Source organism: Medicago sativa, chromosome 5, assembly GCF_051527215.1.
Source record: "Medicago sativa cultivar Bolivia chromosome 5, Bolivia_mono, whole genome shotgun sequence".
Classification (NCBI taxonomy): domain Eukaryota; kingdom Viridiplantae; phylum Streptophyta; class Magnoliopsida; order Fabales; family Fabaceae; genus Medicago; species Medicago sativa.
Window position 1 is genome coordinate 14,563,171 of NC_140753.1, and position 211,532 is coordinate 14,774,702.

Genomic DNA, 211,532 nt, shown 5'->3' on the forward strand with positions numbered 1-211,532 from the left:
TATACCTACATATAAAGGGATATTAAGTGAATTATCACTTTTCTTTCAATATTTACGCTCAACTATTTTATTTGCAAATTTATCATTATTTATACTATCAAATAATTCATGTTTTCAAATAATCAAACAAAATTTCCTTTAAAAAAAATAAACAAAATTTAGTAATTTTAATTATTTTATCAAGAAAAACAGATGGATTAGCATGTTAGGTCCGTCCTCACGCTATTTTTATTTTATTTTATAGAACTACAACTACAACAAATTGATGGAAAATTAACTATAAAAAAATACACTTTTAAAACCACCTTCATGACTAACAAATATAAAAATATTACATTCTAAAAAAAAAATTACGTTGCCGTTATTTCTAAAATATATGTGGGATGAGAAATATCAGTAACACTCTTTTTTTAACACACTCTCCAAAATTTATTATCTTATTGGTTTAAATTATTATGAGTCTACACTTTGAAAATAGAACTCACACAATGATGGGACATACATTGATTATATTTCATAAAAGACTGAGTTTTAGAGTGTGTTAAAAAATGAGTATTACTAACATTTCTCATGTGGGATATATATTAGCATCATGAAGATACATACACACAAAAGATGCATGAGTTGGTAGGCTAAGTTTGCGGCAATCTGTATGTAAGGATAAACTTGCTGATGTGAACTGACGAGACCAGGTTGTCTTCGAGATCGACTCAGCTACTCTAGTGCAAGCTCTATCATCTTCGGGTCATGGTGATTCAGAATTCTATGCTATTGTTTCTAGTATTATTTATCAGTTATATTTACATTTCAACTTCGAGGTGAAGTTTATTAGGAGACAAGCGAACATGATTACTCATACTTTAGGCAAGGTTGTTTGTTCTTGAGCTAATCACCATATTTTTTATTCATATCTTTCTTGTATTGAATATTGGTTGATTAATAATAATACTTATCTTTTGCCAAAAAAAAAGGATAAACTTGGAACTTGGATGTATATACAAACATTATGATGAGTCGGAGTAAATGTTGATCACCGATGATGTTAGTAAAAGTTACCTCTTCCAAAAACAATGGAGACAAGAAGCTCATGATTGAGTGGTGAGTGGAATACATTTTTTTTTTGTAACCTATTGGGAATTCACATTAATAAGGGCATGAAAAAACAATTTTAATAAATAAAAATAATATGAAAGTGTGCTGACCTAAATTTTCTTTCCTTTAGTTGCTAAAAATAGTCAATTTAATTAGAATTGGCAGTGCACTATTTTTTATCTTTTTTAGAAAGTCAGTGTAATGTATTAAGCTATGGTGGCTAAAATTGTTTTGTGTTGGTCATTTGCGAACCTTCGATGTAGCACATTATTGAAAAGCTTGGAAATTTCTCCAAAGAGTGAATTTGGGGAAAATTAAAAATTGTGTGTATTTTTTATATACTTTTCCAATTAATCTGAATTGTCTCCAACGTTTGACCCAATTTCTGTTAGACTTGAATTGGAACAATACCATGGATGGACCCATTGACCTTTTTCTTATTTTTATGACTAAGTTAGTAGAAATTGACAATTTTTTGACTTAGACCGTACAGCAAGTCAATAACAAGCAAAGTTAAAAATTTCTATCGTGACAACTGGGTTCACAGAATCAGTTACAACATCCTCCTGCTGTTTTTTTCTTCCAACCAGTGATTCCCAGGAAACTAAGCTAGTAGTTATAAAACTTTAGCAAAAGAGAATGGATAAAATTAGTTAGAATATGTGTCATATACATTTTGCAACTTTCAAGCATTTTTTTTCTTTCAAACAAATATATTATTTGCAAACTAATTTTTGTATGCAAGTCTCATATTAGACGAGATATAATATGACAATGTGTGTATAAATGATGGATAGTACCCACCTTACAAACCGAGTTTATAAGAATGTGTTCAACGTAATATAAAAATTTATGATGGTATATTGAATTTTATCCAAGATTCATGGACCACTTGGAAGGGGGCTTGGGTGATTTGAATTGTGCGATCATTCATGAAATTTAAATCAACGCTTGGTAGATATTATCTCAAGTGTATACTTGGAGAAGGGTTTTGTTAGTTAATATTCTCTTGATGAGATTGTTCTGATGTATATTTTGTTATTGATGAAAATCTAAACAAAATTAATACAATTGTGTCAATCGTGCATGCTATAGAAATAAAGAGAGCAAGATTTAAGAAAATTATATACAAGGTACACCCTCCGGTCACTATTATAAGCAAAAATTTATATTTCAGATTCATTCATTTAATGATGTATGTGATATTTATTGTAGACAACATACATCATTTATTGAATGAATCTAAAATATAAAATTTTACTTATATTAGTGACCGGATGGTGTATATTGGTTGGTTCAACCTAAGTAGTTTAATTAGGCTGTTTCTCACACTTTTGCTATGGTGTTGAGATTAGAACGTTCTCAACTTTACACTTTCCTCTTTAAATCACTATTGGATAGGGATGAAAGAAAAAATAGCTATTTGTAGCGACAAATAGCATCCGAGAAATTCAAGAAAGCTGCTCAGCCAATTAAATTTCTAGATTTTTCACAATTCAGGGATTTAGGGAAGTGGAGTAGGGATGACAATTAGACCCATGCCCGATGGGTACCCGCAAAAAATATCCACAATGGGTAGGGTAAAACCCCGCTTTCATGGGTATGGGCTTGGGTCCGGGTATTCCCCGCAAATTTAAACGGGTATGGGTACGGGTAAGGGTACTATACTACCCAGCCCCGCAACCCGCATATACATATTTATATTATATGATAAATAATTTATTTATTTTTGATGTATAATTAATTAATTTATTTAGCTATTTAAGTCTAAGCCTAAACCTAAAAACTACATAATACAATAACTGATCCATCAATTTTTAAAGGATGTTTTAGATGTTTTTTATTTTGTTAAATATTACGATTCGTACTATTTTATGAGTTGATTTAAAAAAATTTGAATCATAGTTTTATTTCAACTGTGATATTTTTATTGTATTTTCATAGTTAAAGTGCGGGTAATAGGTGCGGGTATGGGCACTAAGGTGCCCATAGGGTATGGGGAAGGGCACTAAAGTTGTTGCCCATGAGGGTATGGGTTGGGGTACGGGTATTTTTTACATACGCGGGTATGGGGAAGGGCATTGTAGTACCCTACCCATAGGGTACCCATTGCCATCCCTAAAGTGGAGGGATGAATTTCCACAATTCACATAAGTGGAGTGATTCAAGAAAGTTAAAACAAACATTCGCGATGCCGTCGTGGTTTTTTTTTCGCGAGCTTCAGCATTCTCCGAAAAAATATTCAATAGCAATGACATTATATATCTTTTTCGACTATTGTCACATGTATAATATGAAGGTGAGAAAAACACAAGAAGGGGGGTTGAATTGTGTTTTGAAAAAATTCTTCGTTTCTCTAAACAACTGAATACACTGATCAGAAGCTAAGTGAGACAGCTTCTGAAGTGATGATCAGAATCTAAATGCAGCGGAATAAAACAGAGAGAGAGAAGAAGAACGACACAAAGCAATTATACTGGTTCCTTCCACAATCCGGAAGTAGTCCAGTCCCCCTTGCACTTCCAAGGAGATTTCACTATGAGTAATATCTGATTACAAATGCTCAAGCACACAAGCAAGAGACTTCCAATGCTCAAGCACACAAGCAAGAGACTTCCTTTGCTCAAGAACACAATCAAGAGACTTCCTGCTCAAGCACAACTGCAAGAGACTTCCTAACTAAACAAAATTACACAGAAAATTGTTTAAGGTTGAACACTTGATATACAATCAGAGGTGCTCACAATACAAATCAGATACAGACTCAATGGACTTAAGAATTTCTAAGATATGACTTTGAGACACAGAAATTCTAAGTGAATGCAGAACAATTTCAGCAGAGGTTTGGTACTTGTGAAAATCTTGTGAGTCTTTCGTTCAGCGTTCTTGCATTACCAATTCTCTAGGTCTTCACTCCTTTATATAGAGGTGTGAAAGAGACGTTGTGAAATTGCCAGCACACCAAAGAGTCGTTGTTGAAGCTTGATCTTTCACCAATGATCTTTTGCCTGATTTGGTTGTTGTCCTATGAAGAACAAATTTGAAATCCATTCCTTATCCAAAGGAACATCTATGCAGGCGAGACCGTATTCTGGAGCTGTTTTCTTGTCTTGAAGTGCAGACACAAAACAGAGTAGTGGAGAACGTGGTTGTACAATTCGTACAAAGTACAATGTCAACGCTTTCGTCCAAATTGCAAACACACACCTTCAAACACCTTTGAAATGACCGTTGCAAGCTCCACTAATCCTTTGTTTGTGTTTTCGAATCCAATAGACAGCTTTTGCATTGATGATTCTTCAATTCTTGATTCTTTGCAAATCCAGTTGATATTCAGCTTCTGGTGAAATGGCTTCTGATGAGGCAGCTTCTGATGATGCAGCTTCTGATGAGATGACTTCTGCAGCTTCTGATGATGCAGCTTCTGATGATGTGACTTCTGGACCTCTTGTCTTCAGGAGCACTATTCTTCAGGAGCAGCTTACTTCAGGAGCGCTATTTCTTCAGGAGCAAGTTGCCTTCAGGAGCGTCCAAGCTTCAAATTTTTGTTGTTTCCATAGCTCTTTATTTGCTCATTCAGAACCAATGATGATGTAACTTTATAATTATGGTCCTGTACACTTGAACAAATATTAGCTAATCCAATTTACAATTTTTAATACCTTGTTATCATCAAAACTCTTTAAGGTTTATTGTTAAACACATTTTGTTCCAACAATCTCCCCCTTTTTGATGATGACAAACAAAAGTATTTAAAATTGATCAATTGTTGTTAATCTAATTAACAAGTTGACTTTGGGGTTCTGAGGTTTGTAAGCTCAGAATCTGAGGTTTGTAAGCTCAAACTCCCCCTGAGTCTGATAGTCTTTAAGGTGAGGTTTGTAAGCTCCCCCTAAGTTCTATCCAGGTTAATTAAATTCATTTTTCGCACAATAATCTTATCAGAGCTTAAAAACAAAATTGAATCATTGAAAGAATTTACTTATAGATAAGAAGAATGGTTCAATTAACTTTACTTGAATTTTGATACTCCTTCGTTCATTCATAGCATATACCAATAAGGTAAAAAGATAGAAGTTTTTCAAAAATTTCAAATGCCATTAATGGGGCTCAGAGCCTTTAAATACTTGTCACATATACTCCCCCTTTTGTCATTATCAAAAAAATTAAAATAAATCTAAGCACAAAAGACAAAAAGATATGAGAAAAACTCAAACGTGAGAGAGTATACTAAGCAATGAACTAAATAAATCAGAGCAAAAATCATGTATATTCAATTGTCAGAAGCAGCTAAACAGTCAGAATCAGTAAGCATTCAGAAGCAAGAGCAATAAGACAAGATGATTTCAGAAGCAAGGACTAAGAAAATAAAACAAACAACAAACAAAGAAAAACACAAGGGTGTGCAACTAAGGGTTGGTTTGTTGTTGTTTCTTCATCTCTTCCATTTCTTCAATCTTCTTCTTCAACAATTCTTCAAGTTGTTGTTGCCTCTGAAGAAGAGCTTGTTCCCTTTCTCTAGCTTCTTGCTGCTGCTGTGCCATCTGTTTCTTCAGAAGCTTACACAGCCTTGCTTCTCTGGTCAAGTAATCCGTTTCAAAGAAGAAAGGCTGGTTTGCCAAGAGCAGTGTAGAACTTCTTACTCTAAGACTCTGATTCAGATTTTCCATTAGCCTTCTGACTGAAGCTTGCTTGACTCTGATGCATTTAGCCTTGATTTCTTCAATAACCCCAGCTGCCCGGTTCTGAAGAGATACCCAGGAGTCTTCATATGCACCTGTGAGATCAATCGTCCTTCTTTGATCCACCAGATTGTGCATCTGACTCAAGATTGTCAGAAGCTCAGAATTGATATATCCAGATTCCAGGATGTTTGTGGGTGGATGTTCAAGGATTTCAAGATCAGAATCACTGATTTCTAAGTCTTGAATAGGGTTAGGAACTGGAATGGTAAGGTGTGTTTGTGTGTTAGAAGATGAGGGCTGGTCAGAATCAATGTGTGTGGTGGAGGTTGAGGCTTGAACATTGACTAGAGAGATGTCAACATCCATGGGAGTTGGTTCAGGAGAGTGTTCAGGTAAAGGTTGAAATTCAGTTTCAGATGGTGGTTGTTGTGGTGAAGTTGTTGTTTGAGTGTTGAGTTGGGGGTCAGTGATGGCTATTGGTGATTGTGGGGGTGTTGTGGGTTTTTGTGGTTCAGGTGTTTGTTGATGAGGGTTTTCTGAAACAACATTTTCAGAAGCAGCTGCTTCTGGAGTTGTTTCAGAGGCTTTTTCTGAAGCTTTGTCTATGGGTAACTCACCTGAGTAGTGGAGAGCAAGATTGTCTAAGACAGAAGTGTCTTCTATTGGTTCAGGTGCTGATGGTGAAGAGAGTGAAGTGGGGATAGAGGTGACTGGAATCTGGATTACCTGATCTGCAGGGCCAGCTTCAGAAGTGATAGTACTAGGTGCTTTCAGAACCGCTTCTGAAGCTTTAACAGCCACTTCCTTGACTTCTTCAGACTTCTTCTTGAAAAATTCATCACAATTCTCCAGACCTGAAGCCTTGAGCCTTTGATCCCTCTCCAAATTGTATTGAGCTTCTTTCCTTTTTAATTCAGCTAGCATCTGAACAGCTTGCCCATCAGCTTCTTTCTCCATATCAGAAGTTACTTCAACCATTGGAGTGAAGGTTAGTTCAGATGCCTTCTTCTTGTGCTCATTTGCCTTTATCTCATCAAGAGCTTTATTCAGATGCTCTTCTGTGATGACTGACTCTGATCTGTCCTTGCTTCTTTTTATGGGAATAGAAGCAGCCCTAATTTTCTTCTTCTCCATTCTATCTGCTAACTTATCAGCAGCGTATTCCTTAGCCATCCTTTCCATGACTGGAGTTACTTCAAACATAGAGTTTTTCAACTCAAGAGGAGCTTTCTTCTTCTTCAACTTGGGATCAGCTTCTTCTTTCTCTAACTCGTCCAGAGCTTCATCCAACTTCTCTTTATGGTAGACAGTTTCAGTCTTTCCTCTCTTTCTCTTAACAACTTTCAGTTGCTTGACCTTATCAGCAGCAGCTCCAGGAGCACTTTTAACTTTCTTCACTTTAACAGGAGCAGCTTCATCCTGAGTGCTTGCATCTTCCTCCAAGATGTACTCAGCTACTAAATTGGCTAAGATTTCAGGGTTGCTTTCTTTAAAGATGGGAGGAAAGTCCCTGATTATCTCAGTCTCAGCAGTTGTCATCTCTAACCACTTCTCATCTTTAGGGGCTTCTTTGAAGAACTTCATAGAGTGTAAGCTCCTGCTACTGATAGTCCTTTCAGCAGTAGAGACTTTGAAACATTTATCAGAAGCACTCCTTGTCCTTTTTAAGAACTCCAGCACCCTTCCTTGATGAAAGATTTCAGACAGCAATCTTCCATAGGGTACTTGTTTTCTTTCTCTTGTAATGCTTTCGTTTATGGCCCAGCAGAGATGATCCATTACATATCTTGGGAAGTTTATCTTTTCCAAAATAGCCATGAAGTAAATTGCTAGCTTCTGTTGATTGTTGGGTTGGTCAGATCCTCCTGCTCTTTGAAAGAAGCAATCATTACTGAACTTCACCAACATCCTGTTGTGAATCTCCATTTCAGAAGGCTTTGCATCCTTCTTCCCACCCAAAAGAGTGTTGTAGTAACCTTGTAGCAGGACATCTTCCTTCCTGACTATTTCTTGGAATCTTCCCTCTGCATGCCTTCTACAAGCTTTAGCTATAACTTCCTCAGTGATGGTTATAGGAATGCCCATCACTTCAGACCTTATTTCTAAGCTGTCAAATGATGTAGGATTCATATCCATGACCATTTTCCCTTTCTTTGACCCAGCTTGTTTGCTTACAACTTTTGCAGGCTTTTCATTGTACACTTCAGCTTTTAACCAAAAGTCCTTGACCAAATTCAAATATGTTGGCCCATTTAGCATTCTGAAATACTCAGACAGCTCCTGTGTTTCTATTAAACCTTCCATGTTTACTTCGTACTTCTTGAGTGAAGTAAAATTCACTGGTGACTCTATTTGGACTATCAAGGATTCCCATGGAATATCCATAGTCTTTTCTTTGTAGATGGACCCAGATTCTGATACGCTTTGCTTGTTTGATGTAGATTCTGAAACTTTTGAGCTTGATGATGCCATTTGATGATTGACGAAGATTTGAAGAAGATGAAGATTTTTAGGGTTCTAAGGTTGAGAGAATGCGCTTACTTCGCAAACGGTTTGAGAGCAAATGTGTTTGTTTTGAGTGAGTAGTGTGTGAATTGACAAAGTGTTAAAAGTAAAACGATTGCAATTCAAAAGAGACAAACAAACATAACATTAATGACAAAATTGGGGGCGCGTGAAAAGTACTTTCAAAGCTTTTAAATCATCATTGCCCTTTTAGTTATACACCAACACATACAGGCCACGTAAGAAGTTCACAGAGTAACTACCAAGTTAGTGGGCCAAAAGTTACTTTTTTTTTTTTTTTTTTTAAAAGGTAACTTCCAACGTTTCCACTAATTCAACTATTCAGAAGCAATAAATCCAGCTTCTGGACTTCAGATGCTGACGTCATCATCAGAAGCGAGTTTTCCTCAGAACCTCAATAAAGAGCTTCTGATGGACTACTGCTTCTGAACTAACTTCAGAACCTAAAATCCTATTCAGGAGCAAGCAAGCATTTAATCAGATACAAAGTGCATGTTCAAATTTTTCTTTATAAAATCAAATCTTTCAACAGTTAAAGGCTTAGTAAATATATCAGCCCATTGATTTTCAGTATCAATGAATTGTATATCTAAAATTCCTTTTTGAACATAATCTCTGATAAAATGGTGTTTGATTTCAATGTGCTTCGCTCTTGAATGCAAAATTGGATTTTTAGACAAACAAATAGCAGCAGTATTATCACAATAAATGGGAATACTGTTAGCAGTTATCTGATAATCTTCCAACTGATGTTTCATCCAAAGTAGTTGTGTACAACAACTTGCAGCTGAAATGTATTCTGCTTCTGCTGTAGACATAGCAATAGTTGTTTGTCTTTTGCTAGCCCAGGATATAAGATTATCGCCCAGAAATTGACAATTGCCACTGGTTGACTTTCTTTCAATCCTATCACCAGCATAATCAGCATCACAGAATCCAATTAGCTTATAATCTAAGGATTTCCTATAAAGGAGTCCAAGATTGGTTGTTCCTTTCAAATACCTGAAGATTCTCTTGACAGCAGTCATATGAGATTCTCTAGGATCTGATTGGAATCTTGCACACAAGCATACACTGAATAAAATATCTGGCCTAGATGCAGTGAGGTATAACAAAGAACCAATCATACCTCTATACAGCTTCTGATCTACTTTAGCTCCTTCATCTTCTTTGCTCAGGTTGCACGTAGGATGCATTGGAGTGTTCATCACTTTACAATCTTCAAGTTTGAACTTCTTCAGAAGCTCCTTTGTGTACTTTGATTGATGAACATAGACTCCATCTTTGCATTGATTGATTTGAATGCCAAGGAAGAACTTCAGCTCTCCCATCATGCTCATTTCAAATTCATCTTGCATTAACTCAGAAAATTCCTTGCAAAGAGATGCATTAGTAGAACCAAATATTATATCATCAACATATATTTGCACAACAAGAATATCTTTCCCAAGGGTCCTTCTGAAGAGTGTAGTGTCAACCTGTCCTCTCTTAAAATCATTTTTGATTAAGAAATTACTTAGTCTATCATACCAAGCTCTGGGAGCTTGTTTCAAGCCATATAGTGATTTCTTCAATTTAAAAACATGGTCAGGATATTTAATATCCTCAAATCCAGGAGGTTGCTTAACATACACTTCTTCTTCTATGACACCATTGAGAAATGCACTCTTGACATCCATCTGATATAATATTATGCCATGATTAACTGCATAGGAAAGAAGTAACCTGATTGCTTCCACTCTTGCAACTGGAGCAAACGTTTCAGTGTAATCAATGCCTTCTTGTTGACTATACCCTTGTGCAACAAGTCTGGCTTTGTTTCTTGTTACTTCACCTTGCTCATTCAGCTTGTTTCTGAATACCCATTTTGTTCCAATAATGTTCTTGTGCTGAGGTTTGGGTACCAGATCCCACACATCATTTCTTTGAAATTGATTCAACTCTTCTTGCATAGCTAGGATCCATCCATCATCTGAAAGTGCTTCATCAACTGTTGTAGGTTCAATCATTGAGATTAGTCCAATCATTGACTCTTCTTGTCTGAAATGTGATCTTGTTCTTCTTGGACTATCTTTGTTTCCAATGATTAGCTCCTCAGGATGTGAAGACTTGTGTTTGAATGTGTTTCTGGGAGGATCTTCTTGATGTGAGCCATCTTGTGCTTCATCAGAAGCAGTTTCATCTTGCGCTTCTGATGTGGGTTCAGCTTCTGGACTATCTTCAGACTCAGCTATCTGATCAGGTTCTGGAGTAGCTTCAGGAACCTGTATCTCTGCAAAACTTTCACCCTGCTTTGAAGTTTTATCTTCAAGCTCCTTGTCATCAAATTTAACGTGCATAGATTCTTCAACACAGAGTGTTTCTGAATTATACACTCTGTATGCCTTTGACCTTTCAGAGTAACCTAAAAAGATTCCTCTTTGGGCCTTGGCATCAAATTTCTTTAGGTAGAGCTTGTTGTTCAGAATGTAACAAGTACATCCAAATTGATGAAAGTAAGAGATATTGGGTTTTCTTCCTTTAAAGAGTTCATATGCTGTTTTCTCCAAAATAGGTCTAATATAGATCCTGTTTTGAACATAGCATGCTGTATTCACTGCTTCTGCCCAAAAATGTTTTGGTAAATTGTTTTCATGAATCATGGTTCTGGCCATTTCTTGTAAAGTTCTATTCTTTCTCTCTACAACTCCATTTTGTTGTGGTGTTCTAGGAGAAGAGAATTCATGGAAAATTCCATGTTTTTCACAAAAAGCTTCAAATGGCTCATTTTCAAATTCTCCACCATGATCACTTCTGACTTTCAAAATTTTTGATTCTTTTTCAGATTGAATTTGAGTGCAGAAGCTACTGAATACATCACACGCAACATCTTTACTCTTTATGAATTTCACCCAAGTCCATCTGCTGTAATCATCAACAATGACTAATCCATATCTACTTCCATATAAGGATGCAGTACTTACTGGTCCAAATAAATCAATATGGAGTAATTCTAAAGGTCTTGAGGTTGAAACAATATCTTTTGTTTTAAAAGATGATTTCACAATTTTCCCTCTCTGACATGCACCACAGAGTGCATCTGAATGATAGTCAATGTCTGGTAGCCCTTTCACCAGTTGTAACTTACTAAGCTTAGAGATTAACCTCCAGTTAGCATGTCCCAACCTTCTGTGCCACATCCATTTCTTATCATTCACTGATAGTAGGCAAATCACCTTCTGATCAGCCAGTTCAGAAAAATTGATTTTATAGACATTGTCAACTCTCTTTCCTTTGAACACAATGGATTTGTCTTCCTTGTTGATTACTGTACAGTTGGGTTTTTCAAAAAGCACATCATAACCATTATCACAAAATTGACTAATGCTCAAAAGGTTATGTTCAAGACCATCTACCAACCATACATTATTAATCGAGGTAGAGGAGTTACCAATAGTTCCTGTACCTATGATCTTGCCTGACTGGTTGCCTCCAAATTTCACATTTCCTCCCTCTTTCATTGTTAGGCTGAGGAACATGGACTTGTCTCCTGTCATGTGTCTTGAGCAACCACTGTCTAGGTACCATGATCTTTGCTTTGGCACTGCTCTTAGACATACCTGCATCATTGACATTTTTAGATTTAGGTACCCATTGTTCTATGGGTCCTGGAAGGTTAGTACATAAGGCTTTACTCTTCACTTCTTGTACCTTGTGCTGTGAGTTGGATTGCTTCTGATTAACCATCACCTTAGGTTTTGGTACTTCAGAAGCAGTAACTGTCTTCTTCTGAAACTTAGACTTCAGAACCCCAGATTTTGGTTTCACCAGACTCTGAGGAATAGGTTCTGATCTTTTCAGGATCCTAACCTTTGAAGTTTTGGAATCAGATTTGATCATAGCCTTTGACTTAGAGTTCTTTGGCTTTGAAGTAATCTTAGCCTTAGAACTAGAAGCTTCAGGTTCTGATTGAACAACAGTTTCCAACTCAGCCCCTTCTGGTACAAAGAATGTTTTCAGACCTTCCTTGATGCATTCACAACAAGACTTTAGATTGGTTTTCTCCAGTTTCACTTCTGGAAAGCCAATTCCTCTGCCATTGTTCTTGTAAATGCTATAAATCATAGAAGCCACTCTGCTTCTGTCAATGCCAGATATAATAAAATCTTCAAGAGCAATTTCATGGTTACTTAAAGGTTTTTCATTACACTTTTCTTGTAGCTTCTGACATAAGAACCTGAGCTGATCTTCATATGTTTTACACATGAAGTCAAAGCCCCTAAGTCCTTGTTCAGAAGCTTTCAGATCCAATAAAGTTGATTTTTGCTGTTGTACCAAATCAGCATATTTTTCTTTTAAATCCTTCAACTCATTGGTTCTTACTTCAAAATGTGTAAGAAGTTCTTTAAGTGACTCAACAAGTTCATCTCTGGGAATTTTGGAATATACCTCATTTTCATCTTCTGAGTCTGAATCTGACCCAGCTTCTGAAGTTGCTGTTGCTACCAACCCAACAGCTACCTTTGCATCTTCATCAGCTTCCTCTTTATCAGATCCAGATTCACTACCCAAATCATCCCAGGTTGCCATTAAACTCTGCTTAATCTGCTTCTTGAATTTGCTTGGTTTGAATGTAGACCTCTTTGACTTGTCCTTTGACTTTTCTCTTTGAAGATCAGGGCATTCAGCAATGAAGTGACCTGGCTTCTTACAGTTGAAGCATCCCTTCTGATCTTCTTTCCTTGAGCTTCTGGAGTTACCCCTTCTGGAGAGAAACTTTCTGTTCTTCTTGGCCAGATATTGAAGTCTGTTTGAGAGCATGGCCATTTCTGCAGCATCTGGTTCAGAATCTGAACTTGACTGTTCTTCCTCTTCAGATTCAACCACTTTGAGAGCTTTTGATGACTTGCCTTTGGATGGAAGAGCTATTGATTTACTCTTCTTAGTAGACTCATGTTCATTAAGACTTAACTCATGAACTTTGAGAGAACTAACAAGATCTTCGACACTTAAAGTGTTTAAATCTTTAGCTTCCTCAATGGCAGTCACCTTCGGTCTCCATCTGGCAGGTAAGCTTCTGAGAATCTTGCTTACATGATCAGAAGCAACATAGCTCTTCTTTAGAATCTGTAGACCAGAAACTAAGGTTTGAAACCTTGAGTACATCTCCTCAATAGTTTCATCATCCTTCATTTTGAATAACTCATACTGATGTACAAGCAGGAGAGCCTTTGCTTCTTTGACCTTCTTGCTCCCTTCATAATTTGAACAGAGAGAAGCAAACATAGCTTTAGCAGTGGATTTGTCACTCATCTTCATGTATTCTGCTTTGGGTATGGCAGTGACAAGAGCTCCTCTGATAATATGATGCTTCTTGTAAAGTTTCCTCAGTTCTGGAGTATGTTTCTTTCTATCCACAGCAGCTCCTTCTTCATCAAGGACTAAACCACCAACGCCGTCTTCCAGAATATCCCACAATTCTTCATCTAGGCTCATGATGTAACTGTAAAAATTGGTCTTCCACCAAGAGAACTCTTCAGCATCTCCATTGAACTTTGGAACTTTTCCAACACTGGTTTTCTTACTATCACTATAATCATGTGAGACATTTTTATAGCTAGTATCACCATCAGGAGGAGGAGTAGTCATGTTTTTCTCAGATCTTTGACTGTTGCACGGTTAAGTGATACACAACAGACCAAGGCTCTAGATACCAATTGAAGGTGAGAAAAACACAAGAAGGGGGGTTGAATTGTGTTTTGAAAAAATTCTTCGTTTCTCTAAACAACTGAATACACTGATCAGAAGCTAAGTGAGACAGCTTCTGAAGTGATGATCAGAATCTAAATGCAGCGGAATAAAACAGAGAGAGAGAAGAAGAACGACACAAAGCAATTATACTGGTTCCTTCCACAATCCGGAAGTAGTCCAGTCCCCCTTGCACTTCCAAGGAGATTTCACTATGAGTAATATCTGATTACAAATGCTCAAGCACACAAGCAAGAGACTTCCAATGCTCAAGCACACAAGCAAGAGACTTCCTTTGCTCAAGAACACAATCAAGAGACTTCCTGCTCAAGCACAACTGCAAGAGACTTCCTAACTAAACAAAATTACACAGAAAATTGTTTAAGGTTGAACACTTGATATACAATCAGAGGTGCTCACAATACAAATCAGATACAGACTCAATGGACTTAAGAATTTCTAAGATATGACTTTGAGACACAGAAATTCTAAGTGAATGCAGAACAATTTCAGCAGAGGTTTGGTACTTGTGAAAATCTTGTGAGTCTTTCGTTCAGCGTTCTTGCATTACCAATTCTCTAGGTCTTCACTCCTTTATATAGAGGTGTGAAAGAGACGTTGTGAAATTGCCAGCACACCAAAGAGTCGTTGTTGAAGCTTGATCTTTCACCAATGATCTTTTGCCTGATTTGGTTGTTGTCCTATGAAGAACAAATTTGAAATCCATTCCTTATCCAAAGGAACATCTATGCAGGCGAGACCGTATTCTGGAGCTGTTTTCTTGTCTTGAAGTGCAGACACAAAACAGAGTAGTGGAGAACGTGGTTGTACAATTCGTACAAAGTACAATGTCAACGCTTTCGTCCAAATTGCAAACACACACCTTCAAACACCTTTGAAATGACCGTTGCAAGCTCCACTAATCCTTTGTTTGTGTTTTCGAATCCAATAGACAGCTTTTGCATTGATGATTCTTCAATTCTTGATTCTTTGCAAATCCAGTTGATATTCAGCTTCTGGTGAAATGGCTTCTGATGAGGCAGCTTCTGATGATGCAGCTTCTGATGAGATGACTTCTGCAGCTTCTGATGATGCAGCTTCTGATGATGTGACTTCTGGACCTCTTGTCTTCAGGAGCACTATTCTTCAGGAGCAGCTTACTTCAGGAGCGCTATTTCTTCAGGAGCAAGTTGCCTTCAGGAGCGTCCAAGCTTCAAATTTTTGTTGTTTCCATAGCTCTTTATTTGCTCATTCAGAACCAATGATGATGTAACTTTATAATTATGGTCCTGTACACTTGAACAAATATTAGCTAATCCAATTTACAATTTTTAATACCTTGTTATCATCAAAACTCTTTAAGGTTTATTGTTAAACACATTTTGTTCCAACATAATACTTAAAAAATTTAGAGTTAAATATGGTTTGATCCCTATAAATATTTCTAATGATTAATCAAATCACCGTCAATTGAATTACTACATTGACTCATCCGTTTTGCGAAGCTAATCAAGCAGCATATGCTTTTTCTAAGTATGCTTAACATATGGTGTGTTTGGATTGAAGGTTTGGGAGGGAGGACATATTTTTCTTTTTTAAATTATAAACATTATAGAATTATTTTTAGAAAATTGAATTAACAACATGATAAATGATCATATAATACTTCAAAAACACTTAATTTATTTTAATTTTTTTTATATTGTTCGTAATTTAAAAAATAAAAGTAAACACTCTCCTCTCTTCCCCTCGTAAACCCCCGATCCAAACAAACCCTTAGAAACTATTTATAACCTCTATGTTGGATGATAGAATTTTTATTGTCTTTCCTAGGAGCTTTTAAACGTTTTCTTCCTTTCCTTTTTTCTTTGGTTTGTTTTGCTTTGGGGCTTAGTCACCTATTCTTCATAAAAGAATTGTTTAATTGACCCCTAGTTTTATGTTTTATTAAAATGATACAGTCATTCACTCATTTGCGACGTGTATGATAAAACAAAAAAATCTGGTGCATGATTTTATTTATTTTAAAATGGTTGCAATGAGTTGTACAATTTAGAAAGAAGAAAAACACACACTAATATACTGCCTAGTTACAAATATTTAAATATAGATCAACACATGCATGCCTAGCCCTTGCTATTCTCTCACACACACACACACAACTTCATCATTTTAAACGTTAGTCGCTAACAGGAGGCACCCCCAAGTTCAGTACTACATATTACAAAATTATTGAAGGACATGCACCGTGAGTGCATTTTGTTTTACAATTAACATTAAATAAAAATTCTCCTACTTTATCAAAAAGAAAATCATGCTCCTAAAAAATATTAAATAAAAATTGATAGTTTTACCACACTATATGTATTTTTTTGCCACAAAATATTAATTAAAAAACCTCCTACACTATATGTGTAATCTAATTTTGAAATTAATTGTATGATATGAAAGGTCGATTTTGTATCGAAAAAAAGTTTTATTTTCATTTGATATTAATGTAAATCAATTTGCGTATATTGATTAAATTAAACACTTTTTTTTTTTTTTTGCATCACGTACTTGTTGATGCATAAAACTTTAATTTCTTTTGAACAAAAAACTTTAGTTTTGTGGCAGATGATAAATATGTTTGTTTGGTCAACTCAAGGCTTCTAGTGATGATGTAATGTTAGCTAGCATTTATTTATTTGAGGTACTACTATGTGCTGCAAAAAATATTTTATGTAACATTACAATATTCCCTCGTTGTTCACGAGTTCATTATCAATATCATCTAGCTATTTTTCTATTTTGGCTCATTTTACGATCAAGCTATGAAACTTCGGTTAGTTCAAAAACAAAATAAATTATACTAAAAAAAAGAAGATAGATTGGGTTTTGAAAAAAGATGATATTTATTTATATTTTTTTGACAAAACGGACATATTTATTTGTTTCACACAAAACGGACATATTCAAATAGAGTAAGATAACGGGATAGTTGGTAAAATGAAAATAGAAGGCATAAGGCATAAAAGAGGTAGTAAAAAGAGATTAACAAGTTGAAATTTCTAACAAGTTTGTCTAAGTAAAATTGTCTAACCAGTATAGTGAAGTATTAAACGACACGCTGTACTCGTGTACAACATGGTCATTCGCATTTCCCTCCTTCACTCTATAAATAACTTCTAAATCTTCCCATTCATTTTCATTTTTCAACTTTCAACCCTTTTTCCACTCCGTCCTTTCTTTCTTTCCTTCCTTTTTCTTTCTCTCCATTTTCTATTTTTACATTTCACCGGAGAGAAATGGACGTTCACCGGAGAACTGTCAACGCCGTCAACTCTGAAAAATATTCAAAAACGAAGAACCAAAAGCTTGATTCACAGTCACAATCTTCACTCTACTTAACAAACGCGGTTTTCTTCGGTCTTTTTTTCTCCGTCGCGTATTTTCTTCTTCACCGGTGGCGTGAGAAGATCCGAACCTCCACACCTCTTCATGTTCTCACAATCTCTGAGATTGCCGGAGTTGTTTCCCTCATCGCTTCCTTTATCTACCTTATGGCTTTCTTCGGCATTGGCTTCATTCTTCATCCTTTCGCGGCTTCTCGTGCTGTTCAGTACGATGAAGAAGATGAATCCGACATTGCAAAAAACTCCGGTTCATGCCTCGCCGGAGTCGCACAGAAGCTACCTCCTAAAATCCCCGTTGAAAAAGTTGCTCCGGCGACGGTTCCGACACCGGTGCTACTTTCCATGGAAGATGATGAGGTTGTCCGTGCGGTGGTAACGGGTACAATTCCGTCGTACTCGCTTGAATCAAAACTCGGAGATTGTAAACGTGCGGCGGCGATACGTAACCAAGCGGTGGAGACAGTTACCGGAAAGTCACTCTCAGGTTTACCAATGGAAGGTTTTGATTATGATTCGATATTAGGACAGTGTTGTGAGATGCCGATAGGATTTATTCAGATTCCGGTGGGAGTTGCCGGACCTTTGTTGCTCGACGGGAAGGAGTACACGGTGCCGATGGCAACGACGGAAGGTTGTTTGGTTGCAAGTACTAATAGAGGTTGTAAAGCTATTTATGTTTCCGGTGGTGCTTCCGCTATTGTCCTCCGTGACGGTATGACCAGAGCCCCCGTTGTAAGATTCAACTCCGCCAAAAGAGCTTCTCAGTTAAAGTTCTTTTTAGAAGATCCTCAAAATTTTGATTCCCTCTCTCACACTTTCAACAAGTAAGTTTCTACTTATTTTCAAATTATTACTGGTATCAACGTTATTTTTTAAATTATTACTGGTGTCATACTCTCACGTCTTTGTTAATGCTTCATAGATTTTTATTCATTTGATTGATTTTATTTGGGATTTTAGGTCGAGTAGATTTGCGAGATTACAGAGTATTAAAGCTACAATGGCAGGAAAGAATTTATACATTAGATTTACATGTTCAACCGGTGATGCAATGGGAATTGTAAGAATTATACAGCAAGAGTTGATCACATTTATTATTCATCATTGTGTAAATAATTATAGTTAATTGTACAATAACTATTCATCATTGTGTAAATAATTATAGTTAATTGTACAATAACTCCCACCTTAATTGGAGTTAATGTATTGTTGTATATATGTTTGCCAAATCAATGAGAATAGACGGGGAGTATAATTCTTACATGGTATCACGAGTCTGATCCTAAAACACAAACCCGCCGCAACTCTCTTTCATTTTCATCAATGGCAGACAACAAAAACTTTCACCCCGCCCTTGCCGTGAACAATATCAAAAACTTCATTCCCATCACTCTAGAAATGGAAACCAATCACTACTCCACATGGGTAGAATTGTTCAAAACTCATTGCACAGTCTACCAAGTCATTGATCACATAATCCCAACCACACCAGAAACAGAATCCTCAAATGAAAAAGATAAAGCAACGGCCGGTAACAAAGAAGGATCCGTTACAGAAAAGGAAAAATCTGCCAAGAGTGACAAAGAACAGTGGTCACGCCTGGATGCAATCGTTCGCCAATGGATTTACGGAACGATCTCCATTGACCTCCTTCACACCATCATGTCACCGGGTTCAACCGCACAGCAAACATGGGAGCGATTGGAAAACATTTTCCAGGACAACAAAGCTTCTCGTGCCGTCCACCTGGAAAACCAATTCACACGCGTCCATTTGGATGACTTTCCCAACATCTCGGCATACTGCCAAGAACTCAAGATGATTGCTGACCAACTGTCAAACGTTGGTTCACCGGTTTCGAACCAAAGGTTAGTTCTCCAGTTAATTGCGGGTCTAAATGAGAACTACGATGGTGTTGCTATTTTTATTCAACAAAGTAATCCTTTGCCGCTATTTCATGAGGCACGATCGAGGTTGATCCTCGAAGAAACCCGCAAGGCAAAGCAAGCTGCTGCCACAGCCAATGCCGCAGGCACCGCTCTCCTCACCACAAATCAATCGAATGATGACACCTCTGGTCACAGTCGTGGTGTTACCCAAGGTTCCAGAAATCCAGCACACCGTAATAATTTTGGTCAAAAACGCGGTCAGAACAAAAACAACAATCGTGGTAGAAATGGTGGCGGTAGAGGACGAGGTCGCAGTAACAACAATCAAAACAGTGGACAACAATACAATCCACGTCCATGGCAGCAACAACAGTGGCCATCATACCCACAATGGGGACCGTGGGGACAACAACCATGGGCAGCTCCACCATGTCCTTACCCCACATCCAATTGGGTTCGTCCACCATCAAATCGTTCTCCCGTGGCTGCAGGAACTCGTCCACCACAGGCTTACAGTGCTCATGGACCAACTCCTTCAAATTATGCACCTACAGACATTGATGCGGCAATGCAAAATCTGTCCATGAATGTTCCTGATGAAAATTGGTACATGGACACTGGTGCAACAGCACACATGACTGCATCTCAAGGTACTCTCTCAACTTATTCTAATTTGAGCATTAATAAAAATATCGTTGTTGGCAGTGGACAGGAAATTCCAATTCGTGGTTATGGACAAACACATCTTTCCCCACCTTATCCACCCCTATCATTAAACAATGTCCTTCATGCCCCTAAACTCATTAAAAACTTAATATCTGTGCGTCGTTTCACAATTGATAATAATGTTACCATTGAGTTTGATCCTTTTGGTTTTTCTGTGAAGGATATACAGACGGGGATGCCACTAATGAGATGTGATAGCACAGGGGATCTATATCCTCTCACCACAACCACAAGAAATCAATCCACCTCTCCAGCAACCTTTGCAGCTCTCTCTTCTACCTTATGGCACAACCGTTTGGGACACCCTGGATCCAATGTTTTAAGTTTTCTTAGCAAAAATAAGTTTATTGAGTGTAAACAAATCTCTAGTTCTTCTATTTGTCAATCTTGCATTTATGGGAAACATGTTAAATTACCTTTTTCTATTTCAAATTCTAATACTTCCAAGCCTTTTGATATAATCCATAGTGATTTGTGGACATCGCCAATTTTAAGTTCAGCAGGTCATAAATATTACCTTTTTTTCTTAGATGATTACACCAATTTTGTGTGGACATTTCCCATTGGAAGAAAGTCACAAGTCCCTTCCATTTTTTCCTCATTTCATGCATTCATTAAAACCCAATTTGGAACTACAATCAAATGTTTTCAATGTGATAATGGACGAGAATTTAATAACGAGTACTTTACACAATTTTGTCACAAAAATGGCATGGTATTTCGTTTTTCTTGTCCACACACTTCACCACAAAATGGAAAAGCTGAACGTAAAATACGAGCAATTAATAATTTCATCCGTACTAGCCTTGCACATTCATCTATGCCACCATCATTTTGGCACCATGCTCTACAAATCACCACATACCTTCAAAACATTCTACCCAGCAAGATTCTCTCACATCACTCCCCCACTCAATACTTATATCATAAGGATCCCTCGTATACACATTTACGTGTGTTTGGGTGTTTGTGCTATCCTCTCTTTCCCTCTACCACCATCAATAAACTACAAGCCCGCTCCACCCCATGTGCCTTCTTAGGTTATCCACAAAATCACCGTGGTTACAAATGCTACGATTTGTCTAGCAAGAAAATAATAATTTCTAGACATGTCATATTTGATGAGACCCAATTCCCATTTGCCAAAATACATACTCCCTCCACTCACACCTATGAATTCTTAAATGACGGCCTTCATCCAATTCTACACTACCACCTCCAAAATGATTCAAAACAAGATGAACCGGAACCACCTACAACTGAATCACCACAACCTGCCATAACACAGGCCTCACCCATTAATGTGACAAACCAAAGCATAATACCGTCTTCCCCTATACTTATTAACCCATTACCTCATCCACTCGTCTCAACTGAACTCACATCTCCTATGCATACTCCACAACAAATCCATCAAGAACCAACCCGAACCATGGCAACCCGCAGTATGCATGGAATTCATAAACCTAAAACTCAATTCAACTTGACCACCTCAATTACACCATCACCACTTCCCCACAACCCTAAGGCAGCCTTGTCCGACCCGAATTGGAAAGCTGCCATGTTAGACGAATTTGATGCTCTTATTAAAAATAAGACATGGGAATTGGTACCACGTCCACAAAATGTTAATGTTATTCGCTCTATGTGGATATTTCGTCACAAAAAGAAATCAGATGGGTCATTTGAGAGGTACAAAGCTCGACTTGTAGGTGATGGAAGATCTCAACAGGTTGGATTAGATTGTGATGAAACATTCAGCCCAGTTGTGAAACCAACGACTATTCGTATAGTACTTACTATAGCTCTATCAAAGTCGTGGTCCATTCATCAGCTAGATGTTAAAAATGCATTTCTTCACGGTGAACTTCAAGAAACCGTATACATGCATCAGCCGATGGGTTTTCGAGACCCAATCCATCCAGATTATGTTTGTTTATTGAAGAAATCTCTTTATGGCCTTAAACAGGCCCCTCGTGCTTGGTACCAACGGTTTGCTGATTTTGCACTCACCATCGGTTTTTCCCATAGCAAATCTGACCATTCTCTATTTATTTATAGGAAAGATAATGACATGGCATATATTTTACTCTATGTTGACGACATCATTCTTACTGCATCATCTGATGCTCTTCGTCAGTCTATTATGTCACTTCTTGCCTCCGAATTTGCTATGAAAGATTTGGGCACTCTAAGTTATTTTTTAGGCCTTGCAGTTACACATCATGCAGGTGGCTTATTTCTTAGTCAAAGAAAATATGCGTCTGAGATAATTGAACGAGCAGGTATGACCTCATGCAAACCAACAGCTACGCCAGTGGATACCAAATCTAAGCTAAGTACCTCATCAGGTTCTCCATACAAAGATCCTACACACTATAGGAGATTAGCAGGTGCATTACAATATCTCACATTCACGAGACCAGATATATCATATGCTGTACAACAGGTGTGCTTGCACATGCATGACCCAAAGGATGAACATATGAATGCTCTCAAACGCATTCTGCGATATCTTCAAGGTACTCTTGACCATGGCCTACATCTATATAAATCTTCTGTTTCTGGTCTCATCTCCTACACAGACGCCGATTGGGGTGGGTGCCCCGATACTCGACGTTCCACCTCTGGATATTGCATCTTCCTTGGTGACAACTTGATATCATGGTCATCTAAGCGTCAACCAACTCTATCTCGATCAAGTGCTGAAGCCGAATATAGAGGGGTTGCCAATGTTGTCTCTGAATCTTGTTGGATCCGGAACCTTCTCTTGGAACTCCATTGCCCAATTCCTAAAGCTACCTTAGTGCATTGTGATAATATTAGTGCAATATACCTCTCTGGTAATCCTGTTCAACATCAACGCACTAAGCATATTGAAATGGACATTCACTTTGTTCGTGAAAAAGTTTCCCGTGGACAAGTCCGTGTTCTTCATGTTCCATCTCGTTATCAAATTGCCGACATCTTCACGAAAGGTCTTCCGCGCATACTATTTGAAGATTTCAGAGACAGTCTCAGCATACGGCGGCCTCCCGCTTCGACTGCGGGGGTGTGTTAGAATACAGCAAGAGTTGATCACATTTATTATTCATCATTGTGTAAATAATTATAGTTAATTGTACAATAACTATTCATCATTGTGTAAATAATTATAGTTAATTGTACAATAACTCCCACCTTAATTGGAGTTAATGTATTGTTGTATATATGTTTGCCAAATCAATGAGAATAGACGGGGAGTATAATTCTTACAGGAATGAACATGGTATCTAAAGGTGTACAAAACGTACTTGATTTTCTTCAAAGTGATTTTCCCGATATGGATGTTATTGGTATATCAGGTAAATATTACATCATATAAATAACTCTTGTTTTGATTATTTGTATTTGTGTTTAGTATTTTTTGGAATGGTCAAAGTTATAGCTAAAATTGTGATGTAACATGTTTTGGTAATAATAGGAAACTTTTGTTCGGACAAGAAAGCTGCGGCGGTGAATTGGATTGAAGGGAGAGGAAAATCAGTGGTGTGTGAGGCTGTAATTAAGGAAGAGGTGGTGAAGAAAGTGTTGAAGACTAGTGTGGAGTCTTTGATTGAGCTTAACATGTTAAAAAATCTTACTGGTTCAGCCATGGCTGGTGCTCTTGGTGGATTCAATGCACATGCTAGTAATATTGTTTCTGCTATTTACTTGGCTACAGGTCAAGATCCTGCTCAGAATGTTGAGAGTTCTCAATGTATGACCATGATGGAAGCTGTGAATGATGGCAAAGACCTTCACATCTCTGTTACTATGCCTTCCATTGAGGTATAACTAATTGTTTTAGTCTTCGTTTTTTGGCTGATCTATTAACTATTTCTAATATAATGTTCAAGAATCTTTTGTAGTGGCTAATTTTTTAGTAGTTAATATAATAAAAAGACGGTCTTTTGGAGTGACTACTTTTTTAGTAGTTCCCTTTAAAAAAAAAATTAGTAGTTAATATAATAAAAAGACGGAGAATCACGTTAATGACCAAACAAGATATAAAGAGAGAAACCACGTTGAAGGAGGAAAATGTGCGTTGAATTGAAGGGATGTAAATACCAAACCAAATTTAGGCTAAATAATATACTATTAGGGTTGCCAAAGGTCAAACTTTAAACAAGAAAAAAATTCAGTTTAATCAATAGTTTTGTTGGACCACAGATACCGTGGTCCAACCCAATGTAATAAAACATCAATAACAAGTAAATTATTTTAATTTTCTAAACTAAAAAAGGGATCATTCTGATCAACGGTCATTCGAGCGGGACCAAAATGACCCAGTTGTAAGATGTTTACAAACATAAAAGAGTTAATCACCAACATATTGAACCGAGGCAAAGCAAAATTATGTAGTCGGCTATATGATTGGTGAGTCACGTGATAAGGATTCGGTGTATGGTCCTATACCAGCAGTATATACCTTTCTAGGTAGGGAGATGATATCATGTCTGTGTATCTGCAGGACAATCTAAGTAGAATTCAGTGCCATAAATATTTATCCCAGAGGCTATGATCTCTCAATTGATTCTTTACCTGCAATGTTTTCTTGTAAATCTTGCGTTCTTTTTTTTTAATCAAATTACAGTAGAGAACATGTTTGTCATCACATGCATGTTTTAGGTCCCATGTTACAGCCAGCATACGTGTAGGTTTCATATTCCCCTGTCTTCAAATTAAGGGAATAGTTTCAGATTGTTAAATTGGTGATCAATAAATTAAAGAGTAACTAACAACTCAATTATCCTTAGTATATGTTAAATTGGTGATCAATAGAGGTTTCAAATCACATAAGACATGAACCAACATGTGATAGATTCATAGGACTGTACGTGTTAAATTAATGAATATTTTCACAACCACCTCAAGTGCTATTCTAGCAGTAATGGTTTTTATTTTGATATAAATTTGACATGAGAACACAACTATTCTATGTATGATTTATTTATGTAATGTTTTAATAATGCAGGTGGGTACAGTTGGAGGGGGCACACAGCTTGCATCACAATCAGCTTGTTTGAATTTACTTGGTGTTAAGGGTGCTAGTAAAGAAACTCCAGGAGCAAATTCTAGGCAATTGGCAACTATTGTAGCCGGTTCAGTCCTTGCTGGAGAGCTCTCACTCATGTCTGCAATTGCAGCTGGACAGCTTGTAAAGAGCCACATGAAATACAACAGATCTAGTAAAGATGTCACTAAAGTTACTTCATGAGCTGACAAAACCACAAAATTGTGAGATAAATAAGTAAATAACCTTGCATGTATCATCAAGAACAAGAATAAAAGAAAGAGAAATTTCATTAGGAGTATAAATTATTTTGGAAAGGGGACAAAGCCTGCAAACTAGACTTCATTAATGTATGGTCCATGTGAGGGGATCATATCTTTCTGAAGTTGTACAGAAGGAATTAAACAAGACTTAGTTTGATTCCGTTTTTTTTTTTTTAATAAAAGGAAAAGAAATATTCATTAGTGTTGTAATTATATCTCAAGCCATCCAAAGCTCAAAAGATGTGGTACTCTTTTACTCTATGATCCTGCCTGTATTCGTAATTGTGTTGTAATTTCATTTACTTATAGTTGTTAATTACTTTATTTCTTTATAGTTGTCAATTTTTTATTTACACATACCAAAAGATCAATAAATTTAAATACTTTTCATAGAATTATTTGTCTTTCTTCTGTAATATTATTGACTATTTATCATCTTATTTCACTTCTTTCTTTACTTTTGATAGAATTATAAGTTGTGACTTTGTAATTTTAAAATGCTAACCACATATTTTAGTGGGATATTTTGAAAACAAACACAATACCTAAGGGAAATTGCCTAAATTTCTTTCATAATTAATCAATTGATTCATCAATACCAACTAGAAGAGATTTAGCAGAAGGTTTAGATTCTCACAGCACAATACACTATTAGGAGAATATACTATTAGGACTTAGGAGAAGTGCCTACATTTATTGTCCGAAAGTGCCTCAAATATGTGTCAATTGGAAAGAAAATATAAGGAGTGAAAAAAACGATTCATTAGTAATATAAATAACTTAACTATATGAATGATATTTTAGATGGGATGGCGAAACGGGTTGGTCGCATCCTGTTTAGACTAGACCAACTTTAAACTCGATAAAAACGAGACGAGTCAATTTAATGTCAAATTTGAGTCAATTTAAAATTGATCATTTTAGATTTTCACCGCAAATATATTTTAGTTAATGAGTAAATTAATTGAGTTTTTTTTTTTTTTTTACAAAAACAAGTTAGCGGTGTAGTTTTTTATTGGAGGTGGTTGAATAAAAAAATTGCAATCACATCACATTTAATACAAAATGATTGTTGAATTTTTTTGCATTAGAGTGCCACCGTTTTGCAATGCTTTTGTGATTGTTCCTTCAATCATCTATATTATCATCTCATCACGGCCATTTATCTTAGAAGTTCATCTTCTCTTAGAATATCTCCAGTAGTGTACTCCAACAACATAAATATTTTTATTGGACTTAAAATGTAACTATATTACTTTGAAGCTAACTATTCCTCTTTGCTTAATGTGGTAAAATCCTTAAAAACTCGTAGTATGATAAATGAAGCAATATATTGTTAGAAAGATGAGTTTTAACAATCTTCTCTAGTAATAGAATTTGTTAAATACAACCCGTAATTCTTTTTGTTAAATACATGCTTTTTGAACTTCAAATATTTTCTAAACTATTTGATTATTATTGGTGAAGGTTCACATCCGAACCATATATGACATGGAGTATAAAAGAAGGGATTTACGTACACACATGCAATAGTCAAATTGAATACACTCCATTGATTTCAAAACAAAATAAACGTCATCCTAAGTTTCTTCATATAAAAGTGAAATTCCATATTTTAACATTATAAAATGACACTTATAATTTGTAATAGTGACTATTATAATATTGATTTGAATGTTGTAATTCTTATAGTATAGATAGAGACACCATCTCTTAGTTGAGTGTAGAACTGAAAAATATATCAGATTTTGGTAGAAGCATAATATTACATCCCTCCATAAATATTTCTTCGTACAAGTTATCACATGTATTAGGAATCAAGGTGAATTGAAAATTAATGGAGAAAAGATTATGATATGTTTGGTAGTACGTAGAATCATTGAAAACTAAGATGTGTGATGAGATGGAGAAATTCATAATTGACGTTAAGGTCAGCAAAAGTAGATTTAAATTATAAATTATGAATGCACCATTAATTCATTCATTATGAACAACAACATTAAGTACTATAAATAAATATCAAAAATAATGAACAACATTAAGTACTATAAATAAATATCAAAAATAATTTGGGGGAAAAAAAAACGCCGTCTGTGGGAATCGAACCCACGACCACGTGGTTAAAAGCCACGCGCTCTACCAGCTGAGCTAAGACGGCTTGATATAGAAATTTTATGTTGAATCATTTATATATCCAACGTATGAGACATGTCAACAAAATCATCTAAAAAAAAAAGATTCATTTTAATATTATTATTGTTATGTGAATAATAGGTATAGTGGTGATTGATTATAGTAATGATTTTAGTACAATCTTTTTGTCATATTATTATGCACGTTGAGTTTTATAGCGGTTACGAAAGAATACGTATTGAGGTTTTCTACTTAAACTCGGGGTATTATTTCCTCGAGCTGTAATATGAACCATTTAAAGTAAACAATTTCTACTATTAGCAACAAAAACAAAAAAAAAAAAAATTTAATCTGGATATATATAGAATAGAAAAATTAAAAAGAAGTTCCATAGTCCATAATATAATTCTTCAATCAAATCTCTGCCCTAGGTGCAATCAACATGCTGAAACAATTCTTCATTGTTTGCGAGATTGTGAATTCGCAACCATTTTCTGGAAATCTATTGGTTTCATGGACCACTTATTCTACCAAGGGGATAATTTATATGACTGGTTGAGGCAAGGAACGTCTGGCACCACTATTTTTCTATTTGTGGCTGCTTGTTGGTGGTTGTGGCGTGGGAGAAATAAGTTGTGTTTTGAGAATGAATTGATGTCTTCTTTCACCTTACGACACACCACTTTTAATTATGCCCAACTGTTATCGAAGTGTTTCCTTAAACAGCGGCATGATTCTGTCACGAGGTCGATAAAGTGGAATATGTCCAATGTGAATGGCATGATTTTAAATGTTGATGGGAGCAGTCTTGGTAATCCAGGTGTTTCCGGTTTTGGGGGTTTGCTTCGTAATGATGATGGTGCTTGGTATAGTGGCTTTTCGGGAAACATTGGTTTTTCAAATATCCTGCATGCAGAACTCTTGGCAGTTTACCATGGATTGAGAATGGCTTGGGATTTTGGCTTGTCAAAGCTGGTGTGTTATTCCGATTCTAAAACAACAATCAAGTTGATTAAGGAACCTGTTAACGACTAGCATCACTATGCTGCGATCCTTCATAATATCCAGGAGCTTCTATCTCGTGATTGGCAAGTGGAATTAGTTCATACTTTAAGGGAAGGTAATGCCTGTGCAGATTACCTTGCAAAGGTTGGGGCTAGCTCTCTTGAGACGTACCAGTCCTTTGCTACGCCTCCAGATGAAATCAGCAACCTCCTACTAGCAGATGCTAGTGGGATCTTCTTCCCTAGATAGTTGTTTCTTTTTTGTTTTTGTTTTTTTTTTTCCTTTTCTTTTTGCATTCTCTTACCAAAAAAATAGTCCATAATATAAACAAGCCCCTAAGTTCATTGGTCGAAGAAAAAAAAGCCTCTTATTATAGAGAGGGTTAAATATGTTTTTGGTCCCTATAAATATACCAACTTTTCATTTTAGTCCCTCTAAAATTTTCCTTCAACTTTTGGTCCCTTAAAAATTTTCCTTTTTTACTTTTGGTCCCTCTTTTAAAGTAAAATCATATGTAGAATTCATATTTTTGAATAAAAATTTGCATAAAAATTCATAATATTATAAGAATATCTCCCAAAAAAGTTTAGAATTTTTTAACATAACATGAATTTAATATGAATTTTTACATTTTTTACGGTTAAAAATTCATATTTAATTCATGTTTTGTTAAAAAATTCTAATTTTTTTTGGGAATTTTTTTTACAATAGTATACACATTTCTGCATAATTTTATTAAAAAATACCAAAATTAATTTAAAAATAGGGACCAAAAGTAGTGATTGAAAATTTTATAGGGACTAAAAGTTGAAGGAAAATTTTAGAGGGACCAAAACGAAAAGTTGGTATATTTATAGGGACCAAAAACATATTTAACCCTTATAGAGATAATGGAGTCTAAAGTGTTTATAAGCAAAATAGTGTACGCTTGTTCGAATTTTTGGAACATAGACCTTTCAATTCTCTTTTCCACATGATCAGGGGCGGATCCAGACTTTAGGTACATGTGGAGCTAAAATTTCAAACAAAAAATAATGCAAACTATATTAAAAATAAAAAATAATACAGTTTGATACAATACATTACAATGAAAATTGTCTTATATCCATTTGTTGAAAATGAGCTAAAATGACATCATCGTCTTCTATTCATTTGTTGAAAATGAGCTAAAATGACATCATTACTAATTGTTAAAAGCACATCTCTTTCTATATATAAGTTACAAGACGGACATCTCTTCACAACTTTCATATCTGAAAAAACACGTTCAACACTTGCAGTTGCTATCGGCAAGAGCAAAGCCAACTTCAAAAGTTTATAAACCATAACAAATGTGTTGCATTTATTTGTTTCTACATGTTTTGCACAAAGATCTGAAAGCCCTTTCAACTTAGCAAATTTTGGGTTAGATCGAACATATGTAACATAATTCTTAAGTTGAATGTGTAACGTCACTTTCCACACATCTATAAAATAATTTGGATAAAACTCAATCATTCTCAATAACTTGTTCACATCAAAAGCTGCAAATGACTTTGCGGGACTCAAGCTTAAAACACACTGTAAAAGTTCAGTATTCTGCTGCTGCGTTTTACTTATTTTATATATATATATATATATATATATATATATATATATATATAAAGGAAAAAGCATGTGGAGCTATAGCTCCACATTGCCCCAACATGGATCCGCTCCTGCACATAATCCTCTATCCCCTGATTTTTTACCACATAATTAATGTGCTAAAAATCCAACATTAGGACAAACATGGGATTTTGCAACACTTATTCAAAAGAAATTCAACTTCTACTGTCTTTTTGTAATAAGTTAGGAGAAATGACAAACATCAAGGAGGATCATTGACATCTCGATTAGGTTGGCACCTCGAAGAGACTCCTATCTTCTACCGTCAATCTCATAAAAATTTATTAAAAAAGGAAAAAATATTAATACAAGAGGGGGACCAAACTAAAACCGTCAACAAATAAAAACAGAAGGAAAACCATCTAAGGGAATCTATAGTTAGGTAGACCAAATCTATCCCTAAAGAAATCCACTCGAATATCATGCGGCAACTCAGTCGGTCAAACTTAAGCCTGAAGAGAATGCCCCATATTCGCAAGTTTATTAACACAACAATTGTCTTTCCGACATATATGCGAGGATATAATCTGAACACCGAGACAAATAGCATTATGTCACCGATTTTCGAAGGGAAATAGGAACCAAAGAATCATTCTTAAAAATCATTAAGGCACTCGTTGAAACACTTTCCAACCATATGTTACTCCCAGGGCCGGCCCATAGCCCGTCGAGGCTGGGCTAGGCCACCGGGCCTCAAAATTTTAGGGGCCCATAATATTTTTTTTATAATATAAACCCCAAAAATATTAGCTATATACTAGCAAAGTTAAAACATACACAGGCGCGCTGCTATACTCCAGTGGTATAGCATCCTGCATTTTGCCGTTAGCTCTTTGGTTCAACACCCACTAGGTACTTTTTTTATAATTTTTTTATTATTATAATTATGTTAGTCAATTACTTTTCTCTATATTGCATCAGTTTGTTTGGCCCCATAAACTTATTCTTTATAACTTATTCTTTATTCTGGTGAGTCCATCATATATTTAACCCAAATCAAATTGATGCTTTTAATTAAAAAAAAACCTTGCAACTTTAAGTAATAGAAACATTATAACCGTAATACGCAACATACAATTGACGTTTTTTTTTTTAAAAATTTTGGATGTTATTTGTAATTTTTATAAAAAATTGCTTTTGTTGTGACTTTTATCAGGGGCCAACTTCTAAAATTATAACGGGGTCTCCAAATTATTTAAGACGGCCCTGGTTACTCCACCCATTATGAGACACATGTTCCAAAGCCCAAATGTAACCCAAGAGTTGCGAATTAAACATCGAGGTGCTGCTCAGGTTATAAGAGAATGCCCCAAGAACAGTACCCAAGTGATCTCGAAAAATACCCCCATAAGCGGCATGGTTGCAAACAACAATCTACTATCATGGGAAAAAGAAAAGGTCTGAAATATCATCCAAAAAATAAGATACTCCATCGTCATGTGAGTCTAACTTGAATATTACCTTTGTTGATCCAGACTTAATTGTCCAATGGATACATTATATGAGGCTTAGAGCTTCCACTTCAAGCAACATAGATATGAGACTGACAATAAGATTTAGGCGGTGTGTTGATATAAATGATGAGTGGTTGAGATCAATATGTTCTCATCCTTACAAAATCGGTTGCAAGATAAAATATTTCTATATTTATAGTTTCATTTTAGCTTTTTATCTCTATTTTACATGGAACTGAGGTTTTTTCATACTCAAAGATGGACAACCTCCATAAATTATGTAGTTCACTATACACACTTTCCACCATAAATAAATGTCACTTTGTTAATGAATTCAATTATGACTTTTGTTTTGTATGTTCTCTTTCTCGGTGGCATTTACCATGGGAAAGGTGAATCCTTTTCCACCATGGGAAAGGTGGCTTTTTGACCTTAGATTTAATAATAAAAAATTTGAATGGTTGAGATTTTATACTTCTACCCTTTTCTAACTTTTTGGTTTTGCAATCTATATCTATATTATATAAATTTGAGACCTATTTCATTTTCTCTTATTTTGGTGTTGACATGTGGCACTCTTCCTCAAGCATTTGCATTTGCTCCAAGTCTCAACATGTGGCACTCTTCTCTCATGCATTTCATATTTAATGCTATCCCAAATTAATTTTTATAACCATTTATATTTTTGATTTTGATATTATAAATAAATTGCAATATTAATATTCCTAAAATAGCATTATTATGATTATTATTTTTTAGAGAAAAACATTATTATGATAGTAACCAGAATAGGCATTGTAGTTTCAAATTAAATTTGTGCACCAATATGCATGATTCTATATACTACTTTTTAGAATAGGTCTAATATCTCTTCAAAAAAAAAAAAAAGAATAGGCCTAATATTGTGCATAATTTTTTTTTAACAACATAATAATTAACTATCAAGATAATAGTAGTAATATATTATTGTTTTCATTATGAATGACGTCTATAAATTATTGGATTTCATAAAATAATACTAATATATTAGAATTTTGCAAAGAAAGAAAATAGTACTAATTAATATATTATTAACAAGAATATTAATAAATTGTTTTTTAATTTGTTGGATTACAAATAGTACTAGCATATATTATTCCTTAAAAACAAATAGTAATAGCATATATTTATTTTTAATATTACGAAAAATATATATTCATGTAATTCCTCATTAGCCAAAGAAAATTACCACAAAAAATTATTAAATTAAAAATATTCAGATCTTTGGAAGCACAAAAATATACCATAATTAACTTTGTTGACTTTGAAACAAATAAAGAAATAATAAAAAACCATTAAAAATGCACTAAAAATAGGAATATAAAAGTAAATAAATGCATTTATTTTGATTCCTCCATTTCTTTTAGGCGTTAACATGAAATTTGTGCATTAAGAATGCATGAAATTCATCCGTTTCTTAAATGTGTTAAAACTTACGATTCTTTTAAACAATATTGAAATAATTATCATTTTTTTTATATTTTCAGTAATGATCATATTACCAAATTACCCTAGAATCTATATCCATATCTATCTATAAATTGTACATTTTAGACTTATTCCTCAAACGTGTATATGAAAACGAAACCCTCCCAAAGCATCCTTATGACATGTGGCGTCATGGACTTAATTCAACATTCTAATGCATTTGGCACTAATGGTGTTATTTTTTTTATAAAACAATTCTCAATTGATGCATTGATATTCCAAATTAATTAATATTAATTTAATAATAAATTTATTTGTGGAATATTATTACAATTAGTATTTTATTTCAATTAGTATTAATTAATTATTAAATAAGACAAATTTATATTTAAATATATTATTAAAATTAAATTCAAAGATTCAAATAAAATACTAATTGAATAATTTATATTTAAATATTTTAATTTCAAAGAGATCAAATTATTGATATATGTAAGTAATAAAAATACGTTTTGATTAAAGTAATTCAAATTAAAATAATTTAATTATATTTATTCAGAACCATTAATTTTTTTTATACAACTTAACTTAATATGATTTTGTTTCTAATTTCAAATGTGTGACTTTTTGAAAATTAATGGATATTTTTCACATTTATTTTATCTGTAAATCAAGGGAGTGATTTTTTTTTTTGAAGAAATCAAGGGAGTGATTATTGTTATTACTTGATGATTTTTCCTATAAATATTATTTATGATACTCAAAAGTTTTACATCACTTGGAAAATGCAACACAAATTTTCTGAAAGTCTTCTATAAACTCAAATTTTTTGTTGAATTGTTCTTTGTTTTCTTATTTTCATATTATTTTATGTGACTCCTATTTGAATAATAATCATTTCAATTTTCATTGTTTCTGATGGTAGACTTTGGTTTATATGTGATTGAAAAATGTTAATCTCTCATTCTCCTTAACATATATTGCCGTTTTCATTTTTAATTTAGATTACATAAAACTTTTATTTTTATATCTTTTATTGTTTTTTAGTTTAGACAGGGAAACAAAGTGATTAGAAATTGTGAGACACACAAAAAGTCGTTTATGAGGAAGAAGAGTCATGTGATGGAGCATTGCAAAAGACATTGATAATGAGGCGTTTCAATTAAGTGTATAAGAAATAGCGCACTATTTCTTTAATTGTTTTTTTTTTCAAATACAAGAATGACAAAGAAACTGAAGATTGTATTTATTATATTGGAAATTTTAGTGCCGCGTGTCGTGAATGCCCCTTTTTCTTCATGATTTATAATTATTAATTTATTGCATATCACATGTACATGAATAATACAAATATATTAATACATGTGTATAAATTTAGATTTTTGTTTCACGAGTTTTTATCAACACCATTAACATGCCTTTTTTCTTAAACTATTTTAACAACTTCTCACCCTCGATATCACTTTTCACGTAAGAAATTCTAAGGTGAACTCTCACATAATAATTAATAGTTATTTACAACCAATATTTCTTTAAAAAAAGTTATATACAGCCAATCAAATAAATACAAGTAATAAAGTAATAATAAAAATAAAATTATTTAATAAAATATATTAATGTGATATTTCCCTCTGTAACCAAAAAAAAATATTAATGTGATACAAACTTCCTAAACAAGTCATCGAATTGTAATATTTTCATGAGAATATTTTCCTTAATGAATAATGATGTCTTCAAATAAGTCATTTTATTATAAGATTTCAAATAATAATTAGCTTTAATGAGAAGATTATCCTTAATGACAAATTTTAATAATAATTGTTATGTATAATGTATTTGATTTTTTATGAATAAATTGATTAATTTGTTAACTAACTTTTTTTACATAAAAAACGAAATATTTATGAATAAAAATACTTTGATCTTTTTTAAAAAAAATTAAACTTAAAGACATTTTTAAAATAATTCTGTTAACCATTTTTGCAAAATCGGTCAAATTTTTTTTATCAGAAGTTGATTTAATTTGGTGATATGTCTTTAATATCTAAGATATGTCTTTTTACCACCAGACTAAACTTTTACAAATTTATTACATTAATCTATTATTTACTAATTTTAATTTTTTTTTATGATACTTCATCCTACTCTTATGAGTGAGTGTGTGTGTGTCAAATTTTATCAACTTGTGATAAAATGAAATGAAAAGGGTTTCCAATTTTTTTAATAATACTTATTAGTTTAATCTATTTTTGTATCAAACCTATTAATCTATTGTTCCTTTATATTATTAACATTAAAAGAGTTTTCCAAAACTTTATTTTGGATATGTAAATATTGATCCAAATTATATTGCATTAAATTTGATTGGATTTTTTTTCTTCAAAAGATTCATCCAAGTCAAAGTTAACCGTGTTTGATTTTATATTTGGTTCATATGATATTTTGCCTCAAAAACATTTCGAATTAGACTTCAAACAAACCTAACATTGTGATGTCAAAATATAGACTAAGACGGTCAACAACGGAGCTCCCAAATTTGGGTGGTTAATTGGATCCAACAAGTACATTTGTAGAATTGTATATGTATTAATGTGCAAGATATATATTCATTAATTCTAATATTTATCCTTTTTTACGGTCAATAATCTTTAAATAAGCATAAAAAAAAATCCTATTTTCTTTTTTCAAAAATAAACACATACTTTGATAATCCTATTTGAAAAAATATTCATTGAGACAAATCAAACAACATCTTACATGCTAACATTTATATTTATATGCTTCTTCAAAAAAACATTTGTATTTATATATTAGTTAAAAAATGTGGTCAAAGTAAGTTATGTGAATAATGCATATTGTAAAATAGTGAAATGTATTTTGCAACGGATGAAGTATTAATGAATTGTTGAAACTTTGACATGCTGCAATCAAGGATATCTTAAAAATTCACGGTATTCTTTAACTCATTTAAGAATATATAGCAAGTTTTCCGTTTTCCATAGTCAATCACCATTGAATAACTTTTAAACCATCATAAAAAAAATCCTCTTTTATTTAAAAAAATAAAACTGATGAATTAAGAATTAATTGCATTAAAGGTAAACAAATTGTAGAAAATTTGAAATGCTTCAATCAAGGCAATCACAAAAAACAAATTCAAAGAATATTTTAAATCACTCAATAATGAATATGTATGTCTTCTTCTTCAAAAAAAAAAAGAATATGAATGTCTCATTTTCTTATTTCTATTTAATCTTGACCTTCATCCCGTTCTTCAATTCATGTTTCTACTATTCTTGGTAAACAATAGATCATTGAACCATCATTAAAAAAAAACTCAAACCAAGCAAGTTCTCGGAATCTAGAGAATCAATCAAAGTATGAAATAAAAAATTTGGGACAAATAACTTATTTGAAATTATGTGGTTGCTAATTTAAAATTCAACGGAAAAAAATTATGGTCAACCGTAAATTTTAAATGAAATTTAAAAATAAGGTAACTCATTAGTTGTGGAATTTCTACTATACATATAAATGATTATTATAGTTTTTTATTTACAGGAATTTCGATTTTTATTGTTTTTATTATAGATTTTTTTATTATGGAAATTATTAAAAAAGTATTGATTTCTATAATCCTAATATGCATTAAATCAGAATTAAAAAAGATATTTTATTAAAAGATAAAGAATGACAATTGGATATTTAAATGTTTGAGTTTTAATAAGGAAAATAATACATAATAAAAGAGAGTACAACGGGGGTAAAGATCCTTTCCATTTATAACTTTTTCCATTTGTTGTAATTTGGAGAGAGATGGACAAAAAAAAATAAGTGGTGGGTCCTATCACTAAGTGGATCCCACCATCATTATTTGAAGAAAGGGTAATACTCGCACCAATGCTTGATTCAGTTGAGCATGTTAACGAATATATGATGTCACTGATTCCAGGTGAAGAGAAAGAGTATTTAAGCTCTGATGAGAAACATCGATCATGTCAATGGACTGTGTAATGGTACGAGACTGACAGTTACACATCTAGGGAAGCGCATGATAGATGCTACCGTAATTACAAGAAAAGGGCAGGTGTAATATCCCGCTTAACAACACTGTCATTTGTCATTTATCTGTGTCAGCTATTTTTCAAATTATCTATGAGATTTTAAGCAAGGGCAAAATGGGTATTTGCCAACCAAGAGATTGTTTATTAGGAAAATTCTAAAATTTTCCACACAATTCCATCCATTTCTCTCTCTAAAACATTTCCATAATTTCTTCCCCTTCTCTCTCTAAAACCCATCGGCCATCATCTTCTTCAACCCTCTCTATCACAAATTTTTCATTTCTTCATGAAATCATCAAAATTAAGCAACAAATAGGTTCCTTGTGGTGCTATTACAAGTGTTTAGCAAGCAAAATTCATCATTCCCTCTCGTTGAAGCAAAAACAGCCCCTTCTCCCATTACCATTCATAATCTTCATTTTGGCCCCAATCTCATGGAAATCATCAAATAAGCTAGCTTTTGGAGTACCCATGATGGAATGAACATTAAGTAAGTGTCAAGCTCTTTCTTCTCTTCCTTTTCCATGAAAATCAATCTATCCACCTCACCTCTAATGCTACTTTTGTTAAAATTGTTTAATTCAATGTCTAGGAATGCAATATATGTTGTGGTGGTGGTGGTGGTGAGTTGTTTGATGCATAAGGAGCTTATGAATGACATTCATGGTGAGTTTACTAGTAAGTTGAATTTTTGGAGAAATGGATTGAAAGTAGAAGCATGGAACTTAAGAGAATTATTATGGAAAAGTGATTTAACAACCTTGATAAGTTGTTATTGATGTATTTTGAGTTGTGTTTGTTGCTATAAGTAGTTATAATTGAAATTCATGATTTTGAGACGAATATTCGCATGATCTTCATTGGCTCATATATGCTGTTGTGTAATCCATAATTGAGTAACTATTGGATTTTTGGATTCTACGCTTAATTCCCTTCAGTTTGGATATAAATTTTGTATGTTTCGGATTAGGAACGAACTCAGAAAGTGCGTTTGAAGTTGTGAATTTCTGCTGGAAAAACTGTTACGGGTTTGGAACAGGACTCCACTAAAATGGTAAGAACTCTTTCCCTGTAACTCCGAATCAAGTGGTTGTTGTTGCTATGGTTAGCTAACGAAATTTCGGACGTTTTGGCACCCGTTTCACTGATTTTGGTCCAGTATTGAAGTCTGTAGATAATTTTGAAGTTGAGGGCAGAAGTAGGATTTTGTGCTGAACTGAGATTCAAGTTGGTGATGAATTAAGCGGTTGCAGTTTTGGACTGCTATTCGGATGACTGAATAGAGGCAGTGGCGAAGATGCTCAATTGATGCTTATAATTGTTCCAGAGTTTGGAATAAGATAAGGTGAGTTCCCTTAGATAGAAAAACTTCCCTTTGGGTAGTTATATTATGCCACTAGAATGATAGTTTATGAATTGATATATATTAGAACATAATTTAGTGACAATATGATTTAAGGTTCACACCCTTGCTAGAGTACTCTAAAATAACTTTTATGTTGATAAATATGATTATGGTAATGTAGAAGTTAGAGGAAAAATATTATGATAAGTTTTACGTGAGAATGAATAAATATGCAATTTCGGCTAACGTTACGTAAAGTGAGAATTGTTTGATTTTATTACTTTATTTCGACTCTTAGCTAATATAAATTATACTTTTAAGGTAATATAATGGTTTGACTTAGCTAAGACTCAAATTCTCATTATTGCCGAATATGTAGCCGAAATTGTATTATGCATATCCTCTAATCATACACTACCATAGTGTATATTTATTTGTGTAAAGTAATGTTTAGAGTAAAATAGCTATTGAACAAATTATTCATGGGTAAATTTCCAATCATTGGAAAGTAGAGAATTCTAAGTATGGAAGTTCGGCTTAATTAGTCGAATTTAATTTATCAGGATATGGGGAAAATTTTATAACCTTTTAGAAATGGCATATGACAACGATATGCCTAGAACCTGAATAGGTTAGTATCAGAAATAATTTCAGAATAAAGATGGAATCACTACGTCTTTATTATCAGTTTCAGGATGTTTTCATTAAAAGAAAATTAGTTAAGATAAGTTATTCCTCTCTATCTCCCCGTCAGTAGTGGAGTTGAGGATTGACTCAGTTATCAGAGAATCAGATCAAGTTATAATATTAAAACATGTTTAAATTGTGGCTTTCGCTATCCCGCCAGTTGGATACGAAAGGTTCCCGCCAGTTGGAACGAGCACTATCTGCGAGGATGACCCCACAATAATCAGAGGAGTCCGGTATCCCCGTCAGTTGGGTTCCCGCCAGTTGGAAATTAATACCGGTCAGAGTGGAATAAATTCCGGGGTTACTCCACCTGGGTTTATTCCGTAAAATCAACTCAGATAATATTGTTTGTTCAACGCTAACATTTCTAACATAATATGACAGACATTATGATTATAATTATGATTATGAGTTGAGTATTAGTATCAGGATTATATCAGTCTTTTAGATAGCGATCCTAGTTATCCCCCGATCGCTCAGTTATGCATGATAAAACTGCATAAACCCAAAAATGGTTGAGTTTAGAGACAAATGGCGATCCTAGGTTCCCTGAGATTGCCTACAGCCTAGGATAGGTGGAACTCACTGAGACATCCCGTCTCACCCCAATCCCTTTTATTTTATTTCAGAGACACAGGTGGATCGCAAGCAGGACAGTTCGTGATGAAGTAGAGAAAGAAGCTGGACAATTATGTTTACTTATCATTGCATGTATGTTGTACACGTCAGTGGTATTATTTTAAATGTATAGACAAGTAGTTCTATGATATATTCGGAAGAAATTTTATTATTGTAATTTTAATGTATCCAATGCCAAGTTTAACGAGCATACTAGATATCCTAGGTAATTTCTAGTATGGGTGTTACAATTTGGTATCAGAGCAGGTCGATTCAGATCGTGCCTTGGGTCATTAGAATTCAATAAAATGCAGTGGGACCATTGGGTTCCGGATGTTTATTCTAAATGTCATATCTACCTGAGCCTGATCAACTCAATCTAGTATATGACAGTTAGAACGAATGTCTGAGAGCTGAATAGGACCTAGGAGGAATGAAGCATAAGAAGAAGGAAAGTCAGGGTGTCAGGTTTATAGGGAATTTTGCTAAGGAAGTATTCGAAGCCAGATGGTGGCTGATAAACTGTGAAGCTGAAGATTCTTCAAGCACATAAGGGAAATGTTAAGATTAAGACGGAGTACTATGTATTGTTGAACGACACTTTTTATGTGGATACCGTAGAAGTAAGATATTCAGGGTGACTAAGGGATAATTGCAACTTTGACAGGAGCCGCAATATAAGAGGCATAAGTAAGGTATAGAAGAAATGAGTATTTCTAAAGGCGTAACTAGAACTGCGGGATCAGAAGATGAACTTGATATGAGAAAATTATCTGATGAACAATGGAATTCATAAACTCTCGGTGGGTGTAGAGTATGTAAGAAGTGAAAGACTTGAATGCCGAAACGAGCTGGATTTTGATGCTTGAACTGTTAGGTGAACTAATTAAGGAATAAGTAAATTATTTTGGAGCAGACAAGGAAACCCCCGATGTGAGCAATGAATGGACGACGTAAGTTAGATAAACTATGTCGGATTAGTCAAACCTCCCGAATCTAAAGTGCTAGATTTATGAATTAGAAAGTGAAGATGCTATACCGCATAAGAGTCAAGAAAGATGAATAAATAGTAGTGGAAAGATCCTTACGGATTAGAGCACGAATTGGATGCATTTTTTAGCAAGGAATTGCAGAAAAGTTAAACTAATAAGGATTGTACGCTAAGGAAATTGAATAAGACCTCTTGCATTTATAATGATATTAAGTTGTTCTTCGAACTAAGAAATACAAGTATAACAGTAAGTGGAAAGAGATCCCGGTAATGGTCAAAGACAAATGTAAATTTTCGATCTAAACGGAAAATAAAGATTTAATAATAATAAGTTGCGGAAGTTCGGTGAACTAATGGACGAATGATGTCAAGTTCTTTCAACGGAATGTCGAGGACAAGCATGTATTAACGCATGAATACAATAGGTTGATGTGTTAAAGATTAAATCAAGATTTTTGAATTTGAAAATTATTTTAAGGTTCTGCTACAGGAAAAATTGTCGCTAGTGTAAAAGAGTTAAGAATGAAGTAAAGTATTGAGCAATTAAACATTTTTATCTGATGATTTTTCTGATGCAAATGTCTTGAAAACCAAAAGAATGATTTTGTTAACTAGATCGAATTTTGGGAGTCGAAGTTATTACAGAGGAGATCGTAAGTGTAATGTAACTGTCAATACAGACAAGAACAAACTAAATGGAAATAAGCCTCGAATATTCAAGTATGTTTTAGTTCATAAATAATGTGAATGTGAGAATCATTCAAGGAACACTTTGAGAAAACAAGTATGTAGTGCATGTTTAAAGAAAAAATTGCAGTATTTGAAAATGACTCGTCAGTGATTATAAGTCGGTGCTCGAAATAGCAAGAAGTGTAAAGTTAGCCCCATGTTCATAACATGTAGTAATGAGATGGAGAAATTTACAGTATGGTTGGAGTAGTACGCCTAAGCAAAGTGAACTAAAAAATCAGAGTAGCGCAGCGAGATATTAATCAGCAAGAAGTAACATAATGTGCAAAAGTTTAAGACTTTGAATGAGATATTCATGGGAAATCTTAAGAGACGAATTAAACAATTTTCCAAACCGCATGATTCAAAGATATAAAAAGTTCAAGCAGTAAGAGTAGGATGAAGGTGTTCCTACCTTATTAAATATAAGAAATTGGAATCACCTATAGTATGTAACCCGGTTAATCGACGCCATGATTTCGAAGAATGACTTAGAAGTATCAGATTAGTTAAAAGGAGTCATGTATGAGGCAAAGATATAAATGTTGTATCTTGAAGATTTTATTTTTATTTTGGTTTGAAATACTATCATGGAATATCAGGTATATTAACATGTATCTGAGGGAACATATACTATTTAGAATATGAATGCAAATGCTTGAATGCAATTTTAGTCGTGAAGTTCAGGAATCTAAACTCCATATTTTTTTTGAGATAAAGAAAAGATTGATATCACACAAGTTAGAAAAATTATGTGAGCTACGGTATGGGACTACGCATGTTCAGGTTATGAGTATGGAATTAAGAAAAAGATGATAAGACATTCCCTAGAGTAACAGCTATAACAATATTGTTCAAGAATGAAATGTATATTTTGAACATATAAGTTCAAGAGAAGATCTATGATGATACTTTTTACTCATCCTAATATGATCAAGGTGTATCGTGATTGATTTAAATTCTGGTATAGAAGAAGCAAAGTTGAATGACTACAAATATATGTTATGTATTAAGCTATCAGTTGTACTACCTCGTGTATTGTGTACTCGCCAGTCAGTGCACCATTCTCATATAAGATTTATATATTTAATGTACTCGCCAGTTAGTACACTATGTATTTAAATCTGATTTATGGATTGTACTCGTCAGTTAGTACTTCCAACAGATGTTAGAGGTAGCACAATGTTGAGTTTATTCAGATAAAACATAACAGACATCAGAAGTAACATTTACCTATTTATGTATTAATTAACGGAGAAAGTTGGAACAATTCTTACTTTTGATGAAATAAACTTGACGTCAGATATTGCTCAGAGTAAGGACGATCTTATACAGAGTATGATATGATTATCATTATAAGACCTCGTTATTTGGGGCATGGTACAGAAATAAAATTTTATTGGGACCAGACATAGCATGAAAGATCACCCAAAGGTCATATCCGTCCAAGACAAGATAAAAGTTGACGAAGTCGATAGACGTGTTACTTTAGTAAAGGTATGAGATTTTTCAAGAATTCAGTAAAGGTAAACAGGTAGGAGTAACCTAAGACAATTTATAAAGAGTATGTGGAACAAGGAATTTACTCGAAAGATATCAGATACATCGGTTAGCTTTACAATCCATTATGTTCGGAATGTGTATAATGTATTTCACAAATCACAGATAAGAAGGTTATTATCGAATCTTTTCGACATATGAAATTGGAAAACATGTCCTGAAATCGGTTTAACATATTAATTCAAGTCAGTTGTATCTATGGCTAGGTAGTCGGAAGACTTTATGTAACAAGGGAACCGATAATTTAGTCGAATAAAGAGAATCAGTTGGTAACAGACGTATGTGGAAGTCTAAGATCGAAAGTATCGAGGAATTATTTGTACTTATTATCAGGTAAAATCTAAATTTCGAGGACGAAATTTTCTTAAGGGGGGTAGAGTGTAATATCCCGCTTAACAACACTGTCATTTGTCATTTATCTGTGTCAGCTATTTTTCAAATTATCTATGAGATTTTAAGCAAGGGCAAAATGGGTATTTGCCAACCAAGAGATTGTTTATTAGGAAAATTCTAAAATTTTCCACACAATTCCATCCATTTCTCTCTCTAAAACATTTCCATAATTTCTTCCCCTTCTCTCTCTAAAACCCATCGGCCATCATCTTCTTCAACCCTCTCTATCACAAATTTTTCATTTCTTCATGAAATCATCAAAATTAAGCAACAAATAGGTTCCTTGTGGTGCTATTACAAGTGTTTAGCAAGCAAAATTCATCATTCCCTCTCCTTGAAGCAAAAACAGCCCCTTCTCCCATTACCATTCATAATCTTCATTTTGGCCCCAATCTCATGGAAATCATCAAATAAGCTAGCTTTTGGAGTACCCATGATGGAATGAACATTAAGTAAGTGTCAAGCTCTTTCTTCTCTTCCTTTTCCATGAAAATCAATCTATCCACCTCACCTCTAATGCTACTTTTGTTAAAATTGTTTAATTCAATGTCTAGGAATGCAATATATGTTGTGGTGGTGGTGGTGGTGAGTTGTTTGATGCATAAGGAGCTTATGAATGACATTCATGGTGAGTTTACTAGTAAGTTGAATTTTTGGAGAAATGGATTGAAAGTAGAAGCATGGAACTTAAGAGAATTATTATGGAAAAGTGATTTAACAACCTTGATAAGTTGTTATTGATGTATTTTGAGTTGTGTTTGTTGCTATAAGTAGTTATAATTGAAATTCATGATTTTGAGACGAATATTCGCATGATCTTCATTGGCTCATATATGCTGTTGTGTAATCCATAATTGAGTAACTATTGGATTTTTGGATTCTACGCTTAATTCCCTTCAGTTTGGATATAAATTTTGTATGTTTCGGATTAGGAACGAACTCAGAAAGTGCGTTTGAAGTTGTGAATTTCTGCTGGAAAAACTGTTACGGGTTTGGAACAGGACTCCACTAAAATGGTAAGAACTCTTTCCCTGTAACTCCGAATCAAGTGGTTGTTGTTGCTATGGTTAGCTAACGAAATTTCGGACGTTTTGGCACCCGTTTCACTGATTTTGGTCCAGTATTGAAGTCTGTAGATAATTTTGAAGTTGAGGGCAGAAGTAGGATTTTGTGCTGAACTGAGATTCAAGTTGGTGATGAATTAAGCGGTTGCAGTTTTGGACTGCTATTCGGATGACTGAATAGAGGCAGTGGCGAAGATGCTCAATTGATGCTTATAATTGTTCCAGAGTTTGGAATAAGATAAGGTGAGTTCCCTTAGATAGAAAAACTTCCCTTTGGGTAGTTATATTATGCCACTAGAATGATAGTTTATGAATTGATATATATTAGAACATAATTTAGTGACAATATGATTTAAGGTTCACACCCTTGCTAGAGTACTCTAAAATAACTTTTATGTTGATAAATATGATTATGGTAATGTAGAAGTTAGAGGAAAAATATTATGATAAGTTTTACGTGAGAATGAATAAATATGCAATTTCGGCTAACGTTACGTAAAGTGAGAATTGTTTGATTTTATTACTTTATTTCGACTCTTAGCTAATATAAATTATACTTTTAAGGTAATATAATGGTTTGACTTAGCTAAGACTCAAATTCTCATTATTGCCGAATATGTAGCCGAAATTGTATTATGCATATCCTCTAATCATACACTACCATAGTGTATATTTATTTGTGTAAAGTAATGTTTAGAGTAAAATAGCTATTGAACAAATTATTCATGGGTAAATTTCCAATCATTGGAAAGTAGAGAATTCTAAGTATGGAAGTTCGGCTTAATTAGTCGAATTTAATTTATCAGGATATGGGGAAAATTTTATAACCTTTTAGAAATGGCATATGACAACGATATGCCTAGAACCTGAATAGGTTAGTATCAGAAATAATTTCAGAATAAAGATGGAATCACTACGTCTTTATTATCAGTTTCAGGATGTTTTCATTAAAAGAAAATTAGTTAAGATAAGTTATTCCTCTCTATCTCCCCGTCAGTAGTGGAGTTGAGGATTGACTCAGTTATCAGAGAATCAGATCAAGTTATAATATTAAAACATGTTTAAATTGTGGCTTTCGCTATCCCGCCAGTTGGATACGAAAGGTTCCCGCCAGTTGGAACGGGCACTATCTGCGAGGATGACCCCACAATAATCAGAGGAGTCCGGTATCCCCGTCAGTTGGGTTCCCGCCAGTTGGAAATTAATACCGGTCAGAGTGGAATAAATTCCGGGGTTACTCCACCTGGGTTTATTCCGTAAAATCAACTCAGATAATATTGTTTGTTCAACGCTAACATTTCTAACATAATATGACAGACATTATGATTATAATTATGATTATGAGTTGAGTATTAGTATCAGGATTATATCAGTCTTTTAGATAGCGATCCTAGTTATCCCCCGATCGCTCAGTTATGCATGATAAAACTGCATAAACCCAAAAATGGTTGAGTTTAGAGACAAATGGCGATCCTAGGTTCCCTGAGATTGCCTACAGCCTAGGATAGGTGGAACTCACTGAGACATCCCGTCTCACCCCAATCCCTTTTATTTTATTTCAGAGACACAGGTGGATCGCAAGCAGGACAGTTCGTGATGAAGTAGAGAAAGAAGCTGGACAATTATGTTTACTTATCATTGCATGTATGTTGTACACGTCAGTGGTATTATTTTAAATGTATAGACAAGTAGTTCTATGATATATTCGGAAGAAATTTTATTATTGTAATTTTAATGTATCCAATGCCAAGTTTAACGAGCATACTAGATATCCTAGGTAATTTCTAGTATGGGTGTTACAGCAGGTACCATGGTATTCATTCCCATGATGAATCTTATTCCGAGTGATCCAGGACTATCCTTCAAATTCAGGCACAAGCAATTTCCATTGACAATAAATAAAAGTCAGGGTCAATCTTTATCTCGAGTGGGAGTTTAACTTCCTAAGCCTGTGTTCGCGCATGGGCAACTCTATGTCGTTGTCTCTCGAGCTACTTCTAGAAAAGGTTTGAAGCTGCTCATCTTGGATGAAGATAATAATGTTTGCAAGAACACCACAAATGTTGTGTATCGTGAAGTTTTTCAAGAAGTATGATCATTGATTATGTTTTAGAATTGTTGTTGCTATAATTTAGAAAACTAAAGTTGCGTATATATTGGAGGTCGTTTTTTTTTAATTTCTTTGTAAGACATACTGGTCATTACAGGACATGCACTTTTCAGGTATAACAATACGCGAAACTTTTTTTTTTTTACATCGTTGTTACCCTAAAGTACAATATTTACATTAGACCATTGGTTTTGTAAAAAATAAAAACAAATAACAATCGGCGTTTCTGTAGCCCAAACTATATTTATACACACCCGTAAAAAATTTAACGTTTGCATTCAAAGACTAGGTGTATATATCTGACGTCACTGACTATTATATAAAAAAAATACAAATTTTTTAGTTTTTATGATTAATATACATTTTTTTTTTGCTAAGCAATTACTAATGGCAGACATTGGGAGGAAACACCGACATACCAACTAGGTTGGCATCTGGGAAACCTCCGTCCTATGCCGCCAAACTCTAAAATTTTATTAAAAAAAAGGAAAAATATATACAAGAAGAGGGGGGACTAGGCCAAAACCCTCAGAAGAAAAACAAACAAAAAATGTTGAAATAAACTACTACAGACTAAGAAAATCAGTAGTTAAACAAACCAACTCTATCACGACGAAATCCATATGCAACTGACAATCAGCCGGAATAGTTTCTAACCAAATAGAACTTTGAATCCCATGACCCATATTCGCCAATAAAGAATCATTTGGAAGATGGAAGACCACCCTTTGCACGGGTTTGATAGGGTGTGCCAATGATTTGCTTTTTACGATTTTGCTTCTGCGCCTTGGTAAGAACTTGAGTGAAGCCTTCATCAGCCATTCGTTGATCATATTCACCGATTCTGGCCCATAAATCAAGACCATTTTGTATGTTCCTGCTAACATGTTGCTGTACATTATGTCAACAAATAATAATATACAGTACGTCGGCGTATTTTTGCAAAAATATTACCTATGCTAAGTTTAACAACGAGTACATCTTATACTACAAATAATTAGTATAAGTATAAATCCAAATACTTTAATCGTTATGTGCAATATTTAGATATTTCAAAATATATACAAAATTAAGATGATATTTGTTTCCATATCAAATTTAAATTATAACCACACTTATAATTTTAAGATAACATAATATAAAATCTATACATTTGATCAAAAAAGTTTTTTATTTCCCCGTGCTTGGCACGGGTCACTATACTAGTTATATAAATTTACGGCCTATTCCATAGCCCTTTATGGAAATGAATTACTTTTGTTTTGGTGTTGCCACATGTCCATTTCTTTTTTACAAATGCTCTCACCATATTGATCCTCACAAAATGCTCTCACCACAATCATCCTCACATATTTGTATTTAATGTTCATATATAAAAGGAAGTTTTACAATATCAATTTCTAAATTTGAGATTAAATTTCGAAATCAATCATTTCGAATTCAAAAAATACAAATTTTAATCAAATAATTTAATTTTTTTAATAAACAAATAATTTAAATTAAAATATTTGAATGCAGAGATTAAAATAAAACAAGTAATGGAATAATTATTTAAATGTTAAAGAGAATAAATAATTGATGTATGTCAAATAATAAAAATATGATTTGATAAGAGTGTAACTTTTTAAAATAATTTTAATTACATTTTTTTTTTTTGATAAGCAAGGAATGTGGACAAACATCAAGCGGTATCATCGACATCCCAACTAGGTTGGCACCCCGAGACACCTCCATCCTATGCCACCACATTCAAAAAAATTTATTAAAAAAGGGGGAAAAATAATTACAAAAAGAGGGGGGACCAGACCAAAACCCTCAAAAGGAAACAGCAAAACAAAACAGAAAAAATAAACAAAGACAGTAGACCCCGAACAAACAATCAAGGAAATATGTAATTCGGAAGTCCACATCTATCCCTAAAAAAATCAAGGACCACACCGACGGGGAGAGTGTCTAACCAAATGGCACCAGTGATTGCGTGACCCATATTAGCCAACTTATCTGCGCAACTGTTTCCTTCGCGAAAAATATGTGAAGAGATGATATGAATACCAAGATGTCGAGCATTATGCCAACGATTCCGTAACATAATAGGGACCAACAAAGGCTTAGAGAAAATAAGAAGAGCACTAGTGGAGTCACTCTCTAGCCATATATTACTCCAACCTTTCTGGGCAGCATATTCAATAGCAAGAATGATGCCTAAAACCTCTGCATAAAATATTGTCTGCATACCAATATTACAATAAAATGCACCTCGAAAGGTACCCAAAGAATCACGAAACAGCCCCCCACAAGCCGCAGGACCACCTATAACTGATCCGTCCGTATTAACCTTCAGCCAAGGCGATGTAGGAGCCTTCCATAAGACCGAAATTATGTCCTTGACAATTCGGCAATTAGGCGAAACCGCAAATGAATCAAGAAAAGGCAAATCCGAGAACATACACTTACCTTTTGAAATATTACCTGACATTGCGATAAATGAATGAATACAGACTTTGGCTGAATGAAAAGATGGTAACACATTTGAAAATCTCACCGCGTTACGAGCCCACCAAATCGTATGAAGAGTATGCAAGATCACTGCTAGGAAAATGTCTGACACTTGAGATGAACATCTAGCTGGCCGACAATGAAGAAGAGAAGCTACTGAAGAGGAGTCAATGACACAATGAAGTTTACCCCCAATCCAGTCCCAAAGCCTTGAAGCAAAATCACATTGAAGAAAAAGGTGATCCGAACATTCTGATGTTTTCATGCATAAACTGCAAACCGACACAACAACGCAGCCACGGGATCGAAGATTATCATCCGTGGGCATCTTCCTATGCCAAAGCCTCCAATAAATGAAAGAATGTGAAGGAGGTATAGCAGCATTCCAAATGGAGGCCGCCCAAGGCATGATTGTAGCTTGCGGCCGCAAATAAGTACAAGCCAACTTTGAAGTCAATGTTCCATCTAATGAATGTTTCCAAACCAGCACATCATTGAGCTCTGTACGAGGAATAACAACAGCCTCTAAACGCTGTTTAATGTCCCCAAAATCAGCAATCGCTGCAGGCAAAGTCCAGGATCCATCTACAATAACTTCCGACACCGTACCTTTCAACTGTCTGTGTAAACCAGCAGAAATACTCAACAAATCCACAAGAGGTTCACCTAACCAATTATCCGTCCAGAAATGAATATTTTTTCCCGTTCCCACAATCCATAAAGAATTACTCAAGACGGTGCCAATATGAATTTTAATACCCGACCAAACCGAGGATTTGTAATAACACATGGAAGGTTGACCATTTTTGAAATAACGCCTTTTAAATAAATTAGACCACTGTGACTCCCTTGCAATTAGAGCCCAAGAAAGTTTCAGAATTAAAGCTTCATTAATCAAACGCGTAGGTTTGATGTCTAACCCACCTTCATCCCACGGACGACACATAACTTTCCACGAAACCGTGCACACTTTTTTTGTAAGGACATCACCACTCCAGATAAAATTTTTTATCCAAGAATCAAGTAACCGGAGCAGCCTTCGAGGCCAAAGATAGACATGAAAAGAGTACACAATCATTCCATGAATAACTGATTTCACAAGTTGCACCCTGCCCATAATTGAAAGAATTCTTCCCTTCCAAGTAGATAATTTATTTTTTATCCCGTCTGTAATCATACGGAAGTGAATTACCTTAGGTTTTCCTTTAAAGATGGGGCAGCCAAGATACTGAAAAGGAACCGCTCCCAAAGAGAAGCCCAACATAGTCGCAATCATGTTTGTCCGAGATCCAGACATATTTCCTGTGAAGAAACGACTTTTTGCATTGTTGATAATTTGCCCCGAGACCTCTGAGTATCTTCTAAAAATACTAAGAAGCTCCCGAACATTACTCTTCAGCCCTGTACAAAAAATCAAAATATCATCAGCATACAACACATGTGTCGGAACCACAGTTCCTCGACAGAAAGACATAGGGATAAGCCGCCCCTAGCTGTAGAAGCCGAAATAGCTCTACTAAGGACCTCCTCTGCAAGACAAAATAAAAGAGGAGATAGTGGATCTCCTTGGCGCACCCCACGGGAGCAAGAGAAAAAACCCACTGCCTTTCCGTTGACCAAAATAGATAGCCTCGCAGATTGTAAAATAGCAAGAATCCAGTTGATGAAAATATCAGCGAAACCAAAATTATGTAACACCAAGATCAAAAAATTCCAATCCAAAGTGTCAAAGGCCTTTGAAATGTCAACCTTGAGAGCAATATTCCCACCGTATTGCCTTTTGTCTAGCGAGTTTATTGCCTCAGATGCCAAAATAATGCACTCAGAAATGTTACGGTCACAGACGAATCCCCTTTGTTCAATAGAAATTATCCGAGAAGTGATGCCGGCAAGCCTATCCGCCACAATTTTAGTAACAATTTTAAACTTGAAGTTCGCCAAAGCTATAGGCCTATAGTCACCCATTGTCTTAGCCCCTGGAATTTTGGGAATCAACACAATCATATTGGAATTAATGTTAGGAGGTAGAGCACCACCTAAGAAAAATTCCTGCACCGAATTAATCACATCTATACCGACAATGTCCCAAAAAGTTTGATAAAAATGTCCACCAAATCCATCCGGACCCGGTGCGCCATCCGCATTAAGAGCGAACACCGCCTCTCGAATTTCCTCATGAGAAGGAAGACTCAAAAGCATATTATTATCCACATCGGAAACCAGAGAAGGGATGGTTTCATCCACCAGAGTATTTTGAGCACAATTGTTGTCCATGCTAAAAATTGCCTGAAAATAAGAAAGAATATGCAACTCGATAGCAGTGGGATCAGTTATAACATTATCACCATCCTGTAAGAGAGAAATGGATTTTGTCGCTGCCCAGATTTTAGAAACCATATGAAAGTATGTAAGAGAGAAATGGATTTTGTCGCTGCCCGGATTTTAGAAACCATATGAAAGTAGGCAGTGTTACGGTCACCACTAACAAACTGATGATGACGAGCCTTCTCTATCCATAATTGTTCCTGAATATTAAGAGCTTTTGTCAGTAACAATTGCGCCTCCAAGTCCTGAAGATAAAGGTTGTCAGAAAAATCTCCAGTATCAATCAACTGTTGTATCCGATTAACTTCATCCATAGCCAACTTGACTTGTCTGTCGACATCCCCAAAAATTGTCCGGTTCCAAATCTTGAAAGCATTTTTCACATTTTTTAATTTAGACTGTAACCGAACCATGCCTTGACCACGCACAGCTTTCGACCAAGAATCAAGCACCATCTGCCTACAACCTTCATGCGCTGTCCATGCCTTAAAAAATTTAAAGGGCGATGCATGCTTCACCGTGGAGTAAACAAGAGATAACAAAATAGGATTGTGATCAGATTGATGACGGACAAGAGCTGAACAATTAGAACTGCGCCAAAAATTAACCCAATCCTCATTACAAACCGCCCTGTCGAGTCTTAGAGCAACATTATCATCACCAAATCTACCATTAGACCAAGTGTAAAAAGAACCCAAAGTTGGCAAGTGAGAAAGAATATTAGCATTAGTCCAGTTCAAAAAATCCTCACAAGATAAAGGAGGGGGCAGGCGCCTTCCCCTTTTCTCATGGGCACCCAAAATAGCATTAAAATCTCCCACAAATAGCCACGGCCCTTGGAAACAGCCTTGTAAATGAGTAAGATCAGCCCAAAGTTGTCGACGCTTCACATAATAAGTACTAGCATAAATTGCAGCAATATATACAGTTGACTGATAACAAGAAATCTCCAGAGCAATGCATTGATCAGACAAAAAAATAACAGTTGCACATAAATCATTACCCCAAAGAGCCCAAAGATTGGGAAGCAAAGGGCCTCTATTATTAATGCAATATTTAGACACTCCTATAGTAGGCCAATACCAAGCAGGAATTTGTGCAAAATTAACCATTGGTTCCGCCACAAAAATTAAGGAAGGTTTGTGTGATAAACAGAAATTTTTCAAAGCAATTCGAGTTTCGGAGTTACCGATACCTCTAACATTCCAAAAGAGGATATTCATTGAGCAGTGGATTTGTTATCTCCCCGTGCACGGGATTTAGGAGGCTGCTTTGTCATTATCTGTTGAACCTTAACTTTCTGTTTCTGATTTCTTGTAAGCACCGGAAGGGACTTGTCAGACTTGGACTGAGACTGAGCTGCTTCCGCTGCTGTCCTTGCATCATACTCTCGGACTCTTTCCCACAAATCAAGACCATGTTGGATATTTTTACTAGGGTGAACCTCTTGTCGTTGCATACCCACCACCTCTTGAATATCAGCCGTAGGTAAGTGAGCTACCTCCAGAGGAAAAATTTGCGTGACTGTAGGGTCATCAGTCATTGCAACCACGTCCTGCAAAGTATGAACCGGAACCTCATGCATGTCATCATGCTCATCATTGGATGGCCTTGTAACAATCTCACGAGCACCCTTGGGACTCTCCTCCAGCTCCCTTGGGCTCACATGATCTTGTTCCACACCATCCTGAAGTGGTTCAGAAACATCATCAGTCACTGGGGTCACCAACGACGTCTGAGTTGTCTGTTCCACCCCGTTAGGTCGTATGTCCTCACACCCAAGAGGGGATGAGTGTGTACCACGCTCATTAGATTCCTTGGGACTCGTCCCCAGCTCCCGAGGACTCATATGATTGTGTTCCACACTATCCAGAAGCGACTCTGTATCTGCAGTTACCAAGGGGTTCTTCAACTCCTCCCTTGGTTTCTGAATCAACTTCGTCGATTCTACAGGTTGCACGTCAACGTGCGCATCAGGGGAAACAAGCTCAAGCACTGGCCTATTAAGTGGCAACTCTCTAGGAGTAATTAAATCAAACACATTGTGAAGAGGAATACTGAAATTATTAGACTTGTCGAATTGTGTAGTAGCCACAATAGATGAATCAGCCGGCTCTAACTGTGGACTGCGATTCAAAGAAGGGGCAGCAATTGAAGCCGGTAAAGCCAGTGACACTGAGACCAATGAAGTAGGTACATGTGTAGAAGAAACCTGAGCTCTCTGTGTGGTAGGAACAGTCGACACAACCGGGATAGGAACCCATGTCCCGTTGTTACCAATGGCCGAAGAAGAAGCACCCACATCATTACTACTTTTGTTTTGCCGAGGAGGATGTTTAGGTGCAGCCTCGGCAACAACAATTTGTTTCCCACGGTCATTCTTGTCCTTTGGTGGCTGCGGATGTAACCACCGACATGATGAGACACTGTGTCCTATAGAATAACAGTGCTGACAAAACAAAGGAAGCCTTTCATATTGCACCTCAACCTTGAAGGCAAAACCCTCCCTTTCAACAAGAATTTCTTCATAAATTCGCTTTGAGAGGTCAATGTCGAGAAGAATTCTCGCATAGTGTCCAAAAGTACGGTTTCTAGTTGGTCCATCGATATCAATTGGAGTCCCTACCGCACTAGCAATTTCCTTCAACGTTCTCTCCCTCCAATACTCTTGAGGTAACTCCATCAAGCGTATCCAAACCGTTACATGAGTCTGTTTTTGTGTCTGATATTTGAAATCCTTTGTCCATTGTGAAAACCGTAACAGACCCGGCTTGAGGTTAACCGTACCTAGGGCCCATATTTTCCTATAATCATCCGCCGATTCAAAAAGAAAATCATAATACCCCTTACCAAGAGGCACCATTTTCCAAGCAGCTGATGTCTTCCATAATTTATCAATTTTAGCGCTAAGATCACGTGCCGAATATGGTTTGTCTCCTTTGTTAAGGGTCAGACGAGCCCTTAATGCATTCTTGCAATCTTCTAAACCCTTAAAGTATTCTTCTTGACCGATTTTAATGCTCAAAGCATCGCCCTTAATACACGGTGTGGGTAAGGGCACTTCTTCAATTACTGATGCTCCCGATAGAGCTGCTGCAAAAGACTTAGGTGCCATTGAAACCGGTGCTGCAGCAGATTGCACCATGGCTGAAACGGATGGTGCAGCTTCGGACACACACGGCCAAGGGCACGTGTATGCCATCTGTAGTCCGTTGACAATTCACCAGAACGATTCTAATATTGATACACGCGTGACTCAACCTTTGTAATGCCCAATGGCATTAGCGCGGTTGCGCGACCTCAATTGACAGAATCAAATTCAGAGAATTGTTGTAATTTGCGATGCAAATGAAAGCTACACAATTAAATTTTGATTGCGGCAAAAAAACAAACACTTGTAGTGAGTGGCTTTGGAGTTTGAAACAAAACCACCAAAGTGTAGATGAATGGAAGCAAAAGTGGATTCAATAGCAACTAGCACACGTGAATGAAATCAATCCACCTTATTGATAACTAGCTTCAATCAATTGAGACAAAAATGAAATGGAGAACGGTGCTGGAAGAAACCCCATGTCCTGAGTCTTTTGTTCGCTTCCTCCTTTTCCAAAACAATCAATTCAAATGATCGTCAAAACTACATTTGGTAATAACCATTAATTTTTTATATAATTTGAATTAATATGTTCTTTTTTAAGGTAATATACTTTTGTTTCTATTTTCAAATGTATATTGTATAGTAATAATATCGTATAATAGTGTTTATTCAAAACAAAACAAAAATAATATTATACATTTCTTAATCTTTATTTTTGTAATAATAATAATAATCATGATGTTGGACAAATTATTTTTTTTACAAATATTGTGAAACAATTGATTTGGTTGTAATTATGTCAAAGATATTTTATTCAAAGTGGCATTAAAACAATTAAACACAATATGATTTAATTTTCCTTAATAATAAGGAAAAACCTTCCCCTCAAAAAAAAAAAGGGAAAGACCATATGTAAGAGATGCATATAGAAGTCAACCGAAAAAAATAGCAAATGGATGAATTAAAACTGATTAAAAAGGGCAGAAAAAAAATAGTAAGACTTATGTTAGAGAATATATGTAACCGAAAATTAAAAACGATCGTGTGTAATTACTCTCATGCCAAATTAGATCCATTTAGTTTACCAAATTACCCTCTGGAAATTACTATAAATTAGACATATGTCTTTACCAATTTTCACATCACAAATCACAACCTTGCCTCTTTTTTTGTTTGTTTAGTTTTTTCCTTTGTTTTTTCGTTGTTCATCTTTTTGTTTGTTTTATTATTTTTTTGATTCAATCGAGTATGATGCTCATTGAATTCGTTCCCGATATATGTCTTTCACATAAAGAAATTTGAAGTATCAATGGTCGAATCATATGGTTGATTTTCTTAGAATTTTTTTTGCTTAAATTTGTTGGATTTATTATTTATACCTTAACTTAATGTTTACATTGGGAACAAATTTATTATATTTAGTAATTTTAGATTAATTCAATTGTAGCAAACTCCATTTTTATCATAATTGTTCTATTTCCCTATTATATATTATTATTCGTACCTTAAATATTTTTTTATATAGACTGCAATAGTTGCTCAAAAAAAAAAATAGACTGTACTAATATCAAATATGATATAATCCCGTAAAATAGTGCAATTATTTAAGTTCATTAATGGGAGATGACTGCAAATAAGTAATACAAAGTAGTAATATAAATCGGTAAAAAAAAAAAAAAAAGTACTCCGTCCCATTTTAAATGACATAATTTAAAAATATGTATTGTTTACATAATATAATTTGATCATATTTTTGTACTAATATATAAAGACAAAATATAGTATATAAGATGTTGGATTCGTCTCGATTAATATTTTTAAAATACCAATTTTTCATAATTTTTTAATAGATTATTAAAGATATTTACTAATAGATTATTAAAGATATTTAAAGATATTTACGGATGGAGTAATATAGACCGTTTCATTAAGCAGATGCCTACAAAATATATTTGTAATTTATTATCGCCGAATAAAACAAATAAAAGGCTTTAATGACATTTTTATTTTGTTTTGACATATTAATGACGTTGTTATTACTACATTAAAATCAGTACACCTTCACTACCAAAAAGATCAGTACACCTTTCGTCTCATTTTTTTTATGATATTAAAGAAATAATGTTAAATTTTACTTGACAACATGAGCTATGTCGTTTTCACAATTAACTAATATTAGTCAAATTATTTTCTACATTCATGAAAAAAAAACTATACATTTGGTTTTTTAACACATTTACAATTTTTTACACATTTAAATAAAAAAATTAAATAGATATGTACATCATGAGTATTTTTTTAATAAAGATGTACCTCATGAGTATTTGTTTCCCCTAAAAAAATCATGAGTATTTTTTTTTCTTTCTAATTTAATCGTACAAATTGTTGATAATTAATGTACCATTTAATTGTCAATTACTACATCCATGGAATTTTTTTTATGATTGCTTCATACATGTTGGCTATAAATATTGTGTTTGAAGCTCACACTTTTTACACAATTTTAAGTTACAACTCACAATTTTCATATTACTACTATACATTGCGCTTTTTGGTTTCAACATTCACACTCAATTTCGAGATTCATACTAAAATTTTGAAAATTTTCTCGAGATCATTCTTTTATTTTATTCTTTTTTACTTCTTATTCTCATTTTTCTTCTTCTTAGATCTAATTCTTAAGACTGGATCAATTTCTAATATTTTTTCATAGGTACAACAATTAAACAAACTTCTTTCTGTTTTTCTTTGTCAATTATTCTTGATCTTTATTCACTTTCTATTTAGTTGTTGCAGAAGTGGATCTCAAACGTTGAATGTGATGAAAGAATCAACAGATGGTGTGAACTTTGAAGAAATTGGATTAAACATGTTGATTAGAATGGATGTATTTTATTAGTTTTTTAAGCAATGATTATTCTTTTGTACAACTATTCATCTAATTAATTTTAGAGATATAATCTGTAACATCCCAGACTGCTTTTTAGGATTGCCGACTAACCCCACAAACCAACACGAGTCTTTTCAGTGTGTTTTGTCCTCACTCGCACGCTTACCGGGAAACTTCCCGGTAGGTCACCCATCCCAAAATTGCTCCAAGTCAAGCACGCTTAACTATGGAGTTCTTATGGAATGAGCTACCGAAAAGAAGATGCATCTTGTTGATATGGGTAGTACCTAACAATTCTTATAAGCTTTCCTTCAACCATGTAGTCCCATACCTACACGGCCTCCGGATCCCTCTCATTCCGATGTGATTTGGTTCCTCTTATTAACGTGGGGTCATCCTTACGGATAGTGCCCGTTCCAACTGGCGGGAACCTTTCGTATCCAACTGGCGGGATATCGAAAGCCACGTCGTGGGTGTTACATAATCTGTTTTGTAAATGATAGATATTTCACATTCCAAATAGTAGTTTTTCTATAGATTAATGATTATGTTGTACTTTCAACTTTGATGTGCATCTACGAAAAAATGTTGTAAGAATTGTCATATGTTCATTATGAGTTTTTTTTCTTAATATTATAATATTCATAAGACCTTATTGTATATTATAGAAATTTGTTATTTGTTTCTTTGTAATTTGTTATTCAACGAAATTAATGAGCACCAAAATACAATTATAGATCTTCTTTTTAAGTGACATGGAACATCATGGTTCAAATCTTTCGCCTATGACTTTGTGTGGGACATGAATAGAGACAAACTTTCTAAATCTTTAGAAATGGTTTTAATGAATCAATAAAATTGGCTTGAAGTTTTGATTTTTAAATTTTGAACTTTTTAGTAGCATTATTGGTGATTTGTTCAATTTTTTTGTTGAATTTTAGATTAATGATTTTCAATTTTAGTTTTTTACTAATATTTGACTTTAAAATTGAAAACTGTTCCATCTATAATCAAAATTATCAAGATTGGTTTTTTTTTTCCCATACCATTTTGTTTCATCCGATGGTAATAATCTTCCTAGAAATGAGTAAAATAATATCTTTTTTTTTTGATAAGCAAGGAGTGTGGACAAACATCAAGTGGTATCATCAACATCCCAACTAGGTTGGCACCCCGAGACACCTTCATCCTATGCCGCCACACTCAAAAAATAATATCATTAAAATAAAACAATATAAAATACTATCCTTCAACAAAAAAAATGTTATTGAACCGTTTATTTTTGTTAAAAAGAAGTTATTGAACCGTTTTATGTTGATTTTTTTTTTATAAGTCAAGAGAAAAATGAGTTTTATGTTGATTTAAAATGGACTATCCATTTATGTCGAACTGTTTTATTCATAATGATATTGATAATCCGATTAGGATATATGGTACACGTTAAATGTCCATTTTTTCTCATGGCCGTGCTATCCATTTAGCAATTAAAATATACCCATCTAACTTTGCATTTTAAGTTAAATCACAATTCCAAAAAAAAAGTTAGAGCATAATTCCTTTAAAAAAAATTAAAGCACAATTATTGCATTATTGTTAACCACAACTTTTAAAGCTAATATTTTTTCCAAGGAAACGATTAATGAGTAAATATTTACTATGCAAGACATTTTTATTGATCAAAACTTTTAATGCGGTTGAAGTGTTACATATATTTTCAGACACTGTTAATATTTTAATTTTAATAAATAAAATAGAAGATGGTATATTTTTTTTTTTAAAAAACCGAGATTAAATTTATTATCGACAAAAAAACATAGACATTTGTTGTATGTTATAAGAACCAAATAATCCTCATCCTTTTATATCCTAGACGGATTATCCTATGATTCAAAATATTCACCTTCAAGGTATTTTTTATAATATATATATATATATATATATATCCTAAATTAAACGATATATGTACCATTCTAGGTATATATTTTACATTAATATTTTTTTATTAGTTTAATTTTTTTTCCAAGTACCAAAATTTATAAGGAACCATTGTTTTAATGGACATTTAATGAGGAAATATTCACCATTTAATAAGCATTACAATTGAGCAAGACCTTTAATGAAGAAATATTCACCATTCAACAGGAATTACCATTTTATCTGTTGAACAAGTATAAATAAAAATACTTTGATTTTTCTAAAATTCAAATCATTTTTAATCTAAGGTACATGGTTAAAATGATTTTGATATTTATTTTTAAATTTGTTAAGATTTTAAATATTATAGTTATATAATATGTTTTTTCATATTAAACGAAACCTATGAAGGAAGACAAATATCTAAGAGAATCATAAGCAATTTAAAAGATATTATCAAATTGTAATATTTTCAATAAATATTAATTTTAATGAATACTTTCCTTAACGAGTAATGAAGTTTTTCAAATAAGTCATCTCATTATAATATATAACAAAAAATATTTAATTTTAATGAGGACATTCTCATTATTTTCAAATTTTAATAATTATAATTATAATAATAAATAAAAAATTCAATTTTTTATAACTATAATTATACATTAATAGATTAAAATATTAAGTATTATTAAAATAAAAAAGGGAAAACCAGTCCATTTCATTTTATCACAAGTTGATATAATTTGTTGATTTCTCTTTAATGTCCAAGATCTATCTTTTTACCACCAGACCAAACATTTACATATGTATTACATTAATATATTATTTGTTGATTTTAAAAAAAAATTATGATATTTTATATCATTCTTATGAGTGTGTGTGTGTCCATGGGCGGATGCACCATATGGTTTGGTGTGACTATAATCACACCAAATTTTTCCTAAAAATAAACTTACATGTGAAAGATATCTACAAGATAACTGTAGAATTGCAAGTTTAGAAAATTGGTCAAACCATTTGTGATTATATATACTTGGTGTTTTATACATGTTGTTGCATCCACGCCTACAGGTGTTCACAGGATGGATCGGTTTTCATTGTAATCTATTACCCGATGCAATGAAGTTTCGTTAGGTTGGATCAATAAATAATTACACATAACTTTTTAAAAAAATCTTAAAAATATATATAATTAAATGACACTCTATATTATAAAAACTTCAAGACTTGAACTAGATTCTAATGTTTAAAATTTGAACACTTGAATATAATTTAAACACTTTGAATCTCTTCTTAAAAAAAAAAAACACTTTGAATCTCTATGACATGGACCACGTATTAACAGTGTGAACACTAGGTCAGTTCATAGAAGAAACACGTTGTATAACTCAAGTAGAATGTTAAATGAGTAAGGGTGGATACATCTTTGTGAACGAATGTGAGTAAAGAAGTTAGTTCACGAGACCAGAACCTGTTTTAGAACATGGAATAAAGGCCCCGTTACTTGAAAATATATGAAAATAGTTGACGATGTAACTAGGAGGAAGATTAATTTTATGTGCCAACAAGAAACTAAAGGGGTGGCTGAAAAGGTGAAAGAATTAGATAGTTCAAGATTTAAGCATTGGTACACTGGAAAAGTTGGATCAAGAAATGGTGTAGGCATTATTGTGGATAAATAATGGAAAAAGGATATTGTAGATGTAAAGAGGATAGGAGATTGGATTGTAGCCCACAAATTTATAGTTGAATAAGACATCTTTAAATTTTTTTGAAAGGATATAAGACAACTTTATTATTATTAGTGTTTATGAACCTTAGGTAGGGTTGGAAGAATATCCTAATGTAAAATTTTGGAAGGATTTGAAAGACTTAATTCAAGACATACCACAAGAAGAAAATATTTTTCTAGGAGGGGATCTAAATGGGCATGTAAGGAGTGTTTGATAAGTTTTGAAGACGTGAATGAGGGTATAGCTTCGCGGAGATAAATGCATAGGGTAAATCCATCCTATTTTTTTTGTTGTCTTTTAATCTTACTTTATGAAAACAAAAAGGAGTCTTATTACATACAAGAGTGGGATGTCATGTTTTCAGATAGATTTATTTCTTATAGTAATTCTGACAGAATGATTTGTTTGAACTTAAAGTTTTACCTACAGAGAGTTTGACTATCCAACATATAGTATTAGTTATTGATGCAAGGGGTAAGAGAAGAGAGAAGAGGAGATACCACAATTGGGATACAAGGATCAAATGGTGGCACTTAAAGGATGAAAACACAAAATGTTTTCCTACAAAAGATTTTAAAGGAAGGTTGCGTCAAGCTACATAGAAGCAAAAATGATACGTGGAACAAGATGACATATGAGATTAGAAAAGTAGCAACAAAAAAACACTAGGAGAATTAATAGGTTTTGGAACTAGATAGGAGTAAAGAATCTTGGTGGCACTAACATGTTCAAATTAAAGTGAGAATCAAAAAGGGATGTTTTAAAGTGTGGTATATGTGTCCAAGTACAAATATTTAGGAAAATTATAAGAGAGCTAAGAAAGGGTCTAAGATGGCATTGAACGCAGTAAGAATACAAGCTTTTGATGGGTCATACCAAACCTTACACATCAATGCGAGAGAAAAGTTTTATATATATATTTTTCGGTAGTTAGCACTTTGCTATCTACATTTTTCAAAAAAAAAAAAAAACTAAGAAAGAAAACATGGATCAAGTGAAGTGTATTAAAAAGGAAGATGGTAAATTTATTGTTCAGGAAAGAGATATAAATGGTAAATAGAAGTAGTATTTTCAAAACTTATTTAATAAAGGTTGTGATATATATATATACACACGTATACTCGAACATGATAGACATCAGAGAGGAGGATATAAACTATAACTACAATCATCAGATTCAAGAACACGAGGTAAAAGAAGTGTTGAAATGGATAAGACAATAAGGTAGTTGAGCTTGAAAATATATCTATTGAAGGGTAAATAAAGTCTTGGAGAAATTTCATCCTCAAACCTGAACCCGCCCCTACTGCCAGAAATTCATATCCATCAATTTTTATCAATCTAATCCATTTGAGGTAGGAAAACACCCAACACCATATTTGATATCAAATTGACCTCTTCGTAAGGTAATTAGTCAATTTCAAACTAGGTTAATGATTACAGCGACTAAAAGTTACAAAATATCTCAAAAGTATGGATAATATTTAGAGACTTGCATGTTACATATTAATATATTTCTACATTCGGTATGGGTTCAAAGTGTGTATCTATATCTTTAAAGACTTGCCAATCATAATAGGAACATGGGCTACCATAGATCTTATAGGAAAAACCATTTTCAAAAGGTGAATTTGACAATAGTAAATATTTTTTTTTTAAAATGTCAATGTAGTATATTCTTGGGGCAAATATTATCATGTTGGAGAGATTCAAACAATTGTCCTTTTTCTGATGACAAATGTTAGTAATGAGTTGTTAGATTAATATTTACTCTTTCGTTTGAGTTTGACCCAGTACCTTCAACTCCTTATTCCTTAACTCAAATCATTTGAACTACTCAACCCCCGAAACAATTTATTAGTTAGGATAAAAGTACTAATTTAGAAAATATATATAGTTGTAAACTACATATATATACTTTATATTTGTAAAAGTAAATATCTTAATACAACTATATAATATTTTTTACAAAAACTGCTAATATTACAAGTTATAGTTTTTGTCAAAAAAACTTTATAATTTATATTAAAGTTATTTTAAATTTATACTGATTTATATATCAAATAACTTAAATACTCGCTAACTTTGTGTAAATTAGTTTTTAATTTAAAATAGTATTTTATAAAATATTAATAAATACGTTAATTCCTTGAGTAAAAAAAATAAGTACGTTAATTTCCCGTGCTTAGCATGGGTATCACACTAGCTTATCATTGAGAAACATTGATCAGGTCAATGGACTGTGTAATGGTACGAGGCTGACAGTTACACATCTAGGGAAGAGCACGATAGCTACTACCGTAATTACAGGAAAAATTGCAGGTACCAGGGTATTCATTCCCAGGAATGGATGAATCTTATTCCGAGTGATCCAAGACTACCCTTCAAATTCAGGCGCAGACAATTTCCATTGACACTTTGTTTTGCAGTGACAATAAATAAAAGTCAGGGTCAATCTTTATCTCGAGTGGGAGTTGATCTTCCTAAACCCGTGTTTACGGATGGACAACTCTATGTCGCTGTCTCTCGAGTTACTTCTTGAAAAGGTTTGAAGCTGCTCATCTTCGATGAAGATAATAATGTTTGCAAGGAGACCACAAATGTTGTGTATCGTGAAGTTTTTTCAAAAAGTATGATCATTGGTTATGTTTTAGAATTGTTGTTGCTATAATTTAGAAAACTAAAGTTGCGTATTGTTTGGAAGTTGTTTTTTTTAATTTCTTTGTAAGGCGTACTGGTCATTACAGGACATGCAATTTCTATATAAGAAGATTCTCCTACCATTGACTTTTAATTGATGCACTTTTTAGGTATAACAATACGCGAAACTTTTTATTTTTACATCGTTGTTACCCTAAAATACGATATTTACTAGACATGGCAACAAACCCCGCCCCTGCCAGACCCGGCCGTCCCCGCCCCGAATTTAACGGGGGAAAACCGATTTAACCGGGTGCGGGTCTGGGGGAAATTTGGAGTTTTAGTACGGGGCGGGGGCCGGGTGTGGGGGATGCTTACACCCGCCCCACACCCAACCCCGCTCCGCACCCGCTTTTTAAAATTTTGTTTATTAAATTTTATAATCTTATTTCCATAAGCACCAACCTATTTTAATATATTATTACTCTTTAGAAACATATTTACAATAATTATTTTGCTCTTTAGAAACATATAATTATTGTGTTTTTGTTGCTATGAAAAAATGAAAAAATATGCATTTTTTAAATATTTTATAAAAAATAAAGTTTTCGCGGGTGGGGGCCGAGGCCGGGAGACCCGTCCCCATTGGGGGCGGGGGCGGGTGTTCAATTTTTACCCCCGCGGGGGCGGGAGCAGGTGCATGGAAGCGTGGGCGGGGATACTCAAACCCGCCTTCAATCCGCCCGGTTGTCATGTCTAATATTTACATTAGACCATTGATTTTTTAAAAAATAAAAACAAATAACAATCGGCTTTTTTGTAGCCCAACTATATTTATACACATCCGTAAAAAAATTTAACCTTTGGATTCACAGACTAGGTGTATACATCTGACACGGACTATTATATAAAAAAATACAATTTTTTTATTTTTTATGATTAATAAAATACATTATGTCAACAAATAATAATATACAGTACGTCGGTGTATTTTTGCAAAAATATTGCAATGCTAAGTTTAACAATGAGTTATTGTTCAAAAAAAAAAATGAGTACATCTTATACTACAAATAATTAGTATAAGTATAAATTCAAATACTTTAAAAGTTATGTGCAATGTTTAGATATTTCAAAATATATACAAAATTAAAAAAATTAAGATGATATTTTTTTTCCATATCAAATTTAAATTATAACCACACTTATATCTTTAAGATAACGCTCTCAAAAAAAAACTTTAAGATAATATAATATAAAATATATACATTTGATCAAAAAAGTTTTTTATTTCCCGTGCTTGGCACGGGTGTCCATACTAGTTGAAACAATAATTCAGACCCCATACAAAAATAATTTGAAATTTGAACAGGCCTTATTTTATGGGCTTATGGGAATTCAAAAATAATTTAAAATTTGACAATTAAATGCTTTTTTTTAAGGATAATTAAATGCTAAAATGTCGATTGTATTATTTTACTGTATATCTAATTATTAAATGCTTCGTTAATGGTGTTGCAGAATTTTTTTCTTAGGGGAATATTACGAAACAAAAATGTTCCAATATGTTTGAAATATGTAAAATAGTTAAAAGAAAACGAATAAATAATATTAAAAAAGATTAAAAAACCAATGAATAATAGATTGATGCAATATATCATACCAATAAAAAAAAATAAGCGTTATAATATGCGTATGCTTATGGTTTGATTTTGAAAAATCAATCCAAAATATAATCGGAACCAAACGGTTTTCAGAAGAAAAAATATAATCACATTCAATGATATTTGATTTTACACGGTTTTTCCGAATCAAATATACAATTTTTATTTGGATTGATTTGGATTTAAACATCGCTACTTTAACATATGGTCGAGTTTTTAATTTAACCATACTTTTTTTCATTAAAAAACCCACCACCGTAATATAATATTCGCCTATAAATGATTCACCTATTTTATAATATGAATAAGCGAAAAATGATAATGGGGTAGTTACTTGTCTGCTTCCCTCAAAAAAAAAAATTTGTCTGGATAACATGATTTTGAAAAAGGGAGGTGTATTAGTAATACCCATTCAGTTATATTAAATTTTGTTTATTTAAACATGTAAAGGAACAAAAACAACCTGCTCTACTGCCACGTGTAAGTCACAGTTCAAGTGCACCAAACCTTTCCCACGGTAAATGCCACCCTTTCTCAATGGTTTAGATAAACAAGGATTATTCTCATGTGTTCCTATCATCTCTAATTTTCATGGTTTTTGAACACAAGTATTCAGTACTCCTCGCGTCTCTAATATTATTTTCTTGACTAAATTGCGTCTCTAATCTTCGATCCTACACATATATTATGAAAAAGTAAAGTTAGATAAATTTAGACTCTTTTATTTTTAATTCATATACTGATAGTAAAATTGATTTCTAGCATCCTTTTGGGTTTTATAAGGGTGCGAGAGAAAAAACACCATTAATTGTATTTATTTATTTTTTGTTTAAGTAACTTATTGTTAGAATTCACTATTAAGGTGAATAAGTGAAGAATCCGGGATTCAAATTTTGAAATCTACATATTTCAATGCAACGGCGTTGCCAGGACCCTAGGTTAGGGGTTCAAACTTTTAAACTTTAACTAATAATTTTTTTTGAGGGATTTAACTAATAATTTTAATAATATGCAATAAAAATAATGTATAATCAAAAAATTACATTGTGCTAAAAAGATTTTTTTTATATATATATATATATATATATATATATATATATTCTACATTTGTTTTATCTCCTATTTGATTACTAACGCAATCATCACAATATTTATAGCAGAAAAGACACTTTAAGAGAGTTGAGTACCAGAAGCTCATCATGATCAAGAGAGCATTGACCAATGTACTTACAAATTATCCATCAACAAGGTTCTTACTTCTTACATTGGTAAGGGGTAACATGAGTTAAACTTACGTTCCTACGGGATATGAATAAACTTTTTGACTTACATTTTTACGGGATGTGAATCAACTTCTAGACCAATCGGCAATTGTATCGTCGTTTATAATCATATCAATTTAATTTTATTAATAAAAAATATATAAATAAGCAATGTCATATTGTTATTATTTAAAGGGTTAATTATGTTTTTGGTCCCTACAAAATGACGACCTTGTAAGTTTAGTCCTTACTTAATTTTAATAGCATTTTTAATCCCTACAAAAAATTTCTGCACTCAATATTAGTCCTTACTCAATCCAAGTTTGTTTAATTTATGCTTAAACTCTTAAGTTTTTCAACAATTTTTTACAGGCGTGTTAAGAACGTTATTAAAAGGTCATCCGAAAAAAATATCGCAAAAATTTGATTTCTACGTCCATATTTTTGTTACTTATATCTTAAACTTTTGTCGTTTTGAAAAATTCACATTTAATTTATTTCATGTTAAAAAATTATAGATTTTAGTAAATGAACCGTTCATAGTGTTCTAAACTTGTATAAAAAGAATCGTTAAAAAATTTAAGAGTTTAAGGATAATTAAACAAAATTTATTTTAGAAGGGACTAAAATTATAAGTAAATTTTTTTTTGTAGGGATTAAAAATGCTATTAAAATTAAGTAAGGACTAAACTTACAAGGTTGCAATTTTGTAGGGACCAAAAACATAATTAACCCTTATTTAAATTTTAAAGCAAGCTTACCAAATTAATGAAAAATCTTTAATGAAAACCATGTATATATGTAATAACTTTCCGAAGATACAATAAAATGATGTGCTAGCCTATTGGATAAATTACTTTTAACAAGCACCAAATTAACATGACATGGGATCCCTTTAATTTTTGTTCTAATAATAATAACAATAATATGTTATGATAGCACAAAAAACAAAAACAAAGTAACATTGCACCACGTTTTGATGATACAAAATGAAAAAACTGGTTCATTGGGAAATGTTTGACGGGGGTTCAACATGTAAAAATAAGTAGATTTAATGGTGTAAAAATTTAAATCCAGGGTATTCACTTGAACCCCCCCACATAAGAGTGGCTCCGCCACTGTTTCAATGTATTGTCTTACCATTAATATGCAGGAGAGACGAGGTTTAAAGTAACATCTCTACTCATTACTTCCTCTTTTAATTTTCTCTCCTCAATAAAAGTACCTACGAGGTTACAATGCTTATGAAGTTAAACATTTTTAGTTGATGATGGTCTTAGAATTTCCACGTCAAGCAATCAATCAGATTATCCGAGAGTGACAATAAAATTTAACATTGAATAAATGACATTTCTTCTCAATCAAACTATTACTATAAACCATTGATAATGTATCAAATTTGTGTGTAATCTACAAAATAAATTTAACTCTCGGTTGTTGTTTTTCACTTCCTTATTTGATCAAATTAAAATCACCAAAAGAAAGAAAAAAATGTAAAAATAAAGCATCTGATTTATAGTACCAAACCAGAAAATTTGACACATAATTTGCTTACAGGTTAGCCATGCCTAAGTAACCGTTCCCTAAAAAAAAAAGTAACCGTGTGCACCGATAAAAAAAATCCTCATTGCTCTTTCTTTTTTCAAGGTTGTCCCTTTCCTCATCATCAATTTCCATTAAAGTCAAATCATTTAAAATTATACTCCCGGTCACATTTATAAGCAAAAAAACACTTTTTAAATTCATTGAATACATAATGTATTTGGTCTATATATTGACCAAATACATTAAGTATTGAATGAATCTAAAAAGTGTTTTTTTGCTTATAAATGTGACCGGAGGGAGTAGCATTCAATTGTCCTTGCATTTGTCATGGTTGGTTGATCACAATGACCGCTTAAGCATAAATTCAGAACCACCGTTTCCTCTCGAATATATTATCCGGTCTTTATTATAAGCAAAAATATACATTTTAGATTCATTAAGTTAATGATATATATAGTCTTTTTAGATTCATTATTATTTAATAAATGAATTTAAAATGTTGATTTTTTCTTATAATAATGACCAAATAGTGTAGTTAGTATTGTTGAACACTAACAATAAAGATGAGATTTATAAAATGGTTCATTTATTAATTCATATCATTAAAGTGAGGTTTTTATGTCACATGTCACTTCCATGTTCATTATCAATATTTTTATTATTTTTTCTATTTTCTGAATATAATAATTTATTTGATCTAAATATCTCAGCAAACTTCACATATTACTTTGATCTTTTTTGTTTTAATGGCAAATATATATATATATATATATATATATATATATATATATATATATATATATATATATATAAAAAGATAAGAAGACACTGTACAAGATACATCAAGAGGATCGTCAAAAGACCTAACAAGAAAAGGAAAATACACCAATGAAAAGGCAAAAACAAAGACCACCACACAAACCAACTCCTGCCAAAACAGGAACAAAGAGCAAAGAAGCACATGAAAGTTGACCAGGAGGGAAGGAGGCAGAAAACCCCCACGCAACCGAAGGAACACCACTACCTTTGATCTTATCAACTAAATATTTTATTAAAGTTTTTTTTTATTTTTAAAAATTATGCAGCATAGATATCTCAACAGACTAACATTATATTTTATTTTATTTTAATCATCAATAGTATCAATCAATAGTCTATCTATTCTCTATTTATGAAAGTTAATGACCAACAAAAACACAATTTTGTCTCATCATAATCATTTGACACATCAACATATGCATCTTCTCACACAATTTTGTCTCATCATAATCATTTGACACCTCATGATATGCATCTTTTTTACCCTTTTGTGTATTTTGTAACAAAAAAATCATATCCAGAGGAGAGAGAAAATAATTGTCAAATTATCGAGGCGATTTTCTAACAAACAACTCCATTTATATAGTTTTTTTCCTCAAAAAAGAGCTCCATTTATATAGTTTTATTAAACAAACTAAATTATTTTTAAAAACATTAGTTTATTGCGATAAATAGTTTTTTTTTTAACAAGACAAAATAAAATTATATTAAACATCAAACAAGTATTCTCCTCAACACAAGATGTACCAGAAAAAAGCTTTAAAATTCAATACACAAGACCACAAGAAAAAAACAAAATTAACCCGAACCCAAATAATCAAAGGGGCACCGTCACCAACCGTAATAGCCTACGTATAAGTTAGCAACCTTTTTCTTCAGCCATAGAGAATAATATGCTAATGACACAAACCGTATTGTTCACAAAAATACATTTTTATAATTAACTAAAAAAAATTATTCAATTAAAAATTATAAAATAAAAGTATTTATTTTAATAAATTATCAAAAAAAAGTATTGTTCACCATAATATGGTGAATGGTACACCGTCATATTTTGGTGTCAATTTGTGTTTAAATATGGATTACGCTATTTCCTTTTTCACAATAGCTTTATAACTTATTTTTTTATCATACTCTCTAGTTTGTTGATTTTATAACTTATTTTTTTATTATATTCTCTAGTTTGTTGATTTCTTGTGATATTTACATGGTTTGTACATACATCTGTTTTATTTCAACAACCCAAAAAAAATCTGTTATATTTCCAATTAGCAAAAAGAACTATAAGATAATAGGTCTTCAGACGTAATTAAGGAATGCCAATGGAACCGATATACATATTAGAGATGATATTAGTTAGTACTTAGTGAGTAAGTGGTTAGTATATATAGTTGATGATTATATATAGGATCTAATCACTGCTTGTAAGTAGACTTTTTCATCATTGTGTACGTTTACATTGATCAATATAGTTGCGCATTTATGCTTTCTCTCTTCCAAGCCCCATTGCATGAAACGTTAGTTTTGTGGTTTAGTGGGTAACGAATAAAGTTATGTATTATGTCATATGCATCGTTTGTTCAGTACTTACTATTATGTGAATCAAATATACTCTATGGTTTTGGTAGTTAATGATCTTGAGTAAATAATAAATTACTAAACTATTCATTATTTTGAATTGTTTAAAAGAAGAAAGAAAGAATATTTTTTACTAAATAAAAAGGTATAAGTTAATAATTTACATCTTCATGATTTTAAGTGTGTATAAATTAAAAGATTTTACATCCCAACATAACACACAACACACACACTTGTTTCAAGAATCTGAATAAAAATGTTTTAAGTAATGAAAGATGATTTTAAATAGAACATTTTTGAGAAAATCATTAGCCATATTTTAAATGGAAAGAAGTGTAGTTGTGCAAGTGGGAGATCACTGTTCAAGTTATTTTCGTGAAAAGAAACTCATAACCGATAGAGTTCGGTGTTTTATGATGTGAGGAGTTTTAATAAGAGTATGAGTGGTATTAGCGCAGCTATGTTTCTTAAAATGCAAGCATTCTCAAATTTAGGGTTTGATGGAGGAAGAAGAAGATGAAGGTGGTTAGAGTTTGTTGGAGATTGTTAAAAGAGAGAGAAAAGGAATAATGGAAAGTAGTTATTTCGTTGACAGCGAAAATATGAGTTACAAGAATATTTATATACATGACTTAGAGTGCAAGTCACTTGTAACAAACTAACAAATTAAACTTATCCAAAATTAAAGCTAAACACGGTTAACTTCTACTAAGCATGATTATGGATTAATCACAAACTAATAAGTGGTATGCTTTGGGAAATTCAAAATTATATGTTTTAAAATACATTCATCCAGGCTAACAATAAAGAAAACACTTAACCTTCCGTTTCTAGAAAGTGGCTTGATAGTTTGAAGTTCGACTGAAAGATTAATAAAGTCTGATAAAAAATTGTTCCTACTGAAAAATAAATTTCGATTCTTATGAACGAATCATCCTAGTGAGAGCTCGTTAAATACTTAAACCCTACCAGAAATTCAGTTCAACGCAATATGTATGTGTCGTATACTTTTTTGATAAACATATGCGTCATATACTTCTTTATATTATTTGATTGAATTATGGTTTTATTTTAGTATGTCCTCATTTGAGATAATTTGGACGTTTTTTAAGTTTTTTTTCGAGAGGTGGGTGTTTTAAGTTACACAATATATTTTTTTGGTAAAAAATAAGTTAGAAGATATTTTAGTTTGTAATATTTTAAGTTAGATTTAAAGCTAATTGAAAGTTTTTTTTTTAATTGAGTTAGATCAATGATATTTCGTTATTTGTCGGTTTATTTTAGTTAAAGTACATATAACATGCATGTGAATAAGTACTCGTAAGATAATATCTTATCCGTTACCATCTCTAATTTTTAGTGGGTGCAATATATGTTTCAATAAATCAAAGGCTCAAAACATTTCCATGAGAATATACTTTGGTCCTTAATGTGATTTTGCTTTTGATATTTAGTAGCTCGGGGAAAACACCAAGGCACATCAATGGTATAATCAATTTAGAGAAATGATATTTGTACGACCATTTTCTAACAACTTTTGTGATAACTTTCTCATATTCATATTATATTTTTACTTACTCTCTCTATTGCTTTAGTTTTCGTGCCAATACAAAATTTTCTTTGTAAAAATATGGTTGTCCATGTGGTTGTCAATCAAATTGATGTTCAAATAACATTACTCATCAATTTATTAGGTGCAAATACTACTCTGATGCCTATCATAGCAATTGTAAACAAATTTAATAGTACTGATACCTTTTTTAGTTCTCATGATATAGTCCTATATTTACACTGTGATTGATAGGAGAGATTTTGGAAAGAGAGAGATGTCTACCAAAGAAATAGGAGAGAAAGACCAAAACCGCTGTGCTTGATACATGAGAGAAATAGGAGGAGGAGAGAGACCAAATAGGTGGGTCCCACCACTTTTAGCTCTCTTCCCTGATATGTAGGGTTGGAAATGAAGCGAACCAACTCGACAATAGTTCAGAACTCGATTCGACAATTAACTCGTTGAACTTGATTCATGAACCAAATGAGCTGAATTTAAACTGAAAATGAAATTCGTTAAATAAATGAGCCGAACTTGAGTTGTATATAGTTCGACTTGGTTGGTTCATGAGCTGACTCGATAATATACAATCTTAAATATTAAAAGATAAAATGTGTAATTTACTACAAGCTTCTTCTAGTATTTATGTACTTGTTTTTAGAGGACTTATCACTAGTTTAATTAACAATAATTATGATAAAAGAAAGAAAGAAGAAGAAAAAAAATGAAAAATAAGCTAATAACATAGTTGTGTAGGTTTTTAACCAAGTGTAACAAAATTAGTCCCACATCGATTACTTTAAACACATTAGAGAGTTGGAACCATTAATAAAAGAGAGCTCATATATACCGAGAGCGCTAGAGTATAGTATTATGTTACTCAAACAAATGAGTTGAACCTATCGAGCAGAACCGAGTTGTTCGTGAACTTTAAACGAGCCGAACTCGAGTCAAAAAAATAGTTTGTATCAAACTTGAGTCGAGTTTCGAGCCGAATCAATTGAGCTCAGACGAATTCGACTCGACTCATTTTCAGCCCTACTGATATGCGAAGAAAGAGGGATGAAGTTCTTCTTGTCCTTGCTTTTCCATTTTTACCCTTGTCTCTCTCTCACTGATTTCCTTTCCCAATTCCTATACCTTATATTTTTTGTTCTCTTGCATCACAACATAATTTCACGACTGGTTTTCCCCCGTTAGTGTACAGTAAATCTATCCATGTTTTTTACTTTATGTGGATGCCTTTTCTATGTTTCTAGTGGATCAAAACATAGAAATCTGATGAGAAGAATTGATTTTATTAAATAAAAGCTACATGCATTTTATTTATTAAATAAAAGATAAAATTAATTTTGATAAAAAGAAAGGGACGTATAAACACAATATAAAGTTGAAAAATTGTATATTAACAAAAATATATTAATTTTTAGTATAAAGATATTTTTGTCTTTTTAAGGATTAAGCACACTTCTCTCTCTTCTATTTCTCTTCTCTTTGTTTTAAACCAAACAATGCATCAAATCTACTATATTTCTCACATATTTCTCTCTTTTCATACTCTTTCCCACCATTTTCTCTCTTCTCAACTTCTTCTCTCAACCAAACACACCCTTAGAGATTATGGTGTAAAATGTTATGGAGTGGAAAAGGGGAAAGAGGCAAAGCCTCGTATAAAAACAAAAATTTCTAATGGTCTTGCAAACTCGTGTATGAGCTCGAAACCAAATTACAAAAGAAAAGGTACGTGAATGGTTAGAAACACTGAATCCAAATCTTCAAAAAAGACAAATGATCCGACCACCAATGTAACACCCTATTTCTAATAAGCGGTAAAACGCGCGAATACATCAGACATATTCTAGAAATAGATGTTACGTCTCCGAATCAAACCATAATTATACATGCATAAAGATCATGTTACACAACATAGCAGCGGAATAGTCATATAATTCATAAAACATCTCCAAAAATCAACATGATACAATTGTATCCTCCAAATCTCGAATAACAAAATATCTCAACAACTCCGAAATACATAGTCAAAATAAAACAACATGCAAGAACTATCCTAGATCAGAGCCCTAATCTAGACACTTGCATGAAAAAGAGAAACTCCACCCCTCGGCATCATCAAGCAAACAACTAAGCATCCTGCACTCCATCTACCCGTCCATACAGAAAGGTAGGTGGTAAACCACCGAGGGTTAGCATTACATCATCATAATCCACGAAAAACATTTATCATGAACATTGGAAATGAAAGAATATATTCAAGAATAACAATCCATACATATATTCACAAGTATCCACAACACATGCATATTATTCTTTACCATCATTCCAAGTTCATCTCAACAAGTGTATCATACACATATCACAAATTCACCTTGTCAATCAACAATTAACCCTCAATAATTCAATCCACAGATTACAGTTAGCAATCAATCATAAAACACATTGCAATGCAATTCAATCCACCAATAGTTTATGCAATGATTCTAGACTCTTCTAGATGCATGTGGTACCAATCACCTCCAGGTCGTCACCTTCGATGCAACAAAAACATCGTACTCACCTCAATTGGATATAAAATCCGCCACCATCAGTCTTGGATATAAAATCCACCACCATCAGTCATGAATGCATGAACATATGACTCAACTACAAATGCGTATGTTCACACAAACAATAATCACCTCACCATCACCAATACTTGTATATATGCAATCATCAACAAGTCACCACCAATTTAACATATATACAATCACCAATAACATCAAAAATCACACAACATGAAGTTGTCACATAATTACACCACCAACAATCAACATTTAACATGTTCAACAAATAACATAACATAAACATGTTCATCACCATTCAATTAGTATATATGCATCGACAACAATTCACCACCACTTGACATATACATACATCATTAATCATCTCCACATAAATCAACATATAGTTGCCACATTTCCACATAATTCCTTACAATCCAAATAGAGGAACAAATACAACATATGATCAAAAACATCATATTGATCACTCAAAAATCATTCATACATCATCTCATAATCATATTAATCTATTCATAAAGGGTTCATAAGCAATTGGTTCTCAAAAATCATTTTCTACCAAGTTCGTCTCCAAAAATCACAACATTGAAAATAATTGAGCACCTAAGCCAAAACCGAGTAAACGAGCTCAATTGCCTATGTCATGTATTCTTACAAGTCACATATACGTGCAGTAGAGGTTACATAAGCATTTCATCAGCCAAATTCGACGAATTCATAAAAATCACAAAATTCGTCTCAATTATCATTTTTCAAAGAATTTCCCAATTTCTAAGTAAAAACAAGTAGGTTCACTACATCACAGTTCAGCCGCCTTGGTTGCACTCTTAAAAATCAAGTTTCAAAGATTAAAAACATTCCACAAGGATTGGGTCGACTTAGAACTAGTTATGCGGGATTTTTCGACAAAACGTTTCAAGAGTATTTTCCCCATAACTTGCAAACCAAAAATCGTATTCAAGTCAAACCAATGCCCCTAGAAAGATAAAAATATTATCTACAATTTTCATGTTTGTACCAAAAACCAGTTCACGACTGAAACGAGCGAAAAAGATGCGAGAGTGCAAAACAGGGACCCTGCCCTGTGACAACTCGCCACTGCAAGTAGGGCTACTCGCCACTGCGAGTTAGCAGTACTCGCTGTTGTGAGTAAGCTTACTCGCAGCTGCGAGTTATGACAGTTCAGTCTCGGGAAAAAGAGCCATTTTCACCCCAAAACCCCAATTTTGACTTCCCAAAGCTCAAATTTGATCCCAAAGTTTGTTTAAACATTTCTAAACATGAAAAGACACTCAATTCCATATAAAATTTGCCCCAAAACATTTTCTTGACAAAAATCATCATTTGACCCCTTTTCATCAAACATTCAAAAACAACACAAAGTCATAGCAAACTCCCCAATTATGATTACCCAATGTTTTAATCATCAACAACAACATCTCTCAACAACAACAGCAACTAAACATCATGAATTCATCAACAATTCATCACAACAACACTTCATATCATCATTTTTGGACAAAAATGCAAAGCACACATATAACCACAACTTAAGCATGTAATTTCATCATCAACAATTCAATTAACATTTAATTCACATACCCAAACATTGCATCAAAACATGTACACGAATTTACAAGCAATTAGGCTCAATTCAACAATTTCACAAAATGGGTAAAAAGAAAAAGATGTGAATTATGGTTGAAATCTAACCCTCTTACCTCTAACACCAAGATTTTCTAACCCATGTTTCAATTTAGCTCCTAGATGATGAATCCCCTCTTTGCCTTCTAACCCTTGTTGTTGTTCTTCTCTCTAGCCTCTATCTCTTCTCTTCTCAAATGAAATGAAATGAATAATGTTGTAAAACCTAATTTCACCAACAACTAGAGTTTATATATATGCTCTACTCAATTGGGCTTATCTCTCAAACCTTAATGGGCCTAACCCATTTCTATTCTAACACCCAAAATGTCACTACTCACTTAATGGTACACTAACGGTCACTTAATGGTAATTAAAATAATTACTACACCCTCTCTAGTAACTTGGTAAAATAGTACTCTTACTAAGCACTAAAATATCCTCCAACAAAATTACAAAATTACCCCTGCTCTCAAAATGACCAAAATGCCCCTAAGTCCAAAATGACTAAAATACCCTTCTACACCGAATTCTACAATTCCCAACTAAAAATACACACAGAGGCAAATAATCACATAAGAGCACATATAACACACATAAATAAACAATAAAATAAAACTAGTGAAAATCGGGCTGTTACAACCAACACAAACAAATTCACGCACCTACAACTCACTACGCATCAAAACAGTAAACATCCATGGTCATTTCTAACCAACGGTCTATAGTCAATCTTCAAGAGTGACACCCAGATTAAAGAACAACCCTAAATTAATAAACAAACCCAAAACATAAACTCTTCTATTTTGATTATAAGTAAAATGAATTGACTTCACACAAATTTAATTAAGTGTAATTAATTTTTTGAATCGCATAAATAATTAATTAGTGTACTTTCGAAAACGTCATTCATGAAAACTTGTTCATCGGAAACTTGTGAATGGTAATAAGGACTTATTTGAAAATTTAAAAACTTAAATGATTAACCCGATATTTTTATCAAACTTAAAGATTAAAAGAGGTAAGAGTATTAAGAACTTATTTAAAAATTGGCTTAATAGGTTATTTAGTCCTCTAATTAATTTCCAATTTTCATTTTGGTCTCATAAGTAATAAAACTAATGTTTTGGTCCCTTAATTGTATCTCCGTTGGTCAAATAAATCCTTCCCCGTTAAGTTTAACTTCAAATGACTATTAATTTTTTAATCTTAACCCTCTGGTCTATTTTTCCAAAAGAGAACGATTGGATTACGCAGATGTATTGTATCTTATGGTGAGTCAACAACGACTAATTAATTTTCTCTTTCTTCATTTTCTCCCACCCTTGTTCATCAACTTCACCATCATCATCTTCATCATTTTTCCAGAAAAATTCAGAAACATCTCTTGTATTATCGAAAGCCTCTCCAACTAGTTTCTCCATTAGAGCCAAAAATTGGTGTGAATCTGCACAGAAAGCAGGGAATGTTGAAGCATGTTATACATTAGGCATGGTTAGAATTAAAAAAACTAAATCACGCTAACATCAAAAACATAAAACCAATAGTTTGGGATCTACAAATTTATCTATTGAAATGATTTAATTTATTTTCTTTTAATTTTTCAAATTCGAGTCTACTGTTTGCGAAACAGAGGGAGCGGTGCATCGTTTATGGCGAAGTTACATTTGAATGGATCTGCAATTTTTATGGAAAAAGAAAAAATAAAATTAAAACTATTTGATGAATTTTGGTGATGAAATCATGATGATATTCATGTTTGTTTTTTGTTTCTGGAATATTTTGCTGGGTTGTTTATGAGTGGTTATGAAGGTGATGATGAATATATGATGAAGAAAGGGAAAACAATTAGTTTTTGATGACCTTCAAAATCCAACCGTCCTCTTTTGTAAAAATATATCAAAGGGTTAAAATTAAAAGATTAATACTCCCTCCGTTTCAAAATGAGTGTCGTTTTAGCTAAAAAAATTTGTTTCAAAATGAATGTCACTTTACATTTCCAATACAACTTTAATTTTATTCTTCCAACTTTACCCTCAATAAATACTCTAGCTTTTCTCTCACACAGTTTTCAATGCAACTTTAATTTTGTTTTTTTCAACATAAAGTAGGGGAATTAGTCACTTTAGTCCCTGAATCGGAAGGGATTCGTCACTTTAGTCCCTGAATGCAGATAAATTGCAAAATAGTCCCTGAATGTAGACTTTGTTAGTCAATTTAGTCCCTGAATGCAAACTTCGTTAGTCAATTTAGTCCCTGAATGTAGACTCTGTTAGTCACTTTAGTCCCTGAAATTGACCATGCAGGGACTGTTTTGCAATTTCTCTTCATTCAGGGACTAAAGTGACGGATCCTCTCCCAATCAGGGACTAAAGTGACTAATTCCCCTATAAAGTAAGGGCAATTTAGTAAAAGCATTATATCCAATGATTATTTCATTCAATTTCTTAATCTGTGTGCCAAAGCCTAAAGCGACACTCATTTTGAAACGGAGGGAGTAGGATCTATGGTGGACCGCTCTTAAGATTGGTCCATCATAGACATTTGAAGTTAAACTTAACAGCGAAGGATTTAATTGACTGACGGAGATACAATTAAGGGACCAAAACATGAGTTTTATTACTTATGGGACCAAAATGAAAATTGGAAATTAATTAGGGGACCAAATGACCTATTAAGCCTTAAAAATTTAAAAACTGAAAGAACTAACCTGATATTTTTGTCAAATAAAAGTACTTTGCTAAAAAAAATGTTAGAATGAATAAAAAGTAAAAAAAAATGTTAGAAAGAAACAATTTTTCACAGTAGTAAAAAAAATGTTAGAAAGAAACAATTTTTCACAGTAGATTGATCAACCAGTTTGGAGTTTGGTTTGGATTGGATGATTTTGTAAAACTAAAAGAACTAACCTGATATTTTTGTCAAACTTAAAGGATTAAAAGTAGTACTTTGCCAAAAAAAATGTTAGAATGAATAAAAAGTAAAAAAAAAGGGTTAATTAAGTAAATAGTCCCTATAAATATTCAAAATTTTGTTTTTAGTCCCTACAAAATAAAATCACACTTTTTAGTCCCTATAAAATTTTTCATCAACATTTTTAGTCCCTATAAAATTTTTCATCAGCATTTTTAGTCCCTATAAAATTTTTCCATCAACATTTTTAGTCCCTAAAATGCTTAAGGAAAATGTCACAGGGACTAAAAAGTGTGACTTTATTTTGTAGGGACTAAAAACAAAACTGTGAATATTTATAGGGACTAAAAACTTAATTAACCAAAAAAAAATGTTAGAAAGAAACAATTTTTCACAGTAGTAAAAAAAATGTTAGAAATGTTAGAAAGAAACAATTTTTCACAATAGTAAAAATAAATGTTAGAAAGAAACAATTTTTCACTAGGATTGATCAACCAGTTTGGAGTTTGGTTTGGATGATTGTTATTGTTATTAGTTTCCCCAAAATTTTCCATAGTAGTAAAAAAAAATGTTAGAAAGAAACAATTTTTCACTAGGATTGATCAACCAGTTTGGAGTTTGGTTTGGATGATTGTTATTGTTATTTTGTTATTGGTTTCTCCAAACTGGTGGACCAAAACAACGTGAATATTTATTTCTTTATAACCCTATTATAAGTTGTACATCCCACGTTAATACTCAAAACCTAGTAAAGTTATTCTATGTGGGACTTGTAGGATACTAGATTCTTATTTCATTTTTTCGATTCACCATGTATTTTTTTTTATTATGTTTGAGTTCTCTATTCACAATGCAATATTAATCTTACTTTTATTTTTATTATTATCACTCTAATTATATTGTAAGTTGGATTGACTCTTGAGTGTTTTGAAACATCAAGCAAACAACACTGCTAAATTTGTTGAAACATTGATCAAGTATGTCCTCAAAATCCATTAATCATGTCTTTTCACACTTAAGCTTCAATGGCTATTTCAGCAGTAACACATAAATGACCTTGTTTGCTTGGTATTAAAAATAGGTGCATTCCAACTGAGAAGATCGGAGTCAACTATGGTGATTTCGAGAGGGAAATAAAACGATTCTATCATATACAGCTACCGCACACACCCCATACAAAGACTTGCTAGAATCACAGCCAAAGAGTACAACCATTGATTATGACCTCGTTCTTCCCATATCAGTTCAAAACAAAACAAAATGCAGTATGTTTATCCACAAATTATGCCTCAAAGCAATGTACACAAAACACAATACATAATAATACACTGTGAGCACTAGTACCAGGCAGGGTCATAAATGTGATCAAAAGAAAACCAACAAGCAACAGTAGTCATCACATTTACAAATGCAAGCATGATATAGACCATCCGCTTGCTATTTTCTTTGGATGGGGTGGATCTCACAAGGAATTTTATGATGGGAATGTAACTAGACTATCGGCACCTTGGTTCGCAAACTAGCAACCGATTCTAAACAGGCTGTGACTTTTCTGTTTTGCTGCAATATCAGAATAAAACACAGATTTTGGTAAGCTTAACTCTGCCTCTAGTGTGACAACGATTTGTTTAAATTCAACTATGCAATAGGATATAGCACTGCTATAGGCGCTATTTAACATGAGGGGAGGGGGGAGGGATTGTTTTTCTTTTCTAAATTAAGCAAGCTACAAGTATTTTCCTATGAATCAACAATGTTTTCATATTGTTACCTCGATAGACAACACACAGTATATGACATAGCATTGACAACTAAGAAAGGGAACGAAAGAAACATACGATTTCAATTGTGCAATACATAGATTTTTGTAAAAGAATGATAAGATCAAATTATAATCTTCCACAACAGTAACGATATTGGAGTAAAACACAGTTTTTGTACTGTCCGAATGTGTACTTCACAACAAATCAAGAGTTTTTGTGTCATTCAAACGTATAAAGTTGCTCCCTTCCTTTCTGGCAAAACCAACGACCAGGGGGGAAAAACTCATCAAGCAACAAGTGGGAAGCACCGATAAACATGGTTTCTGGATAAACCAAAAAAAGGTACCAAGTAATTATCACAGTTGATAGCTTACTGTTTTATCCCTAATTGCATGAACTTGTGCCCTTTTGGTTATTTATTATAGTCCTATGCATCTAAATCCTATCTAAGTACTGAACACACCATACTTAACTTTATTAAACAATGCTTGTATTGTGTCACATCGATTTTAGAAAATATGTAATCAACCATAATATTAAAACTAAAACATAATATTTTTAACATAAAATGGCATTAGACATACAAATTAACATCAGATCCGGCTTCAATGCAGTAAGATATGCATGTATTTATACACAGCAGACAATGTCAGATGTTAATTTGATATCATCGGACTCGGATTGCACAATAACAAAATTAGTTTAAACAATATCCGTCATTGATTTGGATCATACGGTCAAGATTTCAAAACTGCATAGTGCAATTATTGCAGGGAATCTGTTTCCCTAAAATATAGCATACGTAGTACATGGAAAGAATAAAAAAAAAACTTCAACTACTCCCTCCGTCCCTTAATGTAACCACCCATTTGATTTTATTTTTGTCCCTAAATGTAACCCCCTTTTCAAATTACTAGATGCATTTATTACTTTTTTCCTAAACATACCCTTAATTAATACTACTAACTTGTCTTCAAATATGAATAGTCAAATTTAATACACATACAAACAAAGGACAATTTAGTAATATTAATACATAAAACAGACACATTAATTACACTGACAACCTTTCTTAAGAAATGTGAAAAATGCAAAGGGGGGTTACATTAAGGGACGGAGGGAGTAGAAGCCAAGAATTTCCAACTAACAATGTATCGCTATGACCAATGATTTATGATTCTATGAAGCACATTACAGCAGCACACACCACAACCCCTTAGCCACTGTCTTTAATTAACCCGTAAGTGCACAACTCACTGACCAGCTTAAGAGATTTTGCCTTCTCCTGCAGTGAATCCAGGAGGCTGTCAAAGGCTTTCTTGAATGAATCAACTCCTTCCAAATTTCCAATTCAAGCTGTGAACCGACGTAGCTCCAATCAATACCCAACTTTTGGATAGCATGTATATTCCTTCAGCTTCAGATGCATTTGAGTCTATTGTCCTGGCTACAGCACCATGATCGATAAATGCTTGAAGGGTTTGGTCGCATGGTAGATATCTGGGGCATGGGCAGTAGTTACGATAAAAGGTTCAATTCAAAGATTAGGAAACATTGATTTCTAAGTTTGTTAACATAATCAAGGCAGGATGAGAGATTAATTAAATAAAAAGGTTTAATTAATCTTAACCATTTAGGGATTTTTAAATAGGTCCTTGAACTTAAAAAAGTTGTTATCGAATCCCTGAACTTGTTATTACTTTATAATTAAGTGCTTAGCTAAAAAGTTTTTAATTGGACCATTTTTTTATACGATGTATCATTCCGTACTATAGCAAAAATTAATCTCTCGAGTCAGATATGATCAAGGAAACAAATATATTTGCATCATTACAACAACGGATTCATTCCATTGACCCAACAAATGATAAGTTCATAACAAATATAAGTATGTTTGTGGGCTTCAATGCATCTAAAACAATGCAAGTCTAACTCCACAATCAAATTTTGAATAATAACGAACAAATAAAGATTCTAGCAGGGTACATAAAGAGCTGTTTTCAATTTTTATATAAAAATCAAACGTTGCTTCTAATTAAGCATCTTGTGAGTTCTGGACACCCTTTAGCTAGTCAATCGCTCTTATCCTGTTGTAAACCAACTCCTTGCAGGAAATGTTCTGCATCCAAAGCTGCCATGCACCCTGCACCAAAAACAAGATCTCCGTGTCATTTAAAGATAATTTGAAGCATAACCTAAGTTGGATCACTAACTGCAATTATCGTAAATAAGTACAATAGCCAGCAATAACTTTCGAAGCTAAAGAAACGCAACGCTAATATTTTTACAACATGGTCAGAATTATTTGTAGTTCAAATACACACGAAAGAACAATGTGGTGATTCCCAATGATCAATTTGTCCTTTTAACTAATGGATATATATTCTCATTCATTTTGTTTCAAAAACAAAAGTACAAAATAAATCAGCTTCAAATTCCTAAATACAGTTAAACAAGGATTTGGTGTTTTAACTTTTAAGTATCCATTGCCAACTTTATAAATGATCCTAATGGAAGAAATTTTCATCATGAGAAACAAAAGGTTATCAGTCGATCAGGGACAAACAATTTCGCTAATGCCAAGTTCCAGACAAATCCAATTAAGACATTTAAAAAATTTTCATAGTTCACAGTATAAACCAGTGTGATGACAGCAAACACGAAAAGGGTAAAATGAAAACCAAATTCTGAGGACCTACAAAGCATGGAGAAAGTGGTATGACACATCACGAACAGGATGCTCAAGGTCTAGATGCTCCCAAACAAATTTAAATTGAAGTTGTTTACATGTCACAGACGAAATTTGGGGCCCAGCTAAATGAATTGATCGAACTATGCATTTGACATTTGACAAGGCATTAAATTTAAATTGATTGGTAGGTTTTCTTATATTTTAGGTAATGGTAATGGTTACACAGGACCCTGCCATAATGCCGAGTTAACATGTTGTAAACTCAAACTCATAAATGTTCAAGACATCTATAATTCTATATCATATCATGCAGGTTAAAAACTTCTATTATAGTTTTTAAACATAAAATGAATGTGCGTAGTAAATAGCCAGCATTAACCTAACAATAAAACAAGCTACAATGACATCGGCACATAGCTTTGAATATTGTGTGAGCGCCCATTAAATAAATGAAACTAAGATGGGTTACACACTACAACAAAAAATTAATTATTATGTATGCAACTAATAAATGGAACAGAGATGGATTTATAGACCAGACACTAACTTTAAACTCAACTCAGAAATTCACATACCACATGATAGGTTTACAACTTATATAAAGAGAAACACAAGTTCAAAACAAGGAAAAGTTAGGTGCAATATATTGAAGAGTGATGGATAGGAATGGGATTCCCTCATTGGTGCTCAGATGCTGCTTGACAGAGCTAGGTTTCATCACATCAAAGAAGGATTCATTAACCTCCGCGCGTTGTCGAGTTCATAGCAAACATGAAACGATGGGTTGCACATGCACTCTGGTTTGAGACTTTGTTTAAGCAGGGAGATAAGGATTGAGACTCCATATAGTATTGTTTACTTTCGTAGATAAATTCATGTTTGCATGTTAGATGCGTTTATGGAATCAACTGCTACAACTGTTTGTATGCTATGGATGCTTATCATTCAGATGTTGCATTTTGCGTTCTTATTAAAAGAAAGAACATCAAACCATTGATTGACATTCTAGGCATAACTGGAGGAAAATAACCATTATTTGTAGACTTGCCAATTGTCCTCAAACTTGCGAGTCTAGCACAGTTAACAGAGAGACAACTATGTAAGCAAGTCAACTAGATTTTGATACCGAGAGTTGTAAGCTTTGTACGACTGAGTTAACTCGAAAGTTTAGCAACCACTGGTGAGGCAGATTTCTGGGCTAGAACCCCAAAGGTGGAAGAAAAGCCCTGAGCCATGAGGTGATATGACCACCTCAGTTAATGTATTTTGAGAGAAAAATCTAAACCAATTGGAACAGTAGTGGCAGAGCGGCATCTGGCTGCTACAGGACTTCCAAGCGTTGCATTTTTCAACACAATCGCAGAAGTCAAGGTGATCTTGCTTACCACTATCCTGGACAATTGCAGCTGTTGCGTATTGGCACAACCTGAGTTATCAAACCCATTTTTTTGTTGATTTTATACATGACTTTGCCTCCTAAAAGTAGTGTTGGGTTTATGTTTGAGAAAAACAAATAGCTATGATCACTACTACTTCAATTAAAATGAACTATGACAAATAAACAGCAGCCACCAAAATCATTTATGGCCTGATTTGGATATTACTCCTTTCACTTCAAGCTCGATGTTCTTTCTTTACTCCTGCTTTCTTTTACACTATGAACTATTTCTTTTTGTACTCATACTCTTCTATAAAGCAGTCACCATACTAACCTATATACTGTTATAAGTTTTTCGAGTCAAACACTTAACACCTCGATCGGATAACTATGCTCCAAAATTCTCCCCAGCTTCAATGCATCGCAGCTACAACAAGCCACTGATCCTTAATATCACAAGCAACTTTGCTAATTTCACCTTGGGGACAAGGTGAGTCTTATTGGAGACATGCTGATTGGGCCATGAATGAGGTCTACACAAGGAGATTTAGGGGGATGAAGATTTGACTGAAAAGAACTTTGGACCAGAGTCACATGGATGGGAGTTACTAGATGTGAATGAGGAGGGGATTCACATGAATCATGAGAAGAAAGTGGGACAGTGGAAGAAGATCTGTCACATAGGATTTAAGGAAAGAAAAATGGTGTCTCTGACTCCGCAGAGTAACCTCTGGTTTCCTTCTTCCTTTTGTTTACTATTCTAATATCTTCTCACTGTTTATCCGAGTTCATTCTATGCTTGTAGGAAGTTAAACTCCTTTGCTCCATAAACAAAGTTTTGTGTTCCTTATTAGTTATCAACCACATTATCTGATCTTCTAAGTTTTGGATCCTATCAAGATATAATACAATCAGTCAACCTAATAATCATGTGTCCAAAAAAGATGTGAATCTACCATAATAACGGTACTTAAGTAAGTCTAAAAATGATGCATGCCCCATCTAACCATGGTTTGAAGGCTTGATTATGTGATTGGAAGTAACCAGTCAGGTCCGCAGCTAAATATACAAGAAGTGCTCTTTTTGAGCTTCAAATGTTAGAACTCAATACCTTGTCTGATGCAAGGACTAACAAACTCCCCAACCAGGAACAGTAAAAAGTTGGGGAATCGATGAATAGGCTCTAAACTCTGAAAGAACCTATGCTAAATTATATGAAAAATCATTACATAGAGACGACGAATGAGGTAAAGATACAATACAACTATCTCTTACACAGTTACACCTAGCATATTTTCAGCTACAGGATCTCTTTCTCGTCTTTCTTGTTTAATAAACGTCTACAACTTTGAATGATATTCAACTAAAGGGATTTGAATGATGAATGATATTCAACTAAAGGGATTTGAATAAAGGTTTAATAAACTTCTACAACTTTTGCAATGCTTTATTATTAGTTTACCAAACCCCAGGGCAAAGTATAATGGTGTAAATTCAAAGTTTACTAACATTAATCATCCTTCCATCAAACCATCTTCAAACAAAAACAGAATATGAACATGGAGAAAACGCAGCATTCAGACCATTACATTTCAATACCAGTCATATACACCAATAAACACTCCACCTTAGATAAACTCATAAGTAATTAAAAAACCTGCTTATCACAGTCTATACAATACAGACCATGACATGAAGGTGAGTTCATCAATCTCTCTTGAATACATCCCTACCACATTTAAGATAACATCTCCAAGCTTGGTTTAACACTCAATGGAATAACAGACAATCACCAATTCTCTTAAATAATAACCAACAATAAGGATTCCATCAGATATAACAACTAAGCAAAAGTGTAAAACATAAGCAAATTCACAAAATGAGAAAATATAGCTATTTTATAACCCAGGAATCACATTCACACACAAATAAGCAAATCCTCTAAAATGAATAATGAACTAGCCCCGACACTTCTAATCGAAGGCATGACCGGTGTCAACACATGTAATTATATTGATTTGAGTCATTTTCTCAAATTACTATTGATGTTGACATGTCAGTGGCGGTGTCTGTGTTCATGCTTCATAGATAATGAATCTATAATGTAATGTAAGAACAAATAATGATAGAATGCAATAGAATTACCAGATCCAGCAGCAGTAATAGCTTGTCTGTACTTCTTATCCTGAACATCCCCAGCAGCAAAAACACCCTCAACACTAGTCTTCGTAGTCCCCGGCTTCGTCACAACATACCCATCAGAATCAAGCTCTAATTGACCATCCAAAAACTTTGTCGCCGGTTCATGCCCAATTGCAAAGAACAACCCAGAAACCTTCAAATCAGAAACCTCTTTTGTCACCACATTCTCCACCTTCAAACCCCCAAGCTTCTTATTCTCCCCATCTCCAAAAGCCTCAACCACCATTGAATTCCAAATCACCTTAATCTTATCATTACTCAAAGCTTTACTCTGCATAATCTTTGAAGCCCGAAACGTATCCCTTCGGTGAATGATGTAAACTTCAGAACCGTATTTTGTCAAAAACGTTGCTTCCTCCATAGCTGAATCTCCACCACCGATCACTGCCAAAGGTTTGTTACGAAAGATCGGAGCAGCACCGTCACATACAGCACAAGCTGAAATCCCACGGTTCCAGTAACCATTAGGACCATCACCGGAGCCGGTGAACGGTAACCGTTTCGCAACAGCTCCGGTAGCGACGATAACCGAATCAGCTTCAACAGTACGTGAATCAGTGAAAACCCTAAAAGGACGAGAAGAGAAATCAACCTTAGAAACCGTTTCGGTGAAGATCTCGGTTCCAAATTTAGCGGACTGTTGACGGCAACGTTCCATGAGTTCGCCGCCGAGGATTCCGTCGGGGAAACCGGGGAAATTCTCGACGTCAGTTGTGGTGGTGAGTTGGCCTCCTGGAGCGATGTCGTTGGCCATCCATCCTTCGAAGAGGATTGGTTTGAGTTCGGCACGGGCGGCGTATACGGCGGCGGTGTGGGCGGCGGGGCCACTGCCGATGATGCAGAGCTTAGTTTTGACGGTGGGGAGGGTGGTGTTGTCAGTCATGGTGGCGGAGGATACGGCGGAAGAGACGGAGGCGCGTTGAGTGGAGATTAGGTTTCGCGCTTTGTTGAAAAGAGTGATCCAGTTGTGGTTTGGACAAAATCTGAATTTCATTTCCCTCCTATGCTCTTTTTCCTGTTAATTTCCTATTTTTAAAATTCTTAATTAAGGATTTTAATTGATATTTATTTTTTAACATAAAAAAATATATTTTACCAATTGGGTCCAATTGAATAGTTAGACTCTAATTCGACAAATTAAATATCAAATTTGATCGAGTGATATGTCAACAATTAGTATTTTCAAGAAGATTATCTTTGGTTGGAAAATAATCGACGAAAAGCCGAATAACCTACAAAAAATAAATGTGTTAGTATGTAAGTATACATATGTTGCAAATATTAATACACAAATTTTGTAGTTGGTTAGTTCTAGAACACTTATCAGGTTTACGTATGCTCTAAGATTAAAAAGACATTAACAAAGTCTTAATATTGATTCTTTCAAAAAAAAAAGTCTTCATATTGATAGTAAGAGTTGAACTCACGTTCTTATTGTATAAAGATATTGCTATTTTGATTGGAATTTGTTAGAGGTTGATGTTGTTGGTGGGTTTTTTTAACGAGAGTATAGAATTAAAAGGATGCACAGTACTTGTTTTTTGTTTTGCCTCCATGACAAATAGTTTGCTACTATTTGTATTCCTAAATTGTTCTTTGCTTTTATGTTTTATTGTCTTCCTGACTAATATTTTGTATTCTAATTTCTTCTTGTATGCAAAGTTAAGAATAGGAATAGTTTCTCATAAATCGGTTAGAATAAGAAGGTGTGACATATATGAATTCGTTTTTGTTTTTTTAGGGGATATATGAATTCGATTTGTATACGGCGTATGCAAAAGTTAAATAAAAAATGATCAGAAAAAGAGAAAATGATATAATTTGCTATCTGAAATGTGTTATATGGTGAGTATAACTTGAACAAATATTGGTGTGGATTTACTACTTACGGGAAAATTCTTAAGGGTGTTGGAATGCTGCTGATTTTTGTGATATAATTCTAGAATACACTTTTCTGTTGGTTGAAATTGAAATTCTAGTATACAGAAAAGTATACTTAAAATTGTGTTGATAGCATAGCAGAACTATCACAACCATTAGGCTAGTAAAACTTTTGCTTAAGAATGTGGCATTTTGTATAAGAAAGAGCAATATACAATTATATTTTACAGAAAATGTTTTTTTTTTTTTTTAAATGGTAACAAAATTAAAGATGTATCACTTATCTTATTCGATTGATATTGAAGAAGAGAGTTGAACCCATAGTTCTTCGTTTCTCTACACTTTATGTGTTTGTGTGTGAATTTTATCTCTAAACTCTTTGGAAGAAAAGAAGAAGAAAAAACAGTTGTTCCGTCCAATATAAAGAAAAAAAATTATAAGCCTCCACAATAACTTGTAAATAAGGGGAAAAATAAAATACAATTTATAGTGGTGAAAATCAGCTTATCATACACAACGAGAAAGCAATTTTTCTAGTTCAAGGAGAGGGTTATAAGATGAAGAAACCTTGGGAATAGGACCCTGCTGCAAAGGTATATTCTATGGGAAATAGACATTTCTAAGAGCCATACGTAATGAAAATAAAGGAATCTTTAAACTTATTCCCGCTTTCATTTTTGCTTATATAAGGCACTGCATAGCAGGAAATTCCCTAAAATGTTTCCTAATAGTTTCTTCTTTACAGGAGTGGAACAACTTACCAGCAAATCACCAACACTAGAGAGAGAGACCAAGAACAATAAAAAGCAGAAGATACCTTGTAGGTCCGAACAACAAGCCTTCTTCTCCATGTATCTTGATGGTTCCACAGGAATGTGTTGACTAAACCAAAGAATTGTTCCATTACCTATAAAGAATTCAGAAGGTTAACCCATCAAAGCAAACAACAAATCCAGGGCCAAATTGTTTTTTGATAAGCTAATTTTTTTTATTAAGGCACCAAGATTTAGCAAAGAGTGCCAAATATTGGAAAACAGAATTACAAATTGTGAAATAGAATATAACCTGAAATTTTGACCAGAAAAAAGAAAAAAACACAACCAAAAACCCATTAAAAGATAAAAAAAAAAAACAGCAAAACAGCCACTCAACCAAAGGGTGTGGTTATGGTGCATAAGGAATCCTTATGCACCGTGCATAATTGCTTTCTACACCCAACATAATTGCTTTCTACACCCCAAGTAAGCCCACTATAAAATCTATTTATTTGTGGGCCTAATGAAGCCCCATATTATAATTTTTTTCTTAACAATTTATTTATGCAAAATAGCTTATTCGAAATAGTTTATTTATGCAAAACAACTTATTCCGATCTCATTTTAAAAAACAACTTATTCAAAATAGCTTATTTATGCAAAACAACTTATTCGAAACAACTTATTAGGATCACTTCTTTTAAAACTGCTTATTCAAAACAGCTTATTTATGCAAAACAGCTTATTTGTGCAAAACAACTTATTCAAAACAGCTTATTTATACAAAACAGCTTATTCCGATTTCATTTTAAAAAACAACTTATTCAAAACAACTTATTTATGCAAAACAACATATTTATGCAAAACAACTTATTCAAAACAGCTTATTTATGCAAAACAGCTTATTCGAAACAACTTATTTATACAAAACAGCTTATTTGTGCAAAATAGCTTATTCAAAACAGCTTATTTATACAAAACAACTTATTTTGATTTCATTTTAAAAAACAACTTATTCAAAACAACTTATTTATGCAAAACAACTTATTCAAAACAGCTTATTCGAAACAACTTATTTATACAAAATAGCTTATTTGGGCAAAACAACTTATTCAAAACAACTTATTTATACAAAACAGCTTATTTGTGCAAAATAGCTTATTCCGATTTAATTTTAAAAAACAACTTATTCAAAACAACTTATTTATGCAAAACAACATATTTATGCAAAACAACTTATTCAAAATAGCTTATTTATGCAAAACAGCTTATTCGAAACAACTTATTTATACAAAATAGCTTATTTGTGCAAAACAGCTTACTCAAAACAGCTTATTTATACAAAATAGCTTATTCCGATTTCATTTTAAAAAACAACTTATTCAAAACAACTTATTTATGCAAAACAGCTTATTCGAAACAACTTATTTATACAAAATAGCTTATTTGTGCAAAACAGCTTATTCAAAACAGCTTATTTATACAAAACAGCTTATTTGTGCAAAACAGCTTATTTATACAAAACAACTTATCCCGATTTAATTTTAAAAAACAACTTATTCAAAACAACTTATTTATGCAAAACAACATATTTATGCAAAACAACTTATTCAAAACAGTTTATTTATGCAAAATAGCTTATTTGTGCAAAACAGCTTATTCAAAACAACATATTTATACAAAACAGCTTATTCAAAACAGCTTATTTATACAAAATAGCTTATTCGAAACAACTTATTTATACAAAATAGCTTATTTGTGCAAAACAGCTTATTCAAAACAACTTATTGATACAAAACAACTTATTTGTGCAAAACAGCTATTTTGCACAAAATAAGCTGTTTTGAATAATTTTTTTATGAGTTAGAGAGAGAAATGAGTATGGATTATGAGTTTCTTTACTGGAACGTTGTTTAACATGTTATACACTGAAATTATTACTGAAACCATAATTATGGTTTAATGGTTTTGATAATCATGTATGTGAAACCAAAATAATTGTGTAATGGTTTTTAATGAAATTATTATTGTTAGATGGTTTTGAATAATGATTAAGATGTTATATACTGAAATTATTAGTGAAACCATAATGGTTTAATGGTTTTGATAGTCTTCTATGAGAAACCAAAATAATTGTCTAATGGTTTTTCTATGGCTATGGTTTCTGTGAGTTGGTTTCAAAACCATTTTGCAGTGGAAATGGTTTCTATGAGTTGTATTCCAAAACCATTTTGCAGTGAAAATGGTTTCCGTGAGTAATGGTAACACCAGATCTGAACCGGATTGATCATAAACAACACAATTCACTGCAAAATGGTTTTGAATAATGATTAAGATGTTATACACTGAAATTATTAGTGAAACCATAATTATGGTTTAATGGTTTTGATAGTCTTCTATGAGAAACCAAAATAATTGTCTAATGGTTTTGCTATGGCTATGGTTTCTGTGAGTTGGTTTCAAAACCATTTTGCAGTGGAAATGGTTTCTATGAGTTGTACTCCAAAACCATTTTGCAGTGAAAATGGTTTCAGTGAGTTAGACTCCAAAACCATTTGCAGTGAAAATGGTTTCTATGAGTAATGCTAACACCAGATCCGAACCGGATTGATCATAAACAACACAATTCATCACAATATTCTCAATAATTCATCAAATCTGAATTCCAGCTTATACCAACAGATTTCACATCGAAGCATTTCGTACTTCGCAAATAACCGACTGAACAGCCTTGTGAATGTTATTTAAATATAAAATACTCAAGCACAATTAAATTAACAATAAAAAATTACATTATCATGATCCATGTGACAGAGAAGTTTAATTAAATTAACAATGTAAAATAATCCTAGAACATCATATGGGCTGTTGATCTCAACTTCCATTATCCTGGTGACCTGATACATGAACAGGTGATTACTAATACTTCCACATTCAATTACAAAATAAATATCAACAATTTAATTCAGTAATGAATCAACAGGAACAAATAAACTGAGAATCAACAAGCTTCCCCCTGACTAATACACCCGAAAATCACATACCAAAGTTTCAAGCCTCAACCTTCTAACGCAGAAGAAAACACTTCTTCTCCTCTCCTCACTCCTTTCTCTCTTTCTTTCTAGAATCTTCGAATATTCTTTTTAATTTTCAATACAACTCACTGAGTCACAACAACGAGTCATGGAATCTAAACCCTCAAACACTATTAAGATCCTCTATAGCTACGGTGGCAAGATCCGCCTTCGCTCCACCGACGGTAAACTCCGTTACGTCGGCGGTCACACCAGAGTCCTCGTCGTCGATCGTTTCATTTCATTCTCAGGTTCGCATCGTCGAATATTATCATCTCTCTCTTACAAATTGCTCTATTCGTTCATTATACTCATCGATTTTGTTGATATTTTACAGAATTGATGGTGAAGCTTGAAGAATTGTGTGGTTCATCTGTGACTTTCCGGTGTCAATTAGCTAACAGAGATTTAGAAACGTTGATTTCCATCACCAACGATGAAGATTTAGCCAACATAATCGACGAATACGAACATGCCTCGTTGAAACTAACTCATCCGTTGAAGATCAAAGCAATTCTTTCGCAGCCGAAATCGAGTTTGAAAGTTTCACCTGATCTATCATCTTCGTCATCAAATGCCAGTTTTTCTGCGGCGGTCCTTTTCACGGCGATGACGTCGGCGGCGGGAAGAGTGGTCGGAGTCAGAATCGGAGTCAGTGCAGGGAGAGGATGAAGAAGGGGAGGTTGAATCGCGTGACCCATTTTGGGATGCGGAAGCAGAGAAGAGGAGTTTCGTGAATCAATCAAAGCAGTGTTTGTATGTATCTGGATCATTACACCTGTCCTTGATCTAATGGTTCTGATTTGCTTATGCATCATGCATAAGGAAATCCTTATGCATAATAACTTTTGCCTCAACCAAAGCGGAAGCAAGAAACAGAAACATTAACAACAAAATAGGTCATATGATGAACCTACATGCTATACAAATCAGCAACCACCAAGCATCCTATGGGTTATGAAGCTCAATTGGTCCGCAACACGACTTTTTTGATAAGCAGACTGCATCCTGGTTGGAAAAAGTCGTGTTGCAGACCAATTGAGCTTCATAAACAATTGGACAAAACTTAAGTACATTTTTCATGGGTGTTTTTTTGTGTAACTTTTGACATAAAATACTTATAAATACCAATTACATTTTAAATCTACAATTTTTCAAATTTTAATGTAACCATAAAAATAAAATTTACGTCAAGAATCATTCTAAAAACACGAAAAAAAAAATCACTTAAGTTTTGTTCTAAAGGAAGTTTTACCCCACACCCCTACATTTATACCTTGACCCCAACATTTTACTCAAACTGCTCAATTTACCCTTTCATATAAACTAAAACTTAATATCACTTTCACTTTCACCTGTTCACCCCACTCTCTTCAGAAAACATTTGCAGAGAAAAACAGTACGTGCATTACGGAACTGTTCCTTGGTGGAAAATTTTCGGATTTTGTTTTTCTTTCACTGGAATCAACATTTGTTACCCGAAATTATAGATTGAGGGTCTTCTTACTTTGGTTCAATTTTTTTTTATCAATTCTTTGCTATTTGTTACCGGAAACGTTCTATTCATCAATTATAGATTTAGCAGAACCGGAAAATCTATTCATCAAATTATTCAATATTATATCTATCAATTCTTTGGACATTTGTTACCGGAACCGTTCTTTGCTATTTTTTTTTTATCAATTCTTTGTTTTTTTTTATTCTATGTTCACGTTGGTTTCTGGAAATTCATATGTCATGAGAAATTGAGGGTGAACTCATATTAAATTGAAAGTGGGGGTAGAAAACCAATGGAGAAAAGGTTAAATTGCAAATAGGGTAAAATTGAAATTCTTGAAAATTTGTTGGGGTGAAAGTATATGTGCAGGGGTATAGGGTATAATTTCCTGTTCTAAATTGTTCAACTTATATTTAATAGTAAAAGTAAATAAGACTTTTTAGGCATTTCTCTCAAAAAAAAAAGACTTTTTGGCATAATAAAGCAAGGTTTGAGTTGGCCTTGCTTATGAAAAAGTTTAGAAATGTTTATGAATTTTTTTGGTGATCTATATCTATTATCTTTATAAAAAAAATAAAAAAATTACTATGATATAAATGTTTTATGTTGTGCCTGTGAACTTAGTTTAGTTGGTAGAAACAATGCATAATATATTGACGGGTTTAAACCGTGGACACCCCACTTATTCATCTTAAAGGTGAAATTATGCTATTATTCTACTTACCAAAAAAATATTTTATGAATCTGAAAATTGAATGAGTTTTTCAATGAATCTGAATCAATGAATCTGAAAAATGAATGAATTTTTTTTTTTTGTAGTGGTCGGGGTTTGAACCCCAGACCTTGCATATTTTATGTACTGTCCCAACCAACTGAGCTAAGCTCACGAGGACAAATGAATGAATTTCTAATTATAACAATGATCACAAGGAATAATTTATCATTTATTTAAAGGTGGATTATGATTGAATTCATATATAAACCCTTTTTTCTTCTCGAAACTACATATGTAAACTTAATCCTGATTAAATAAAGGATTTTGTTTTTTTTTTTTTTTTGAAAAAGCCAAAAAGGATTATATTAAACTACACTAGACGTTAAAGCACAAGGTGTGCCAAAACGACTATGCACAAAAGAGTTCAACAAACATGTACATGCCACAGAGGCGTAGAAATCACAAAGAAAACAAAAAACAACAAGCTATAAAATTGAGTTTAAGCAGGTTAAAGGACTCCGCCGCCACTCTTGATAATCAAAATCAAAATTAATGTATTTCGATTTCAACCACCAAAATGACTGAAGCTTCACCCTTTCACCGAGCGCTTGCAAGTTGTCCTCCTTTCCTTTGAAGATTCTATTATTACGTTCTTTCCAAATTATCCAAGCTACTGACAACCAAATAATCTGCATGGACTCAGTAGACTTCTTTGAGAAGCCCCTCAAACCACTAAATTGATGCAAATGAGCAAAGAATTGACAATGAAAAGCTGTTGAAAAGCCAAGCCAATTCGTAACCATACTCCACACTCCACCAAAGAAGCCGCACATAAGAAATAAATGATCTCTGTCCTCATTAAAACCGCAATTAGCAATACAACCCTGTTCAGAAACAAGCAGAACCTTCCGTTGGAAGAGTTTATCTCTAGTAGGAATCCGATTTAAGAATAGGCGCCAAGCAAAAATCAACACTTTTAGAGGCACCGCTTTCAGCCACAAAAATCCATAATTACTATTAGGCTGCTGATGACTATCAAGCTCTATGTCTGTTAAAAAATAATAAGCAGAACTAACAGTGTAACAATTAGAATCATGTAACATCCAAATCCATCTATCAACACGGTCAACCTGAAAAGAGAAATTGGTTAGGCGAACAATGCACTCCCCCAATAGCTCATCCTCCCAAGCAAAAAGTCTCCGACGCCATTTCCACGCCTCCCCGTTAACCCCCCATCCTCTCGCAAACATGTCAGCCACCAAAGCTAATTTGTTCTCCGCTAACTCATAGAGGCGCGGATAAAGACTACACAACGGTTTCCCCTCCAGCCAAGGGTCGACCCAGAACAAAGTGGATACGCCATCCCCTACCTGACGGTTTATATTATCCAACATCCACCCAGAATCAACCTGACCCACACCATCCCTAACATCTAAAATTGTCTGCCACCACACCGAGCCACCCACTCTATTAGAGCAGCAAAGCCGCCCCCCCTCCTCTCCATACCGGGCACAAAGAACCCGATACCATAGGTTATCCCGCTCCTGTAAAATCCTCCACCACCACTTACCTAAAAGAGCAATGTTAAACTCCATCAACCTCCGCACTCCCAAACCTCCATTCTCCTTTCGTAAACAAACAGTTTCCCATTTAATCCAAGTAATTTTCCTAAAATCCTCACAACCCCCCCAAAAAAATGCATTAAATAAAGATTCAAGGATAGAGATTATACCTGAGGGGGCTTTGAAGAAGGAAAGAAAATAGACCGGAATGGAGGACAGGACAGACTTAAGAAGGATCAATCGGCCGCCCATAGACAGGTTACGACTTTTCCAATCAGACAACCTTCTTTTAATACGATCAACAAGAGGATACCAAAAAACCAACTTTCTCGGATCACCACCAATAGGGAGACCCAAATATAAAAATGGAAGTCTGCCATGTTTACAATGTAAAACAGAGGCCGCCTCATGTAACCAAGAATCGGCGACATTAACCCCATATAACATGCTCTTATGGAAGTTGACTTTTAAACCAGAAACAGATTCAAACAACATCAAAACTGATTTTAGAATACGAATATTACCCCAACTTTTAACACCCACCAAAAGAGTGTCGTCCGCAAACTGTAGATGAGAAATGTCAACATTACCATGCGCCCCTACCCTATATGAAGCGAACATATCTTGCTCCACCATCTTATTCATCATAACATGTAACCTAAAGGATTTTGTTAACAGGTACCTCTGCAGCATTTTTTAAGTATTTAAAATTAAAAAATTATTCATTAAAAAATAAATCATTTTAATTTTTAATACATTAAATACACTAATTTTTATTAAAATTAAAACTTTCTCTCAAAAAAAAACTAATTTTTATTAAAACTTATTTTTTAAGGCCTTTAAAGATTATACCGAAGACGTCTGTTAACATTTCCATAATTTGATCATGATTATTTCAAGTCAAACTTTCAATATTACTATAAGAACACATGTTACATACTATTATTATCATTACAGTACGTCAAGAATAATAATTAATCAAGACGTCTTTGTTTCAATTCAAACAAAACAACAATTAATCAAGAAGTGTGTGGCGTCATAGCATATATAAATCAAAGGATTTTGTTGAAGAATTGTCGGTATTAGTAACATATAAAAACGTAGATTAATTATTGAGTAATGATATTTTGACATCCATTTGATGACAACTTTGTTGACAACCTTGTTTTTCTCACTTTTTATTGGTCAAAAACAATGGAGAGAGAAAAAGGAAGAGAGAGAGGATAACAACATCATGTGAGTATGAGAGAGAAAGTTGTCCAAAAGTTATCAAAAAGTGGTTGTCAAAATATCATTTCTCTTGATTATTTTAGACAGGGTCGGTAAGTTGAGACAACCTGTAAGCCAATTTAGCTACAACCTGGCCTTGTCAAGGTACCCTCACTGAGGCCCACCAACAAAACCCTAGATTATTAACTCAAAAGCTAAGGATTAGTGGATTCCTAATCAGCATCAATAGTAATGTGGAAATAAATTTTCTCGTTTAGTATGCTGTAAAATGGAACTTATGTTCATTAAAATATGAGCATCAACCTAACAAAATTGTCTCCTAATCAGCATCAATAGTAATGTGGAAATAAATTTTCTCGTTTAGTATGCTGTAAAATGGAACTTATGTTCATTAAAATATGAGCATCAACCTAACAAAATTGTCTCGGAGGAAACATGTTAGGCACCTAAATATAGTCCACATTTGTTAATGATTGTTCGTACTCTTCAAATAATTCGTTTTTAATTCAAGTTTGTTAATCACTTGATAGAAATCACTTTTGTTACCACCACTCTATTCTATTTTAATAATGTTATTCTTCGAATACTTTTAACGATCTTTTTTTTTTTGTGTACAAATTTATATTTCATTTTCTAATAACCTTTTATTTCTATGAAACAAGTTTTCATAAAGGACGTTTTGAAAAACATGTTTTACTGCACCAAATATATTAATGAGGTACCCAAATTCTTCATAACAGACAACAGTGGAATACATTTTGGTTGCTTATATTCGAAATTGAAGGAAGTATATAGATAATCTTTGAAATTTCCTTACTTCAATCACCTTCTCGGATGAAAAATATAACTCGTGAGAAGAAACCCTACACTTGTTTTATTTATATTAAAAGACTTGTCATTTAGTGCGAAGAAATACAGTGAGGACTGGCCACGAAACATGCGCGTGCTGGTGACAAACTGTTTTTAACATTTTAAAAGTAAATAAAAATCAAGCAGATCAAAAGCAAGTATATGATCCAATGGTTATAATTTGTTCGTTGAATTTCAAACAACACACATCGCACTATTAAGCTTTTTCCTTATATTAATAGTGTTGCCTTGCCTCTCTTAGAGGATTGCAAATATTTGTAAATACAGTATATAAGAAAAAAATTCATTAAACAACATAATAATAGACGATTAATTAAGTGACTTAATTTGGTTAATAGACTTCATTTAATCTCTTATTAAAATAATAATTGTTCAAATTTTACTTGTATTTCACCGGTAGAGATTATAAGGTCTCGTTTTGACCGGAAAATCAAACGGTTTAAGAAATAGAAATAATAAATAAATAAAATTACCCCACTTTCTGATGTCAACAACAATCTCCACTTTAGCTTTCTTTGGTCATAGATCAGCCAAATATATGATTGTTGTGTTAGATTTGTTTTGGTATAGATTGTGTTGGATGTTAAAACCAGCTCTAAAATCTTCATACATGTGCCAACTAATAAGAATAAACCTCTTAACCATAGCCACTTGTAATGTTTAATTAAAATCTCTTAAGTATAACAAAAATAAACTCTCTAAATAGAAGGAAAAGGAACCATATATTACAATCTCAAATTTGTTTAGAGAATAACCCATTATCAAATCAAAACTTCAAAAGAAAAATATATACAAAGAAAAAGGACAATCATTCCTAATAAATAAAAGACAAAAAAAAACAGAAACTCATAATAATTCTAGGAGAACACACAAAAAAACCAAAATAATCTAATAGTAGTGTACTATTTTTTGTCTCTACCAAACAAACAAAAAGGAATCATGAATTTTTTCTATCATGAATATGTACTACAATTGGGTCTTGAATTTGATCCATAGAAGAAATAGATGTTCTTTTGATGAATTCCAAACAATCAGCAATAGCTTCTGCATAGAAAGAATTATTCCTTCCATAAGATGAAAATCTACAATCACCTGCTTGACCCTTGATTCTTTCATCCTTCATTAAACCATTTCTACTACTATTGCTATTGTTTCTTTTGAATCCACTTTTTCTGCAGAAAACTTTCTTCAACAACTGAAAAGCTTGTACATGAGACAGTTTCAACTTATCAAAGATTCTGAGGAAGAAGTTGACTCTTTTGCGTAGCCGCAAAAAGTAAAGTCTTGTGAGGTTTAGCCTAAATCCTCTGCATTTTCCATGGTAAAATGATGATCCTTTACCACTACTGCTGCTGGTGCTGCTAACTCTGTTGTAACTCATTTGGTTCATTTTTTTTGGCTTATGTTTGTGGTATTGTAGGCTGCAAAGTGCAAACTTTGTTGTGTACAAATAAATATATAATGTTGGAGGATGACTTTTTGGATGGTGAGGTAATGATGAGTTTAAGGTGTGAAGGAGAATATGAGAATATGAAGGAAGAAGCTTGGAAATTTGTGGGTTTGGACTATTTTGAAACTTTGGACGGTTTGGTATTGCAAATACAAAGGGGTTTGATCCTTTGAGGTGTATTATATGTGACCAGGATTAAACTTAAAAAATTTGTGTATGTTTAAATACTAAAATTGAGAACTGTTGAGTCTCATATTAAGAGATGAGATATGACTGAAAATATATTTATTAATGAAAGCAATCTTCATCTTACAAATTGATGTTGTAAAAGTTGAGTTAAGTTCATCCCAAATTTTAAAATAATATCATAGTATATTTAACATTTATTGGGCGACCTATTATCAAGCCCTTGCTCTCGAGTCACTCACCTTGTTCGGTCTTTGGCGTGAGGAGTGTGTGCTAAGAGTCACATTTTAATAAAGTACGCCATAAAAACATGTATGATTTGATTTACAAATTTTGTGTGCTTAGTTGTTTTCTTATTTTTGTCAATATTTTAGTGGCTAGATTCACATATTTTAAATGTGGAGAATCTGATGTTCGAACCCCGGTCCCTGCAAGTAGTGTTTCTAATAGATATCAATTGAGTTACACTTACGGGACTTGTGCTCAGTTATTTATCAGCAACGAAGCTTGACAATAAATCACAATATTTATAGCTGTCTATAATATTATAAAAGAAAATACTATCGAGTGCCCTCGAAACATTCGTTAAGCTATTATAAAGATAGAAAGGGATGATAAACAATTAAACAACAAGGTGTTGAATCATTGATGGTGTGGTAGGGTCATAAAGGGGCAAGGGAAAATGAGTAAAAGATAAAAATGCCATGGATTCTTTTTCAAAGTAGGTGACTAAAGCAGCAAAGGAATAGGATAATTAGTAATCAAATTGGTAAGATTCCGCGGTTGAGTTGATTAGCTTATATTATAATATGATTTTTAAAACTTTGTTAGTCTAACAAAGTTTGACTTGTGAATTGGCTTTTATGGTAGAGTGGCTGGCTTTCATATTAGGGATGTGATTGTTGCATACAAATTTGTTTTATTGTTACATACCTTTAATAATAATAACAAACTTTGAGGACTAATGGTCACTCAGATTTATGATGTCTTTAATTGCTACAGGTTTGTGTCTAAAGATCCACTAATCTTCCAAAAGAGTAGCTGATCCCACAGTTTTCTTTGAAAATTATTGAGGTTACCTTTAACACCTACTTTATAAACTAATATTATTGTCATTATTTGTTCATTTCAAACTTTTAAATGAGATAAATAAATGAATTTGTCAATATTTTTTCCATTGATGAGTTCATCAAGTCTCTTCATTTCAGCATTTTCATTAGTTCTAGTTATGTTTGTCTTATAAAAAGACCATTAATGGTAATGCCTGCCTTGTTCTTCATATATTTATATTCTCTATAGGATGAATAGGAGAGTATTTTTAGAGTTAGACCAATTTTTAAGATGAATGAGGTCTAGAGAAAATTTTGAAAGATATTATACCTTTTAGGCAATTGCACCAATACAGTAAAAAAAAGTGACATGGTAGGACTGAGTTAATTAATTACTTTTAGTAGGGTGTGTCTGGTAGTAAAAAGAAAAATACAATAAATCAAATAAGTATTTTATTCTTGACCAAAAAAAAAAAAGTATTTTATTAATGTTAAAGGATTAACTATTGATGATGCTATGGCATATTGGCATCATTCTTGTTAAACCATAGCCTAACACATGGATGTATATATGCTTTTGGATAAAAGTGAGTGACAAGAAAAGGGACACAAAATTTAAATTTGTAGAAGTTCATGAAACAAGAATATGCCAAGGGAGTTAGATGAAGAAAGCTATGTGAACATTGGCCATTAACTCAACACAACCAATGCCTTCTATTTTGGACAATTTTGCTAAATGCATATTTTGATGCCATTACATTACCTGTCTAAACAACTTTTGTGTATATTTTTATCAAAAAATGACAAAGCTTTGACTTCAACTTTTAGTAGCCATTTTTTTTTAGGTAACCTATTATCTATGATTATGACCCTTACATTTTTAATTCCAAACTAACATGCAAATATTATTCATTGGAGTGCTGACTTTAAATTTAGAACAACTTAAACATTTTTTAATTAGAAACAATGGCTAAAAGTAACCACAAAAGATTACATATAAGGAGCAAAGTTGACCATCAAGATTCAAGAGTTTAAATTGAAGCATTATTTTCATTTTAAACATGTAAAAATCAATTGATCTTATGCCGTTCTATTTAAATTACACTTTCTTTGTTTTATTTCTGTTCTGTTCAAATAAATATATTATTGGTGGTAAATAATAAGATATTCTATGACTAATGAATTTGAGGTATGTAATGAAGTTTCAACGATTTCTTATTAAATGGATAACATCAAATTTCATATCAGCCTAGTTTATAACATTACGTACGTAAACAAGAAAGTTTTTCAATGAAAACCATTATACAAGTATGAATTTTTTGGAGGTATCAAAAGTCAAAATAGATTAACTGGTAGATTGAGTAATAAAACAAAAAAAAATGAAATTTGTCAATGAAATAACTTTTTTTTTTCCTTCCCACGAGCATGGAACTTGAGTTAACAATAACAATCCAAGTTTTTCACAGTGAATGAGAAAAGAATGCAGCATTAGAATTACATTTCAAGACATCTTCAAGTGAAAAGGAAATAAAAAGTTGAAATATGAGGAATGAACTACACAACACACAAATGGTTGAGCTACCAATCTATGTCACTTGTGAGATATCATTCTATGACCAATATATTATCAAAATAAAAAATAAAATAAAATCTACGATCTGTAGAGTAAACGAGGTAGAAAAGCTTGACCTAGTAACATCAAGAAACAAAATTAAAATTCCCTTAAAGACCGTAAAACGACATAGGAGTAGTTCAAATTTGTTATGGACATAGTTGAAAATTATTATTAATGTCACTTTAATTAATAAAAATCATCTTCCCCATTTTTTCTAAAAAAAGTTATCACGAAGGATCATATAATTATCACAAATCAAGAAATAAAGGATGCATAGGAGTTGCGACGATGATATTATTGAATTTCCAAGACATGACTTCCTTCAAACATTAACTCTTGAACCATCCCCTACGCACACCATCTAAGACTATAAGGAGGTATTAGCAAAGGAATTGTACTCCACAAACTTCTTCAAGTGATGCTTGGATTTTCGACAAATGGAAGCCTCTGAAAAGTCTCTTTTCAGAAGGCATCTAGCTCTGATAATTTCAAAGGAAAATGGAGTTAGAATCAGATACAAGTTTTCAACTTATTTTCCCAACATAGCAAGAAATTGAACCAGATGTCGTGAAAATTAAGGCCTCCCTCGTCCTTAGAAGCAGTCAAATTAGCTAAAGTGCCCCTAGCTAAGATATGAACATCTACATTAACTTATCATCTAATAAGCATGAGTTTCTATAACTACTAGACTTCAATAAGTCTCTACAATTTGTTCATCGTGCACCAAACTCTGATATCTACTATTGGATGGTTAATTCCAATTGCGCTAAAATCCACTTCTACTTTGAAGATGCCCCTATCCAAGTTATCAATAATACATTGATAGCAAAAATAAACCCAGTATTTTACCATCTCTACCGTTCAGCTTTAGCCATCAAGAAAACACTGTTCTCCTTGAGGATACCCAATCCCAGCATTATGTGTAGGGAAAGATGCATGTATATTACACCTTACATGTTTAGACTACTTAACTAGGTGCCAAGTCACTACTGCGCCTTCACAAGTCATCGCGACCCCAACTCTGACGAGTAAGCAAGTAAACTACCTTTTGAAGCGCTAGTTGCAAGTCACTTAAGCTTGAGTCCAGTCATCAAACATTGAAATCCCAAGAGCCATAATGGTGAAGGAGTGTTCACCGATGCCTTTCAATAAGATGCGGTTTCTACTCGTCCAGATTGACCACAACAACGTTACCAAATACGCTTCTTGTGGGAAGTAGGCGTCGCAACATGCGAAATTTAGAGTGCTGAAACTTAAATTTCTTGCATGCATTGAGCACTTCATACTTGTGGCCAGCTTAACGGAATCTAATGAACCAACCATCATGCATATTTTATAACATTCAGCATTACAAAATCCTTACTAGCTCATATTAACATGGTCAAATTGTAATGCTTGAGAAAACATTCCTAACATTAAATATATATTCTACCCTAAGATATAAATTGGCATCTGTTTTAAAGCCATAAACAATACCTCTAAATTGTTGTTTCAGGGTCAACTATCCTATAAATATAAATAATAGTACAGGAAATTTGTAACTTGTAAGAAAAGCATCAACAAACAACCACTATTCTGACTGTTCAAATGGGACACGTACAAACAGTTGTCCATGCAGCGTTACCACAGCTGATGTCTGATGAGGATCAATTCTTGAGGGTAAACTCACAACCTGATTCATCAAATTATATTATATCAGAGAAATAATAGAAGCACTACTACCAAGTAATTTGCCATTGTATTCAAGAACAACAAAATAATTATGGTTTAAAAAGGAGGAAAACTCACCTTTTTGAAAGGTGTCACACCCCAAGGATTATTGGGATGATCAGGCTCGCCGCTTATGACCAAACGGCCTGCTGGGTCTGATTGAACACGTACCTGGTTTAGAAAAGTAGGCATCATTATCCTCAATTTCAGCATTGTAACTTATCCGGTCCAAGAACTGATTAATCCGAGGGTCCGATCCCACTGTCCATTTGTGGGGGCGCCATTTAAAGCCAGAGCATAGCTCTATATGGACTTAGCCCACCAATAATTGGCATCAGGGGGGATCGAACCTAAGACCTTGAGAGGAGAACACAACACCGCATCAACAAGTTTTCAAGGGTTCTAGTTCTACTCAATGTGCTGGCATGTAAGCTCCTAATGACAGATACCCTCAGCATAGGACATTTTGAAGGGTGAACATTGTAATATTTGTAAAGATTTATTATATAGACTGGGGATGCAATGCAAATTTACTATGAATATTTACATGGCATCAAGCAATCAACTTTCTTTTATATATTTATATTGCTCAAGAATGAAGGGGAATATTACATAATAGTCTACAAACAGGTAATAGCGTCCTTTGTATAAGCTGAATTTTCCACCCACTCCGCCATGAATTTTGCACACCTCCAATGGCAACTCTCATGGGAAGGGGAAATAGTGAAAAAGATAGCTTAACTTTCATCATAATACTAATTTATTATTAATGCAGATAAATAGATATTAAAGTAAGATAAAGCAGTTAGAATATGTAGTACCTCCTCCCTCAGAAGGCCAGGAACTAAAGCATATATTTCGAAACAATCTTTCTGCACAAGAAAGTTTACATTGAGATAATTAACTACATAGACAATTTATATTATATTATTTCAAATACAAAGATTAAGAACTTACAGTTTTTTGAACATTGACTTTTACCCAATCAGCAGAAGGTCCTATGTCAACCACAGCTGTTCCCAACCTAGCAGCCACATATGTTAGCATAGGCATGCAAGTAGTGAATAAAACAAAGTGCCAAAGTACAAAATCTCTCATGGCTATAAGTTGGCAACACATTTCACCTTCTAACTACACAAACAAGTAAGCAATCACAACACACAGTAAAAGGAATATAGAAAGGAGTAACCGTGTCTTAACTGTGGTCTTGACGGTTTACTCCGTGCTGCTTTGACTGCATTATCCATATAAGATGGGCTCTTACGTTTAGGTACATCTGATTCAATAAGGTGCATGATTCAATACTGAGAATAATCTAACATGGTAACACCTTCAACATAATTAAAATTTATAGCACAAGAAATGGAGGACCATACTGATGCTCTTAAGCTGCTTTTCACGCTTTTGCACAGACACAGCATTCCTATCCTAAGAAATCAGAAGCGTTGAACAATTCTATGGATGTAAGAAAACAGAAAATGAAAAAGGAAAATAAAAACTTCAAAATTCCACCAAACCTTTATAATAGGGTCACCAACTTCACCATTGCCAAGAAGACGTTGTGAGTGCCAACCCCGCATAGCCTGTTCAGCAGCATATCTCCGGGATCTACCTGATGCTAAACCCTAGACACAGTCATCAATTGAAAATGATCATGAGATACAAATATGTATAGTGCTCACAGCAATAAGGACAGAGTCATAGTTCAACTCCTATCGCATAGACTACGAATAGGAGTTGAACTATTCGTAGTCTATGCGATAGGAGTTGAACTATTCATAGTCTATGCGATAGGAGTACCAAGGGAGCAAATTTACCTAATTGCAATAACCAATTTCAGATATTGTTCAGGCAACTTTTACATTAAATTTAACCCAGATAACGATGCCTTAAACTCGAATGCAGTTAATAATAATATATGGGTGGGGAAGAAGAGCAAAAATTCTGGGCAACAGATAGCTCCTTATATTTAATTTCAAGAGAGCATTAACCGGCAAATATGAATGCTACTTCTTGTGTTAACAACTAAATTTTTTTAGATACTCCCTCTGTCCTAAATTGTAAGCGGAAAAAATCAAATCACATTTATTAAGAAAATTAAAATATAAGAATTTGGAGTATAGTTATTTGTGTTTTCTTTGTAATAAGTTTTATATGAAGATGTAAAAGCAATTTCATTGGCTATTGATTATGGAGAAAATGGAAGAGAGAGAAAATTGAATGTAATTTGCATTTAATTTCATGAGAATAAACAAAAGTTTTTCTTGGAAAAGATGGGTTTTTAAAAAAAGGGTTAATTATGTTTCTAGTCCCTATAAAATAGCGACCTTGTAAGTTTAGTCCTTACTTAATTTTAATAGCATTTTTAGTCCTTATAAAAAAAAATTTACTTATAATTTTAGTCCCTGCTAAAACAAAGTTTGATTAATTATTCTTAAACTCTTAAATTTTTGATTGATTTTTTTGAGACAAGATTAGAACACTATGAAAGGTTCGTTTACTAAAATTTAGAATTTTCAGACATGAAATGAATTAAATATGAATTTTTTAAAACGACAAAAGTTAAAGATAAAAAGTAATAAAATCTGGATGTAGAAATCAAATTTTGCGATAATTTTTTGCGGAGGAACTTTTAGTAATGTTCTAAACATGTCTGCAAAAAATTGTTCAAAAATTTAAGAGTTTAAGCATAAATTAAACAAATTTGAATTGAGTAGGGACTAATACTCAGGGCAAAAAAACAAAATTAGGGACTAAAAATGCTATTAAAATTAAGTAAGGACTAAACTTACAAGGTCGCTATTTTATAGGGACTAGAAACATAATTAACCCTTAAAAAAACAAGATTAAATAGGACAAAGAAATTGAGTTTTTTTTGCTTACATTTTGGGACGGAGGAAGTATATACGAAGCAATTTGAACCTATAAATATACCAACAAAATTCTCTTAAACCAGAACATATGATTTTGACAGACAATCAAAACGAGAATCGCAGTATCAGCGTGTTAATGTCTATTTTTCAAAAATTCTCCCAACACAATCTTGATTATAAGTTGTTTCAAATGCAAAATAAGCTAATCAAACACATTCAGTTAATAAGATCGTGGTGATGATAATACTCCTTATATAGATCATTATTGTTCATGCTACCGAAATCAAATACAGATCACATTACCTGATTTTCAACATTCACAGGCTCTGGAGGAGATGTGACAGGTACATTCAGCTCGCCGCCTTTTATGTTATGCCTTTCGTAATCAAGAAGGGCCTAGAGTAACATTTGAAACAGCAACAATGAAACAAGTGTTAAAAAGGTGAGGATTACAGGATTGCATCATTCTGAAGGTAAAATATAAACCACTCAAGCAATTCGCAAATGCATATGAATATATTATTGACATCAAGAGTCAACATTCACATGCAAACAAAGCGTTCACTCATAAACTTCAAATGAACACCAACAAGAATATATATATAGGGGGCTGCTAACTTACACCCACCTAAAAACACTAAGGTGCAAGTTAGCAAGCTACACCCACTAATTATTTACTAAAAAAGCCCTTTATCATTGTTCAACTTAATTTTAAAAGGAAGGGTAAGTTTGTAATTTTCATGTTTTTCCGTTGCTAACAAAACAAATGTCGGCACTATCCTCATGTTTTTCTTTTCTCGTAAAAACAAAGGTTGGATGCTCTCTTTTTTTCTTCCTGATAAAAACAGGTTGAATGCTCTCTTTTAATTTTCTTTAATCTTTTTTTTAACCAATGAGATTAAACCCCTTTGTCATTATTCAACTTAATCTTTGTAAGTTCCCACGTCATTACACATGATTGTAAGGTTATTGTAGTTCAGTCGACATTCAATGGGGTCTAAAACTCCACCATCATAAATCAATTCTACAACATTGGTTAAAAAACTATCAATAAAAACTATCAAATTAGCTTGAATCAAATTGTGTTTTTTGTTGTTTTTTTTAAATAGAAAAACAAAAAACCAATGACGTTGGAACATACAAGCATTAAAAACATGTACAAAACATGTAATAATATAAGACAAATCAACATCTATAACGGAAGTGCCGCCGAAAAACCAGGGAAAAAATTATGTCCATGTATTGGTAATTACTAAACTGTCCTTCAATTTAAAATTAATTTGAATAGACAAAAGGGTGTTTTAGTAAAATACAAGTGGGTGTAGCTTGCTAACTTGCACCTTAGTGTTTTTAGGTGGGTGTAAGTTAGCAGCCCCCATATATATATATATATATAACATGTGCCCTTAGGGCACAAGTTAAGATTCCAAAGATAGAAATTATGCATCGTAAATTGTGCCAATTTATTTTTCACAAGATTGAAATTTAATGTTTCTCAATAAATACTTGCTCTTTGTAGAAACCTTAACATGTGCCCTAAGGGCACAAGTTAGCACAACCCAAACTATATTTGTAATTTCTAAATGTCGAAATTCAAATAAAAGGTATAATTATAATATAACTTATTAGTCAAGAATCACCTTCTCATAAAATCCCCGGAAAGTCCAGGAAACTGTGGTGCATGTCCTGCATAAGATAAAAACAGAGGACAATATTGATATATTACTGAGAATAATCAGGTTTATCCAAAAAGCTCAAAAAGGATCTCCAGAAAAGGGTAAAGAAACACATGCCACCCATATCATAAAAAAAAAAAAAAAATGCAAAGCTATGCAAATATACTTTTCTATCAATATGAAAATTTATCATCAATTAATATTTCAACATAAGCACCCATCACAGCTTTTTCCATTTACATAAAATGTGACCACAAATTGTTCTCAACAACCTTTCCAATACACACTATCATTGCAATGTTGTAAAAAAGAGTGGTAAGCGTTACACATTGGATATTGATATGGTCTTAACAAAAAGTGGGGGCAACTCTCGCCCTAAGAGCTAGCTTTCGAAGTTAAGTTAGGAGCAAACCAAAATTTTAAAATGATATAAAAGTATCATGTGTCCGTTGGGTCACACCCGCAAATGCCCAAGCATGCAAACTTCACAGTCTAGATGTCCAGTCCTAGGCATAAGGGAGGGGATGTTGAGAGTTTCAAATTACAAGAATAACGGTTGTATGAGGGTAAATCTCACTCCACAAGCTAGCTCTTAGAGTTAAGTTAAGCCCAAACAAACATTCTAAGAAGATTAGACAACACATACCACAAATTTGACATCAAATAACACTGAAAAAGAAAAAAAACAAATGAAAATTGGAAATATAAGGAAATATCACAATTTCAGAGCCATTAACAAGATCAAGACATGAAAGTGCTAGTTATCCTTACTTTGGGGGTTTGAAAGACTCTCCCACACTCCGCCACAACTTACATGAGGTTACCTATTCAAAAATACAAGCCAATTAGGTATATATCCTATAAACAACGAAAACAACTTATTTGAAATAAACAAATAGACAGCCTAAAGTTCTATCATCAGTGCTAGTTTGCCTCAAGAAAGAATGCCTCAAATTTCGCTCATCTAAAGCAGAACTACTTGAAACCCAAGAATTAAAAGAAAATTGTGCCACAGCCACACTATACCTTAAGTAGCCAAATTTACAAACTGTTAGGTGCATCAAAATCAACTGGCCATTTATTAATCTAACAAAAAAGATTCCTGGGTGATGAAGGGAATATGGGGCAGGCTGGTATCGTCCTTCCAGTAATTAACAAATACCATTATCTTGAATGCCATTGTCATGAGAATTTATGATAATTGGAAATTTAAAATCTCTATATGTTCCACATATTTTGAATTGTATTTGTTTTCACAATGCACTAGCATTTTGGCAATCACAATTACCTTCTTACATACTGAAGTGGGAATAAATACACAAAATTCCTTCTAAGAGTTTAAATTATCTCCACATATTTATATGTGTGTTGTGTGTATGCATGTGTTCACCATATTTTACTTGCACGTCTAAAAGTGTTCTCACTGATCGAAGCTTACAATCCATAAGAGTGACAAAAAAGACCAAATTCAATCTCAAAACAACTCATTCAATGTACCGACAAGCTTAACCATCAACCAATATTTAAAATCGCTATGGACCTCTACAATATTTAATCGTTTTTCCAAAACCAGCTACATAAATTTGAATGAAACATTCAACATAATAGAAAGGAAAAATAAATGAATACCTTCTCATAGCCTCCCAACCTCATTACAGCTCTCCATAACCTTATGTTCCACCAAAGAAAGCATTAGTCCAGAGCGACAACATTTTAGAATTTGATGAATTTATGTCATATTCAAAGATGGCTAAAAATTTAAATCAACATAGATAACTCACTTAAGGCAATTAAGCCATTCTCCATAAAATTTGGGAGGTTTGAAGTCCATGCTCCTCTCCCTAAAGAAGTTTTCAAGCTCCTTCATAAAAGCTGCTTGGTCCTCTTCTGTTCCCGACTCATTTCCGTCATAATAATGATCAGCATCCAAGAAAAACATGTTCTGCGGCGAATCTGGGTTTTCATTATCTACAGGCTCAGCAACTTGCTCTTCACCACCCTTACTTTCAACTTCTAAAACATTCTTGACTTCTGGCCTTGTATCATCAGGGGCCGGTTGTGGTGTAGTACGATCGTTATGATTTGACAGTATAGGTTCATTTGTATTAGAAGAGGCAGGTTGTGGTGTAGTAGGATCATTATGATTTGGCAGTATAGGTTCATTTGCATCAGAAGAGGCAGGTTGTGGTGTAGTAGGATTGTTATTACTCAACGATATAGGTTCAACTTCACAAGCTTTACTAACAGCCGCTTCACAGACTTCAGGCTTCACCTCAACCTCCACCGCTATCATTTCAACATCACCATCACTAACATTATTTTGACATGCAATACCATCATTCTCAACACCGTTACTACTCAGAGGAAGTTTTTTGGCGTCCATCTTCACATCAGAAGCATCTTCACCCTCAGCTGTATCCAAAATATGAGCATCAGCCGCCTCAACTGGAACCGTATGAAGGGTATCTTGAACATTTTCTTGTGAAACACCTTCTGAAACAACCTTGGGTTTCACATTTTCATCCTCAGCATGCACCTCTTCCTTCCCAATTTTAACATCATTTGACACATTTTCAACATTCTTTGAAGTTTCCTCTACAGTAACCGGTTGAACTTCAAGATGCATCTCTTGATCAAGATATGAATCCAAACCAGCAAGATTATCAATAATCATCTCATCATCATCTCCTAATTGTGGACTAGTTGAAGCTTGATTTGAATTTTCATTTTCAACAATGACATAGTCAGCTTCCTCTACATTAACATTCGCCGGAACACCCTGACCCACTTCGTCGTTTTCTTTTGTATCACTCATTTGCAAAATTTAAAGCATGAAAACACAATAACCCCCTACACCAACTTCATTATATTAATTCAACATTCAAGAAAAAATTGGTACAAAAAAAAACATAAAAATGGAATCAAGGAATAAAAAACATAACTTCAGTCACAAGAATAACAACAACCATCAAGCCTTATCACAATAAGTGGGGTCAGCTACATGAATCAAACGACGTCATAGTGTTCCAACAAAAACCATGTCTTTCTCCAACTCATTAATCTCTAGATCCTTCATACTAGTTTCTCTTATAGTTTTTCTAGTTCTTACCCTATCTCTAGTGATTTGACTCCCCTCCATCTGATCTACTCTCTTTACTACAGAATCCACAAGTCTTCTCTCTACATGCCCAAACACCTAAGTCTCGTTTCTACCATCTTTTCTACTCTAGGTGATACCCCAACTCTCCCTAATGTTGTCATTTCTAATTTTATCCCGTCCATTCTTACCACACTTCAAAGCAACATCCTCATCTCTGACACGCTTAACTATGTTCGTGTTGATTCTTTACCACCTAACACGCCGGTCTTACCATTGTTCGATAAAATTTTCCCTTCAACTTGAGCGGCACTTTCGCAAGAATAAATAAAATCAAACAAAAAGAGAATGAAACCTTGCTATTAATACTAAACCCTAGCCAGTAATCTACTTATAGAACAACCATGGTTTACTAAACCAAAAAAAAAAAAAAAACGTGCTTTTGAAATTCAAAAATCTCAAAACATTGATTTGCATGGTAATTTAACTCAATGATGCGAAATTCAAAGTGAAAAAAAAAATTGAAAAATTAGTAGAGATAACCTGTGCAAATTGAGATTGAAGGGCGATCCTAAAGTGTGAGGAGAGAAAACCCTAAATTGGATACGCTGATAAGTTGAATTTGGAAAAACCCTAAATTGTGCTGTTTGAGGTTTGAAGGAATTTTCAGAAGAACGCAAATTTCATGTTGAAGCGGTAGAATTTTGATGCGCGTTTCTTTCACGCGTCAAGCGCCGCGTTATTTGGAGTAAAAGAACTGAGGGGAGGACACTGTACGACGTCGTTTTAATCTACTCCAAAAATCATAAATACTTCTACTAAGTCAATTAAAAATGAGAAATGATATTTGTACAACCATTCTATAACAACACTTTGTCACAACTTTTTCTCTCAAACTCACATTGTAATTTTATTTTTTTCTCTTTATTGGTTTGATTTTCGTGTCGATATACTTTTATTTGTAAAAAAATATGGTTATCCACTAGGTTATCAAACAAACGGAAGTTTAAATAACGCAACTCTTTAAAAAAAATCATTTTGAGATGGCATGAAATTGTAAATGTAGATCAGGGTTAATTATAGTTTTGTCTCCTTATTTTTACTTGTTCGTGAAATTGATCCTCCCATTTTAAAATTACACTGTTTTGGTTCTTTTGTAGAATTTTTTTACTTAAAATTGATTATTTGATATATTTTAAATGACATGACACATTGTTTGATTGTGTAGGGTGATCAACATTCATATAAAAAACATGTATGTGTGAATTTGACAGAGGTTTCTCGACTTGTGGAATTGAGGACCGAGACTTTTGACGTGCGGTAGGCAACCCTCAAAATCGCTTTAAGTAAAATGATCAAACATGAGAGAAGTGTGCCCTAATAAACAACATGTTTTTATATCATCTGTGTTTGACACTTTTAGTATGAGAGATTGTGATCTTCTACAAATAGTCTAAACTATATGGTGCTAAATTGTGGATATTTTATGTTGTTTTTATATTTTGAATGAATCAAAACTGTTTTTATATGTGATATTCTAAAATGAGTTTCAACTTTTGATATGCATGTCAAGCTATGTTTTCTCATTTAATTATTTAAAAATTTGTTATTTATACTATATATAAAGAAAATAGCATGTTTCGACTCTTTTGGGTTGGTTTTTTTGTTATTTCAATTATACCCTTAACATATTTTCTTATAATAATGTTATATTGTTGGTGTTATTAAAAAATACTAGACTCTTGACCCGTGCTACCGCACAGGTCATACCACGTAGAAGTTAATCGAATCAGTCGCAAAAATGTAAACATATATAGTTAATAGAGGTTTTATAACAATTTAAAAATATGTTCCCTTCTAAGACAACAATAGCAACAAAATGAAATGGTAGCATACATAACAAAAAGGTTTGAACATTAAACATCAAGATACATTATGAAAGACTTCGTGATAAACAACATTTGAGGTCGTATTATTGTTCTCTCCATCTCCATCAACGATTAGTATTTTCAAACCTTTTTTTCGATTAGCAATAATGAGCAATAAGTTTTTTTTATTCACAATGAAATATCATTAAGTTTAATTAATATTTGAATTTGACTTGTTACATGGATGAATGACAATTTCAAATTCGATTAGCAATAACTATGTGTTAATTTTTCTTTTATTCTTCATGAAATATCATTAAGTTCCATAAATATCATTACTTTTTTCTTTTATTCGATTAGCATTACTAACCTCTTCTATTTCGTATGAACAATACGTTTCTTTTATTCACAATGAAACATGATTAAGTTTCATAAATATTTGAAATTTGACTTGTTAAACATCATGAGCATACGGGTCAAGATTTAACACATTCGATTAGCAATAACTACGTGGTAATTTTCCTTTTATTCTTTATGAAATATCATTAAGTTCCATAAATATCATTACTTTTTTCTTCACCAAATGCATTCATTGAGATGACTTTGTATATACGAACAATACTCCTATTTTGCACAATTAACGTGACTCAATAAAAAGACATCCTTTATATTGGCATGAGTATTAAATTGCCAATAATATCATTTAATTCTTTAATCACATCTGTTTTGATATGATTAAACGCTATTAAAAGTAGACAAAGAATAATTAAATGATATTATTGTTTAGTTTTCCTTAAATGCATACAGATTGACTTGCCTTTTATGTGTTTACTCGATCATTATTGGTTTGTCTCTCACACACACACACAGATATATATATATATATATATATATATATATATATATATATATATATATATATATATATGGACTGCTAACTTACACCCACCGAAAAACACTAAGGTGCAAGTTAGCAACCTACATCCACTTGATTATTTACACTCAAGTATTATTAAGGTGCAAGTTAGCAACCTTCACTAATTTACACCCACTTTCATCATTCCAAATATTGTTTCCTTAAAAGTTTGTCTTTATTACATGTTTTGCACCTTAAGAATGTCATTGTCTTTTTTGTTTCTTTTTTTAAGCTAGTTACAAAATTGCCCTTCTATTTAAAATTAATTAGAATATAAACAAAATTGTGTTTTAGTAAATTATAAGTGGGTGCAGCTTGCTAACTTGCACCTTAGTGTTTTTAGGTGGGTGTTAGTTAGCAGCCCTCATATATATATATATATATATATATATATATATATATATATATATAAGGGGGCATATCAATTGGGAATAACATTTGGATGTGAGAATGATAGGAATAAATGATAGCCATAAAAAGGGAGGAATGAGATTAAAACATGAGTAAGTGAGTGTCATAGTCAATTCTCATATCTTTCCTTCAACGTTGTAACGCTTCTTATTCTCCTCCGTTTGCGACTCTTCTTCTCTTACCTTCCAAGCTCAGTTCCGACGACTCCTACCCTCCACCATCAAAAGGTCGTCGTCGCCGCCTTCTCCCACCAGTTTCGCCGTCGTTTCTTTCCCTCCTCACCAATTTCGTTTTTTTTTCTTTCTACTTCTTCTCTCATCTCTACGTCCCTTGTATAGTTGTCTCTATGTGTTGGGTTTAAATTGAAGCTAACAGAACAAATTTATTACTATGATTGCAAATGGAATGGCACAAAAATACAAAATTCAAAGATAAATTTTCATATTCATTAATCTGTTCTTTTTAGACAAAATAACTTATTAAAAACAAGAAGTCAAAAGTTCATGAAATAAAGGGAATGAATGGATTTGTGTTGTAAATTGAGTTCTGGAATGTTTCCGGCAGTGCTTAATAAATGGAAGGTTTAGGGGAAAGAGGAAGAAGGTGAGAGTGTTCTGGGTAAGAATTTGGGGATTACGGGGATAGTGAAAACTAAAGCTCAATGAGAGGAGAATTGGGAGATTGGGTACAGCAGCTCATATAACTCATGTTTTAATCTCATCCCTCCCTTTTTAATCTGATGCCTATCATTTATTCCTATCATTCTCACATACAAATGTTATTCTCACTTGATATGCCCTATATATATATATATATATATATATATATATATATATATATATATATATATATATATATATATATATGTGTGTGTGTGTGTGTTTTGCTAGAAGACACCTTTTATGAATGTGTCTTTTAGCAAGTTATTCTATGAGCATTTGTTAAAAGACACCAGCTAATTTTTATGAAAGTGTCTTTTAGCAAAGTTATAACTAAAAAGTGGAAATCACACCTTGAGGTGTAGATTGCTAAAAGACACCTTCATGGATGACTTCTAGCAAAACCCTATATATATTGACAACAATAATTCATCTTATTACAGCTTGTGCATTATGTGTTCAATCCTGCTCTGATTGGTGGTAATTTGGCACAAACGATCACTTTTGAGAATGTTGTGTTATTGTGAGTGGTTATTTTGTTCATATTTTTTGTTGCAAATTTTGATTTGATTTCTTATATGGTTTGTAACATTTTAATAGTCAATATTACTAGGTGGTTCATGCCGGTGAACATATTGGTTACATTTTTGTTAGGCTCAGCCTTAGGATGGATCATTATCAACTCACAAAGCCTCCTAAAAACATAGAAGGTCTCATAGTAGGTGTCTGTTCTGCAGGTAGATCTCTTCATATGGAATAGCTTATGCTTCACTTTCTATGGCAGTATGTAATTTCATTAGTTCCCTTCACATTATTAATTCTGAAATTACAATACACAAATGTTATCATTACTGTTAAATTTTATCCAACTGGAAACTTGAAGAGAAAAATGAAAATATTTATTGAGTTTAATGGTTGTACACTATTAGTTTTACACATCCAATGGGAGGCCACCATTTTTTCATGTCACACAATCAATTTCAAAATAACCATACAAAAGTAGCGAGGCGCGACAAAGAAGTGGATTTTCATTGGATGGCAGTACATACCCTTTAAACTCAATCTTGGATTTAATTTATATTATACTTTGTTTTTGTAAATATGTTTTAGACTGTCAATCGTCTCTAGTCGTCATATCATTGAAATTGCTTGACATTAATAGGGTTAATACCCCTTTTGGTCCCTGTAATTTGGGCACTTTCCGGTTTTAGTCCCTGTAAAAAAAAAAGTTTAGATTCTGTCCCTGTCATTTGAGATTCTTCCACTTTTGGTCCCTCATTGAACCAGTCAGCAGAATCTGCTGACGTGGCAGGGGTGACTGTGTAATTTTTTTATTTTTTATTTTTTTATAGGGGTACACGTGGCATTTTCGATTTTTTTTTAACAAAAATTAAAAAAAAATTAAAAAATTCTGGAAAAATGAAAATAAAATTAAAAAAATCCGAAAATTAATAAAAAATCTGGAAAAATTGAAAAAAAAAATTTAAAAAATCTGGAAAAATGAAAAATAATAAAAAAATTTTGGAAAATTGAAAAATTAATAAAAATGAAAAAAAATCTAGAAAAAAATTTAAAAATCTAGAAAATTTATAAAAAATTATAAAAATCTTAAAAAATTCTGAAAAAATATAAAAAATTTAAAACGAAAAAAAATCTTAAAAAATTTAAAAAATCTCAAAAAATTTATAAAAAATCTGAAAAAATATGGAAAAATAAAAAAAAAATTCTGGAAAAATTTAAAAAATCTCGTAAAATTTTGATACAGATTTTTCAAAATTTTTCAGAATTTCCAGAATTTTGATGCATATTTTTCAGAAATTTCAGATTTTCGATACATATTTTTCGAGAATTTTTCAGAATTTCGATACATAATTTTCGAAAATTTTTCAGAATTTTCAGAATTTCTATCCATATTTTTCAGAAATTTCAGAATTCCGATACATATTTTTCGAGAATTTTTCAGAATTTCGATACATAATTTTCGAAAATTTTTCAGAATTTCTATCCATATTTTTTAGAATTTCAATACATATTTTTCAGAAATTTCAGAATTTCGATACATATTTTTCGAGAATTTTTCAGAATTTCGATACATAATTTTCGAAAATTTTTCAGAATTTCTATCGATATTTTTTAGAATTTCGATACATATTTTTCAGAAATTTCAGAATTTCGATACATATTTTTCGAGAATTTTTCAGAATTTCGATACATATTTTTCAAAAAATTTCAGAATTTTCAGAATTTTTTCATTATTTTTTAAGATTTTTTATAAATTTTCTAGATTTTTTTTTATTTTTTAAGATTTTTTATTCGTTTTAAAATTTTTAAGATTTTTAAATTTTTTTCTAGATTTTTTTTCATTTTTATTAATTTTTCAATTTTCCAAAATTTTTTTATATTTTTTTTCAATTTTCCAAAATCAGATTTTTTTATTATTTTTCATTTTTCCAGAATTTTTTAATATTTTTTTTCAATTTTTCATTTTTCCAGATTTTTTTATTAATTTTCGGATTTTTTTAATTTTATTTTCATTTTTCCAGAATTTTTTAATTTTTTTTAAAAAAAAAAATCGAAAATGCCACGTGTACCCCTACAAAAAAATAAAAAAATAAAAAATTACACAGTCACCCCTGCCACGTCAGCAGATTCTGCTGACTGGTTCAAGGAGGGACCAAAAGTGGAAGAATCTCAAATGACAGGGACAGAATCTAAACTTTTTTTTTTACAGGGACTAAAACTGGAATTCGCCCAAATTACAGGGACTAAAAGGGGTATAAACCCACATTAATATATATATTGTCATTTGATACTGGTGCAAAAAAAATTATACCGACGGTGTATCAAAATTAAACTCTGTTTCTTATTTGTTTTATGAACTTGTTTTATTCTTTGGGGAAATTCCATAGATTGGAGCTGTTTTTATATGGACTTATGTGTACAACATATTGCGGATTTCGTCAAATAAAGTTTACAAAGAAGGTAACAAAAGTAGTGATTCTATCTCCTTGGAGGATTCAGGGGATGTATCAGAATCACTGATAGAAGAAGGCTCAGAAAAGATAATCCCAGTAAAAGGCAATGTGGATGATGCATACACCCTATTACTTTCTAAGAATCAGTCTCAGCACAAAATGAAGGTTGCTACAAATTTCCCTTTCATAAGATTTTTTATTAATTCTTCCATCCGTAGCAAAAAAAGTATATAAATACGTAGATACATGGACATTTTTTGCCTATATTTTGTTACTGAGTGAGTTTCAAATAGAAATAATCTTGAGTACTTTTTTTTTTTTTACTAATCTTCTTAACAAATTACTAAAAATCTAATTGCAGAAAGTTTTGGAGGGTTTAATTGCAGGTGGCAATCATAGATAAAATTAAGCATAAATTTGGAATGATTTTAAGCAACCCCACTTTCAAAGGCATATTTTCACCAGCAACTCTTGAAGCGGTACGATACAATATTGTTCGTTTTCTACGATTTTCAGATATAGTTCCCTGTATAAGAAAGGAAATTAAAATTGATTATTAAAATTTTCTTTATGCAGATTGTTGGATTTATTGTTGGTGTTGTTCCTCACTTACGTAGTTTAATGAATGGAAGCAATGCTCCTCTTCATGTGATTGAAGACTCTGCTTCCATGATAGGGTATGCATCTCAAATCAACCATATTTATGATTTTGGAATTACTTACATAAGGTTACATTGTCCTATTATTACATGCAGTGATGCTGCCATTCCAACAATAACCCTTATAATGGGTGCCAACCTTCTTAAAGGTAAAAATATATGTAAAGACAATATAGTAAATAGGCAATTTTTTTTTTTTGGTACAATTAAATAGGCAAATTAAACCTAGATGTATTGGTCAAAATAGTTTCTGATTTTTACGAATCGGTAAATATATCTTTAAAATAGTATAAAAAATAATTCAAAACCCTTGGCTAACTTCTATCATTAGAGGTTATGATGCGGCACATCAATTCAATTTGTGATTCTCCATATTGACCATACACCACTCTCAGTGCACCTGGAGGCTAATTTGTCTTTGAAATTAAGTCATTTGGAGATAATTTGCTTGTAATTAGTCCTGACATGATTAGTTGACCATACACCATGACAGCGCACCTAGAGGCTAACTTGTCATTAATATGACCAAAATTTTATAGATATATTAGCTAATAGTGAACTGACACTAATGTGAGATCATCGTGTAGTATGACATATCCAACGTGCCACAATATAACCTCTAACAACAAAAGTTAAGTGAAGGACTATTTTAAATAACATTTTACAATTTTTGAAATGTATTTGACAATTCCTTTAATCGAGGGACTATTGGACCGATGTTTACCATTTTGGGTATTGATTTGCCTGTTCACTTGTGGCAATTGCTCTTTAGGCACCCTCAAAAAAGACCGAATGGTAGTTAATTAACGTCTGACGCCGAACGCTACTTAATTTCCATTAGAAAACATTTTGAATCAGTTAAATTTCTTTTTTAATTGGTTTAACCGATTTAAAAAGTGTCTGAACAGCAATTAACCACCGTTCAACGTGTTTTAGGTGTCTCTGAGCAATTGCTAGGTGGCTAAAGAGCAATTTTCTTCACTTGATTCTTATATATTAAGTAGGGCTAGCCCTTTATTTTTATCCTTTAATTTGATTAATAATTTCACTGGTGTGGGTGAATGGAGCAGGATTGAAGGGTGCAGGTACTCCATTTTGGACAATTATAGGAATCATAGCAGTTCGATATATTTTGCTACCAATTTTTGGTGTTCTAATTATTAAAGGGGCAACACATTTAGGTTTGGTGCATGTAGATCCTTTATATCAGTTTATTCTTTTCCTTCAGTGTGCACTTCCTCCAGCTATGAGTATAGGTAGTAATTAAACTTTTATGATCTTCTTAGTTATAGTTCAGTCAAATTGTACACCATTAATATATATGTTCTTTTGTTTAATTTACCTAAGTAATTAGATTTGTTGGTTGTAATATGGTTCAAACTTTATTTCCTATGTCAGGCACCATAGCACAATTATTTAGAGCTGGTGAAAGTGAATGTTCTGTTATGATGCTCTGGACCTATGCCTTGGCGTCAATTGCAGTTACTCTTTGGTCAACATACTTCATGTGGCTTGTCTCTTGATTATAGTATTTGTTGGTGATTTCCAAAATAATGGAATCACTTTAGAACCAAAAATTGTAACTCTTCATGGGAATTATTCATATACATTGGAACATTTGGCAAAGGGATGCTTAATGAACATTTGCATTGATTCAAATGTATATGATTATAACCTTTGGCAAAGGGGTGCTTAATGAACCTTTGCATTGATTCAAGTGTATATGATTATAACCTTTGAGAAAGGGGTGTTTAATGAACCATAACATTGTTTCAAATCAAAGGGGTGTTTTCTCTCATATGAAGGGTTATATAATGCATTATAAATGCTTGGCATTTGGGCATTAGTTTGACAGAAGAAAGAACAACAACACACAATTTTGGACAGAATTTTGTTACATTAACAACATAATTCTCCATCATTCTCTTACTCTAAATCATCCATCAATTCTCTAATGCATGAGTGAATTGCTGGAACCATAAATCTGTAAAATACTGTTAGGAGATACGCTTGGTGTGGTTGTGCAATACACGTCAAGGAACTCATAGTATTCTGAAGGGGATTCGCCGGTCATTCCTTATTGCATCCAATATACAGTTATTGGTGGGGGCGAATCGAACCTAAAGGTTAGTATGGCAACCCCATACGCTTTAAGTTTACATGCATAACTATTAAACTTTTCAGGTTTCAAGTGCAGCAGCCTCTTCCCAACAATCAAGATATACAACAATCTTTGGAATTTATGTGCACACTTCATCATCTTCTTGGTCAAGTTATTGCAGCAGACCCCCAACACAAGTTCCAACAATCTTTAGGTTCGATTTATGATTTACTTGTGATTAATGACTGCAATTTTTGGAAGAGATGAAAGCTTACTTTTCATCCATGACTACGGTGAACGGTAGACAAATTCCTTTTATGAATATATGTCGTGGAAATTTATGGATAAATATTTCATATGTGATGTGTTTATGTTAAATTTACATGTGGTTGTAGATAATATATGCATGATAAATTTTGATATGTATGAAATTTATCGTTTGAAATCTGTTTGATGTGAATTTGAACATGAGATAATGTGCATATAAGTGATTATCTATTATGAAATATTTAGTGTTCTAAATGCATGTGTATAGTATCTAAGTAAATATGAATATGTTAGATTTAACATGTGGTGACATATATATACATGATTTAGAAATTGTTCAAGTATATGAATTTTGATGAGTATAGTAATATGTTAAGAATGTTTAAACACTATTTTATTTATGAAAGTAGTGTAGATAAATTGTCAAAATATCAAGTGGTTGCTTTAATGATATTATTTACTTTGTGTAAGAAATTGTTATCATTAATATTGTGTTGATATTATATGTACATGATAATATGAAACGTAATTGTTAATTTATTGTTTATCATGACATTAAAATAATTTGGGTATGTTTTGAATTATTGTAAGTTGATATATGTTCATGAAAGAATGTCATAGAAAATATTAATGATTTTGGTTCATTGTTTATTCTTCTATGTCATTGTTTATTGAAATTTAGCATTGAACATATTTAAACATAAACTTGAGTTTAACACAATAAATTTATGATATATGTATTAGTTATATGATAACTAAAATCAAAATGTTTGTGTTATATTTAATTTTATGTGGAGTATATGACTTGCATGTTTAATCTCATCTTATGAAGTTTGGTTATGACATTCTTTTATGATCAAGTTTTATTTTGCTATGTATGTTTAATGCATTCAATGTATGATATATCTTGGATATATATAAAAGAAAAGTTGAAGTTCAAATTGAAATGCATGTTAAATATTGTTATAGCAAAGGTGTAATGACATAAAAGTTTGTGCATTATTACAATATACTCGAATTGACAATGGTGTCATGGTTTGATGATAGTTGGTGAATACTATCAAGAGTATATAAGTCAATCCATAGACATAGCTATGAGAATACAAAATCTATGTGAAGAATTGAATATTCAAAGTTTATAACAGTTAAAAGAAAAATCTTGCAATTATTTGACGAAATGATTGACAAGGAATGATGTCTTTGGAAATGATGTTGAATACATTGAAGACATTATTAGGGATGTGATACAAACCCAAATCTAATTGATTACCAATGGTGGAAACTCAACCCACACTTGAGTAGCATCAAGTCTTGGGTTCAATGGTGAAAGTACACTATTAGAGTAATTGAAGTACTTTACAATAGATAACATCCTAAGGGGCAAAAGTACTTGGACCATAAGAAGAAAAAGGGTAGGATGAGGTTTTCTTCTTAATGGACATATAGCATATATTTGCTGGAATGCATACTTATGGGGCATTTCCGATATAGTCTACCTATGTGAGAATGAAGTTTGGCCGCTTCACGGAGTTCAAGGGTTTGACTCTTAAATTCTCATGAAAAGGGATATATGACACAAGGCCTTCTTAATGTGTCTTCTTACAAGTCTCTTTATCAATGGTACCGAGATTCTATGTGTAAGTTATGCACACTTGTTCTAATGAATAGTTGGTTCAAAGCTTGCCTACCATACTATTTGGGAATGAGCGAAAACTTAACTTACTAAGTAATGGTTCAAATCGCGAGATACCATTATCTGAAGGCATGGAATTTCCGGATTTATGTGATTTAGTATTTTGAAAATGGTGGGGGATTGTTGGTGATTTCCAAAATAATGGAATCACTTTAGAACCAAAAATTGTAACTCTTCATGGGAATTATTCATATACATTGGAACATTTGGCAAAGGGATGCTTAATGAACATTTGCATTGATTCAAATGTATATGATTATAACCTTTGGCAAAGGGGTGCTTAATGAACCTTTGCATTGATTCAAGTGTATATGATTATAACCTTTGAGAAAGGGGTGTTTAATGAACCATAACATTGTTTCAAATCAAAGGGGTGTTTTCTCTCATATGAAGGGTTATATAATGCATTATAAATGCTTGACATTTGGGCATTAGTTTGACAGAAGAAAGAACAACAACACACAATTTTGGACAGAATTTTGTTACATTAACAACATAATTCTCCATCATTCTCTTACTCTAAATCATCCATCAATTCTCTAATGCATGAGTGAATTGCTGGAACCATAAATCTGTAAAATACTGTTAGGAGATACGCTTGGTGTGGTTGTGCAATACACGTCAAGGAACTCATAGTATCCTGAAGGGGATTCGCCGGTCATTCCTTATTGCATCCGATATACAGTTATTGGTGGGGGCGAATCGAACCTAAAGGTTAGTATGGCAACCCCATACGCTTTAAGTTTACATGCATAACTATTAAACTTTTCAGGTTTCAAGTGCAGCAGCCTCTTCCCAACAATCAAGATATACAACAATCTTTGGAATTTATGTGCACTCTTCATCATATTCATCTTCATCATCTTCTTGGTCAAGTTATTGCAGCAGACCCCCAACACAAGATCCAACAGTATTCATTGTTACGGTTGTTATTCATTATCTATTCGCACTTCATTTTATGTTGTCCCAACTAAGTGGTTGAGCTTAAGTGGTTAATGAGCTCCATCACAAATCGTTCGGAAGGATTTTTGGTTAGATTATATTTACCTCACTATCGAACTTCAGATTATTTGGGTCACCTTCTCCTAAGAACCGGATGGTTAACACACAAAAAAAATCCTGTCCTTGTACAAAATTTGATGCTTAGCTAATTAGCAGTGTGATCGGCTGATCAATCATTTGAGCTTGATTTATCTTTTGTTTAGCTCATAAGATAATTTGTAGGTTAACTTGCATGTGTGACAATGATCTCCTTTTTGATAAAGTGAATATGCTGAGAAATTGATTTTGTTTCTTAGTTATGGGTTTCTAGACTACTCCAAAGAACTTCTAGTTTAGAATGATGAACTACTATCTTAGTTTAGAATGATTTTGTTTCTTAGTTGTGATCAAATTGTATTGATCAAACGAATAATACCTGAAAAGAGAATTTGGTTCGGTTTTACTTTATACAAAGAGAGGCTGAAAACATTTTGTCCATACCTTTATTTAATGAGGCGGGCAAGGACAATTGCTACTGAATCTTTTATTTGAATGAGGACTATAGTGTTAAGTCAACATATAACCATATTATGGAGAATAGTATCATGGATGTCTATTAAACTTGGTTGTAAGTGCTCCACGCTATCTAAAGTAAATTCAGTGTCAGTTTCAATTTAGGTGCTATTTTAAATTTTTGTAAAGTTTGGCATAGTTCTATATAAAAATTAAAGATAAAGATAAGTTTTATTCGGAACCTAGTAAATAATGTTGTTCATTCATTAGTCAAAACGGTATTATTGTATGTTTATTTTTAAATAGCAAATGTTAACTTGTGCCCCTAGGGCACATGTTAAGGAGCTCTTTATAGAAATATACGCCCCAAAAGTCGTGTAGTCAACTTCTAAAAAGTTAAAACATCATGTTTTTCAATGCAAAGTTGCTTTTTTGGGTTCCTTAACATGTGCCTTAGGGCACAAGTTAACATGACCCTTTTTAAATTCATGAGTATATGTCATCTTGTATTATGATGAAGTTATGAATAAAATGAACAAGTTGTGCTTTTGTAAATAAAATAAAAAAACTGGTGTGTCCAATTTTTGGGAGTCCAAAGAGAAAAATGCAAGGTAGTTTGAACCTTTGCATTTTAGGGGAACGACTTTTCACACCTGTGTTATTACCATTCTATTATAGTTTATACTAGTACTTCTTTCCATACAGGCCCGGCCCTGAGGGGGTGCAAACAGCTCAACAGAGATGGGCCTCCCTCAGCCATGGGCCTAAAAAAATAAAATAATACCCACTAGTACTACTGCCCTCCAATTTTTTTTAATACCCCCAACCATTTTCTGTCCCCTTGTTTTAGCCTTTTAGGCCTATTAGAATTAGGTCCTCTTGCTTTTGGTGTTAGGTGGGGGTTCCTCATGTATACGGTAGTCATTTTTACCTTTGGGTGTACCGCATATATACTGCATCTTATATTTATCTTTTAAAAAATATAAATAGAACATTGCTCTTTTAAAAAAAAATACGTTTTGATTTTATCACTGACCTCTTTTCATTCCCAGAGCCGAGCCTCCGAATTCTTAGGGACGGCCCTTATTCCATATATACATGCAAGAGATAATGGATAAAGTTGATATGTATAATTTGTGAATCCGATCATAATTCATACTGAAATGAAAAATTGGTGGCTTTTTTTTGGCGACCTTTGGAAGCTTGTTAATTCTTGGATTGGTGTGTATTCAGTGGACTCCCAACAGGTTAAGGAGCACTTCAACCAATTTGTTTTCTCTTCCGGAGGTTATGCTCCACGTCGGTCATTCTTACATTTGATTTGGCTTTGTTGAATTTGGGTCCTTTGGAATGAAAGAAACCAAATACTTTTTGCTAACAAAGCCAATACGACGGAGCAGCTCTTGAAAAAGGTTAGGATGTATTCCCTTCATTGGTTGAAAGCAAAAAATGTGCGCTTTCTTTTTGGTTATAATTCGTGGTGGCAACATCCGCTTGTATGTTTAGGGATTGACTGATGTTTTCATTATTTTTTCTAAACTAGTGACACTGGACTATTTGATGTAACTTTTTTTTGCTTCTTTACGCACTCTTTGTGCTAGGAAGCAAAATTTTCGATTTGTTAATATATATCTCATTTTGACTTGTTTAAAAAAAATTAGGTTATGAATATACACGTGTATTTTTTTAACATACATACAAACCAAATATATGATGTTGGGTCATGGACTAAATCTAATAGACAATGAAATTCTGAAGAAAAAAAATCAGACAATTTGATTAATTGCGAGCATGTGTCAAGTCCACGTCTTAACATTCATAGGAATTTTGTTTAAAAGAAAAAAATTATACTCCCTTCCCTTAAAAGAAACTTGAATTACACTCTCATCGTCTCTTAAGTTATAATACACACTCCTCTCCCTTGAAAAATAAAACTTATACTCTCCTCCCCCATGAGATGCTTGAATTACAACCTCCCTTAATAATTAAATATATACTAGACTTTAATATATTTTAGCATAAATATTTTTTTTAAATATCTACTAATTTTAAAACAACATTTGAGAAAAAAAATCATTTCTTTGTAAATTAAATGTTAATGATGACTAAGTTTAAATATTTTGTTATTAACTTTATAACTTAGAATATAAAATACATTTTTAAATAATCATATTTTATCGACTTTGGTAATTTTTCACTCATTTTAATTTTATATTTTGTTGTTTTATATTTTATAATTTATAATAGGGTTTAAAACTAGATTTTAATGAAATTGTGAATAAAAAATAGTGAAAAATATGAATTTGATTATGATTATATTAAAGTGGACCCATAATACTATTTTTCTTTAGAGGGTGTTAGATTTTGTTTGCTAGATTACTAGAAATAAAAAAATTATTAAGAGAGAAAATCGTAGATTTTAACATAAGAGAGGAGACTTCCTTAAAAAAAACATAAGAGGGAAGGGGAATAATTCAAGTATCTTTCAGGGGAAATGAATGAAATTTTTTCTAATATGTTTTGCATAAGAGGGGATGAGAGTGTATATTTTAACATAAGAGGGGAGCAGTGGCAGAGGAACTAGGGGGGCCTTTGGAGGCCATGGTTCCCCCACATTTTCAATATAAAAATTTATACACTACAACTAAAGTATATTATAATGTTTCATAAAGTATAATTAGGTCATGGTCCCCCCCAATTATTCTAATTAAAGTGTTTTATTTTTTGTAACTTTTTTTTACCATTTCTTGTAAGCAAAGGGAAGGAAGCCTAGCAAGGAGCCAGGGCAACCATGTTACTTGATTTTTTACCATGTTACTTGATTAACTATCAACTAATATCATTAGTTTAGTACTTCTTATTATTTTAAATTATCTTATATTTCGTATAATATATCGACATGGTCATCTCCGCAACACATTTTAAATAGAATGAACCACAATGATATATCTAATTTATTTTGTACCAATCCTCCGGTTCTCATGAAAAAGGAGTCATGGTAATCTGGTGTCTGATTAGAAGGTAAGTAGAGTTTGACCGAGATTTGTTCCATTCAAAAACCATACTCAGGTTGATCTCCTTAACAATTCATCCTTTGGTGGGACTCGTTAACCACTTGAGCTCATTTGTTTGGTTATTCAATTATCGTTTTTGTGTGTCCATGGAAATATACTTTTCATTTCCAAATTCTCTTTTAGAAATAAATTTCAAAGCTACATATATAATATATGGCTAAATATGTTTTAGTTTTTACAAATCACGAGCTTTCAAGTTTATTCCCTATTAAATTAGAAGTGAAAATTTAAACCTCCATAATATTACACTTTATAAGAATAGTCTCTATTTTAAAAACTTTTTTATAAACTAAATATTTTTAGTCCTCAAAATAGTCCATACAAATGCAAATAAGGACTAAACCTGAACAATTTTTTTTTTAGGGATTAAACTTGAAAGTGTATGAATTTGTAGGGACTAAAAACATTTTTACCCTAGAACATATGCAATATAATTTTTTATATTTTTTTATAAGAGTGATTTTGTTTTATCTCTCAATTTGTTTTACTAATAAGTGAACATTTGCATGTCCACTATATTTACCGATTAATGTCACTCGTACTAAATATAGTTATAAATTTCTTTAACAAACAAGAAAGTATTAGTTTAGGGTTTTTTATATACCTTTTGTATTTAAATAATTATTCTTTTAATCAAATTATGTTCCTTATATTTGGTCCCTCTGGTTTTAAATTTCTGGATTAGTCTCGGAAGAGGAGGGGGTATAATTCAAGCATCTTTCAAGTGAGGAAAGTGTAATTTACTCAAAAAAAAAAAACATTCATTAGAATTTCCCCTGTCCATGCCAACATTAGCTAAAAAACTTAACCACCGTATGACAGAAGCACAGAGAAAATTAAACATATGTTTGACCAGAATAGGGAAGAAGCAAAATGTATCGAAGAATGTTAAACAATCGTATGATAACAGAGTTCAAAAGGAATAAAAATTATTTGATTATTGTTAACTAAATTTGGATCTCATCCCAAAAGTAGCTTAAAAGATGAGGGTACTAAAACATATTTATACACTTAAAAGTCTGGGAACCTGAGCGATTAACAACAAACTACAAACAACTTCAACACCCACCTTCACGCCTAGCGTAGTCCTGAATTCAATTCGCACATCGCAATATTTAACCCGACTCTCGAAAACTTGAGTGATGTGAGACTAACAACAAAATACAAACAACTTCAACGATTATCATAGGGTAGAAGGAAATTAAAGACGAATACCACCAAGGTGTATGAGAAACTTCAACACATATATGATACCGTAAACCAATGTGAAACGATTCATCTTGATATCATGTTAAGAGGAAAAAAAAGGGAAATTGTGTTGTTTTTGGATTTCCAAACTATTGTATTTGGATTTCCAAATTCTATTATCTACCGAAGTTGTTACTAGGTTGAGTCACGACCAGGTCGCTCTCTTTAAGACGTTTCGTGGCACTACCCAAAATTGTGCGAGGTAGACTATCAACCACGCCGCCTTCAGGATAAAACAAGCCCAGCTACAACTGTTCGATTAACTACTGCACTGTAGAAAATCGTTCGAGATTTACACCTTCGAATATGGTACTAAGACCACTCTTTAATACTGAAACCACTTTAATATGGTACCATTACCATTCTATTATGGTGCTAAGACCACTCAAATATGGTGTTTCCACCATTCTAACCTTTAAGTTCTCCAAACTATCAATATGGTACTATGACCACTCAAATATGGTGTTACCACCATTTCTCCTCAAATAAAATTATTGAATAATTTTTATATACCGTTAAGATCATTCTTGATTCCGACGGGACATTATTATTTCAAATAGGGACTATGATCTTAAAAGTACTCTTTATTCCGAAGGGACATATATTACCGAAGGGACTATGAACTTAAGACCATTCTTAATTCCGAAGGGACATTAAACCGAAAAGGGACTATGGTCTTAAGAACACTCTTAATTCCGAAGGGACAGAAAGGAGTAGAAAAAGGAGAAGGACTTGTTAAACAAGTCGAAGGAGGGAGAAGAGATGAAAGACTCGTCAACACAAGTCAAAAAAGGGAGAAGAGAGAAAGAGTTCCCGACAACTCAATGAAACTCTTTGGTGTGTGGAATGCACTGTGTGAGTTCTCTATTTATAGGGAAAATTCACAACTAATAAGTGAGAAACTTTGAGAACAAGTAATATATTACTTTGCGATTAAGTAATTCGCATATTAGATCTAGTACAAAAATATCTTAATTGAGTACTAAAATATATTAAATTTAGTACAAAAATATATTATATTATGTACCAAAATATTTTAGCAAAACTTGGGGACTAAGAAAGCACTTTCTAATAATGATTAAATTAACTATTTAATTTATCATTTCCAAATAATAAAATATATATCAATATATATTTTTCTCTAGTGCTTATGTACCCCCATTAATTAGAGGTACACCCCCACTATATAAACACTACTAATGTGTGTGTTCCATCCGATGTGGGACTTCCACTTTTTTCAATTCACACAACACTAGTTCTACCCAACATGGGAATTTGTGTTTAGTCTTTTTACTCAATTTCCACACATGTTCCAACAATCCCCCACTTGAATTTAAAAAATGGTTTCATAAATAACGTCAAAAACGTCTCCATAAGATTTGCTAGTAAACAAAGGTGTCGCTTACTACTTGAACCTTTGCATAGCGAGTAAAATTCTGATTAACAAGAGTTGCTTACAGCATTGAACTCTATCTCAGACATAGAACCCACACACAAACCTTTTCATAAGGTGTATTCTAAAAGCCCGTGCGTTTATGGCCTTGCACGTGTATCCCGGTTTTAACGAACGCTCTAGGTATTCTGCCCCGAATCCCATAGGAACCGGCCCTTAGTTCCACATTCGTATAGGTGAGTCTATCAAGAGTACTCCTGTAGCTATGTACTCCACTCCAAATAGAGTATAGATCTCATTAAGAGTTTCTATTATCTAATCCTTCTGTCACTACAGGAATCATGCTTTCTTACTTTTAACATAGCATGTTCTATCACTTGTGACTTGTTATTACCCATTGAACCTATTTCTTGGGATCTCCAGTCATGTAGGTCGGGTTACCATCACTTATGACCTTTGGGCATTAGTCCCATCTTATTGGATGTGTTTACGACTTTCTTTCTAGTAATTCCTTTCGTCAAAGGATTAACTAATTCTTTATCAGTACGTACATGATCTACTTTAACCGTTCCTTTTGAGAGTAGCTAGCTCTCTAATCCTTTATGTGTTCGTGCCTTAATAATCGTCTCTCACCATTATGGTAACGATTCTCAATTTTGTAATAGCTGCAGACTATCACACTAAATTAACACTTCTGGAAACAGTTTTACCCACTAATGGTTCTCAATTAGCAAGCATCTTATCAACTTGCTTCTTCACTAGTTTTCTCTAGTGTTCTCATCTCAGATTCATTCCATAGTGGACTGAGTCAATATCATTTGTTTCAACAAACAACTCCTACAGTGATGCTCAATGTGCAGTCACTGGTCGCTTTAAGACTCATCTGAAGGATGTTCTATCTTGTACCATTTAAGTACAATAGGTTACTCCTCATGAAGTAATTCTAGAGTCATAGTTTTCTTAAGGCACCTCATGACTCTTTCTATAGCATGGCAATGCTTCTCATCCGTCTACTAGTAAACTTGCACAAGAGGTTTACGACATCGGCAATGTCGGGTCTAATACATTCAGTGACATACCTAAGTATTGCCAATGATGCTCGCATCTGTTTTTCTAACTCCATCTCAAGTGTTCTTACACTTGGATCATAATATATGAATGCAAGTTTACGGTGAAATAATTACATTTCCTTTAGATCTTCTCAACTTTGTGAGATTTATCAAAAAAGTTCTCTTCTAGTAATCTTGAAACCAAGAATTACTTCAACTTTGTCTAGGTCTTTCTTATCAATGTTGTTGATAAACAATGATTTCACATAATTCATAACATGAATCTTTAAACCAAATATGAGCAAGTCGTCTTCATAGAGACATATGATCGTGCAAATATTATTTGTCACTTTCATTCACATTATACTCATTCGATAGCATTAGAATGCCAAATTTTTCATGTCATTCCTTAAGAATTTATATTAGACCTCACAAAGAATTATCTAGCTTACAGACTTTGTTTTCTTGTCCATGAATCGCAACACGTTCAGGTTGTTTCATATAGATTTCTTCTTCAAATTCACCATAAAAAAGGCAACTTTCACATCCACTTGGAGTACTATCGAGTTATGAACGGCGGCTAAAGGGACTAGTACTCTTATGGATATGATTTTCGTGACTGGTGAATGAATGTCGAAGACGTCTATATTTTTTCTCTTTGTCTAAAACCTTTGACTACAAGGAGAGCCTTGTATTCATCAACCGTTCCATCAGGTTTTAGTTCCTTTTCCCAAAATCCAAATACAACCGATTTGTTTTGCAACTATGAGACAAGTCAACCAAGTGTCATGTTTTTTTAGACTCTAGAAAATTCATTTCATCGTTTATTGCTTCTTGCCATAATTCAACATCCAATGAGGATATAGCTTCTTTAAAGCTTAATGGATCTTCTTCCAATGTATAAACCAAGTTCATACTCTTTAGCATTTTTAGCTTTCTTACCTCCTTGAGGTTCTATAACATCTCGTATGATGTTTTCATAACTATTTCTAATTACATGAATGTGATTAGATATAGTGCCCCCACTAGTTCTTAATTTTTAGAAGGGAATTTAGTTTACCCCCACTAGTGCCCCCACTATTCTTTAATTTACAGGGGTACTTTCTTCATAGAAATCAGCATCTTTTAATTCTATGATCACTTTAACATTTAGGTCTTAAAACCTATATGCTTCGTTATTTATAACATACCTAATGAATACACATTCATAGGCTCTACTAGTGAGTTTAACTCTCTTGGGGTCCTGAAGCCAAATATAGTCCGGACAATCCCAAGTTCAAAAATAAGACAAGTTTGATTGTCTTTTCTTCAAAAATTTCTTAATTAGAATTTTTGTTCTTAGACTTGAGTACTCTATAAATTTCAATTTTTGTTATAAAAATTGAACATTCAAGCATATCAATTTTATTTTCCAAAATTCACAGTCATCAATAAATATGATAAAAATATCATTTTATCATTTCTAATTTATGTGTCATCAAATTCACACATATCATAATTTATTATATTTAGAGATTCATATTCTCTAAATTCTGGTTCATATATCTTGACTGCAATAAATAAAATTGTCTAATCATATAACGTTGGAATTAAGCCCAAGTTACTCAAGTTTAAAATTAAACGCTTGTTCACTTGTCAAATATTAAAATCACACAACTAATAAAATAGAAGGAGAATTTTAATTTTGAGCATGCCATCTTTTTCCAACAAGAGTGCATAACACACAAGTCTCTCTTTAAGTCTGAGTCAACTCAGTCTTATTCAATAGAAATCTGAAATTCAGATTCTTTCTAATTTTTATACGAAACATTTGAAACAAATTTTTCATATAATTTCTAGTTCATCAATGAACCTCTTCAATTTGATCCATTCTTTGATTTTTCGATGTTCATATTTCATACATATAAACATATAACAGGGACCATTAATATGGTAAAGTTATCCACATGTTCCTCGGAACATTCCAACTATTCAATAAATTAACTTTGATTATAATTATACCATTCTGTAGCTACTCCATGAAGCAAACCGATTTATATTCCATAACCAAAGTGGTTACTAGTTTCATGGTGTTGATTGCATAAATAACAAGCAGAGGAACAATTAATCCTTCTATCAAGTAAAGAGGATTAACTAGCATTATGTTATGTAAAATACACCAAACTATACGGATCTGTCGAGGGACAATTTTCTATCCACAATTAACTCCACACTTTAGAAATAAAAGGGATATGTGAATTTCGTAGTGTTGTTGTTTGATACAACAAGCACTTTTTCGTTTCAGTCGAAAGATGTATTTCTATAGCTTGATTTATCCTTATTGTATTTAGGGACAATTGAGCCTCAATAAGTAACTTCTTCGGTAGACATAGCATAACGAAACGTCTTAAAATTGTTGTTTTTGGATTTCCAAACTATTGTATTTGGATTTCCAAATTCTATTATCTACCGAAGTTGTTACTAGGTTGAGTTACGACCAGGTCGCTCTCTTTAAGACGTTTCGTGGCACTACCCAAAATTGTGCGAGGTAGACTATCAACCACGCCGCCTTCAGGATAAAACAAGCCCAGCTACAACTGTTCGATTAACTACTGCACTGTAGAAAATCGTTCGAGATTTACACCTTCGAATATGGTACTAAGACCACTCTTTAATACTGAAACCACTTTAATATGGTACCATTACCATTCTATTGTGGTGCTAAGACCACTCAAATATGGTGTTTCCACCATTCTAACCTTTAAGTTCTCCAAACTATCAATATGGTACTATGACCACTCAAATATGGTGTTACCACCATTTCTCCTCAAATAAAATTATTGAATAATTTTTATATACCGTTAAGATCATTCTTGATTCCGACGGGACATTATTATTTCAAATAGGGACTATGATCTTAAAAGTACTCTTTATTCCGAAGGGACATATATTACCGAAGGGACTATGAACTTAAGACCATTCTTAATTCCGAAGGGACATTAAACCGAAAAGGGACTATGGTCTTAAGAACACTCTTAATTCCGAAGGGACAGAAAGGAGTAGAAAAAGGAGAAGGACTTGTTAAACAAGTCGAAGGAGGGAGAAGAGATGAAAGACTCGTCAACACAAGTCAAAAAAGGGAGAAGAGAGAAAGAGTTCCCGACAACTCAATGAAACTCTTTGGTGTGTGGAATGCACTGTGTGAGTTCTCTATTTATAGGGAAAATTCACAACTAATAAGTGAGAAACTTTGAGAACAAGTAATATATTACTTTGCGATTAAGTAATTCGCATATTAGATCTAGTACAAAAATATCTTAATTGAGTACTAAAATATATTAAATTTAGTACAAAAATATATTATATTATGTACCAAAATATTTTAGCAAAACTTGGGGACTAAGAAAGCACTTTCTAATAATGATTAAATTAACTATTTAATTTATCATTTCCAAATAATAAAATATATATCAATATATATTTTTCTCTAGTGCTTATGTACCCCCATTAATTAGAGGTACACCCCCACTATATAAACACTACTAATGTGTGTGTTCCATCCGATGTGGGACTTCCACTTTTTTCAATTCACACAACACTAGTTCTACCCAACATGGGAATTTGTGTTTAGTCTTTTTACTCAATTTCCACACATGTTCCAACAAATTGTGATCAGTTTAAGGTGGATATCATTGCTCTTGATACCATGTTAAGATAAGAAGTATGATAGAATCTATTCCTTAAAAAAAAAATAAAAAAGAGTAGGATAGAATCTAGTGAAGAGAAAAATATATTAAAAACTGATATTGATTTTTCGTTTATGGTAACGAAATACATTTTTTTTTATTATATCAATTTAATTAAGGACTCGTTCTATAAATATACATGTCTTTCTTATCATCATTTTCTTTTAAATTATCTTGTGCCGAAATATTAAACAATCATTTTTTATTTGACTCACCAAATAATCAATCTTATTTCCTTTAAAAAAAATAAAGGTTTAATTGCACTTTTCCCCCTATCTTTTGCTAATTGTGTGATTTTGGACGCCCTCTTTTTTTTGTTGAGCGATTTTGCACCCCATCTTTTGCCAATTGTGTTTTGTTCAAAATCATCATTAAAAGAGGGGAAATGAGGCAAAAGATGGGGTGCAAAATCGCTCTAAAAAAAAGAGGGGCTGCAAAATCGCACAATTGGCAAAAAGATAGGGGAACAAAAGTGCAATTAAATACAAGAAAGACCATCTAACCAGAAAGGGGGCAAAAAGATAGGGTGCAAAATCGCTAAAAAAAAAAGAGGGGGTGCAAAATCGCACAATTAGCAAAAAATAAGGGGGAAAAGTGCAATTAAGCCAAAAATAAATAATCAATCTTATATCTTTTCTCTTATCACTTTCTTTTCTTTTCTGTCTTTTCTTCATCAACCATGTAAAAAAGGTAAAAACTAAATTGTTTCGATTTATTTTTCTTATCCAATAAAAGTTGTTTTTATTTTATTCCAAGACTAAATTGGATCTTGAGATTTTTATTAGGAACTAAATTTAGTCTTCACTTCTTTTTAGTGGTTTTTCTCATCATACTTATCCAAACAAAGGTTCCCATTTTATTGGTACATGATTCAATTCAATCTTAAAACTATCGCCATCAAGGATCAAGGCAGATGCCTCTACACAATTCTAGTTGGCCTGGCTGGCATGTGAAAGTGAAATATTTTTGTCACTATTATAAATAAAATTTCACTTTTTAGATACATTAAATAATTAATGTATTTAAAAAATGAAGTTTCACTTATAACATTGATCGGATAAAATACATATGCTTTGTTGAATTTGGGTTTTATGCAATTAAAAATTTCACGTTCTCAACTATTCGATCTTAATCGAACTATCATCCCAACTGTGTAAATGTGGAGAATTCCAAATACCCAACTGGATGAATTATTATGGACATTCAGCCAACATTTTTTTTTTCTTCAAATTTTTTAGTGGAGAATGTTAGTTTGATTATAGCTTAGAAGTTAGCATATTATCCAAAAAGTCTAATTAAGTAATTTGGACTGAAGTGACTCAACTTACACACATTTCATATGTCGTCATTTGGAAATACTTGTTGTTTTGTCGCTTTACCGTATCAACATGGCTGTCTCCTCATAATTACATTAGTTAGCAAATGGGTCTACTAATCAAACTCTTGTCCTCTACCCAATGAATATGGCTAGATAAGCAACACTGTGAATCTGTGGAGGAGAATTAATTTTTAATCTATACGCAACTCTATTTGGAGTTGAGTATAGAAATATGTTCAACGTAATACATAAGTCATGCGACTCTCATCTATGTCATGCGACTCTCATCTATTAATAGATTAGTCTTATGTGTTGTGGCTTAAGTATTAACTCCGATCTTGATAGACGAGTGAAGCTGACAAAGTTTTTTTTTTGTCTTTCTGGCCTCACTCTAATCATTAAAAGCAACAAGACACACAAACACATGTTTAAGGAAGGTGCAATACACAACCCACAGGATACGGTAAGTGATATAGTTCATGCTAAGTTTTTTCAATTCAATGGACCAAAATAGCAGCAATGAAATTATTAATGTTGTCTCACTTTTTCTACTATTAGTGCAAATGTTAATGAAAGTAGAGAACTAAAGTAGTATAATATTGGTCCCCTTAGAAGATGCCTTTGTCAGTTTAACTCATTATAGTTTCATTAATTATTTTCTTTTTTTAATCCCTCCTCGTGTTCTTCATGTTAAACCAAGATAGAATAGATGGTTTTATTTTTACTATTTTCACTGGGAACAACATTATAATTCCAAGTTTTTCTCATATATATAAGCGAAATTTTTTAATTTGTGTGCAGGATACATTAAATAGCACATAGTTTTGGAAGAATTAATTGTGATAATGGGATTTCTAGAGCTATTTTCTGTTGCTTCTTTCCCTGTGATCAAAGTATTACTAGTCACTGGAATTGGCTTACTTCTTGCACTTGATAACATTAATTTGTTGGGAAAAGATGCAAGGAATCAAACCAATCATGTAAGTTCATAAATTCTTTAACAACATTTTTTTTTTTCTTTCTATTTATATATAACTTATTGACAACAATAATTCATCTGTGACAGCTTGTACATTATGTGTTCAATCCTGGTCTGATTGGTGGTAATTTGGCACAAACAATCACTTTAGATAATGTTGTATCCTTGTGAGTGGTTATTTTATTCATTTTTTTGCTCCTAATTTTTATTTTGAGGATTTGCTTTCTTAATTATGATTTGTAACACTTTTTGATTTTCATAATTAGGTGGTTCATGCCAGTGAACATATTGGTTACATTTTTGTTAGGCTCAGCCTTAGGATGGATCATTATCAAACTCACAAAGCCTCCTAGACACATAGAAGGTCTCATAGTAGGTGTCTGTTCTGCAGGTAGATCTCTTCTCTTCATAACAAGAACATGAGTATGAATATCGAACCTGAGACCTGAGAGTATGCTCCTCCTCAAAGTCTCAGGTTCGATATTCATACTCATGTTATGTATTGCAGCTTTCATTGTGCTTGAAATGTATCATCTTTTATGAAAGCTTCATGAAGCTATAGCACCGTTTATTGTTTAATGCATCTTTAAAGTTGAGCTTATTTTTATGATTGATGTATGAACAGGAAATTTAGGAAACTTGCCTATAATCATTATTCCAGCTATATGCAAAGACAAAGGTAGTCCTTTTGGAGATCCTGATGTCTGCTATCAATATGGGATGGCTTATGCTTCACTTTCTATGGCAGTATGTAATTTCATTAGTTCCTTTCTCATTAATTCTTAAATCACATTTTGGCATCACTAAGAAATTATAAAAAAAAATTGAAAATATTAATTCTACAAGATTTTTTACTATGTGAATCATGGGTTATGGCCAAATTATTAAAACCGTTTAACTTTAGTCATAACTACTTTTGCAGTCACATATGATCGACGATGATCAGATAATCTCGTAAAGTTTTACTATATCAAAATGAAACTCTTATTTGTTTTCTGAACTTGTACTTATTCTTTGGGGAAACCATAGATTGGAGCTGTTTTTATATGGACTTATGTGTACAACATAATGCGGATTTCTTCAAGAAATGTTCACAAAGAAGGTAACAAAAGTAGTGACTCCATTACCTTGGAGGCTTCAGGAGATGTATCAGAATCACTCATAGAGGAAGACTTAGAAAATATAAGTCCAACAAAAGGCAATGTGGATGATGCATATAGACTATTGCTTTCTGAGAATGAGTCTCAGCAGAAAATTCAGGTTGCTATAAACTTCCCTTTCATAATATTAGACTTAGTAGTTTTGATTACAATATATCTTATATTTAGAAGAAAAAAACCAACAAGAAAGGATCAATATTTCTAATCTTCTTATGTTTGCAGGTCTTAGATAAAATTAAGCATAAATGTGGAATGATTTTAGGCAACCCAAATTTCAGAGGCATATTTTCACCAGCAACTCTTGGGGCGGTATGATACATTGTTCATTTTTCTATGTGAACTTATGTTTTGCAACAGTCCAATGCAAATATAGTGATATAATTTGCACAATATGTTACTCATGAAGAAAGGAAAAATTATGATTAAAATTTTCCTTATGCAGATTGTTGGATTTATTGTTGGTGTAGTTCCTTGGTTACGTAGGTTAATGATTGGAAGCAATGCTCCTCTTCATGTGATTGAAGACTCTGCTTCCATGTTAGGGTATGCATCTCAAATCAATCATCTTTATGATTTTGGAATTACTTACATAAGGTTACATTGTCCTATTATTACATGCAGTGATGCTGCCATTCCAACAATAACCCTTATAATGGGTGCCAACCTTCTTAAAGGTAAAACAGATATGTAAATAGAATGTGATGCTTACAATTACTCCTTGAACTTGTAAGCACTGGTCAAAATAGTTCTTGATTTTTGCAAATTGATAAATACATCCATGAGATCAGGCACAGATCTAGTGTGGGGGCAATGGGGTCAAGCGACCCCACTTGCCTCCACACGTGTATTGTATTTTTAACCCAAATTTAAATATATATCTAGTTTGGCCCCTCTTTATATAATATTATTGTTTTTACATACTCTATTTATTACATATAAAATATTATAAAACTAAGAAGTATCCTAACGAGTGTTCTAAGAGCACTATTTAATAAATTAGAATAAGTAGTTTTTTTTATAAAAAGTTGTTATAATTATTATATCAATACAAATAATGCTTATTTTTAAGATAAAATTTTCTTTTATGAAATCTTTAACCAATTATCTCAGAGCATATCGTTAGCAAGATCATACAACTATTATTATAATATAAACTATTCTTATATTTGTTGAAAAATGTTGTGACTGACGCTACGTTGGTGGCGAAAAAATAATAAATTATGGTTATATTATTTATACCATGCTAGAAATGGACAAATATTTTAAAAAAATCAACATTTTAGGGCAATTATAAATATAACTTGTATAATTTTCGAACGCTTACGCGTTTATAAATTTTTTATTATATAACTTGACCCCACTTATTAAAATCTCTGGATCCGTCACTGCATGTGATTGTAAAAGATCAGTAAAATCTCTGGATCCGTCACTGCATGAGATTGTAAAAGATCAGTTAAATTACTCCCTCAATTAATTTCTATCATTAGAGGTTGTGACGGGACAACGTTGAATTTGTGGTCCCTCCACGTTGATGTTACAGTAGTGTTGGTCAAGGGTACCCAAGAGACTTTAATACCACATCTCCATTCAAAACTTTGAGACATTAGGTATATGGATCACCTATCTTATATATCTAACATTTTTTCATTCCTAATCGATATGGGACTTAATCACTCACACTACTAGCCTGATCCACACTAGCTAGGATCCTGCTCCCGATCCCCCCACGGAGCTTAACTAGGCTTTGATACCACTTGTTGGAAGAATCTGGGAAGCGCCGAGAGCGACAATGGTCTAAATGTCCAGGATCTCTAAGAGACTTTGACACCACATCTCCACTCAAAACCTTAAGACATTAGGTATTTGGGTCACCTATCTTATATATCTAACATTTCTTCCTTTCCTAGTCGATGTGAGACTTAATCACTCACACTTGAAACCCAACATATAGAGGCTAATTTGTCTTTGAATTTAGGTCTCTTAGAGATAATCAATCACTCAGTAATTTGTCCTCGCACGATTGTAATTACCGACCAAATCTGTCATTGATAAGACCTAAATTTTTTATAGGCAAATTAGTTGATAGTGAAAGTAACGATATGAGATCAACGTACAATGTGACATGTTTAGCTAACGTGTCGAATCATCACCTCTAACAACAAAAGTTAACAAAAAGACAATTTTAAAAGACATTTTAAAATTTGGATGATATATTTGCCAATTCAAATAATTGAAGGACTATGTTGACCAATATTTACAAATTCGAGGACTAACTTACCTATCCACTTGTTTCTTATACATATAGTTGGGATAGCTTTTTAATTCGTAACCTTTAGTTTAATTTAAATAATAATTTCGTTGGTGTGGATGAATGAGCAGGATTGAAGGGAGCAAGTACTCCATTTTGGACAATTATAGGAATCATAGCTGTCCGATATATCATGCTCCCAATTTTTGGAGTTCTAATTATTAAAGGTGCAACACATTTGGGTTTGGTGCAAATAGATCCCTTATATCAGTTTGTACTTCTCCTTCAATATGCACTTCCACCAGCTATGAATATAGGTAATACATAAACTTTTATTATTTTCTTAGTCATATATACGCTCTTTGTATAATTTATCATTTTTGGTTATAATATGGTTCAAAATTTATTTCCTATGTCAGGTACCATAGCACAATTATTTGGAGCTGGTGAAAGTGAATGTTCAGTTATGATGCTATGGACCTATGCATTGGCGTCAATTGCGGTGACTCTTTGGTCAACCTACTTCATGTGGCTTGTCTCTTGATTATTATTATTATTCATTGCTATGGACCTATGGTTATTATTCATTATTTATCAATATATATACTTTATTTTTTACATTAAATTTCATCCTTTCAAGTTTCAACTCAACTATATCTGTAACTTGAAGAAGCTTCCTCATATATGTAAATGGGGAATTAGTCACTTTAGTCCCTGAATGGGGAACGATTCGTCAATTTAGTCCCTGAATGCAGATAAATTGCAAAATAGTCCCTGAATGTAGACTTTGTTAGTCAATTTAGTCCCTGAATGCAGACTCCGTTAGTCAATTTAGTCCCTGAATGTGGACTTCGTTAGTCACTTTAGTCCCTGAAATTGACCATGCAGGGACTGTTTTGCATATTATCTGCATTCAGGGACTAAATTGACGAATCGTTCCCCATTCAGGGACTAAAGTGACTAATTCCCCATATGTAAATATGTGTGAGTATGCAACAGGTCATTTATGATTTATCAATTTAATTATCCGCATATATGCATGCGGCTTATAGGTAATGCCTCCTCACTTGAAAATTCCTATATATTCATTGGATCATTGCAGATATTTTTGTATCAAATAATGTACTCAAGACAAATATCATTATGTAGATGACATAAACAGTTTGTCTTATGTGTGTTGTGCATCATGCAACTTGCACCAACCGTGTATTATTTGGTCTATATTGGCAGCAACATCAAACTCACTATTAAAATAGTTTAAGTTTCCCTAATTTGTTTTGCAAAATGTATAGTATAGGCTTAAGTTTAGTTATTTTCCCTAATTGTGTGTTATTAATGTTTTAAAAGTTGAAATATTTATCTTTCCAATACAAAATTTATCTATAATTTTCTTTTTTAGCTCATCAACTTGTGTCTTTAGGGTATAAATTAACATCACCCTACAAAATATATGTTTTCTTATTCAGCTAATTAACTTGTGCCCATTAGCATCACCCTACCAAATATATGTTTTCTTATTCAAATTAGTGTAGCAAAAATGAGTAGATGCATTCATTCAGATAGTCTTATGACTATATTGAAGTTGAATGTTTCTTTGTTTGATGAGATGATGAACTTCTCTTTATGGTAATGCACAAATCTAAAATTCATTGAGGATTTGACTATACAGAGAAAAACTCTTCCATGATTTGGAGTGTGTGTGTGTGTCTATATATATATATATATATATATATATATAGAGACAGGATCTGTTGACACCAGGTGTCAACGGATTCGTTGACACCAAATCTCAACCGTACATTATATTTAATCAAAGGCTCCTATTAGGGTCAATGTTTCTATTTCCTGTATATCCTTCCTCTCAACCGTACTTTATTATTGTTCTATAATGAGAGTTGAAACCTGGACAATATTATTCCCTTGTCCGCATCTTTGTTCCCTTATCATTAATTCCTTGTTTATTTCTTCGTATGAATCGCTGTTCAGCCAAATTTTTAAGACCATCGTAATTGGACAGTAAGGTAGAGAATCAATTGGTATGCTGAATGGGGTTTGTTTCAATAATTAGTGGTGGAGTTTTAGGCATAAGGGTTGAGTTTCTGAAATGATCAAATTGGTGTTTACCCATTACCGAATTATAAAAATACTTCCGGGATATTATCATTTAGAATTAATTGGAAATATTACTTTGTAAATCATTAAAATAATTGCATATGATTGCAAAACCAATGGATGTATAAGATTAATTTATGAATTAGGGAAAATGGAAAACCTTGAATTGTCGTCGTGACAAATCAAAATTTATCCTTGGTGAGTATGAACAGTGTTGTGATTCTGTAATTGAGATTTCGTATTGCTGCGTTAAAGCAAATCAAGCAGAAAAAACAAAAATAGTCTGCGGTTGAGAGAAAAGAGATACAAGAAGTAGAAACCTAGACACTAATAGGAGCCTTTGATCAAATATAATGTACGGTTGAGATTTGGTGTCAACGAATCCGTTGACACCTGGTGTCAACGGATCCTAACTCATATATATATATATATATATATATATATATATATATATATATATATATATTTTAATTAACAATTATCGTAAGTTTTATTCAAGTGCAATTTAACTTTGTTGATGCACCGAAAAAAAGATAGAGAAATCACATATATGGACAATTTATACACAATGCAGTCATTCGCTACATTTTCGTGAGATAATATTTGCTACATTTAGCATTTTTCATTAAAAAAATATGAGATTTTGAATGAAGGAATGATATATTGTGTCAAGTATAAATTCTCGTCTAAATCCCACATGGAGCTGTAGGATGAAAAAAAGTAGAGCGTTATTATATATGGGCAGATATTTTGAGTTTTTTTATCTTCACCAAATCAATCTCAGTGTTTTGGGTGTATTTGGGGCTTGGGTAGTGGTGTGTTATGAGAGGACACATATGTGGTGATATTAAAATGTTAAGGACAAGAAAAACTCTCAAAAAATATTAGAAGAAAGGAAAGATGATGCTCTACAACTAAAGATTTATGGGTTATCTAAGTGAAAAATTTAATTTAATTTAGAGTATAAATTAAATAATATCAGATAAATAAATATAATATGATTCATATCTCCTTAAAAAACATTTCCCTCAAAAAAAAAAAAAAAAATCTCCTTAAAAAACATGGTTCGTATCTTCCCTAAAAAAAAGAAAAAATGAAGTTCATATCATATATATACTTGCCTAACTAATGAACGATGAATAGGGTTTTTAAGTTTAATAGTTTGTTTCGGATCAATAATTTTAGTTTTATGTTAGTATGAGTGAACTAGATAGTCCATTAATTACTTAAAAAAAAGATAGGCCATTAATTTTTTTTTAACAAATTGATCCGTGTTTTCATCTAACTTTGTTAAAAAAAATGCTTAGATGACCATTTAACATTGAGGTGAAAAGTCCAAAAAAGTATGTATGACACTTAACATAATTACTTAATTACATACATTTTCTTCTTATTGTTTTTCAATTTAATCCTAATTTTACAAATAAAAATTTCATCAACAACATTATAAATCAATTAATCGATCGAAATAGAGATTGAATAATACACCTATGAACCTTAGTTTTCAGAGCGATGAATTTAGACACTTTTTAACTAAGTTTGATAGAAAGAGATTAATGGTGCCTATATTTTATGTCTTAAAGGATTAACTGATATAAATGACCAACTTCTAACCAAAAGGACTGATCCGATACAAACATTAAACTTAAAGGATTCCGTGATATAGATTTTTTTCGTTAGTAAATTAATAATAAATATATCCCTAAAAAAATAGATAAAGACAATCAAAATAATAGATATATTATTCACCATTTTTGTAAATATTGACATTTTACAAATCTAAATTAGAAAAGTGGATGTTATATGTCCTCGTAAACATAATTCAATTGGCAGAGACAATACATTGTACTCCCTCCGTCCCGCAATAGATGACCTATTTGAAAATGTGTAATTTTGACCTAACTTACTTTGACCATATTTTTCTACTAATATACAAAGATAAATAATATCATATAAGATGTCGTTAGATTTATCTCGATGAGTATTTTCAAAATATCAAATTTTCATAATTTTTTCTAATATATTATTCAAGATATTTAAGCTCAAAATTATGCATTGACATACGTAATAAAGTCAACTGTGTCAAGTATTAAGAGACGGATGGAGTAATATGTAGAAATTATAGTCTAAACTCGAATTTCAGTTACATGAAAAAAAATGGAAGTCCATTATGTTCCAGTAAATCAATCAGCCACTTACCATCCACAATGGTAAGGTCTTATTATATAAGACATGATATATATTAGGTACCGCGGTTGTGAAAAAAACAAATTGAGTACTTAATGAACTTGAAGGTCTCAAATATGTATCCCATATATTTGCGGGTCCCACACATTTTTTTTTGAAGGAGGGTCCCACACATTTATATTATTAAAAAATAGAACCTAATGATATAAAACTATTGATAAGTGACTAGTGAGTCCTACTTAAAAAATTTATGTGAGGTGTTATAATAAAGAGATTAAATATTACTATTAAAATTTTATAAATAAGTGATATGTACATGTGAGATTCATGTACTAAAAAAGGGATTTCGCATTTGCAGGTGCTCTTAGCCTCTTAGACCAAGTGCAATGGTGGTGTTGAAAGCCACATTCAACATGTTGAAGCCTTGCAATGGTGAGTTGAAGTTGGATGGAAAATGATGTGGGGGAAAGAGGAGATGAAAGCATTCAACTATGTTGAGTTTTGAAAACTGCTAGAACGGGTTGCCACGCGTCAGTTTTTTGTTGGCCAAAACGGGCGCGTGTGGCACATACGCCGACAAGGGAGAGTGAAGCAAGCGTGAAGCGGAGAGGGAAGAGGGGAGAGGATAATGCTGGACACGTGTTATTTTCTGATTGGTTGTATACATTTTTATCATCTTAATAATTTGAACTTAATTATTTCATTGCAAATTATTATTTTTTTACCAAAATTCATGATTTTTTTGTCTATAACTAGAGACTTGGTTCATTTGATTTGTACACAGAAAAAACGAAATTTTCCACTATCTTAATATTATTATCTTTCTATTAGCTTTTCTGTTAAAGTTTTAGTCTTCTTTTTAGTGAAATTAAATTATTTAAATAAAATTTTGTTTTTACAAAAATCTAAAAGATAAATTGTTAAGTGTTTATTATTTTAATTTAATTATAATCGATAATTGTAATTTTATGTAATCATAAAAACAAAAATATAAAATTAAATAAGAATATGAAATAAAAAGTGGTGGGGTAGAGTAATGAATAAAAAACTATTGGAGAGAGTAAAAATTGAATTAGTGTTAAGTAAAAGAGAAAAAATTATGTGGAGTGTTGGGAATAGAAAAAATGAGTGTTAAAGTGATGAACAATCCTCTTACTACAACATGATGACCCGAAACGTGTCACAATGTTATACTTACGTGGCATCTCCACAAACTTAAATAAAGCACTTTACCAAACCCAAAAATGGAAGAAAGAAAAAAAAGCACTTTCAAGTTTCAAGTAAACCTTTGGTTTTCCAAGTGAAACAATGTCAGCTGCATGAATCTTCTTGTTATGTTTCTGAAGAAGGAAACCGAGCCAATAAGTGTTATCTTTGAGAAAGGGAATGGACCATAGAACACAGGCAACAAGAACCTACGATGTCATCTTTGTGAACCAAGGTAAAAACATTATCATTCCCTTCTCAAAATTATTTTCTATGGTTTTCTTGTAAAAATGTGCAATGAATAACGGGTTTGAGGTTTGTCGCAAAAAACATGATAAAAAAAGGGTTTTGAGTCTGTCAGACAACCGTGTAACCATCCCGGCCAGTAGAACTGGGCCGAGAACGATCATCTACAGCTGAAGATGATGCGCACATCATCCTGGCCGTTAATCACGCTCTGATCACACGGTCATGGTTCATCCACCAGACGTATGTTCCTGTCTCCTTAGAAATCAAGGACACAGTAGTACGATCCTATAGAACAGATCCTGTTCAAGTAAGGTCGTGCTTCAATGCGCTCAGTTTCAGCTATATAAACAATTCAGTTTTTCTGTTATTAACCGATGTGGGACTAACTTCATGCCTTTTGTTGTGACTCTCCCTTTGGAGTTCAGATATAGAATGCTTTAAAGTCTTGCAATCTTTCAAGATTCTGCAGCTAAACAAAAGCAGCTCTGGTGGGGCTACCGTTTCAAGAATCTGGGGCCCATTTTTGGCTTTTCATGATTGGTAAGATTTTACAGCTGAAATTTTACATATGTTTGCATTGTGCTTTTATATTTGGTGGTCGTTAGCAGCAGATAATACTTTAGTGCATGTTTGAATCGACAATGAACTAGGCAAAATCACGGCAAGCCATTGTGATTTTGGCAAAAGCTACACTTTGTAGCCTCAACAACATCATGTTGCCACCGTTATTTTGTCAAATTCATTGTGATTCAAGTTATTGTAATGAAGGTTTTCATTAAAAGTTGCATGCTTTTCAAAATCTTACTTTTCAACTTATAAGAGTTCTGCTTAGAATAAGAGTTACACTTTCACCATCCATCAATTATAATGACAATAGCGAATAACATACCTAATTAAACAAATATAACTCTAATGATAGTCTCCATGAAATTTTGTTACAATAGATAAAAGATAAACCATACCACAAAATACAAATCTGCATTTAGAAGTCATTTGGACGCCGCATTCATACTTTGTGTATGCTCATTGTTAGAAAAAAGTATTTGCCAACTGCAACAATATGAATTATACAATGAAGTGTACTGTGCTCTTTAAAAATGTTTAATTGATCACCTTCTTGTGCATTGAAGAGTACTATCTCGTTTCATAGTTCATTGGTATTTATGAATGAAGTATGTTAAACCTAATAACTGTTTATAGTGCATGAGTCGTTGACCAGCGTCAGTACACTAAGATAAAGTCGCATTGTATTCAACAAAATTCTTTTGTACTCTATAGCCATGGTAGATTTCGATCAAGAAAATGTCGAGCTTTGGAAAGACTTAGTTAAAACAAAAGATGGAATAGATCGTTTAGCTCAATACAGCTTAACTGTTGGAAGGTGAGTTCTTATTCAACTCTGTTTCATGTATTTGCCATGATTTTTAATCAAGTGATATGGTTAATATTTTTCAAAAGATATTTATCTTTGTCCTTTCCGGTTTGCAAGTGCATTTGGTGACCGGGGGCTTTGCTTTATCCTATTTATGGTGAATGAGAACTAACAAAAGCCTTTTGTCGTCGTGCTTCTGTCAAAGGTTGCATTTATTTAAGTTTTAAAGGGATTTATGAGGCTGTTTCATAAAATTTCTAAATACCTTAATTTCATTCTCTTTAAATATTGCAAACTGTTGTTTTGTAAAACTTATATGCTTATTTACATATTAAAATTTTGTGAATCAGGCTCGCCTAATGCCTGTTATTTCTCTGCTTATGGATAAGGTACATAAATCATTCTTAGATATGTTTATACTAATATAATATTTTTGAGAAGAGACGAGGTTAAATATCCCCCAAGTGCAAAGCAATTTCATCTTAGTCATTTTTAAACGAATGTTGCAGACTTGCAGGTGACTGAGTTGTGTAAAGGTGTCAGATCAGCTTATCCTGGATCCATGTTTCGTAATTCCATCAACACAATCTTTGTCTAAAGGAGTAACTAGGAGTTTTATAGTTATTAATACAGTAAGTATTTTATCATAGGGATCAAATTCTCCCACTCTTATCTCTCAACTTTTTTATCATCTGAGCTTTTTATACTCAGTGAAATGTGATGATTGGATAAAATGTTTGAAGTCTTGAGATGTTTGGCAGTGGCTCAGTTTGTAGACTCTGTATGCTTAAGCATTCTGGTGCGGCGTTGTATATATTTTTCTTGAAAAGGTTAAATTGGTCACTTTGTTATGCAATGAAGAGTACCATTTGTTTCATCTTTCATTGGAACTTGGTATTTTTGAATAAAGTATGTTATGCCTTACTCTCCATAGCCGACCCCACTTAGTGGGATAAGGCTTGGTTGTTGTTGTTGTATGCCTTACTCTCCATGTGCATGCATTATTTCATCTTTCATTGGTATTTTTGAATAAAGTATTATGTCTAACTGTTTATAGTGCATGCATAGCCTATTGACCTCCGTCAGTACACTAAGGTAAAGCCTCCTTATCTTCAACAGGATTCTTTTGTATGCTATAGCCATGGGAGATTTTGATCAAGAAAATGGTGAGGTTTGTAAAGACTTAACACAAAAGACGGAATAGATCGTTTAGCTCAATGCAGCTCATCTGTTGGACGGTGAGCTCTTACTCACATGTGTTATTTGCCTCGAATTTTTATTCAAGGGATCTCAATTGGTGTGTTTCAAAAGAGAGTACTTATCCATGTTCTTTACGGGAAAAAATAAAATTAATCCGAAGTCTCTTACTGCACACTAAACACTGTAGTCCCTTCCTGTAAATTCATGCCTTGTTAATACTGTAAGTATTTTATTAAGGATATATAGGGATCAAATTCTCTCAACTTTTTTATCACCTGTGTTCCAACCACCAAAGGGAGAAAGAAGCCTCTGTATCTTAGTCTCTTTCTTTTAGAAGAAAAGTTTCAATGAATGTTTAATGTTCTAGCTTTGAGATGTTGAAGAAAACTAAAATGATTTTAAACACATAAAATTGAAGACAAGATTTAACCTTTCAAATAAATGTGTGAAGGAGTGAACAGGTGAAACATGTTGTGAGAACAGGTGAGTGTCTAATAAAGTCCCACATCGCCCAATTCATAAACTAAACTATGCAGCTCGCATATAAAAGGATATGACCTCTCCTTGTAAAAATCACGGAGCCGTGTGATGATCACATAGCGAACTATTCTTTCGCCTTTTACTAAAGAATACCGTGTGAGCGTCACAATTAGCGGCATACGCTAGTTTTTGGAAGAGTCCTCTTCATGGAGGGCTCTGCAATTTTAGTTCAATGTTTCCCTGTTCTAATTTTAAACTTGCTGTTAATTTCTGTAAAATTAGATTAGTAGGAATAATTATCTAATTCTTTCCGGGGATGTTTTTTCTAAAGGAAACCTTTGTGGGCTATTTGACAGGGGAAGAAACAAGAAGCTTTGGGTAATGATGCAGAAAGTGCTAGGAATATAGCTAGCTCATCTTGCTAACGTGTTTCTAGAGGATTGACTCTCGACAAAATAACATACGGAGTAGCATTTAATTTTAATCATTATCATCTCAAAGTGACGCCTATTCATTGGCGATAGGGATAGGTCAGTCTGACAGGGGTTTTCTGGTACTTTCTGCAGTTTATGATTGCTAAGCTAAGCCATTTCAGCCGATTTATTTGTCTGATGGCAACACGGATAGATAGCTTATATATTGTATTAGACCGAAATGTTAGGATGGTTAACTCCAAAATTAGTTGGAATCTAGTTGATATTGGACAAAGAGAGTTCTGATAAGCGATACCTATAGAGATGTAAAGAATGCAATGAAAGAGAAGAAAAAGTAGATTATGGACGGAAGAGAAATTCTTAAGAGTATAGAGATATCTGTATCTGAAGAGAGTTAAAAAATCCTCGTTCAAAAATCAAAGCTCAAGCTCAGCTGCGAAAGTTAGTCTGTATTGTATTTAAGCATATCTATGGCTAATTTTGATTCTATTAGAGCAAGACAATTTCAACTCAAACAAAATCCTGATCAAATTAAATTCCGGCACTGACGTAATACTCACAATACGTCTACATTAAGTTTCAAGAAAATGAAGAGACAAAGATAGTGTCTGGTTACTAAAAGGGTTTAACCTGTTAGACTAAGTCACTATTCTTGGTTCTGGAATAATAATAATAATAATAATAATAATAATAATAATAATAATAATAGATTGTGACTTCTGTCCCCAACACTGTTTCATGTATTCTGTCCCCAACACTGTTTCATCAATGTAGCTAAAGTCTATATCAAGTATCAAACGTTTTATGACTTCTGTCCCTCTAGTACCATTTTATTTTTGGTAAAAAATATGGCTGATAGTCCACTAAAGAATTACACAATGCATGCTTGCTTTAGTACGTACTGTGAAATCACTTGTATATTGTTTGATTTAGCTTCTGTCAGTTCTGCGGCCCTATCCCTCCCCAGCCCAAATCGTAATCCATTTTCATTTTCTCCAGTTTTGCTTCTAACAATGTATGTATCTTTGTTGTAGGATGACCAGAACAGAACAATTGAGAAGTTGACACGTTAACTTGACAGAGCTCAGAGGAAGTGTGAATTTTATAGGTTAAACTTGCTGACAATTTTAAAAGACATTGAAGAGCAGAAGCTAGAGTTATCAGTTAAAGCCCAGAATATCAAGTTAGGCATGAAAGATTGATCTATGTTTGCCATTGATGTAGCTGATGCATGCATTACCATTTCTCTCCTGTGAAGGATAACCCGCCATATGCTTACACGGGTTGGTTTTAGTCATTCTAGTTTTGGCAGTTTGGTACAGACGAGAACATGTAGAGTTAGCTAGCAGAGACATTTTGAAACATCTAACATTTACCCTTTGTAGAAAATGCCATAATTTAAAGTAGAAGCAGCTTCTTTTAGTGTAACTACAACCATCCTTTTCTTGTAGAAAACTCTTACTTCAATGCCGTAATGGCGTAATTTCATGTCTCCGGTTCCTGTCGTTTGGTGCTCATCTTGAACAAATCCTTACGACTAGTTGATCTTCAAAAATCCACTCTGAAGCAAGTGGCTGGTTTGTAGCGGGGCTTGCACAAACTCTAAAGTGCGATCACACATGTTGACTTGCCATTACAATTTTCAGAAGAAAACAAAAAACCGTGCATAAGAAGTTAAGAACAATAGAGGGGAAGAGAAAAAAGAAATAAAAATGTCAGGATGTGAAATGTCTTAACTTCTGGTGGTTTTTTGCAATGTGATAGTAAAATGTATTCCACCATCTTCCACTCTAAATTCACCTGCTAGTGTTACTACTGGTTGTTCATAATTTAGTAAGGAGGAAATGTGATGAAGCTAGAATGGAGATGAAGAGACAACTATCTTAATAGATGGTGATAATAAAATGTTAAGGACAAGGCAAAAACGTTGAGGACAAGAAAAAACTCTCACCTAAGGAGAGTCTATACTCAAAATATTAGAAGGAAAAGAAAAGATGATGTATGTTATCTAGCCCTTTTCTTCTAAATAAAGTAAAAAAATAACTCAAGGATTTGATTCATCTAAAATGAAAAAATTTGTCCACCTATCTTCATTCACTCGCTCATGGAATTGATCCTCTCGTTTTAAAATCAAGCGGTTTTGGTTTCTCTTTCAGATTTGTTTAACTTAATAATGATGATATATCAGATTTAAATTGAAATTTTTAAGAAGTTTTCAAGTAATTCAATGAATAGTGATAATTCTACATCATTAGATCGTAAGACATGTCATCAAATATATCACATCATTGTTTCTTAATCCAAAAATATGATAAAAAGATCAAAACTGAGTGATTTCAAAACGAGAAATCAACTATACAAGTAAATGAAAATATGAGGATTAAAACTATAATTAAGAAAACAATGATTTATAGTATAAATTAAATAATTTCAAATGTTGATGATAAACGTGGTCATACAATATTTAATTGCCAAACTAATAATAGATGATAGGATTGTTAAAAAAATATAGATGATAGATAATTGAAATAATAGTTTTTTTTCTCTCTAAAAACATCTAAAACAAGTAAAGTGTAAAGTGTAAAAAAATAAGAATTGTTATCGTAGCAATCTCATAATTTATTAGGATATATCTAAATATCTATCTTTAACTTATTAATCAGCTGTTGATATTGGTCATAATTTTTTGGAAAATTATAACAAATGCTTTTAAGACATTGCTTTAACCATATAAAAATAATAATTTTTACGTGAAAACAGGTGTAATTATAACTTTTATATATATATTTGACTTATATTTTTAAGATGGTTTCTTTTAATTTGGACCACCTAAAGTTTGGGTCCAACTTGAACCAGTTGGTTGTGAACCATAAATTTATTATTAATATATTCTGATGGATGAGATTGAAAGTTGAGTACTTGTTCATCAAGTTGCAAAGTGTTTCACGCTTACCTACACTTGGCTGTACCATACCTTTACTATTTTTTTTATATACATATATAATTTTTTTTCTTGAATTAGGTTGTTGTTGTGTGCTCAATTGACTTTTTTTTTTTTTAATTTGTATTTATTTATGTGTGAAAATGAGCCACAAAAATGCAGGTCTGGTTTATATTCCATTAAATGATAAAATAAAATAAAAATTTTCTGTCAGATTGTAGCTTTTACTCCTATATTTCTATAATTTTTTATTTTATTTTATAAAATTGGGGCCTATTTTTGCACAAATAAAACTGTGGCTTTTACATTTCAATATAAAATTTCTGGCCATTGTACCTTTTTTTTTATATATATAAAATTGTGGTTTTTACAGTGCATGCATTCCTTTAAATGTTTATTGCATTTTAAGTGCATTTCTATAAATATAAATTGCATTTTACTTTTAATATCTTTAATACATTTTATTTTTAAAAACGTTGTTGTGAGCTCAGCTACTATGTTTAATCCAACAAAAATTGAAAAGGAGTTTGGTAGAGATAAATTGAAAAGGGTTACTGGATCTGTTATGATTGAAGCAAAGATTGGGGTTTTGCCATACATGAGTTTTTTTTTTTCTTTTACAGGGACATGGTAGAGATGGAGTTCACACTTTTATTGTGAAATTGATTTTGATTCTCTTATTTTTGTTGGAGAGAAAGAAAAAATATAGCTGAATTGTAATTTTTTTGAGTCGGGAGCCATGAAAGATGAGTGTAAGAAGCTTGTGACTAACAAGGCTGTGATGCAGATTCTGGTACCAAAATAATTAAAGGGTTGAAGTTTGTTAGGTTAAACAACAATTATTTGGAAGACAACAACCCACTTTATTCAACCTTCCATTTATTTGACTTCTTTCTGGAACTACTGGTGTTGCTATTGTGCTTTCAACTACTGGTGTGCAGTTATCAATTAACTGGTTTCAAACCTACAATAGTAGGTCATTTCACTGGTTCAAGTTGGACCCAAACTATAACTGGTCCAAATTAAAGGGACCCTTTTAAGATTGAATTTCTTTTTGTAAATTTCTTAAACAATATCCTTATGCCAGTCGTTATCTAATCCCATCTTTTTTACTCCCTCCGGTCCTAAATATAAGCAAATTTGACTTTTTAGATTCATTCAATTAATGATGTATGTGGTTCATAATATGGACCACATACATCATTAATTGAATGAACCTAAAAAGTTAAATTTGCTTATATTTAGGACCGGAGGGAGTAATTCTTTTAGTTGGAAATATGACGTTTAGAAATCTAAGTAAAGTGGATGTCCATGTGAAAAGTCCAGTCACAAGACTGTTTTTTGTTCAAGTAAATCAGCCAGCCATTTAATACAACATGATGATGAACCAAAACGTGTCACAATGTTAAAGTCCATTGTTACCCTTGGAACATACTTACGTGGCATCTCCACAAACTTAATTAAAGCACTTTACTAAACCCAAAAATGGAAGGGAAAAACAAAATCAAAATCACTTTCAAGAAAACCTTTTGGTTTTCCCAGTGAAACAATGGCAGGTCCATGAACCTCCTTGTGATGCTTCTGAAGAAGGAAACCGAGCAAGTTAGTGTTATCTTTGGGAAAGGGAATCGTACCAATGAACACAAGCAACTAGAACCTTCCATGCCCTCTTTGTGAACCAAGGTAAACACAAAAATTATATTTATGATTTGTTGTTAAAATGTGCAATGTAGTAGCTGTACAACATGATGAAAAAATTAAAAAAAAAAAAAACAAAAAGGGTTTTTTGAGTCTGTCAGACAACCATGTGACCGTTAAAATGTGCAATGTAGTAGCTGTACAACATGATGATAAATTAAAAAAAAAAAAACAAAAAGGGTTTTTTGAGTCTGTCAGACAACCATGTGACCATCCCGGTCAGTTGAACTGGACCGGGAACGATCATCTACAGCTGAAGATAATGTGCACATCATGCAAATCATCCTGGCAGTTAATCACGCTCTGATCAACACGGTCATAGTTCATCCACCAGACATATGTTCCTGTCTCCTTAGAAATCTAGGACACAGTAGTACGATCCTATAGGACAGATCCTGTTCAAGTAAGGTCGTGCTTTGATGTGCTCAGTTTCAGGTATATAAACTATTGAGTTTTTCTGTTAATAGGCGATGTGGGACTTACTTCATGGGTTTTGTTGTAACTTTTGCTTTGGGGTATAGATATTAAATGCTTTTATGTAGCAAAACGAAAGCAGCTGTGGTGGGGCACAACCGTTTCAAGAATCTAGGGCCCATTTTCAGCTTTTCACGATTGGTAAGATTTTACAGCTGAAAATGTTTGCAAAGTGCTTTTATATTTAGTTGTGGTTAGCAACAGCTAATACTTCAGTGCATGTTTGAATGACGATGAACTAGGCAAAATCACGGCAAACCATTGGCAAAAGTTACACTTTGTAGCATCAACAACATCACAGCGCCAGTGTTGTTTGGTTTTCATTAAAAGTTGCATGTATTACTTTTAAAGGTCTCCATGATTTTTTTTTACAACAGATAAAAGATAAACCATACCACAAAATACAAATCTGCATTTAGGAGTCATTTCGACGAAGCATTCATACTTTGTGTATGCTCATTGTTAGAAAAAAAGTATTTGCCAAGTGCAAGAATATGAATTATACAATGAAGTGTGCTATGCTCTTTAAAAATGTTTAATTGATCACCTTCTTGTGCAATGAAGAGTACTATCTCGTTTCATAGTTCATTGGTATGCTTCAATGAAGTATGTTATACATAACTGTTTATAGTGCATGCGTAATCTGTTTACCAGCGTCAGTACACTAAGATAAAGTCTCATTGTCTTCAAAAAATTCTTTTGTACTCCATTCATGGTTGATTTTGATCAAGAAAATGCCGAGCTTTCGAAAGACTTAGTTAAAACAAAGGACGGAATAGGTCGTTTAGCTCAATACAGCTCAGCTGTTGGAAGGTGAGTTCTTATTCAACACTGTTCCATGTATTTGCCATGATTTTTAACCAAGTGATTATGGTTAATATTTTTCAAAAGATACTTATCTTTGTTCTTTCCGGTTTCCGATTGCACCAGGGGCTTTGCTTTATCCTATTTATTATGAAGGAGAACTAACACAAGCCTTTTGTCATCGTGCTGCTGTCAAAGGTTGCATTTATTTTAGTATGAAAGGATTTATGAGGCTGTTTCATAAAATTTCTAAATACCTTAATTTCATTCTCTTTAAATATTGCAAATTGTTGTTTTGTTGAACTTCTATGCTTATTTACATCTTAAAATTTTGTGAATGCCTGTTATTTTTCTGCTTATGAATAAGGTACATAAATCATTCTTAGATATGTTTATACTAATATAATATTTTTGAGAAGAGATGAGGTTGAATATCCCCCAAGTGCAACGCAATTTCATCTTTATCGTTTTTAAACGAATGTTGCAGGTGACTGAGTTGTGTAAAGGTGTCAGATCAGCTTATCCTGGATCCATCCTTTGTAATACCATCAACACAATCTTTGTCTAAAGAAGTAACTAGGAGTTTTATAATTATTAATACAGTAAGTATTTTATCATAGGGATCAAATTCTCCCACTCTTATCTCTCAACTTTTTTATCATCTGTGTTCCAACCACCAAGAGGAGAAAGAAGCCTCTGTATCTTAGTCTCTTTCTTTTGGAAGAAAAGCTTCAATGAATGTTTAATGTTTTAGCTTTGAGATATTGAAAAAAACTATATGATTTAAAACATATGAGATTGAAGAGAAAAGATTAAACATTTCAAATAAATATGTGGATGAGTGAATAGGGGAAAGATGGGACAACAGGTTCTTCATTCTCAAGGGGAGAAAGGAAGTAGTCGTCTGATAAAGTCCCACATCGTCCAATTCATAAACTAAACTATGCAGCTCACATATAAAATAAAGGATCTCTACTTCTTTTAAGCACGGAGCTGTGTGATGATCACATAGCGAACTATTCTTTCGCCTTTTACTAAAGAATACAGTGTGAGCGTCACAATCAGCGGCATACGCTAGTTTTTGGAAGAGTCCTCTTCATTGAGGGCTCGGCAAATTTAGTTCAATATTTTTGTATTTGTTATTTTTATTGGTATGCTACTTGTTTAAGGGAGTTCTTTACCAGTTGTAAAATTCATTGTTGGTAATACTTCCCTAATTTGTTTCTAGAGGAGTTAATAGGACAACATATTTTTATTTGTTATTATATTGAATTCTGTACTTCGGGTTAAATTATATTAAGGGAAAGATCATAGTGGGATTTGTCTGATTTAACCGTTTTGAGACGAAAGCTACTCGTAGTTGCCAGGTGTTTGATTTTCAGGTATAGTTTGTAGGACACATTTTGACTGTTGTTAGGGTGACTAACCTTCTTACCTTACCATCACATTATATTTTAAAAAGATGGAGCCGAAACACTAAAAGTGGTGTCATATTGGACGAACGAACTACTGATTTGTCAAATGATGCTCTGGATTCTCTAAGTATCCGATACAATAATCTTTACCATGAGGCCCTTAAGTATCTTGATGAGGGAGTGAGTATCCGATGAGTGCTCTTGCACAATAATCTTTGGCATACTTGTTCGTTCATCAACTACAAGTTGTGATGGAAGAAGACCTTCAATTGAGATATGAATATCCGATAAGTGCACTAATTACCAGCAACTGTCCACGTGAGATAGTTGAAGTCAGGAGCTGCACGGTAGTTGGAGTTCAAAGGCATTGATACGAGTAGCGTGTATAACGCAAATGAGGGTTTGGTTAATGTGCCATATTCCTGCGAAGCGGTTTTTATAGACAAGTCTGTTGCTTAAGTGAAAAAACCAATGGCTGAATTTCTTCAACCGTGTAGAGCAACACTTGGTTGATAGTTAGGATGGACAGATTTCGTAGGATGATACGCAAGAGTCCATTTGTTAGTTTCTTTGACAAAACAAACTTAGTTGCCGCCAAAGATAAAAGAGAATTTACCGTTTCCTAGTGATAATTGGTTTACTTTATATTCTTTGTTTGTTTCATTTCCTAATAATATGTTTATGCTAATGTATTAGTCTTGTGATGATTGTTGTTCAAAAAAAAAAAAAGTCTTGTGATGATTGCATAATTTCATAGACCATTGTTGACTTAATTTATAGATGAATGGATGATAATAATTTGTTATCGAAGAGTTACTAATGTTCTAATATAGTAGTTTCTGCAATACCATGCTACTCTTAGCACTAGTCATTTGGCATACTATCAAAATTTGTGGCTTCTAGCTTGGTATTTTATCCCTGTAACTTTTTCTGTAGTCATTTTAAAAGTGAGAAAGTAAGAGTGGGATTTTTTTATCTGTGGTTTGAAAATCATAATCAAATCATCAAGCAGACATGATTTTACTCAAATGGGAAGGGATGATGATAATATAAGTGGCTCTTTTGGACACCTTTGATATTTTCTCCCCGGTAATTGGTGAATTGATGCTTGACTAGTTTTTAAATTCTATTAGTTGTCTCCTTCCTCCTAAAGCTGGTGGCTTTTTATACCCTAAGGCTTTGTTTGCGAGTTGGGTTTTGGAGGGGAGGGGAGGGGAAGGAAAGGCTTATGGAGAGGTAAACCCTTGTTTGAGAGTTTTAAAAAAAGAGGGAAAGGTTTTGAGGGGTTTTGAAGGGATTCATTTGTCCAATTTTAAAGTTCCCCCAAATCGGGGGGTTTTGGGGGGTTAAACATACAAATTGACAATTTTGTCCTCAATAATTCAAGATTCCAATTATAATTTACAACATAAATTACAAAGTATAACACAATGTATTGATTTTAAGAGAAAAAAATGGTAAAATAGTAAAATTATCACATAAGTCCTCCATCTCCTTTCCTTATTGGTTTCTTTAACTCCCAAACAAGGGGAATGCTTTCCCTCCTTTCTCCCTTCCCTTCCTTCCCTTCCCTTCCCCTCCTAAGCCTTTCCTTCCCCTCCTCTCAAAACTCGCAAACAAAGCCTAAGTGAAATCTGATGATTGGATGCAATGTTTGAAATCTTGAAATGTTTGGCAGTGGCTCAGTTTGTATACTTCGTATGCTTAAGCATTCTGGCACGGCTTTGTATATATTTTCCTTTGAAAAGGCAGACTGATCACCTTGTTGTGCAACGAAGATTACTGTTTGTTTCATCTTTCATTGGAATTTGGTATTTTTAAATGAAGAATGTTATGCCTAACTGTTCATAGTGCATGCATTGTTTCGTATTTCATTGGTATTTGGTATTTTAAATAAAGTATTTATGTCTAACTGTTTATAGTATCAGCTGGTCCCGTAGCTCAGTTGGTTAGAGCGTTGGTCTTATGAGCCGAAGGTCGCGGGTTTGAGCCCCGCCGGGACCATGCTTTTCGGTTTTTTAGCTGACCCCACTTAGTGGGATAATGCTTGGTTAATTGTTTATAGTGCATGCATAGCCTCTTTGTCTTCGTCAGGATTCTTTTGCATGCTATAGCCATGGTAGATTTTGATCAAGAAAATGCGAGGTTGTAAAGACTTACTTAAAACAAAAGACATAATAGATATGCTGCTCATCTGTTGGAAGGTGAGCTCTTATTCATGTGTTACATTTGCTTCGACTTTTTATTCAAAGGATCTCGATTGATGTTTTTCAAAACATACTTAATCTATGTGCTTATTCTAGTGCACCAGAGGCTTTACTTTGTCCTATTTATGGTGAAGGAGAACTACAACTAGCTTTTTATCGCCGTGCTGCCATCAAAGGTTGCATTTATGTAAATTTTATAGGATTTATGAGTCTCTTCTGTTTCAGAAAATTTCTAAAGACCTTAATTTCATTCTCTTTCTGTAAGTCAAGAGTGTAGTTATATGAAATTCAATTGTTGCTAGATTGGGATACCTCAATTAGTGAAGACATTATCTTTGTGCTGATTGTTGTCATAATAACAATATATCTTTTAAGTTAAGAACTTAAGATGAAACTAATTGGTCCCTATATTTTCATATCAATGTTTGGCCTTCTTTCATATTTTACTGGCCATCTAAATGACATCATTAATTATTTCCTTGCTTACATATTTTTTTGAAAATGCTTTTTGTTGTTGTTTTGTTAGACATATGTGCGTATTTACATATTAAACTTTTGTGAATCAGCTTCTCAGAATGCTTGTTATTTATCTGCTTATCCTGAACTCATCCTTCATGATTCCACCATCGCCGTCTTTGTCTCCTAAAGATATTTCCAGTGAAAGGCTGCAGCTGTTGAGTCAGAGAGATATTAAAGGAATGGTGGCTAAGGTAATATGCATCACAAGGTTCTCTGTGGTGTATCCTTTTAGATGCAAGACAGATTAAATCTCTGCATTTTCTTAAGCAGGAGCATATTAAACATGAAAAAGTCATCAACACATTTAATTTTCTTAAGCAAAAAAAGGTCAATGGTGTTAACCTTTTGGAACATAAAGGACCAATTTAAGGGGAAAAAGGCAGGATTAATCCAAAATCTCTTATTGCAAACCAAACACTGTAGCTCCTTATTGTAATTTCATGCCTTGTTAATACTGTAAGTATTTTATTAAGGATGTATAGGGATCAAATGATCCCACTCTTATCTCAACTTTTTTTATCACCTGTGTTTATCTCCCAACCACCAAAGGGAGAAAGAAGCCTCTGTATCTTAGTCTCTTTCTTTTAGAAGAAAAGTTTCAATGAATGTTTAATGTTCTAGCTTTGAGATGTTGAAGAAAACTAAAATGATTTTAAACACATAAAATTGAAGACAAGATTTAACCTTTCAAATAAATGTGTGAAGGAGTGAATGGGGAAACATGTTGTGAGAACAGGTGAGTGTCTAATAAAGTCCCACATCGCCCAATTCATAAACTAAACCAAGCAGCTTGCATATAAAAAGATAGGACCTCTGCCTGTTAAAATCACGGAGCCGTGTGATGATCACATAGCGAACTATTCTTTCGCCTTTTACTAAAGAATACCGTGTGAGCGTCACAATTAGTGGCATACGCTAGTTTTTGGAAGAGTCCTCTTAACGGAGGGCTCTGCAATTTTAGTTCAATGTTTTCTAGGTTGGAATTCATCTTTAAGATGAATTTGTTAAACCAAGACCGCTTTTAAATGTTTTCAATTAAATGCTTGTTTTGAAAGAATTAATGGGTTGATTTGAATGCACAACAAAAATTTAACAACTATTGTCAACTTGCCAGGGAAGAAACTGTAAGCTTCGGGTATACTCAGATTCTTTTTTTAGATACATTTAATAATTAATGTATCTAGTCTTCATTGTAAACAAGATACATTAGTTATTCAATGTATCTAAAAAAAGAATCTTTTCTTATATATAGGACCGGAGGGAGTATGTACCAACTTATATTGACTATATTTTGATGACTATATTTTGAGACGGAGGGAGTATGTTTCTAGAGTGACGTGACTGCAAAACAACAAAGTAGCATTTAATTTTAAATCAACATCCCCTCAAAGTAACACCTATTCATTCAAACACATGAGAATAGATCATATTACCAGATGGATAAAGGTCTACGGTTTAACCTACATTAAAATTTACACGAAGTTTTTTTTTTTTTTTTTTAAATAGAGAAGCCTAAGAATTTATTAAAAGTTTATTTAATTAAAAAAGTCAAACTACGGGTCTCAAGGACGGTATATTTAAATAAATATAAGTAATATTTTTATTTTTATTTATTATATTGAATTTTGTACTTCAGATTAAATTATTCTTTTAAAATAATTTAAGCTTATTAGTTTACACTAATTTTTTACATATTTAAATGTATTAATATAAAATAGAATTAAAAAAAATACTAATAATAAGTATTCATTTATCATCATTCTCTACAAACACTCAGATTTTTTTTAAACAAAATCTCTTTTTTCCTCTACTCTCATCCCCAAAGTTCTCCCCTCTCCCAAGCTTTCAAACTAAGGCAAACAAAGGCTTAGTGTCCCATTATATTAGATACTGAGTTTGTTTGATTACAATTTTAAAAACTTATTATATGCAAACGAACCGAAATATATAACAATATATAACTTTAAAATGTTGACAATTAATCCAACACGATGTGACTTCAATGAAAATCATTCATGTGTACTCAACTAACTATAAAGCATATCTTGAAGATGGTACACATGACTGACTGATTTTCCAATACCATTAATCCATTATATTGAACAAATATATAAACCTAACGAAAATAAGTCACCACCTTATTTCACATTATGATTTCTATTTAATGACCCTACGGGAGATGGTCTTTTATTACATGCAGTACAATACATGGCCCCAATTATATTTACAAACCTCCATCCACAAAAAAGATAACAGAAAATACATAAATAAACTGACTGATGCTACATGGGACGATAATAAGGCCTTATCAAACAATTTTTAACTCAAGCTTTGGATAGCCAGCCCGAGCTTTGTGCCGTTCGAAGAGATCTTGAAGTGCTTCCACAAACTGACTATGTATCTTGGCAATCTGAAAGCAGGTCCAAATAAGCCAGTATTTTTGTCAGCTGAACCATCAACATTTGCATATATTCATGACACAGTATTAAGAATTTCCATCTATAAACAGTTCCATGTTTGTTATCATATTTACATTTTTGTAACAGCTCTTGATTATGAAAGTATATTGCATGTTACTTATCAAAGCTAAGAATAAGACATGTAAGTTTCTTATAGAACTACTCCAAACTATAACTACCATCGTGAAAACTAGTTAACGTGAAATAAAATTGAGAATCCTGTTTAAACATAAAAATGCTTTAAGAATGTGCATATACCTCCTCCGTGGTTGGTTCTGGATTTTTCTCCAGCACAATTGGCCTACCCACCACCACATGCATTGGGTGTCTGAACGGTACCGGGGATCTGAAAAAGGAGATGAGATGATTTGTTTAACAAATATGAAATTAAAAGTTCTAGAGATGATCGAACTTTGGTGCTAACTATTGTTTAGGCTCTGATTGTGCACAATAATTGACTACTCTACTCAAATCAACTATTCTGAACGAAATAAGTTTCTAAAAGCAAGAGCTTGCCAGTTATGATTAAAAGTGATAACTGAACGGAAAAGGCAGGCATCCTGAACAACATCAATTGAGTCCAATTTCTCCAATTACATGTTTTAGCAAATAGTTTAAGCTTATTTCCAACAAAAACTGACCTATTTTAACTATTGTTTCAAATTTCTATATTAGGTGTCAATCCTTTTTTGTGATAATGTGTGTGCAGGTAGCATTTTGAATGTGGAAGGCATAGTTCAACAAGTTAAAGATCTTTTACTAAATTAATCCATCCTCTTCAATTCAATCAATTGTACAGGTTCAATTCAAAAAGAATGAGAACGGCAGGTTGCAAATTGACGCATAAAAGAATCACGCACCCGAAGATACCCCAAAAACATATTGGGGTGAACTTAATTGCCCTAGAGAAGTTCAGAAACAACTTTCCACCTGGTTTCCACCACTTATAGATATCTGACTGTATCAAAGTTACACCAAAAAGGATAGTTATCTTAAACTTATGAGTGAAGAATACATACATCACGGTAAAACAAAAACAAATAAGCAAAGAAAATGAAGTTGGCAGATCCAAAAGTGACATGCAAGTAGATTTCATAATAGTTACACTTTTGTAAATCTGACATGTGAAGTCAAAGTAAAGGTGCACCAGTGTAAGGCTTCCACATGAATGTAAGATTAAGAGAAGAAATAAGTACCTGACCAAAGCAGAAAACAGGAACCAAGGGATGACCATTCTCCAATGCTATGCGGACAAAACCTCTTCTTGCCTTAAGGTAAGCTATCTATAAAGTAAAGTGTTCAAGTTATCCTGTTAACATCTATGAAACTAAATATATAATGACATAAGGAGGTCATTCTTACTAGATGCAAGAAATAGAATAAAATGGGCTGAATGGTTTCTTGTTATTGATCTTAAAACTCCAATTAAACAAAAGAACGGAATTCATTTTCCTCCCATCTTAATTAAAAATAGATATGAAATATCATAGGAAAATATTGATATAATTGAAATTCAAAACACGTGCAATTCACAAATGAGCCGAAGTGATTTAATAGCAAAACAAATTCCTGCACAAATGTACTATTGAACTTTGTATCAACAACAATCCTATATCTGGAGGAAATGAACACTTTAATTTATTATCATAAGAAAATAAGCATCACAAGGCTGGTCAAAGAAAGAGAAAAATCACATGAGCATTGAGTAAGATGAGGGCAAAAAGCAATGCACCTCAGAACCACGCTGCATGAGAAATGTCTCTTGAACTCCACCAGGTATTAAAATGCAACTATAACCAGCAGCTAACAGGGAGATAAAATTTTTCCTTGTTGCTGGTGTAAGACCCAACCATGTCCATATGTGTCTTAAAAATGGTGTGTAGAACACCTATCATTCAAATGCAAAGAGAAAAACTTGTAAAGCAAATCTCAGTAATTATTAGTAACCATTATTCATTAGTGCCTCAAGTAAAAGTTTTACCGCACTGCTAGCAAGAACTTTAACTTTTGGAATAGGCATGAAACCGGTGTTGTCAGCTAGTGCAATAACGCCAATTGGCAAAACTGAATGTGGTTCATAACCAAAAACTGCATATTTGTTCCACTGTTGTTACTATCAATGAGCAACTAACAAGAAGATACACCAAAAAAGTATAACCAATGATTTATTAGTAATATAGGCCAAATTGCAAATATAATAAAATCGAGTTTGAAACCGATTTCCAACAGAAAAATACCACAATAACTAGGAAAACCAGAGAAACTGAAGTAAAAGTTACTTTGATTTGGTAAAAAAACAATTATAGAAAACTATGAATTTCATGCGGCTAAAATAATGGGGAAATATAAAGCTTATTGTAAATTGTACTAATTACATGTTACATATAAGGAAAACTCCAGCAACTAAGAAGGACCGAACAACATGCACAGTTAAAGCTCGTAAATTTAGTTTCTGATTTGGACCAAGGTTAACAAGAATTAATTCAACACGGCAGCTATCAGTCATATTTGGGGTTTTCACTAAAAGTAGTTATGCGGAAATGCCAATCCTAATTATTAAAATAGAGTAAAAATTAATGGTCGGCATTAAGTTGGTATACATTAACATAAAAGGAATCCAATTGAGCGACAAAAACAACTACCAGAGTAAAAATGTCATGAACTTCAACTGATCCTCATTGTTGGTTATAGTGCTAATTTATTTGTTTTTTAAAAAAGGTCTGATATAGATTACATTAAACACTCAAGGAAGAAAAACGGATTATATTAAACACCCAAAAAATGAGTACATAAAGAAGAAAACGACACTTCTCTAGTCTACTGCTTCATAGAGAAGCTGAAGAGAAAAGAGGTAAGCAGTACACTAAGCTTGATGTTTATGCTATTGTAATTACTACATCAAGCATTACAGATCAAACTAAATTAGCACTTAAGCTTCATTTTCAGTTTAAATTTTAGTCAATAATCAAACTTTCCACAGTCTTCACTCTTCACCAACCTCCCATTCTAGGAAATGATTATCCAAATCTACATTTACCTAACCTATGTTAATTTTCTTTCTAAACAACTACATCAATTAAATAAAACATACAAAACATTACTCCCTCCGTCTCACAATAATTGTCACTTTAGCATTTTTTCCTTATCTCAAAATAATAGTCACTTTAGAATACCAATGCATCATTTATTACTTTTTTCCACTACCATACCCTTATTTATTGAATTTCATCTAACTTAACTACTCCACTAACTACAATTAATAAGGGCATATTAGTAAATAATATTGATTTTACCACTGAAATCAACACAATTAATCATTTCCTTAATTACCGCGCACAAACCTTAAACGACTATTATTGTGAGACGGAGGGAGTACAATGTTTTCAAATTCCTTTCTTTTCTCAATTTATCTTGTCATTTCAATAAAACAAACATAATTCATGTAAAACAAAGTAACAGAAACAACTTAATTGTCATTTTTTAGGTTCAAAGTACAAACCATAAGCACGATTAGGATCAAAGGCTTTTATATCCTCTACATGAAGCGTAATCGGAAAGTAACTACACGCATGCTTGCATATATACCTGAAAATGAAATATACCAAAACAACAAAAAAATGACACTTTTTACACATAGCAAAAAAAAAAAGTAAAAAGCTCAAATTTCACGTCACGAAAAATCAAATGCACATTAAAACGAAAATCTACCTAGATAATCTTCTACCAAATTTGCTCTTAGCGTCCACTGGAATCACCATGCAAATTAACAGAAAACCTAAAACCCTACCACACGAAAATTTATCAAAATTATGAAAATTAAAAAAAATCAATAATAATGACGAGAGAGAGAGAGAGAGAGAGAGAGAGAGAGAGAGAGAGAGAGAGAACGAACAAGAGAAATTTGGAGAGAGGAAGAAGGAGTAAAGCGAGGAGGATTATTGCGATGTTGAAGTGAATGGATCCAAGCCATAACGATAATGCAAGAATTGAGTGAAAGGTGTTTGAAGTGTCGCTGAACTCTTCTCTTCCGTTGAAGACTTTCTCCGTCGCCGTCGTCATTCTCCGATAAACAGAGTGTGCGACGGAAAACGGTGTCGTATTAGAGAAACACGCGAATGGCGAGGGAAATGTGAAGAGGGGGTGATTTGTAATTCGCGGGAAGAATGAGGGGTGAAAGGGTCACTGTAAGAAGAAAAGTGAGTTATGGCACGTGATTGAAGAGTGATAGTATTGGGAGTGATCGAGTGTAGTGAGCTGTTACGTAAACACATGTGATGACACGTGGCTGTTTGTGATTAGTTGATGTTGTTGTTTGGATTTGGGATCTAAATTCAATGCTAGGAGTAGGAACGTGGTTTGATTCAGTGAACTGACAGAAACAAAAGGGGTTGCCGTTACGTGCATCTAATTACTTTAACGTCATGCATTAGGACATGGCTGTCTTGTTTTGTTTAGAACAAATAGTCAAATACCCAATTTCACAGCTGAAAGCCTGAAAATTGTACTCCCTCCGTCTCTATATGTAAACACCTTTTTATTAAAGGGAAATGGTGTTTACATATAGGGACAGAAGGAGTATGTACTATGGACGTATGTAGTCACTCAAATTGTACATGTATGAAAATTGTTTTCTTATCTATTAATGATTTTTAAAAGTATTATTTTCATTTGGACAACTATAATATCAATATTCATAGATAAAAACAATACAGAGATTTTCTCTAAAAAACAATACAGAGATTGATAAGAAAAAACTAAAGAGAAGGAAAAAAATGAGGTGTTAATGTATGGGTGGATTGTCTTTCATGAAGTCAAAACTATAAGAAATAATGCGAACTCGTCCCAACCTTTTGTTCCTTTTAATGACAGACATATCATCTATGAGATTTTGATGATAATAATTTGTAAAAATAATTTGAAAAGATGATAATGATGATAATTTATAACATTAGATATGTTTTTGATCTCTATAAATATATCAACTTTTCAATTTAGTTCATCTAAAATTTTCCTTCAACTTTTCAATATGGGTCTATCTTATATCCAACGTTTCCAATATTCCTAGTCGATGTGGGACACCATCTCTCACACTTAAAACTCAACAATCTCCCCCTCAAGTGTGAGTCACCCACATCACTAGCCTGATCAGTGGCGGAGAAAAAAAAATTGGGTGGGCCACAAAAATTAACTTTCATATGTACACAAAATTTATTTTTTAATAAGCATTAAGCACAAAGTTGACCATACAAAAATTAAATTGTATGACTTAAAAATTCAAAATAATTTTTTACACACTTTAATTGACTTGAAAGTGTGATGATAAAACATATTGAGATGGAGAAGAGGGTGGACCACAATGTAATTTTGTTTATAAGTCAACAATATTTTAATGAGATGGAGAAGAAGGTGGACCGCAATGTAATTTTGTTTATAAGTCAACAATATTTTAATAATTTTCTCTATAAAAAAAATTGATCTTTTTTTGGTGGGGTGGGTCATGACCCACCTTGGCCCTAATGGGCCTCCGCCACTGAGAATGATCCACACTAGGATCTTGCTCTCGCTCCTCCACCGAGTCTAACCAGGGCTCTGATACAAGTTGTTGGGGAGACCATGGAGTCCCGGTAGCGACAATGGGTTAAATTACGTCCAGGATGCTAAGAAACTTAGACGCCACATCTCCATCCAAAACCTTAAGGCATCAAATATATGAGTCTTCTCTCTTACATATCCAACATTTTCTCCATTCCTAATCGACGTGGGACATAATCTCTCACACTTAAAACCCAACACTTCATTCTTCATTTTTGGATCAATATCCGGTTCAACTAATTAAAGGAAAGTTTTCTCTCTACAATATTAAGAAGCTAAGGGCAAACATGCACCTTTGTTTGAAGCTTGAGTTTTGGATCTTATGATTAAGATAATGATAATGAATTTCATTATGTTTTGCTTTTGCATGGCCAGATTGGAAGAATGAAAAGTACCAATTTTTTGTTGTAGAGATTTTTGTTTATAAAAGAAATTAAAAAGGTCACTTATTTAGTTGAATTCTTCTATTTAATTACGTCTGGTTATTTAATTTTATTAATATATAATATTTACACATGCGTAGTAGTATAAAACAAAAATCGGTGTCCGAAAATATGACCATGAGCGATCACCCCCTTTGCCCTTGCTCATGGCCATCGTTGACGGCGAATAATCTTATTCGAGAGGTGTGTCATATACTAAATTTAAATACTTCTTTTAGTTGAAATTAAAATTTTGATTTACCACATTATAAAAAGTTTAACATCTTTCGCTAAATCTAACCCTTATTGGTACTTGGTAGACTCATATTATCATATTCTCATCCCTAACAACAACTATTTATTTCTTATGACGAGAAGGGCTCACACTAACTTGCAAAAGCAATGAGATCATAACTAAATTTTGTTGATGGGAATTCATCTATGGCTAAGATACATATATTTTTTTTTATAGAAGATATTTATGGTGAAAAGACGGTGTCCAATTTATGACAAGAAAGATCTTAAACTGAAAGAACAATTAAGATTGATTTATATTTGCTTCACTTTAGAGACACTTATGGAACTCGAATCCAAAAACTCCAAATCTAAGATATGATTTTACCACTAAATCAAACTTGTAGAGTTATAAGACTATCTACAATAGAGTCGTTCCTCTAGATAACACTTTTGTAAATAGGCACGTCAATTGACATTTGACACGAAAGCTCTCCATCAACTTTATTTATTAAAAACTTTGGCTAAAAAGAAACTTTTAAAATCTCTTATAAAAAAAAAATACTACACTAAATCCATCTTTTAATTTAACAACAACATTTAAAAATAACAACAATTCTTCACGAATTTGTTAATAATATTTCAGTTCAATTGATTAATTTGGTAGGGGAAATCTTTATGGACACAATCACAAATTAATTTTGTTAGACACATCCTCAAATAAAGTAGAAAAAATTAAAGAAAAAGTATTTAGTCATATATCAATTGACTTTATTCAATTTTTTTTATTTTTTATGATCTTGTATGTGTGCCCAACTATATTTATTTAGGCTTGTGCCTAAGTAAGTATACCTCAATTTGGTATCTTGCTATAAATTATTAAATGGTAGTACGTATATATAGTCCCTTTCTCGTTTGTGTTGTGCTGACATACTGAGGACTATGAGTGAAGTATTAGGACTTCTTTTATTAATCCTTCAACCGTCTTAATAATTTGTTTAGAGAAAAAGACATTATATTTTTTGAAAGGAGAAAAAGACATTAGTATATGATAAGCGTGAATCTATATGATTACGTGAGATGCAAGATAGGAACTGTGAAAAGGAAAAAGGACAGCATGGATTAGAGTAGAAGAGATAGAAAACAACATATATATTGGTTGAATTTCAACGTATATATTATGCCCAATTGCTTTCCTAACAAGATCCAAAGACATTTGTTGGTTTTGAATTGGATCGTGTGCGTTCTTAGAATCTTAGGTAGTACATATTCAACTATGAAATTTCCCATATCAAATTGTGGATTTTCAATAGAAAAGGTCCTTCCTTATTGGTTCAAATATCTTGCTTATGGTTAGACACTTGTATTTAAAGAGATATAGACACAACAATATATTGTATTATATTATACCGTCTATCTCTTAAAATGAAAATCTTTATTAAATGCAGAGGATCTCAACTTGTTTGTGTAAAAGTACACCTGTAGAATGGGAGGAAAAAAAACAAAATGTTAACGATTTGGATTGGACTGAGGCCTAAAACGGAATGGACTTCACCTAGAAGGTACATGCTTAAGCGTTGCACCACCGACCAATACTAACATACCTTCCCAACAATCAATCATTGTGTAATTAACATCACACGATGATCCATTAATCGTGTTGAAAGTCTTTCAATGGCTCTAACGAGTTTTATCCCAATTCATCTGAAATCTCACTTATAAAAGGACACTCGTGCTAGAAAAAATGTACACATTCTATTATGATAAGTCTCTCACTCTATTCAATCAAATACTAACTTGAACATCATAATATTCGCAAGTGCATGCACCACCCCCTCATATGGAACTCTTCCCTCTTTTTCCACTGTATGCTTTCGACCGTCACCTCATATAGACTTCGGATCAATTACATAGACCATTTTGTGGTTATTTATTTAGAGGCAAGTGCTAGAAGTTAATTGTTATGCTAGTTTCTAATGTTTGTACATTGAACCTCCTTTTTAAAACTCATTTGGTTTCCCTTAGCTCACTACTCACTAACAAGCTTCATAAACCATTTTGTAGTTATAAAAGTTTCAACCGTCCTAAAAGGTATAAATTTAAATCTGTAGTACATAAATATTTTTATACATAGTAACAAATTTCGAAGGGTAAATAGAAAAATTAAATCATATACTATTTCACAGTCAATCATGAGAAAGACTATTGAATCTTTCTAATAGTTTGAACAACTATATATTTACTTGCTGATCACATGTATGATATCTATAACTTTATAAACACATCATCAGGTTGTAGAAGTCAATAATTGCAAGACAAGTACTATTTGATTACTTATTCATGTTCAATCCCCCTTAAGATGGGGACATATACTACTATTGATTGAAGTCACAGCAACCAAACAAACTCACAAATTCAGTATAAACCACTCATTATTAATTATTAATTACATCAATGTTTTAAAAATTGGACAGACATCAAACAAACAAAACTTCTGAATCATGGTTCAACTGTCTTAAACTGCTTGAACCGGAACGAAACTGGGATTGAACCGCTAAAATAACCAAATCGTCAGTTTAAGGTACAACTGATTGAACCGTCCTGTTCGCTTTTCGAAACACTGAATAAGATAACATCACTGAAAACAATGAATGAATCATGAAATGAAAATATAGGGACGGTTATAACATGGTTGAGTGTTTGATATTTTACATTGCTTTAAAGATATAACGGTTTCATAGAAATATGGCGCTTTGCGGTTCCTTTTGCTTGTACCAAAAGCAACACTCCTTCTCTCTTTGTTTTCATCTAAATCTTTTTCCCACTACTACTTTCCTTTACTCCCACTACTCCACGTTTTGCCATTCTTTTTGTTGTTATATATAAATAATAATCTCATTCAATTAAGACAACACAAGAAACCAACGTTATACATGACACATAGTCACATGCTAATGTTACAACTGCAACCTAGATTCTGCTTCTAACTTCTAATTAACCATCATCTTACTCCATTTAGGCTTTTCTTTTTTGATTCTCTTTGTATTTTAATTTATAGAACCTTGTTCTTCTTTTCTCTTTTGAACAATGTCTTCTTTTAGATACCATATCTTAAATCTGCTTCTTGCAGTACTTGTTGCAAATTCTGGCTTTTGCTTTTCTCTTAAGGTATATGGTTTTCACAAAGTATTGTATTATTTTCTTTTGTTTGTGTTAAGTGCAAATTATGGAATCTGAATTGGATGGAACTTGTAGGTTTATGTAGTGTACATGGGAAGCAAAAGTATTGATCAAGACTCAGATGATATTCTGAAGCATAATCATCAAATGCTAGCAGATGTTCATAGTGGAAGGTAAGAAATTAATGCTTATATTCATTTCGAATATCCCTTTTTCTATGTAATTTCAGGTATGTGATTTTTCCTTATTTTTTAACAGTGTTGAACAAGCACAGGCTTCCCATATCTATAGCTACAAACATGGTTTCAAAGGCTTTGCAGCAAAGTTGACTGATGAACAAGCTTACCAAATTTCAAGTAAGTTGACTGATGAACAAGCTTACCAAATTTCTAGTCAGTGACATTTTCCTCTTCCTTAAGCTTCAATGCTTAAAGGATCCTATAATTTTTGTTGGTTACTTATTTATTTGGTTTGAATGTGACCAGAAATGCCGGGAGTGGTTTCTGTGTTCCCCAATTCTAAAAGAAAGTTGCATACTACTCATTCATGGGACTTTATGGGACTTTTGGATGATGAAACCATGGAGAATATGGGATACTCAAACAAAAACCAAGCAAATGTCATTGTTGGTTTCATTGATACAGGTAGGAAGTCTTATTCTTAGAGTATGGTGAATTGGTGATGCCTTTTTGATAACTTCTATGTAACTATACCTTCATTCTCACGTACAACATGCACCTTTTCTTAGAAGTCTCATGAAAACATTTATTAGTCGGTTTTCACATGGATTTACACACATTTTTTATCTTTTACTTTTATGAACAGAATTTCAATAAAAGTATGATGTTTCACATGACATGACATCATTATGGTAAATCAAATTCTGCTTTGCTTGTGACACAAACTACATTTACTCTCCAGCTGGTTAAATTTAAGCTTGAACATATCACGCTGGAAAACAGTGGAGGCAATAACTATGTTTTACTTGGATTTTGCTAATAAATGGGAATATTAACAGGTTTTAATCATAACCATTTATCACACTGTTCACACAGGAATTTGGCCAGAATCCCCAAGTTTTAGAGACACTGACATGCCACCAGTGCCACGTGGATGGAAAGGACATTGTCAAATAGGAGAAGCATTCAATGCTTCATCTTGCAACAGGTTTTTGATTGAATCACATGCTCATCATTTTTAATTTTTTTTGACTTCATATGCATTATTAGGTTCAAGTTGGACCGTCTTCATTGGTTAATCATTGATGGTATATTATAGGAAAGTGATAGGAGCAAGATACTATATGAGTGGTTATGAAGCAGAAGAAGGGTCAGACAAAAAAGTCTCTTTCAGATCTGCAAGAGACAGCTCTGGTCATGGGAGCCATACAGCTTCCACAGCAGCAGGACGATACGTCGCAAACATGAATTATAATGGGTTAGCAGCAGGAAATGCTAGGGGAGGTGCACCCTTGGCTAGGATTTCTGTTTACAAAACTTGTTGGGATTCAGGTTGCTATGATGTTGACTTGTTAGCTGCCTTTGATGATGCCATAAGAGATGGTGTTCACATTATATCTTTATCTCTTGGTCCTGAATCTCCTCAAGGTGACTATTTCAATGATGCCATATCTGTTGGGTCTTTCCATGCTGCTAGACACGGAGTACTTGTAGTAGCATCAGCTGGAAATGAAGGAACCGTTGGCTCTGCAACAAACCTTGCACCATGGATTATTACTGTTGCTGCTAGCTCAACAGATAGGGATTTCATGTCTGATATCATGTTAGGAAATGGCATTAACATCGCGGTAAAGCTGAATTCTCTGTGTTTTTTAACTTGGCATGTTTTCTGCACAACTAATTAGTCTTCTCTATAACTGCATTAGGGTGAGAGTCTCAGTCTAGTGGAAATGAATGCCTCTAGAAGAACAATTCCTGCATCTGAAGCCTTTGCAGGATATTTTACTCCTTATCAATCCAGGTGAAGCACAAGGTACTTAAAAGCTAGAGTTGCCTAAATATCAATGCAAACCGACGGCTCATAAGTTAAATCTTGTCCTCTTTCCTATATTTCTGCAGTTACTGTTTGGATAGCTCACTAAACAAGACCAAAACAAAAGGGAAAATTTTGGTGTGTAGACACGACGAGGGTTCAATGGCGTCAAAATTGGAAAAAAGTAAGGTAGTGAAAGAGGCAGGTGGAGTTGGGATGATTCTTATTGACGAAACAGATCAAGGCGTTGCAATCCCATTTGTGATACCTTCAGCTATTGTTCGAAGTAAAACAGGAGAACAGATTCTATCCTATATCAATAGCACAAGGTTTGCTGTTTTATATTTGATATAATAGACACATTTTGATATCATATACTTCCATTCTCTAACCATGCATTATACGATGGTGAATAGCATGCCTATGTCAAGGATTTCCGGGGCAAAGGCAGTAGTAGGAGTTCAGCCTGCACCCCGCGCAGCAGCATTTTCTTCCAAAGGCCCCAATTCCTTAACCCCAGAAATTTTGAAGGTTATACTCCTATTTATATATGCCATTGAGTTCATAATATGCCTTATTGTTTCTAAACATAAGCCTTGAAGATTTTTTCTCGTACTGCTATGTAGCCTGATGTTTTAGCTCCCGGGTTAAACATCCTAGCAGCATGGTCTCCAGCAGCAGCCGGAAACATTAAGTTCAATATTCTATCAGGAACTTCTATGTCATGTCCTCATGTAACTGGCATTGCAGCCTTAATCAAAGCTGCACATCCTTCATGGTCTCCATCTGCTATCAAATCTGCCATCATGACTACTGGTATTACACATTATCTAGAACTTGTATTGTGGTTTATTTGAGATTCTACACAATCAAACATGCAAGTAAAAAAGCTCCCTAGGAGATTAGATTTGATCTGATCTAAAGGAAAGAAAAGGATCATTGCATAGACCTTACACTGCACACATTTCACTATCTAAACTTATGGAACTAATCATATAAATTCAATATGCAGCAACGATTGTGGATAAGAAAAACGAACCAATTAGAGCGGATCCTGATAGAAGAAGGGCTGATGCATTTGATTATGGATCAGGGTTTGTGAATCCTGCAGGAGCTCTGGATCCTGGTCTTGTATATGATTCACAGTCAGAAGACTTTGTTGTATTCCTGTGTTCAATTGGTTATGATGTGAAGTCACTCCATCTCGTTACAAGAGACAACAGCACATGCGATGGAGCATTCAAATCACCGTCGAATCTCAACTATCCATCTATTACGGTTCCCAATCTTGAAGACAGCTTTTCAGCAACGCGGGTTGTGACTAATGTTGGAAAAGCAAAAAGTATATATGAAGCTGAAGTGTTGTCTCCAGACGGAGTTAATGTTACAGTTGTGCCAAACCGGTTAGTATTCACAAGAACAGGACAGAAAATCAAGTTTTCAGTGAATTTCAAAGTAATCGCTCCCTTAAAGGGATATGGATTTGGGTTCTTAACATGGAGGAGTAGAATGTCACAGGTCACCAGTCCTATAGTTGTCAAGGTTGCAACAGCAAGCCTTGGGTTGGTCAGATAACAACACTTGTATATATGTACATATTTGCTTAGAAGCTGTGAGATCCCCCATGGTCACTATAAGAACAAACAGTTATACTAAAGTCCTGATGAATCTAGATGATCATTGCCAAACTTAAGTTACAGCTACATGTTTGGAGAAGCAAGCAATACCAAACACAGAATTTGAAGAAATGATATCTCGATGCCTTCAACTTACTTTGTCACTATTTGTCAGTTGTTACAGCAGAGAAGTTTGTTATGTAGAATCTGTCAAACACAAAGTTTGTTATGTAGAATTTTAGGTTAGTCAGTAGTTATACTTTGTATACTACATTTGTCTGGGAGCTGGGTGGGATGTTAATATAGTTTGGTCATTATTATAAGATTTTACTTCTTAAAGAAATATTATATAGTTGTGGAAAAAAAATTAAAAAGCATATGAACACATTTTGCTTGTCAAAATACTATTTTATTACTAAATACCAACAAAACTAATTAGCTAACATATTCCATATTCTGATCCTATATTCCCCATCTCTTTCAATACACTAATCACCACTACTCACTTGTTATCTATAAGGGGTTTTCATAATTTTTACTTATGCTTGAGTCTGAATGAATGTTAAGGACTTTATTTTACACCATTGATTGCATGTTATTAAAACACTTCTAAAGGCAATCATGATGAAATCAGAAATTCAGGAACTGATTGTTGGACAGCCAACAAGTACCTGCAGATATGCCTAGTTCTTCTAATATCAATGAAAATACAAGATGTTGAAGCTAAAGTGGGGAACACCTGAATTAAATAGCTGCAGGAAGATCAAATATGGTCAAATAGTAAAATTCTATACATATCAGAAACAACAAAAAATGCAACAACATTCATGAGTAACATTGCGACACCCTCTTACTCAAGAGCCATTTTCCAGAGTAATCTTTGTTCTCTAGCTGAGCCCCAAGTTCATTGTCCAATGACAGCATGTTGCTGATTTCTAAAACAGTACATCACAATACATAGTAAATCATATAGGAATCCAGATGATGAACAAGAAATATGAACAATCTACATCAACTACGACAAAACTATTAATGTATATGAAGTTTGAACTCCGTTTTAGATATCAGTGAACTTTAGAATTTAACTTGTAAAATCTCTAGAGCTGATTTTTATCCATCAAATTTCTAAAGCCCTACACAAAAGGAGCCAAACATTGCTTTCTATATAGGCATTACATATATAACAACATGTAGGTGTCACGATCAGAAGAAGTTATAGATAATTGCAAACACTATGAGCGAATCTCCAAGGGATCAACAAGGCCTTCCATTACAACAAGTTGATCCAGCAATGCAATCTTCTCCTCTTCAAGGGTCTTTACCTGATCTTCAGCTTCTTTTAGCTCTTTTCCTAATACAAAGCCATCTTCCTCCAGCTGCAAATACTTCCGCCTCAATTGACGGTATTCATTTCCACCCGCAGAGGAGTCGGGCAACGAATCTGAATTGGAACCTTCTGGTCTCTGAAAAGGTGGCGAGACTTCAGTCATCAAGTGTCTTTTGGAATTTTTGTGTCCTGATTTCAACGGAAGAGGAGCCTGTCCCCCTCCCTTGACAATATTTCCTTGCAGTTGAAGTAGAGATGCTTTCTGGGTTGAGTTTTTCTTCTTCTTTGGTTTAATACTCAATATCTCCTCTGACAAAGGAATCCTTGGATCTTGCATTTCTCACCAATAGTCACTGCAGAATAAAAAAATAAAAAAATAAGAAGTTAACAACACAAACACACAAAAACAACATGAAGTTAGTGAAAATTGAAGTAAAAATTGATTTTTAGCATTATATATCAGTGCTCTCAACTGGGATCGCGTCAAATAGTGCTTTGTTCAAATTCTGCTACACTACACTAAAGCAATATACCGCCACAATAGCCTCTATTTGACAACACTTTGCACTAAATAGCATATGGCGGAACAATAGTGATTTGTTCAAATTTCAATCACTATTTAACAGCACTGTTATATACTAAGGGTCTCTTTAAATTGGCTTATTTAAGCCTATCTACTGACATGAGCACTTGTGACATTGTCTGAGAGAACTTATGAAAACAACTTATAACATTCCGATAAGGTATTTTCAACTTATTTTCATAAGCTATCCAGGACAACTTATGAAAATTGCTTATAGTTTATGAGATAGGAGTTTGACTTTATTTTATCTTGTGCTATAGAAATAGCTTATTCATTTCATAAGCGGCTAAGCGCTTATGCTATAACTTGTTTATGGAAACAGGGCCTAAAACTAAGAATTTCAGTTCTAAAAGAAAACTTTCTGTTTGAATTTCATACAAACACCGCCACCAGCACCACTGTATGTTTGATTGAAAGCTATCGAATTAAATTAAACTACCCAACAACCCTTCTAATCATGAACATTAAATTATGAATACTACTATGCTATTATCATCTAAAAGCTGCAAATACAGAAATACCCAATTGAAAAAAGCAAAAAATTTAACCAAAACGAAATTCAAAAAGCCTTCTGGATACAAAAAATTGGGGGTGAAATTGAGAGGAAGCATGGTGAAGAAAGAGGGGAGTGGACATACAAACCTTGAGAAAGTAATTGAGGTGTTCGCAATTGGAAACGGTGAAGAGGACAAACCTTGAAATCTTGTTCGAAGGTGAAAGAGAAAGAAAATTAGGGTTCATGTGAAGAAAAAGGGAATTGATTGTTCCTTTTGTTTTGCTTATATCGGTTACCGGTAATTGGTAACAAGTCAACATGTGATTCGTTCATACTACTAGTTAAACTTTTATGGCTTTTTTTTTTTTATCTTATGTGATTTGTTCATGCACAGTGCACACGCCACAACTCAACCATTTTTTACTTTAAAAAGGTTAAAAGTTGGAGAGGGAGAAAAAGAGGAGTGAAGACAAAAATCAATCAAAGGTGAAGGAGTCATTTCAGAAATGCTGTTTTGTTTTAATTTTTTGTTTCTTTTAATTTATCCTTAATTTTCAGACAAATATCGTAGGTGAAGGATTCTATCTGAAAATGTATGAATACATTTACTTTAAAAAGTAAATTCAATAATTTTGATTTTAAAGTCAAAAACTATAAATTTTATCTTCAAATTAAAATTAATTTTAGATACAAAGAAATTGTATATCCTACGTTCGACAATGAAAAAACCAATTGTTTGAAATAAATAATTGTCTTGCATTTTGGAAAATAATAAAAATTACAATAACTATATTCATTATTTCCAATAAGACATTATATCTGGTTAACAAATTTTTCTATAAAAAATAATATTTGTACAAACATTTTGTTACAACTTTTAGACAACATTATCTCATATATTTATTGTGTTCTTTTTTACTCTCTCTTTTTATCTTTCTTTATTGTTTTGACAAAATAAGAAGAAGATAGCATATAAGAATAAGATTGTAACAAAAGCTATCACACAATAGTTGTATAAATATGATTACACTTATTTTATCTCAATCACGATTTCACTTAAAATGTTTATTATCTTTTATTGACATATTAAAATAAACATAAAAGAAAAACTCCAAGGCCTTTGGAGTATAAAGAGATTCTGGGTTCCAAGTTTGAGTGCCGCTAGTGCCTTTGGAGGAAGGTAAATTTATATACATTTGTAATTGTTTTTTGAACCCCAAAGTTTCTTAGCCTTTGACTAAGGCATCATCCACTCACCTTAAATTTTTTATTAGCAAAAAAATATATATTTTCAAAGAAGGCCAATAACCTTCGTCATGCACATTTTATTGATTCCTATTGGATTGTTGTTTTTGTTATGCAATCTTTTTCTCTTCATTGGGTTTATTGGGTTTTATTCCGTTGGTTTTTTTCTGGTAAATATTTTAATGAGACAAAGACTTTCCTGTTCTTTATCTTGTGGTTTGGCCTAGTCCCTTCAAGTTTATGTTTTCTTCTATCTTTTCATATTATTCAATAAAATTTATAGGGTGCAACAAATGATAAGTGACTAACTTGGGAATCCTGCTCTTTACCCAAACAGCTTTGCTCATTCCCAAAGTAAATGTCCAAAATACCACTACGCATGTTAACTAGCGCTAGTGTTAAATTTTTTGCGTGAATTAACACACGCTGCGTGACTGACTTTAAAGTCACGCTGAAAAAATCGCATTGAATCCCAACGTGAGTTAACTCACGTTGGTTTCTTTCATTGGTAGTAGTACATTCATTCATAGTAGGCACCGCATGATTGAAATCATTTGATAAAATCATGTCATGGTTAGTGGGCAACAGCAAGAACACGCATACCAACAGGAAATCATTCGATGTTTGTCATAACAATATATACTCCTATTCGGCCATACACTTTATCAAAATCCATTTAAGACAGTAACATATAAGATGTAAACCTACCCCTCTAACACAGACAGAAGACAATGATTGCAAGACTGAATCATGTAAGAAAATTAAGGGATTCAAACTGTTAATCTAATTGTGCGGCTTAATGCAATATCACTGTCTTATATTTGTTGCCCACTAGCCATGAAAACCAACGTGAGTTAACTCACGTTGGGATTTCAATGTGATTTTTGCAGAATTATAACTAGTGTGAGTTAACTCACGCAGGGGCAATATGGACATTTACTTTGGGAATGAGCGAAACGGTTTGGGTAAAGAGCATGATTCTTAACTTGGGGTGCCGACATATAGTTTGTGATGTCTTCGTTCTATCATACAATGTTTTGCACTCTATTTCTTTTGTTTAAAAAAAAAAACTTCACCATACAAATAAAAAATGAGATTAAGGGATATTCGCTCTCAATGTAAACTTGATTTTACATTGACAACTAATCACAACTCTTCAATTTATCAAATTATACTTTATTATATTAATTATTAGCATTATGTTCATAGTACAGTTCAAACCATTGATCTTCTTATCACTTTGTTTACACTTAAAACTAAATAATTTGTTATCCAAAAACAACAAACAACTGAATTTAGGGTCAGCAGATTCCCCTCAACCGAATAAAGGTTAGTCGACTGAAAAACATAAGAATATGAGATAATTAAGTATTATCCTCTTGGAAAGTTTGGAAATCGTCCGATCCAACAAGCAGGTCCTTCAGCTGGGAGAGAAAGAGGTAATGACAATTTTACTAACTGCAAGTGGTAGAGGAAACATGAATGGCCATGGTGTTAATGCTAGAAATAATGAAAATATATATGAGTCGGGTGAATTTGTTATTCTAAAAGCTCTCAAGATTGATATTCATCCCCCAATAGCCCCTATCATTAAAGAAGTGTTTTGGCACCCTCCCATTGCGAGCTGGCTTAAGGTCAATACTGATGGAGATGTGGTTAAGAATCCTTTGAAAGCAGCTTGTGGGGGCATTTTCAGGAACTCTGCTAGCTTCACAGTTGGTTGCTTTGCTCAAAATTTGATCACTGGCTTTGCTTTTGTAGCTGAACTTCATGGCGCCATGCTTGCTATAGAGAAATTGGAGGAGTCTTTGGTTGGAGTAAGACTCCATGCTCCTTGTAATGGCTTTCAACGCTCCCCACATGATTCCTTGGACTCTAAGAAATAAGGTGGTTTAACTGTTTAGAAGTGATTAAGAGAATGAACTTTATGGTGACACATTTATACTAACTCTTGTGCTGATAGCTTGGCAAACATAGGTTTAGGAATCACTGCTTTTGTATGGTGGAATGATCCACCTTCAGCTGTTAGAAAAGAAACAATCGGTAAATTATGGTAGGCTCCTAATATGTCAGTAAATTATTTTGATTTGTAGGCTCCTCATATTTTTTTTGATTTGTACACTTCAGAGTATATTATGTTAATAAATCACTTTGTTGAACTCAATTAACAGATATGTTGAGTAAGTTATGTTCTTGTGTGACTCAATCACAAAATTCAATCATCCTCATAAGATTCTTTTCTGGAGAAATAAGGAACATAGCCACATAATTGCAGCTTAAAAGAGGTAAATATAGCCGTTCTCTTTATTATATTTATCACGAGACACAAACTTTTGAATGTTTGAATCAATCTCATCTCAATGGAACTAAAAGTTGGTTTCTTTTGTACGCCACATTCTTTCGTTTCCCTCCTAACCTTGCTTGCACCATCCCTTTTCCCAATGTAGCATATATGTTGGAAAGAAGCACATATTCTAGCAATCAATCACAAGCAATCTTGGTGTCAAAACTTCAAATCAAAGGCATATTGCAAATGCTTCAAAGTTCTGAACGGTTCCTAAATAGTGTTGCAGTCTTGCAGAGTCTCGAACAATTTCTAACTACCGTTCACAGGCAAACGGTTTGTAACTTCCAGTAGGAGTATTTTTGAAAATTGAGGTGCTTATAAGCAATTTAAAGTGTGTAAAGATCAATTTTCAAATTTACCTAACCAATTTATGTTCTATTTCGTTGGACCGAGTCAGATCGGTCCATCTATGACTCTACCAATAAGGATCACAGTTCACATTGATTTTAGCATTGAGCATAAAGACAAAGGAGGTCATTAGTAGTATGCGTGAATTATTTGAGTGACAATATCTATTTATCTACTGATGTCTGAGTCAAAAATAAAAAAATAAAACCAATAATATACTGATGTCGCTTGTGCATGTGTGTCGACTTTAACCAGTTGAGTAATATCTATCGATGTGCAATGCATCCGAATTTTATTAAGGATAAAATTCATCAAAATTTATATAAGAATCTCTAACCATATGTGGGTACGAAATAATGCAAAACAAAGCGGATGTAACATATTTCATCAAAATTTATACATTGATGCACACTGATTCCATTCCTTTCCAATTAAAAAGTAGAAGAAAAAAGAATCTACAGTTAAAAATCAAGTGAAATAAAAATAGAAAAGTAAAATAAAAATGAAAATTCTGGACAAATTTTCTTCCTGTTTCTCAACATACACACAGAAAATACAAAAACAAAAAAAGATTAGTCTCAGTCTTAGACCAAAGAACTATTATCTGAGAATCCAACATGCATAGAAGATTGTGAATTACTAGTATTGATTGGTGTGTACTCAGTAGTATTTGTTGTTGTAAAATCAGTACTTGCAAGACTAGCTAAATCCACAGCTGGCCACATAAAAGAAGGTTTAAAAGGTGGAACATGAGGCACATTAACTGACCCAGATAAAATCTGAACAATCATTTGCAAATTTGGTCTCTCACTAGCAATAGGATGAGAACAAGCCAATCCCAATTTCAATACCCTCTCTACCTCTTCAACATCATACTCATTTCCAACACTTTGATCAACTGCTTCTAAAATCCTTCCTTCACGATGTAAATACCAAACCCAATCCACCAAAAATTGATACCCTTCGATTTTAGTCCAAGGTCTTTGACCACAAACTGTTTCAAGAAACACAGCACCAAGTCCATAAACATCTGATTCTCTTGAAGCTTTTCCTGTGTGGAAACATTCTGGTGCTATGTATCCCATTGTACCTTGTACTCCTTCTAATTCTGCATAGGATGTTTTTTCATTCTCTAGTGCACGTGCTAAGCCGAAATCACCTAAACGTGCATTGAAATCAACGTCTAGCATTATGTTGCTTGCTTTAAGGTCTCTGTGGACTACGGTTTGATCGTACTCGTTGTGTAGGTAGTTCAATGCAGAAGCGACGCCTGAGAGGATTTTGTACCTTAGATTCCAACTTAGAGGGGTTGTGCTTGTTCCTTCCTCGCAAAATATGTGGTTGTCTAAGCTTCCGTTAGGCATGTAGTCGTATACTAAGAGCAATACTCCGTTTTTGTGGCACCATCCTGCATATTATTTTCAAATTAATCCATGTAGATTAAAGATAAAATAAGCTGATAAATATTTAAGGATAATGGTTCAAATTAGTTTCTGATAAAAACCGAGTGTACCATTTCAATCCTCAGAAAAAGTCATAATCAATCATGGAGAATGATAGAATGAAGACATGTTAGTCCTTAATTTAATGCAAGAGTTTTATCATTCAAAAGATACTAATGTCATTCTTAAAGGACTAAAATGGCACATAATTTTGTCAAATGATAAATTGAATTTTGACTCAAACAAACATATTTAAACCAATATTGTTTGGTGTGAACCAGATTTCATTTCCTCCGCGTACAACTGTGGAGACTAATCTCACGATCCTTGTTGAACTTAACTTAATGACAAACTTAGAGATGTCAATGAGTATCCATGGGTACGGTTAATATGATATTGTCCCCGCTCCGTTGGATAAATGTTGTACCCGTGGCCGTCCCCATACCCTTGCGGATATTTTAGTACGGATATCTACGGGCATGAGTATCATCAAATCCATATCCGTATTCATAAAGTAACGGGTAGTTAAATATTTGTTTAGCTATCCGCCCTGTGCCCATGACGGATTTTATCTACGGATATCCGCGGGCACAAATTTTTTTCCACCTCTATACAAACTCTCTCTACGAGTATTTAAATGAACATTTAATCAATGACAATAATATTATCAATTATCGACTTATATTCAAATATTGAATTTAGGTACTCCGTCAATACTAGTAAGAACATTGAATTTTTATACACCAAAATACGAATTTGGATACATAGTACACATCCATCGTCATCTCTTTGATGACAAGTTGACAACATGGTTAGTCTTTACTTCACCAAACCAAGCCAAAGTCATCATATATTATTTATGAACTCTTTTGTTAGACTAGTTGGCAATGCTTAAGAGTTACGAAAAGCTGAATTGGTATGCATTATTATTATTGTTGTTATTATTTAACTCGAGGCTTTTATCTTATCTTACCATATAAAAAAAGAAGACTCGTGGAAACACTGGCCGGCTGATAGGGTTGTGTTTATCACTAGGGCCTTAATTAACTGCAAGATGATAATCAATTAAGTTTTTTCTACTCTAAAATCTATTAATTTTTTTTGGATGAATTTTTTATTTTGACTAATTAATAATAAGTAAGTTGACAATGTTACGTTGGAAATTTAGATTGAAAAGGATTATTATGCTTGTACTAGTTTCAGCGTTGATCTAGTATGAGGATTGATGAAGGAAGGTTCAATGAAATGAAGCTTAAGCTAAGCATTGACCATACGGACAAAAGGCAGAAAAAGCTCTTTCAATTATTGGAATAGCAATTAATATTGACCATATACGGCCATAAGAATCAAATGTCACTTTCAATCCAAAACAAAATCATAGGGCAAAACAAAAGTACAGCTAATCAAGGTAAAGTACCTAGCTAGTAGATCACAACAATGCATGTTTTATTTTAGATTAAAAAACATTACAAAAATGCATTTTCTCTTTTAAAAGACCAGACACACCACCAACCTTCACCAATAGCTGGTCAAAAGTATCAATAATTCAATTATTATCAACATGTATCAACAATAACGGTAACACAGACAAAATGGTATCAAACATTCCTAAACGATTATATGATCTGGACATATCTACTAGTATTAGATCTAAGCTAACTTAGAGAATTTAATGAAATAATAATGAAGCTTAATGAAAATTAATTAAGAAAAAACAAGAACTGAAATAAATAAATAAATGAATGAAAAATGAAACTGACCTTGTAACTTAACAAGATGTTTATGACGAAGACGATTGATAATAGTAAGTTCAGCCAAGAAATCATCAGTACTTTTCATCTTATCCCTAGAAAACATCTTAACAGCAACTTCTAATTTTTCCTTAGGTAAAGTTCCTCTATAAACAACACCATATCCACCTTGTCCAAGTTTATGCTTTTCATCAAAATTATTTGTAGCTTTCTTCAATTCTTGAAAACTAAACTCTCTTGGTGTACCTGGTAAACTTTTCAATGTACCCATTATTTGAGAAGTAGAACCATGTTCATCACTCTTCTTCTTCTCACATAAATAATAATACCAAAATCCACCACCAGCTAAAATCAAAACCAATAGAGGAATCCCAACGCCTAAACCAATACTCAAATATTTTTCATTTTTATCATTATCAAACACTTCAACTGAAATATTCCATCTAAGTACACAGTTTAACTCAACGGTAACACCCGTTGAAGCAGAAAATCCAAAATAAGAATTTTGACTCACCACTTTTCTTAGATCAAGAACCGAACTTATAATCGGTTTAGCCGGTTTTTTCACTATAGGTAACTCCTGTGAAGGTTGTTCCGCCATGTAGACACTAAGATTTTTCCGGTCACCGTCGTATTCAACCCATAAAACATGGAATCTAGTTCCATTTGGAGAGAGCTCCAAATCAAGAGGAACAGTAACGTTGGAACGAACGCTGTTTATGTCAAGTCCTATGTGGTTGTTGTCATCATCAAAGTCTTGTTTAACCGTGTCAAGTTCAACAGCGACAAAACGGTTGGTGGAGTTTCCGTCTGTGGTTGCGTTTGTTAACCCTAGGTAACCACCGGAGCTATTGAGAGGGATGGTTAGAGAAGGTGCGATGATGAAAGCAAGACCTTCACCAGGGGTACCGTTGTTGTAGCGAAAGATGTTGATAAGAAATGAAGTATTGAAGGAGACAAGTTTTCCGGTGGAGGAGGAGCCATCCCAGAGTTTAAAGGGGTCTTTGTAAAAGACTCTACCGGAGTTGTTGAAAAGGGGAACGATGGTTGAACTTCCTGCGCTGTCCGGAGTGACCTGAAGGGCACCAAGATGGATGGATGCGGTGGATAAAGTTTGAAAATAGTGTTCATTGGTGGTGTTGAAGGGACCAAAGAAGTGAGTTTCTTTTTTGAGGATTTGAGCTTGGGAGGTTGCCACCGGGAAGAGGAGAAGAATGCCGATGAGGGCGGTGAGGTAAGCCATGTCGGACTTGTGCCGGCGGCGACACTGAATGGAAAGCATTAATTGTTGTGAGTATGTTGTTTGAAATGAATGGTGGTGTTGTTGATTATGGAGACTTATTATAATGTTTAGTAGTTACTCTTTTGATAATTATTTTATTTGTGTAAGGAAAAGCAGGTTTTGAAGGTGATTTTAAATAAGGTGCAATTGGGTTTGTGTTGGTTTTGTTTTCTACGAAGTTTCCATCTTTGAAATTGGTGTTTTTGTTATTTTAAGAGGATAATACAGGTTGACATGTGCAAGGAATGGACATTTTAAAAAACCAAATCAAATGTGGTAAATGATCTACAGCTGAGTAATAACGTCCCTTTAGGAAGTGTTCTGGGTCGTTGAAGAAAAAATAACTTGTGATAATGTGCAACTCCCGTATTCACATTTAAATAGTTCATCAGTTGAATAACTATATATTTTGTACCAAAAAAAAACTATATATTTAAAATCTTGACCAAAAAATAAGTTAATATGTGACAGAGGGGTATTTATCTATGAGGTTGCAATATTTAGCACAAATAGTTAATGAGACAGAGGGGTATTTATCTAGGAGTTGTGATGAAGTCTTCTCTTTCACCACAACACCTCTTAAAAACTAAAAAAAAAAAAAAAAAAAAGTCATAAACAAGTTATGTGTCATCCTAATTAATTTATGTTGTTTTTAGCTTCTTTCTTTTTCCTTTTATCACCTTTCCTTTAATCATTTTCATTCATTGATTTATGGTTTTTCTACATGCATTGTTTGATCTTTTGAGTTATAGCATACTGAGGATGGAATGTTGTGATGTTGGGAAATACTGATGACAACGACAGTTAACTGTCGTTGTAAGTTAACCGACTGTAGCATCCTGTTGTTGCGTAGACTTGAACGGCAGTTGGGATTATATGCGTAATTTACTGATGTGTTATATCAAACTTTGAAGTGGGAAAAACAATTTTAAAAAAAATGTGCATAAGGTTAGTTTGAATGTTTTTATTCGAAATATTTTTTGGCCATTTTCAATTTTCTTATTCAACTTGGTGTCATGTTATTATGTTTGCAGGTGAAGTTTGGCATCAGCTTCGAGTTCTCAATTGGTTCATATCCATGGATCTCGATTAATGAATATCAAATTTATGATTATTCTCAATATGGTTCTTTTTTTTTTTTTTTTCCTTTTAAGGACACCTCTTATATCTTAAAAAAAAAAAAAAAAACTACTTCTAATTTGTGTTTACAAGATGACAAACAAATATCTAGTCTCCGTGCTCTAGCAAACACATTTATCAATTACACTACTTATAATGTCTTTATTCACTGTGTGTTTGGAATATTTTGTTGAATGAAATATTTTGATTTTGCTTGGTAAAAATAAACACTTTTATTATTTATTTTCTCTGCCTAGGAATTGGAGAAAAGTAGTAGATACCTTTCATATAAAAGACCCTTTCAATAATAAAATGACAACCCCTGTGCCAACGTTGATATGTTTTATTTGCGTGTCGACTTTAAACTTTTAGCATATGGCTTATACGTATGTTCCCTAATCATGATAAGCTTTGAAATTGATTTCATTTTCTTAAACCCAACTTGACAATAGTTTATTTGGCTTTATATTTGCTTTTGCTGCGCAATTTGATAATATATGGATTTATAATATAGCTTTTGTCATTCTCTTGCATGGTTATTTCCTCCTACTTTTGTTTTAATTATTAGCATAAAAAGAGCATTTTAGACTGGAAAAGGAGAATATTGTTGAAAGAAAATCAAAAGTGGAATTCACACATCACTAATATTGGCTATGAATAAAAGATAGTTCTATGAGTTAGTTACGGTTGATGAAAAAATAAATCCATATAACTATTGATGGTATGAAACGCAAGCAATAAAATGCACAAAATCATGTTATTTTCTACTAAAGTGATTTATCAAAGTTAATATTTCAATCTAAACTAAACGAACATTGCAATATGACATGAAATCAAACAACGTCGAATCAAAACCATAAAAAATATCGTTGGACTGAGACGATAAAATTAAGAAAAAATACAAAAGAAAACCCGATTTATATGAAAAAAAAAAAAAACTTATTAATTTAGATCAAAAGACGAGAAAATGATGCCTATGGACGATTTCAAGCCACCAAAAGGCCTAAAACCACCCTTCTTCGATGGACGAAGAAGGAAGACAAAACTTATAGAGAATGTTAAATAATGTTACGAAATATTAAAACAATTAGCTTATATTCTAAACCCAAAATACAAAAAAATATTAAAAACATTTAATTATCCAAAAAAATAAAAATTTAAAAACATTCATACCAATATATTCTATAATGTTAATTTAAACTACGATAATTATTAATAATAATCCAATAGAACTTACCCATACATTGCTCGGGGTAGACGTTTAGTTATTATTAAATATATAAAATTGATTTGAATATTCAGTTTTTATTTCTGTTTTTTTAGAGGAAGTTTTTATTTCTGTATTATAATTTAAGGTGGTCTATTAGATTAAAAAAAATAAGTGAATAAATTGTGATCTATCCATATCATCAAATGAGTGGACTCAATCCGATCTATTAACTAACTGTTTTTTTTTTTAATTAAGTAAATGATCCTTATAAATATACATAATTTTCGTTTTTAATTCCTAAAAATGAATTATTAGTTTGAAATGAGACAAAAAGAGTTAGTAAAGGAATCCCATGACCAGTTGAATGAATTAATTTAAAAATACATTTTAAATTTCTTAATGTTTAATTAATGAATAAAACTTGGCCTCCTTATTATCTTCGTATATACTGAAACATCAAATATCAAAACATGACCTGTTTTTGGTTGAAGTGAAAACATGACTATGTAATAAAGAAAACATGACCTCCTTGTTATCTTCCTAGTAAGTCTTTAAATAAAGAGACCGAAGCACTTGTAGAAATCACTTCAGCTTATATAATATTTCAGTCCACTTCTGTACGGTCCATACATTACCTATTAGATACTTCATATATATAATATATTTCATATGATAGTTTTCTTTCTAAACCTTTCATGTTGTCTAGTTAAATCTAGATAAGTTCTCTACATAGTAAAAGCATCTATCTATGTTCCCATTTTCCCTTCAAACAGCAGACGGGGTTCAATATTATGGATTTTACTTTAAGAGCACTATAATGTTTTTGGTGTAAATTTAACTAGCAGATGTATGGATACAAAATTGTTCCCAGTATCTTCCTATTTTCTAGGTTTAAAAAGTTATGGGTAAGCTATCCACACAAAAATAAAAAAATAATAATCATTTATACACCGTTCACATAATCTGATCACACACTGAGAGGTCTAATACGACAAATAATTTGACTTAAACATGTTCTCCTCAAAGTTACTCTCTTCGCGTGGCGCCTTTTTCGCAACCGTCTCCCAACTAAGGATAATCTTCTTACGTGGGGTATATCCGTCCAGAAGAAACAACCATTTGTGTTGGTTGTTGCGGGGTACATGAATCAGGGAATCATCTTTTCATCACTTGTAGTCATTTCGGTCAGCTTTGGATGCATATACGGAGTTGGCTTGGTCTCTCTTCGGTCGATACATATTGTGCTCAGGATCACTTTCACCAGTTTGCTCATTTAGGAGGGTTTCCTCGCCAATCTCATCCATTCCTGAAACTCATTTGGCTCTCTTGTGCTTGGACGATTTGGAAGGAAAGAAACAATAAGATTTTCAACAACAATGTCTTACCTTTACATCAATTGCTCGACTAAGTTAAGTTACTTTCTTTTAATTGGCTCGGGGCTAAAACGATTAATTTCGCCTACACTTACGAGTGGTGGCTACATCCTTTATTTTGTATGGGTATCTCTATGTAAATTTTCTATTATTTTGAGCGGCAGCCTCCTTTATTTTGGCTTGTTAAAAAAAAAAAAAAACTTTTGTACACCGTTAACTTCAAACAAAATAAAAATAAATGTTTGATATTTATAGTAGAGTAGACATGACTGATTTTAATTTGTTGTGAGTAACTTATCTCATCTTTTCTAAAGGTAGTCCGAACCTCACCTTATTTTTCTTTATGTATAGTTCACAAAATTGTTTGGAAGTGCAATAGAGGAAGACCTTTGTATAAAGCGACAATGTGTAAAACAAAACGAACAAGAACAAAGACGTCGGGCAAATAAGAATGACAAACAATAATAAAAAAGTCTAACCACCAACAAACAACAATGTATACAGTAAATCAACAATTAAATAATGAACAACACGATAAATATAGTAGAGGAACAAACACCAAGAATTTTTTTCAGGTTCAAATTGATCTACATTTTGGGGAGAAAAACTATTCGATTTACTATCAAAAAGTCTTTACAAAGAGATAGAAGAAATTAGTTTCAATAATTCTCCCAGGTAAAATTTCACTTTCTACCCTTTTTCACTATTTTCTCTTAAACAAGATTTTTACAAAAGTGACCAAGTAATTATTTTCAATTGCTCTCCAAGAGAAATCCCCAATTTCTCTCATTTCCTCTCTCAACTCACTCATTATAATCACTCCCTAAGATGTTTACAATCTATTTCCCAACTTTATTCATCTAGTCTAGCTAAATTACCCATGTCACTATCATGCATCAACCCAATTCCACAAATCTCATTATCATCATGCAAGTTTTGACTAGCATAACCAATAGTATAGCTATAACATGTATATAACCTACACACTTTGGTACCTCTATACCTATTGTCTTTGCATCATGCCAAATTTCCATTATCAAATGCCTAATACAAATGCCATAGCCTATTATATAAATATTAGGGTGATGCAAAAACCACTTATTATTCTGATTCCGACTTGTTCGGATCACCATCAGATAGGATATTAACTTCTGAATGTTGTGATCTTATTGGAGGAAATATGATCTCATATTCTCATGGAGAAAGAAACAAAACACAATTTGCCTATCTACGGCGGAAGCTGAAGACGGTACTATGACAACATCCTCAAGAGCTTGCATTGCTTAGGTATTTACTCTCCTAGATCTGAGATTGAGAGACATGCACTCTTTATTGCCTCCATTCAGGTTTTCCATTAATGAAAAAAACAGAGAGATAAATTGTCATTCTTAAGGGACAAGGTACTTTAAGGAGAAATCATCATATATTTTGCAAAGTCTAAATATCAACCGACTTATATGTTTTCCAAGTCTCTCAAGAGCTCTCGAGTGGATTATATATGTAAAAAGCTCGGCTCATATGACATATATGATCCGACTTGAGGATGATTGTTAAGAATCCATTAGAGTTTATTTGAACCCATTAATATTGTATTTGTTGTAATTGATTACATTATCTTCTTGTATACAATCGAGTAACCGTAAATAAATGATAAATGTGATCGATCACCATAGACACACAACCACTTTATACCATAGAGGCCTAAAGCTTCATATAGATTTTTTGACAAGAAAGCTTCATATAGATGTTTAACAACACTTGGTGCCATGTAATGTAACCACTGCTAGCAATGACATCTTTATTGTTTTTCTTGATCTCCATGGCAAGGTCAAGAAGAGCTTCAAAAACCATCTCCATCTCAACCACTAGAAATAGTTAGCTATTGGAAAATAGTTTCTCGGCCTTAAAATGTGATGGGGTTATGGTGGTGGGGGGGGGGGGGGGGGGGGGGGGGGGGGCAGTTTGTTTGAGAGATTTTTTAAACTTGCAAAACATCTTGACAATCTCATATTCCTATAGCAATCATGCATGAACAATTATCGAAAATGATTTAACAAATGAATACTTGAAATCCTGAGAACTTTTTTTTTAAAGCAAATCAACAAATTGTATTAAAAAATACTTAGCATTTAGAGTTATTAAGATCGGGAGTAAAACTCGTTTTATTTCCACACTGACCAAAATTGTCATATTCATATGTCATATGAGTTATTTAGCATCAAACACTAGCAAGATAACCATATTCCCCTTTGATGACAAAAATCTTTTTCGATTTAGACACAAATGTTATCAATAGTATATATATAAAGTAAGTTTTTTATGCCACATGTCACTTCCACATTCATTCTCAATATTTTTATTATTTTTTCTATTTTATTTAACATAAATATCTCAACAAACTTTTGATCTTATGCACTCAGTATTTTTTATCTCAACAAACTACACATCAATCAATCAATAGTATATATATAAAGTAAGGTTTTTTATGCCACATGTCACTTCCACATTCATTCTCAATATTTTTATTATTTTTTCTATTTTTAAAAACCAATATTTTATTTAACAAAAATCGGGTTTTCGGGCTACTTGATCGGATTGCTCCGAAACATCCCCAGAAAATCAGAAAAAATTCAAGGACCATGACTCCCATAGAAGGGACTTCTTACGGGACTCCGCCCCTCGAAATCCAAAATTCCATCGCTTAGACCCATTTTTCATTTTTATTAATTTTTCATATTTTCAGAAAAATCCGAAAAAATTTCCATTAGTTTTATTTGATTTTTAGAATTTTTTGGTACTATTTTTATATTTTTATGATTTTATTTGACAGGTTTTTAGCATTTTTTACTTAGTTTTTTTTTGTTTTTAAAAGGAAAACTCAAAACTGTTGAAATGTGAGAGAGTCTGATGGCTGATTATACATAAGAATTGTCCGGATTATAAAATCCAAAATAGTAAACATGAATCCGAATTTTAAAATCCGGAATGCACAAGGGCATTTTTAGAAATTTTACAGGGCGCGGGAGAAGGCAATAAGGTGAGAAAGTAATAGTCGATGTTTAAAGGACCCAAAACTATTACCACTTGGACTAATTCATTATTGATTTTGTTACACTTTTTATTCTTACATTGGACATTCATCTCATCATTTATATTTATTTTTAATTTTTTTTGAAATATTTATATTTATTTTTATGATATTATTATAATTGTAAATTTAAATAAATTCAATCTAATATACTGACACGTGTATTCGTGCACACAAACTTATAAAACTTATTTAATATCTAACCCGGGCAACGCCGGGTCTCTAAACTAGTTTTAACTAGAAAACAAAGAAAGGGACATATAGGGCGTAAGCCCTCTTTTACTACCAAAAAAAAAACGGGGGGGCATATATAAAAGTTTCTAAAAAGGGCACTAAATTTCCCAAATCACTAGACCAAACGTAATAGTTCAAGGACTTCACCAGCATGACGTAATTTATCACCAGCCTTATTTATGGAAACTCTGAGCACCCTATACTCTTCATAAGTAAAAGGTTGATAAAGACGTGGGTGATCATGGTCCACCAACTCCTTTGGGGCCTCAACATTTCCCTTCCTCAGTCCCAACATAAATGTAACAATCGAATAACGAGTAGTAGCTTCCTTGCACTGCACACGGTGTTTTACATTGCAAAACCTTCCATTGCTCCAAACCTGCATTCATTTCATATGTTATAGACTTGCACAATGCACACTGTTTGGAAACACCATAAGCCAATATTTGTTTTTTTTTTTCTCTTTCCGAATTTGATAGTTTAACTAAGGTAAGGCTCAAGTGAAGGTGACTAATCCAAAAAACCAAAACACATGTCTTTTGGTCCAAGTGAATGGGTCTTTTGGTCCAAGTGAAAAGATGTTGGTTACTAAAATAGAACTTTACGAAAATGGGTGGATCTATTGTAGCAAACCCTTATGTGTGTATATAAAATTAAATATGAATTCATTAAGTGAAAACTATAAAGTTGTTTCAATATTATTAAAAGAAAAAAAAATACTCAATCTATTGCTAATATAGTTAAACTAAATTCTATCATTTTGTCTAAAATATTTTCGGTTAGACTCTTAATCTCACTAATTTGGTGGGTTTTAAGGTCAATTTCCTATTAAATAATAAAAAATAACAATCTATTATGTCGTAAATATAAGAAAACAGTGTTATTCTTCTCACTTAATTTCACCATTTTTCCTAATATGTCCTCGGTTAATCTGTTAGTCTCACTAATTTGTATATAAAAAATATTTAATAGAAACACTACATTAATGTTGATATTTCGAAAATAGTCATGAGTTTTCAAAAGTTTATCATACCGACTTTCTTGTATCAATACGTAAAAATATTCTTCTGCAAATATAAGCACATAAAATTCGCAACGATTGTGGTCCATATAGTTAACGGTGTTTGTATATAAAACAAAAATATATATTCAATAGAAACAATACATTAATGCTAATATTTTGAAAATAGTTATGAATTTTCAAAATTATATCATATAGAATTTCTCATGTCAATACCTCAAAAAAATTATGTAGATATAGGCACATAAAATCTGCAATGAGTATGGTGTAAATATTTAACGGTGCTTTGCATCAATACTATCCGTTCCGATTTTCTTATTTTAGAGCTTATATAAAACAACTTATGCAAATAAATAAGTTTTTATGCATTATTTATAAGTTTGTTAAGGTAGTTTATAAAAAAACAGTTTATGAAGATACAATTTTCGTTAGTGAGAGCTTATAAATTAAATTAAAAGCTTATTTATTTACATAAGCTATTTTTCATAAGCTTAAAATAAACTCAATCCAAACAGAACATATATCTAAAGAAAATAGAGTATTTTGAGCTGACTTTTTTATTATTCCAATTATACTCTTAATTAAATTTTCATTTATTAATGTTATATTGTTGTTGTTATTAAAAAGGATAACAATTTATATTATATTTTCAATATTATTTGTGTCATTGAAAAGATAAACATGATTTTTTATGTTTGTTACAATTTAAAAGTCATAAATATTTATACTTATAATTTTAATCAAAATTTCATATAGAATACCGTTCATAATTTACACGTTTTAGCACAATAAAAAGAGCATAAAGGCGGGCACGTGAGTGTCAGTCTTTCCGCTAGTATAAAATAAAAAATATATTTAATCTTAAAAATTGTGGTTGAGTCTTACACAACCCAACAAAACCAGCTTGGACACTCCCAACGGTTAAGATTTTTATACCCGCTGCTTGAGCGAATTAATGAAGGTTGTCTAGTTGAAAAAGTCGTCATTTATCAGCGGAGGGTCGTCTGCTGCTTTTAAAATTTGTCATGATGTCTCTTTTGATCTATTTTCTTTTCCTTCTTCAAGCCTCTCATAAGTACTCCCTCCGTTTCAAAATACATGTCCAAGTCAACTACTTCACATATGCCAATGCACAATTTTGACCGTTAATATCTTTAATTATCTAAAGTAAAAAATTATAAAAATTTAATATTTGAAAAATATTTGTCGAGACAAATCAAACAACATCTTACATGCTAATATTTGTATTTATAGATTAGTTAAAAAGTATGGTCAAAGTAAATCAAGCGAATAGTGCACATTGCAAAAATTGGACATGTATTTTGAAACGGAGGGAGTATCATTTTATCCCTTGAATCTATTTTTTAACGCTTTTTTGGGAAGGGTGTAAGGAAAATAGGAAAATATATTGTATTAAATGGGACACTGTTTGTTCAGAAAAGGAATATAAAGGTTTGGAGGTTTAGAAATCAACAAATTGTATTAAAACATAACTTGGTATTTAAAGTTATCCTCCTTAATATAAGAAGATTCAATGTTGTGGAAAAACCCAAGCTGGACATCCTATACAACTGCCACGTCCTAATTTAAGGGGTAAAAGAAGTCTAAATAATGCTTTTTGTAACTAAATGATCTCACTTGACTGAAATGAGGTCATGTAAGTACTAACAACTCACACTTTAGTTTTTTTTGCCTCTTAACTAACGAGTACAATTTGTTTTCAACTACACAAGGGTGGGTTCAATTGAGAGGGAAAGGATATAGTTAACTTTTTCTTTTCAAACTCAACATGTCACATAAGCTGTCCTCTTATTACATTTCCCAATGTCACTTCAAATTCAAAATTTCTTTTCCCTCTCTTCACTTATTTCAAATCTAATATTTCTATAAGATACTCTCTTCCCACTTGAGTATCTGTAAACAAAAAAACATTTTCATCAATATTTCAAATCTAATATTTCTATAAATGATCTCCATCAAACTGTAAACAAAAAAACACAGACAAGTAAATGATTAGAAAGCAAGAGGAAGAATGGTGAGTGAGTTCATTGAATACTCTTATACTCTCACCATTCTCACATTTTCATCTTCTCTAATTCAACACAAAGCTAAAGAAACAACTTCAACACCATTGGTAAAGCTTCTGCAAACTTGAATGGTTTTATTGTCTCTTCTGCACCATAAAATGAAAGAAGAAGAAAACACACGGGTCAGTAAATGAATATCTAACTATTTATGGTATGTTCTTTTATAGAATTAGTTATGTTTTGGGAAGTAACTTTTTTTGAAACAATGTTTTGGAAAATAAATGAATATCTAACTTTTTTTTAACTTCAAAACTTAGTTACTATTTACCTAATTCAAAAGAGAGAGAGAGAGAGAGAGAGCAAAGACATGTCTAAGCATATAAATATATTTATTAATATTTATACTACTATTTACCTATTTCTTGAACTTTTTTTTTTTTAAGTTATATGTGAAGCACCTTTGGTTAAAGGCCTGTTCTTTGCTTGAGAAAAAAAAAAACATTTTGGCAAGAATGATTTGGTCATTAGTCATTTCGATGAACTTTTTTTGCAAAAGACCTTCTCATTGTCCATATATTTGTTGTATAAACTTTTTCACTTTATTTTATTTTGCAGTGTTACATTCAAAAAAGTTCTTATTTTATTCAAAAGTTTTAATCTTTTATATCTAACCAAAAAATTCTATTATGTAGAACAAAAAAAGTTATCTACTTTTTTAGATCTATAGAGTAATATATTTAACAAAGATCCAAAAAAAAAAAAAATAACATAGTATTGTTATTAAGAAGATGATGAAGAAACATAGATCCAAAAACATTTTCAAGAGTAAAATCTTACACTTCTCTCATTCATTTTTTCTTCTGTATGTTGTACTGAGTTCCATTTTATGTTCTTCATTTTGCAGGAGATTTGAAAGCTGCTCCCAAGTCAACAATTGATAATGTTCTGCCAAATAAAAATTAAAAAGAATTTAAATTATTTTGTTTCCTACCCAACAAAATAAATATATAACAAAATATAAAATGAATTTTTTTTAAGCTCATCAATGTTTTTTCATAAATGAGTTAAAAATTATTTTTCCATTCACATAAAATCATTTAAATTCAAATATAGTTTACACATCAAAAGAAAAGAATATGACAATTTGAGGACTCATGGTATTGTAAATCTCAACAATTGTACTTAGTAAAAAAGAAAGAGTCTTTCATGAAAAGGAAAGATGTCCATTAAGAATAAGGAAATGAGAAAAAATAAATAAGTACCCAATTTAAGTTCATTTAAATTTATTTAGTGAGTCTTTTTTCCCCATAAGCAGGCTAGCACCAGCAGCGAAATATTTTTTTATTTTTTTTTACCAAATTATGTTTTTTATTAAAAAATAACAAAAAGAAAAAATAATAATTATTAACAAAGAAAGTAGAAAAAAAACAAACCGAGATAAGAACATAAATACATATATTCCTACGATGACAAACTAATATAATTTCACATGCATCTCTGAGAAATTAAAAATAAACCTGCTTCAGATCTAATTTTTTTTTTTTTGGGAAGGCAAAGTGAGAACATGTTATTTTGCATGTAAAACTGATCAAAAAATACAACACAGTCATTTTCAGATTTGAGCTGGACAAAGGTTGAGATCTCAAAAAAAAAAAATAAAGAACATGTCTAAAATGGCTTTACCAAGAAGAGAGGTGGATGATTTACCCAGAAAAATAAAGAAACTACACTGTACGGAGGCTGTCCTCAGTGGTTACCGAAGAAGTGGCCGGAAACGGCCTCTAAAGTCGGCGGTATGAAAAATCGGAGATATTAAAAAAATTATGTTTTATACAGAATGGAGATATTGGTTTGGTGGTGGTGGTGGTGGTGCATCCAAACGGTGGCCGGAAATCTCATTTTTAAAATCGAGAAATTTTCAAGCTATTTCCTTTTGAAAATCTAATTTGATAGAAAGATAGAGGAGAATGAAGTGATGAATAATATGTAATTTTTTTTGAGTAAAGGTCGTCGGAAAGATGTAGATCTGGTCGGAAGTTTCTGGTGATGGTTGTTAATGGTGGAGAAGAAAATGATAATTGATGGTTTAGTCGATAGAGAGAGAGGGGAAGTATGTGAGAGAAGTGGACTGGAAACTGATAATTTTGGTTAAAGAATTTACAAATTATTAAATAATATTAAATGAAAAATAAATATACATGAGACGTGTGAGGATTTCAGAAATGGAATAGAGAGAGAGTGGTGATGTGTAGAGATTTGAAAAGTGGTAGTACAAGGTACACGTGTGGTGTGGCAATAATTTGAAAAATTAGCATTAAAACAAATTTACAATTAATTAATATTTTTTAATGGAACAATTAATTAATGACTAAATCATCACAATGCATAATATATGCAAGGTCCGGGGTTCAAACATCGACCACCATAAAAAAAATCATCAATTTGGTCCATTTCTTTGAAAATCATTTTCAATTTAGTCGCTGACTCTATTAATATATCAAAAATAATGTTTGTCAAAATTTTCTCAATTAAATATTTATCAATGTTTTTTATCACACGACGAATTACTTAATTGAGAAATTTTTGACAAAAACATATGCTATTTTGAAATATTATCAAAAGTTTTTAAATTAAATTTTTATATCTATGTTATTATCACATTACGAAGGACTTAATTGAGAAATTTTTGAAAAAGAAAAAGATTATTTCCAAATAAAAATAAAGTTATGGAATAATTCGAGAGTGTTTTGCAAAGACAAACACCAATTTGGTGGTTTACTCATTACTACTCCATATGCTTCAAAGGAATATTATACCTGGGACAAGTCATCACTAATACACACGAGAAGTTGGCAAACATATTATAAAATTTTATAAGTCGAAAATTATTATACACTTAAATAATTGTCATTGCTAAAATTCTATACAATGTAAAAAAAGTCTCCACAATATAAGAAAGGGATAAGTTGAAATACTTGGAAGAAAAGAGGATTGACTAAAATTTCCAAAAGCAATGTAAATGCACGGGATAAGTTGTCGCTGACTAAACCAACCTTGATGCAGAAAACCGACTGTTATTTATGAAAAAATATTCCTGCTATTTATAATATTGTCGTTGCTAAAATTCTATACAATGTAAAAAAGTCTGCACCATATAAGAAAGGGATAAGTTGTTACTGCTAAAAAGTTAAAAATAATAATTATACAGGGAATACGTCGTCAGATCATGTTTTAAAATGATTATTATACTCATGACAGGTTGTCACAAATAAATTTTTAAAATGATTACTTTATACTTGAAAAATTGTTGCTGTTAAAAATATAAAAATTATCTTTATACACAAGATAAGTCGTCACTAATACAAGAGACATGTTTTCGTTGATAAAAACTTAAAGTAATTATAATACACGAGTCATGTTGTCATTGATATAAATTTTTAAATAATTATTATACCTGGGACATGTCATCACTAATACACACGAGAAGTTGGCAAACATATTATAAAATTTTATAAGTCGAAAATTATTATACACTTAAATAATTGTTGTTGCTAAAATTCTATACAATGTAAAAAAGTCTCCACAATATAAGAAAGGGATAAGTTGAAATACTTGGAAGAAGTGAGGATTGACTAAAATTTCCAAAAGCAATGTAAATGCACGGGATAAGTTGTCTCTGACTAAACTAACCTTGATGCAGAAAACCGACTGTTATTTATAAAAAAATATTCCTGCTATTTATAATATTGTCGTTGCTAAAATTCTATACAATGTAAAAGTCTGCACCATATAAGAAAGGGATAAGTTGTTACTGCTAAAAAGTTAAAAATAATAATTATACATGGAATACGCCGTCAGATCATGTTTCAAAATGATTATTATACTCATGAAAGGTTGTCACAAATAAATTTTTAAAATGATTATTTTATACTTGAAAAATTGTTGCTGTTAAAAATATAAAAATTATCTTTATACACAAGATAAGTCGTCACTAATACAAGAGACATGTTTTCATTGATAAAAACTTAAAGTAATTATAATACACGAGTCACGTTGTCATTGATATAAATTTTTAAATAATTATTATACCTGGGACAAGTCATCACTAATACACACGAGAAGTTGGCAAACATATTATAAAATTTTATAAGTCGAAAATTATTATACACTTAAATAATTGTCATTGCTAAAATTGTATACAATGTAAAAAAGTCTCCACAATATAAGAAAGGGATAAGTTGAAATACTTGGAAGAAGTGAGGATTGACTAAAATTTCCAAAAGCAATGTAAATGCACGGGATAAGTTGTCGCTGACTAAACTAACCTTGATGCAGAAAACCGACTGTTATTTATAAAAAAATATTCCTGCTATTTATAATATTGCCGTTGCTAAAATTCTATACAATGTAAAAAAGTCTGCACCATATAAGAAAGGGATAAGTTGTTACTGCTAAAAAGTTAAAAATAATAATTATACATGGAATACGCAGTCAGATCATGTTTTAAAATGATTATTATACTCATGACAAGTTGTCACAAATAAATTTTTAAAATGATTATTTTATACTTGAAAAATTGTTGCTGTTAAAAATATAAAAATTATCTTTATACACAAGATAAGTCGTCACTAATACAAGAGACATGTTTTCATTGATAAAAACTTAAGTAATTATATTACACGAGTCATGTTGTCATTGATATAAATTTTTAAAATAATTATTAAACATGGGACGAGTCGTCACTATATACGAGACATGTTCTCATTAATTAAAAACTTAAAGTAATTATAATACACGTGTCGTATTGTCATTGATTAAAAAATTAAAATAATAAGTATACACGAGACATGTTGTCACTGATAAATTTTTAAAATGATTATTATACGCATGGCAATTTGATAAACATATTTTAAAATTATATTAGTCGATATTTTTTTAGGAGAAAAATCATATAAGTTTATAATATTATTGTTTCATTTGCATATAAAAATTTTCGATATTATAACATAAATCATTATATAAAAAATTTGCAAGTTTGCACATGATAGAAAAACCTATTTTTAATAATCATTTTTGTTATCCAACGTTTTATATACTACTCCCTCCGGTCCTATTTATAAGAGAAATTTGGGTCAACAAAAGTTGATGTATTTGGTTAAAAATTCAGCCCAGATACATTAATTTTTGTTGACCCAACTTTTTCTTATAAATAGGATCGGAGGGAGTACATTACAAAAATATTAATAATAATTTGTTTAATATGTATACATTTCAACTGTTTACAAATTCTTTCTCTTTAAAAAAAATTGTTTACAAATACTTAATGTCAAGTTTATACTGCACAAATTCGTCCCCGACCAACCAGCGCCCGTGCGGATGCACGGGTATGTTACTAGTTAAAATTAGAAGTACGACTCCCTTTATTTTCACATGGATAAAAGTTTTTACATTCATCCCTCTTTCATAAATGAGTTATTTAGCACTTGGACACTAGCAGTATAATCATTTCCCTTTATTGACTAATGTTTATTTCCACAGAATTTAGACATAAGTGTTTAATTTAACTGAAAAACAAAGAAAGGGACATATATAAAAAAAAAATTAAAAAGGGCACTAAATTTCCCAAATCACTAGACCAAACGTAATAGCTCAAGAACTTCACCAGCATGCATATATTTATCACCAGCCTTATTAATAGAAACTCTGAGCGTCCTATACTCTCCATAAGTAAAAGGTTGATAAAGACGTGGGTGATCATGGTCCACCAACTCCTCTGGAGCCTCAATATTTCCCTTCCTGGGTCCCAACATAAATGTAGCAATTGAATAACGTGTAGTAGCTTCCTTGCATTGTACACGGTGTTTCACATTGCAAAACCTACCATTGCTCCATACCTGCATTCATTTCCTTTCACATATTAATGTCTTGCACAAAGCAAACAGTTTGCAAATACCATAAGCCAGTTTTTGATTATTTTTTTTTTGTTCAAATTTTATAGCTTAACTAAGTGAAGGTGACTATCACTCATTGAATAATTTAGTTTCAGAACATAGACACTGTTTTCCCTTTTTTTGGTTTCTCGTTGATTCCTTTACTATATGAATGTTTGTAGTGCGTTTTTTGTGCGTGAACATACCGCATTGTTTGTGTTGCGGTATGAATTGGTTTTGAGCTAAAAAAACTATCCGATCCTAAAATAAAATTATGCGCGGTTCGGTTTGGATAACTCATATATAGAAAACGGTCTAGTCTAATTCAATTAAATGAGTTTTAATTTAGATTGATTTTAGGATATCCAAATTACTGTTGTAAAAATCCTATCAATATTTTAAAGACGTAAAAAGGTAGTATGATTTATGCACAATATAACAAATAATATACGAAAAATTAAGATTATAGAATGACAATGATCGATTATGTTTGGAACACAAGAAATGATAAAATATTAATGAAATATATTATACTAATAAAACATACGTATTAATTCCTTAAAAAAATAAGTATTAATATATGTATGCATTTTAGTTCGTTTTGGTTTTGAAAAATGAATCTGAAATATGATTCGATCGACAAGTAGACATGGGTACTTTTTTTAGTCAAACTTCAAACTTTGGTGTGCCACTTTATAGGAGTTTGGTCCGTTCCACTAAACTCAATCATGTTGGTTGGAGTTTTTTCTTATTTTTTTATTTATCAAGCAAATAAAAATGGTTTGTCACTAATATTTGTATGAAATTTATTGAAAGAAAAAAACTATTTTCCACGTTGAATAAAGATAAGACCTGACATCAGATGATAAAGATTGATATTTCTCACCTTACATATATATTTTTGTAAGAATTAGTTAAATCTAATATAAAAATATAATATGGTATTAAAGCATATCAATCGAGTCACCCACCATATATACTCATGCATGAAATTGCTTGTTTTATAAGTTTGAATCATACTTAATATAAAATCTCAATTGTCTCTATATAATTGTAGAGGATAAATGAGGCTATATATAAAAATCTAATCGTCTCTAACATATTTTCAATCTATATAATAGTAGAGACTAATGAGACGGCGGAACTAAACATTAGAGACTAGTTAATATTTCCATTTAGATGCAAATTTAGTGACAAAATTAGTGAATTACTCCACTTTATACTTAATACTTACTCGAGCAATATCTCCAAGATTGGCAAGGAGGGTTCCACGAAATGGTGGCACTGAAACAAAAGCGCCAGAATTGTCCATCACTTCAAGACCACCAACATTTTCATCATCTTGAAGAATTGTTAAGAACCCTGAATCTGTGTGCACTGAAGCTCCAAGGGACCCTATTGATTCTGAAGTGAAGCTATATTTGTTAATTCTGTACTGACAAGGCCAATCCTTGAAATCAGCATCAAATATGCCAAGTGATTCTGCAATCGTTTGTCCTAATTTTACTGCCACATCATGTATTGCTTTGCCATATGTCTCCATTATTTGCCTGGTAATCAAAGAAAATCAACCATTCACACTCTCTTGGTAAAATAAAAAGGTCAATAATTGGCTAATAGTAAAAAAAATATAGAAAGCTATGGTATACTCCCAGCAAATATTAGAAGTTTTTGTTTTTGTTTTGTTACATAAAATTTTTGTTTTAGCCCCTATTGTTTTTATTTTATTTTTAGTTCAAGAAAATATACCATTTTTGCTGTAATTTTTAATAATTTATTCATGTCATGGTAAAATTTATTATATTAAAGTTGGTCCCTTTAATATGTATAATATCTGATTTTAGTTCCTATAAATAAGGACTAAAGAGATTTTTATATAGACTAACTTTAATATAAACATATTTTGTAAGAACTAAAATAAAATACCATAGATCAAAATAATAAAATGATAAATATGTGTGTGTAAAGACTAAAACAAAAACGAAGAAAATTACAAGGATTAAAAGCAAAGATGATATATTTTCATAAACTAAATATATATTTAAACTTATAAAAAATAACTAAATAGATAGACATAAGAGTTCAAATTCTCTGGCATGCGATTGAAAAATGATGATTAGTGTATTTTAATTAATAAAAAAAAATATCTTTTTTGTCAAAAAAAAAATCGAAAATTCTTCAATTTTTTTTAATAAACATAAGCATACCTCTGGTGAGGTGTGGCATTCAGTTGAGAGCAGAAGTCATGCATAGCTTGTGCAGAACCCATATCATAGAGACCAAAAGATTGCAAGAGAGGGTTAAAAGCACTTGGTGCAAGGTAACCACTTCCAGGAATGGCATCTTTGTTGTTTTTCTTTATATCCATAGGAAGGTCATGAAGAGCTCTGATAACCACATTCATCTCAGCCATAAGGGACAAAGGAATAGGGGTGGTTAATGATCCTGAAACAACCCAATTTCTCACATGCATCTCTTAACTTCTTGCACTCGAATTGCTCTGAAATCTTCTCAAGATCAATCACTGGAATGGTCTCCCCCATCCTTTTTTCTATTGCTTTTTTTTTTCTTTTTCTTTTGTTAGGGGATAGTGAAGGGAGAAAATATAGATGTGTGAATATATAAATACATATCAATGGTCAACTATTCATAATTTTCTCCCTCAAAAACTATTCATAACTTTCTATATTAAGCTATCTTTAGTATAAAAAAATTGTTAAGATATTTATTGTATTGAATAGAATGTAATGAAAATATAAACTAAAATATATATTCTTTTTTAGGAATATATATAATAATGGTCAATTGTATTGAATAGAATGTAATGAAAATATAAACTAAAATATATATGCATTTTTAGGAATATATATAATAATGGTCAGCTTTGTCAAAAAAAATAAAATAATGGTCAACTATATATTCACAACTTTCTTTGTTAAGCTATTTAATGTGGAATAATGAAATGGAAATATAATATTTTTTGGACTATATATACACATAAATTATTTTTTTGTTTTTAGACTATACACATAAATTAAAGTAAAGTAAAATGGAAAAATGTTCCACATCAAACTTTAAAAAGGAATAAAATCAAAGAAAAATAATGTTTTATTAGAATATATTTTTTTGAGAGAATTTTATTAGAATATATATATATATATATATATATATATATATATATATATATATATATATATATAGGGCATATCAAATGAGAGGAGTGTTCTTGTCAAAAAAAAATGAGAGGAGTGTTTAATATGAGAGGGTTGAATAATGGCCCTTAGATTAATCCTTATTGGTGGTACTTAATTTTGTTAACCGCAGCCAATGATTCAACACCCTTCCTCTCAGTTGTGTCTTTTCCGCTCTTCTTCGTTGCCAAAAGAAAATTGTTTCTGAGTACTCTTAGTCTTTGTTTGCGAGTTTTGAGGGGAAGGAAAGGAAAGGCTAGGGAGGGGAAGGGAAGGAAAGGGAGGGAAGGAAGAAAGGAGAGAAAACCTTCCCCTTGTTTGGGAGTTAAAGAAACCAACAAGGAAAGGAGATGAAAGGCTTATCTGATAATTTTACTATTTTACCATTTTTTCTCTTAAAATCAATACATTATGTTATACGTTGTAATTTATCTTGTAAATTATAATTGGAATTTTGAATTATTATGAGGAAAAAATTGTCAATTTGTATGTTTAACCCCCAAAACCCCCAATTTGGGGGGAGGGTTTCTTTTTTGACAAGGAATACTTCCAATTGACACATGGAAATTACTTTAAAGCCCCTTGCGGTAGTTAACTACCGCTGGGAAACACGCCGGTAGTTAACTACCGCTGAGTGCCAGTGGTTGTTAACAACCGCTGAAAAACACCTTTTTCTGTCTTCTCCTCTTATTCTTGGTAGTGTGTCTTCTTCCTCACAAACACCTTTTTCTCTCTTCTCCTCTTCTGTCTTCTCCTCTTTCTGTCTTCTCCTCTTATTCTTGTTAACAACCAATCTTATTCTTGTTAACAGCAATGAAAGCAATGACAATTACACATAACAACTTATCAAAATAAATCCTAACTCCCCAATTTATTTCCTTCAGAACCAAAATCAAAATAATTATCCTATACAATTTTATTTCTCTTCTTGTTTGTTGTCTTGGCTGATGCAAATTTTAGAAAATACAATGAAGCTTGTTGTGGTGGTTTTCCATATCCCAATTTGTTCTTGTTGTTTTGATGTTCCAGATCTCAACTTTGAGGAAGAAAAAATTGGTGAAGATGAATGATTTGTTTGAAGAACACAAATGAATGAATGAATTAATGAAGATGAATAGTTTGTTTCAGATTAAATTCTTTTATATTCATTTCTCTATTTTAATTCAAGAACATTTTTGAAAGAAAAATGAATTGAGAGCTGAAGATGTTACTTCCATCATGACATGATAAACAAATTGATGCAAAAATAAATTGTAATTGATTAATAGATAAACAAGTGATAACAGAAAATGGTTGGGATGGAAGGGAGAATAGAGATGGAAGGGATGAGAGAGAACAGAGATGGAAGAGAACAGAAAATGAATTCAGCGGAACAGAAAATGAATTCAGCGGCAGTTAACTACCGTTGGGTCCTCAACGGTAGTTAACTACCGCCGGGTCCTCAACGGTAGTTAACTAACGCTGGGGGCATTAAGGTCATTTTCATGTGTCAATAGGAAACTTTCATTGTCGGAAAAGCAATTCTCATTTGGGGGAACTTTAAACTTGGACAAATGAAGCCCTTCAAAACCCCCCAAAACATTTCCCTTGTTTTTTTAAAACTCCCAAACAAAGGTTTACCTCTCCATAAGCCTATCATTTCCCTCCCCTCCCCTCCAAAACCCAACTCGCAAACAAAGCCTTACAATTCTCTTACTTCAAATTTAACATTTTTTGTTTTTGGACACAACTATTTCTTTAAATCAACTCTAAATTTTCTGTTAAAAAAAAGTCACGCTTTTAATTAAACAATGAAAGAGGGATAATAGAATCTTTTTTAACTGTAAAATTCAGCATGCATCATCAAAAATTCATGGTTGCCTGCCAGATCTGGAATTGAAGGAAAAAAAAAAGGGTATTTTCTTTAATTGAGAATCCATGGCTGCCAAACTGAATTTGAAGAAACATGAAGATGAAGAGGCATTTAGACAACTTGGGTGTTTGAAAATTACAATTTGCCAGTTAGAATAGGAATGATATTAATCATAAATCCATTTGATTTGTCAAACATTGCAAAAATTAACCAAATGTTTTATGATGATGAATATTTGAAACTAGAACAAGCCCAGAATATACCAGAGAGAAAACGAAGGTTGAAGGGATAACGCGTGGGTCGTCTCGTCTGACATTCACCTAAAAAAGGATTGTGTGTGTGTGACTATAGAGCACATGAATTTGTAGTGACTAATTTAATGATGACCGTTGATCTGAATCCATTGGTTATTAATGGTTCCTCTCATCTCTCATTTTAAAACTCCTCTCATTTGATACACCCTATATGTGTGTGTGTGTGTGTGTGTGTGTGTGTGTGTGTGTGTGTAAGTATGACGATAGCGGAGGGAAATAAATGACGACGGAACTGGTGGTGGAAGGTTGGAGTCATCAGAACTGGTGGTGGAAGGTGAAGGGAAGAAGAGTCACATGCAAGAATGGAGAATAAAAAGCGTTCACGTTGAAGGAAAATGTGAGAATTGACACACTCACATAACCCATCTTTTAATCTCAATCCTTCCTTATTAATCTAATGGATACAATTTATTCCTACCATTCTCACATACAAATGTCATTCTCACTTGATATGTCACACACACACACACACACACACACACACACACACACACATAATTAATTAAATATGAATTCATTACGTGAAAACCATAAAGTTGTTTCAATACTATTGAGAGAGAAAATAGGCAATCTACTACCGATATAATAAAACTGAAGAGATCAATGGACGAAATTAAACATATATGATCCTTGAAGAAGGAAATAAACTAGAGTGATATCGATGACAAGACAATTTTTAAAGAGCTAGGCGACCATCCATCAAAAGATTCTTATTCTTCCACTCAAATAGCATTTCTTAATACGATCACGCAAAGGGTAACAAAGCACAACCAATGAAGGTTACCTCTAATAGGAAGACCAAGATACATAAAAAGAATATGGTCAATTTTGCAATTAATAACACTAGAGGCTTTTGTGAACCAAAAATCAACCACATTCACAACAACCAAACAAACACTTATAAAAATTAACCTTTAGCCCATAAATAATCTCAAACATGATAAGGTTAATGTTCTCCCAACTTTTTCTCAAAATAAAAGTATCATGAACAAATTGTAAATGAAAAATATGCAGGTTTGCTGAATGACAAAACTTATACCTAGTGAACAAACCAGACTCATCTAAAGCATTCAACATAACAGTTAACCCTTCACCTGTAATAAGAAACATAAATGGATAAAGAGGATTGCCTTTCCACAAACACGTTCCCATTTTAAACTCATCTCAGTCGGACTACCGTTAATCAGAACCAACACTGACATTTGAAATGACACATTCCATTATCCATCTTTACCACACAACTGGTAAATTCATCTTCCCTGTCACTGCATCAGATACTCCCACTCCACTGAATCATACACCATCTCAAAATCAACAAAGAACATATATTATTTATTCTCTAAACTATATAAATATAATTAGTGCATAAATTATTTTTTGTGCATCAAGCTAATCCTTGAACTATCATTATTTCTCTTATTTTTGAACTACTTATATTGTTATAGTTCATAGACTAAGAGAAAAGTTAAAATAATGAAGAAGAAAATAGAGATAAAAATGGAGATATTATTCTATTCTTATGTGTGAACTTTTTTTTTTGGACAGAATGTGTAAACTTGTGTATGAACCCGATCTATTTATAAGATCTACTAGTGTGTTAACCCGTGCAATGCACGGGTGATAGACTATATTTTCTTAATCTTAAATTGTTTTATTTTTTTTAATTATCAATGAAAATTATTTATCCCGTGAATTTTTAAATATTCCCGTATTTTTTGTTAAAAATAATGTTAGTATTTTTTTGCCGCAATGATGACAAATATGTGTCACATGTATTTATGTTTATAGTGGTAAATATATGGCCCGTGTTTTTACGTATAAATGAAAAATATATTTATGGGTTTCAGTTCATCGTCGATGAAGCGCCACAACGGCTGTCCTTTTAGAGTCTTGGTGTGTGTTGATTCTATTGTGGTCATTGGTTTCGTTCAACGATGTCGTTGTCTTGTAGAGCTATGGTGTTGACGCGATTATGAGTTAGTCTCGGTCTGGTTTTTGCTATTTTTTTCATTTTTGTTTATTTGTGTTTGTTTTTGTTTTGTTTCGTGGAAATGAAGATGGTTAGTGACTTTGTTTCGGCTCTGTGATTTTGTCTGAAAATCATGAATCTCGTTTTCTGGATTGAAGGTATGGGTTCTTTAGTTTTGACGTTGTTATGTTGGATGCATGTTTGGATTCAACATAACTGGTTTTATCCTGATGTTGGTCGAAATGGCTAGGTGCGTAGATGCTCCGTGTTGACGGTAGTACTCATTCATCATACCTAAAATATTGTATCCGTCGTGGTTGCTTCTTGCATCGTTGGTGGACAGTGGTCGATTTATGTCGTTTGTTCATCCCTTGATCTGGACTGCGACTGAAGTTTCAAGACCACTGCGACTTTGTGGATTCGGTTCGTAATTGATTGTTTTGACTCAAAAGGGCATTTATGGTCTTCTGATACTTTGAAGATAATTGTTGGAACTTGGGTCGTTTCTGTGTTGGCAGACAATCGTTGGATTGTCGCGCCCCTACGGAGGTTCGCTAATTTGTACGTGGTAATGGTTGTTTAGGTCTGTTCTTTTTTATTACCATTTTTGTACTGAATAGTTGGGTTCTGCTTTTGTGGTTTACTGGGTCAGGTCGTTGGCCCCCAACCCAAGTCTTATATTTCCTTCTCTTGATAAAAACTTGTCCTGTATATTTTTCTATTTATCTGGTTTTTGGTAAACACAATGACAAACATATAGTTTTATTGAAAAATAATAGTAGTCTCTTGTTTATTTCAAAGATATTTATTATAATAGAAAAATGCTT

General features: G+C 32.8%; 12 protein-coding genes, 5 long non-coding RNA genes, 7 other non-coding genes and 2 pseudogenes across 41 annotated transcripts; 14 read left to right on the forward strand and 12 right to left on the reverse strand.

The window, feature by feature from the left end:
• The first annotated feature begins 17,226 nt into the window (after nucleotides 1-17,226).
• LOC146920359 (3-hydroxy-3-methylglutaryl coenzyme A reductase 2-A-like) lies at nucleotides 17,227-25,733 on the forward strand. Its single transcript, XM_085713776.1, has 5 exons — nucleotides 17,227-18,249; nucleotides 18,386-18,479; nucleotides 23,297-23,384; nucleotides 23,504-23,850; nucleotides 25,037-25,733. Exons 1-5 carry the CDS (start codon nucleotides 17,318-17,320, stop codon nucleotides 25,277-25,279), a joined length of 1,704 nt encoding a protein of 567 aa, XP_085569902.1. The 5' UTR covers nucleotides 17,227-17,317; the 3' UTR covers nucleotides 25,280-25,733.
• On the forward strand, nucleotides 18,487-20,362 carry LOC146920360 (uncharacterized). 2 transcript variants are annotated; one of them, XM_085713777.1, is made up of 2 exons: nucleotides 18,487-19,964; nucleotides 20,201-20,362. In XM_085713777.1, exons 1-2 carry the CDS (start codon nucleotides 18,749-18,751, stop codon nucleotides 20,233-20,235), a joined length of 1,251 nt encoding a protein of 416 aa, XP_085569903.1. In that variant the 5' UTR covers nucleotides 18,487-18,748; the 3' UTR covers nucleotides 20,236-20,362. The 2 variants fall into 2 exon arrangements, with proteins under 2 accessions (XP_085569903.1, XP_085569904.1); XM_085713778.1 differs by having other exon boundaries at nucleotides 20,210-20,362.
• A 1,690-nt stretch (nucleotides 25,734-27,423) lies between the features above and the next one.
• TRNAK-UUU (transfer RNA lysine (anticodon UUU)) lies at nucleotides 27,424-27,496 on the reverse strand. The gene has a single exon. It is a non-coding gene; the product is annotated as a tRNA-Lys (tRNA).
• Nucleotides 27,497-37,277: 9,781 nt separating this feature from the next.
• LOC146920362 (uncharacterized) lies at nucleotides 37,278-46,260 on the forward strand. Of its 2 annotated transcripts, none has more exons than XR_015011748.1 (9): nucleotides 37,278-37,598; nucleotides 37,701-37,774; nucleotides 38,079-38,162; nucleotides 38,268-38,453; nucleotides 39,773-43,886; nucleotides 43,989-44,062; nucleotides 44,367-44,450; nucleotides 44,556-44,741; nucleotides 46,061-46,260. It is a non-coding gene; the product is annotated as an uncharacterized LOC146920362 (long non-coding RNA). The 2 variants fall into 2 exon arrangements; XR_015011749.1 differs by having other exon boundaries at nucleotides 44,564-44,741.
• A 1,999-nt stretch (nucleotides 46,261-48,259) lies between these two features.
• Nucleotides 48,260-52,904, reverse strand: LOC146920363 (uncharacterized; annotated as a pseudogene).
• LOC146920364 (uncharacterized) lies at nucleotides 52,708-54,920 on the reverse strand. The gene is made up of 2 exons (XM_085711132.1): nucleotides 52,891-54,920; nucleotides 52,708-52,826 (listed from the first exon to the last, which is right to left on the reverse strand). Exons 1-2 carry the CDS (start codon nucleotides 54,629-54,631, stop codon nucleotides 52,708-52,710), a joined length of 1,860 nt encoding a protein of 619 aa, XP_085567258.1. The 5' UTR covers nucleotides 54,632-54,920.
• A 27,894-nt stretch (nucleotides 54,921-82,814) lies between these two features.
• On the reverse strand, nucleotides 82,815-88,290 carry LOC146920365 (thioredoxin reductase NTRB-like). The gene is made up of 2 exons (XM_085713780.1): nucleotides 87,229-88,290; nucleotides 82,815-83,156 (listed from the first exon to the last, which is right to left on the reverse strand). Exons 1-2 carry the CDS (start codon nucleotides 88,277-88,279, stop codon nucleotides 83,086-83,088), a joined length of 1,122 nt encoding a protein of 373 aa, XP_085569906.1. The 5' UTR covers nucleotides 88,280-88,290; the 3' UTR covers nucleotides 82,815-83,085.
• Nucleotides 88,291-93,104: 4,814 nt separating this feature from the next.
• Nucleotides 93,105-93,667, forward strand: LOC146920366 (RAF-like serine/threonine-protein kinase PRAF). Its single transcript, XM_085711133.1, has 2 exons — nucleotides 93,105-93,246; nucleotides 93,333-93,667. The coding sequence occupies exons 1-2, from the start codon at nucleotides 93,105-93,107 to the stop codon at nucleotides 93,665-93,667; spliced, it is 477 nt and encodes a 158-aa protein (XP_085567259.1).
• A 10,811-nt stretch (nucleotides 93,668-104,478) lies between these two features.
• LOC146920367 (uncharacterized) lies at nucleotides 104,479-113,182 on the reverse strand. Of its 4 annotated transcripts, XM_085713787.1 has the most exons (14): nucleotides 113,070-113,182; nucleotides 111,211-112,279; nucleotides 111,059-111,098; nucleotides 110,201-110,253; nucleotides 109,394-109,439; nucleotides 108,057-108,149; nucleotides 107,764-107,802; nucleotides 106,398-106,505; nucleotides 106,257-106,308; nucleotides 106,081-106,156; nucleotides 105,838-105,904; nucleotides 105,702-105,752; nucleotides 104,959-105,051; nucleotides 104,479-104,842 (listed from the first exon to the last, which is right to left on the reverse strand). In XM_085713787.1, exons 2-14 carry the CDS (start codon nucleotides 112,242-112,244, stop codon nucleotides 104,741-104,743), a joined length of 1,854 nt encoding a protein of 617 aa, XP_085569913.1. In that variant the 5' UTR covers nucleotides 112,245-112,279; nucleotides 113,070-113,182; the 3' UTR covers nucleotides 104,479-104,740. The 4 variants fall into 4 exon arrangements, 2 of the variants coding, with proteins under 2 accessions (XP_085569913.1, XP_085569914.1); XR_015011759.1 differs by lacking the exon at nucleotides 107,764-107,802 and having other exon boundaries at nucleotides 104,959-105,237; XR_015011758.1 differs by lacking the exon at nucleotides 113,070-113,182 and having other exon boundaries at nucleotides 104,959-105,237; nucleotides 111,211-112,273.
• A 3,200-nt stretch (nucleotides 113,183-116,382) lies between these two features.
• On the forward strand, nucleotides 116,383-121,710 carry LOC146920368 (protein PIN-LIKES 3-like; annotated as a pseudogene). The gene is made up of 9 exons (XR_015011099.1): nucleotides 116,383-116,406; nucleotides 116,824-116,903; nucleotides 116,994-117,163; nucleotides 119,290-119,520; nucleotides 119,742-119,834; nucleotides 119,932-120,032; nucleotides 120,111-120,163; nucleotides 121,085-121,270; nucleotides 121,413-121,710. The product of XR_015011099.1 is annotated as a protein PIN-LIKES 3-like (transcript).
• A 15,987-nt stretch (nucleotides 121,711-137,697) lies between these two features.
• Nucleotides 137,698-142,414, forward strand: LOC146920369 (protein PIN-LIKES 3-like). Of its 4 annotated transcripts, none has more exons than XM_085713791.1 (11): nucleotides 137,698-137,839; nucleotides 138,178-138,356; nucleotides 138,443-138,522; nucleotides 138,622-138,746; nucleotides 138,981-139,102; nucleotides 139,385-139,615; nucleotides 139,738-139,824; nucleotides 139,958-140,058; nucleotides 140,137-140,189; nucleotides 141,895-142,080; nucleotides 142,183-142,414. In XM_085713791.1, the coding sequence occupies exons 2-11, from the start codon at nucleotides 138,222-138,224 to the stop codon at nucleotides 142,305-142,307; spliced, it is 1,245 nt and encodes a 414-aa protein (XP_085569917.1). In that variant the 5' UTR covers nucleotides 137,698-137,839; nucleotides 138,178-138,221; the 3' UTR covers nucleotides 142,308-142,414. The 4 variants fall into 4 exon arrangements, with proteins under 4 accessions (XP_085569917.1, XP_085569915.1, XP_085569919.1 ...); XM_085713793.1 differs by having other exon boundaries at nucleotides 137,807-137,999; XM_085713789.1 differs by having other exon boundaries at nucleotides 139,958-140,189.
• Nucleotides 142,415-147,310: 4,896 nt separating this feature from the next.
• On the forward strand, nucleotides 147,311-152,520 carry LOC146920370 (uncharacterized). Of its 5 annotated transcripts, none has more exons than XR_015011761.1 (10): nucleotides 147,311-147,503; nucleotides 147,613-147,829; nucleotides 147,943-148,057; nucleotides 148,796-148,898; nucleotides 148,976-149,094; nucleotides 149,240-149,278; nucleotides 149,399-149,521; nucleotides 150,009-150,127; nucleotides 150,926-151,099; nucleotides 152,038-152,520. It is a non-coding gene; the product is annotated as an uncharacterized LOC146920370 (long non-coding RNA). The 5 variants fall into 5 exon arrangements; XR_015011763.1 differs by having other exon boundaries at nucleotides 149,007-149,094; XR_015011760.1 differs by lacking the exon at nucleotides 150,926-151,099.
• LOC146920371 (small nucleolar RNA U3) lies at nucleotides 147,620-147,834 on the reverse strand. The gene has a single exon (XR_015012900.1). It is a non-coding gene; the product is annotated as a small nucleolar RNA U3 (small nucleolar RNA).
• Nucleotides 150,669-150,785, forward strand: LOC146920372 (U5 spliceosomal RNA). The gene has a single exon (XR_015013108.1). It is a non-coding gene; the product is annotated as a U5 spliceosomal RNA (small nuclear RNA).
• A 3,310-nt stretch (nucleotides 152,521-155,830) lies between the features above and the next one.
• LOC146920373 (small nucleolar RNA U3) lies at nucleotides 155,831-156,055 on the reverse strand. Its single transcript, XR_015012903.1, has one exon. It is a non-coding gene; the product is annotated as a small nucleolar RNA U3 (small nucleolar RNA).
• A 625-nt stretch (nucleotides 156,056-156,680) lies between these two features.
• Nucleotides 156,681-161,569, forward strand: LOC146920374 (uncharacterized). Of its 2 annotated transcripts, XR_015011766.1 has the most exons (5): nucleotides 156,791-156,929; nucleotides 157,047-157,118; nucleotides 160,430-160,539; nucleotides 160,639-160,718; nucleotides 161,109-161,569. It is a non-coding gene; the product is annotated as an uncharacterized LOC146920374 (long non-coding RNA). The 2 variants fall into 2 exon arrangements; XR_015011765.1 differs by lacking the exons at nucleotides 160,430-160,539; nucleotides 160,639-160,718; nucleotides 161,109-161,569 and adding an exon at nucleotides 157,408-157,523 and having other exon boundaries at nucleotides 156,681-156,929.
• LOC146920375 (U5 spliceosomal RNA) lies at nucleotides 157,912-158,028 on the forward strand. Its single transcript, XR_015013114.1, has one exon. It is a non-coding gene; the product is annotated as a U5 spliceosomal RNA (small nuclear RNA).
• Nucleotides 160,266-160,339, forward strand: TRNAI-UAU (transfer RNA isoleucine (anticodon UAU)). Its single transcript has one exon. It is a non-coding gene; the product is annotated as a tRNA-Ile (tRNA).
• A 324-nt stretch (nucleotides 161,570-161,893) lies between the features above and the next one.
• On the forward strand, nucleotides 161,894-162,010 carry LOC146920377 (U5 spliceosomal RNA). Its single transcript, XR_015013110.1, has one exon. It is a non-coding gene; the product is annotated as a U5 spliceosomal RNA (small nuclear RNA).
• A 1,162-nt stretch (nucleotides 162,011-163,172) lies between these two features.
• On the reverse strand, nucleotides 163,173-167,637 carry DGAT2 (diacylglycerol acyltransferase family). 2 transcript variants are annotated; one of them, XM_085713795.1, is made up of 9 exons: nucleotides 167,413-167,637; nucleotides 167,229-167,303; nucleotides 167,020-167,105; nucleotides 165,502-165,608; nucleotides 165,253-165,408; nucleotides 164,717-164,803; nucleotides 164,381-164,478; nucleotides 163,779-163,866; nucleotides 163,173-163,471 (listed from the first exon to the last, which is right to left on the reverse strand). In XM_085713795.1, exons 1-9 carry the CDS (start codon nucleotides 167,577-167,579, stop codon nucleotides 163,370-163,372), a joined length of 966 nt encoding a protein of 321 aa, XP_085569921.1. In that variant the 5' UTR covers nucleotides 167,580-167,637; the 3' UTR covers nucleotides 163,173-163,369. The 2 variants fall into 2 exon arrangements, with proteins under 2 accessions (XP_085569921.1, XP_085569922.1); XM_085713796.1 differs by lacking the exon at nucleotides 165,253-165,408.
• A 4,579-nt stretch (nucleotides 167,638-172,216) lies between these two features.
• LOC146920379 (subtilisin-like serine-protease S) lies at nucleotides 172,217-176,958 on the forward strand. 2 transcript variants are annotated; one of them, XM_085713800.1, is made up of 11 exons: nucleotides 172,217-172,349; nucleotides 173,024-173,121; nucleotides 173,207-173,304; nucleotides 173,434-173,592; nucleotides 174,004-174,115; nucleotides 174,227-174,755; nucleotides 174,834-174,928; nucleotides 175,027-175,269; nucleotides 175,357-175,471; nucleotides 175,567-175,756; nucleotides 175,953-176,958. In XM_085713800.1, exons 2-11 carry the CDS (start codon nucleotides 173,039-173,041, stop codon nucleotides 176,513-176,515), a joined length of 2,187 nt encoding a protein of 728 aa, XP_085569926.1. In that variant the 5' UTR covers nucleotides 172,217-172,349; nucleotides 173,024-173,038; the 3' UTR covers nucleotides 176,516-176,958. The 2 variants fall into 2 exon arrangements, with proteins under 2 accessions (XP_085569926.1, XP_085569925.1); XM_085713799.1 differs by lacking the exon at nucleotides 172,217-172,349 and adding an exon at nucleotides 172,679-172,936.
• Nucleotides 176,959-177,300: 342 nt separating this feature from the next.
• On the reverse strand, nucleotides 177,301-179,249 carry LOC146920380 (uncharacterized). The gene is made up of 2 exons (XM_085713806.1): nucleotides 179,109-179,249; nucleotides 177,301-178,236 (listed from the first exon to the last, which is right to left on the reverse strand). The coding sequence occupies exon 2, from the start codon at nucleotides 178,218-178,220 to the stop codon at nucleotides 177,789-177,791; it is 432 nt and encodes a 143-aa protein (XP_085569932.1). The 5' UTR covers nucleotides 178,221-178,236; nucleotides 179,109-179,249; the 3' UTR covers nucleotides 177,301-177,788.
• Nucleotides 179,250-183,256: 4,007 nt separating this feature from the next.
• Nucleotides 183,257-187,482, reverse strand: LOC146920381 (putative L-type lectin-domain containing receptor kinase S.5). Its single transcript, XM_085713801.1, has 2 exons — nucleotides 186,105-187,482; nucleotides 183,257-184,310 (listed from the first exon to the last, which is right to left on the reverse strand). Exons 1-2 carry the CDS (start codon nucleotides 187,375-187,377, stop codon nucleotides 183,487-183,489), a joined length of 2,097 nt encoding a protein of 698 aa, XP_085569927.1. The 5' UTR covers nucleotides 187,378-187,482; the 3' UTR covers nucleotides 183,257-183,486.
• Nucleotides 187,483-187,921: 439 nt separating this feature from the next.
• LOC146920382 (uncharacterized) lies at nucleotides 187,922-188,724 on the forward strand. The gene is made up of 2 exons (XR_015011770.1): nucleotides 187,922-188,325; nucleotides 188,412-188,724. It is a non-coding gene; the product is annotated as an uncharacterized LOC146920382 (long non-coding RNA).
• Nucleotides 188,725-197,100: 8,376 nt separating this feature from the next.
• Nucleotides 197,101-199,586, reverse strand: LOC146920383 (uncharacterized). Of its 2 annotated transcripts, XR_015011768.1 has the most exons (4): nucleotides 199,157-199,586; nucleotides 198,287-198,394; nucleotides 197,493-197,595; nucleotides 197,101-197,336 (listed from the first exon to the last, which is right to left on the reverse strand). It is a non-coding gene; the product is annotated as an uncharacterized LOC146920383 (long non-coding RNA). The 2 variants fall into 2 exon arrangements; XR_015011767.1 differs by lacking the exon at nucleotides 197,101-197,336 and having other exon boundaries at nucleotides 197,366-197,595.
• A 3,259-nt stretch (nucleotides 199,587-202,845) lies between these two features.
• On the reverse strand, nucleotides 202,846-206,065 carry LOC146920384 (2-oxoglutarate-dependent dioxygenase DAO-like). The gene is made up of 3 exons (XM_085713781.1): nucleotides 205,587-206,065; nucleotides 204,614-204,929; nucleotides 202,846-203,343 (listed from the first exon to the last, which is right to left on the reverse strand). The coding sequence occupies exons 1-3, from the start codon at nucleotides 205,850-205,852 to the stop codon at nucleotides 203,080-203,082; spliced, it is 846 nt and encodes a 281-aa protein (XP_085569907.1). The 5' UTR covers nucleotides 205,853-206,065; the 3' UTR covers nucleotides 202,846-203,079.
• Nucleotides 206,066-211,532: the final 5,467 nt, after the last annotated feature.

Coding starts and splice junctions, on each gene's coding strand:
- LOC146920369 (XM_085713789.1), top strand. CDS start 138,222: ATGGGATTTCTAGAGCTATTTTCTGTTGCTTCTTTCCCTGTGATCAAA. Junction 138,523..138,621: donor TTAGATAATGTTGTATCCTT/GTGAGTGGTTAT, acceptor TTTCATAATTAG/GTGGTTCATGCCAGTGAACA. Junction 139,616..139,737: donor AGTCTCAGCAGAAAATTCAG/GTTGCTATAAAC, acceptor TTATGTTTGCAG/GTCTTAGATAAAATTAAGCA.
- LOC146920360 (XM_085713777.1), top strand. CDS start 18,749: ATGGCAGACAACAAAAACTTTCACCCCGCCCTTGCCGTGAACAATATC. Junction 19,965..20,200: donor ACACATGACTGCATCTCAAG/GTACTCTCTCAA, acceptor TTTTCTGTGAAG/GATATACAGACGGGGATGCC.
- LOC146920384 (XM_085713781.1), bottom strand. CDS start 205,852: ATGCATGTGAGAAATTGGGTTGTTTCAGGATCATTAACCACCCCTATT. Junction 204,930..205,586: donor AATGCCACACCTCACCAGAG/GTATGCTTATGT, acceptor TTTGATTACCAG/GCAAATAATGGAGACATATG. Junction 203,344..204,613: donor ATCTTGGAGATATTGCTCGA/GTAAGTATTAAG, acceptor AAATGAATGCAG/GTATGGAGCAATGGTAGGTT.
- LOC146920379 (XM_085713799.1), top strand. CDS start 172,856: ATGTCTTCTTTTAGATACCATATCTTAAATCTGCTTCTTGCAGTACTT. Junction 173,305..173,433: donor ACAAGCTTACCAAATTTCAA/GTAAGTTGACTG, acceptor GAATGTGACCAG/AAATGCCGGGAGTGGTTTCT. Junction 175,472..175,566: donor TAACCCCAGAAATTTTGAAG/GTTATACTCCTA, acceptor ACTGCTATGTAG/CCTGATGTTTTAGCTCCCGG.
- DGAT2 (XM_085713795.1), bottom strand. CDS start 167,579: ATGACGACGGCGACGGAGAAAGTCTTCAACGGAAGAGAAGAGTTCAGC. Junction 167,304..167,412: donor CCTCTCTCCAAATTTCTCTT/GTTCGTTCTCTC, acceptor TTCGTGTGGTAG/GGTTTTAGGTTTTCTGTTAA. Junction 165,409..165,501: donor AAGTTCTTGCTAGCAGTGCG/GTAAAACTTTTA, acceptor TTTGAATGATAG/GTGTTCTACACACCATTTTT.
- LOC146920365 (XM_085713780.1), bottom strand. CDS start 88,279: ATGAAATTCAGATTTTGTCCAAACCACAACTGGATCACTCTTTTCAAC. Junction 83,157..87,228: donor TATTACTGCTGCTGGATCTG/GTAATTCTATTG, acceptor TTTTTGGTGCAG/GGTGCATGGCAGCTTTGGAT.
- LOC146920366 (XM_085711133.1), top strand. CDS start 93,105: ATGGAATCTAAACCCTCAAACACTATTAAGATCCTCTATAGCTACGGT. Junction 93,247..93,332: donor TCGTTTCATTTCATTCTCAG/GTTCGCATCGTC, acceptor GATATTTTACAG/AATTGATGGTGAAGCTTGAA.
- LOC146920359 (XM_085713776.1), top strand. CDS start 17,318: ATGGACGTTCACCGGAGAACTGTCAACGCCGTCAACTCTGAAAAATAT. Junction 18,480..23,296: donor GTTCAACCGGTGATGCAATG/GGAATTGTAAGA, acceptor ATAATTCTTACA/GGAATGAACATGGTATCTAA. Junction 23,851..25,036: donor TTACTATGCCTTCCATTGAG/GTATAACTAATT, acceptor TTAATAATGCAG/GTGGGTACAGTTGGAGGGGG.
- LOC146920364 (XM_085711132.1), bottom strand. CDS start 54,631: ATGGCATACACGTGCCCTTGGCCGTGTGTGTCCGAAGCTGCACCATCC. Junction 52,827..52,890: donor TGATATTCAAGAGGTGGTGG/GTATGCAACGAC, acceptor TTTGTGGGAAAG/AGTCCGAGAGTATGATGCAA.
- LOC146920380 (XM_085713806.1), bottom strand. CDS start 178,220: ATGCAAGATCCAAGGATTCCTTTGTCAGAGGAGATATTGAGTATTAAA.
- LOC146920381 (XM_085713801.1), bottom strand. CDS start 187,377: ATGCTTTCCATTCAGTGTCGCCGCCGGCACAAGTCCGACATGGCTTAC. Junction 184,311..186,104: donor ACATCTTGTTAAGTTACAAG/GTCAGTTTCATT, acceptor AATAATATGCAG/GATGGTGCCACAAAAACGGA.
- LOC146920367 (XM_085713787.1), bottom strand. CDS start 112,244: ATGAGTGATACAAAAGAAAACGACGAAGTGGGTCAGGGTGTTCCGGCG. Junction 108,150..109,393: donor TCCGGGGATTTTATGAGAAG/GTGATTCTTGAC, acceptor ATGTTACTCTAG/GCCCTTCTTGATTACGAAAG. Junction 105,753..105,837: donor AAGTCAATGTTCAAAAAACT/GTAAGTTCTTAA, acceptor TTTCTTGTGCAG/AAAGATTGTTTCGAAATATA.